The sequence below is a fragment of the Periplaneta americana genome, chromosome 15 (assembly GCF_040183065.1).
Source record: "Periplaneta americana isolate PAMFEO1 chromosome 15, P.americana_PAMFEO1_priV1, whole genome shotgun sequence".
Taxonomy (NCBI): Eukaryota; Metazoa; Arthropoda; class Insecta; order Blattodea; family Blattidae; genus Periplaneta; species Periplaneta americana.
The window spans coordinates 22,838,872-23,127,229 of NC_091131.1; the positions used below are offsets into that span (position 1 = coordinate 22,838,872).

Sequence of the window (288,358 nt, forward strand, 5' to 3'; positions counted from 1 at the left end):
TATTTGTGATTTAAATAATAAAAGGAAAATATGAATGGAAACTATAGTCGCGTCGCTGTTATTTCCGGCGTGACTCCTCCTCTTTGCTTACGCCTTACGAAGTGAAGGCTCTATAAAGTCTAGGTAGGCAGTATCGTTCGCCATTTTTGTTCTTTCGATGCCGAGCTACCAGACGAGGAATCTATTTGCCGCATCGTTAAACATTATCATGTTGTAGCTCCTATGATAATAAATCAAACGCACTGTAATTGAGAAAATAACTGAGCGGCAAATAACGTCCTTGTGTGTTTTCTGCGAACGCCAACGAAAGAACAAAAATGGTGGGCGAGTTATACAGACGTGGACAAATTATTAGCAAAATTGAAGATTTTTATTATATATTTTTACAAAATATGATTCTTCAATTTAGACTACAGTTGACATTTTTGTGTATTTCCAAATTATTAGTAAAACTGAAAATTTGTATTGTATACTTTTCAAAATTTAACTCCTCAATTTGGACTACATTTAATATTTTTGCATATTTACGAATTATTAGCAAACCTGAAGGTTTTTATTGTATATTTTTACAAAATTCGATTCTTCAATTTGGACCACAGTTGACATTTTGGATATTTCCAAATTATTAGCAAAACTGAAGATTTTTGTTTTACATTTTTACAAAATTTGACTCTTCAATGCAGTTAACTTATTTGCTAATTTACAAATTATTAGCAAAATTGAAGATTTTTATTATATATTTTTACAAAACTTGACTCTTCAATTTAAACTACAGTTGACATTTTTGCATATTTCTGTCAACTGTAATGATGGAAATATCCAAAATTGTCAACTGTAGTCTAAATTGAAAAGTCAAATTTTGTAAACAGAATTATCATAAAAATCGTCAATTTTGTTAATAATTTGTCCACGTCTGTATTAAGTATATATCGAGCCTTAGGAAGCGCATAACAACATCAGCAGCGAATGGCAAGACGTACACGTTTAAATGTAGCCGACCTGCAACGTGATTGGCTGCAGTCTTGTTGAAAATATCCTAAATCCACATGTCGTTCATAAAGCGTCTATGCGCCCAGTGAAAGTCGGGGTTTGCTGTGAATTCTCTGCACAGAGAATAGTGGGACCAATTTTTCTCGATCAGACTGTGAACACTGCAGAGTACTGTCGCATTTTCATGGGGTTTCTTGAACAACTGGACGGTATAAAGCTATGTCAAAAGTCCTGTCGAGCAGGAGAGAGGACATTTTCAGCATTTTTCTATAGAGGTTAGTAATCTCCCAAAGATACTCTACATTTGAGGTTTAACAAATTGTGGTTAGCATCATTATTATTGAAATAAATAAAGAAAGAAATGTGTTAGTTTTAAATTAATCGCTCTGTGCAAAGACATTCCGTAAACTAAAATGTCCCGGGTGTGATGTAAGTCACTGTTTCGCGCAATCAACTATGCGTACGTCATTCGAGTTCAAAGAAGAAACACAAACACCTATACGAATTACGTTAGCACCTTATCACACGTCTACATCTTTGCTAATACGTCATGTATTTATAGGTTGCTATGGCTTATTATTTATTATTGAAATCAATGTCTGGCTGTCGGCTGACTCTCCAATGTTGCAGACGGACATCAATTATTAATGACGTAAATAATAAGCATAGGTCATTGCCAGTTCCCATGGTTAGACCACTATATTTCGTATGGAATTTTGGTGATACCGTCGCCAGGTCAATTTACTTCAGGAATCTAAAAAAACATCAACATGTTTACATCTGAGAGAATGTCACAAATATTCTTATGAATAACTAGCTTAATAAGATAATACTATTTTAACTGAATCGCTCTATACAGAGAAAAGCTTCAGTCACCCCATTTACTCCATTAGATTACTGTTTGTGGGGTTGGCTTTCTCTTTGTTTCCTAATGTGAACCATATATCTTAATGTCTACCATCTGATATCTTCTTCTATCTCGAACTCTTCTCCCGTTCACCATTCCTTCCAGTGTATCCTTCAGTAGACAGTTTCTTCTTAGCCAGTGACCCAAACAATTTCTTCTCCTCTTCCTGACCAGTTTCAGCATCATTCTTTCTTCACCCATTCTTTCCAATACAGCTTCATTTCTTATTCTGTCTGTCCACTTCACACATTATTATTATTATTATTATTATTATTATTATTATTATTATTATTATTATTATTATTATTAAACTTGGCCTCTTACTTTGAGAGAGGAACATAGGTTAAGGGTGTTTGAGAATAAGATGCTTAGCAAAATATTGGGGCTAAGAGGGATGAAGTTACAGGAGAATGGAGAAAGTTACACAACACAGAACTGCACGCATTGTATTCTTCACTTGACATAATTAGGAACATTAAATCCAGACGTTTGAGACGGGCAGGACATGTAGCACGTATGGGCGAATCCAGAAATGCATATAGAGTGTTAGTTGGGAGGCCGGAGGGAAAGAGACCTTTGGGGAGGCCGAAACGTAGGTGGGAAGATAATATTAAAATGAATTTGAGGAAGGTGGGATATGATGATAGAGACTGGATTAATCTTGCTCAGGATAGGGACCGATGGCGGGCTTATGTGAGGGCGGCAATGAACCTCCGGGTTCCTTAAAAGCAAGTAAGTTTTATTATTATTATTATTATTATTATTATTATTATTATTATTATTATTTCAGCAAGAAGCTATACCAACATTTACAAGATATAAAGTAGACTACCTGCTGTTTCCCTAAAAGAGAGGAGAAATTTGCCACAAGCTGCATTTACGGAAAAATTAGGTTGTGTGTATCTGATGCCTACTCACTTCACTTGGGTGATTCGGGTTCCGCAGATTGAGGATAGATGACAGGACTGTGACCCATTTCGGCGGGCCACGCTTTACTTGATGTGTACCTGTGATAGAGTTGCCAACTTTTTTTGAAGAAAATACGGGAGAATAAGGAATAGACAAAATTGCACATAGAAAATAGACAAATTATTCGGTTCATTTATTAAAAAACAACTCTTTTCTACATTTCGGCAGCTAGGCTTAAATTAGGATATTTTGAGACAGAGTTTGTCTCGCGTAATAGTCGAAATGGACAGCAGTATTAAATTCTCATTTAATTAAATGTGTCGTACTCATGTATCGAATATCTGTACAATTATTGTTCATGAGATGAAACACTCTCTTTATATGAGCATTACTATAGTCGCGATGCTGTTATTCCCGGCGTGACTCCTCCTCTTTGCTTACGTCTTAGGAAGTGAAGGCTCTATAAAGTCTAGGTAGGTAGTATCGTTCACCATTTTTGTTCTTTCGTTGCCGAGCTACCATACGAGGAATTTATTTGCCACACCGTTAAACATTATCATGTCGTAGCTCCTATGATAATAAATCAAACGCATTGTACTTCAGCAAATAATTGAGCGGCAAATAACGTCTTCGTGTGCTTTCTGCGAACGCCAACGAAAGAGCCAAAATGGCGGGCGATTATATTAAGTATTTATGGAGCCTTAAGAAATAATGAATAACGTCTTCTTCAGCGAATCACAAGACGCACACGTTTAAACGTAGCAGACCTGCAACGCGATTGGCTGCCGGAAATAAGAGCGACGGGTACTATAATTCGCATGCTTAGAACAAAACTAACCAGTTTTTATTTATTTTTTGTTCAAATTTATAACATTAACACGGTTTGATTTTAGACGGGTGAGCACCAAAACACAATTCTGGCAAGCATTAGACTACTTTCTATAAAGACTACATTTTTATTGCATTTCTTGAACAACAAAATTCGCCATATACCTAATCAATCATCATTCACTGCAAAATCTAACGTTTAAAATAATAATTTTTATATTATGAAAAAATAGGGGAGAAAATGCTCGAAGGGAAGGATAATATGGGAGCCGGGAGACTGGTAAAAATTAGGGGAAATTACGGGAGATCCCGGAAAATACGGGAGGGTTGGAAACCCTACCTATAAATAGTTATGTCGTGTACAGACGTGGACAAATTATTAGAATGAAACGTTTTCTTGGAAACATAATATAATTCGTCATATCAACTATCAGTATAATTCACAGAGTCTCTATTGTTGTAAATATGATTGTTTACATCTTCTGGTATATTTTTCCAATGGTTGAGTATATTTTTTCTGGCTATGTTGGTACTACTGGTGTTTTAATTATATACTGCAGAAGATATTCTCCCATGGCCTGCAAGACGACCGGACATGAACGAAATTGAAAATCTGCAATGTATACTGAAGAAGAAAGTGAACAAAAAGAGGCTTACAACAAAACATGGACTCATTTAAGCACTGTCTGATATCTGGCTAAATGATGCTGATATTCAAAGAAAGTGCCAATCTTTGGTTTCCAGCATCCCTGACAAAATCAACGTGTTAATAAAGTATAAGGGAATGTTCACAAAATATTAGTAACCTCCAGACTCAATTTTCTGTTCATTATTTCTGTGCAAAATACATTTTTGTTCATTATTTCTACCGATAAATACAGCTTCGTTCCACATATAATTAATTTTATGCTCGACCATGCCGAAATGTAGTAATTATACACCTGGTAGCAGACTTTTAATGCATGTCATTAAAGTACACCTACTCATTAAAGGTCAGGTCTTTCAGCCAATGACGACTCAGCTTACAACTCTTCAGCCAATGACAGGTCAGCTTTCTACCGTTATAAAACCGCAAGAATCGATTATTCTCGGATATGCAATCGAAAGAGAATTAGCGAAAAATCACGGAGGCTGGAAATCCAATACTGTCGCAGAAGGTTATGTTCTATTACTATAATAATTAGCGTTAATTGTAAATAATATTCAAATAAATTCAATTTGTCATCTCGTTTTTCAATGTCTAATTTAATTTCAATGTTATCTCTGTAGGTTCTTATGGCCTAGCAAGGTCAATGTGAACATCTGTTCCTCGGAAAAAATCAATACTTTCGCGTCTGCTAACATCTCACAACATACGGGACATTGGTAAAGGTCAGATACAAAGAAAATTAATAATATCAAGTTAGAAATATGGTCGAGCATAAAAAGTCGTATGAAACTCGCCTATAATGGTAATTTTCATACGAGCTTCTTAATTACCTTCATTATAGGCTCTTTGCATAATGTACTATAGTCTAATAATTTGCCCACGTCTGTAGGATGAGTGTATGTATAAGTGTACGTGTAAGTGTACAATGGGTGAGAATGATAATGAAGGTGAGAAAGGTAGAAAGGGAAACCCGGTGCCGGCACGTAGCCTACTACTTCGAATAGCACCAAGGGGGATGCCAGGCTTAACGTCCCCGTCCGACGGACGAATCACTATCAAGAGTGACATAGAACTTCTCTTCATATGCACTGCGGTGGGATTTGGAATTTAACTCAGACATATTGGTGCACAATCTAGTGGTTAGAAGTTGTGCACCCCATCTCTCCTACTCCCGAGGTCTGGAGGCAGACGCGCTACCACAGAGCTAACTCGGCGGACACGGAAAAAGTATAAAATTATGGATTTTCGTGCACTTAACATTAATTCTTCTGGAGGCTCTGGAAAGTAGACATCTCCAAGAATGACAGGGGAATAACAGGGAAGGACAGGCTTTGTCAACAGTGATCTCATTAGAGGTGTTTTGATTTATCTAGAGAAAATCAAAATTCGAGTGGGATTTAATTGACTATTACACGGTTACAAGAAAGTATATAAAGATTAGAAGTAATAAATTACACTAATACAATAAAATAATAATTGACTTACTGAAATTCTATTTCACTAATGTTAGCTTCACCAAAACGTTTGAACGGAGCCGCCATTTTCAGATGACTGTCTATGCTGTAAACAAATGACGATCGCAAAGCATGTTTTACAGTACCGTAAAGAATTTGCAGTTTGAAATATTGGCAAACAAAGAAACAAATTATAGGAAGTGATAAAAACAGGAGAAACTATAGGATATAAAGATTAGAAGAAATAAGGTACCGGTACTCTAAGGCCCGATTGTATAAACCATTTAATCTTAGATCAGAGGTTAAATTGATCCTTGTTTCAGCTGAACTTGGAATTTTGTGTTGTATAAAGTCTAATCTGAGATTAATTTGTCTCAAACTAAAGTCAACTTTGACTGAAGAAATTTCTCCGATTAAGTTAGATGATCCAAGTTCAGTTATTTCTTTTCTGTTTGAAATATACGAGTGACAGATTGTGCAAATAAAATATCCATTATTATTAATATTAATAGATATGATAGGTACGTTTATATATATTTCTTTCAATTTCTTGCCTTAATACACAATCTTATATTTTATAAGGCTCTATCGTGTTCAGCCGTATCAAATAACATAACCTATAATTATATTATGTTTATAACAACCATTAATTATTCATGGATATGATAGGTACATTCATAAATTTTCAATTAACTGTATTACTAAACGAAAATTGTCGTTTTATAAAGCTTTATTATGTTTAGCAGTATCAAACACCATAACATGATAACAACTCGGAGAACAGTCAACCTTCTTCTTATTGTCCGCCATTATTTACATTGCACAAAAAACCAATGTCTCCAACAGAGTGTACGGAAAGTCGCCAAAAAGTAGTTGTAAAGTCGCTAGATTTCTCATTATCAACAAAGAAAGATTAAATTTTGTCACTATGGGGTGCTAAAAAGGTCACTAAATCCCTATTTAAGCAATATAAAAGTTAAAAGAAATTTTTGAAAAAGAGTTAAAGTCGCTAGATTGGCAACACTGAACAAACCTGTCCGCGCATCACGTATTTCACCTGTTTATGCGATGTTGCCAAATCCTTTTCATGTGAACTTAGATTGCATTTGAACCAAGGTAATTTGATCACAGAAAAGTTTTATACAATAGAAGAAGTATCTGAACTCGGTTCACTTTTCGATCTTCGATCAAAGTTGATCTTCAGTCAGGGAGTTTTATACAATTGGGCCTAATACAATAAAATATATACAGGGACATCATTTTATTTTTACTTCAATTTTCATTGTACCTGAGTTTTTGAATGTACTTCACTCCCACCCCTTCTACTAATGAAGTTCAACCGTCCTCCACACAGATCCAAGACCGCATATACAGTCATAGTAGCCTTACGGTCATAGTAAACAGTACGTTCCAAAAATATGTTCGCGTTTTCCAGTGACGAAAGAGCTTTCAATATTGAATCATTTTCGCACAGGTACTGTCGTCCATTTGCCTAAGTCGTATCCCGGTTTCCCACCACCAGCTTTTATTCGCCAGCTAGTGGCTGGGCTGCCTTAGCTCTTTTCTGAGAACATTAATTTCTGTTAGGAACTGGACGTCTACGTAATATTATACAACTGTTTAAATAACTTAAATAAAAGGGCCTCGTTAAGTAATTAACTGTCACGTGATGTCCTCCCTTTCTACGACCCTACGACATAACCACTTGGACGGACAGTAGATAGTATGTCTCAGTAATTTTATCTTTTCGGATCGGGTAGAAGTGAAGACATTACGTAAGGTACTCTTTTATAGAATAGGTACAGAATTATTTCAACATGAGTTACTAGTACGAAGAACGAAACTGGTAATTGGGATTAGGTACAATAGTCTATAGTGTGATAATATGCACATTAGAACTGAAGCCTGTATCGAAATGAACGGCCACAATTAAAAAAAATGTGTTTAAATATCCATATTATGATTATTTTTCAATTTAACTTCATTCTCCATATTGTACTCTCATGTGATGTAGACAGTATAATATACACTGCATAATGAATACGTCCACATGGACAGCTTAGTTCGTGAGTAAAAACACTCATTGTTAATACTGTACTGTATTTTGATTAAACAAAAACCTAATGAAAATGATCAAACTCAAAAGCGCTATATTTCATAGTTTATGTAAATGGATGAACTACTTTTCTTCCCTCCTATACCTAGTAAAGTGATTTGTTTGTATATTACGCCAGTATCATCGAACGCCAGTCGTGGAAGGGGGTAGCAAACGGCGTTTATCCAGAGGTATAGGCAAGTTAATATTAAAAGTGTTAGTAAAAATAAAATGATGTCCCTGTATTGATTGACTTACTAAAATTCTATTTCACTAATGTTACCTTCACTAAAAGTTTGAACGGAGCCTCCATTTTCAGTCGACTATCTATGCGGGAAACAAATTACGATCGCAAAACAGTTTGAAATGTTGGCAAACAAAGAAACAAATGTTAGGGTAGTGATAAAAACAAACAAATGCTAGGGAAGCGATAAAATTGTGCGATAAGCAGCCATGATTGGTTGAAAGACGTACTTTCGTACAGTTTTATTGGTCAAAAGTAGTATGACGTAGTAAAATAGTCATAATAAATCGATTTATCCTTCCGTGAGTTTTATAATCATAATCATTACCATCATCACTATACCACTATCACCACCACTCTAGCTACGAAACATGCTCAGTTTATTTGGGTTCTTAAGAAAGACAAGTGGAGTAACGGTCAGCGTGTCTGGCCGCGAAACCAGGTGGCCCGGGTTCGAATCCCGGTCGGGGCAAGTTACCTGTTGAGGTTTTTTTCGGGGTTTTTCCTCAACCCAATACGAGCAAATGCTGGGTAACTTTCGGTGCTGGACCCCGGACTCATTTCACCTTCATTTCATTCAGACGCTAAATAACCTAGATGTTGATACAGCGTCGTAAAATAACCCAATAAAATAAAAAAATAAAAGGAAAGGCAAAGTAGCAGAAGGCTCTGATAAACTGTTTGCAGTTCATTAAAGCAGAAAAAGAAACAAAACTCAAGGAAAAGTTTAAACACTCAGTTTATAGGAAACTGAGATAAATGTCCATTTTTTTACGGGAATTGACATCGGATCAGCTGGATTTTTAGCAGGAAGCTGGCGTAACACGAAGCTCATTCTTCACTACACTGAATAAAATAATTAATTATGAAATTGACGCGTTATTATAGCTCCAAAGTTCACACCAAAAGTCTTGTTGTGTTACGAAAACAACATGATCCCGAGGTCATTTTTTTCAGCATCACAATACTCGTCGTGTCTTTTGTGTTTGATAAAGTACTATCGGAATACGTTACAATTTGAAAACACAATAATAAGTATACTCCACAAATGCAGGGACCGACGCACGAGGCACTTCAGCTTCGATGGTGCAAGACAAAGAGTCTTCAAGTATCAGTACTGCAAGCAATCGGCTGTGGAGCCGTTAGAGTTAGACACACACGTGCCCATGGCTTGGGGAGTGTCCTCTAATATTATTTTCCACGTGTAGAAATGCATTCTGAGCCTAAAGGAAGCCCAGGGCACAACCATTATTACTTTCACATTCAACGACGGCATACCCCATTTTATTTTTAATGTATATTAATAACTTATTAAAAATTTACTTACAACAATACAAGTCTTCATTATTCTTATGCAGATGACACAGTTTTACTTTTTGGTAGAAAAATCTGGTATGATACATATAATAATTCAAATAATGGACTTACATTTATTAAAAAATGGTTTCACATAATTATCTTTATGCTCGGCCATACCGAAATGTAGTAATTAAACATGTCATTAAAGTACACCTATTCATTAAAGTTCAGGTTTTCGATTATTCTCGGATATGCAATCGAAAGACGAGGGAAACGTCACGGAGGCTGGAAATCCAATACTGTCGCAGAAGGTTATGTTCTGTTACTATAATAATTAGCGTTAATTGTAAATTATATTCAAATAAATTCAATTTGTCATCTCGTTTTGCAATTCTAAATCAATTTCCAGGTTATACATTCTCTGCATTACATCAAGGTCAATGACATTATTGTTCCTCGGAAAAAATCAATACTTTCGCGTCTGCGCACATCTCACAATTCAAGAGCTATGAACAAGGTCACTTCCGATCTTCTGTCAGATACAAATAAAATGTATACTTCTGAATAATTTCAAGTTAGAAATATGGTCGAGCATAAACAATCGTATGAAACTTGCCTATAATGGTAATTAAGACGCTCGTATGAAAATTATGAAAACAAACATACTTGCGTCTTAATTACTATCATTATAGGCTCATTGCATAATGTACTATTATGCTCGACCATGGCGAAATGTAGTAATTATACACCTGGTAGCAGCCCATTAATGAACCTCATTAAAGTAAACCTATTGATTAAAGTTCAGTTGTTTCACCAATCAGAAAACACCATTGTAACAATATGGAAGCGCAAGTATCCATTATTCTCGGATATGCTATCGAAAGACAACTAGCGAAACGTCACGGAGGTTGGAAATCCAATACTGTCGCAGAAGGTTATGTTCTGTTACTATAATAATTAGCGTTAATTGTAAATAATATTCAAATAAATTCAATTTGTCATCTCGTTTTTCAATGTCTAAATCAATTTCAAGATTATATCAAGTTTAATGTTTATTTTACTCTCTAGATTATATCAAGGTCAATGACATTTGTTTCTCGGAAAAAATCAATACTTTCGCGTCTGCGCACATCTCACAATTTATGAGATATTGCACAAGGCCAGTTCCGCTCCCCAGTCAGATAAGAATAACATGAATACTTATGAATAATTTCAAGTTAGAAATATGGTCGAGCATAAAAAGTCGTATGAAACTTGCCTATAATGGTAATTAAGATGCTCGTATGAAAATTATGAAACTCGCTTGCGCTCGTTTCATAAACATACTCGCGTCTTAATTACTACCATTATAGGCTCGTGCATAATGTACTATTCTATCAACGAAAATAAAACTATAATTATTCCATTCTCATTACCTGAAAAATGTAACAAACCTCCTACATCTATATTAAGTATTAAATTACATAACTCTAATTGTTGCCTTATACAATGTAAATGTCCGACTATAAAGGAGTCCTCTGAAGTTAAATATTTAGGCATAATTTTCTACAGTAATTTAAAATGGAACCAACACATTAATTACCTTTGTAATAAATTACGTAAAATAATATATGTATTATTTTGTTTTATTGAGGAATTACTTGTCAGTAAGTTTATTACAATATACTTAACTTCATTACATGTATATAATTATAGGATGGGGTAGCTTATTTAAAACCAAAAGAAAATAATTGAAATATGTCTTCATAAACCTATTGATTTTCCATCTCAAAAATTGTTTTTAGACTTTAATGTTCTTAAAATAAGACAAATTTATTATATTGTATTAATAAAATTCATACATAAAAATCGAAATAATTTTGAATTGTATTCTCATATTTATGAAACAAAAGGTATGAATTCTTTAAGATTGTTTGAACCAAAATGCAACACAGCTACAGTATGCTTGTTATGCTTTGTCCAATGAGGCAGTCCCGTTATTGGGAAAGCTGAAAGAGTGTCTTTCTAATATAGATCATAGTAGTAATTTAGACCTTTGGAGAGGCCGAGACGTGGATGGGAGGACAATATTAAAATGGATTTGAGGGAGATGGGATATGATGATGGAGACTGGATTAATCTAGCACAGGATAGGAACCGATGGCGGGCTTATGTGAGGGCGGCAATGAACCTCCGGGTTCCTTAAAAGCCATAAGTAAGTAAATTGTAAGTAGTAATTCAGGCCCAAGAATATATAACAAATTTATATCTAAATATCCTAATCTTGTCAATTCTAATAGTTCTAGTATTAAATTTGAAAAATTATGTATGGATTTTTATAAATAATGTAAAATTTTAAATTTAAATTTATATATTCTTATTGCGTAGTAGACATAAGACAAATTATTGTATTATATACTTCTTAATTTCAATTCAGGAATTCGCCCCTGATCACGAATTCTACTCTTTCAGAGGTGAGCTAAAGTTTTATCTGTTTATATTATAGTTTATGTTACAAATATTAACAAAATAAATACATATATTACTATTATTATTATTATTATTATTATTATTATTATTATTATTAACGAAATATTATATATGATAGAGACTGGATTAATCTTGCACAAGATAGTGACCAATGGCGGGCTTATGTGAGGGCGGCAATGAACCTCCGGGTTCCTTAAAAGCCATTTGTAAGTAAGTATAGACTATATATGATACTAAAAAGATGATTTTCAGGCACAAACATAGTTTTAGGCATTTATAAGAGTTTATAGTTCATATAGAATTTTAATAGGGGTATCCTGTATACTTGTCCGGCGCCGTGGCGTCGTGGTCTAAGGCATCCTGCCTAGGACTCGCGTTACGGAATGCGCGCTGGTTCGAGTCCTCATGGGGGAAGAAATTTTCTCATGAAATTTCGGCCAGTGTATGGGACCGGTGCCCACCCAGCATCGTGATGCACTTGGGGAGCTACGATAGGTAGCGAAATCCGGTTGCGAAAGCCAGATATAACGGCTGGGAGGATCATCGTACTAACCACACGATACCTCCATTCTGGTTGGATGACCGTCCACCTCTGCTTCGGCATGTGGGCTTAAGGCCAGCAGCCGGCTGGTCGGTCTAGGCCCTTCACGGGCTGTAGCGCCACGGATTATTATCCTGTATACATGAAACGTACAGATATCTGAATAACATACGTCTAAGACGTAGCAAACAAAATAAGTACGGAACTAGGAATCCCTTCCCTACTCATAGACACCAAAAGATTTGGTAGATCGACAAATGACGATTTGAAACGACATTTTGTTAAAGGTGAAAGAGAAACCACACTTTTCTCTCGACGAAATATATAATTTTTGTTAGATATGTCGAAAGCAATTGGGTGGAGAGTATTGCATAGTACTAAATATAATCCTAATAAAGTACAATACTTGCAAGAGTTAACGGAAAAGGTCTTTGACAGAAGATTGCAGTTCTGTGTAAAAACGTAACAAAATGTCAAACGATAATTTTATTTTTCTGTTCAAAGTCAAGCCCTGAACTTGCCATGCATGGTTGGGTGGCAGAAAATTGATTAATTTTAATTGAATGATCATCCTTTAGATTCACCATATATTTAGCCCTATCAGAGACTATCACTTCCGGAACTAAAAAAGGGTGGGGGAAGAAGAAGTTTTATCATCGAACGAAGCAGTAATTGAAGTGCTCAGAACATTGGTTTCCAACGATGAAAGAGTAATTACGTCATAGATGTCTATGAACGCAGGACCGAAGTCCACACATGTGCTGAGGTGCACTCGATATGAGTGACTAGTTGGCCGGGATCCGACGGATAAGCGCCGTCTTAAATCACGAAGTGATTTACGCATATCATATATATTATTTTAATGTACCGAAGTACATATGATATTTCCATGCAGATATTCTGCGTCATCATACGATGAAAGAGTAATGGAACGGAGAAAAATTCTCTCCGGCGCCGGGACTTGAACCCGGGTTTTCAGTTCTACGTGCTGATGCTTTATCCACTAAGCCACACCGGATACAATATATGATATGCGTAAATCACTTCGTGATTTAAGACGGCGCTTATTCCGTCGGATCCCGGCCAACTAGTCACTCATATCGAGTGCACCTCAGCACATGTGTGGACTTCGGTCCTGCGTTCATAGACATCTATGACGTAGTGCAGAGGGCGGCCACTAGAGGGAACCCAAGAGTTGGAGCTTAATCTGAGACGATTCTAACCGGCGTCGGAGTTGTATCCGATGTGGCTTAGTGGATAAAGCATCAGCACGTAGAGCTGAAAACCCGGGTTCAAGTCCCGGCGCCGGAGAGAATTTTTCTCCGTTCCATTACTCTTTCATCGTATGATGACGCAGAATATCTGCATGGAAATATGATATGTACTTCGGTACATTAAAATAATATATTGGTTTCCAAGCCGAGACGAGAACGTTTTTAGGCTTACAATTGCTTCTCCAATCTTCCTTCTTTTCCGTCTTCCTCTTAGCCTCCATATACGATCCATATACCTCTCTTAATGCTGTATACCGTTTGACATCTTCTTCTGCCCCCAACTTCTTTTCCCTTCACCATTCCTTCCACTGCATCCTTTAGTACGCAGTTTCTTCTTAGCCAGTAACCCAGCGAATTTCTTTCTCTCTTCTTGATCAGTTTCAGCATTAGTCTTCCTTCACTCTTTCTAGCACAGCTTCATTTCTTATTCTGTCTGTCCACTTCACACGCTGCATTCTTCTCCATATCCACATTTCAAATGCTTCAACTTCTTTTCTCTTCACTTCGTCGTAATGTCCATGTTTCTGCCACATACATCACCACACTCCACACTAAGTACTTCACTAGTCTCTTCTTTACTTCTTTTTCCAGAGATTCGCAGGAGATGCTCCTTTTCCTATTAAAAATTTTCTTTGCCATTGCTGGAGCAGCTCATGTTACTATTTATATTATACCCAAAGTATTTGAAGCTGACCATTTGATCTACTGCTTCCTTTCGAATTCGCAACAGATGGTAAAATAAGGACAATCTGCAGTTTCCTATTGCCACTTCCAACGGACTCCAAACGAATATTCACACGTTTATCACTGGCATTGTGGCGCTGGAAATCAATTTTGAACACTTTTATCACAGCCGCGACACATTTCAACTTTTATTGTACAATATATATTCAATTATCACTACAATGACACAATAACACAGAATCAACTTAGGAAACGTAATTAACAGAGTCGCAGTTTCACTTCACTTCCGCTAGATGACTCTGATTTCCAGCAGATGGGTGTAGCAGGAATGCCAATATCGGCAAACGAAATGAAACTGTGAGGAATGTTACAACAGGTGTGCTAAACGTGAGGAATGTTACAATAGGTGTGTAGCACGTTAGGTTAGGTTAGGTTAGTTAGGTAGGTTAGGTTTTGTTTGGTGTGTAAAATAATATGAATGGTTACCACAGTTGGCGACACTGCAATCATTCTCCCACTCACCTGAAATAACGTCACAACGACGAAATATGGCCGCCTTCTTCCTTCAAGTACGACGATTTTCCTATATAAGTAAGGAACCTATTTAGGGCGGAATGGCTGGGACTACACCTCTCCCAGTGATCACATCGAGTTTCTACTACTCCACACTACAAAACTAAGGTATGTTCAGTGTTTGTTTTTAATTCCCTATACTGGCAATACCAAATTCAAGATTCACCTAAAATAATTAAGATGATGCTGATGAAGATCACGATATGTCACATGATACTTAATATAAAACAAAATAAAATCGAATTATAGTTTAGCGATGTGAAGCTTCAGTTTCTACAGATCACTTGTTTCAAGTGTTTTCTCCTAATTCACTGGAAATCAGTTACGTTACTATTTCAAGTCCATGTTTTAACAGGAAAAGAAATGTTGTCAATGTGTTCTCGTTACTCACAAATAACAGAACAGCTCCAGGGCGTAAAGCTTATGAATATTAATGACAATTAATTTTTCTCTGTCGAAGGTACGTATGTTAGATGTAACAAGGCGTGGCTGTTTTCAACAACATTTCCGCACAGAATCAAAACAGTCGTCTAGAAAGACGCAAGTTTCAGACGTCAGTTCTGCTACAGAATTCCAGCTAATGTAATTCCTAGTATCCCGGAGGTTGTCTAATGCATACGCAACTCTTTATTATCTGAATAGATAAACCGGACCAAAGGTTGTTAGAGGGAACAGACTCGCGTGTAGGAAAATCAAACTGCGAAGCCTTTCCTTCCTGTCGAAAAACACAGCGGGAAGTTTATATAATTATGAATGAAGCCTTATACTGCTTTTTTGAGGCTTGAAAGTAATGTAATAATAAACAATACATTAAAAGCTAAATTAATACAAAAATCTACAAGAATAAAAATATATAATACACTAGCATTACCCTCACTTTTATACGGAAGTGAGATTTGGACATTAAAGAAAAAAGACATGAAGAGAATCAAAGCAACGGAAATGAAATTTTTCAGGATGACAGCAGGATATACTCTTTTAGACCGAAAAAGGAATGAAGAAATTTTAGAACAATTAGAAGTAGAGTCAGTAGAAGAAAATATCAACAGATACAAATTAAATTGGCTAGATCATGTAAGAAGAATGGAAAATTCAAGAATCCCAAAAATTATGATGCAATATAAACCTAGAGGACATCGTCGACCAGGAAGACCTTTTAGAAGACTGCTAGATGGGGCTGAAACAGGTCTACAGAAGAATAATTCGTGAAGGATGATGATGATGATGATGAATAAAGTCCGAATGTTTAGGCATTTATAACAGTTAAAATAGGCAGGCGAAAAAGGCAGTAAAAAACACAATCACCTTTGAAAAAGGAATTATAAATTTTAAAAAGGGTATAATATATTTTGGCAATAAATTTAAATTATATCAACATAACTCACATTTTTACTTCCTAGTTGACACATGTTGACATATAAAATACTTTTTTTCGTGATTAACTGTCTTTTCACAAACCTTACATAACAAAACTGATCCATCGGTTAAAAACACTTGGGCACCAAATTCACTAACGTAAGCATGAAGTTTACTTTTCAATGGTTTACTGAATTTAGGCATTCTAGCTAACCGATCTTATAACTTGTCACCTTACACTAACTGACTGTTCCTCACTCAAATTTCTTTCTCCTACAATAATAAACACGTGTAGCACAAAATTGTAACAGTAAGATTTGAAAATATGAAAGCAAACAATTGGAAATGCTACGTGACAACTTCTATGAGAACGAGCTTAATATTTAAAATTATAAAGCTGATTGTTGGCATCGTGAAGACATGACAATATTATATTTGTAACTGCGGATTGTCGATCATTATTCATATTCTTTGTAACGAAATGACAGCAAGCTATGAAAGTACTGAGAAACTATTTTCACGCATTTCTATTACTGTAGAACCTTGAGGGGATAGTATTTCTCGGGTGATCGCATTTCTCCACGAAGAATAACACTGATAAACAAGTGGTAGATATCTGACATGATGTTTACTATTTCTAATGTAGTTTTTCATGTTGATTTCAACACTGAAAACCGTTTTGCGCTATCACGTCAGATTTTGAAATTATCGACGAAATTTTATTTTTACATGGAACACGGTTCGTCGATTTATTTTATTTATTTATTTATTTATTTATTTATTTATTTATTTATTTATTTATTTATTTATTTATTTTCGTTTTTCCAGATGATGTAGAATTTCACCAGATGTGTTTTGATTCGTGTGCGGCTATGTAACAGACAAATTCCATCGGAAAAATTTTACACCGTTTCTTAAGAAAATATAATATGAACTATACTTTGGTTCGAAAGTGGACAGTGGTAAGTCGTGGGCACCACAGTTCATCAGTTTGATCTATGCATGCAACTTGTGCGGTTGGATAAGGAAGGCGAAGAATAACAACCACCTGACATTTGGAGTTCCTATGATATGGCGTGAGTCAAGCAACCACACCACAGACTGTTATTTCTTTTTGTCAAACGTCACCGGATTCTCCTACAAAACTAGTGCATCTGTAAAGTATCCAGACATTCTTCAGTTTCTAAACTAATTTGACGTGACCACGTCACTTGTCCAGTATCAACATCACCTAAAGAATACACAGTTAATGAAGAAACGCAAGAAGAAAGTCCTCTTTCATCTCCTACCAACGATTTAGACTCTGACTACTACCAACCTGGAGAAGATATTCATTTAATGAATAATGCTCAACTTTCCGATTCGTACGGGACCTTGCACTAACAAAAGGACGAGCTGAACTGCTCGGTTCACGTCTTAAATAATTTAATTTTCTTGCACAGGTTACGACTTCACAGTTTCGGCACAGACATAAAGAACTTGTGAAGTTCCTTGCAATGAGTGACACTATTTGCTAATGCATGGACATTCAAGATCTTATGTGAAGCCTCGGGGTGGAACACAGCATTGGAGCATGGCGACTGTTCATAGACTCACCTAAGACAAGTTTGAAGGTAGTAAATAAAATTAAGTTATTACACAATGGAAACAGATAAGCGTCAGTACCGGTTGCATATTCTACGCAACTGAAAGATACGTACGAAACCATGTCTCTATTTCTTGAAAAAATACACTATCGCGAGTGCAATTGGCGTATCTGTGGTGATTTAAACATTATCACTATTCTCATGGGAATTCAGACAGGGTACACCAAGTACTGCTGCTTCATCTGCGAGTGGGACATCAGAGATAGAAAGAATCATTACATAAAGAACAATTGGCCGTTCAGAGATAGAATGCAGTCTTCGTGCGCCGTGGGTTGAGCATGAAAAAGTTATCATGTCACCGCTTCACATACAGCTGGGGCTCATGAAGAATTTCGTGAAGGCACTAAACACCGACTCAGATGGTTTTTGGTACCTGTGCAACAGTTTCCAGAGTTGAGTTACGCGCAAGTGAGAGAAGGTGTGTTCTTATGTCCACAAATGAGGAAGATCATTGCAGACAGGCACTTCCAAGACTTGCAGGGTGGTACTGAAATATTACTCCTACTATAATTATGTGTAATGTGCCGCAACTGCACCATTTTCTTAGCTAAAGCCATGTTCATTAGTACCCCATGTAGCAATAAATGCTCTACTGAAACTCCTGTCTGTGAGTTGTTATACATAATGGTTGATGTCGTATATCTCAAGAACGGTGGGTAATAGAGGCAAATGGTTTGCATATTTGGAATCGGCATGTTTCAGTTGTCTTAGAACGCCTGTTGGGTACCAAGATATCCACCGAAAATGTTTTTTTGTTATTCAGTGATAATTGATTTCAACGACCTCTTACGTCTTCTTTGTGAACTATGAAGTATCGGAGATAAGTCTGAGCGTGTATAACTTAGGCAATCATCCAATTCAGAAGTACCTCTGTGAGGTACCTCATAAGTGACACCAATAAGGCATCAATCATGAGGCAACTAATCCAGAAGATAACAGGGTAGGGTGGTCAATTCCTTTCCCCCTCCATTGCATATATCGCTGCCAGATACATATTACACTAATCAGACTTCAGACTACGATAAGTCTTTTCGGTGTACGGAACCCTTAACAGATGAGTAGCAAGAATATTTCCTTGGAGATAAAGACGGCGGGTACATAGGGCTGGCATCCCTATTGCCATTTTCGATTGTCTAAAGATGGAAGCCTTATCCTTTAGGCTAATTTGGCCTGTAATGGGATTGGCTTTTCCTTTTTACTAGGAGAAATCATATGTGCGTCAGAATACGCTGCCATATGAATGATCACATATCACCGTCCTTCACAAGTCTTTCGTCGCTCCGACTCGAGGAACGTGAAATTTTACACTATTTGCCCTCGCTCTTTCGAATTCTGCACACTTCATCAACATTACCATTCTTCTAGTTTCTCTTAGCTAATTGTTGTATGTGTTAGCAACATATTCCTGGTGATGTGGTTTTTTAGTAACGTTTTCTGTCCCAAATCTGCATAAGTCTAGTATAAAAACTATACGCAGTTTATTAGTAATACCGTTAAAAGGACAATCCTCTTACCAATTCATTCTATTTATTAAACTGACGCTAATGGTCAATGACTACATGGTAATTTCGTTCTTTAGACATTTATCATGATAACGCCGAATGTTCACAATGATTTTCATCTTAACTTTTTCCTATTATTTAGCATTATTTGATATATATTATCACATTATGTAGAGCTATTATTAGTTTAATTTTGCTACACAATTTGTATTAGCTGGCTACGGACTGGAAGGTCCGGGGTTCAATCCCAGGTGATGATAGGATTTTTTCTCGTTGCCAAACTTTCAGAAAGGCCCCGAGGTTCACTCAGCCTCCTATAAAATTGAGTACCGGGTCTTTCCCGGGGGTAAAAGGCGGTCAGAGCGTGGTGCCGACCACACCACCTCATTCTAGTGCCGAGGTCATGGAAGGCATGGGGCTCTACCTCCATGCCTCCCCAAGTGCCTTCATGGCATGTTACGGGGATACCTTTACCTTTACCTTTTTACAGAATTTGTATTTCACTGTTTAATAATTCAAAGTATTTTACTGTTTACTTCGCAAGTAGGTTAACTTTTATATCACATATAACTTTTATCGAACTCAGTTTGTTGTGATCTTTGAAACTTGGAAGTTTAATGTTTATGGGCCATATTTATAAACATTTTTTAGTTCGGGCTTCCGGTGGATGATCAGCGAACTACGTTTTTCGTATTCATAAACCAGTGTTACCGATATGATATGATATGATATGATATGATATGATATATGATATATGATATGATATGATATGATATGATATATGATATGATATGATATATGATATGATATGATATATGATAGGCCTATATGATATGATATGATAAGATATGATGTGATATGATATATGATATGATAAGATATGATGTGATATGATATGATATGATATGATATGATATATGATATGATATGATATATGATATGATATGATATGATATATGATATGATATGATATGATATGATATGATATGATATGATATATGAGATATGATATGATATATGAGATATGATATGATATATGATATAATATATGATATGATATATATTTTATTTTAGTAGGTTATTTTACGACGCTTTATCAACATCTAAGGTTATTTAGCGTCTGAATGAGATGAAGGTGATAATGCCGGTGAAATGAGTCCGGGGTCCAACACCGAAAGTTACCCAGCATTTGCTCATATTGGGTTGAGGGAAAACCCCAGAAAAAAACCTCAACCAGGTAACTTGCCCCGACCGGGAATCGAACCCGGGCCACCTAGATGATATGATATATGATATGATACATGATATGATATGATATATGATATGATATGATATATGACATGAATCTTGTACAAGTAATTAGTCGATAGCCGAGGCTAGTTTAGCACGCTCATAGCGCGGGCTAGCGAAATGTCTATGAATAGCACCCTTAATCTTTTTGCTGGCTGAGTGCAAGAAAAGATCATACGCTCTTAAATCTTACTTACTTACTTTCTGGCTTTTATTGAACCCGAGATTCATTGCCGCCCTCACATAAGCCCGCCATCGGCCCCTATTCTGAGCAGGATTAATCCAGTCTCTACAATCTTATCCCACCTCCCTCAAATCCAGTTTAATATTATCCTCCCATCTACGTCTCGGGCTCCCCAAAGGTCTTTTTCCCTCCGGTCTCCCATTTAAAACCTCTATATGCATTTCTGAATTCACTCATACGTGAATTCCTTGCCCATCTCAAACGTCTGGATTTAATGTTCCTAATTATGCCAGGTGAAGAATACAATGCGTGCAGTTCTGCGTTGCGTAACTTTCTCCATTCTCCTGTAACTTCATCCCTCTTAATCCCCAAATATTTTCCTAAGCACCTTATTCTCAAACACCCTTAACCTCTGTTGCTCTCTCAAAGTGAGAGTCCAAGCTTCACAACAATACAGAACAATAGGTAATATAATTGTTTTATGATTCTAACTTTCAGATTTTTTGACAGCAGATTGGATGACAAGTCTTAACTCTTCCGACTAAACTAAATAATAATAACAATATTATTATTATTATTATTATTATTATTATTATTATTATTATTATTATTATAAATGAAATGTCAATATGCAGTTTAAACCTTAAAATCTTCTTTATAAACCAAATATTGTAGTGGTAGCAATAGTAGCAGTAGCATTAGTAGCAGGAACAGTAACTACGAATAGCTGCAGTAGTATAAGTAGCAGTGGTAGCAATAGTAGCAGGAGTACTAGCGGCAGTAGCAGCAGCGGCAACAGCAGTAGCAGTAGGCCTACTTTATTTAATGGCGATTTCAACTGTAGAGATTATTCCCGGTCTAAATTCAACGTGGGCGAGAAATAAACGAAATACATTACCTACAGCTCATCAGGAAGAGCGTTCCTTTACGTCCCGTAAATACAAGACATGTAACCTACAACTTCTCTCCCATTGGTTTTTTTCTTTAAGGTCTGACGCAGTCGCTCGGTTTCAATTCATATAGGCTACCCCAGAAAGGTTAGCATTGTATTGTATTGTATTGTATTGTATTTATTAACATTCCATGGCATTCATACATGCTTACAGCTAGAATATGGAACAAGTCAAAAAACTTAATACTATTATAAAATCTTAATTTATAGTCACAGTCTAGATGAAATATATACAGACGAGATTTACAGTATAGTCTACTAGTACAACACATAGTTTTAGTATCAATTTCATGAAGTGTTATTGAATGTCATGAATTCACCTACAGAATAGAAGGCGTGAGAAATTAGGTACTTCTTTAATTTGGCCCTAAATAATTGTATGTTTTGAGTTTCATTTTTTATATCGATAGGGAGGCTATTAAAAATTTTTACTGCCATATAACGCACTCCTTTTTGATAGCACGATAGACTTGCCGATGGAGTATGAAAGTCATTTTTTTGACGTGTATTTATGCTATGAACTGTTGAATTAGTTATAAAGTTTTCACGATTACATACGAGGAAGACTATTAATGAAAAGATATACTGACAAGCCATGGGCATTATTTGTAGTTTTTTTAAAATAGTCCTACACGATTCCCTAGATTTGTCACTTACCATTATTCTAATTACTCTTTTTTGTAATAGAAATATATTGTTACTATCTGTGGAATTTCCCCAGAATATTATTCCAAAACTCATTACCGAGTGGAAGTATGCAAAGTATATTGTTTTTAAGGTATTGATATTTACTATCTTTTGCATAGATCTAATAGCAAAACAAGCTGAATTTAGTTTAGGGGTAATTTCTTTAATATGATTTTTCCAGTTTAACACATTATCGATTTTTAAGCCAAGAAATTTGGTTGTTGTTGTTGTGGTATTCGCTAGACCAGCGTTTCTCAAACTATGGTCCACGGACCACAATTGGTCCTCGAGGTCTGCCCTTGTGGTCCTTCAAAAAAGACAGAAGACAAAATAAAATTCAAACGAATTGCTATCACACTACAGCTGAAAATCTCAGAGTTTGGAAATGACACATGGCAATCGCCTTTCACTTTTTTTCTCAGTACTGACATTTTATGAAATTTATTACCCTACTCGTCTACCGAATTCCCACTCTACCTTCAGCAACAAAAGAGGGATTTAAAGCACTATGAACGTGGTGTTTCTCGCCATCTTTTCCCTGCACATCCCGCGCCTGTAACCTAGCCAGGGACCACCCGAATTCATAACAGGACCAAAGTACCGAACCTTTTCATGTATTTATGACTTTCTTAATAGTTTTGCCGACACCCAGTCTGCACACTGAAATGGTCACGCACTGTACGTTGTACACCAATATAGAAAGTGCCTAATTGCATATTTACTTGTTGAAAATCGGGCATGTTTCTACATTAATTCTTTTTATATCTGTTTTTCCAGATGACGATATAAGAAATTTTAGACTCCGCCTATTTTAAAATCCGGGCGAATCAGATCCAGAGATTCAAATTACAATACTTTTTCTAATTATATTTTTTGTAGCCAATCACAAGTAACTTATAAGTAACAAATTCTGTGCATTGTTGATTCGTCGATTGCCTGTTAGCAGTTACTTGTTTGAAATCGTTATGTGGTACACGCTAGTAGTTGTCTATGTCTCTGTTAAATAGTGCCCATTATAAATAATGGAAAACTGGCTTCGATCCTGATCTTTGAAAAGAAAGGAACGTGATGATATTAATATCAGTGATTATTAATATGGGTACAAACATTTATTTATTTTGTTAATTAATAAGTTAAAGATTATCCAAACTCTAACAGCCTAGAATTATAAAAAAAAAAAAAACAAAATTGAATTTTATTCTATTAACATTAGCTGAATTAGTTAATACTAATATAAAATTAATTAAAATAAATTAATTTAATTAATTCTATTTTAAAATATAACTATACTGGTATTAAAATATGCTACAAACATGATACATTTTCTTTCGAAGGGAACAAGAGTAAAGTGGTCCGCGGAACTGTTTGACTTAAAAAGCTGGTCCCAACTTCAAAAAAGTTTGAGAAACGCTGCGCTAGACAAAGAAGATGACCCAAACACCGTGAAAGTTTGAAATTTCATACAAATTACTTCTTATTTCTGCTATCATCATGGTGACAGCCAATTGAGAAAGTAAGAAAGGCAGAAACTATAAAGAAGGAATTCTCGTGGGAGAACATATCATTGTCCATTTTCCTTACTGAGAGTCGAAGTCGAAACCGCTAGCTGGAAAGAACTACACGCGATGCCACTGACGTATAGCCCTACAAATAGTCGGGAAATATGCCAATTTTCTTAACTTTTGAGAACCTTACTTACTTACAAATGGCTTTTAAGGAACCCGAAGGTTCATTGCCGCCCTCATATAAGCCCGCCATCGGTCCCTATCCTGTGCAAGATTAATCCAGTCTCTATCATCATACCCCACCTCCCTCAAATCCATTTTAATATTATCCTCCCATCTACGTCTCGGCCTCCCTAAAGATCTTTTTCCCTCCGGTCTCCCAACTAACACACTACATGCATTTCTGGATTCGCCCATACGTGCTACATGCCCTGCCCATCTCAAACGTCTGGATTTTAAGTTCCTAATTATGTCAGGTGAAGAATACAATGCGTGCAGTTCTGTGTTGTGTAACTTTCTCCATTCTCCTGTAACTTCATCCCGCTTAGCCCCAAATATTTTCCTAAGAACCTTATTCTCAAACACCCTTAACCTATGTTCCTCTCTCAGAGTGAGAGTCCAAGTTTCACAATCATACAGAACAACCGGTAATATAACTGTTTTATAAATTCTTTCAGATTTTTGGACAGCAGACTGGAGCTTCTCAACCGAATAATAACAGGCATTTCCCATATTTATTCTGCGTTTAATTTCCTCCCGAGTGTCATTTATATTTGTTACTGTTGCTCCAAGGTATTTGAATTTTTCCACCTCTTCGAAGGATAAATCTCCAATTTTTATATTTCCATTTCGTACAATATTCTGGTCACGAGACATAATCATATACTTTGTCTTTTCGGGATTTACTTCCAAACCGATCGCTTTACTTGCTTCAAGTAAAATTTCCGTGTTTTCCCTAATCGTTTGTGGATTTTCTCCTAACTTTTGAGAACCTACATTCATAAAAGAGTGTGAATGTTTTAATTAATGGAGACGAGGGGTCAGTATTCGTGTTGACCTATTGGATTGCTACTTCGGCGCGGTAATGAGGATAGTATACGGATGCTCATTTTCCCACCGTGGAGGTCATTATCTTCCAACAAAAGCCACCTGTGACTTAGATACTCGCGCAGGGGCGTTCCGTGTGTGAATTTCAAAAGTGTCCAGACACGGAGTGCTAATTAGGCCCAAAATGGGTCTGGCCTTGTTTGTCTGGACTGTGTCTGAGCGACACCGCCTCTTCCATAGGTGTGAGGACGGAGGCTGTCGCCCGCCTACCGCCCAGCTCTCTCTCATCTCCGCGGAGCCTTCGGAGAGGGAGGGGGGGGGGGTCCGAACCGCCCCGTGACCCCGCTCAGTGGGGCGGGGAGCACATCAGCATCCCTGCAGCTCGAGCCGGGCTGGTAGACAAGGGTATAAATTGGTTGCACCACTCAGAAGTACCGGTATATCGCGACTTTCTACTACTGCCGAGAAGAGAGAGCTAAGGGGCTCGCAAGCCTAGACAGTAAGTGCGGGAACTCTTCTTTATACAAATATCACTCTTACTTCTGGCCTGAAACCAAAAATTTGTTAGCAGCTTTTCAAAACAGCGTTCAGTCAACAAAAAGTTAGGGTAATTGTACAGAGTTACGGAAAAAAAATATATATCTTTTGCATGTGTGTTTGTGCAGTCTGTCATATTTTGATGTTAAAATAAAATTCTGCTTGTTTGTACGACATATAGGCTGGTGTTTCATTACGTAATTATTACAGAAGTAAAAAAAATTAACAAATTTGCTTTCAGCATAGCAGGAGGAGTGAATTTCGTAGTATGCCAGACCAGAGTGGTATTTATAACTGGATAGAGAAATTTGTGTTTTTAGTAAAGGAAAGGAATAAGTATTCAGTGTTTTTTTTTTCTGTAGCCTTTACATAGTTCATTTGTAAATATTATTTATAAAAAAAATTGTCTTCATATCAACAGTATATATTACCCAATTCTTGTTTGAAAAATGTATTACAAGGGAAAAAATTACATAATTTGCTAGCAGTTCGAGTAAATATTTAATAAAATAAAAAATAAGATTCTTTAAGCTTTTCAAAATAGCGTTTAGTAAACAAAAAGTTAGGGTAATTGTACCGAGTTACGGAAAAAAAAAATCTTTTGCATGTGTGTTCGTGCAGTCTGTCATATTTTGATGTTAAAATAAAATTCTGCTGATTTTTACGACATATAGGCTGGTGTTTCATTACGTAATTATTACAGAAGTAAAAAAGATTAACAAATTTGCTTTCAGCAGAGCAGGAGGAGTGAATTTCGTAGTATGCCAGATCAGAGTGGTATTTATAACTGGACAAAGCAATTTGTGTTTTTTTTTAGTAAAGTAAAGGAATAAGTATTCAGTGTTTTTTTTTTCTGTAGCCTTTACATAGTTCATTTGTAAATATTATTTATAAAAGAAATTGTCTTCATATCAACAGTATATATTACCCAATTCTTGTTTGAAAAATGTATTACAAGGGAAAAAATTACATAGTATGCTAGCAGTTCGAGTAAATATTTAATAAAATAAAAAATAAGATTCTTTAAGCTTTTCAAAATAGCGTTTAGTAAACAAAAAGTTAGGGTAATTGTACAGAGTTACGGAAAAAAAAAAATCTTTTGCATGTGTGTTCGTGCAGTCTGTCATATTTTGATGTTAAAATAAAATTCTGCTTGTTTGTACGACATATAGGCTGGTGTTTTATTACGTAATTGTTACAGTAGTAAAAAAGTTTAACAAATTCGCTTTCAGCATAGCAGGAGGAGTGAATTTCGTAGTATGCCAAACCAGAGTGGTATTTATAACTGGACAGAGCAATTTGTGTTTTTTTAGTAAAGGAAAGGAATAAGTATTCAGTGTTTTTTTTTTTTGTGTAGCCTTTACATAGTTCACTTGTAAATTTTATAAAAGAAATTGTCTTCCTATCAACAGGATATTTGGAATTCTTGTTTGAAAACTGTATTACAAGGAAAAAATTACATAATTTGCTAGCAATACAAGTAAATATTTAATAAAATAAAAAATTAGATTGTAAAGGCAGCATTGTAATACAAGTTTAAATTTCGAGTGGCGTTAATTTTGAATATTGTATTGTATTTGATTGCGAACATTTACATCCATGTAATGTGGACCTCACAATTTTTGTATCCGGTGCCACAATTACGTTCATTACAGATATACCTTATATAGACGCTTTTAAAATTTTACTTAGACCCCATTTAAATTGATCCTTATTTCCATCTTTAAAAAAACCTAACAACTTGATTTAGATCATTCAAAAATTCTCACCTTTAAAACAACTTAACAACTCGATTTAGATCATTCTAAATTGCCACTTTTACGACTCTGTTCTTGATTTTCAGTACACTTATATCGAACCACACTGTTTCTGATAATACTTGTTACTAAAACATACTACCCCATTGTCCAATAAGTTCATTATTATGTCTGTTTGTTGTGTGATTTTGAATATGAAGTAAACAGTTCACGAGAAAATGGTGACACTTCTCGGAGACTCTATAATTGAAGGAGAACTAAATTCGGCCCTCCAGGCCATTATTTTCATTTTTAAATTTCATGTAATTTAAGTCACATATTAATTTAAATTTAGAGCAGAGTTGATTTTGACTACAAAGCTGATACTCTCGCTAGAGAAGGCGGTATTTTTAAAGGTAGTTCTGCAAGTGACAAAAGACTAATAAATGCAGCACTTAGACGTCAATACTTGTATTTAAGAATTGTCATAACAATGTAAGTCACATTTATCAGATTAAATTTCCAGCGGAGCAAATGTTAGTTAAAAATTAATATTTTCGATAGAGATGATAGCATATTTAGATGGCTCCTCAGGCGGCAGAGGTATTTTCATTTTGAGAAAAGGGCATAGACCGATAAGCAATTAAATTAGGTGAATATAGGTTAAGGAGACACTCAACTATATTTTGGAACTTTTTCCCTATTTGACCAATATTTTTCAAATTTGGAGAAAAATTTTAATATACACATGGAAAGTAACATGCAAAATCTCAGCTCATTAGATCCAATACTTTTCAAAATAAAAAATATTTCAATTTTTAATCAATCATTAATTGAAATATCACTTTTAATTATCATTTTTTACTTTTTGGCTTTGTGCATTTGACTGTGACTTCTCAATGAATAGGGGAAGAATTCTGCATATTGATTTAGTTCTGTCACGTAAATTAGTGTAGAAATTTAATTTTTCATTTCTACGACACTTTTTCTCAAATTTTTAAGTTGACTGTTCCCTTAAATAGGGTCCGTCTTCTTGCTTATCAAGTAATGTGTAGTCTTAATTTATTAACTATGTCACATTTATTGATTGGATTAACATTTTCGGCATTTTTTGCCATCATCAGATCAACATAAGTGTCATATTATACATACAGAATACTGGCGGCAGAGGACTATATACAGCCCTTCAGGCCAATATTTTCTTTTTCGCCAAGTATCGTTTTAAATTGGGACACTGACACTACAAACTAATATTTTCATTTTGAAAAAAGGGCATAGACCGATAAGCAATTAAATTAGGTGAATATAGGTTAAATAGGGTCCGTCTTCTTGCTTATCAAGTAATGTGTAATCTTAATTATTAACCATGTCACATTTATTGATTGGATTAATGTTTTCGGCAATTATTTGCCATCATCAGATCAATATAAGTGTCATATTATACATACATATTTCGTAACCAGTATTCAGTATGCATAATATGACACTTATGTTAATCTGATGATGGCAAAAATTACCGAAAACGTTAATCCAATCAATAAATGTGACATATGGAAATCTAGTCTTTCAGGTAAAGCTCCCTGTAAAGCAGATTTGAATAATTTCAAGGGAAAAATTGTTCCGGGGCCGGGTATCGATCCCGGGAACTCTGGTTGAACGTACCAGGCGCTCTGTCAACTGAGCTAACCGGGAACTCCACCCGACACCGTCTCAACTTTTCCCTTTGTATCCACACGCTGGTACGTTCAACCAGAGTTCCCGGGATCGATAACCGGCCCCGGAACAATTTTTCCCTTGAAATTATTCAAATCTGCTTTACAGGGAGCTTTACCTGAAAGACTAGATTTGCATAATATATACGTCACTGTGTACGTTAACAGAAAGCCACAAATCCAAGTCACACATAGATTGTGTGCACTCGTTGTGGGTCTCTGGCGTTTCGTCAGCCCACGCGAGTTGTGTGGATACAAAGGGAAAAGTTGAGACGGTGTCGGGTGGAGTTCCCGGTTAGCTCGGTTGACAGAGCGCTGATACGTTCAACCAGAGTTCCCGGGATCGATACCAGGCCCCGGAACAATTTTTCCCTTGAAATTATTCAAATTTGCTTTACAGGGAGCTTTACCTGAAAGACTAGATTTGCATAATATATACGTCACTGTGTACGTTAACAGAAAGCCACAATTCCAAGTCACACATAGATTGTGTGCACTCGTTGTGGGTCTCTGGCGTTTCGTCAGCCCACGCGAGTTGTGTGGATACAAAGGGAAAAGTTGAGACGGTGTCGGGTGGAGTTCCCGGTTAGCTCGGTTGACAGAGCGCTGGTACGTTCAACCAGAGTTCCCGGGATCGATACCCGGCCCCGGAACAATTTTTCCCTTGAAATTATTCAAATGTGACATAGTTAATAATTAACACTACACATTACTTGATAAGCAAGAAGACGGACCCTACGAGTATTTAACCTATATTCACCTAACTACAAACTAAGATTCCGATCGCAAGCTTTTCTTCAGAGTTAGAATTTACAACGATCATCAGTACATTGCCATCAAGGATAACAGAGACTTGGGAAATTTATGAGTCTGTAGTTTAGAAATCTCACTTGTGTTTGTTTACTCGGCGCGCTTTCAGAGCACATGTTCGCACCTAGCGCGCTCCCCGCCCCAGCAGTGGAGAGGCGCACGCATGCACGCATATATACACACACACAATCTCATTTTCGACACAGATGAAGAGGGCGGGAGGCAGTAGTGAGCATTTGGCGGCTCGGCTCGCAAACTCCGTCGCTTCTCCCACATTCGCAGCGTCACTCGCGTGTGTCTCGAGGTCGGAGCCACATCCCCGTCTCACGCATCCACTGCGCCTCGCACAAGCAAAATAACACATCTCTTATACTTCTTACAGGTTAAAACAAGAAAGAAGTAACATTACAGACTAGTCCGTCGGGTGTCTTAAATCGGAAATGTCGACGACGCTGCAACTGGCGTTTCTCGCCTTGGCGCTGCTGTCCACCTGCATCCACCCCACAATTTCCCGCCCCTCGACCTCCGTCGAGAGTCCTCACCACCATCACCACCACCACCACCACCGCGTCCATCACGAGGACGCCGACGCCGAGGACCCGATTCTTGCGGAGATGAGGCTGCTGGAGAGGCAGGACCTCGAGGACTACCCGCAGCAGGACATGCCGGCGCCGGCGGACGAAGCCCCCGACGTCGTGGTCCGCCAGAAGCACAAATCCCACGGTGCCAAGTCCGGGAGGAGGACGACCTCCGAGCAGACCGCCGCGGCCAAGGCGGTGCCCCAGGAGACCAACGACACCACCGTGGGCGCCGTCGATGACGTGGACGACGCCAACAGGACGTCCGGCACCCCCAACGCCACCACCAACGACGAGCAACTCAAGCTGTCCAGCTACAACCGCGAGAGGTAAGCCAGCAGTATTTCTTACATATTGTATATTAACAGTAATGGAGTAATGGTTGAATAACACTGTCAGAATGAACCGAAGCATTTGAAAAGACATACCCCATAATCAATTTACTACCACAAATATCACAAAGTCCGAACCCTGGCTCTTTGATGAGAAATGATCAGACGTTTTTCTTTAAAGACAAACTAATATGATATGATATATTTATTTGTCAGTCAACTTTACAATTCACAGTTTTGGTGGACCTTCACATTTCTGTTTTTCGATCCACCAATCCCTTTAATACATACAACTCTTTTCTATTAATGTATTCATTGCCGAGTATTTCTTGATTACTTTCTAAAGATCTGTTAAGACTGAATTGCTCTATGTCCTTCCCTCTCTATCCTCTTCTATTCTCCCCTCCTACCTAGACTGTCTCCCTTCCATTTCTCGCTCACCTATTAAATATTGCATATTCCTTCCTTAATAATTTGCGTTATTTATTTATTTTCTTCTCTACCCTCAAATCCTACCTACTCTTAATCATTGTTTTCCCGCTATATTCTCCTACATTACTTGCTGACTTTTTCGTTTACTCTATTTTACAACACTTACATCATTTATTTTTTCTATCCTCTGTTTATTTACATATTGATCCCTTTCACTTCGCTTCATTCCTAAATTTCCTATTTTATTACCTCTTTCCATATATTTATTTCTATAATACTCCTACAGTTACAGTACCCCTGATACTACTCCCAACCCATAACATCGAAAAACATGAAATATCTAATTCACTTAATTACACTTGCAATTTCTCTCTCATTCCACTTCACATTTGTTCAGATGTTTCTTCTTTTTCACTTTAATTCTCTTGTATTCATTGTTTGATAATCTATCTTATTACACGCTTACACTATCTTCTTACACTTAACACTTTCTTCTCTGTTCCTTTTCTTACACTTTTGCCACCCCTAACTTTCTAGACAAACTAATAAATTGCTTGTTGTTGTTTAGTCAACTGTCCAAAGACAGGTCTGAGCCTCACAATTGATACCAACAAGGCATCACTTATGAGGCAACTAGGCCAGAAGATAATGGGGTATGGTGGACAATTTCTTTCCCCCTCCATTGCATACATCGCCGATTAGTTACATATTACACTAATCAGACTTCAGATGCATACAAACAATTATTCTTCCTCTGACACATATCGTCAAATGAGATGTTTTGCCTGATAATAGATGTACCGTACATATCAGCCAGAACCTCAATCAGAGACACAATAAATTTCTTGTAAAGTTGTAATTCTAAAACATGATATAGATCTAGTAATTGAGAACATAACATGTTTTATTCATTTACGTACCGTTATTGGTTAAGTTATTAAAGGGCATAACCATTCCACTGCATTTCACTTTAAACAATTACAAATATGCATGTTACAAATGCTTTATAAGCAACTATAGTTCACATATAGTAGTGAAAAGTGTAAAAACTAAATGAAAGAAAGAAATTAATAATGTTAAATTCAGAATATAAATATTGTCTCAAAATGTTATATTAAACACATATACAGACACACAAATTTAATATGTATGTTTGCACACAATTTTACATTTAATAATAATAATAATAATAATAATAATAATAATAATAATAATAATAATAATAATAATAATAATAACGGGTTACATCAGCTGCTTGTCTATGCGGATGACGTGAATATGTTAGGAGAAAATCCACAAACGATTAAGGAAAACACGGGAATTTTACTGGAAGTAAGTAAAGAGATAGGTTTGGAAGTAAATCCCGAAAAGACTAAGTATATGATTATGTCTCGTGACGAGAATATTGTACGAAATGGAAATATAAAAATTGAAAATTTATCTTTTGAAGAGTTGGAGAAGTTCAAATATCTTGGAACAACAGTAACAAATATAAATGATACTCGGGAGGAAATTAAACACGGAATGAATATGGGAAATGCCTGTTATTATTCGGTTGAGAAGCTTTTATCATCCAGTCTGCTGTCGAAAAAACTGAAAGTTAGAATTTATAAAACAATTATATTACCGGTTGTTCTTTATGGTTGTGAACCTGGACTCTCACTTTGAGAGAGGAACATAGTTAAGGGTATTTGAGAATAAGGTTCTTAGGAAAATATTTGGGACTAAGAGGGATGAAGTTACAGGAGAATGGAGAAAGTTACACAACACAGAACTGCACGCATTGTATTCTTCACCTGACATAATTAGGAACATTAAATCCAGACGTTTGAGATGGGCAGGGCATGTAGCACGTATGGGCGAATCCAGAAATGCATATAGAGTGTTATTTGGGAGGCCAGAGGGAAAAAGACCTTTAGGGAGGCCGAGACGTAGATGGGAAGGTAATATTAAAATGGATTTGAGGGAGGTGGGATATGATGATAGAGAATGGATTAATCTTGCTCAGGACAGGGACCAATGGCGGGCCTATGTGAGGGCGGCAATGAACCTCCAGGTTCCTTAAAAGCCAGTAAGTAAGTAAGTAATAATAGTAATAAAAATAATAATAATAATAATAATAATAGTAATAATAATAATAATAATAATAATACTCTTTCTTAAACACAAATGTGTACAACAGTTAAGACATTTTTTACTTTGCTCTGGAGGTCTGTACGGGACTCAGCAGAGTGAGGGTTATTGTGGAATATGGTGTGAAGATGATAATGGTGAGAGGAAACGGGAGAACTCCAAGAAAAACCCGTCGAACCCGATTTGTCCATCACAAATTCCTTCCTGATTCAGACTGGAATCGAACCCAGGTAGCCACGTGGTAGGCAGAGAAGCTAACCGCTCCGCCAGAGTCATAAATTTAAAAGAACCCAAAATGTAATGCAATTAGTAGTACATGAGGCTATGTTATGAATCCACTTATTATAAAATTTAACTTCTTTAAATTGCCATTAGTTATTTCAACACCCCTGAGGCAATATTACTTTAGTAAAAAAAGTATCAATTACATTGCATACAGAACATAGTAGATTAAATGCTTTAAGGAGAGGTGTAGTGTAAGAATTACTTGTGATAGAATCGTTTTAAGGGTAATATAACTGTTGCTACTGCAGTAATGTTACACAGAATGAACAATAAGTATGGAATGTTAATAACTTCTTAAATTTTAATTTTACAAAAAAAAAAAAAAAAGTTCTATACAAACACTGTTGGAGATAAACCATACAATATTATGCCCGTGTTCGAAAACAATTATTCATACATATAGGGTGGTGACAGTAAACTAATTTTTTTACATGACACCCTATATTAAAATTTACATATTCCGAATCTCCATTAAATGTTACGTATGAATGAATAGAAACTTAGTAGATTAAATGCTTTAAGGAGAGGTGTAGTGTAAGAATTACTTGTGATAGAATCGATGTCAGGGTAATGTAACTGTTGCTACTGCAGTAATGTTAGACATAATGAACAATAAGTATGGAATGTTAATAACTTCTTAAATTTTAATTTTACAAAAAAAAAAAAGTTTTATACAAAAATTGTTGGAGATAAACCATACAATATTATGCTCATGTTTGAAAACAATTAGTTATTCATATATATAGGGTGTGACAGTAAACTAATTTTTTTACATGACACCCTATATTAAAATTTACATATTCCGAATCTCCATTAAATGTTACGTATGAATGAATAGAAACTTAGTAGATTAAATGCTTTAAGGAGAGGTGTAGTGTAAGAATTACTTGTGATAGAATCGATTAAGGGTAATATAACTATTGCTACTGCAGTAATGTTAGACATAATGAACAATAAGTATGGAATGTTAATAACTTCTTAAATTTTAATTTTACAAAAAAAAAAGTTTTATACAAAAACTGTTTGAGATAAACCATACAATATTATGCCCGTGTTCGAAAACAATTATTCATACATATAGAGTGTGACAGTAAATAATTTTTTTTTTAAATGACACCCTATATTAAAATTTACATATTCCGAATCTCCATTAAATGTTACGTATGAATGAATAGAAACTTAGTAGATTAAATGCTTTAAGGAGAGGTGTAGTGTAAGAATTACTTGTGATAGAATTGATTTAAGGGTAATATAACTGTTGCTATTGCAATAATGTTATAACAGAATGAACAATAAGTATGGAATGTTAATAACTTCTTAAATTTTAATTTTACAAAAAAAAAAGTTTTATACAAAAACTGTTTGAGATAAACCATACAATATTATGCCCGTGTTCGAAAACAATTATTCATACATATAGGGTGTGACAGTAAACTAATATTTTTAAATGACACCCTATATTAAAATTTACATATTCCGAATCTCCATTAAATTTTACGTATGAATGAATAGAAACTTCATCCATTCACCCGTTTCATGTCTTAATAATTTATTAAACTTGATTCGTGGGCTTAAAATTTGAGACAACTAGTAGTCTACGTAAAATCATGCTGAGCAAGCCATAAAACTAAACAAAACACTACGACTAACCAAACTTCATCACACATGCTCAAAATGAGAACCATTCACAGCCAAACAGTATACCAGTCTATCACGAAAACAGTCCATTGTAGGTATGAGATGAAACAGAACAGACATTTAACTCTGAGGAAGACAACGTGTTGAACTGGAATCACAACGCAACAAAACTGAATTATGTATTGATATTAAAACTAATATCGGTATTACTGATTATTAATTACGTTCAAATTTCACAAGCTTAGGGACTTCCACTTAATCAGTTTTCTTTACTGCAAACCAAAATAATTGCTGCCAACATAACAGAAAATAACTGCCAGTTGTCGTATTTGTCATAATTCAAAATTCGAAACAAAGTTCTTAAAAGAAAATTCAACCTGACATCTAGAAAATCACTATAATCCACTAGCATAACTTATATAGTAATGGGAGGAAAATGATTAGGTTTCATCCTTAGGGTGTTAAATAACCTGATCCGAACTGTATTTCTCGATATTATGCCCTGCGATTTTGAAGTTGAAAGGAGAATTCTGCTACTCTTCTGCAAAATCATATGATTGATTGATTGATTTGTTGTTTTATTTAATCTAAAATCTCTTTTAAATTGAGGAAATAAAGTGTCACATACAGCTACAAGGCACTCCTTAACAATATCTGCATCTTAAAAAAATTAAATTATGTTTTATTTAACGACGCTCGCAACTACCTTGGTTATATCAGCGTCTCCGGTGATGCCGGAATTTGTCCCGCAGGAGTTCTTTTTCATGCCAGTAAATCTACTGACATGAGCTTGTCGCATTTAAGTGTGCTTAAATGCTGTCGATCTGGGCAGGGATCGAACCCGTAACCGCGGGCACAGAAGGCCAGCACTATACCGACTGCGACACCCAGTTCGACCCGCATCTGTAAATGGCTTAATTTCTGCTACGTGGTACAACGCTTTTGTTGTCAATTCGTATTTATGTACAGTGGAATACATTAGGCCTACTTTCTGTTCAGATATTACGGACATTTTCAATATTTTCAGTTTTTCTATCCTTGATTGAAAATGTTTTGTGTACTTGCTATCAAAATTTTAATGCGGCTATTGTCATGTCTATTAAAATAAAAACGTTTATGATCCATTATTATACGCACATGAGATATGACACTACCTTTCTTACAGAAAAAGAAATACGTGTTGTTGTTTGAAACCTTCACCGGCAGTAGTGATGCAGATTAATCAAAGTTTTCTCCAGTTGCACATTATAACAGAAATTCAAAATTTTTCTCAGAAGAACAATAGAAATAGTAATATTAATTCAAGCGTTGCAGTAAATGTCCTTGGGAGCCGCGTAATGAGTACAGCCAGTGCCACCGTTTCTGGCGTGTGAAATAAGTAGTGGGAACGTTGAGAGCGAGTATCTTATCTTTGCCAGAAAAAGTGGGCGAGAAAGTTGACAACTGTGATTGGCAGATTGCTGACATCACATCTGTTTAGGAGATGGTACCACTATCAGTCGAAATGGCAACAGATGCCCCTGACTGTACAGTGTATTCAAGGACACGTTGGGTGGTACCTTTCTCAGCTGCACCGGCAACAAGTGCTCACTGACTGGCTTTTTACTCAAGGACACGCGCCAAAACCGCTGGTACTGGCTGTACCACTGTGATAAATCCACATCGTAGAAATTCTAACACGTCGCATTCCCAGTAAAATACTGTCGTATGTCGAAAATCACATATTATTTTTGTAAATTTTTTCCAACATTATTTTACTGGTTGGAGGTAAGAAATTCTAATAAAATAGTAAATTGTGAAAGTTTTGATACCTATTTATTATAACATTTTTACAGCAGTATTTTACTAGGAAATAGCGCATCTTTACAAATCACAATTTTCGAGTTACGACACAATTTTACTGAGAGTGGGATGTGTTCGCCCAGAGAAAAAGTCAACGCAGTCTGGGCTGTTATCCTCAGTGGCCTATCTATCGGAAAGCCCTTGGATCCGAGGCTCTCGAGTTCAAATCCGAGTTCCATTTATTTTATTTTATTGGGTTATTTTACGACGCTGTATCAACATCTAGGTTATTTAGCGTCTGAATGAAATGAAGGTGATAATGCCGGTGAAATGAGTCCGGGGTCCAGCACCGAAAGTTACCCAGCATTTGCTGGTATTGGGTTGAGGGAAAACCCAGGAAAAAACCTCAACCAGGTTACTTGCCCCGACCGGGATTCGAACCCGGGCCACCTGGTTTCGCGGCCAGACGCGCTGACCGTTACTGTGGACTCAGACTTCGATGAATTTTTAAATCTTTATCACGGCTTCCTCTGGAAGGAAAGTAAAGCTGGAAGGCCCATGTCATAGATTTACGACAGGTAATAGTAATATGCATTACAAGAGCGGTATGTTGAAGTTTTCATGTTCGAGGAAAAGTTTGAAAAAGCGAAACGTAGTTGAGCTTTTTTAATTTCCGAGAATTGAAAGAAAACATATCGCTCGTGTATCGTACATTATTTTGTGCAAAGATCGTTTATTACATACCTGAAAGAGGCATTTCTAATTAGTTGCAATGAAATCTCCATCTTGGTTTCTGTTCAATGACGGCAAATTTGCAAAACAAAAATATCTATTTTCAACATTGTTGCTTTAAAATGTTTTCAGTGTTTACTATACTCCAGCAGGCCGTGATATACGTCTGTCTTTTTTTCCCCCAGTTTATGATGAGTCTGGAATCTTGTTGATTTTTTCACAGCTTCCTTAATGTTACTTGCATCACGAATGCAGTAACTTTAGTGGAGTTGTAGAGTTTACTTAATGTTTGAAAATATTTAAAAACAATAATTAACAGTGCAATTTAGGTGAAATTGCAGTGGTAAGTTTCCAATTTATAATTATTACTATACTGAACGTCTCTAAAAATAATATGTTAAAAGCCTAAATCAGTAAAATCAATATGTCACTTAAGCGGTAAGAAGAGGGAAATTGTTATGTGTGTTAGGTTGGGAATACTGAATGTGGAATTTTAGACTTTCCGCGGATTGGTTTTGTGCTGAAACCAAGCAAATACGCACGATCTCGCACAAAAGAATCATGATAGTCGAGCGCCGTAGCAAAGTTGTAGGCCTACCCATATAGAGATTGAGTAAATTACCTACTTTTAAATTGTTTGTTTAGATTTAATGTATAAGTAATAAATATATTACTTATTAATATTTATACTATTACAACAGGGAACAGTACAGCCAGTAGATTCGCTGATTAAGAAATGGAAGGGTCCGAGTTCGATACCGGATGGAAGCAAATGACTATTCTCTTCGCCTTAATGCATAAATGTTTCAGAGTCCCACTCAAAAACTCATAAAATTAATATGAAGCTCTTTCCTATGGAGTAACGGTAATCCTTACTGCAGAAGTTAGGAAGTAATTTAAATTCTTTATCTAACTCCGCGTCTTTTGCCAACTGCAGAGCTATTCAGCGATGATAAACTATGCTACAATAATGAAGTAACAGTGGCACGCAATGCCAAGCGAAACCGAAGTAATTGCTCCACAGCCTCTTTTAGTTCATCAGTAATTTCTACAAGAACGAACTCTCGTAACTTTCTGATATAATGAAGTACTATTCTTCGATCATGTGTCATATTAGGTTACCGACAAATAATCTCCAATAATCCCACTGAAATCTTCTTCGTTATGCGAGCCGTCATCGATAAAATCAGGTCCACTTCTTGAAATTTCTTGTAGATATACAGGATGAACCGTAAGTAATGTCATTAATTTCAGAGTTATTCTTTGAGATATTTCAACCCAGAAGGTTTAATAAAATTTTGCTCGTTTTTGCTTCCTTTTCGAGGAAAATATTGTTTTATATGAAATATTGCATTGCGTGTTTTGGGAAAGCCATTGATTTAATTCCCAATATGTGAAGTTAATTTAAGACAGCAATGTATTATGATAATAAGACAAAGTATATGACTATGTCTCGTGACCAGAATATTGTACGAAATGGTAATATAAAAATTGGAAATTTTTCCTTTGAAGAGGTGGAAAAATTCAAATACCTGGGAGCAACAGTAACAAATATAAATGATACTCGGGAGGAAATTAAACACAGAATAAATACGGGAAATGCGTGTTATTATTCGGTTATGAAGCTTTTATCATCCAGTCTGCTGTCAAAAAAATCTGAAAGTTAGAATTTATAAAACAGTTATATTACCGGTTATACTGTATGGCTGTGAAACTTGGACTTTCACTTTGAGACAAGAACAGAGATTGAGGGTGTTTGAGAATAAGGTGCTTAGGAAAATATTTGGGACTAAGAGGGATGAAGTTATAGGAGAATGGACGAAGTCATACAAACAGAACTGCACGCATTGTATTCTTCACCTGACATAATTAGGAACATTAAATACAGACGTTTGAGATGGGCAGGGCATGTAGCACGTATGGGCGAATCCAGAAATGCATATAGAGTGTTAGTTGGGAGGTCGGAGAGAAGAAGACCTTTGGGGAGACCGAGATGTAGATGGGAAGATAATATTAAAATGGATTTGATGGAGGTGGGATATGATGATAGAGACTGGATTAATCTTGTTCAGGATAGGGACCAATGGCGGGCTTATGTGAGGGCGGCAATGAACCTCCGGGTTCCTTAAAAGCCAGAAAGTAGGCGTATTATGATAATGAATTATTGAAAGAATTGTAGTTTTGCCCTTAAAATATGCAGAAATTTGATCCGAACAAATGTAAATTTTCGTTCTGTAAAGGAATTTAAAAACGTTTTTTTTCCTCAGGACAAATTTCTGCACATTTAAAGGAGAAAACCAAAATTCTTTCAGTCATTTACTATCGTAATAAACTGCTCTGTTAAATTGACACAGAATATTGGGGATTAAATCAATGGCTTTCTCAAAACACGCTATGAAATGTTTCATATAAAACCATTTTTTTCTCTCGAAAAGGAAGTAGAATCGAGCAAAATTGTATTAAACTTTTTTGTCTGAAATATCTCAGAGAATAACCCGTTGAAATTAATGACATTAGTTACGGTTCAGCCTTTATATCGGAATGAGTACTAAAAGAAATTGAATACAAACCAACTTTTTCTCCTTTAAAAAAAATCTGTAACTTCCAATTTAATAATATCTGTTCGACTGCGGCTCCTGATCCCGGTGACGAGTTTAATCTCGACGTCACTAAATCTCGAATTAGATTCCACTCAGGACCAAGACTCTTTAAAGACACGAGAAAGTAAACGAATCTTTAGATTTCTCTTCTTTCATTGTCCCCTTCTTGTCTCCGGTCAATCACAAGAAAAGAGTGACACTGTAATGGAATATGGACAATTAAGTCAAATCGCATTGAATAAGATAAAGGTACACGACAATATGGTTACTTTTTAGGCGGTACATACTGTACATACATAAGTGTTCTGTCCAAGGGCAGGTCTTTCACTGCAAACCCAACACTTTCCAATCTTTCCCATTTTCTGTCTTCCCCTTTGTCTCCGCATATGATCCATATAGGCCTATCTTAATGTCGTCTATCATCTGATATCTTCTTCTGCCCCGAACTCTTCTCCCGTTCACCATTCCTTCCAGCGCATCCTTCAGTAGGCAGTTTCTTCTCAGCCACTGACCTAACCAGTTCCTTTTCCTCTTCCTGATCAGTTTCAGAATCATTCTTTCTTCACCCACTCTTTCCAACACAGCTTCGCTACTTTTTCCCCACTGTCCACTTCACACGCTCCATTCTTCTCCATATCCACATTTCAAATGCTTCTATTCGCTTCTCTTCACTTCGTCGTAATGTCCATGTTCCTTCCCCATATAATGCCAGCATTTAACTACTTTCTTCCTTGGTTATTTTCCAGAGGCCGTCAGAAGATGCTCCTTTTTCTATTAAAAGCTTCCTTGGTCATTGCTATCCTCCTTTTCACTTCCTGGCAGCAGCTCATGTTACTGCTTATAGTACACCCCAAGTATTTGAAGGTGTCCACTTGCTCTATTGCCTCATTTAGTATTCTCAAGTTTACCTTCTTTATTTTTCTTCCGACAACCATAGTCTTCGTCTTGTTTGGATTTATCTTCATCCCATATTACTCACAGCTGTCATTTAGCTACAGTAGCATATCATTTAGTACAGTTTCCTCTTCTAATAACAACGCCACATCATGAGCAAATCGTATACCTACATTTAATTCTTCTTCTTCCTACTATCACTCCTCCCATGTTCTGCAAATAGTTCTCCACTAAATCCTTCAAGTAGTTGTTGAATAGGGTAGGTAATAAAGACGTACTCCTCTCCCTATTTCACTTCCTCCTGACATTTCTTCTCCTATCCTGACTTTGACTCGTTTCATATAAGCCGATGGCCCACTTTTGTTAAACGAGCGGTACCATAACATTATCGACTTTTAGTTCTGAGCCTACGGCGAAAATGAGCGACGTTAAACTGATGTTACACTTCCAAATTGTGTATTTTGAGAGAGAGAGAGAGAGAGAGAGGACCGCGCATTTAACTCGCAGCCTAATGAACGGCAATTTGTTTATTCAGTCGTTGCTAAGAGATAATCAGATTATCTTTGTTCGTGAGAAGTATGACCACAGTCTAGTATATACAATCACGAAGCTCAATACGTAGTCAATATGCATCCATAGATAGTTGCTAACCACTAGGATCGCTACTATCGCCTCATTACAGACAATGTGAAATATTACCGGCACAATCTATTGTTCCTAGCACCCTCACAACTCAAGCTTCGTGACTGTATATACTAGACCACTGATCGCCAAAAGCTGTGTCGCGACACATGCCCCTGTCTCCACTCAAGCGTAACCATGACATATCCCCACCCTCTGTTTACAGCCTTCACTTCGATATAGGTAAAGACATTTATCAGCAGCGGACGTACGCATGTAATGTTACAAGTGTGTAGGATAATATGTTTCGACGTCTTTTCCAAAACAGATAGTAAGTAAAAACGTAATTTTAAGGAGCATTGAAGGAAAAGTATTTATTTTGTGCAGATGGAAAAAAATATGAGATACTTAATCTGTTGCAACATTTTAAATTAAGTATAATATAACAATGAACGTTGTCATTATTCTTCTTTTTATGAAGACTACCACACACTTACCTCTAACTTGAATATTTCGTTAATAAACGAACAATAAAAAGTAACGGCTTCTATGTCTTAATCGGAGTAAAATACTTCCACGTTTTTTCTCGATGTATGTAGTGTAATTTGAATATTTCATTAATAAATAAACAATAAAAAGTATCGGCTTCTATGTCTTAATCGGAGTAAAATACTTCCAAGTTTTTTTAAGTAGGTCATGTAGTGTAATTTACAACTTCGTGACCACCCTGGTACGTTTTTCTAATTTAAAATATCTGCTGATGTAAAGTGCACGTTCATTTTATGGAAAATAAGAAAATAAATTTATTTTATTTTATTAACAACTAGCCGTACCCGTGCGCTCCGCTGCACCCGTTAGAAATAAATATAAAGTAATTACATAATTAAAATAGGACGTTTGATCCAGGGAACATTCGTGTTTGATAGAAGGATAAATCGTTTATTATGTTACTTAATTTAAATTGTATTTAAATTATTAAAATGGGATCATTTTCGTCCAGAGACCACTCATTTGGTGCAATGACAATTCCTTCATGTTTCTTATTTGTTGTTACATGCAACCATAGTTTAATGAATGTACAGAATAGCCTATCAAGTTTTCTGTGCATAAGAAGTTATTTTAATCTTACCTGTCCTCGATTCACTCAGAAGTTACTGTAATAACATTATAGCATTATGTCCATCTAGAGAAACTACACTTTCCAATGGTGAAATAGCAATTAATTATACAAATCGGTTAATTTAGCATCCGTTATTACTTCATACAAAGACAGAAACATTATCTGTAGGCTATCTTTCATAGCTTTCGATTGTTGCTGTCCAAGGCCCCTTATAGACGAAGTCATTTGTTTTTTAATTCATTACACGGCCTTAGAAGGCAGTTATTTTAATTTTAAAACTCATTTATCACATTAAATATCAGTCCTATCAAAATTGTTCAAGGAATAAAACTTATCGTAAATTATTTTTAAAGAAACTTTTGTCATGTAACATTTTTCACAAAAATCAATAATAAGCGAGATATTTCGATTTATTTAATTCAGGCCCCCTCATAACCCCCCTTTTAAATAATGTATTTTGAATGCCATATAGCCTAAGATCTAAGTTACAACGAACTTAATTTATATTCCAATTTCCATATAAATCGGTTCAGCCATTATCGCGTGAAAAGGTAACAAACATACAGACAGACAGACATACAGACAAACAAAAATTTCAAAAAAGCGATTTTCGGTTTCAGGGTGGTTAATTATATATGTTAGGACCAATTATTTTTGGAAAATCGAAAATTACCAGAAAAATTTCGGCTACAGATTTATTATTAGTATAGATACAAAAGTAATAAATAGAAGGATAAACAATTAACATGGAAAAAAGTGTGTATAGTTAATAAGTAGAACATTATATTGCTTTTGTTTTTTGGTCACAGTCCGTATCTGCATTGTTATTCACAACATTGCCTGAGGAGATACCCACTCCACCCCTCTCCCTGCGATAGTGGTGTTCGGGTTGCATTTCTATTACGTCACAATTTCGTGGTGTTTGGCAATCACTGTACTAGACTGTCGTATGATACAGACTTCTGTCTTTTAATAGGCCTATCACACTGAAACTGAAACAACTTTCGTATCACTCCTGATGTAGTTTTCATAGTGATTTTATGTCTTATCAAGTGGATCAGACTGTAGAATGTATGACTAATAACGGAAATAGGGAAACGAACACAGAACCTGCAATGAGAGCAGCGTGATGACATCAGCGCCGACAAGTGCTCAGTCAGATTCCGTCTCGTCTGTTCTCGCGCGACGTAACAATTTGGTCCAATCTGCACGCAGGCTGTCAATAGGTCGTCGCCACCCGAAATCGAGATGCCCTCCTACACGCACGTTCCATCACTCAGATCGTTTCCTCTCCATCGGAATGGTTAAACTTTACAATCCCTGCAATCAAATTCTCAACCCTACCGATACATGTTCAGACATCCCGGCAGTCGTTTCCAGACTTTCAGTGGAAAGCTGTAGTGTCATTCAGGCGGTTCGCTAGAACCGTTTATTAAATTTGTCGCAGTTCGTAAATCCGGTTTTAAGTTTAAAATGATCTCTTTTACAGAAAGAAAGGACATCAATTCAACACGAAATTCCAATCGCATTAACAGCAAAAAAAAAAAAAAAAAAGAAAACCACAATAGGGATATCCTGAACTAGCACCAACAGATAGCGCGCGTGTACTTTGAGGGATGCGCATTTGTTTTCCGGTATATAGGCCTATACATTGAGGATTTACGTAGTGTATTAGTAAATTAAATACTCTTAAAACAACTCAAAATGCCAAATATTAGTACATTATGCAAAGAGCCTATAATGACAGTAATTAAGAATCGAGTATGGATATTTATGAAACGAGCGCAAGCGACTTTCATAATTTTCATACGAGCTTCTTAATTACCATTATAGGCGAGTTTCATACGGCTTTTTATGCTCGACCATATTTCTAACTTGAAATTACCGGTATTCAGATGTATAGGGGAGAGTCGGGTAGTATCGGACATCGGGTAATATCGGACAGTGCGTTTCTTTTATCTACCACCATATGGTAGCACCTGACTGACATGGTTACGTTTCTCTATGAGACATCACAGAAACGTAACCATATCAATCAGGTACTATCATCGTGTGGTAGATGAAAGAAACTCACTGTCCGATATTACCTGATGTCCGATACTACCCGACTCTCCCCTACATTTTATTTGTAGGTATCTGACAAGATCGGAAGTGACCTTGTTCTAGTTCGTGAATTGTGAGATGTGCGCAGACGCGACAGTATTGATTTTTTCCGAGGAACAATAATGTCATTGACCTTGATGTAATCCCGTTAAACTTGATAATATTATAACCTTGATTATTGAATTCGACATTGAAATACGAGATGACAAATTGAATTTATTTGAATATTATTTACAATTAACGCTAATTATTATAGTAACAGAACATAACCTACTGCGACAGTATTGGATTTCCAGCCTCCGTGACTTTTCGCTAATTCTCTTTCGATTGCATATCCGAGAATAATCGATACTTGCGGTTTTATAACGGTACAAAGCTGACTTGTCATTGGCTGAACACATGTAAGCTGAGTTATCATTGGCTGAAAACCTGTACTTTAATGAGTAGGTGTACTTTAATGACGTGCATTAAAGGACTGTTACCGGGTGTATAAGTAGTACATTTCGGCATGGTCGAGCATAAAATATGATATAATATGATCGCAGTAATATCATTATTATTCCTGTGTTTTGTAGGTTAAGGACATGCAGTTTTGAATACTACTATGCAAGATGATTTCGAAAATTTGAGGTTAAAACATGGTTTTAATAATTAGTCTACAGCACATTAACATTATTCACGAAATGAATTTCACTATGGATCGTCCTGGATAATAAACATCCCAGTTAATCGAGAGTTTACTGCAGGCGTAAAATGCTCGTAGATTCCTACAAGTACTGAATACAATCTAAGCTAACTTATATATATTTTGATGTACCGAAGTACATATGATATTTCCATGCAGATATTCTGCGTCATTACATGATGAAAGAGTGATGGAACGGAGAAAAATTCTCTCCGGCGCCGGGATTTGAACCCGGGTTTTCAGCTCTACGTGCTGATGCTTTATCCACTAAGCCACGCCGGATACAATCCCGACGCCGTTTAGAATCGTCTCAGATTAAGCTCCATCTCTCGGGTTCCCTCTGGTGGCCGCCCTCTGCACTATGTCATAGGTGTCTATGAACGCAGGACCGAAGTCCATACATGGAAATATCATATGTACTTCGGTACATCAAAATATATATATGATATGCGTAATAAATCACTTTGTGATTTAGACGGCGCCCATACCGTCGGATCCCGGCCAATTAGTCACTCATCTGAGTGCACCTCAACACATGTATGGACTTCGGTCCTGCGTTCATAGACACCTATGACGTAGTGCAGAGGGCGGCCACCAGAGGGAACCCGAGAGATGGAGCTTAATCTGAGACGATTCTAAACGGCGTCGGGATTGTATCCGGCGTGGCTTAGTGGATAAAGCATCAGCACGTAGAGCTGAAAACCCGGGTTCAAATCCCGGCGCCGGAGAGAATTTTTCTCCGTTCCATCACTCTTTCATCATGTAAGCTAACTTAGCTTGCTGTCGAGTTTGCATATGCTTTTATTAATTTTTCTTTTCCCTCTTCCAAAATAATACTGTAGTCAGCAATTCCTTACTTGAAGTAGTAATATGTAATATGCATTTCTGGATTCACCCATACGTGCTACACGCTCTGCCCATCTTAATTATCTCGATTTAATGTTCCTAATTATGTCAGGTGAAGAGTACAATGCGTGCAGTTCTGCGTTGTGAAACTTTCTCCATAGAAACTTACTACAAGAAAACAAATATCATATCTGCTTGTCTTGATGCGAGATCGTAGTGATACTTTGGGAAATGAGCGGGCATATAATTAGCGAAGTTAGCTGTAGATCAAATCTAATACTTTCATACACTTTATGCCCAATTTCCTTCTTCAAGAAGCAAATGACGAACTACATCACACAAAAAATGGAACAGTAACTGGAAAAATTGCACAAAATTGCCTTCTGTCTTTATCAGAAAAAATTGCTATTAACATCCTTCCTTACAGTACCTGGTATATTTGGGGAGTACCTCCATACATTCCATATTAAAGACAATATAAGCTGACATTGGAGAAATGGTAATCAAACCCTGCAGTATATTCTATTTACTGTCCCTTATTCTAGCGTGAAAGATAAGAAATGATCTCACAACTTAACACTACTGCCTGTGAATTTAAAAATACACAAACTAATTTGTTTTTTGAAGGAACATCACTAAAATTGTTAATGTATTGTATAAAAAATTCAAAAAACGCAAAGTATGGACACGTATTAATTTGATTTCAAAATACATCGTATCCGAGAAAAATCTAGTGAAGGAGAAAAAAATAATACCTTAGAAACCACTGCATTTATTGTCTCACATTTAGAAAGATAAACTAAAGAAGTTGTTAATATTAGAGGAGAAAAATTCGCTCCGGCGCCGGGGACCGAACCCGGGTCCTTGGTTCTACGTACCGAGCGCTCTCACCATTGAACTACGCCGAAGTTCAATCCACAGCACCGGATCGAACCCCTCTCCTCCAGTGTTTTTCCTTTTTGAGGCCTGACTCCAAGTTGGGCATGTATGTTGACATTTTATATCAAGTCAACTGCCATTATACAAAGAGCGCACTCAGTTGAGTGGCTTGGTGGCCGGGATTCTCCTCTAATATTAATTGTTACCATTACAGATGTATTCTGTAGGACCAAAAAATAATAATTTTGACGTAGATAAAGAGGTTATGTTTTATGCACCAGTGTTGTCAGGTCCAGTAAAGAAATCTTCCCTCCAAATACTAAAAAAAAAAAAAATTCCCACCTTAAATGTAAAAAAACTAGGCCTGCTGTTATATCTCTGTAATAATAATAATAATAATAATAATAATAATAATAATAATAATAATAATAATGATAATAATAATAACGCGTCGAGGTTGTTGATATTGTTGCTTTGAGTCCATACACGAGAGCATCTACAGTGGGGACAAGCAATTTCGGGAGACAAGACAGTAGTATTGTATGTTAAAGAGGGAAAGAAAGGAATCAACGTCCTATTCAGGATGATGTCGATAGGGTGCAAGCTTTCTTTACACCATACATGGGCATCGTGCCTCACTTGAGAATTTGTGCCTCACTGACCTTCACAGAGCTTATCGCTCTGAGTGACATCATCTTCACAGCCCCCGTTCCTCCCTCACGCAGCTCCTACGCGTGGGCAGGTTCTATATCAGTTTCATAAGCAATATCAGTGGTGGCATAATGGCATTATCAAAGCAGTGTGTACGCATTAGAAAACGATTATTTCATGAGAAATGGGAGGAAGAGTTTTTTTGCTGTTTAGAAGGGGAGAACATACGATGTATGTTATGATCGAAAATCCTATTAGGCTTTAATAAATTTAATATACAACGACATTACTCCTTATGTCATAAAGAACATGCTGAATTAGAAGCTAAGACAAATTAAATGGTATTTTTTCGTACTATTCCCAAGAAAATTTATGATCTTAACATTTGCATAGTATACTAAATACGACATTATACCTTAAACACGCTGCATTAAAAGGTACGAGGAATTAAATGTTGTTTGTACGTATTATTTCCAAAAGAAATTTATTTAAAAAAAAATATCAAATGTGCGTAGAAAACAAAATATGATTTTCTGAAATTATTTTAGGTCGAGAACGTGCAATTCTATTAAGTAATCTTGAGAAACGCCAGAATATTCAAGAAAATAAAAGTAGACAACGTGATGGAATATTATTGGCTAGTTACACAATTTCTAGCCTGTGATTTAAAACAATTCAATGATGGAGAAATAGTAAAGAGGTTTATGATTAAAGCTGCCGAATTAATATGCCAAGTCCACACCTGTGGAGTAACGGTCAGCGCGTCTGGCTGCGAAACCAGGTGGCCCGGGTTCGATTCCCGGTCAGGGCAAGTTACCTGGTTGAGGTTTTTTCCGGGGTTTTCCCTCAACCCAATATGAGCAAATGCTGGGTAACTTTCGGTGTTGGACCCAGGACTCATTTCACCGGCATTATCACCTTCATCTCATTCAGACGCTAAATAACCTTAGATGTTGATAAAGCGTCGTAAAATAACCTACTAAAGAAATTAATTTGCCAAATTGAATAAAAGTTTTCGAGTCTCTCACGTTAACCAAGCGCTTTCCTAATAATTCGCCACTGACCGCCGTAGCGATTACGATAAGGTGACGCAGGTCACAGCAGTTTATATTTCCCATCCTACTCTGCAGTCTCCTCTCCTAGTAAAGAAACTATTTCAAATAGAGTGCCTCACGTAACCGAAAATTGTGCCCATGTATGCTTACACGATGCTCAAGGAAATCTACTCGTGTGGTGGCAAGATAGCCGAATACGAGTATGCCGAAATCCACCGTCCACGACATCGTCCACAACGCTTCCATCTATTTATGTAGCTACAAAGTGCAACTTTGTGCTATAAAGCCAGACAATCACACCCCTGTGGCAGATTTATGTCGCCGAATCCTGGAAGCGATAACATTGATGAGCGTGTGGCAGGAAATTGAGTTTCATTTGAAAGTAGTCCGCGCCACACGCGCCTCAAATGGCGCTCATATCGAGATGTAGGCCTACTACTAAGTCCGGCAATTAACGTTTCCCATTTTCAAAATACCATGACTGATTTATTTTTTAAAGAAATTACAAATCGTGGACACTGTTAGGCACGTTATAATCTTACAGATTATTGCCACTTTTTTTTTTAATTACATCCTCAAGATGCCCACCATTAGCGTCGAATAATTTGCTGTAATCTTCTTTGTACACTAGTCATTACTCTCTGTAAATTGCCTGGCGTGACATCTGCAATTTCCTCACGAATTGCATTTTTTTGAGATTGTTGATATCAAGGAGTCTACGAGCGTAGACCTTAGCCTTCAGTTACCCCCACAAAAAGAAATCTGGTGCAGAGAGGTCTGGGGATATGGAGGGCCATTGACCGTCACCGAACCTGGAGAGAAGTCCGGGGAAAGCAGCATGCAGCGTGTACATTTAAAGATTTGCCGAGGTTTGTTTTGAACAGATCGGATTTCACGCCACTGGCTGACCCATCGACTGATTATTTGTCATGACGGTGAAATTCCACGTTGTCGATTATCGCCAAAGATCCGCCGAAACTCGCGCTGTACAGCCACAATTGACTTGCTTGATAAATAATGTTCTATGCAGAAAATGCGCTGCTGCAAAAGCCAATGTTAAATGGCTAACTAAATCCAAGGCCATGCTAGACCCAATCCTCCCCACTTAAATGATGCATGCATAACTACCAACTTAAAATGGGAAACGTTAAATGCCGGAAACGTAAACAAAAATTTTGAATTTCTCTTTTTTAAGCGTGTAAACATCAATAAAATAAATGCAGTAGTTTCTGAGATTATAATTTCTTCTTTTTTTACCACGTTTTCCCCGACACAAGAGCAACACAAACTTTTTAATTATGGGGATGAAACTATATAATAAGCTCCCAAGTCAATATTATAAATTACCAATCAATAGCTTCAAAACTATATTTTACAATTGGTTATTAAATAATCCTTTTTATTCTGTTACCGAGTTTTTCAACACAAATTTGTATGAAATTGTATTTTAATAAATAAGTTTAATTGCAATTTAGTTAGTTTTTTTTTTAATTTAAAAGTTTCATATTATTTCATGTTTTCATTGTATTATTTAAATTTTACTGTGTGTATTAGTGTTTTTTAAAAATGTATTTATATGTTTTTCAATGTATTCTGACGAAGCCTAAACCTGAATAATTTCGAGGGAAAAATTGTTCCGGGGCCAGGTATCGAACCCGGGACCTTTGGTTTAACGTACCAACGCTCTACCAACTGAGCTACCCGGGAACTCTACCCGACACCGATCCAATTTTTCCCTCTATATCCACAGACCTCAAAGTGGGCTGACAACCGTCAAGCAACCAACGTTGAGTCCACACTAACTCTGTGTGACTTAAATTGTGGTTTTCTGTTAACGAACAGTGACGTGTATTATGCAAATCAAGCTTTCAGGTATAACTCCCTGTAAAGTTGATTTGAATAATTTGGAGGGAAAAATTGTTCCGGGGCCAGGTATCGAACCCGGGACCTTTGGTTTAACGTACCAACGCTCTACCAACTGAGCTACCCGGGAACTCTACCCGACACCGATCCAATTTTTCCCTCTATATCCACAGACCTCAAAGTGGGCTGACAACCGTCAAGCAACCAACGTTGAGTCCACACTAACTCTGTGTGACTTAAATTGTGGTTTTCTGTTAACGAACAGTGACGTGTATTATGCAAATCAAGCTTTCAGGTATAACTCCCTGTAAAGTTGATTTAAATAATTTCGAGGGAAAAATTGTTCTGGGGCCAGGTATCGAACCCGGGACCTTTCGTTTAACGTACCAACGCTCTACCAACTGAGCTACCCGGGAACTCTACCCGACATCGGTCCAATTTTTCCCTCTATATCCACAGACCTCAAAGTGGGCTGACAACCGTCTAGCAACCAACGTTGAGTGCACACTAACTCCGTGCGACTTAAATTGTGGTTTTCTGTTAACGAACAGTGACTGTTAACAGAAAACCACAATTTAAGTCACACACAGTTAGTGTGCACTCAACTTTCGGTGCTGGACCCCGGACTCATTTCACCGGCATTATCACCTTCATTTCATTCAGACGCTAAATAACCTACATGTTGATACAACGTCGTAAAATAACCCAATAAAATAAAATAAAAATAAAAAACAGTAAATGAATATAAGAGAAAGATAGGGGGAAAGGTCAAAGAACAAATAGGGCAAATAATTCAATATCATAATTTATAGAGAATAAGTGAAATTGAAATTTTAGTGAATAGTAGTTAGAGGAAAAAGGGGGTTTATAATTTTAGATATATTACGATTAATGATCAAATTGAGAATAGCAAAAGAAATGTAGGAGAAATACTGAAGGGGAGATTGAGCAAGTAATAAAAAAGGTACATAGTGTAATTGGGAGTAAGTTATTTGTGTAGACGCGTACTGCAAATGTGTTACTGTAATATGTTAATGGTGGCACCGGATACAGAAATGTGAGGTACACCATTATATGTAAAGAAGTGCTGTGACCAAATATATATTATCATATCATAATATTATGTTTCAATGATTTCCTAAAATTAGGGGCAACATCGTACTTCCAGATACAACGAATTTCGCATGTGCAGCAAACAAGAGCTCCTAAATTTATGCTACTTGTGGACAGTCTCGCGAAGCTTGTTGCCTACATAGAGGAGCACTACTACCAAGACTTTTTTTTTTAGTTGGTTATTTTACGACGCTTTAACAGCAGCATTTGCTCATATTGGGTTGAGAGAAAACTCCGGAAAAAAACCTCAACCAAGTAACTTGCCCCGACCGGGAATCGAACCCGGGCCACCTGGTTTCGCGGCCAGACGCGCTAACCGTTACTCCACAGGTGTGGACACCAAGACTCTTCAAACACTTCACTTGTATGTATGCTTTATTTCCACGTCGCTATCTCCCCTTATGTGTTGAATTCTCTTGTATCTTCTGGAATTCAATACTGAAAGCAAATTTCGACTAAAAATGAAGACATAGACTGATATTTAGAGTCGTGCGTTTGGTCACCGACTCACTGGAAGCAGATTGGCTGAGTACAGAGTACAGATCAACAGCACGCCGCAGGTTTAGTAAATAAACGGAATTTAAAAATGTAAAACGATCTGTACTTGCGCTCGGGAATGGTTTCGATTCCCGAATGAGTTGGGTTTTTCCGAGGTTTTCCCCAACCCTAAGGCGAATGTCAGGTAATCTATGGCGAATCCTCGGCCTCATCTCGCCAAATACCATCTCCCATAGACGCTAAATAACCTAGTAGTTGATACACCATTATTAAATAACCAAGTAAAAAAATACAAAAAAAAATCCATTATTTTCTTCAAAATATAAGAATCGCCCCCATATCCTATGAGTGGAGCCCAAGGAAATGCCGTCCATGACTCAATCTGAAAGGCCCGCTTTATCTAATGAGATTTGTAAAATTGAACATTTACTTTTATTGATCCTTTTAAGAGAAACTAACTGGAAAAAGAACTAAGGAAGAGATCAGTGAAGTGCTTTGTATGGAATGTAGTATTGTATGTGTCAGAAACATGAACATTACGACGAAGTGAATAGGAGCGAATAGAAGCATTTGAAATGTGGATGTGGAGAAAAATGGAACGTGTGAAGTGGACAAACAGAGAGAGGATGAAGAAAGAATTATGCTGAAACTGATCAGAAAGAGAAAAAGGAATTGGCTGGGTCACTGGCTGAGAAGAAACTGCCTACTGAAGGATGCAATGGAAGGAATGGTGAACGGGATAAGAATTCGGGGCAGAAGAAGATATCGGATGTTAGACGGCATTAAGATACATGGGTCATATGCGGGGACAAAGAGGAAGGCAGAAAATAGGAAAGACTGGAGAATGCTGGGTTTGCAGTGAAAGATCTGCCCTTGAGCAGAACACTATGAACGAATGAATGAATAAAATGCAATTGACACTGGTTTTAAACTTCGCTCTCAGCACCTAAATTAACGTGTTTTTTGTTTAAATTAAATTAAATTTGAAATAAGTAGTTATTTAAACTGGAATATTTGGAAATGAAAGCCCGGTTTACTATTCTACTAATAAGGAATGTTACATCTAAGGAGTCTCAATATAAAATCGACATAAAGTCGAATAGACAACACAGAACACCACAATGAAAGCATCCATCGCGAAGAAAGGAAGGAAGGAGTCAAAGCAGCTAAGTCATTGTCGATATGTCGATGTCCATAGTCGTAATCGATACTATGAAAAAGAAATAAGAGCAAAAAGACCTATTAATAAAAACAATTTATGAGAAATTGGACATACTGCAAACTTGTCAATCTGATAAACCTTGGCAACAACTATTTCTTGTTACTTCGTGCAGATTCCCTCTTCGCCGTGAATTCAGCAAAATTACTTTTATTAGGTCTAGCACTACGACCTGTGAAATTCAATACGCTTATTGGCGATCAGCACATTTGAACAAAGAATGAAATTGGAGTTGTTTGTCGGTAACATTACACCACCTTAAAGTGGCACAATATTTGCAACTTCATTTCACGATTACATTGTTTTAATGAGCGCGAACAAATCAAGGTCAACAAACAGATCAGTCAGAATTATCTGAAATAAGATGTAACTCGCTTATTGCCCAATGTCTCAGTACAGCGTTACAGCGCTTTAAAAATAACGAAATACAGAAGGTTTGTATTCTTTTCTCCAAAATCACTGGTTATTACCATAGGTAGGAAGTTCATACCAAAACAGTAGATTCCAGTTGAGAGCCGCGAGGAGTATAGATGTCACCCGCGCCTCGCCCTGTTCCCGCTCGCTACAGACGATACGCAGTTCACATAAACAACGCATAGTATCATTCTGTGAGTCGTGAATAGTCTGAAGAATATTGTTAATTTATATTAATAGTTTAGGTTTTGAACAAAGTGGGCTATTCTATTATTATTGTATTATTTATGTAATATTAATATTATTGAATAATTTCGAGGGAAAAATTGTCCCGGAGCCGGGTATCGAACCCGGGACCTTTGGTTTAACGTACCAACGCTCTACCACTGAGCTGCCCGGGAACTCTAACCGACACCGATCCAATTTTTCCCTCTATATCCACAGACCTCAAAGTGGGCTGACAACCGTCAGGCAACCAACTTCGAGTCCACACTAACTCCGTGTGACTTAAATTGTGGTTTTCTGTTAACGAACAGTGACGTGTATTATGCAAATCAAGATTTCAGGTATAACTCCCTGTAAAGTTGATTTGAATAATTTCGAGGGAAAAATTGTTCCGGAGCCGGGTATCGAACCCGGGACCTTTGGTTTAACGTACCAACGCTCTACCACTGAGCTACCCGGGAACTCTAACCGACACCGATCCAATTTTTCCCTCTATATCCTTGATTTGCATAATACACGTCACTGTTCGTTAACAGAAAACCACAATTTAAGTCACATGGAGTTAGTGTGCACTCGAAGTTGGTTGCTTGACGGTTGTCAGCCCACTTTGAGGTCTGTGGATATAGAGGGAAAAATTGGATCGGTGTCGGTTAGAGTTCCCGGGTAGCTCAGTGGTAGAGCGTTGGTATGTTAAACCAAAGGTCCCGGGTTCGATACCCGGCTCCAGAACAATTTTTCCCTCGAAATTATTCAAATCAACTTTACAGGGAGTTATACCTGAAATCTTGATTTGCATTAATATTATTGTTAATATTATTAATATGTTATTATTCGGTTGAGAAACTTTTATCATCCAGTCTGCTGTCAAAAAATCTGAAAGTTCGAATTTATAAAACAGTTATATTACCGGTTGTTCTTTACGGCTGTCAAACTTGGACTCTCACTTTGAGAGAGGAAGATAGGTTAAGGGTATTTGAGAATAAGGTGCTTAGGAAAATATTTGGGGCTAAGAGGGATGAAGTTACAGAAGAATGAAGAAAGTTACACAACAAAGAATTGCACGCATTGTATTCTTCACCTGACATAATTAGGAACATTAAATCCAGACGTTTGAGATGGGCAGGGATGTAGCACGTATGGGCGAATCCAGAAATGCATATAGATTATTAGTTGGGAGGCCGGAGGGAAAAAGACCTTTAGGGAGGCCGAGACGTAGATGGGAGTATAATATTAAAATGGATTTGAGGGAGGTAGGATATGATGATAGAGAATGGATTAATCTTGCTCAGGATAGGGACCAGTGGCGGGCTTATGTGGGGGCGGCAATTAACCTCCGGGTTCCTTAAAAGCCAGTAAGTAAGTAATATTAATATAATGCATTATTCCATAAAAGTAAAGGTATATGTTATTAAATAATTTCGCAAACAGGAGTGTGTAACATGTTTTTCCCCCCGGATTATTCTTCGTTAAATGTTGATGTCTCGTGCTGCTATGCATTCGGTTGCGTTACACTCCAAGTTCAACATCGGAATTACGATACGAACTTCCTAGCTGTCATTACAATAGAAATGAAAAATTTTCTTTAAAACAATTATGGGTTTAATATTATGTGCCACATACGAGATAAATTAAAATTATGGTTTATTTAACGACGCTCGAAACTGCAGAGATTATATCAGCGTCGCCGGTGTGCCGGAATTTTGTCCCGCAGGAGTTCTTTTACATGCTAGTAAATATACTGACATGAGCCTGTCGCATTTAAACACACTTAAATGCCATCGACCTGGGCCGGGATCGAACCCGCAAACTCGAGCATAGAAGGTCAGCGCTATATCAACTACGCTACTGAGGCCGACCATACGAGATATATTACTAGATTCACAGAGCAGCTGTTCGCCTGATGGTAGTAAGAAATATTGCATCAGATTTCAGATTTGCTTCAGTAACGTCTTATTACGCAGAATGAATATTTTCAGAGTACAAAAATTCTTTTTCTTTTTTCTGAACATAAAAGGAGTATTTCTTTTGATAAAATGGAAATGTGCATTGTTATTTGTTATAATGAGGCTAGAATCATAATTGTATATTTCGTATGTTATTTTCATATGTAAAAAAACCGGTATCCCCGTCACACACCATGAAGGCACTTGGGGGCAAGGAGGTAGAGCCCCATGCTTTCCATGACATCAGCATTAGAATGAGGTGGTGTGGTCGGCACCACACTCCGACCGCCTTTTACCCCCGGGAAAGACCCGGTACTCAATTTTATAGGAGGCTGAGTGAAACTCGGGGCCGTTCTGGAAGTTTAGCAACGAGAAAAATCCCGTCACCACTTGGGATCGAATTCCGGACATTCCAGTCCCTAGCCAGCTGCTCTACCAACTGAGCTACGTATATATAAATTATTTTAGATTGGGAATTACGAAGTTCATAATTATGAATTATTGTTTTTTTATATTATTCGTGTATAATTTTCTTGTTATAAGACCGTAGACGATTGGAGCATATGTTTGGTTACCACCCGGCTGTATACCTTATTTTATTTCAAGGAGTGCAGTTCGGTAGTTTATTTGAACACCGCACTCCTTGAAATAAAATAAGGTATAATACATCTTTGTCGTTCTGGTTCATTGATATTGAGAGCTGCGCTACTAGACTTTTCATCAGTGGCGTAGCATGAAATTTTGAGCAGGGGAAGCTAACTCAAGTTGTCTTTCATGCAATATGAGAAAACGTATTACAAAAATACAGTCTTAAAATAAATAGTAGTCAATTTCAAGTCAGCAGTCGAAGATTGGTTGGAACATCGTAAGTAACACCAATAAGGCATGACCTCAAATGATACGTAATAAAATATGATTTCACGGTTTACACATATCTCTTAACAAATAGACACGTATACGTATAACATTAGCTCACTCCCTGTCATACTTAGAGAAATCACAATATTAGTACCTATCACTACGTAAATATGCGTCTGTCTTTTGGTTGTGTCCTTCATTGACAGCAAGGGAGTCGGTCATTTGTTTTTTAAATCACACTTTTGTTCGTAAGTCAGTTTTGACAATAATATTGTCCTTAAAAAAATTCAAGTAAATTAGTGTCAGGAACTATTATTTCGCTCATTATTTATTATATCAGCCACAGTGCACACTAACACTTCAACTGAAAACAACTGACGAAAAGGGATAACTCGGAAACTACTTATTTTAAATGTTAAAGCTAGCTTCTTTGCGAGCCTTGCGACTAGGGTAGCTTAGTTAGAAAGGGATGGAAAATCTGCGGGGTGGATTACACAGAAGAAACCGGTCTGCTTGGAAGCTGGTGTGTGCAGGCTTCTTGTTTACTGCTGCATCACAAATCATCCTGAGCTGCCGCATCACAATATTTAACGCGTAAATATAAATTCTATTAAAATTAATAAATAATTTTCTCCATAAACTGCAGGTTTATTATGAAATTATTATTAACTGGGGAAGCTAAGCTTTTTAGCTTACATTGACGCTACGCCACTGCTTTTCATTCGGTAGAGATATAGTCCAAGCTCACACAACTTAACAGTTTTGGTTCCAAATTCCTAGCTCTGGTTATTACAATGTGTGTAATTGTATTCGCAATTCGCGAGTTCAAACCAGTTTGAGGACGATGAAAATCCGAGTTATGTCTTCCTTCAGGAGTGAAGTGTACATTTACGACGCGTAAGAGAACCCTTAACCTGAATGACAGATCCCCAGACAAAATTTTCTACACTTTTATCTCATACGCTAAAATTAAATTGCTACCGGCGTAGTTCATGAGGCAGACGCGTTTGCCTGTTAATCCGAAGCTGCGCTAGGGCGTCGGTTCGGTTCCCGCTTGGGTTCATTACCTAGTTGAGTTTTTCGAGGTTTTACCCAAATGTAAGGCGAATATCAGGTAATCTAAAGCGAATCTTCGACTGCATCTCGCCACCTCTAATTCCACCGATATTAAATAACTTAGTAATTGATACAGCGTCGTTAAATAAGTAAAAAATATAATTGTTGAGGTAGCATAATTTATTGGGCTCATGTAAGTGGCCAAATTGCGAGTAGGTTTCATTCCACTCTTCACCTGCAGTAATAGTATATTGCAATACAAGGTTGGGAAGTGTTTTTTATAAAATCCGCGAAAAGTTTGAAAAACAAGCAGAACGAGTGTTTCAATTTCCGAGATTTTGTAATGAACTTCACAATAGTAATATGCGTTACAAGAGCGGTTTGTTGAAGTTTTCATGTTCGAGGAAAAGTTTGAAAAAGCAAAACGTAGTTGAGCTTTTTTAATTTCCGAGAATTGAAAGAAAACATACCGCTCGTGTATCGTACATTATTTTGTGCGAAGATCGTTTATTACATACCTGAAAGACGAATTTCTAATTAGTTGCAATGAAATCTCCATCTTGGTTTCTGTTCAACGACGGCAAATTCGCAAAACAAAAATATCTATCTTCAACAATGTTGCTTTAAAATGTTTTCTGTGTTCACTATACTCCAGCAGGCCGTGATATACGTCTGTCTTCCCCCCCCCCCTCAGTTTATGATGAGTCTGGAATCTTGTTGATTTTTTCACGGCTTCCTTAATGTTACTTGCATCACGAATGCAGTAACTTTAGTGGAGTTGTAGAGTTTGCTTAATTTTTGCAAATATTTAAAAATAATAATTAACAGTGCAATTTAGGTGAAATTGCAGTGGTAAGTTTCCAATTTATAATTATTACTATATTGAACGTCTCTAAAAGTAATATGTTAAAAGCCTAAAGCAGTAAAATCAATATGTCACTTAAGCGGTAAGAAGAGAGAAATTGTTGTGTGTGTTAGGTTGGGAATACTGAATGTGGAATTTTAGACTTTCCGCGAATTGGTTTTGTACGGAAACCAAGCAAATACGCACGATCTCGCACAAACGTGTATTGTAGGCCCTACAACATTTTTTGCACGATCATATTTTTAAAATTACAAATATAATATATTTTGCATTGAAAGTTAGAGCAATATTACTCCAAAGTATTCGCAAAACTGCACCGTAACGGTAACTAAGTAACAATAAGTGCACTTTAACGGGTCTGTTTCAATATAGTTTTATGTTATGAAGAATGGTTTCCCTAGCAACAAGTTTCTGTGTGAGATAAAATTAATCTCCATAAATACCTGTCCCTGAGAATGAGTTAGGCTACACCAGCATCTCTATGAGAACGATAACGGACAACGCCTTGACTTTTGTGATTGGTTATTAAACTATCACAACAATGATAATTTTCATTATTCAATTTTTTTACTTACTTACATACTTACTGGCTTTTAAGGAACCCGGAGGTTCATTGCCCCCCTCACATAAGCCCGCCATTGGTCCCTATCATGTGCAAGATCAATCCAGTCTCTATCATCATATCCCACCTCCCTCAAATCCATTTTAATATTATCTTCCCATCTACGTCTCGGCCTCCCCAAAGATATTTTTTCCTCCGGCCTCTCAACTAACACTCTATATGCATTTCTGGATTCGCGCATACGTGCTGCATGCCCTGCCCATCTCAAACGCCTTATTCAGAAAAATGAAACGTTTTAGAAATAATGTAATGTTCAACAGGAACTCAAGTATCAATAAATTAATATTTATAATCTGTGTAAGTTTTGTTTTAAAGTTATTCCATAACAACGAGTATTGTAGGTTACTGAATTACAAAAAATATTATCACTTCAAATCTGGATATGTTATAGGTCTTTGGATTCAGAATTTAGAGAGGAGCAAAAATATGTACTAATATACAGGGTGTTCCATGCGAAATAAGAAAGTTAGGGTAATTTCCAGTTAAATCGGAAATGGTATTTAAATAACACTTGCAAATGTTTGTGTATTTTATATCACTTAAAACTTCCCCAAGTGTCACGTAAATGGTAGCATAACTGTAATAGTAATATGCGTTACAAGAGCGGTATGTTGAAGTTTTCATGTTCGAGGTAAAGTTTGAAAAACCGAAACGTAGTTGAGCCTTTTTAATTTCCGAGAATTGAAAGAAAACATACCGCTCGTGTATCGTACATTATTTTGTGCGAAGATCGTTTATTACATACCTGAAAGAGGAATTTCTAATTAGTTGCAATGAAATCTCCATCTTGGTTTCTGTTCAATGACGGCAAATTTGCAAAACAAAAATATCTATCCTCAACATTGTTGCTTAAAAATTTTTTCTGTGTTTACCATACTCCAGCAGGCCGTGATATAAGTCTGTCTTTTTTTCCCCCAGTCTATGATGAGTCTGGACTCTTGTTGATTTTTTCACGGCTTCCTTAATGTTACTTGCATCACGAATGCAAGTAACTTTAGTGGAGTTGTAGAGTTTGCTTAATTTTTGCAAATATTTAAAAACAATAATTAACAGTGCAATTTAGGTGAAATTGCAGTGGTAAGTTTCCAATTTATAATTATTACTATATTGAACGTCTCTAAAAATAATATGTTAAAAGCCTAAAGCAGTAAAATCAATATGTCACTTAAGCGGTAAGAAGAGGGAAATTGTTATGTGTGTTAGATTGGGAATACTGAATGTGGAATTTTAGACTTTCCGCGGATTGATTTTGTGCGGAAACCAAGCAAATACACACGATCTCGCACAAAATATATTTGAGGTCTACCAGAATCCAGTTATACCCGGTATATTATCTTGATACATTGTTAGGCATCTCAATAATTGAACTAATGTAAATTGTAACTGCAGTGGTATAAAAGCTAGTCACTGCAATCTCCAGGAGTTTCTGGGATACATCCAGTCCCCTATTAAATGTGTACCCAAGCTCTCTCCCCTTATATCGAATTTTATTCCTTTGAGGCTAAGCGCTACCGCTTAGAGGGCTTTATTGAAAGCGAGTGTGTTGTGAATTTGGTAGTGGGGAATGCTGGCGCCGACAAGTGTGTACGCCACAAAGATATTTGTGTACTGTGTTGTAACGCAGACAGCAATCTGAACAAAATATGTTTACGTATAGAATAAGCAATTTCACTTTTTACGAAATCCCGGAATTCTAACACTGTGAATCTCTTAGAAAGATACAAGTGTTACCTTTCTGCGTTCGTTGAACTGCGGAAGGTATGCAAAGCCTGGGGCATGTTTTTGTATTTCGAGAAAGTGTCGTATTCTTGCTTCTGTTGTGTGTCAATTTACCTAGCTATAAATTTTTCTGAGACCATTACAGAAGATCGAGATGAAATCTTAGAATAAAACTTGTTGAAAACATTTTAAACTAACTTCTGTTACGTAATATTATCCTAAGATCAATAAGCGAGATATTTCGATTTACTTACTTCAGTCCTCAATGTGACCCCTGTTTTAAATGAAGTATTTTGAATGCTTTACAACTTAAAATCAAAGTAGAACCTAACTTATTTTACATAATAATTTCAAGGGAAAAATTGTTCCGGGGCCGGGTATCGATCCCGGGACCTCTGGTTGAACGTACCAGCGCTCTACCACTGAGCTACCCGGGAACTCCACCCGACACAGTCTCAACTTTTCCCTTTATATCCAAACAACTCGCGTGGGCTGACGAAACGCCAGAGACCAACAACGAGTGCACACAATCTCTGTGTGACTTGAAATTGTGGTTTTCTGTTAACGGGATCGATACCCGGCCCCGGAACAATTTTTCCCTTGAAATTATTCAAATCTGCTTTACAGGGAGACTTACCTGAAAGATTTGATTTGCATAATTATTTTACATAAGTTACTAATTTTCGTAGAAATCGGTTCAGCCATTATCGCGTGAAAAGGTATCAAACATACTTACTTATAGCTTTTAGAGAATCCGGAGGTTCATTGCCGCCCTCACATAAGCCCGCTATCGGTCTCTATCCTAACCAAGATTAACCCAGTCCCTAGCATCATATCCCACCCTCTCAAATCCACTTTAATATTATCCTCCCATCTACGTCTCAGCGACCCCAAAGATCTTTTTCCCCTCAGGTTAATGTTGCTCCAAAGTACTTCAATTTTTTCACCTTTTCGAAAGATAAATTTGCAGTTTTTATATTTCCATTTCGTACCATCTTCTGGTATGATACTAGGGAGGAAATTAAACACAGAATAAATATGGGAAATGCCTGTTATTATTCGGTTGAGAAACTTTTATCATCCAGTCTACTGTCGAAAAATAAGAAAGCTAGAATTTATAAAACAGTTATATTACCGGTTGTTCTTTATGGCTGTGAAACTTGGACTCTCACTTTGAGACAGGAACAGAGATTAAGGGTGATTGAGAATAAGGTGCTTAGGAAAATATTTGGGGTTAAGAGGGGTGAAGTTACAGGGGAATGGAGAAAGTTACACAACACAGAACTGCACGCATTGTATTCTTCACTTGACATAATTAGGAACATTAAATCCAGACGTTTGAGATGGGCAGGGCATGTAGCACGAATGGGCGAATCCAAAAATGCATATAGAGTGTTAGTTGGGAGGCCGGAGGGAAAAAGACCTTTGGGGAGGCCGAGACGTAGATGGGAAGATAATATTAAAATGGATTTGAGGGAGGTGGGATATGATGATAGAGAATGGATTAATCTATCTCAGGATAGGGACCGATGACGGGCTTATGTGAGGGCGGCAATGAACCTCCGGGTTCCTTAAAAGCCAGTAAGTAAGTAAGTAAGTACCATGTTCTGGTCACGAGACGTAATTGTCTTTTTGGGATTTACTACATAGAATACTTTCACAGACACGACCTACGATTAAAAATTAATAGATCTAATATTCTTTTTTGTTCAGACGTGTTTCTAATAGCTTGTGAATAATGTCATAATGAACCTTTATAATGGCAAGGTACATTAACTCGTGGATAAAAATGGTAGCTGTGTATGCCATACTTCACACATACAGAACACCACTCGATAAAGGAAATATAGGCCTACATCTTTTACCATTCAATCGAAGGGCTTGAAATCTTGAAAGATTCCGAACTTCACGTTAACGTTAACAACCTGAAATATTCAATAGCTTGTGAAAGTTTTCGAAACGAGCGGTTTAATTCCCTATTTCTTATTTCTTTATTTCTTCGGAACGAATTTCGGTGTAGCAATTTCAAATAGTTTTTTTTTTTTTTTTTTTTTTTTTTTGAAGGTAGTTTTAACCGATAGGCAGAAGTACAATGAGTATAGGATAAATGGGGCCGTCAATTTACTTATCATATAATATATAGTGTTATTAACTACATTACATTTTATTGATTAACGTTTTCGGCATACTATGCCATCATCAGATCATGAGAAGTTATCACTTATACATTCTTCATATTGGTTCAACATAGGTTAAATGCAATATATTCAAATAACTTACTTACTTACAAATGGCTTTTAAGGAACCCGAAGGTTCATTGCCGCCCTCACATAGGCCCGCCATCGATCCCTATCCTGTACAAGATTAATCCAGTCTCTATCATCACACCCCACCTCCCTCAAATCCATTTTAATATTATCCTCCCATCTACGTCTCGGCCTCCCTAAAGGTCTTTTTCCCTCCGGTCTCCCAACTAACACTCTATATGCATTTCTGGATTCGCCCATACGTGCTACATGCCCTGCCCATCTCAAACGTCTGGATTTAATGTTCCTAATTACGTCAGGTGAAGAATACAATGCATACAGTTCTGTGTTGTGTAACTTTCTCCATTCTCCTGTAACTTCATCCCGCTTAGCCCCAAATATTTTCCTAAGCACCTTATTCTCAAACACCCTTAACCTATGTTCCTCTCTCAGAGTGAGAGTCCCAGTTTCACAACCATACAGAACAACCGGTAATATAACTGTTTTATAAATTCTAACTTTCAGATTTTTGGACAGCAGACTGGATGATAAGAGCTTCTCAACCGAATAATAACACGCATTTCCCATATTTATTCTGCGTTTAATTTCCTCCCGAGTGTCATTTATATTTGTTACTGTTGCTCCAAGATATTTGAATTTTTCCACCTCTTCGAAGGATAAAACAAACAACAATAATCCTGATTACACTAGTTATATAGGCAATACTCGTGATTGGATATGTCCAAATTCAGCTGCTTAATTGGACACTATGTAAATGTCATTATGTCATAATATGTTAAAATCAAGAACAATAATTGGATAAAATTATAACAAAAATCTGTAAAACTATAAAACATTGACACTTGATTTAATTCTTAATGAGAATATATCATTTCCCGTAGTTCATTTTTTGCTCGTGTTGTAATCAAACAAGTAGGGAACATTCATGATTGCAAATAGCTAACTTCTCATGATCTGATGATGGCATAGTATTCCGGAAACGTTAATCAATAAAATGTAATCTATACTAATAATAAATCTGTAGCCGAAATTCTTCTGGTAATTTTCGATTTTCCAAAAATAATTAGTCCTAAAATATATAATTAACCACCCTGAAACCGAAAACCGCTTTTTTTTAATTTTTGTTTGCATGTCTGTCTGTCTGTCTGTCTGTCTGTCTGTCTGTCTGTCTGTATGTTTGTAACCTTTTCACGCGATAATGGCTGAACCGATTTCGATGAAAATTTGAATATACATTAAGTTCGTTGTAACTTAGATTATAGGCTATATAGCATTCAAAATACCTTATTTAAAAGGGGGGTTATAAGGGGGCCTGAATTAAATAAATCGAAATATCTCGCTTATTATTGATTTTTATGAAATGTGTTACATAACAAAAGTTTCTTTAAAAATGATTTCTGATAAGTTTTGTTCTCTGAAAAATGTTGATAGGATTGATATTTAATGAGATAAATGAGTTTTAAAATTAAAATAACTGCCATCTAAGGCGGTGTATTGAAATAAAAAACAAATGACTTCGTCTATAAGGGGCGTTGGACAAAACAATCGAAAGCTATGAAACATAGCCTACAGACAATGTTTCTGTGTTTGTATGAAGTAATATCAGAAGCTAAATTAACCGATTTGTATAATTAATTATTAATTCACCATTGGAAAGTGTAGTTTCTCTGGATGGACATAATGCTATAATGTTATTACAGTAACTTGTGAGTGAATTGAGGACAGGTAAGATTAAAATAGCTTCTTATGCACAGAAAACTTGATAGGTTATTCTGTATATTCATTTCCTGTATTTCTTGTAATAATGTTTATGAACATATTCATTTTTATCTCAGAGAATTAACGAACAACGAGAGTGCATTGATTTAGTATGCAGTAATAGTACGTTAGCTTAGCAATCCATTATTTTATAATTCAAATTTTAACTATGCTCAGTTGAATCGTGTTAAAATACATAAAATACATATGCAATAAATGCAATGCAAAAAAATTGGGTATTGAGCCAAGCAGATTATGTTGCGCTGTTGTAAAAGTTGTTCCTCCTGAGATTCAAGAGCTCCCACAACAAATTAAAAACTTTCTAATTCGAGTACATCCGCTATCAACACACTTTTCATAATATAATATAAACATAATAATAAATCTGTAGCCAAAATTTTTCTGTTAATTTTCGCTTTTCCAAAAATAATTGGTAATAACAATTAAGAAACATGTTAAAGGAATTGTCATTGCACCAAATGAGTGGTCTCTGGATCAAAATGATTGCATTTTAATATTTTAAATACAATTTAAATTAAGTAACATATTAAACGATTTATCCTTCTATCAAACACGAATGTTTCCTGGATCAAATGTCCTATTTTAATTATGTAATTACTTTATATTTATTTCTAACGATTGCTGCGGAGCGCACGGGTACGGCTAGTATAGTTAATAACACTATATATTATATGATAAGTAAATTGACGGCCCCATTTATCCTTTACTCCTATAATCAATTTCAAATGGGACACAACCACTTCACCTACAACAAAACAACAGCGTACGCTGGAGGAAGTGACACATTGGGACACGGCCGTCTAATAGATATAAAACTCTCACTTATGTTCGCCCTAGACGACCGCTGCTACTGCTAGACAGCCTGTCGGGTCAAGGCACGGCTCGTCTAGGAGGGTCGCGGACATGCGGCTCAGGTGGTAGGGGTAGAGTGAAGGTTCGAAGGTCGAATGCATTAGCTAGACAGGAATAATTATTACTGTGAAAATCAAACGATATTACAAAAAAAAGTAGATACAGATTATCTTTGTGACGAGATAAGCGAAAGCAGCAAATAAGTGCAGTTCTTCTTAACATCGTATTAAACGATTTAGAAATAATATTCTTATTTAAATGCTATCGTAAGGGTCCCTTTCGCAGCGTTATTTGGAGAGAGGTACAGTAGATAGAATTCCTTTGTCGGAGCAAGAGACGCCACAGAGCAAATAAAGACACGCAAAAGAAATACAGAAATGTAGCTTCAATACATACAAAAACACTAATATATAAGTAGACTTTCTTACTTACTTACTTACTTGCTTTTAACGAACCCGGAGGTTCATTGCCGCCCTCACACAACCCCGCCATTGGTCCTATCCTGAGCAAGATTAATCCAGTCTCTACCATCATATCCCACCTCCCTCAAATCCATTTTAATATTATCTTCCCATCTACTTCTCGGCCTCCCAACTAACACTCTATATGCATTTCTGGTTTCGCCCATACCTGTTACATGCCCTGCCCATCTCAAACGTCTGGATTTAATGTTCCTAATTATGTTAGGTGAAGAATACAATGCTTGCAATTCTGTGTTGTGTAACTTTCTTCATTCTCCTGTAACTTCATCCCTCTTAGCCCCAAATATTTTCCTAAGAACCTTATTCTCAAACACCCTTAATCTCTGTTTCTCTCTCAAAGTGAGAGTCCAAGTTTCACAGCCACACAGAACAGCGGGTAATATAAATGTTTTATAAATTCTAACTTTCTGATTTTTGACAGTAGACTGGATGATAAAAGCTTCTCAACCGAATAATAACACGCATTTCCCATATTTATTCTGCGTTCCCGAGTGTAATTTATATTTGTTACTGTTGCTCCAAGATATTTGAATTTTTCCACCTCTTCGAACGATAAATCTCCAATTTTTATATTTCCATTTCGAACAATATTCTCGTCACGAGACATAATCATATACTTAGTCTTTTCGGGACTGTCAGTTAATATAATTAGAATAGACATAATGCAAGAAAATGATACTATTCTAGGATGCCATAGTATATTTTGATCCATTTTATCGTTATTAAGGGGATACGGAATTGCCTATCTTAACAATGTTCAATTTACATAAGGAACTTTTCCTTGAAGCTAAACAGCTGATTTTTGTTACAGCCCATGTACACGTAACTTGACTTCATGCTGAAGCAGTAATCTCTATTTAATTTATTTCCTTACTGAGAAATAATTCTCTCGTATCGTATATTTTTCAAAGATTTTCATTACATTATTCCCTGTAACCAGTGCTGCCAATTCAGCGGTTTTCTCGCTAGATGTGGCGTTTTTCTGTGTTAGTTTAGCGGGTAATATTTATTAAATTTGTATTGCTGATATAGGAATTTAGCGGGTATTTTTTAGCACTTACAGCAGCAAAATAATTTTTATTTTACATTGACAGTAGTCATAGTCTAGTATATACAGTCACGAAGCTCAATATGTAATAAATATGCATCAATAGATAGTTGCTAAGCACTAGGATCGCTACTATCGCCTCATTACAGACAATGCGAAATAATACCAGCACAGTCTATTGTTTCTAGCAACCTCATCAACTCAAGCTTCGTGACTGTGTATACTAGACTGTGGTATAGCAGTTTAGCGGTTTCTGCACTGCTTCATAGCAGTTTCTTAAGTATCGAGTTCGCAATACTGCACCATCTCCAAAAATTAACAGATTTCAAAAACATAAGAGCGTTAAGATGAGAAATATATACATATACTACGCCCCCTCCTCAGAAAACCGAACAATTAACATTTATTACGCCATTTTAAAGAGCAAAAATCAAGGAATAAATTGTAAAAATAAAGGGATACAGATTTTTTGCCCAAAATTAAACCCCATTTCAGTTTAGTTGATAGGCTTTCCCCTCTACCCACTCTCTCTACCATCAGTGAAGGGGAAGCTGCTACTGTCCATCGTACTAACGTTCGACTAATTGGCTTTCAACGCAGTGACAAAATTTTATTATTGAAAATGTTTACCGGTAATTTATATTTCGAAAGCCTATACAAAGCGTTAATATTTCAATTTATTGCTGTTTATATCAACTGGCACATTAAAAAGCTACTGAGAGCAGAAGATAAATGTTTTCTTCACCGCTAGTTGTTACTGTATAGTATACACAACGGGACAATCTGCACTGTGTCGCCCCCCCCCCCCCTGACTTCATAATACAAACTAACATTTCTTAATTTAATGATTAGTTGAAAATATTGTAAGAGCGACACTAAAATAAACATGTAATTGTCAAACTTTTGTCACTGTATTTTATATTCACTTATGTACTTTATTTAATATTTTATTTTCTTATGTGTAAAACTTGGGGGGGGGGGGGGTGCAGGTATAAGAGGTAACAGCTACAGGTCTGTTATACTGACGGACTCAGGGCAAGTAGAAGGGGAAAGAAATGTCTTCGCATCCTTTCAACTTGTATGAAATGTCGTTTAGTACATTTTTGGAAAACATAAACGTTTACACAATTTCTCAGAACATTGTAAAATTAAAATCGATACAATTTTAGTACAGGCATTTTAAAGTGTAGGACCAAGTAATAAAGTGGAAAAATAACAATTATGATCCAAAATCCAGTTCCATTCCCCCTTAAATGTGAGCATTTTAAGTAATTTTAAAAGTTGACAAGTTCGAGCAAGATATGTAAATTTTATTGTGCCTAAAATAGCTAGTGATGTCAAAACCTAAAATGACCTAAACCATTACTTTTGACGAAGCTCTCTCTTCCACAGTTTGGGATTATGTTTTTGAACAGAACATATCGTACTTATTAAAAAGTAAAAACACGGACGCACACAGATAGGCTAAGGAGAAATCTGTATAAAATTCACTGTCGCCACAAAACGTTTACTACCCATATACTAGTACAGCGGAAATGATCGTTGATCTTTGCGTCACTGCATTGATTTTGAATCCTGTACATGTGTAGGCCTACACGTTTCTGCATTCTGTTGAGGTTAATATACCTACTGTAAGATCAAATCACAAATTGTAAAAATATAACGCAATTGACCCAAACTTCTCCGCGGGCGGAAAGTGATATTTTGCTACATGTCCAAAAAAAAATTAAGTTTAAAACTAAACTATTTTGTAGACAGATTTCAGCTTTCCCCATTAGCTTTAAATGTGATCGCATGCAGCTGAATCGTCCATGCGATTGAAACAAGAGAACGACAAACTGATTTCAAGTTCAGACTATTCTATAAACATCGGTTATTCTATCGCAGTAAATTTAACTGGCAGTATACATTCTTCATGTGCTTTGATTTATTGCAGTAGGTACGTAGAGCTAGAGAAAGTTTTATAAAATTATCATTAAGGAATTTTAATGTGTTGTTGATTAAAGGAAAATACTGTAAAATAAATAGTTTTCCTGAATAATTTCAAGGGAAAAATTGTTCCGGGGCCAGCATCGAACCCGGGACCTTTGGTTAAACGTACCAACGCTCTACCAACTGAGCTACCCGGGAACTCTACCAGACACCGATCCAAATTTTCCCTCTATATCCACAGAACTCAACGTGGGCTGACAACCGTCAAGCAACCAACATTGAGTGCACACTAACTCTGTGTGACTTAAATTGTGGTTTTCTGTAACGTACAGTGCGTGTATTATGCAAATCAGGTAGAACTCCCTGTAAAGTTGATTTGAATAATTTCGAGGGAAAAATTGTCCCGGGGCCGGGCAAAAAATTGGATCGGTGTCTTGTATAGTTCCCGGGTAGCTCAGTTGGTAGAGCGTTGGTACGTTTAACCAAAGGCGGAACACTATGTATGGACCTATCATATTATTATAATTAGCAATAATAACTGTATATCGAAGTTTTTCATACTATTTTATTTATAACTTCATGTTCCTGTTTTGGTACGTTCCATTGGCTGTTCCATTAAACGTTTGTCATAAACGCAAAAAATAAAGCCTTATTTTTACCGTGTGAGTAAAACATATGTGTATCTTATCTGTCGCCTTCCATACAAGATAAGAGATGTCTGTGAGATGACCTTGTACTGTGCTTCTATTTATTACGAGCGTATCTACGACCGATCGTATCTCACTCGAGGCTGCGACACTCGACCGAGTTCAAGCGAGCGATTTAACTCCAATGCAGCACTCTAATCTATAGATTCTGAGAAAAAAATGTTGAAATATAATAAAATTATGCTGGCGAAAGGTATAATTATCTACTTGTACCGATGATTTTATCAAATTTTCAAATGAATTAACTCCTTTAATTAATTGTACATACTCTTTTATGTACAAAGAATCCTGTTCCTAATTGGTGATTATTGTTTCCTTCCCCATAATACAACAAGTAATCTCCTATTAGCGAGTAGAGCAACAAGTTAATATTACTAAATTCAATATTTTGAAACTAAAGGACGAGGAAGCTAAGCAAAATTATCAGGTCGAAATTTCGAATAGGTTTGCCACTTTAGAAAGTTCCGACGAAGTTGAGAAAGAATTAGATGTTAATAGCGTGTGGGAAAATATCAGAGATAGTATCAAAATTGCAGCTGAGCAGAGCATAGGTTATTATGAAACTAAGAAAAAGAAACCGTGGTTTGATGAAGATTGTTGCATGGTAGTAGAAAGAAGGAAACAGGCAAAATTGAAATTCTTACAGGATCCAGTTGAGGAGAAGAGAGATAATTATTTCAATGAAAGACGGGAAGCAAGTCGTACACTTAGGAATAAAAAGAGAGGTTACTTGAAGGAAAAACTGAATGAGGTAGAAACAAATAGTAAGAATAAAAACATTCGAGATTTATATAAGGGTATAAAGGAATTTAAGAACGGATATCAGTCAAGGGTAAACGTGATCAAGGATGAGAATGGTGACTTGCTTGCAGACTCTCCATCAATCCTAAACAGATGGAAAAACTATTTTGCGCAACTACTAAATGTACATAGGCCAAATAGAAATGATCGGGACGATATTGAAATACAAACTGCTGAGCCATTTATACCCGAACCCACGCTTTCAGAAGTCGAAATTGCGATAGAAAATCTGAAAAAGTACAAGTCTCCAGGTATCGATCAAATTCCAGCAGAATTAATACAAGAGGGTGGAAGTGCATTATATAGCGAAATTTATAAACTTGTACTTGCTATTTGGGAAAAGGAAATTGTACCAGAACAATGGAAGGAGTCCATAATTGTACCTATTTTTAAAAAGGGGGACAAAACCAACTGTGGTAACTTTCGAGGAATATCACTTTTGTTGACGTCGTACAAAATTTTGTCCAATATTCTTTTGAGGAGATTAACTCCGTACGTAGATGAAATTATTGGGGATCATCAATGCGGTTTTCGGCGTAATAGATCGACTATTGATCAGATTTTTTGTATTCGGCAGATAATGGAGAAAAAATGGGAGTATAAGGGTACAGTACATCAGTTATTCATAGATTTCAAAAAGGCATATGACTCGGTTAAGAGGGAAGTATTATATGATATTCTTATTGAATTTGGTATTCCCAAGAAACTAGTTCGATTAATTAAAATGTGTCTCAGTGAAACATACAGCAGAGTCCGTATAGGTCAGTTTCTATCTGATCCTTTTCCAATTCACTGCGGGCTAAAGCAGGGAGATGCACTATCACCTTTACTTTTTAACTTCGCTTTAGAATATGCCATTAGGAAAGTTCAGGATAACAGGCAGGGTTTGGAATTGAACGGGCTACATCAGCTTCTTGTCTATGCAGATGACGTGAATATGTTAGGAGAAAATACACAAACGGTTAGGGAAAACACGGAAATTTTACTTGAAGCAAGTAAAGAGATCGGTTTGGAAGTAAATCCCGAAAAGACAAAGTATATGATTATGACTCGTGACGGGAATATTGTACGAAATGGAAATATAAATATTGGAGATTTAGCCTTCGAAGAGGTGGAAAAATTCAAATATCTTGGAGCAACAGTAACAAATATAAATGACACTCGGGAGGAAATTAAACGCAGAATAAATATGGGAAATGCGTGTTATTATTCGGTTGAGAAGCTCTTATCATCCAGTCTGCTGTCCAAAAATCTGAAAGTTAGAATTTATAAAACAGTTATATTACCGGTTCTTCTATATGGCTGTGAAACTAGGACTCTCACTCTGAGAGAGGAACATAGGTTAAGGGTGTTTGAGAATAAGGTGCTTAGGAAAATATTTGGGGCTAAGCGGGATGAAGTTACAGGAGAATGGAGAAAGTTACACAACACAGAACTGCACGCATTGTATTCTTCACCTGACATAATTAGGAACTTGAAATCCAGACGTTTGAGATGGGCAGGGCATGTAGCACGTATGGGCGAATCCAGAAATGCATATAGAGTGTTAGTTGGGAGACCGGAGGGAAAAAGACCTTTAGGGAGGCCGAGACGTAGATGGGAGGATAATATTAAAATGGATTTGAGGGAGGTGGGGTATGATGATAGAGACTGGCTTAATCTTGCACAGGATAGGGACCGATGGCGGGCTTATGTGAGGGCGGCAATGAACCTTCGGGTTCCTTAAAAGCCATTTGTAAGTAAGTAAGTAAGTAAATTAATTGTACATACAGTAATTCCCACAATGGGTTGTTTTCCTTTAACAATTAGCATTTTACCTTCCAATTTAACCTAGGCTTCACATCTGACCAGTCATTAAAAAAAACACAATCAGAAAAATAATCCTAGGTTATCATTTTTGGAGTACAATCCATATCACCTGCAATTGAGATTTGAGTGCTGTAATTTTCCCTCAGCTATTAGATGGCCATAAGCGATATACAAGCCTCGGGCACCGTCTTATCATATCAGAGACAGACGAGATGCTACCGCAGCAGGAAGACGAAAGGTGTGCGGAAAATTAAACGAAGGTTGTGGGAATGTCCTTGTGCCGAGGTTTGTGGTACATGGAGGCAACAAAGGAGCTGATAGGATGTCACCCGAGATGCCACACTACAGACAAGCAGTCTGCTATACTACCGGCAGCCAGACTGTTTACACAGTCTCGGGTTAAAGTACACACGACTCACTCTCCAGGCATAATTGGCACAAGTCTACGCTCCAATGGAAATACTGAAGTTCAACCACCAGTAAAGGTCGATGATACCTCGGAAAAAATCTGAATCTCGAGAGATGTTACCTCATAATGGGCAATGATATAATAAAAGTAATCCTTTCCTGTTGATCAAGAGGTAACGCTCAGGATACAGCTCAGAAAAATGGGGAAATATCTCCCTTCCATGAAGCGTGGGTATACAGTAGGCCTACACTTCGTCCGTTATAGCTTCTTCGTATTTAACTTTCGCCTTACATCACATAGGGGAGTAGTGGGTACAGTGAGACACAAAATATTAAGACATATGTATGCAAGTGAAATTGCAAGTATTTTTAAAATCAAGTGCAATAGAAATAGGCATTAAAACATGGAGTATAATAATACATAAACAAAAATGTTAATAGATAAAGGACATATTATACAATACGTGTTTGTCAAAAAAAAATGCAAATGTCTCACTGTTCCCATTCAGGAGGGTACAGTGAGACACCACAGTGTCTATTAACGGACATTGAATTGATTTACATTTATTTCAAAAGAAAACAAAACCTTGCTGTCTCTTTATCTTGACATGTTCTGTAGGCTTATTTAGAATCATTTTGATGTCTGACTTCGAAACCATTGAAACATCTGGAACATTTGGAAAAGTGAATTTTCCATGACATTTAAAACTTTTGCGAAAAAATGAAATTCATTTTTGGTGAAAACAAAGCATATGATTATAATAATTTAATATAATTCTTTATTATTTTTTAACGTTTTCTTAAATTTTGTGAATATTTTTTTTTATTTATGAAGCCATTAAAATGTAATGTATCCATTATTTTAAGCTACAGTTCCTAAATTGGTTACTAGTATGTTCATTTTTAATGTTAGTTACTGGTAAGTGTAATATAATTACAGTTTATTTTTGCAAATCATTGGTACATGGGAACAGTGAGACGTCTCAGTGTACCCTTCATGGCATGTCTACTGTTCCCTTTACGCATAGTTCATTTAAATATGACGCCATCACTTCAAAATTAAAACAAGAAAGGCGAAACTTTGCCAAACATAATCTCAAATACCATAGTATTAGGTAACAAAACATTCATATTTATACCTCATTTGTATATCCAATATAACCTTCATTAAACACAAGCCAAAATTTTACTTCTAGAGTGAAAAATTACGAATTATTTTTTCATCACTCACCTTTGTAACTAGAATCAAATCGAGTATGAAAATACTGTTACTTTACTCATGCAACATACAACTCCACTGTTACCAACATCTCAACATCAAAATTTATCATGTAATAAAAAATGTCTCACTGTTCTCCCTGTCTTACTGTACCCACTTCTCCCCTACAGTACAGTACATTATAATCCGGCGTAGCAGCAATTGGAAGAAGTTATGCAACAACAGAGTAACCAGCAAAATCACTTTCCAGACTTACTGAGATATTTATTACAATTTAATCATTAATTCATAGTACAAATTTTGTTCAAATCCAATAATTGACTCTAAGCATGGAAGAAAATAATTTCAGTACCAAACAGGACATCTTTTATCAGCAGTAATCTCACTAGAGGTTTTGATTTATCTAGAGAAAATCAAAACTTGAGTGAGATTTAATTGACTATTACACGATTAGAAGAAAATATATAAAGAGTAGAAGTAACAAAGTACTCTAATATAATAAAATATTAATTGGCTTACGAAAATACAACTGTCTTCTTTTAGTAGGTTATTTTACTACGCTTTATCAACAACTTAGGTTATTTAGCGTCTGAATAAGATGAAGGTGATTAATGCCAGTGAAATGAGTCCGGGGTCCAACACCGAAAGTTATCCATCATTTGCTCATATTGGGTTGAGGGAATACCCCGGAAAAAACCTCAACCAGGTAACTTGCCCCGACCGGGAATCGAACCCGGGCCACCTGGTTTCGCGGCCAGACGCGCTGACCGTTACTCCACAGATGTAGACCCACAACTGTCTTCAAATGTATTATTGTACCATCTCAACATTACGCTAGATGGCAGTAGTGCTTTATGATGATGTTTTCTTGTTATCAGTCGTGTCAACTATGGAACTCACATTGAACTCTGTGGACTGTTACTAGTCAAGAAGGCTTTGTTGATTCAGTTTCATTTTTATTAAAACATTTGCATTCCATTCCAATCATCCGGATCCCAGTAATCAACATCACTTGACAGATGATTTTCAATAAATCTTAGTATTAAACAATCTCTGATACGTGACTATCCATAGTATCATATAGCAGAAGCTATAATATAACCTAAATAATATAAACAAGTGTTAGAAAAGTTTTAATTAGAGACGATGAAATAAACAAGAAACGTTTTAATTAACGATGATGAAATAAAAAATAAACATGAATCATTTGAAAAGGAACAATTATTGAAAGTACAATTTTCAAATTTGAATGTTTTAGTAGTTGGTGGTTCAGTTGATGTGTGCGTAAAAGAAGTGAACTCGTTGATATACATGGTGTATTACTCAACTTATTCAGGATTTCGGAATGGTGCTCTTCATTTATTTGTAAATAGGGTTTTAGGGAAGATGCATAACTATGACTAGTGATCTTTATTAATTCTTATTCTTGAATGCCAATGCGAGTCATATTTGAAAGTGCTGTGCATCGACTGGAGTGGTTTGTAATTTTCTGTTTTCTTTTTATTTACAAATGCTAGGGTAGTGATAAAAATAAATTCTAGGGAAGCGATTAAATTAAACAAATGCTAGGGACGCGATAAAATTGTGCGATAAGCAGCCATGATTGGTTGAAAGGCGTCCTTTCGTACCGTTTTATTGGTCAAAAGTAGTGTGACGTAGTAAAAGTGTAATAGTCATCATAATAAATATGGTGCAAATTTTGCAATAACAAACTATGTGTTGGTCTGTTATCGCAGAATACAAAGTGAGGAAAAGCAAGTGAGCACGAACTGAAACTCAATATTGAGAGTGAAAAATAAGAGACCATGTGTTCAGATATTTTTTCAAAGAGTTTCAAAATCTGCCTGCATGCATATAACACCAAAATCTCATTTTTTCCAAAATTGCTGGATGATCTGTTGTTATGTAACTCCGTCCAGCTAGCGTAAGTCTAATAATAATAATAATAATAATAATAATAATAATAATAATAATAATAATAATAATAATAATAATATGCATTTTAGTGCCAGTGAAAATAGATTATTGTCGAAGAAGGCCGTATCTCGATATAGTACTTAACAATCGTGTTTTACATGTGAATGGTGATCCGATCGCTCGTGGCGTCTGATGTGGACAATATGGCGCGATAAATCCATTCATTATAGTAACAGCAGGTGAAGACCACGAGTCGTGCAGACCTAACGTTCCGGGAGACTTACCTATGTCAGTCTATTGTAGACTGAGAAAAACATTATATAAACATACAGAGCTTTCATTTCAAAACTTTCCAGTTTAAATAAATACTAATTATTTAATTAGATTCAATTTAAACAAAAAAAAAACATGACAATTTAAATATTGAGAGGGAAGTGTGAAACCAGGCTCAATTGCATTTTAGATTTCACCCCCTACCCTCAGTCACCCCACGTTGAAATTTCAAATAGCATATTTTTATACTTAAATATGAAAGAGCATTCAACTGTTTATACACCTCATTTGTTTCGCATCTTTTGCTTTCTATTGTCGCCTGGAAAACTGTATTTTTGTTATTATGAGTCGATTGCAGGATGAAAAAACAGCTTATTTTGTGTAATTTCCTAAATTTAATCAATATGGATTATTTATGTTCTCTCTTGAAGGGTATACTTACTTACTGGCTTTTAAGGAACCCGTAGGTTCATTGCCGCCCTCACATAAGCCCGCCATTGGTCCCTATCCTGAGCAAGATTAATCCAGTCTCTACCATCATATCCTACCTCCCTCAAATCCATTTTAATATTATCTTCCCATCTACGTCTCGGCCTCCCCAAAGGTCTTTTTCCCTCCGGCCTCCCAACTAACACTCTATATGCATTTCTGGATTCGCCCATACGTGCTACATGTCCTGCCCATCTCAAACGTCTGGATTTTATGTTCCTAATTATGTCAGGTGAAGTATACAATGCGTGCAGCTCTGCGTTGTGTAACTTTCTCCATTCTCCTGTAACTTCATCCCTCTTAGCCCCAAATATTTTCCTAAGAACCTTATTCTCAAACACCCTTAATCTCTGTTCCTCTCTCAAAGTGAGAGTCCAAGTTTCACAACCATACAGAACAACTGGTAATATAACTGTTTTATAAATTCTAACTTTGACTTTTTGACAGAAGACTAGATGACAAAAGCTTCTGAACCGAATAATAACAGGCATTTCCCATATTTATTCTGCGTTTAATTTCCTCCCGAGTGTCATTTAGATTTGTTACTGTTGCTCCAAGATATTTGAATTTTTCCACCTCTTCGAAGGATAAATCTCCAATTTTTATACATTTATACATATTTATTAAAATAATTTAATACACAAATACAATTATTACATGAAATGCTCAATAAGTTTTTGTGGCTTTATTCTCTTCAGCTCTAATCAACAATAACAACAATCCAGGTTGCCAGGCGACGACAGAAAATAAAAGATGTGAAAACAAATGAATGAGATGTATAAACAATTGAATGCTCTTTCATATTTAAGAATAAAAAAAATAGGGGTGTCATTTGAAATTTCAAAGTGGGGGAGGCTGGGGGTTAGGGATGAAAACTAAAATGTAATTAAGGCTGTTTTCAGACTTCCTCTTCAATATCTAAATTGCCTTGTTTTTTGTTTAAACTTAATTCAATTTAAATAATTAGTTATTTAGACTGGGAAGTTTTGAAAAGAAAGCCCTGTATAATATAGGTTAAGAGTGAAACTCGATTGCGATATTAAAAATCAGAGTGCTGCATTGGAGTTAAATCGCTCGCTTGAACTCGGTCGAATGTCGCACGCTCGAGTGAGATAAGATCGGTCGTGATACGCTCGTAATAAATAGATGCACAGTACAAGGTCATCTCACCGACATGTCTTAGCTTGTATGGAAGGCGACAGATAAGATACACATATGTTTTGTTCACACGGTAAAAATAAGGCTTTATTTTCTGCGTTTATGACAAACGTCTAATGGAACGTACCAAAATAGTAACATGAAGTTATAAATAAGATAGTATGAAAAACTTCGATATACAGTTATTATTCCTAGTTAATAATTATTCAATATTTGATTTACCACATATATAATATGGTTTTTATTTATTTTAGTAGGTTATTTTACGACGCTTTATCAACAGCTTAGGTTATTTAGCGTCTGAATGAGATGAAGGTGATAATACCGGTGAAATGAATCCGGGGTCCAACACCGAAAGTTACCCAGCATTTGCTCATATTGGGTTGAGGGAAAACCCCGGAAAAAACCTCAACCAGGTAACTTGCCCCGACCAGGAATCGAACCCGGGCCACCTGGTTTCGCGGCCAGACGCGCTGACCGCTACTCCACAGGTGTGGACTATATAATATGGTAGATCCATACACAGTGTTCCGCCTATATACTGCGACAATGTAGAAACTTTTTACAAAATATTATTGATATGGCAGTAGATTAATAACAATATTAGTACAGAGATAACGTCACAGAAAATATAATAAAACGAATAATCATGATGCACAACTGTTATAGACGCAAAGATTGATACACTGATTATTAGAGATTATTATTATTATTATTATTATTATTATTATTATTATTAATACTAGAAAACTTGATACATTTCTTGCATTATCGTGATTGTGTTCTCCGTTTATAATAATTACATTTACATCCAATAACATCTATCAGATATGGCAAAAACAAAATCACTCCTGTGTGGGGGTGGGGGGGGACACATTTACCTACAACATTTATATTACATTTTAAAGCAAGTTTTGTAGTTGTACTATGGACAGGTTAGTTAAACACTGCAAAGTTTTGAAATGATGAACATCTATGATGTTACTACACAGTTCATCACTGTAAAAAGAACGAATGTCTAACGCTCGGCTTATACCGTTCGAGGAATTATCGCTCGCGACAATTTGTGCGCTACCTATCGGATTATGCTATGAAGTACTTGGCGCTCGTGCGAAAACGTCCGATGCAGACCTCTGTTAAAAATCCTTGATAGGTAGAGACGGATTGAGTAGAACTTCGCTATACTATTATAGGAAATTTCTCTATTAGCGACCTTACCAACATGTGGAACGTAAAACGCGCGTGTTTACGCAGAGCATACCTGTCAACAAAGAATACGTGCAGCTTTCTTGGTGGACAGAAAAAAAGAACTTCCGCGTGGTAGTATAGCGGAGTTTTCTTCATCCTGTAGAATAATACGAGAATGAGAGTCAGAGATCAGTAAATAAGTCTACATCCCCCTAGCAACAGATAGAATCTGGACACGGAATAGCGCAATATTATTCTTTCTTTTAAATTGTCGCCCGCTGATCTGACAGTGAAATAATTGCAGAAGACCTAACAGTCTGAGTCTGCCATACAAATCCTGTGATCTTCATGGCATGCAATATTGCCAGATCATTCGTGAATATGCAGTCTCGAACTTCGAGCTTAGTCTATTTCCGCCTGAGTTAGCATCAAAGAGAAAAATATCAATGTAGAAGGCAGCTGTTCTCTGTACAACAGGATTTCATAAGCTGAACGTTGTATAATGGAAAACGTACATATCTGATGCAACACCTGTTTGTTCATGTTATAAACGAGTGGTCTAATACTGAAGACTTCAAATAAAACGATGGCACACGCCTCACAAGGGACGCTAGGCATCACGATATTGTCACAGCACAACTACAGCGTATATAATTATCAGTGGCGTAGCGTCGATGTAAGCTAAAAAGCTCAGCTTCCCCAGTTAATAATAATTTCATAACAAACCCGCAGTTCATGAACAAAATTATTTATTAATTTTAATACAATTTATATTTACGCGTTAAATATTGTGATGCGGCAGCTCAGGATGATTTATGATGCAGCAGTAAACATGAAGCCTGCACACACCAGCTGCCAATCCCCTCATTCTTCTGTTTAATCCACCCCGCAGATTTTTCATCTCTTTCTTTCAAAACTACCCTGGTCGCGAGGCTCGCAAGAAGCTAGCTTTAACATTGAAAATAATTTAGTTTCAGAGTTATCCCTTTCGTGAGTTGTGTTCAGTTGAAGTGTTAGTGTGCACTGTGGCTGATATAATAAATAAGAAGTGAAATAACTGTTGCTGACACTAATTTACTTGCATTTTAGGACTATTCCATTATCAAGACTGACTTATGAACAAAAGTGTGATTTAAAAAAGAAACGACCGACTCCCTTGCTATCAATGAAGGACACAACCAAGACAGACGCATACTTATGTAATTACTAATACTGTATTTATTGACCGTTAATATTGTGCTTTCTCTAAATATGACAGAGAGTGAGCTAATGTTATACGTATACGTGTCTATTTGTTAGAGATATGTGTAAACCGTGAAATCATATTTTACTACGTACCATTCGAGGTGATGCCTTATTAGTGTTACTTACGAGGTTCCAGCCAGTCTTCGGACTGCTGACTTGACATTGACTACTATTTATTTTAAGACTATATTTTTCCATTACGTTATCTCATATGTACATGGAAGACAATTTGAGTTAGCTTCCCCTGCTGAAAATTTCTTGCTACGCCACTGATAATTATAGACTGGTATTAGTTGTTTTTTCGATAAATTTGCATAAAAATGAAATCTATGTTTATGCGCAATACTTGACAATAGTCTCAAAATATGTTGCGTAAGGTACACAATCGCTTTATAGAAGGAATAGAAGATTTCAAGGAAATCATGGTGACCACAAGAATCGAACATCAGCACCTGCAGGAATTCGAACCCAAAGCCGCAACGACTTTTTGTATACATATCACGGAATCTGTATGTTCGCCAGACAACAGTTTTGGGTTTCAATAGATTCTGAGACTCGAAGGCAAGGAAGGTTAACATGACATTGAATTCAGAGACTTATTAAAGTGAAAAACGAGTTCTTTCTTCTAAATTAAACCTTACAATTTATTTTTTTTTACCAACAGTAATCCCACTAGAGGTTTTGATTTATCTAGAGAAAATCAAAACTCAAGTGGGATTTAATTAACTATTACACGATTGGAAGAAAGTATATAAAGATTAGAAGAAATAAAGTACTCTAATACAATAAAATATTAAGTGACTTAGTGAAATTCTATTTCACTAACGTTAGCTTCACGAAAACATTTGAACGGAGTCGCCATTTTCAGTTGACTTTCTATGCTATAAACAAATGACGATAGCAAAGCATGTTTTACAGTACCCTCTTTCTTATCTTCTCATATAGTACCGTAAAGAATTTGCAGTTTGAAATGTTGGCAAACAAAGAAACAAATGGTAAGGAGGTAATAAAAACAGAAGAAAGTATATAAAGATTAGAAGAAGTAAAGTAATCTAATACAATAAAATAGATATTAATTGACTTACTAAAATTCTATTTCATTAATATTACCTTCACCAAAATGTTTGAACGGAGCCGCCATTTTCAGTCAACTATCTATTTTTATTTTTTATTTATTGGGATATTTTACGATGCTGTATCAACATCTAGGTTATTTAGCGTCTGAATGAAATGAAGGTGAAATGAGTCCAGGGTCCAGCACCGAAAGTTACCCAGCATTTGCTTGTATTGGGTTGAGGGAAAACCCCGGAAAAAACCTCAACCAGGTAACTTGTCCCGACCGGGATTCGAACCCGGGCCATCTGGTTTCGCGGCCAGACGCGCTGACAGTAACTCCACAAGCGTGGACTCAACTATCTATGCGGGAAACAAATTACGATCGCAAAACATATTTTATAGTACCGTAAAGAATTTGCAGTTCGAAATGTGGTGCAAACAAAGAAACAAATGCTAGGGTAGTGATAAAAACAAACAAATGCTAGGGAAGCGATAAAATTAAACAAATGCTAGGGAAGCGATAAAATTGTGCTATAAGCAGCCATAATTGGTTGGAAGACGTCCTTTCGTACTGTTTTACTGGAAAAAAGTAGTATGGCGTAGTAAAAGTGTAATAGTCATTATAAATTTCATTATGTTATACATTTTGCATAACAGAAAGTTTGTTACATTATGAAAACCTGTTCAAACGACATTAAGGGCTTTCAATTTCTAACTTTGCGTATTCCAATCATGTGGTCTAATGGAAGTTTAAACTTTTCGAAAATTGTCATCAGTTTATGAGAAATAGGTAATAGATCGAATCACTCAAATAAACATTAACCCAACTTCAAACATTTCACTGGGAGTCATTCCCAAGATAAAGTTCACAAACTGCACAATCAACAACATATATTTAAAAGTCGGCCTGGGTATCGTAGTCAGTATAGCGCTGGCCTTTTATGCTCGAGGTCAATGATATTTGAGTGTGCTTAAATGCGACAGGCTCATGTCAGTGGATTTACTGGCAAGTAAAAGAACTTCTGCGGGACAAAATTTCGACACACCGGCTACGCTGATATAACCTCGGCAGTTGCGAGCGTCGTTAAATAAACAATAATTTAAATTTACATTTATATTTAAAATAAACTAAATTCTGTTCATGTTAATTTTAATATTCTAATCAATTGAGTTCATTTCCTGTGTTTTAACGTGTGCTGCGTTGAGGTTAATATCTACAAATCAAAGCCCTGCAAAAAATAAATAAATACAGCGTACTCGCCTGCCATCTGCTGCTCTACTCGGGAACACGGTGAAAAGACACTCACACTCATGCCATCTGTTGCAATAGTCGAGAACACGCTGAAAATACACGCATGTTCACCATTTCGTTACCGCTAAAATAACAAGGTAAGATATTTGTAAAAACTCAAAACTTAGACATTTAATTATACTTACTTACTTACTGGCTTTTAAGGAACCCGGAGGTTCATTGCCGCCCTCACATAAGCCCGCCATTGGTCCCTATCCTGAGCGAGATCAATCCATTCTCTATCATCACATCCCACCTCCCTCAAATCCATTTTAATAGGTCCTCCCATCTACTTCTCGGCCTCTCTAAAAGTCTTTTTCCCTCCGGCCTTCCAACTAACACTCTATATGCATTTCTGGATTCGCCCATACGTGCTACATGCCAGACATTTAATTATGGTCGAATAAAAACAGTCGTAAGCATCTTACCTAAATTAATGGTAATTAAGACGCCCGTATGAAAATTATGTCACTCGCTTACGCTCATTTCATAAACATAATCGCATCTGAATTGACTACCATTATAGGCTCGTTGCATAAGATATTATTAGTAAGTTGTCCCAAATCTCTTAATAACATTAAATTTAATTACATTAACCTAAGCAGCAAATTCAATCGACTTGAAAAACAGAATCTACAAGTTTTATATGAAGAAATGGTTGATTTCTTTAGTAGGTTATTTTACGACGCTTTATCAACATCTCAGGTTATTTAGCGTCTGAATGAGATGAAGGTGATAATGCCGGTGAAATGAGTCCGGGGTCCAGCACCGAAAGTTACTCAGCATTTGCTCATATTGGGTTGAGAGAAAAACCCCGGAAAAAACCTCAATCAGGTAACTTGTCCCGACCGGGAATCGAACCCGGGCCACCTGGTTTCGCGGCCAGGAAATGGTTGATATAAGGCCTTAATTAATTAATTAATTAATTAATTCATAGTTTTCTTACAGAGGACAGGTCCTTCGCTGCAAACTCAGTATTATCCAATCTTTTACATTTTCTGCCTTCCTCTTAGTCTCCGCATATAATTAATGTATCTTAATGTTGTCTATAATCTGATGTCTTCTTCTACCCCGAATATTTCTCCCGTTCACCATTTCCTGCAGTGCACCCTTCAGAGGCAGTTTCTTCTCAGCCAGTGACTCAACCAATTCTTTTCTCTTCCTGATCAGTTTCAGCTTTATTCTTTCTTCACCCACTCTTTCCAACACAGCTTCATTTCTTATTCTGTCTGTCCATTTCACACGCTCCATTCTTCTCCATATCCATAATACACCGTGACCCGCTTAGAGGGATCGAGAAATAAGTGATAATTTCAAGTTTAAATAATGGTTTATTAACATAATTTCTTACATAACTTGATGCAAAAACTCTCCGAGTTTCGGAGAATGATGAATGAAACTCAATGTGTGTGCCTTGAGTTACCCTGTGGTATTCAACCTCCCGCCAAGTGTTCTGTGGAATTTGTGGAATCACTAGCGCAGCGTACAGTTTTTTAGGCAAGTCAAATGCCAGTAATGTCTGTTAAATCTGAAACTATCCTACTTACCTATATGAAAATGGGTCTATTTCAGCCGTGGCGAAAATGTAATCGTGCGCCGTGCCACTGTGTAACCTGCAAAGTGCATAGCACCTACGGAGGGGGCGAACACCCGAAGGGGAAGTGAAGCAACTGTCTGACTTATTAACGGATTTTCATTTTCCTTACGTCAAGCACTTAAATATAATTTTATACAGTGCAAGGCTACAAACTAATGTTTAGTACGTGTAACGAAGAAAGAAATGAACAATAAATGAACAATATCACAACCTAAAATTAACTGTCTTCAGAATGTCTCCGCGACAAAGTTTCAAAATAAGGAATTGTGTCACTTACTGCCAATCGTAGTTGATGACGAAGATATTTGTCTGTTAATCGTGATCTAAATTTGGTTTTTAATATTTTAATTGTTGAAAATAATTTGTCACAAACGTAAGTTGTAGCGAACATGGCTTCAACAGAGCAAGCGAAAGAACGAAGCTTCGGATATTTATTTTTTAACAAAGATTTGAAAGTTCAACATTTGTCAAGTCCTTATATCTAGCTTTCCTTTAACATCACATTGTAAATCAGTGAGTGTAAATTGAAAAACTAACCGCATTATTCGTACATCTCCTGAAAAAGAGTTGACGTACAGAGATGATGATGATGATGATGATGATGATGATGATGATAACAATACTTAACCTTTTAATGTTTGATCAATAACATGTAGGCCTAGTATAATGCAGTTTTATGTTATACAGCAGTTTTCCTCGTAATACTTGTGAACAAATCATACATTTAATATTCTCATCATATTGGTAGCAAAAAAAAAAATGCGTCCTCCCAGCCTACTTGAAACTTTCGTTTTTGTAGAGGTACATGGTTTCGAGAGAGACATATGCCACTCGCAGGTCAGAGACAAATAGAATTGGAACGGAGTTTGACTCCAGTGAGTGAGAGGGTGGGGATTGGGGAAGGTTAGAAGCAAGAGAAATGCACAGCTATCATTGCGAGCCACAATTTGCTCGTGAGTCGCATTTTCGCCACGGCTGGTCTACTTCATTACGATCGGGCTACTAAACATTTAGCTTCATAATAAAATATCCTACCATTTTTTTTCAGTAATACGTAAGAAACAGAATCTGAATCGTATTGTTCTTTTTTGGTCGTGAAATGTTGGACGCTATCAATGTTCTAGTTCCCCATTTACATACTTGTAATGCACGAGCATTACAATTTCGTAATTTTATACTTTGTATCGCCACAAACCCCGAGAAAACGAGGACAAAAGTGATGACCTAAAAAGAGCATCGGAATGGGTTCTATCTGACCTAACACACGCCATAAATCAATTTTAAAATTTTCCTCTGTCTAATCTATACAAGTTATGTATTTTTTGTGTGAATGAGTGTAGTTAACAAGATCAGCGTTTCTTTTTTATTCCTCGTCCACAATTTCCTTAGATCGAGGGTAACTTCTGAAATATTGGCCTTACTCGCCGAGAAACAGATTTTCTTTTAAATAAATGAAGTATTTTTTAGCCATTAACAGGTAACACCCGCATTTCAATCTATTGCAAGCAAGATAAGGTTTTTTTTCCATTTAACATACACAGAATTACCAGTATTATGCAATGAAGATTACGTTATTCTACAAAGCAGACCTTTAATTTCAACGTTATTGAATTCTCTTTTGTGGAAAACTATAAAACAGAGTTCTCTATATAGTCTACACTTATAAAGTCCCAAAATTCGCGCACATAGTGAGAATCCTGAACGAAAAAGTAAACAAAAATGTCAGTGACAAAATTTCGTCCGAAGAAATTTTAGTTGAACAATTGGGCAACACTGCACAACACACTGTTTATCATTGTAACCAACAAGCCATAAAATGCGAGCAATCGATAAACGATAATCTTTTACGACATTTTGAAGTAATACAATATAACGCAGAAATAATTCCCACATTACAGAAAGATAATTGAAACAAAATTTTACAATAAATATACGAGTAATCGATAAACGATAATTTGTTACGACATTTTGAAGTAATACAATATAACGCAGAAATAATTCCCACATTACAGAAAGATAATTGAAACAAAATTTTACAATAAAAATACGAGTAATCGATAAACGATAATTTGTTACGACATTTTGAAGTAATACAATATAACGCAGAAATAATTCCCACATTACAGAAAGATAATTGAAACAAAATTTTGCAATAAATATACGAGTAATCGATAAACGATAATCTTTTACGACATTTTGAAGTAATACAATGTAACGCAGAAATAATTCCCACATTACCGAAAGATAATTGAAACAAAATTTTACAATAAAAATACGAGTAATCGATAAACGATAATTTGTTACGACATTTTGAAGTAATACAATATAACGCAGAAATAATTCCCACATTACCGAAAGATAATTGAAACAACATTTTACAATAAAAATACGAGTAATCGATAAACGATAATCTGTTACGACATTTTGAAGTAATACAATATAACGCAGAAATAATTCCTGCATTACAGAAAGATAATTAAAACAAAATTTTACAATAAAAAATAAAACTACGAGGGAGGTGGTCTGAATTAAAAATTCTTAATTTTAAAGAAGCGTGCGGATAGCTCGAGCTATGATCACAGGAGTAACATTTATTTGCAAAATACAGTATTGTAATATTGTACAATTAAAAATTCTTCCGCCAAAATTTTGCATGAACATTTTCATCGCCATTTTCATCCAGGATTTATTCCTATTGTTCTAGAGTATCCAGTTTCTGGATAGACACATATTAAAACACATCCACAACACATCCTCTACATTCAATTGAATTTCAGAACACACATCATTTTCGATACAATCATGAACACATCCCACCACAACAAGAAAACAAAAGATAGCGCTGGAATTCACTAGGATTTATAGGATGATGCAAACAACATCGAAAATAGTCAATCAGGTAACAAAACCAAAAATTTATGTTAACACAGTTAAGTCGATATTTATTTATTCAAATAACTCAACAGTTCATCAGTGATTATATAAGTGATAAAAGAGTGTATTCAAGAATGAACAATCTGTTTAAAACTTCCTCATTCTCCATTGTTGTTTCAGCGCTAAATGATCTGAAGCTGACAGTAGAAACTGATATTCATTGCTTAGGTGCCCAACCACGCAGCATTTAAGCATTATCTCCGAAATGAATTTTAAGATTAAGTAACATACAGTCCCTACTTGGCTATACTATGTTCACCATTGGTAAAATGTGTTTTGGTGTTATGACCAACAGTTCTGCTAATGTAGCGTGTTAATTTATATGATCTTTACTTTTTGCAGCCAAGAATTCGACCACACCGACAGGTAAGACGGCGAACTTTTGAAGTATTGGAGTGCTAGGAATGTTGAATTGATTGTGTTATTTTTGTTGACCTGCACCTCGCCTGCATTTCTGTTATAACGTTCAAGGTCATGCTTCCTACTTTACTATATGTGACGTGCAAAAAAAAAAAAAAACGCGTATGTTAAACGATTTCTTCTTACTAATGACTATCAAGGGAACTTAGCTTTATTTGCATATTCCTCAGTATTGAAAGAAGGTCCATGAAACTGTTTAAAACGGTCGTTAAGACCATAGTAACAAAATGAAACTATAGCAGCAAATCATGACTCTATACCATGATTCTATTTCGGAGGGAAGTAAAATTTAAGCTGCAAATCAGTAGACCTCATAACATTTGAAAATCTCAATATTTTAATACTTATGTCCTGATAATTAATTTTATTGGTAAAAAGATTCTCGTCGTTACAAAAATACATATGTTCAGTTTATAATAAATAGTAATCTTAATTTATACAAAGCAAAGAGAATGCTAAATGGTAACTCACATTAGAATAAAATCATTTCGCAAATTTAACGTTTCATTTATGTTTCCAATCGAACAATAACTGACGTGACAAATTTCTTCAAGTGTGAATTTGCGAAGTCTTCATTCTACAGCTGACAAGCAAACATTCTGATGGGGGCAGATAAAAAAGTTATTTTTTTTTCTTTCACCATGTTAATAATGTCAAAAGATGTGCTTGTACAAATTTTAACCACTCGACCGCAATTACGAGCCGTCCAGAAAGTGGTTTTCCCTGGGGCCGTTTACAGAAAAGAAAATCACAATTGCATGCAATGATTTATTGAAACAGATACGGCAATTGTTGTGCTATTTGCCAACATATCCCCCACTAGAACTGAGACATTTGTCATATTATGGGATAAATTTTTGTACCTTGTGTCGTATAAGTCAGCCGCCTGGGATCGGAACCAGCGTTTGACAGCAGTCTGCACCTCTCTGTCGATCCCATGATATGACAAATGTCTCAATTCCGATGGGGAATATGTTGAAAAATAGCTAAGCAATTATCGTGTCTGTTCCAATAAATTTTTCCAGTGAAATTGTGTTTCATTTCTGTTAACGGCCCCTGACGAAATTATTTTTACGGCCCTAGTAATTGCGATCGAGTGGCCAACATTTGTATAAGCACTCCTTTTGACATTATTAACATGGTGAAAGAAAAAAATAACTTTTTTTATCTGCCTCCATTAGAATGTTTGCTTGTGAGATCATAGTTTTATCAATATGTAAGTTTCTCATAAGAGGGACAGATAAATTATTAAATTTGAACCTACCAATCACTTGTAATTCCAAATAAAATATATTCTGAATATATTGTATTTTAAAATATAAACAGATGACAAAACTTTATTCTTTATTTAGACGAATACATTAATGAATTAATTAATTAATTATGAGTGGAGAATTGTATGAATTCTGCACAAGAGGAATTCAGAAAACCAGACGATAATGCAAGTTAATCACTTCAAGTGTATTGCATATTTGAATGTGAATTTAACTGCGCTTTATATCGAAATTGAAAATAATGATTTGTTACTTCATATTGAGAAAATTAAATTGTATCTTTCTCGAATACATTACTGTGAGGATTGATTTCCGTTTGCAGAGTAACATTCAGTAATATTACACATAACAAAAATTAATAAAAGTGAAAGCCCTGTGTGCTTTAACGACTTTCATTTTCAACTTTGCAATTAAAACAGCTAGCTACAATTTTAATATTTTACATACTTCATTATTAGACCTGAAATTGGATATTATTAATTAAAATTGAGATTTTAATTATTCACTGATAAATAACGGCACAGCTTGGCTAATTACAGAAACGAATGTGGGGCTAAGTAAATAAAAATTCGGACATTTCCTTAAACAGAAAAAACCATTTGCTGAAAATTCCCCGAGGTAAGCATGGCCTTCAAATCGAGATCTGCACGGTAGACGCCATTTTGCCGACGAATGTTATGTCATGTCTGCATTGCACAGATGTGTTGCTTCTCAAGTGTTATTGTTGTGATTCATTTTATATTTTGTGTTTTGAAATGTAGATTGTCCTTGCTTTACTAATGTATCTTTCTTACAGTAATTACTAACGCGAAAATATTCTGTGTTAACCAGCACTCATTTCAGTATCAGCACATTAATTGTATTTGCTTTCGCATTTTGACAGCAACTTTTTCATTGTCAAGTTTTGTTGCATACTATTTGAAGTTCACACTGTGGATGAATTAATCATGTAATTCCCCTCCAGTAATCAACTAACAAATTAATTAATCCTTACAATCGGCCTGGGTAGCGTAGTCGGTATGGCGCTGGCCTTCTGTGCTCGAGGTTGCGGGTTCGATCCTGGCCCAGGTCGATGGCATTTAAGTGTGTTTAAATGCGACAGGCTCATGTCAGTAGATTTACTAGCATGTAAAAGAACTCCTGCGGGACAAAATTCCGGCACACCGGCGACGCTGATATAAGCTCTGCAGTTGCGAGCGTCGTTAAATAAACCCTAATTTAATTTTTTTTAATCCTTACACACCAATCCCTTAGCGTTTTTTAGTAACCTGGACAATGCACTCTACTTCATGACTTCTACAATTCACAAATGGAAGGCATTCGTATTCCCAGAGACGATATATATATATATATATATATATATTCATTATTATTATTATTATTATTATTATTATTATTATTATTATTATTATTTTACTAGGTTATTTGACGACGCTTTATCAACATCTTAGGTTATTTAGCGTCTGAATGATATGAAGGTGATAATGCCAGTGAAATGAGTACGGAGTCCAGCACTTATAGTTATCCAGCATTTGCTCGTAAAGGGTTGAGGGAAAACCTCGGAACAAACCTCAACCAGGTAACTTGCCCCGACCGGGAATCGAAACCAGGCCACCTGGTTTCGCGGCTAGACGCGCTAACCGTTACTCCACACACACACGCATATATATATATATATATATATATATATATATAGTCTGTGTATATGTGTGTATATAATTAAATATATATTTACGCTTGACATTTCAGGCTTTCATGATGATGTAGAAAAAGAATTTTCGGAGTCCAACTGTTGTTGAAACTTTGTATTTTCGATGTTTTTGTACTCAGAAGTACAATCACAAATACAATTCTAGAATTCGGAAAGAAGGATTCAAAGAACGATTCATAAATTTTAACAGTCTACATTACAACTTACTTGTAGTACTTACTCTTCAAACTACAAACTTCGTAAGAGTTCCAATAAACTATTATGCTTCCTTTTCGCCACTTCCCTCTGTGAACTATCTCTATTTGCGGATTACAACAAGAATTTTAATAATGGTGATAGGATATGAAAGAGCAGGAAGTATAAAAAATACGAGATATTACAGAAGTAATACCGATACTTACTTACTTACTTACTGGCTTTTAAGGAACCCGAAGGTTCATTGCCGCCCTCACATAAGCTCGCCATTGGTCCCTATCCTGGGCAAGATTAATCCATTCTCTATCATCATATCCCACCTCCCTCAAATCCATTTTAATATTATCTTCCCATCTACGTCTCGGCCTCCCTAAAGGTCTTCTTCCCTCCGGCCTCCCAACTAACATTCCATATGCATTTCTGGATTCACCCATACGTGCTACATGCAATGCCATCTCAAACGTCTGGATTTAATGTTCCTAATCATGTCAGGTGAAGAATACAATGCATGCAGTTCTGTGTTGTGTAGCTTTCTCCATTCTTCTGTAACTTCATCCCTCTTAGCCCCAAATATTTTCCTAAGCACCTTATTCTCAAACACCCTCGACCTATGTTCCTCTCTCAAAGTGAGAGTCCAAGTTTCACAACCATACAGAACAACCGGTAATAGGCTATAACTTGTTTTATAAATTCTAACTTTCAGATTTTTCGACAGCAGACTGGATGATAAAAGTTTCTCAACCGAATAATAACAGGCATTTCTCATATTTATTCTGTGTTTAATATTCTCCCGAGTATCATTTATATTTGTTACTGTTGCTCCCAGATATTTGAACTTCATCTCTTCAAAGGATAAATTTCCAATTTTTATATTTCCATTTCGTACAATATTCTCGTCACGAGACATAATCATATACTTTGTCTTTCCGGGATTTATTTCCAAACCTATCTCTTTACTTGCTTCCAGTAAAATTCCTGTGTTTTCTCTAATCGTTTGTGGATTTTTTCTTAACATATTCACGTCATCCGCATAGACAAGTAGCTGACGTAACCCGTTCAATTCCAAACCCTCTTTGTTATCCTGGAATTTCCTAATGGCATATTCTAGAGCATAGTTAAAAAGTGATACAGATAGTAACAAAAATAATAAAGACATAAAAATTTAAAAAAAATCACAATATAAGTGGTGACAAGAACGAAGGAACAAAGGAAAACGTGTCATTATTACATATGTAGCCGAAACAGGCTTAAGAACTAAACCACGGCAACATATTCGTATTTTGTGTGTTTCATCTGTTCAGAGAAACTATTATAAAAGTGTAGAGTTGTGATTGAAAGGGTTATAAAAACTCGCTAAAAATGAATGAGACTGTCGCTTAGATCCACAATAAAACCGATGCACCTTAAAGCGAATCAAGAAGAATGCGGAAGATAAGGGAAGTTCAGGTCTATATGGAAACGCGTTGTTTTAATCGAAGTGTGAGCCAATTTACAAGAGCCTCGACTTTTACACCCATGAGAGCAAGTCTGACGGGACGAATTGTTCCATAAATAACTTAATGGCAGTATCTCCGTCTCTATCCCACCCGCCCACTTTACAATGTAACAGGCCCGTTTCACAAGTTCAGAAACCATCAAGACATGACTTACCCTTCTCCACGCCAGTACATGATGTTGTCCTATGCTTCATTTGAAACGCACAGATTTATTCTTTGTTACACTTTCATGAACATATGTAGAGAAAATGTCACGACATATAAGAATGTATAGTCAATGAACAGCTCAGATATAAGCTTTATTTAGAATCACATGGGGAAAACGTATAGTGTGTGGCAAGAACGCATTTATTCCTTCGTTAGCAGCTTACTTACTTACTTACTGGCTTTTAAGGAACCCAGAGGTTCATTGCCACCCTCACATAAGCCCGCCATTGGTCCCTATCCTGAGCAAGATTAATCCATTCTCTATCATCATATCCCACCTCCCTCAAATCCATTTTAATATTATCTTCCCATCTACGTCTCGGCCTCCCTAAAGGTCTTTTTCCCTCCGGCCTCCCAACTAACACTCCATATGCATTTCTGGATTCTCCCATACGTTCTACATGCCCAGCCCATCTCAAACGTCTGGATTTAATGTTCCTAATTATGTCAGGTGAAGAATAGAATGCGTGCAGTTCTGTGTTGTGTAACTTTCTCCATTCTCCTGTAACTTCATCCCTCGTAGCCCCAAATATTTTCCTAAGCACCTTATTCTCAAACACTCTTAACCTATGTTCCTCTCTCAGAGTGAGAGTCCAAGTTTCACAACAATAAAGAACAACCGGTAATATAACAGTTTTATAAATTCTAACTTTCAGATTTTTTGACAGCATACTGGATGATAGAAGCTTCTCAACCGAATAATAACAGGCATTTCCCATATTTATTCTGTGTTTAATATCCTCCCAAATATCATTTATATTTTTTACTGTTGCTCCAAGATATTTGAACTTCTCCACCTCTTCAAAAAACAAATTTCCAATTTTTATATTTCCATTTCGTACAACATTCTCGTCACGAGACATAATCATATACTTTGTCTTTTCGGGATTTACTTCCAAACCTATCTCTTTACTTGCTTCAGTAAAATTCCCGTGTTTCCCCTAATCGTTTGTGGATTTTCTCGTTAGCAGCTAACAGATCAATAAGTTCAAAAGACGCGTTGCAAGAAACTTCTTTATGCCCGGTTTCTGGAAAGACAGTTACCTGTACATACAGAGTTAGATTTAACGCGCTGATATGTTTGAAACGAGTTTCCGAAACAACAGTTATCGTCATCTTTACAGTTATCTGTGCTTCAACTGGTAACTGTGCATCAGCCTATAGTTACCTAGCTGTTAACACTGATTCGAACAAATACCGACATGCGACGCTACTGCATGACCGTTTCGCCAACTATAATAGCTGATATTAAATAATAATATAAACCGGAATTAATTAATTTACTGTATTATCGGTATAATTAAAAAAAATGGCGTTTTATTTACGTAACTTACGGTAAATCTTCTACTTTCTATGACATATTAGGATAATAATGTGTGTTTGTAAAAACAATTTCGAATATCTTAAGCTTAATTTTCGTCATAAACTTCAGATTCTATGTCGTCAGTCAAGGAATATTTTATTCTTGGGTGTTCTACCAATGCCAATGGTATTTCGGTCTCCGAAAAGTGCATTTGAACATGAAAGCATTCATATGGACGAATGTAACATATTTTACAATACCAATATGGCTGCCATAACCACCACAGCTGCCTCTGGTTGCAGGTTTGTAGCAGAAATTACATCTATCCCTCTCTCCACTAGTATTATTTACCTCGATGATCATGCCAAATAACAACAATTATTGTCTTTTTAATCATATTACGATTGAGATGGAAGTGTACATGTATATTATCGTTTATCACACGGTTTCTTAATTAAAAAGCCTTGCTCCTACTAGTACAGAGCTCACTCTTAGGCCTATATTAATACTGAAAACTTCTGCAAATAAAAATAACTATAAATAACTAAAAAAAAAATATCACTAACAAAATACTAGTGGAGCCATCTATGGACAACAAGAGGTACTGAACTTGAAGTTACCTGAACTGTTAGTTACAAGATCTGATAAATCTACATTTAACTTTCGGAAACTCATGAAAGTTATCAGTGCAGTTAAATTGCGTAAGTGCAGTTAAGTAACTGACAGTTAACTGAGGTTTACCAGAAACCGGGCATTAGTGTTATTGGTCCGTTAAAAGATTCACTAACTTAGAGATCTGATTTCCCTCCTATAACAACATTTATTTCTCCGTTAGACAATCTTACGTATATTTTGTATATTGGCGAGTAGTTTATATATTTTGTTTCATCGTAATATTACCTTATGAAGTTCAGGCATGCGATATTTTGTATAATAGGCCTATAACATACACCATACCTATTAAAATAATATTTCATATCGATGGCTAAAAAGTGATGCATCGTATTTGTACATTTGCACGTAAATAAAAAAATACACGTATATTGCATAAACACATGTCCGCCTTCGTGAATCAGTTTCAGGGTGCGAGCTTCCTGACCAGGCGGCCTGGGTTCAATTCTTGGCGTGGTTAATGAAGAAATGTATGTTTATTCCACGATTGTGTCTAGTGCTTGTCATGTGGTTCTCTCAGTAGTGGTCCTTCGTCATGCTAACGACATGTCTAGGGAAGTCCGCGCTCTATACTTATCTAATATAGGTTTAGAAATGTAAATAAAAACCCTGTAGCTAAAAGGGCACAGACGTTCAGATATATAAGTATACACACTTCTCAATAATATTTAGCGATATTATCTAATCATCAAGAATTCAGAATAAGGTAAAATTACAGCATTATAATTATCTTTCAAGGACCGAATACTTTCACTCTTTTTATTCTCATTCATATTTATACGAAGAACATGAACCAATACTAAAAGTTCAACGTTCACTGCATGTTTTTTACTTATGTTGTCTGCACGATACAAGGCATTTTAAGAATTATAGGCTATGGCTAGGTATACTGGTAAATTTATTTATTTTTTTTTTAATTTTAGTAGGTTGTTTTACAACGCTTTATCAACATCTTAGGTTATTTAGCGTCTGAATGAGATGAAGGTGATAATTCCGGTGAAATGAGTCCGAGGTCCAGCATCGATAGTTACCCAGCATTTGCTCATATTGGGTTGAGGGAAAACCCCGGAAAAAACCTCAACCAGATGACTTGCCCCGACCGGGAATCGAAACCGGGCCACTTGGTTTCGCGGTCAGACGCGCTAACAGTTATTCCACATGTGTGGACGTAAATTTAAACTTCACAAAGTTAATATTGGATTAAAACTATTATCCCTTGTGTATCTTCAGGAAAATAACATTTCGTTTTCCTTGAACTGAAGGAACACAGACATTCAGAAAAAGATATATCCAGTCATCAATAATTCAGTTTAAGAGAACACTTAGGTGAGTTTTAAAACTTGTACAATTTTCATCCAAGATTTATGAATTTTAAACTACATAAACATGATTATAATCTGTACAAAATTTGGTGCCATTAGCGCTTCTGAAATTATATTTGTTAAATATATTTTATACTGACGTTACTAAAAAGGCTCCTTGAAAGAAATTTTTTTCAATTATTTTAGTTCTTATTGGTTCAGAAGCTTGAAAATATTCATGGGAATAAAAATTAATTAGCTTTTTAAGCTCGGTCTAAATAGAGAGTCACAATAAATTTTTAAGTGTTTTTTCCTTAATTTTTCATGATTATTTAACCATAGTGTCCCTTTAAGGGAAAATATAACTTCATCATAATCATCTTTCAAGGACTGAGTACTTTCGCTTTCTTCGTTCTCGTTATTCAATTTACATGAAGAACACAAGACATGTTCAAGTACTAGAAAAACGGAACATTTTGCTCTATATTTCAAATATTGTTATACTACCTGTGTCTTGCAGTCCACGTTTTTATAAATTGTTCCTCCTTTAAATTATTTACTCTAAACAACTTCCCGGTCGGTTTCGGTGGTTTTGTGGTTATCACGATACGAGGTTCATGGGTTTAAACCTGGCCGATTGTCAAGGACAATAAAATCCTTATCATGACTCCTGGGAGGGAAGTCAAGTTGGGAAGCTAGTGTCGTAGATTTGGGGCACGTAAAAGAACTCCGTCCATTATAAATCAAATACCATCACACCACCACCACCACCACCACCACCACTACTTATTTTAAAACAGAATTTTTGCCTGACCTTATGTAAGGCTACCTTGCTAGGCTAAAATTCTACTAAATGGATGAAAAACTATTCGTTATATACCTAAGAATGTTTATTCTTCTTCTTCTTCTGCCTGACAAGTGTTAGGCCACAAGGCCTGTTACGGTCTCACATCAAATTTTCACGCCATCTCTTAGCAGGACGACCCACAGATCTTTGGCCATGTGGTACATAATTACAAATTGCCTTTTGGAGTCTACTATTACTCATTCTTTCCAAATGATGTTTCCAATTAGACTGGTATTGAACAATGTAATCTAAAACTGGTTGAGTTTTTAGTTCCTTTAAAATTTCACAATTTCTTTTCAGATCCCATTTAGTATAGCCCGCTGTTCTTCGCATGAATCGCATTTCACAAGCCGTTATTCTGCTTTTGTCTGCTTTCCTCAGTGTCCATTATTCGCTGCCATAGCTGAGCATCGGTCGTGCCAATGTGTTGTAGAGACGTATGCGGGTGTGTTTCTGAACCAAGGATGGTTTCATCACACTATTTGTAATGCCCATAACTCTTGTGTATCTATTAATGTTCTGTGATATGTCCAATTCTTCAAAAATGGAAAGATTGTAACCTAAATATGGGAAACTATTACATCGTTCTAATATTTTATTATCGAGACAAATTTTACTTTGTAATGGGTATTTCCCACAGAATGCCATAATTTTTGTTTTATCTGTTGAAATTTTCACATTGTATGTGCCTGCTACTTGCTGCAAATTATACATTGACCTTTGGAGGTCTTCTGAAAGTGCTAATAATATCAAATCATCTGCAAAGAGAACTGAATCCAATTTAAGGTGTCTGTTAATTTATATATATCCATGACGAGTTTGCTTCCACTCTTTAATTTTACGGTTCATATAAATAATAAAGAGAATGGGTAATAATCCACATCCTTGTCTTACACCAGTATTGATGGGTGTTCAAGATGATAGCTTACCATCTTGTTTAATTGCTATTTTATTTTGGTTATACAGGGACATCATTTTATTTTTTCTTCGACTTTTATTGTACCTGAGTTTTTTAATGTACTTCACTCCCACCCCTTCTACTAACGAAGTTCCAACTGTCCTTCACACAGATCCAAGGTCGCAGTACTGAGTTAGTGAGTATAATACGTTTCAGAAATATGTTCGCGTTTTCCAGTGACGAAAACTTCCAATATTGAATCATATTTTCGCACAGGCACTGTCGTCCGTTTCCCTACGTCGCATCCCGATTTCCCCCACCTGCTTCTGCTCGCTCCACTGTAAAGACTAGCGGCTGGGCTTTCTTAGCTCTTTTCTGAAAACATTAATTTCTGTTAGGAATCAATCGGACGTCTACGTAATATTATGCAACTGTTTAAAATAACTTAAATAAAAGGGCCTCCTTAAGTAATTAACTATCACGTGATCCCCCCCCCTTTCCACGATCCTGCGACATAACCAATTGCACGGACAGTAGATGGCATGTCTGAGTAATTTTATCTGTGCGGGTCGGGCAGAAGTGATGACTAAATTTAAAGTACGTAAAGTACTCATTATAGAGTAGGTACAGAATTATTTCAACATGAGTTACTAGTACGAAGGACGAAACTGGTAATTGGAATTAGATGCAATAGTCTATAGTGCGATAATAGGCACAAAAGATCTGAAGCCTGTATCGAGATGAACGGCCGCCATTTTCAAAAATGTGTTTAAATTTCCATATTATGATTATTTTTTCAATTTAACTTCTTTCTATATATTGTACGCTAATGTGCTGTAGACAGTGTAATATACACTGCATAATGAATACGTTTGCATGGATAACTCAGTTCGTGAGTAAAAACACTTATTGTTATCACTGTACTGTATTCTGATTGAACAAAACCTAATGAAAATTATCAAACTCAAAATCGCGATATTTACTACTTTACGTAAATGGATTAACTACTTTTCTCCCCTCTTATACCTAGAGAAGTGATTTGTTTGTATTTTACGCCAGTACCATCGAACTCCAGTCGTGGAAGGAGGTAGCAAACTGTGTTTCCGGGTCTCAATCATTAATCCAAAGGTATAGCCAGGTTAATATTAAAAATGTTAGTAAACATAAAATGATACCCCTGTATATGTTATGAATATTGTGGATAAACTGTTGTGGAACATTGTCGTCTACTAAAATGTGTAATAACCTTGATCTGTCTACTTTATCAAAGGCTTTCTTGAAATCCACAAAAGCCATATGTGTCTCGATATTAAATTCTTTGTGTTTTTATAATAATAGTTTCATTGTAAAATATCCATCTGCGCATGACATTCCTTTACGAAATCCCATTTGTTCCTCTCATCACCGGGTTTTTATTTACATTTCTAAACCTGTATTAGATAAGTATAGAGCGCGGACTTCCTAGACATGTCGTTAGCATGACGAAGGACCACTACTGAGAGAACCACATGGCAAGCACTAGACACAATCGTGGAATAAACATACATTTCTTCATTAACCACGCCAAGAATTGAACCCAGGCCGCCTGGTCGGGAAGCTCGCACCCTAAAACTGATTCACGAAGGCGGACAAGTGTTTGTGCAATATGTGTGTATTTTTTTTATTTACCTGCAAATGTACAAATACGAGGTATCACTTTTTAGCCATCGATATGAAATATTATTTTAATATCGTGTATGTTATAGGCCTATCATACAAAATATCGCATGCCTCAATTTCATACAGGTAATATTACGATGAAACAAAAGTACATTATGCAACGAGCCTATAATGATAGTAATTAAGACGCAAGTATGATTGTTTATGAAACGAGCGCAAGCGAGTTTCATAATTTTCATACGAGCGTCTTAATTACCATTATAGGCAAGTTTCATACGACTTTTTATGCTCGACCATATTTCTAACTCGAAAGTATTGAAAATTAGGTCTTTTTATGGTTATGTGCGACCTGACCTGAATTGTGAGATGTGCGCAGACGCGAAAGTATTGATTTTTTCCGAGGCCGAATGTCATTGACCTTGGCACAGAATAAGAATGAACATTAGTCTGATATAACCTGGAAATTGATTTAGAATTGAAAAACGAGATGACAAATTGAATTTATTTGAATATTATTTACAATTAACGCTAATTATTATAGTAGCAGAACATAACCTTCTGCGACAGTATTGGATTTCCAGCCTCCGTGACTTTTCGCTAATTGTCTGTCGATTGCATATCCGAGAATAATCGATATAACGGTACAATGCTGACTTGTGACTGGCTGAAGACCTGTACCTTAATGAGTAGGTGTACTTTAATGACATGCATTAAAGGACTGCTACCAGGTGTATAATTACTACACTTCGGCATGGTCGAGCATAAAATATATAAACTACTTGTCAATACACAAAATGTACGTAAGATTGTCTAACGGAGGAATAAATGTTGTTATAGGAGGGAAATCAGATCTCTAAGTTAGTGAATCCTTTAACGGACCAATAACACTAATGCCCGGTTTCTGGTAAACCTCAGTTAACTGTCAGTTACTTAACTGCACTTACACAATTTAACTACACTGATAACTTTCATGAGTTTCCGAAAGTTAAATGTAGATTTATCAGATCTTGTAACTAACAGTTCAGGTAACTTCAAGTTCAGTACCTCTTGTTGTCCATAGATGGCTCCACTAGTATTTTGTTAGTGATATTTTTTTTTAGTTATTTATAGTTATTTTTATTTGCAGAAGTTTTCAGTATTAATATAGGCCTAAGAGTGAGCTCTGTACTAGTAGGAGCAAGTCTTTTTAATTAAGAAACCGTGTGATAAACGATAATATACATGTACACTTCCATCTCAATCGTAATATGATTAAAAAGACAATAATTGTTGTTATTTGGCATGATCATCGAGGTAAATAATACTAGTTGAGAGAGGGCTAGATGTAATTTCTGCTACAAAACCTATACCTTTACGAAATCCCATTTGTTTTTTATTATTTATTTATTTATTTATTTATTCTGGTGTAGTTAAGGCCATCAGGCCTTCTCTTCCACAACACCAGGAATACAAATACAATAATAGAAATAAACAGAAAAAAATACACTATAATATACAAAGTAAAGCTACACAAGAAATAAAGAGAGAGAGAAAAAAACACTATAAACAAAGTAAAGCCACACAAAAATATACAGGTTGCAGTCACACAAACTTTAAATGAGTGAGTAAGTATCATAATTAACTACATCCTAACTAATTAACTAACAAGAAACTTGCAATTTTAATCTAGGTTAAAAAAGAAAAAGAAAAAAAACACACATCAATACTTCTAGCAATACCTAAAAAACATTAACTAAGACAAAATTTTCCATTTTAATTTTGAATTGTGATAAAGTCCGGCAGTCCCTGACATCATTAGGTAACGAATTCCAGAGGCGAGGTATTTCTACAGTATAGGAAGATGAGTATAAAGACGTTCTATGATGAGGGATAGAAAGAAGTGCTTGATGTCGGTTTCGAAGAGTTGTAAGAAATTGAAAGCGCGATAACAGATATTTCGGAGTAGAAGTATGCATGATTCTAAACAGAAGAGACAGTTAATGTATTGTTCTTCGTTCCTTCAGACGCACCCATTAAAGTAACTGGAGGGAAGGTGTTATATGGTCAAATTTACGAGTATTGCAGATGAATCGTATGCACACATTATGAACACGTTGTAGTCTCTCAGCTAAGAGTGAACTTACATTAGTTAGCAAGGAATCGCAATAATCAAAATGGGGCATTACAAGCGTCTGAATAAGATTCTTTTTTAGATTAAGTGGTAGAAATTCTTTCATATGAAACAAGGAGTGAAGTTGAGAAAATATTTTTTTGCAAATGTGTGTTACTTGAGTATTCCAATTTAGATCGCTATCCATAAAAATGCCAAGATTTTTAACTGTTTCACTGCATTTAACAATAATCCCATTCAATATTATATGTGGTATAGTACTACTATCAAGAGTGCTTCGTAGACGATTATGTCCCATTACGATTGCTTGCGATTTCTCTGGATTTAACCTTAATCCAAATTTGTGTGCCCACAGTGAAATCGAATTCAAGTCTTCGTTTGTTTTGTTTACTGCGTCACTAGTCTCGTCAGGGTGGAAATGCAAATAAATTTGCAAGTCGTCAGCATACATATGGTATTTACAGTGTTTTATCAACAGTAATCTCACTAGACGTTTTGATTTATCTAGAGAAAATCATAACTCGAGTGGGATTTAATTGACTATTACACGATTAGAAGAAAGTATATAAAGATTAGAAGTAACGAAGTACTCCAATACAATAAAATATTAATTGACTTACGAAAATACAACTGTCTTCAAATGTATTATTGTACCATCTCAACATTACAAATATTACGCTAGATGCATGCTAGATGGCAGTAGTGTCTTTATACAGACACTGTAATGATTACTATTCAATAAATCTTAATATTAAACCATCTCTGATACGTGACTACCCATAATATCATATAGCAGAAGTTCTTTTTATCCTCTCAGAGCAGAAGCTGTAACATAACCTAACTAATATACACAAATGTTAGAAAAGTTTTAATTAACGACGATGACATAAAAAATAAACATGAATAATTTTAAAAGGAGTAATTATTGAATGTACAATTTTCAAATCTGAATGTGGTTGGTGGTTCAATTGATGTTATATTGGACGTGTGCGTCATAGAAGTGGAACTCGTTGATTTAGGCCTACATGGTGTATTCAACTTATTCAGGATTTCCGAATGAATAATTTTAAAAGGAATAATTATTGAATGTACAATTTTCAAATTTGAATGTGGTTGGTGGTTCAATTGATGTTATATTGGACGTGTGCATAATAGAAGTGGAACTCGTTGATTTAGGCCTACATGGTGTATTCAACTTATTCAGGATTTCCGAATGGTGCTCTTCATTTATTTGTAAATCGAATTTCAGAAGATGCATAGGTATGATCAGTGATTTTTATTAATTCTTGTTCTTGAATGCCAATGCGAGTCATATTTGAAACTGCTGTGCGTCGACTGGAGTGGTTTGTAATTTTATATAATTTTTTACGTCCAGACCAGCGCAGTTTCAAATGTTGGCAAACAAAGAAACAAATGCTAGGGACGCGATAAAATTAAACAAATGCTAGGGACGCGATAAAATTAAACAAATGCTAGGGACGCGATAAAATTGTGCGATAAGCAGCCATAATTCGTTGAAATACGTCCTTTCGTACCGTTTTATTGGTCAAAAGTAGTATGACGTAGTAAGAGTGTAATAGTCATATTAGTTATATATTATATTGGCATTGAGAAAGGAAGTTACTCATTGAAAACATTTAAAAGCAAAGATAGAAGACAGGCCGAGAGAAAAACCACGGCTCATTCGTAACAGAAGCTTGCACCGGCAGGAGTCGAATTCGTTGTTTGAATGTATTCGGGAAACGAGATTTGTGTGCGTCTTAAATGGCCTGAGAGGCCGTCTCGCTCGCCCGCCCGTGTACGAGGGTAATGAGTATATCCGTGTGTCTGCCCGTCTGTATAATAATGATGTGTCTGGCTAGCAAGGTCGGACGACTATTATTACGTTATAGCAGTGCTAGACAGTATTATTGTGTAATGGTGCATGTCTAGCTTTCTCTCTCTTTCTCTTTCCTACCGTCCGTCTACCAATTAAATGACGTCCCTACACGACCAGACACTCTTCCGCAACGAGAAGAAATCCTGCAACAACTCCATTAGACCTATATACATTATCCGCTGGCAATTTAAAGCGGAACTTTTGTAAACTGTTATCGGTTAAACGGGGTACTTATTTATGTAAACAAATACTACAAATATTACTGTACTTGATACAATACCAAACCATCGTAGCATACGCAAAGGCCAAGAACAACTTTAACAGTGTATGGAAACCGTCATTTTGAGTTCGAAACCCGCCTCAAGTATTGACTTTAAGGCTCATTTTTACGATTGCTGGTTATAGTTTATACAGGGGACATCATTTTATTTTTACTAACATTTTTAATATTAACTTGCCTATACCTCTGGATCAACGCCGTTTGCTACCCCCTTCCACGACTGGAGTTCGATGATACTGGCGTAATATACAAAGAAATCACTTTACTAGGTATAGGAGGGAAGAATAGTACCGTCCTTCGCTAGTCTTTCTTGGCTCCGACTTAAAGAACGCAGAACTTTACACTCTTTGTCTTTACTCTTTCGAATTCTGCACACTTCAACACCAAATTACCTTTCGTCTCGCTTCTCTTATTTATACTCTAACCACGACGTAAATACCAGATCACTTATCTGTGGCACGCTAAGTATACCTCTTCATAGAACATCTTGTTATTCATCATCTTTTACAGTATCCACCTCGCGTCAATGGAATTCCTTGTCACAAAGTATTAGGGGCTGCAAGACAATAAACACCTTTAAGAATAGCTTAAAAGATAACCTTATTAGCATTTCACTCCATACTGATTTAAACTATCACTGACTACATTGTTACTCCTTTCTTTTAGACATCATCCTGAGTGTGCTGTATTTTCAAAATTGTGTCATAATAATCTCTTTCTATTATCTAATATTATTTGAAATATATTAACATTCTATGTATTTTAGCTTAATTCTGCTACACAGTTTATTTCAGTGTTTAATTAATAGTTCATAGTATTTTGTTGTTTAATTCGTAAATAACCCTAGTATACATGCAACTCTCATCTAAATCAAATTGTTGAATTCTTTGTAAGTTCATGCATATGTATATACTCTTTTTGCTGGTTGAGTGGAAGAGAAGGCCTTACGGCCTTAACTCTGCCAGCTAAAATAAATCATTATTATTATGCAACGAGCCTATAATGATAGTAATTATGTTTGTTTATGAAACGAGCGCAAGCGAGTTTCATAATTTTCATACGAGCGTCTTAATTACCATTATAGGCAAGTTTCATACGACTTTTTATGCTCGACCATATTTCTAACTTTAAATTATTCAGAAGTATCATTATATGTTTATCTGACTCAAGATCGGAAGTGACTTTGTGTATAGTTCGTGTGAGATGTGCACAGACGCGAAAGTATTGATTTTTTTCGAGGAACAATAATGTCATTGACCTTGATGTAGAGAATAACATGAACTAATTTTGGTATAACCTGGAAATTGATTTAGAATTGAAAAACGAGATGAGAAATTGAATTTATTTGAATATTATTTACAATTAACGCTAATTATTATAGTAACAGAACATAACCTTCTGCGACAGTATTGCATTTCCAGCCTCCGTGACGTTTCCCTCGTTATCTTTCGATTGCATATCCGAGAATAATCGAAAACCTGAACTTTAATGAATAGGTATACTTTAATGACATGCATTAAAGTACTGCTACCAGGTGTATAATTACTACATTTCGGCATGGTCGAGCATAAAAGTAGTTCATCCATTTACGTGAACTAGGAAATATCGCGATTTTTAGTTTGATCATTTTCATTAGGTTTTTGTTTAATCAAAATACAGTACACTATTAACAATGTGTGTTTTTACTCACGAACTGAGCTGTCCATGTGGACGTATTCATTATGCAGTGTATATTATACTGTCTACAGCACATTAGCGTACAATATAGAGAATGAAGTTAAATTGAAAAATAACCGTAATATGGATATTTAAAAACATTTTTTAAAATGGTGGCCGTTCATTTCGATATAGGCTTCAGTTCTAATGTGCATATTATCGCACTATAGACTATTGTACCTAATCCCAATTACCAGTTTCGTTCTTCGTACTAGTAACTCATGTTGAAATAATTCTGTACCTACTCTATAAAAGAGTACCTTACGTACTGTAAATTCAATCTTCACTTCTACCCGATCCGAAAAGATAAAATTACTCAGACATACTATCTACTGTTCGTCCAGTGGATATGTCGTAGAGTCGTAGAAAGGGAGGAAATTACCTGACAGTTAATTACTTAACGAGGCCCTTTTATTTAAGTTATTTTAAACAGTTGTATAATATTACGTAGACGTCCAATTCCTACCAGAAATTAATGTTCTCAGGAAAGAGCTAAGACAGCCCAGCCACTAGGTGGCGAATAAAAGCTGGTGGGGGAATTCGGGATACGACGTAGGCAAATGGACGACAGTACCTGTGCGAAAATGATTCAATATTGAAAGCTCTTTCGTCACTGGAAAACACGAACATATTTTTGGAACGTACTGTTTACTATGACCCTAACGCTACTATGACTGTATATTCGGCCTTGTTTCTGTGTGGAGGACGGTTGAACTTCATTAGTAGAAGGGGTGGGAGTGAAGTACATTAAAAAACTCAGGTACAATAAAAATTGAAGTAAAAATAAAATGATGTCCCTGTACAAATATTACTGCACTTGATATAATACCAAACCATCGTAGCATACGCAAAGGCCAAGAACAACTTTAACAATGTATGGAAACCAACATTTTTAGTTCGAAACCCGCCTCAAGTATTGACTTTAAGGCGCATTTTTACGATCGCCAGTTATAGTTTACAGTTTTTTTTACTGGGACTTAACCAAAACTGTGATTTTACAATACCCGGTTCGGGCGCGGGTTCGATTCCCGCTTGGGCTTTTTCAGAGGTTTTCTTCAACCATAAGGGAAATATCTGGTAAATCTATGGCAAATCTTCGGCCTCATGTCGCCAAATATCATCTCGCTATCACCAATCCCATCGATGCTAAATAACCTCGTAGTTGATACAGCACCATTAAATAACCAAGTAAAAAAGAAACAATATTCGGTTAGAAGTCATGTCTCGGTAAAATATGCTTTAACTGAAACTAATATTTACCGTAGCATATCTTCCAAAGTCCTAATCGGATAATATTTTGAGGTTATGTTCTAATGAACTGAACAAAACGGCAAAAAAAAAAATCGTGTAGTTTCCTTTGAAACTTTAAACGATTCAGCCTGACAAAATCTTCAGTATTTTTATTTCGTGGTCTCATTCGTCAAGAAATTCGTCATAAGACAGAGAGGAAAGTTATGCTAATAGTTTACTAAATTTAAAAAGTAACTAACTGGTCTTTCAGTGTCACAGCTTCAGATATTTCGCATAATTCATCCCACACTTTATTATTTTGCTCTCACATTACAGCATGGTTTCTTATTTACAATAATGTCCTGTTTCTTATCATTAACAATTTTCATTAATATTTCTTTTTTATTAAAGAGAAATTCCTCTGTAGCCTATTTGTATTTTTGATTCCAGCCATAATAAAAAACACTACACAACAGTGAAAATCTTTCCTTCTTGAAAATATGTAATTATTTATTTCATCAAGGAAAACCACAATATGATTATCGGACTTTGTTAGCTCTTGGTCTTCACGAAAAAATCGAAAAATCGAAGGAGAATTGGGAGGAAAATTTAAAAGGTACGCAACGCGTCCTTGCAAGGGGTTGGGGGCTGTACAAAACTAAATATGTGAGCTCCAAGCCTGTTGGCCACTAGTCTCACTCCGGGTTACGCTGCTCCCCTGAAGGAGCTCTAGAAAATTTTGAAGGGGAAGCCGAAATTGGACGTAACCTCTTAGGTACCACATACGCGAGGGGGGCTGAGATTGATCAATTGATCACGGAACGGGGCGAGGAGGAGTTGGCTGGTGTTTGCCGTTAGGATGGCAAGACGCCGTCATCTGTTGTTCGATGACAAAGCAGGTGAAGGCCGTTGGAAGAAGCGCCGTGAAATCTAAGCTGCAATTTGAGAGGTCCCTGTCCTTTCAATTTGCGACTTATTGAGTGACCTCGTATGTTTAATAGACTATTAATATTATCTGAACTAGGGCATACATAATTTATAATAAAGGTGGAGTATATATGGGGAAGGGCATATAGGTCAGTGGCCCATTTCTTATAGGGCTCATCCCGACATTTGTCTTACGCCTGAAGAAAACCACGGAATACCTTAGGCAGGATGAGTTGTCTCATATAAGAGACTAGCCAATTTTTGGTCTTCACATATAGCCCATTTAAGTTATAGATAAATCTGTATTGTTTGGGTAACGGGAGATAAGATATAAAAATGAGTTCGGAAATAAATGAAAATTAAACATTGAATCCTTATTGCAAATAATTTTCTACACAAATAAAACACACCAACTGTTAGTATTCTTTTGATTTTTGCACATTCACTTGTATAATGTTACTTGTGTGTTTATCTGGGGAACAAAATTTCATCTGTACAACAAAATGACATTTATTAAATCTGACGTCTGGTGCTTTTATTGGCACATTTGAGTACAGCAGTGATGAGTCATGGGTAATTTTTATGAATACTAGGAAAATTTTGAGTCTAGAAATTATGTTAGCGCAACTGAATCCAGGAAAAATGAGTCATTGTTGCTAATGTTTTGTAAAATTGTCTCTGCATAGCAAGGGAGGCATTTAAATATAGTGTGCACGGACTCCTGAGAAATCGAAGAGTTGATAACTACGTTGAAATTGTGAATAATCTTCTAGAAAAATATCATCGATTAGGCTGCAACATATCACTCGAAAACTATTTCCTACAATCTCACTTGGACTCCTTCCATGACAAATGCGGCGCAATGAGTGACGAACATGGAGAGCTATTCCATCAGAAATTTCGATAATGGAATGAAGGTATCAAGGAAAATAGAACGCTTCTATGCTAACGAACTACTACTACTACTACTACTACTACTACTACTACTACTACTATATAGATGCGTTTTATTTATTGTACAACTCAGGGGTAGACAAGTTCCGGGCGCTAGGTAGCTATGGTAACTAAAAATTTTGTGTGGCGCCTGAATTGTTTATCGAGTTCAAAATTTTTAAGACTTTGATTTTTTTATGTCACTACGACTAATACATAATGTTAACGGAAAAGCGGTTGTAAGAAGAAATTCGAACGTGCTTTTTAAATTAATATCGTTACATTTATTGCGCACCTCAAGATATTGTTCTACATAGCTTCAGAGCGTCTCTGAGAGCATGTATTTGCATTGCATAGATATTTAATACTGTTTAATATAATTCAGTAAATGTCTCTTTATCTTAGCTCGAATGGTTTTCTCATTGCTTGTGTGGAAAAAAATGTGACGGCTTCTGAAAATACAGAGGCTGGCTCCTGGTTTATTTATTTTATGCTCGACCATACCGAAATGTAGTAATTATACACCTGGTAGTAGCCCTTTAATGCACCTCATTAAAGTACACCTATTCATTATAATTCAGTTGTTCAGCCAATGAGAAATCACCATTGTACCATTATAAAACCGCAAGTATCGATTATTCTCGGATATGAAATAGAAAGACAATTAGGGAAAAGTCACGGAGGCTGGAAATCCAATACTGTCGCAGAAGGTTATGTTATGTTCTGTTACTATAATAATTAGCGTTAATTGTAAATAATATTCAAATAAATTAAATTTGTCATCTCGTTTTTCAATTCTAAATCAATTTCCAGGTTATATCAATATTAATGTTCATGTTATTCTTTAGATTATATCAAGGTCAATGACATTCGTGCCTCGGAAAAAATCAATACTTTCGCATCTGCGCACATCTCACAATTTAGGTTAGTTCCGCTCCTCACTTACATAACCATAACATGAATACTTATGAATAATTTCAAGTTAGAAACATGGTCGAGCATAAAAAGTCGTATGAAACTTGCCTATAATGGTAATTAAGACGCCCGTATGAAAATTATGAAACTCGCTTGCGTTCGTTTCATAAACAAACATACTCGCGTCTTAATTACTACCATTATAGGCACGTTGCACAATGTACTATTTCGTTCCCTAGTAAAAATATTGTCTTTTATTTCATATAAACTGCCTTTAAAAGAATATTTTGTTACTGTTATTAAATTGAAGTGGTACTTTGTACATGAGTACTTTTCCTGTTGTTCACCGACTTATACAGGGACATCATTTTATTTTTACTTCAATTTTCATTGTATCTGAGTTTTTGAATGTACTTCACTCCCACCCCCTCTACTAGTAAACTTCCAATCGTTCTCCACACAGTACAGAGGCCGCGTGTGCAGTACTGAGTTACTGAGTATAGTACGTTCCAGAAATATGTTCGAGTTTTCCAGTGACGAAAGAGTTTTCAGTATTGAATCATATTTTCGCACAGGTACTGTCGTCCGTTTGCCTACGTCGCATCCCGGTTTCCCCCCACCTGCTTCTGTTCGCCCCTCTGTAAAGTCTAGTAGCTGGGCTGTCTTAGCTCTTTTCTGAAAACATTAATTTCTGTTAAGAATTGGACGTCTACGTAATATTATACAACTGTTTAAAATAACTTAAATAAAAGGGCCTCGTTAAGTAATTAACTGTGACGTAATTCCCCCTCCTTTCTACGACCCTGCGACAAAACCACTTGGACGGACAGTAGATAGCATGTCTATCTTTTCGGATCGGGCAGAAGTGAAGATTGAATTTACAGTACATAAGGTAGTCTATTATAGAGTAGGTATAGAATTATTTCAACATGAGTTACTAGAACGAAGGAAGAAACTGGCAATTGGAATTAGGTACAATAGTCTATAGTGTGATAATATGCACAAAAGAACTGAAGCCTGTATCGAAATGAACGGCCACCATTTTCAAAAATGTGTTTAACTATCCATATTATGATTATTTTTCAATTTAACTTCATTCTCTATACTGTACGCTAATGTGCTGTAGACAGTATAATATACACTGCATAATGAATACGTCCGAATTGATAGCTCAATTCGTGAGTAAAAACACTTACTGTTAATACAGTACTGTATTTTGATTAAACATAAACCTAATGAAAATTATCAAACTCAAAATCGCGATATTTCCTAGTTTACGTAAATGGATGAACTACTTTTCTTCCCTCCTATACCTAGTAGAGTGATTTGTATTTTACGCCAGTATCATCGAACTCCAGTCTTGGAAGGGGGAGCAAGCGGTGTTTCCGGTTGTAGACCTTAATCCAAGGATATAGCTAGGTTAATATTAAAAATGTTTGTAAAAATAAAATGATGTCCCTGTACATATAGGTGTACCAATAAACAGATGTAAACACAGTAACGGAGCGTGTGAGGGATTGCTGAACTGCAGTGTGGACGGTTGACTAGCAACTTGTTCTCCGAACCCAAGCCAAGCTAGTATGATCGATGTACAGTGAATCAATTTAATATTGGGCCAATGTTATTCTTACTATATGTGCAGAATCACATTTTGCATTAAAATAAATATATTGTAAAATACATGGATATAAATATAGTGTACAGTTAAAAGTAAGAAAACTGCGTTATTTTACTATAGTCGCTATGACATGGTAAAAATATTTCAGTCATAAAGAGGCATTATTTGTATTATTTTCCTCGAAATACCGTAAGAGTGCGTCAATTTAACATTGGGTCATTCAGTGTTATTATCCACTCAAGGTATTCAGTTCAGTCTCAGGTGGAGTCAGGTGCGATCTCTGTGCTGTGTGGACGTACCGAAGCTAACAAGAGGTAAAAGCCAAAGACAAATAGGCAATATGTTAAATTTGCCCAAGATTAGTCATCATCATCATCTTCATCACGGCATAAGCCTTGTGGCTCGTTCCGTCTTCAAGAAAACTGATCCGACCATCTCATCCGTGGCCTGCCGACATTTCTTCTACCTACAGGTTTATACTTATTTATTATTTGTGGTATACGATCTTCATCCATTCTTTGTATATGATCTTGCCATCTTTGTCTGTATTCAATGATTGTTTCATTTAGACTCTGAATTTCCAATTCTTTTCTAATATCTTCATTCCTCTTTTTATCTATGAGTCTATAACCTGCCACCTGTCTCAAAAATTTCATCTCAGCAGCCTCTATTTTCTTCTGTTGTGAGATAGTCAAGACCCAACTTTCACACCCATAAAGCAAGGTTGGGATCGCCATTACTTTGTAAAGTTTTAACAGTGTTGCCCTATTACAATTTTTAAAAGTTCTTTTTATTGTACCACATAGTGTTTGGAATTTGTTTAATTTATTTTGCACATCTCTATTGCCGGTATATGACACAATGTAACCAAGATAATTAAAATCACTTTGTTGTTGGATGGGTTTATTATTTATGCAAATTTTTGCTCTTAACAGATCTCTTCCTTTAAGAGCCATTATTTTCGTTTTTTCATATGAGATTTGAAGATTATACTCACTTGTAATATTATTTAATTCATGTATGGCTCTTTGTAAATTATCTTCCGAATCTGCAATTAAGATCTGGTCGTCAGCAAACAACAGTGTATCAATGTTTCTCCCTTTTATTTTAAAATGTGTTTTAAGCATAGTCTGCCATCGTACAACTGCGTCATTAATATATATATATATTAAATAGGGTAGGCGATAATGGACACCCCTGTCGTACTCCTAAATTAATCTCTATTAAATTATCCTCTTCTATGGATTTCTCCAATTTAAACTTTGTATTTGTATACATACTTTGTATTACTCTTATAAGATGTTGAGGAAAACCGTTTTTAATCATTATTTCCCATAGCAAATTTCTTTTAACTTTATCAAAAGCTTTTACATAATCTATAAAAGCTATTAGAGTTGGTAGGTTATATTCTCGTCGTTTCTCCATAAGTTGTGTTATCGTGAAGATACAGTCATTGCAGGAACGTCCTTTTCTAAATCCACCCAAGATTAGTGTTGGAAATATTATAAGACGATACGAAAAAGAGGATAGGATAGAGAGTATACCACAAACAGGTCAACCAAAGAAATTATCTGAGCGAGAAGAACGGTTCGTAATAAGAATGGTTAAAACTAATCCAAGAATAAATGCACCATAACTTGCTTCCGAATTGTTGGACAGGTTTAATAAGAAAGTAAATCCAGAGACAGTGCGTTGTGTAATTAGGAAAGCACGGTACAATGGCAGAGCTGCCAGAAAAGAAAAAACATATATAAGTGAAGTGAATAGAAAGAAAGAGACTTCAATTCGCAAAAGAATATGTTAATAAGGATAAAAACTGGTGGAAAGATGTGCTTTTTGCGGATGAAAGTAAGGTAAATGTTTTTAGTTCTGAGGGTAGGGTAACTGTATGGCGCAGAGTAAATGACGAACTAAAAACTAAAAACTTGCAGCCTACAGTTAAACATGGTGGAGGGAGTGTGATGGTCTGGGGGTGCATATCTTCAGCAGGGATGGGGAGATGGCCTTCATCGAGGGTAAAATGAATCAAAATGATTATCTGAATCTCCTGAAGAGCAATCTTCATAAGAGTGCTGAAAAGTTGGGTATTAGAGACACTTTTAAGTTCTACCAGGACAACGACCCAAAGCATAAAGCTTGGAAAAACAGAATGTGGTTGTTATATAACTGCCCGAAAGTAATAGAAACACCTTCCTAAAGTCCAGACTTAAACCCAATTGAAAATTGTTGGCAAGAGCTGAAAAGGGGACTATGAAAAACAGCAATAAAGTCAAAACGTGAGCTCAAAAAGAGACTGCAGGAAGAGTGGGCACTTATTGACTCAAATTATACCCGAAAAATAATTGAGAATATGCCGCAACGGTTGAGGGCGGTCATTAGACAGAAAGGGAACCAAACTAAATACTAGGGATTAGGTTTTTGTACAATAGAGGAAAACCACCTGCCGAGGAACAAGAGGAGACAAAGGGCATGGCATATATCCCGTTCTACGGCCCCATCTCGGGCAAAATTAGCAGAATGCTAAGAAAACACGGGATTAAAACCATCCATAAGCCGCCCACAAAGATCCAGAACTTGCTGAGACCAGTTAAGGACGACCTTGGTCTCAGGACACCTGGTGTCTACAGAATACCTTGTGAGTGTGGGAAATGCTACATCGGGCAGACGGGGCGAACTATTATGGAACGCTGCAAGGAACACCAACGCAGCATAAGACTATATTATCCTGATAAGTCTGCAGTAGCCCAACACAGCCTAGAAACTGGCCACAAGATAGATTTCAGCGCCACCACCATCTTGGACAAGACATCAGGTTACTGGGACTTAGTTATCAAGGAAGCCATCGAAATCCAGCTAGATGGCAATAATCTCAACAGAGACGGGGGTCTACAGCTGAGTACGGCATGGAAACCTGCCATCAATACGCTTAGACCACCAGCACACGGCAGACAGTCGGGACCAGCAAGTGGCTCCTGAGTGGCTGACGTGTCCACCAACCAGAATGCGCCTGGCGGTCGGGACTAGGAACTAGCTCCTGATTGGCCCGCAGCGGGAAGCCCTACTTTTGCATATATACCGGCTAGACGTGGTCCCACATCACTTCGTCCCTGAAGAAGATGGCAGAGCTAGCCGTCGAAAGCTTGGAAGCTAATCTCCAACTCACCTGGCTGAGAACCCGAGAAGAGTTATTCTACATCAAACGCCGGGAAAGCCTCAAGTCATACAATAGAGGAAACGTTTAATTTCTCTGGCCCAATATTAAATTGTGTACATATATATTAGGTTATTTTTTTTTTTCAGAGAATCCTTTTATTTCTTCAAGTAATAATTTGTATTTTTTACGAAGTACGTTTGTGTTTAAATTGAAATAATGTTCTGAGCTTCAATTTCTTGTATATATTTGTTTCAAATGTCAAATAAAGACCTACAAAGTGGTAGTGTGACATTGGCCCAATATTAAATTGATTCACTGTACACCTAATTTGAATTCAAAGTAATAAAACGCAGGACTCTACTAATAATAAAAAGGAACACGTTTCTGAACACGACATCACACCAGATTTAGTTCAAATTGTTAGAAGTTTACTTTAAGTCTACATAAGAAACTCATATAACTGATCTCAAATAGAGCTGGGGACGGAGCGAGTAGAACTGTTGAGTTACTCGGTTCTGTCGTTTTATGTGCTTGGCAGCGGAGCACCGAAGTTACCCGGTTAACCGTAGCCGTTACCGGTCAGTTCAAACAGAGTTCGCGTGTTTTACTTAATTCTAGCAGACAACAACGTAGGTACTGCTGTATTTAAATATTTTCTGCTGCAGGACAAATGATTTCCTTATCCCCAAGGCGGGCTGAAAGGCCTCCAGTATTGAAGAGGAGTTTATCCTATTATATGACCTGTCAAGTGGGCCTAGTGAACACTGACAGTCTGAACATATTACTGTACATAATAATAATAATAATAATAATAATAATAATAATAATAATAATAATAATAATAGGCCTAATATTATTATTATTATTATTATTATCATCATCATCATCATATTAGAGTGTTTTATTAATATTAAAATATGTTAAAAAAGGAAATGCATTATATTTTTCTCCTATTTGTGTTTATTGGATTTGTGTTACTTCATCAGTCATCATTTTATTTGTATTTATTTATAGAAATTATGTTATCTAATTACTTTAATTTATCAATAATATTACTCTTCACCAAAGAAAACATGATGTATTGAAGGCCAGTAATGTTATAAAGTAAATAAACATTATGTTTTTCAGTTTAAGATTCCACGTTTTAATGATTATTTTATCCACTTTCCGTAATAGTAAATAATTCTGTGTGTTACTTTAAGTGTTTTAGGCAGCGCTTCATGCAGTCCGTTTCTTTCTATCTTCTTTTTTACTTAGTTGCAGCGTTTAAGGTTTAGGCCTACCTCACATGTTAATTTATTAGCTGTTAGTATTATAAACCATTTTATCAATTTTATTTCGTCTGTCATATATAACGGCGGCCGGGTAGCTCAGTTGGTAGAGCAGCTGGCTACGGACTGGAAGGTCCGGGGTTGGATCCCAGGTGGTGACAGGATTTTTTCTCGTTGCCAAAATTTCAGAACGGCCCCGAGGTTCACTCAGCCTCCTATAAAATTGAGTACCGGGTTTTTCCCGGGGGTAAAAGGCGGTCAGAGCGTGGTGCCGACCACACCACCTCATTCTAGTGCCGAGGTCATGGAAAGCATGGGGCTCTACCTCCATGCCCCCCCCCCCAAGTGCCTTCATGGCATGTTACGGGGATACCTTTACCTTTTTACCTGTCATATATAACAACACTGAAAGTTAAATAGGACTTTCGTACAAAATAACTCCGCAAATAGCTGTAATCACGCAAATGAAATTTGCAACCGCCATTTTGCAATGAAGAGAAGCACTTTTTTCTCGTCAATTGGCAAAGCGAAAGCACTTTACTACAACGCTTTTAAAACACGCTTGGTTTCACTTTCAAAGTACGTTCTAAAATCGAGTCAATCTGGCTAAATTTTAAATCTGCCGCCACAAATTTGTACTCTGTACTGTACTCGGTTCAACCGAGTAATGACGTCACAGTAACTGCTCCGAACCGAACCGCTCCGTCCCCAGCCCTAATCTCAAAGCTGTTTAACAGTAAAATTCGCTTGATTTGTGTACATATTGTTCACAGATAAGGCGACCAGCTGGTATATTCCCATGACATGTGTTTATAAATCCATTTTTCAAGTCGTCGAATGTATTTCACAATTCCTACAGAGTTCTTCGGTCAAATTAGCAGCGGTGCACAAAAAAGAACACACTTATCTCTGGGCCTGACGTAAACCACGCCTCGCCTTGCCACACATTTTTTCGTTGCTACATCCATTCATGGAAATGAGGAATAGAAAAGTTTGTATTGTGAAACGATTCGGAAACATTGAGAAACTTCCTAGCGTAACTTAACCTCACTGACCTCTAGATTCCGCCTAAAAAATCAGGGTGACGTAAAATTTCTGATACGTTACTTTATCATAATCAGTACGCGATTATAAACATACTGGAAACAGCTGGAGTTTTGCGTTTGATTATAGAAATTAAATTAATAATTCTAGGCGTATTACTAATTTATACAAGCAATTACTCGAATAATATTTCCTCATAACTTCTTACAAACCGATGATGATAATAATAATACTTACTTACTTACTGGCTTTTAAGGACCCGGAGGTTCATTGCCGCCCTCACATAAGCCCGCCATTGGCCCCTATCCTGAGATAGATTAATCCATTCTCTATCATCATATCCCACCTCCCTCAAATCCATTTTAATATTATCTTCCCATCTACGTCTCGGCCTCCCTAAAGGTCTTTTTCCCTCCGGCCTCCCAACTAACACTCTATATGCATTTCTGGATTCGCCCATACGTGCTACATGCCCTGCCCATCTCAAACGTCTGGATTTAATGTTCCTAATTATGTCAGGTGAAGAATACAATGCTTGCAGTTCTGTGTTGTGCAACTTTCTCCATTCTCCTGTAACTTCATCCCTCTTAGCCCCAAATATTTTCCTAAGCATCTTATTCTCAAACATCCTTAACCTATGTTCCTCTCTCAGAGTGAGAGTCCAAGTTTCACAACCATAAACAACAACCGGTAATATAACTGTTTTATAAATTCTTAACTTTCAGATTTTTTGACAGTAGACTGGATGATAAAGCTTCTCAACCGAATAATAACAGGCATTTCCCATATTTATTCTGTGTTTAATTTCCTCCCAAGTATTTCAATTTTTCCACCTCTTCAAAAGATAAATTTCCAATTTTTATATTTCCATTTCGTACAATATTCTCGTCACGAGACATAATCAAATACTTTGTCTTTTCGGGATTTACTTCTAAACCTATCTCTTTACTTGCTTGAAGTAAAATTCCCGTTTTTTCCCTAATCGTTTGTGGATTTTCTCCTGACATATTCACGTCATCCGCATAGACAAGCAGCTGATGTAACCCATTCAATTCCAAGCCCTCTCTATTATCTTGGACTTTCCTAATGGCATACTCTAGAGCGAAGTTAAAGAGTGCTATTCATAGACATTTCGCAGCACGCGCTACGAGCGTACTAAGCTAGCCCCGGCTATCCACCGGTTACTTGTACAGAATTCAAATCATATCCTATCGCTAACACTGGTTTATGAATACGAAAAACGCTAATCATCCACCGGAAACCCCCGCTAAAAATGTCTATGAACACGGCCCAAAAAGTAAAGGTGATAGTGCATCTCCTTGCTTTAGCCTACAGTGAATTGGAAACGCATCTGACAGAAACTGACCTATACGAACTCTGCTGTAAGTTTCACTGAGACACATTTTAATTAATCGAACTAGTTTCTTGGGAATACCAAATTCAATAAGAATATCATATAAAACTTCTCTCTTAACCGAGTCATATGCCTTTTTTAAATCCATGAATAATAATAATAATAATAATAATAATAATAATAATAACAACAACGATGGGCTGCGGCATCGATTACAACGATGACGATGACCATAATAAATAATTATCATCCACTGGTACTTTTTTGAGGATAGAGCTCCCTTAGCTTTGCTTTTCGAGAGCCGTACCGGATATATAGATCACGCACTTATGCACTCACCGACCCATTATGCGGTCTATTTGTGATGATTGTTCAAAGTCTGATGAGTGGCCTGGGAAGCATTCGTGAATCCGATGCTGACAAGCGATTCATCCTGCTTCAGACCTGACAGACACAGCTCCCATCCCTAGAAGAGTATCTGATAAACCTCAGGGTCCCGTACCGACTTCATGCAACCTGCTTTAACGAATGCAAATAAGAGATGAAACGAGGTGGAGAAGGAGAGTGTTGGTGGAATGAAAGATAAAAACGGGAGTACCTAAAGAAAAGCCATCTACAAAATTTTCTTTGTTCAACACAAATTCCGTCACAACCAGGCTAGCGCTGAGCCACAGAGACGCCTCATATTCCAGGGTCCTCAAGACTATTCCGTAATATGAACCAATACCAGTTATTCACAAGAATGAGGAACTCCTTGGTAATGCGGTCAGCATGGTGCGATGTTAACGCTTAAGATACAAGACAAAGGATACACACACATACGAGTACATTGAAGTCTATTGAATTTTAGCCTCCAGTAAAGCTACAAATTCAACCATAACGGAGACTGAGAACACGATGATTATGATTATGATGATGATGATGATGATGATGATGATGGCTAAACTAGCGCTGAGTTACTTCCTCCTACTCCGCTTATACACCTTAAAGTGTTTACTGCTCTCTCCTCAGTTATACCAACATTAAGAAAGTTTCACGCTAGTGTACACTCACGCTATGCCTTGCAAATACGAATCTATGACAGGTTAGGTTAGTTTAGGCTTTTGTTATGCCTTTCATATACGCTGGGCAAAGGCTGGTGATTTTTTGTTTTGTAATGCTGTCAGTAATGAGAGTAATGGCGGATTTTCACTTCCGAAATCACCAGAACTAATTCAGCGCTAGTTTCACCATGATGATGATGATGATGATGATGATGGTGGTGGTGGTGGGACACGAGGCAATATAATGATAAAGAAGCTACATTACAAAGCCGAAGCTCGCATATTCGATTTTCCGATGGGGCCAGAATTTTTTCAATTGACTTACTCCTTCCGATGTATTACAGCCTCTGGTCGATTCAGCCTCTAACAGAAACAAGCAAAGGGAATTTCCTTTTGGGAACAAATGCGGCAATCACGTAGGACTGACACCCCTACTGCTACTAATATTGATTGCCGAAGATTTTATGATGAAATAATACTAATTATTATTATTATTATTATTATTATTATTATTATTATTATTATTTTAATCTGTTGGAGTATACCTAAATCTTAATTTATCGAAACGTACATATGTGACAAAACTGTAGTTCTGTTTTGGAGAAACAGATAGACAGACAGATGTTAAAAAAAATAGTAAAACCAGAGAGAGGAAACGACAAACAAGAATACAACGATAAAAGTGCATAGTTACAGATAATAAAAAAAACTAAAAGAAAATATAGACTAAGTGGAAAGAAAAATAATAGACTTCCTTTTGGAATTAATATGAAACGGCCTCAGAAAGCAACAAAATAGCGAAACACAAACTTCAATATTGTCTTATTGCAAAAGATCGTAAAGTACATCCATGAAGCTTTAAGATCGATTCGCTTCCATAAAAGAGAAGATTCAATCCTCTTCTACACGACAGAGTAGATGTCTCTTAGGTGCCCGTTAACTACAGACGCCTAGTAACGCAGTTAATACATTTTTCTGTCGTAGGTGGGGACAGAACGAACAATTTAGTGTCCATCCTCTAAAATACGACGATAATGTAATGTCAATGAATATTGAACTACTAAAAGGAAGCAAAATGAGTAAAGAAAATCTCATACCTCGAGAAATACCAGCAATACGTTCCAAAACCGGTGCCTACTGATCGAATCGTTTCTGCATCTCCACTATTTCACCTTGCTCCGTCAGAGGACTCCATTGAACTAAGTCCAGATGGTATCAATATACGACATAAGCCTTCGTGTTTGTAAATCTTACTGCATGCAGCCAGGATGCCCATCATCACATTTTAATGTTAAATAGTTAGAGTATCTCCCGAAAGATATCTCTCTTCGCAAACCGATGTACACGACGTTCAAACATATCTGACCCTATTAACCAATAGTGATGGATAATTTGTTGCTGTAAGTGTGGCTTCTTTAGTTATTACTTCCATGAATATATGGCGAATATAATAGCCAGTGTTGCCAATAGTACATAAATAACCCGCATTATAGAATTCAGTTTTTCACACCACTTTAGTTATTGTAAAACAACACTGGGTTTACCTGGAAACCGCTGATGTTGTCAATATTATGAGAATAATTTATGCTTAAGGGGTTAGGTACAGCTTACAGCAGTAAAAGTTTGGAAATATTCAACTTTTTCCCCTCCATTACTGTATCTTGTACAATAATGAAAATTAGTATGTGTAAAACATTGTCCTTCTGCTATATGAAAAAAATATATAAATATTTTTACGATTAAAAAAATTATTTACATTTTTTTTCAAAATTCAGTTCACTGTGCAGTGATGAAGCGTTTCCCACATAACTAAAAGAACTATCCAACATTCTGCGATGAACTCTTTTGTGTGTATTTATGCATGTCATATCTACAATATGATGCAAGATCACTTCTCTACCTTTGATAGATTGTCTGATAAAAGTAAATTCATTTAAAAATGGTCAAATATTAGTATTTTTTCTAACATAAAATAAAAAATATATTATTTATTAAGGAATGTAGTTTAAAGAGTATGATACTGTAAACATGAGTTTCAGCAATAAAATAAAAGAGAGAGAACATGAAAAAGTTAACAATTTTATGAGTTATGAGAGAAACGCTTCATCACTGCACAGTGAACTACCACCATTATGAATTTTGAAAAAAATATATATATAATTTTTCTTAAATTGTAAAAATATTTTTGTTTTTCATATTGCAGAAGGACAGTGTTTTACATTTACCAATTATCATCTTTGTACAAGATACAGTAATGGAGGGAAAAAATGTTGAATATTTCCAAAAAATTTTACTGCTGTAATCTACATAATCATTTTCCCTCACAATTTTTAACTGTCCCAATAATGGTGCCACCTCTTGAGAACTAGCGGAACTTTTTCAAAGTTTGTCCATTTTTTTTATACATTTAGTTCTGACTTATCCCGTCGTGGGAAAATTCGCTTGCACGATGATAAAATCGTAGGTCAGATATCTTTGAACGCCAGTGTACTATCAGTAAAAATACAGGGACATCATTTTATTTTCACTTCAATTTTTATTTTACCTGAGTTTTTTAATGTACTTTACTCCCACCCCTTCTACTAATGAAGTTCAACCGTCCTCCAAACAGATCCAAGACCGCATATATAGTCATAGTAGCCTTACGATCATAGTAAACAGTACGTTCCAAAAATATGTTCGCGTTGTCCAGTGACGAAAGAGCTTTCAATATTGAATCATTTTCGCACAAGTACCGTCGTCCGTTTGCCTACGTCGCATCCCGGTTTCCACCACCTGCTTCTATTCGCCTCTCTGTAAAGGCTAGTGGCTGGGCTGTCTTAGCTCTTTTCTGAGAACATTAATTTCTGTTAGGAACTGGACGTCTAAGTAATATTATACCTATACAACTGTTTAAAATAACTTAAATAAAAGGGGCTCAATAAGTAATTAACTGTCACGTGATTTCCCCCCTTTCTACGACCCTGGACATAACCACTTGCATAGTAAACAGCATGTCTGAGTAATTTGATCTTTTCGGATCGGGTAGAAGTGAAGATTGAATTTACAGTACCTAAGGTATTCTTTTATAGAGTAGGTACAGAATTATTTCAACATGAGTTACTGGTACGAAGGACGAAACTGGTAATTGGAATTAGGTACAATAGTCTATAGTACGATAATATGCACATTAGAACTGAAGCCTGTATCGAAATGAACGGTCACCATTTTCAAAAATGTGTTTAAATATTCATATTATGATTATTTTTCAATTTAACTTCATTCTCAATATTGTACTCTAATGTGTTGTAGACAGTATAATATACATTGCATAATGAATACGTTCGCATGGGCAGCTCAGTTCGTGAGTAAAAACACTCATTGTTAATACTGTACTGTATTTTGATTAAACAAAAACCTAATGAAAATTATCAAACTCAAAAGCGTGATATTTTCTAGTTTACGTAAATGGATGAACTACTTTTCTTCCCTCCTATACCTAGTAAAGTGATTTGTTTGTAAATTACGCCAGTATCATCGAAGTCCAGTCGTGGAAGGGGGTAGGAAACGTGTTTCTGGTTGATCCAAAGGTATAGCCAGGTTAATATTAAAAATGTTAGTAAAAATAAAATGATGTCCCTGTATAAGTTCCCCCGTTTCTCTTACCTTCCTAATTTCATTTCAAATGCTAGCAAATAACAGCTTACTTCAAGCATATAAGTTCAACATGAAACTGTCATTAATCAATTATAACAAATGTAGCCTACTATTAATTACTATTAAAGTGATTCCATTTCAAATATAAATAAATAATATCTAGTCCAAAATAAAGCGTTAAATATAACTATAGTCTAATGATTTCAATATAAAGACAATTATCTACACATTTAACAATAAAGTGTTATGATACATCAATCTCAAATGTTCATTTGTTTTATAGCAAGGAGGCTAAGGTCTCTACTTTTTAAAACATTTATTAACTAATTTCATATTCCAGAAGGCTTAGTTATGTATCCATAACCTCTGCTTTCATAGAAAAATAATGGAATGTACTCAGAAATGAGATTAATTTTTCGCATTGAGCTAGTCGAATGCCACTCGTGGTGATAATTTTCTTACTTACTTACTTACAAACGGCTTTTAAGGAACCCGAAGGTTCATTGCCGCCCTCACATAAGCCCGCCATCGGTCCCTATCCTGTGCAAGATTAATCCAGTCTCTATCATCATACCCTACCTCCCTCAAATCCATTTTAATATTATCCTCCCATCTACGTCTCGGCCTCCCTAAAGGTCTTTTTCCCTCCGGTCTCCCAACTAACACTCTATATGCATTTCTGGATTCGCCCATACGTGCTACATGCCCTGTCCATCTCAAACGTCTGGATTTAATGTTCCTAATTATGTCAGGTGAAGAATACAATGCGTACAGTTCTGTGTTGTGTAACTTTCTCCATTCTCCTGTAACTTCATCCCGCTTAGCCCCAAATATTTTCCTAAGCACCTTATTCTCAAACACCCTTAACCTATGTTCTTCTCTCAGAGTGAGAGTCCAAGTTTCACAACCATACAGAACAACCGGTAATATAACTGTTTTATAAATTCTAACTTTCGGATTTTTTGACAGCAGACTAGATGATAAGAGCTTCTCAACCGAATAATAACACGCATTTCCCATATTCATTCTGCGTTTAATTTCCTCCCGAGTGTCATTTATATTTGTTACTGTTGCTCCAAGATATTTGAATTTTTCCACCTCTTCGAAGGATAATTTTCTAGGATAATTTAATTTGGCTTTAAACTCATGAACATATGTCTAGGATGGAACCAACCCGTATTACATGCCGACTACACCATTATAAACCGCAAGGGAGAAGACGAATCGGACGCCCTAGGAAACGCTGGAAAGACCAATTTTAATACTGCTATGGAGACGAAACAGGCCAATGGGTCTAAATCGTATTGATGATGATGATGATGATGATGATGATGATGATGATGAACTCATGTTCCTTACCATGATAATTATTTCGAGATTGAAGGTTTCGAGAAATAATTCGGTACGCTCAACGAAATTATCAGAAAACTATCAGAACTTGTATTACCACAGTCTAATATACACAGTCACGAAGCTCAATACGTAGGGAATATGCATCCATAGATAGTTCCTTACCACTAGGATCGCTACTATCGCCTCATCACAGATAATGCGAAATAGTACCGGCACAGTCTATTGTTCCTAGTACCCTCAACAACTCAAGCTTCGTGACTGTATAACCAAACCAGTGATGTCAAAGCACGCGCATTTTTCTGACCTTGACGTCGTGTGCGGGCATCAAGCGCTAAGTATGGAAAGAGGAAGGTTTGTGTATATGAATAAGCAACCTGTTGGATTAAGAAAACAGTGGTATACAAACTTCAAACGGAATGTGAAATTTTATGTCGTTATTTTTGTATGGCTTCTTTCTGTTTGATATTATCTATGTTGTCTGTAAAACAAATAAAATAGACGTACTAGTACCAATTTCTTAATGTTGCAGTTGTGTTTTAAATGTTAATAACATAATAAAGAGTTAAGAAAGAATATTCACATAAATTCCGTAGTAGTACAACTATACTGTACTAAATGGATGAAACACATCATTCATAAAGAAAGCGATATTCCAAAGAAAGAGACTGAGTATGACATGATAAGTTGGAATTTATATTGATGGTACTTTTAGCCTTATAAAAGTAATCAATAAACTAATAAAAACAATATTACAGTACAAAGCAAAGTTACCTAGGTGCTGTATATGTTTTAAGTGTAACTAATATTCCATAACAAAACTCTTATCGCATTATGCTTTTAAGGTGATACTGGTGCTCAACTTCCTATCATCAGAATATTAAATTATTTTCTCGAAATCTGCTGACATTTTTACAACACATGGGCACGTATCTTTTGCTTATGATGTAACAGTAGTTGCTTTGTTAATTCATTTCCTTACAAACAATTTCCATGCGAATATTTTCAAAATTTTCAATACACTATCTTCAGTAATACGTATATACGGTATATTAGATTTACGAAAACATTCTGTAAGGCTACTAAATTAATAGGCCTATATCTGAAAATTTCACTTTTCTATACCTAAAGGAAAGTTGAAAAAATATTTCATTTGAATAAAAAAAGCAAACTTGTGAAAAATGAGCATTAAAATTAAAGCTTACATTCTTATAATGCACTTATACTTCTCAGAAAAATATAAAAATTAACATGGATACAGTTTTAATAAGTTCTCTTCCCTTTATATATTGAATCAGTGCTGGCCATCCCTGAATATAGCTCGACTAAGCGGCATATACAGTGGAAACAAAAAGTATTTGCACACTCTTGTTTTTCTTAATATTTAAATAAATATCAAGGAAAATGTTATAAATACAATTGTAACAGGTAACAGTAGTAATATTAAGAGCTATGTACTTGATAAGAATTGCGTACAGTTACAAATTGAAATAAGGATCAGAAAACTTTAATTTCTTATAGTAAAAAAAGTATTTGCATATTAAAACTCTCAATGTATAAGTCCTATTTTATTGGCTAAATCACATCAAATGAAATATTTGATGTTATACTGGGGATTAGTATGTGTATTGAAGGATAGAATGCCAATAAGTGACATGAGTCCGAAAGCATAAGAGTTACCAGAGTCCATTCGGGTTAGAACTGATTTTCAACTTTGGCAAGTCCAGAATTGCCGTAGATTTGGAAAAGATCTGTCCCTGCCTTTTTCTACTGTGTTATTTGTGCAAGAAGTACGAGGAGACTGGAACAATAGCCAATAAACCGCGAACAGGAAGACCAAAAATTCTTACACTTAGGGAGAGACGTCAAATAATTCACATTGTCATCAAAGATCCATTCCGAAGCGCTGTAACCTTAACTGCTGACATTTCTACAACGTCGGTCAAACATGTTAGTCTTCAATCAGGAATGTTTTGCATAGCACTAAATTCCAAGGCCGAACTCCGAGAAAAAACCCTGCTTTAGTGAAACCAATAGGGAGAAACGATTGGATTTCGCTAAAGAATACAAAAATAAGCCCCCGGAATTTTGGGACAAGTTTATTTTTTCCGACGAGGGCAAGTACAATCTATTTGGTTCTGATGAAAGAAAGTCAGTGTGGCGGAGACCTAATCAGGAACTGAAAAGGGAAAATCTTACAGTCACAGTAAAACACGGTAGCGGTCATATCTTGGTTTGGGGTTGCATGGAATCCTCTGGGGTGGGAAATTTAGCAATAATTCACGGAATAATGAATTCGAGAATGTATATCGAGCTGTTGCGCCATAATTTACTTAGCGCCAAAAAATTGAAAATTATTATTTCCAACAAGACAACGACCCCAACCACACTGTTCAAATAACAAGGATGTGGTTGTTGTATAACACACTCAGAAGGCTTGTGACCCCACCTCAATCACCTGATCTGAATCCAATTGAGAATGTGTGGTACTTATTGGGCAAAGAAATCAGAAAACACAGCATATAAGACAAGACAGATCTTCATAATGCTCCTATGGAAGAATGGACTAAAATTCCTCCCGATACAACAAAAAAGTTAGTGCACTCCATGCCACGTAGACTAGAAGCCGTGGTTGAAGCCAATGGATTGCACACAAAGTACTGGAAGAGACTTCTCTAGTTTGCTTGAGTTTATTATTTAATTTACTGGCTGTGCAAATACTTTTTTTGACATCTAAAAATGCAGTTTTTAGTCTGTAATTTTATTTTGTAACTACAAGCAATTTTTATTGATTATATAAGTTCTTCTTTCCATGCTTTTACTTACTAAACTTTTATTCAGAAAATCATCGTTATTATTTCTTTGAACATTAAAAAAACAAATACTTTTTGTATCCACTGTAACTACCTCTTTCTTCAGTCTCTTTCCTTTCCGCTGTAAAGCGCTCAGGCTCTCCTGAGCTCTAAAGCGCGCGGTTGCTCCTATGGGCACCAATTGACATGACTGTACTAGATTGTGGTATTACTGTTAATAGTTCAAGAATATTATGATCTATAATTAATATAATTCACAACATAGGCCTAATAAGGAAGAGCGTAAAACATACTGTATATTAAGAAAGTATCTGTTATCTTCATTATATTCAGCTTATAGTTTACCAAATCGACATAGATCTTAAGTGAATACGAAAAAGAAGAGCGTAATGGACGTGGTCGAAGACAAATCAAAGTTTGAGAAATGCTAGTCAGACTAGTTATTATTTACAATAACGCATGCAATTACTGTGCTGCAGACGAAGACGTGTGTATGAACTTACTATAACATTCTGATCGTGAGTAGATTTCAGTGAGATGTTGGCCGTGAGAACGAGTTCCATTCAACTTTTTTTTCCTGGATGTCTGATGGCGCAGCTATGCCAGCGTGTCTGTAGTCACCAGCGACTTGTTTACACTCTGGATCGTGGAGAATCAAATGAAGCGCAGAATGACTGTACGTTTTGTTTACACGTCCGTTTGGTACTCTGGATCCTGGAGAACCAAATCAAGCGCAGAATGGCTGTACGTTTTGTTTACACGTCCGTTTGGTACTCTGGATCCTGGAGAACCAAATGAAGCGCAGAATGGCCGTACGTTTTGTTTACACGTCCGTTTGGTACTCTGGATCCTGGCGAACCAAATGAAGCGCAGAATGGCCGTACGTTTTGTCTACACGTCCGTTTGGTACTCTGGATCCTGGAGAACCAAATGAAGCGCAGAATGACTGTACGTTTTGTTTACACGTCCGTTTGGTACTCTGGATCCTGGCGAACCAAATGAAGCGCAGAATGGCCGTACGTTTTGTCTACACGTCCGTTTGGTACTCTGGATCCTGGAGAACCAAATGAAGCGCAGAATGACTGTACGTTTTGTTTACACGTCCGTTTGGTACTCTGGATCCTGGCGAACCAAATGAAGCGCAGAATGGCCGTACGTTTTGTCTACACGTCCGTTTGGTACTCTGGATCCTGGAGAACCAAATGAAGCGCAGAATGGCCGTACGTTTTGTCTACACGTCCGTTTGGTACTCTGGATCCTGGAGAACCAAATGAAGCGCAGAATGACTGTACGTTTTGTTTACACGTCCGTTTGGTACTCTGGATCCTGGCGAACCAAATGAAGCGCAGAATGGCCGTACGTTTTGTCTACACGTCCGTTTGGTACTCTGGATCCTGGAGAACCAAATGAAGCGCAGAATGACTGTACGTTTTGTTTACACGTCCGTTTGGTACTCTGGATCCTGGCGAACCAAATGAAGCGCAGAATGGCCGTACGTTTTGTCTACACGTCCGTTTGGTACTCTGGATCCTGGAGAACCAAATGAAGCGCAGAATGGCCGTACGTTTTGTCTACACGTCCGTTTGGTACTCTGGATCCTGGAGAACCAAATGAAGCGCAGAATGACTGTACGTTTTGTTTACACGTCCGTTTGGTACTCTGGATCCTGGCGAACCAAATGAAGCGCAGAATGGCCGTACGTTTTGTCTACACGTCCGTTTGGTACTCTGGATCCTGGAGAACCAAATGAAGCGCAGAATGGCCGTACGTTTTGTCTACACGTCCGTTTGGTACTCTGGATCCTGGAGAACCAAATGAAGCGCAGAATGACTGTACGTTTTGTTTACACGTCCGTTTGGTACTCTGGATCCTGGCGAACCAAATGAAGCGCAGAATGACTGTACGTTTTGTCTACACGTCCGTTTGGTACTCTGGATCCTGGAGAACCAAATGAAGCGCAGAATGACTGTACGTTTTGTTTACACGTCCGTTTGGTACTCTGGATCCTGGCGAACCAAATGAAGCGCAGAATGGCCGTACGTTTTGTCTACACGTCCGTTTGGTACTCTGGATCCTGGCGAACCAAATGAAGCGCAGAATGACTGTACGTTTTGTTTACACGTCCGTTTGGTACTCTGGATCCTGGCGAACCAAATGAAGCGCAGAATGACTGTACGTTTTGTTTACACGTCCGTTTGGTACTCTGGATCCTGGCGAACCAAATGAAGCGCAGAATGGCCGTACGTTTTGTCTACACGTCCGTTTGGTACTCTGGATCCTGGCGAACCAAATCAAGCGCAGAATGACTGTACGTTTTGTTTACACGTCGGTTTGGTACTCTGGATCCTGGCGAACCAAATGAAGCGCAGAATGGCCGTACGTTTTGTCTACACGTCCGTTTGGTACTCTGGATCCTGGCGAACCAAATGAAGCGCAGAATGACTGTACGTTTTGTTTACACGTCCGTTTGGTACTCTGGATCCTGGCGAACCAAATGAAGCGCAGAATGGCCGTACGTTTTGTCTACACGTCCGTTTGGTACTCTGGATCCTGGCGAACCAAATGAAGCGCAGAATGACTGTACGTTTTGTTTACACGTTCGTTTGGTACTCTGGATCCTGGCGAACCAAATGAAGCGCAGAATGGCCGTACGTTTTGTCTACACGTCCGTTTGGTACTCTGGATCCTGGCGAACCAAATCAAGCGCAGAATGACTGTACGTTTTGTTTACACGTCCGTTTGGTACTCTGGATCCTGGCGAACCAAATGAAGCGCAGAATGGCCGTACGTTTTGTCTACACGTCCGTTTGGTACTCTGGATCCTGGCGAACCAAATGAAGCGCAGAATGACTGTACGTTTTGTTTACACGTCCGTTTGGTACTCTGGATCCTGGCGAACCAAATGAAGCGCAGAATGGCCGTACGTTTTGTCTACACGTCCGTTTGGTACTCTGGATCCTGGCGAACCAAATGAAGCGCAGAATGACTGTACGTTTTGTTTACACGTTCGTTTGGTACTCTGGATCCTGGCGAACCAAATGAAGCGCAGAATGGCCGTACGTTTTGTCTACACGTCCGTTTGGTACTCTGGATCCTGGCGAACCAAATCAAGCGCAGAATGACTGTACGTTTTGTTTACACGTCCGTTTGGTACTCTGGATCCTGGCGAACCAAATGAAGCGCAGAATGGCCGTACGTTTTGTCTACACGTCCGTTTGGTACTCTGGATCCTGGAGAACCAAATGAAGCGCAGAATGACTGTACGTTTTGTTTACACGTCCGTTTGGTACTCTGGATCCTGGCGAACCAAATGAAGCGCAGAATGGCCGTACGTTTTGTCTACACGTCCGTTTGGTACTCTGGATCCTGGCGAACCAAATCAAGCGCAGAATGACTGTACGTTTTGTTTACACGTCCGTTTGGTACTCTGGATCCTGGCGAACCAAATGAAGCGCAGAATGGCCGTACGTTTTGTCTACACGTCCGTTTGGTACTCTGGATCCTGGCGAACCAAATGAAGCGCAGAATGACTGTACGTTTTGTTTACACGTCCGTTTGGTACTCTGGATCCTGGCGAACCAAATGAAGCGCAGAATGGCCGTACGTTTTGTCTACACGTCCGTTTGGAACTCTGGATCCTGGAGAACCAAATGAAGCGCAGAATGACTGTACGTTTTGTTTACACGTTCGTTTGGTACTCTGGATCCTGGCGAACCAAATGAAGCGCAGAATGGCCGTACGTTTTGTTTACACGTCCGTTTGGTACTCTGGATCCTGGAGAACCAAATGAAGCGCAGAATGGCTGTACGTTTTGTTTACACGTCCGTTTGGTACTCTGGATCCTGGCGAACCAAATGCAGCGCAGAATGGCCGTACGTTTTGTTTACACGTCCGTTTGGTACTCTGGATCCTGGCGAACCAAATGAAGCGCAGAATGGCTGTACGTTTTGTTTACACGTCCGTTTGGTACTCTGGATCCTGGAGAACCAACGAAGAATGACTGTACGTTTTGTTTACACGTCCGTTTGGTACTCTGGATCCTGGAGAACCAACGCAGAATGACTGTACGTTTTGTTTACACGTCCGTTTGGTACTCTGGATCCTGGAGAACCAACGCAGAATGACTGTACGTTTTGTTTACACGTCCATTTGGTACTCTGGATCCTGGAGAACCAAATGAAGCGCAGAATGACTGTACGTTTTGTTTACACGTCCGTTTGGTACTCTGGATCCTGGAGAACCAAATGAAGCGCAGAATGACTGTACGTTTTGTTTACACGTCCATTTGGTACTCTGGATCCTGGAGAACCAAATGAAGCGCAGAATGACTGTACGTTTTGTTTACACGTCCGTTTGGTACTCTGGATCCTGGAGAACCAACGCAGAATGACTGTACGTTTTGTTTACACGTCCGTTTGGTACTCTGGATCCTGGAGAACCAACGAAGAATGACTGTACGTTTTGTTTACACGTCCGTTTGGTACTCTGGATCCTGGAGAACCAACGCAGAATGACTGTACGTTTTGTTTACACGTCTGTTTGGTACTCTGGATCCTGGAGAACCAACGCAGAATGACTGTACGTTTTGTTTACACGTCCGTTTGGTACTCTGGATCCTGGAGAACCAACGCAGAATGACTGTACGTTTTGTTTACACTTCCGTTTGGTACTCTGGATCCTGGAGAACCAAATGAAGCGCAGAATGGCTGTACGTTTTGTTTACACGTCCGTTTGGTACTCTGGATCCTGGAGAACCAAATGAAGCGCAGAATGACTGTACGTTTTGTTTACACGTCCGTTTGGTACTCTGGGTCCTGGAGAACCAAATGAAGCGCAGAATGACTGTACGTTTTGTTTACACGTCCGTTTGGTACTCTGGATCCTGGAGAACCAACGCAGAATGACTGTACGTTTTGTTTACACGTCTGTTTGGTACTCTGGATCCTGGAGAACCAAATGAAGCGCAGAATGACTGTACGTTTTGTTTACACTTCCGTTTGGTACTCTGGATCCTGGAGAACCAAATGAAGCGCAGAATGACTGTACGTTTTGTTTACACGTCCGTTTGGTACTCTGGATCCTGGAGAACCAACGCAGAATGACTGTACGTTTTGTTTACACGTCTGTTTGGTACTCTGGATCCTGGAGAACCAAATGAAGCGCAGAATGACTGTACGTTTTGTTTACACGTCCGTTTGGTACTCTGGATCCTGGAGAACCAAATCAAGCGCAGAATGGCTGTACGTTTTGTTTACACGTCCGTTTGGTACTCTGGATCCTGGAGAACCAAATGAAGCGCAGAATGGCCGTACGTTTTGTTTACACGTCCGTTTGGTACTCTGGATCCTGGCGAACCAAATGAAGCGCAGAATGGCCGTACGTTTTGTTTACACGTCCGTTTGGTACTCTGGATCCTGGAGAACCAACGCAGAATGACTGTACGTTTTGTTTACACGTCCGTTTGTTACTCTGGATCCTGGAGAACCAAATGAAGCGCAGAATGACTGTACGTTTTGTTTACACGTCCGTTTGGTACTCTGGATCCTGGAGAACCAACGCAGAATGACTGTACGTTTTGTTTACACGTCCGTTTGGTACTCTGGATCCTGGAGAACCAAATGAAGCGCAGAATGGCCGTACGTTTTGTTTACACGTCCGTTTGGTACTCTGGATCCTGGAGAACCAAATGAAGCGCAGAATGGCCGTACGTTTTGTTTACACGTCCGTTTGGTACTCTGGATCCTGGAGAACCAAATGAAGCGCAGAATGGCCGTACGTTTTGTCTACACGTCCGTTTGGTACTCTGGATCCTGGAGAACCAAATGAAGCGCAGAATGGCTGTACGTTGTCATCTGACGTCGTCATTCTGAAAACTAAACTAACTAAACTCGCTTATTTTTCTTTACAAAATCAGACCTTTCTTAGTTCATTCAGTAAACGGCTTCTTAAAAAAAACACTGAAGTTCGATCCAATAATCTCCTCTGAGATTTATAGTGGAAAAGCAGCTGTGTTGTCTATAGGTTTTCTCCGAGCATTTCGATCTCTCTTGCCATTTTCTGGAATTCTCTGCCGCCTGAAGTCAAGGGCTGCCGAACTTTGATTTCCTTTAAATGTAAATTAGAAAAATAGAAATGTGTTCCACTGTATTTATTTATTTATTTTTTTGTTTCTTATTTTTATTATCTAAATCGTGTTTATTTATCACTTAACACCAATATGTATCCCACTGTGTTGTTTTTTTATTATTAATCTATTTTTTGTGTACATTTTATTCAATTGTCGGTTTCTGGTTTAATTATGTTTTTTTTATATTTTTATTGGGTTATTTTACGACGCTGTATCAACATCTAGGTTATTTAGCGTCTGAATGAAATGAATGTGATAATGCCGGTGAAATGAGTCCGGGGTCCAGCACCGAAAGTTACCCAGCATTTGGTCGTATTGGGTTGAGGGAAAACCCCGGAAAAATCCTCAGCCAGGTAACTTGTCCCGACCGGGATTCGAACCCGGGCCACCTGGTTTCGCGGCCAGACGCGCTGACCGTTACTCCACAGGTGTGGAATTTCCCATATTAGGCATGTACATCTCTCCGTCAACATTTCTCCATTCCGGCATCATTCCATTGCATTCCCCAAATGCCGGCTGGCGACGCAAGGAAAAGGCTGGCCTAGGGACGAGAGGGATTGCCTGCTCGAAACCCGAGTACGCAGCGAACCTTATTGTAGTCACCCGGTGTGGGTTTGGGGATGCGCCTAGCTTGAGGGCTAGCGCAATAGATCTTGTAAGGTGCTGGGTCGTAGTGTCCCCCTCCCGAAATTCTATTCCATCCTCACCATTATCATATCCTACGTAGCTTAAATTTCTCATATCGTATAGGCCTACGTACTTCGTTTCGAGACTCGTAAGTTCATAGCCAGTTTATCTTTGTTCCGATCTATAGCTTGTACAGGGACATCATTTTATTTTTACTAACATTTTTAATATTAACTTGCCTATACCTCTGGATCAACGCCGTTCGTTTCCCCCTTCCACGACTGGAATTCGATGATAGTGGCGTAAAATACAAACAAATCACTTTACTAGGTATAGGAGGGAAGAAAAATAGTTCACCCATTTACGTAAACTAGGAAATACTGCGCTTTTGAGATTGATCATTTTCATCAGGTTTTTGTTTAATCAAAATAGAGTAAAGCATTAACATTGAGTGTTTTTACTCACGAACTGAGCTGTCCATGTGGACGTATTCATTATGCAGTGTATATTATACTGTCTACAGCACATTAGCGTACACTATAGAGAATGAAGTTAAATTGAAAATAATCATAATATGGATTTTTAAACACATTTTTTAAAATTATGACCGTTCATTTCGATATAGGCTTCAGTTCTTTTGTGCATATTACCGCACTATAGACTATTGTATCTAATTCCAATTACCAGTTTCTTTCTTCGTACTAGTAACTCATGTTGAAATAATTCTGTACCTTCTCTATAAAAGAGTATGTTACGTACCGTAAATTCAATCTTCACTTCTGCCCGATCCGAAAAGATAAAATTACTCAGACATACTATCTACTGCCGTCCAAATGGTTATGTCGTAGGGTCGTAGAAAGGGAGGAAATCACGTGACATTTAATTACTTAACGAGGCCCATTTATTTCACTTATTTTAAACAGTTGTATAATATTACGTAGACATCCAATTCCTAATATAAATTAACGTTCTCAGAAAAGAGCTAAGACAGCCCAGCCACTAGCTGGCGGATAAAAGCTGGTGGGGGAAACCGGGATACGACGTAGGCAAATGCATGACAGTACCTGTGCGAAAATGATTCAATATTGAAAACTCTTTCGTCACTGGAAAACGCGAACATATTTTTGGAACGTACTGTTTACTATGACTGTACGGCTACTATGACTGTATATGCGGTCTTGGATCTGTGTGGAGGACGGTTAAACTTCATTAGTAGAAGGGGTGGGAGTGAGTACATTCAAAAGCTCAGGTACAATAAAAATTGAAATAAAAATAAAATGATGTCCCTGTACAAATGCGGGGAAAATCAGTATGGATAGTGAAGTAATTCCGTGGGACAACAAAATAGTGAATAATTTTTTTTTTAACTAAGGCAAAGCGAAAGAACATGTTTATCCCAACTTAAGTGTTGGTCGATTATTATTCCGAGGTACTTTACTTGAGATTCATTTAGAATAGAACAGTTACAATAAATACGCTGAACAACAAATTTTTACTTTTTGTCTTGCTCCGAAATAAAAATAGGCGAATATTACTAATATGTGTGCCCTAAATCTGAATTTAAAATCCAAATTGCTCCATCACGTACCATTTTCATTTTTTAAGAAAAACTTCTTTCTTTTTTTAATTTTTCACTGCTACTGATAAAATTATAAAACACTAGGGATTCAAAATACCTCATAATACTTTAAAAATGTGTACTGGATACAAAAATGATGAATAAAAACATTTCATGCGTATGAGAAAAATCTCGGAATTTGAACTTACATTTAAAATAATTTTCTGGATGACTTCTGTTTATAACTAGACCCGGGACTGTCTTTTACAAGGAACCAACAATAGTCTGCAAGCATGCTGGATCATGATTTTCCTTTATGTCGCCTTTCCATTTCAGATATTTCTTTATGAAATCTTTCCCCATGCTCGTCGCTTACCGCTCCAAGGTTAGGAGGAAAGAAATCCAAATGAGAGTGTAAAAAGTGTATTTTGAGAGACATATTGCACCCCATTTTATCATATGCACTTGACATGGTTTCCATAACAAGTTCTATGTAGTTGTCTGCCCTAGAATTTCCAAGGAAATATATCAGCAAACATCTTTGAAAGCGCCCCATGCCATTTTTTCTGTAACGGAAAAGTTTTTCCTCAAAAAAAAAAAAGAGTCAGCAATAATGTGAATTTGTGGACCGATGAAAATGCCCCCTTTTAATTTGCCTTCACTTAAACTGTAAACTTTTCTTTCAAATACTGAAAACCACACCCTTGTTTGTTCATTGCGTAGACCTTACTTTGAACTGTTATGAAATTTACTGTATAGAAGGGAGCAATTTCTGTTTATTTATTAGAAGTACAAAAGAATATGCCGAAAGCCATAAGGAACCGAAATAAGTCATAAACTCATAAAGTGCATTAACTTTTGTTTTGGTTTACAACCCGCGCCAGATGTTTCCTGGGAGATAGCTTACCGAAAAGTAAAATCATAGTATAATCTTTAAAATCTTACGTGATACGAAGAAAAGAGATGCATTTTCGGATTCAACGCACACCAAACCATAGGGGACACATTGTTTTAAGTCGGAGCAAAACTCTTGTTGTTCAGTGTTATTAGAAGAACGATTGGATGTATGAATTTTGAATACAATAGCGAATCAGGAGATTTCATACCAACATGTTAAGGAAAATAGTACAATGACATAGCATCTTTCTCCGATACTCTAGCATAATACGGACATATTTAAGTCTGTACAACAATCATACTACATGCGAGTATCATGTGTTAATTTGTAATTGTCGGCATGTTGCTGGTTAGCACGCTAATACTTACTTACTTACTCACTAACTTACTTACTGGCTTTTAAGGAACCCGAAGGTTCATTGCCGCCCTCACATAAGCCCGCCATTGGTCCCTGTCCTGAGCAAGATTAATCCAGTCTCTATCATCATATCCCACCTCCCTCAAATCCATTTTAATATTATTCTCCCGTCTACGTCTCGGCCTCCCCGAAGGTCTTTTTCCCTCCGGCCTCCCAACTAACACTCTATATGCATTTCTGGATTCGCCCATACGTGCTACAAGCCCTGCCCATCTCAAACGTCTGGATTTAATGTTCCTAATTATGTCAGGTGAAGAATACAATGCGTGCAGTTCTGTGCTGTGTAACTTTCTTCATTCTCCTGTAAGTTCATCCCTCTTAGCCCCAAATATTTTCCTAAGAACCTTATTCTCAAACACCCTTAACCTATATTCCTCTCTCAAAATGAGAGTCCAAGTTTCACAACCATAAACAACAACAGGTAATATAACTGTTTTATAAATTCTAACTTTCAAATATTTTGACAGCAGACTGGATGACAAAAGCTTCTCAACCGAATAATAACAGGCATTTCCCAAATTTATTCTGTGTTTAATTTCCTCCCCAGCATCATTTATTTTTGTTACTGTTGCTCCCAGGTATTTGAATTTTTCCACCTCTTCAAAAGATAAATTTCCAATTTTTATATTTCCATTTCGTACAATATTTTGGTCACGAGACATAATCATATACTTAGTCTTTTTTGGGGCGATTTACTTCCAAACCTCTGTCTTTACTTGCTTCAAGTAAAATTCCCGTCTTTTCCCTAATCGTTTGTGGATTTCCTCTTAATATATTTACGTCATCCGCATAGACAAGCAGCTGATGTAACCCGTTCAATTCCAAACCCTCTCTTATCCTGGACTTTCCTAATGACATACTCTAGAGCAAAGTTAAAAAATAAAGATGACAGTGCATCTCCTTGCTTTAGCCCGCAGTGAATTGGAAACGCATCTAACAGAAACTGACCTATACGGACTCTGCTGTACGTTTCACTGAGACACATTTTAATTAATCGAACTAGTTTCTTGGAAATACCAAATTCAATAAGAATATCATATAAAACTTCTCTCTTAACCGAGTCATATGCCTTTTTAAAATCTAAGAATAACTGATGCACTGTACCCTTATATTTCCATTTTTTCTCCATTATCTGTCGAATACAAAATATCTGATCAATAGTCGATCTATTACGCCTAAAACCGCAGTGATGATCCTCAGTAATTTCATCTACATATGGAGTCAATCTTCTCAATAATATATTGGACAAAATGGTTAGCACGTTAAGAAATACAGGGACATCACTTTATTTTTACTTCAATTTTTATTGTACCTGAGTTTCTGAATGTACTTCACTCCCACCCCCTCTACTAGTAAACTTCCAACCGTCTCCACATAGAACCAAGCGTATACAGTCAAAGTCGCCTTACAGTCTTAGTAAACACAAACACTACTGTGTTAGTGAGTATAGTACGTTCCATAAATATGTTCGCTTTCAATATTGAATCATACTCTCGCACAGGTACTGTCGTCCGTTTGCCTATATCGCATCCCGGTTTCCCCCACCCACTTATGCCAGTTCCTTTGTGGCTGGGCTGTCTTAGATCTTTTCTGAAAACATTAATTAATTAATTACGACCCTCGACAAAACCACTTGAAAGGACAATAAAATAGCATGTCTGAATAATTTTATCTTTTCGGATCGGGTAGGATTGAAGATTTAATTTACAGTACGTAAGATACTCTTTTATAGAGTAGGTACAGAATTATTTCAACATGAGTTACTAGTACGAAGGACGAAACAGATAATTGGAATTGGGTACAATAGTATATAGTGCGATAATAGGCACAAAAGATCTGAAGCCTGTATCGAGGTGAAAGGCCACCATTTTCAAATATGTGTTTAAATATCCATATTATGATTATTTTTCAATTTAACTTCTTTCTCTATAGTGTACGCTAATGTGCTGTAAACAGTATAATACGCACTGCATAATGAATACGTCCGAACGGACAGCTCTGTTCGTGAGTAAAAACACTTATTGTTAATATTTTACTGTATTTTGATTAAAGAAAAACCTAATGAAAATTATCAAACTCAAAATCGCGATATTTCCTAGTTTACGTAAATGGATGAACTACTTTTCATCCCTCCTACACCTAGTAAAGTGATTTGTTTGTATCTTACGCCAGTATCATCGAACTCCATTGGAAGGGGGTATCAAACGGTGTTTCCGGTTCACAATCTTTAAGCCAAAGGTTAATATTAGAAATGTTAGTAAAAATAAAATGATGTCCCTGTACATTAAATTAATTAAAGCTCGCAAACGTCTAGCAAACAGTATACTGAGACTGAATGGGTTGGGGAAAACAATCGGCGATTAAAGAGACGCGGTGGGCGGCCTTGGACTAGTCGGGCCGGACACGCACGCAGACAGACGCGTGTATGACGTGGCCCGTCCCGGCGAATCATGAATGAGCCGCCCGGCCAGAGATGAATGAATTGAGACAGGATACAACAAGCCGGGCCCGATTGAATGACATCTGGGCAGGGTGACCAGACGTCACTTGATTTCCCGACATCTCAGCCAATAGCAGCGGGCGCGGCTTACCACTTCTATACTGTACATAATTCCTATTACATATTCTCCTTCCATCATCATCAGCATTAATAATAATAATAATAATAATAATAATAATAATAATAATAATAATAATCAGAGGACGAAATGATATCGTCGTTGTTTTTATGAAACCTCCTATATGACAGTAAATAAGATATTTTTTTTCAGGAGGAAGAAAATAGTAGGGGAGACTGTTGTACCTTTAGCATAGTGTACCTTTGAATATTTTTTGTTTTTTAATTTTTGCTGCTACGTAGAGGACTCAAACTGAAGTAGATTATAGAGAAAGTCGCTAAGTAGTTCTGGTCGTAGTTTCAGCACAGTCTACTATATACAGTCGCGACGCTCAATATGTACTAAAAATGCAAACATGGGTAGTTGCCCACCACTAGGATCGCTACTATCGCCTCATCATCGCAGATCTCTCTCCTAGTAGACGACAAAATATGTTACACTTTCGTTGTGTTCTTTACGAAAAATTAACACCTTTCTTCCATTATTGAAATATTAAATGCATAAAGTTAATTTATTATTTTAATGAAGTATATTAAATTCCACCATAAACTCGAAGATACCTGCAAGAAATAGGTTAATATTATTTTTGATTGTGCAAAACGAACTGAAATTTACTATAATCGTTTCACTCATTCAAGATTATAGCGATAATTAACTATGAAATCAATAAATATTAATTTGCATTTCCCTTTACAACAATAATAATGGAAATATGAATTAATGGAGTAACTTACGTGTACCGTTACTTGTAGTGTAGGCTTACGTAGTTAACAAAGTGGGATGAGGTTAAGCAATAATAATCACACCAGAAATGGAAATAAAACGTGATCAATAAATTTCATTGTAACAGACTTTTTCTACGTTTCTAGTAAAGTAACAAATAAAAATTACAACAACATTAACAGCTATAATTAAAAACATATCCTTTGAAAAAAAAAAGTAGGCCTAAGCAATAATAATCCCACCAGAATTGAAAATAAAACGTGATCAATAAATTTCATTAAAACAAACTTAATTTTTCTACGTCTCTAGTAAAATATTATTATTCAAATTATTGTATTTTAGCCATTAACATTTTCATTACAACCAATAATGAACATTTCACAAGCATCAATGTGAAATACGCAACGAGCTAGCACTCGATGGAAATACGACACAGTCCAAAGTCGACCGTGGACAGTCTATTGTTTCTAGTTGCTAACCGCTTGGAGCGCTTTATCACGAGATTTGCAAAAAATCACCTCAAGCTTCGCGACTGTGGTTTCAGTTTGATTTACTGCAAAGTGTGAGTTCCGTGGTCAAAAGAAGTTTTTTTAGTACCAAAAGTAAACATTTCGTTGATCATATATGTTTTCTAACACGAAACCAAATTGTATTTGTTAATACCTTTCAAGTACGGTGTGTTCCCTATCGTCCGATGAGTAATAACATATTTTAATTTCCATGATTTATTCGAATTTCTAGTTTTGGGAGCCATATTTGTTTAAAAGTGCACCCTCTTGTACCTTTGAACACAAAAATCTTATCTCATGGAACATGTTCCAAAGTACACAATACTATCGGTTTTTGTTTTTCTTTTATTGTAAGATCATGTTACGTAGTAAGTCTGGAGTTAAGAGGCCCCCATTTGATCCGAATGCCTTGAAGAAAGCTGTTGAAGCAGTAATTGCTCCTCCAGGAAATAAAATCTCAATCAGAGAAGCCTGCTCTGGTTTATGATGGCAGATACATTTTAAATATGATTGTCAGTTTTTACAGCTCTATTCCCACCTATATTCCATGTGTTCCAGTTTACAAGAGGGAATGTTCCAAGGTACACGAAGCCATTGTACCTTTGAACACATTACATATCCCTTCATTTTATTTTTCCATCCTTAATAGATCTGTAAAACAGAAAAATACACACAGGAAGTTGTAAAGGAACCTTCAATAATTATTTCAAGCATTTTTTCTTTTAAAAATTTTCATTTCCCAAAATTAAAAAAATATATATATAATGTGAAAAGTGTTTAAAGGTACAACAGTCTCCCCTACATTATGCAACGAGCCTATAGGCTAATGATAGTAATTAAGAAGCGAGTATGGATGTTTATGAAACGAGCGCAAGCTCGTTTCATAATTTTCATACGAGCTTCTTAATTACCATTATAGGCGAGTTTCATACGACTTTTTATGCTCGACCATATTTATAACTTGAAATTGCCGGTATTCAGATGTATACATTTTATTTGTATCTGACAAGATCGGAAGTGACCTTGTTCTAGGTCGTGAATTGTGAGATGTGCGCAGACGCGAAAGTATTGATTTTTTCCGAGAAACAATAATGTCATTGACCATGTGTAATCCCGTTAAACTTGGTATAACCTTGATTATTGAATTCGACATTGAAAAACGAGATGACAAATTGAATTTATTTGAATATTATTTACAATTAACGCTAATTATTATAGTAACAGAACATAACCTTCTGCGACAGTATTGGATTTCCAGCCTCCGTGACTTTTCGCTAATTCTCTTTCGATTGCATATCCGAGAATAATCGATGCTTGCGGTTTTATAACGGTACAAAGCTGACTTGTTATTGGCTGAACACCTGTAAGCTGAGTTGTCATTGTCTGAAAACACCTGTACTTTAATGAGTAGGTGTACTTTAATGACATGCATTAAAGGATTGCTACCAGGTGTATAATTACTACATTTCGGCATGATCGAGCATAAAATTAATTATAAATCAATGGGCGTATACATAATACATAAACATGTACTCCAATTGTCCACTGCCTTAGAATAACAGAATAATAAATGAATAATATACTTACTTACTTACAAATGGCTTTTAAGGAACTCGCAGGTTCATTGCCGCCCTTACATAAGCCCGCCATCGGTCCCTATCCTGTGCAAGATTAATCCAGAACCTAGCATCATATCCCACCTCCATCAAATCCATTTGAATATTATCCCCTCATTTACGTCTCGGCCTCCCCAAAGGTCTTTTTCCCCTCAGATCTTCCAACTAACACATTATATTCTAATGTTGGGGTTTCGTAACAAGTTGTTTTTTTACGGTGATATCCACACCTGTGGAGTAACGGTCAGCGCGTCTGGCCGTGAAACCAACGCATAAATCCCCCAGATCTGGTTTAAAGGAATACATTTCGGTTACAGTGAACTGCGAATATAATTAACCAAATATTCGAGTCCCTACAGGTTCACTATAAGCGAAGTTGACTGGATTTAACGAAGCTTACAAATGCGTCGAAATTCAATGTGGGCGAAAAATGGCACTCCCTCTGTTCCAAAATATAGTATAGAAAGATGTCATTAATTCTGTTTCAAAATATGGTACACATTTGTTAAAGTTCTCAGTAATATAATGTAACTTTAATACATTTTTTATTTTAGTAGGTTATTTTACGACGCTTTATCAACAGTTTAGGTTATTTAGCGTCTGAATGAGATAAGATGCCGGTGAAATGAGTCCAGGTTCCAGCACCGATAGTTACCCAGCATTTGCTCATATTGGGTTGAGGGAAAACCCCGGAAAAAACCTCAACCAGGTAACTTGCCCCAACCGGGAATCGAACCCAGGCCATCTGGTTTCGCGGTCAACCTCGCTAACTGTTACTACACAGGTGTAGACACTTTAATAAACTTCTGGATAATTATTTATAAATTAACATAAGAAAAACATAAAAATTGGGTAGGCCTGCATTTCATTCTGTGTGATGTCAAATTAATAAAAGAAAGAACAAACATTGTTTTGAGAGAGGCAAATTAAAATAAAAACTGCAATAAATTATAACCCGTTTTTGTAAGGCTGTTGTGCCTTAGATGTTCGGTTCAAAATTGACTGGGTTGGTGTTACGTTTTCTGCAACAGGAACACCAGAGCAGGTGCCCATTTGATTTCTGTTCATAATGAACTATTTAAATAGTGTAGTTTGATGCACTACAGAAGATTAGAAACATTCACAACTGCACTGTCTGATAGTCCTTTCACTACTGAACAGAATACCACATCGAGAAACATTTCGTGCGCGCTTGCGCAATAATCAAACTTGTTTTGTTTGTTGCTACACCATATTTTGGAACGGAGGGAGTACATGAATTTATCTCAGAGCCTTCTATCTGAGACAGAGTTTCGTTACATGTCATAAATCTACGACATAGGATCCACAGCTTTACTTTTGTCCCGGTGAAATCTATGGTAAAAGGTTTTTTCCGCTCTTTAAAATAGATCGTTCTCGGCCGGGTTTGAACCCGCATTCCTAGACACAACGACCACCAACATGATCGCGAGACCGCAGAAGACGACTCGATGAAATCATTACTACTATGATTATGACAACGATGGTTATTATGTTTGATGAAGAGGACAAGAAATCATCCTATTACTGCTCAATTACAAAAGTTCAAGTACTCGCACCAGCTGCCAACGGGGTACCTCGGGCAGCAGGGGAGTTTGCTTCTGATCCGGAGCTGCGCTGGGGCGTGGATTCGATTCCCACTTGGGCTGATTACCTGGTTGATTTTTTCCCGAGGTTTTCGCCAACAGTAACGCGAATGTCAGAAGATAATCTCTGGCAAATCCTCTGCCACATCTCGCCAAATACAATCTCGCTAGATCACCCGGAGTTTCTTATTTCAAGCTTTTATTTTTTCATTTAAAAATCTTTATTTCCAAAAATAAAAAAAAATAATAAATAAATAAATAAAATGTGAAAAGTGTTCAAGGGAGAATGTATGTGAACGACCACAAATATTATCAGAAAATGCAGGCTTTAAGGGTGCTATTCATAGACATTTCGCAGCACGCGCTACGAGCGTACTAAGCTAGCCCCGGCTATCCACTGGTTACTAGTACAGAATTCAAATCATATCCTATCGCTAACACTGGTTTATGAATACGAAAAACGCTGATCATCCACCGGAAACTCGCGCTAAAAATGTCTATGAATACGGCACTAAATGTCTAAAATTTTATAAGAAAATGAACTCACAATTGGACAAAAATTACAAGGTACCACAACAAGACTTGTTAGAACTTAAATATCTGATAAAAGTATAAAAAAAGGTTACTAATAGTATTATTCAAACCAGTTTTATCGGAGTATTAAAAAAAATCTGCAGTTACATCATTTGGTAACCATAACTTCGTTATCGTCTCTCTGACATCTTTAATATTTTTCCTGCATGTAATAAACTCTTATTTCTGAAATGTAGACTACACTCAGATATATAGAGATGTTTACTTTAATACAATTAATTTTTTATTTGTACTATATAAAAATATATTAAAATTTACATAATGTTTTGTGGCCTAATTTTTCTATTTTCAAAGAAATGGGCATTATTGTAGTCTACCGTTTGCATAAACGCATGTTAAATCAGTGTACAAAATTTCAGAATTCTATCTCTAATGGTTGTGGAGTTACGAAATAATATGCGTGAACATTTTCAAATTTTGGAAAATTTAATTTAAAGTAAAAAGTGAATTCTAAAAAATATTATTAGTAACTTTTTTCATACTTTTATCAGATATTTAAGTTCTAATAAGTCTTGTTGTGGTACCTTGTAATTTTTGTCCAATTTTGAGTTCATTTCCTTATAAAATTTTAGAAATTTACAGCCTACATTTTATGATAATACTCTTAAAGGTACAACAGTTTTCCCTACCCATTACCTAACCAAGATCACTTAGATCCAATGCCCATAAAACTTGTAAAATATTTTCCTTTTGAAAATAAAACATTAGAATATTTAAATTTAGAATCTTATCTATGTCTTAGGCCCGATTGTATAAACTATTTAATCTTAGATCAGAGGTTAAATTGATCCTTGTTTCAGCTGAACTTGGAATTTTGTGTTGTATAAAGTCTAATCTGAGATTAATTTGTCTCAAACTAAAGTCAACTTTGACTGAAGAAATTTCTCCGATTAAGTTAGATGATCCAAGTTCAGTTATTTCTTTTCTGTTTGAAATATACGAGTGACAGATTGTGCAAATAAAATATCCATTAGTATTAATATCAATAGATATGATAGGTACATTTATATATATTTCTTTCAATTTCTTGCCTTAATACACAAACATTCTTATATTTTATAAGGCTCTATCGTGTTCAGCAGTATCAAATAACATAACCTATAATTATATTATGTTTATAACAACCATTAATTATTAATGGATATGATAGGTACATTCATAAATTTTCAATTAACTGTATTAGTAAAGGAAAATTGTCGTTTTATAAAACTTTAATATGTTTAGCAGTATCAAACACCATAACATGTTAACAACTCGGAGAACAGTCAACCTTCTTCTTATTGTTCGCCATTATTTACATTGCACAAAACAACCAGTGTCTCTAACAGAATATACGGAAAGTCGCCAAAAAGTAGCTGTAAAGTCGCTAGATTTCTCATTATCAACAAAGAAATATTAAATTTTGTCACTATTGGGGTGCTAAAAGGTCACTAAATCCCTATTTAAGCAATATAAAAGTTAAAAGAAATTGTTGTTGAAAAAGAGTTAAAGTCGCTAGATTGGCAACACTGAACAAACCTGTATAACATGGTCCGCGCATCACGTATTTCACCTGTTTATGCGATGTTGCCAGATCCTTTTCACTTGAACTTAGATTGCATTTGAACCAAGGTAATTTGATCGCAGAAAAGTTTTATACAATAGAAGAAGTGTCTGAACTCGGTTCACTTTTCGATCTACGATCAAAGTTGATCTTTAGTCAGGGAGTTTTATACAATTGGGCCTAACACTAGTAATAAACAAATATTTCTGAAAAATACTTTTTCATCGGAATTCCCAGTTTGCCTGGAATGGCTGATTAGCTTTACTTGGCCCTATCTTTCAGAACTGAGAAAGTCAGCGATAAAAATCGAACGCAGTGCTGTTGAAGACAAAGCCAACTGTCACATGTCACATGTCATCAGGCTTGTTCCCACAGCAAAGTAACCGTCGCAATACATTGTTGTTAAGTAGGTCTTTAATTAATGAGACTGTAACAGAGTAAGTGGAGCAAGTTGGTACGTGACCGAGTGCCCGTAGCTCCGCGCCCCCCTGCTCCCTACGCACGTGTCGCTGGCTGCTTGCACAACCCCCGTCCACAGTGTGCATGCTCACTGATTCGAATCCCGACGCCGGTTACGTTCAAGCAGGTTTTTCCTCAGTTTACTTAACCTCTACAGGCCGAAATAATATCCCACAAGACATCCAGTCCTTACCCCATAACTTTATTTTCGAAATTCTACAGGGTGGCGCATAAGTTGCCATACAGATGATGTTGCCTTTTCATTTACATTCATTTATATTCTAGGTTTTAATTCTGTTTTTTATCTTTGCAGTTGTCCAGTTTGGCAGTTATTACACATGCGGTAAGATGTCAATGACGTTGCAATAAATGTCAGTAAATAAATGTAAATTACCTGTATGACGACTTATGCGCCACCCTGTATATGAATCGGATCTTTTTAAAAGGCGTAAGTCACGAAAAGTAACTCGTGAAAACTTTGTAACTAATTCAACAGTTCATAGCATAGATACGCATCAAAAAATGACTTTCATACTCCATCGGCAAGACTATCGTGGTATAAAAAAGGAGTGCGTTATATGGCAGTAAAAATGTTTAATAGCCTCCCTATCGATATAAAAAATGAAACTCAAAACATAAGATTATTTAGGGCCAAATTAAAGAAGTACCTAATTTCTCACGCCTTCTATTCTGTAGGTGAATTCATGACATTCAATAACGCTTCATGAAATTGATACTAAAACTTTGTGTTGTACTATTAGACCATATTGTAAACCTCGTCTTTATACAGAGTGTTTCAAAAATACGTGGCATAATTTCAGGTATGTATTTCCCACATGTAGACAATCAAAATAGTTCATTACAACATGTGTCCGGAAATGCTTTATTTCCGAGTTATGGCCTTCACAACATTGAAATTCACCGGAACGTTTTTCTTTCCGCAGGTCGTTGCCGTCAAAGGAGACATTAAGAGGGCACTCTGACAGTTCATTCCGAGGCGAAGGTTACATTCAGTGTTGTGTAGGCGTTAGACTGTGCGACATGTATTCAAATAAAGAGCTGGCAAAGATACACTTCATGTACAGTAAGGCGGACGGCAATGCTGCGCTGGCTCGTCGTTTGTACCAGGAGAGGTACCCACAACGACAATGTCCAGATCAGAAGACATTTGTACGTCTCCATTACCGTCTGTGCGAGTATGGAAAATTTAACTTTCCTGGTTTGGGAAGGGGACGACCAAGAACTACAACTCCAGAAGTACAGGAGGAGATTCTGGAGGCTGTGAACATGATTCCTTCTATCAGCACACGAAGGGTAGCGTTGCAAGTCAATGTTCCTCATACGACTGTCTGGAGACTGTTGAAAGAGTATCAATTGTATCCTTTTCATTTGCAACGTGTACAGGCCCTGTCACCAGCAGAATGATTACCCTGCACGAGTTAGGTTCTGTCAGTGGTTCTTGCAGCAATGTGGTGTAAATCCGAACTTTCCTACCTTAGTATTATTTACAGATGAAGCACATTTCACACGAGATGGCATAACAAATTTCCACAATCAGCATGTATGGGCGTATGAAAACCCACGTGCAACTGTTCCATCTCATCACCAGGTGCGGTTCTCCCTCAACATGTGGGCCGGTATCATTGGTGATCGATTAGTTGGACCCCATGTACTTGTAAACAGACTTACGGGGCAGGCGTACACAAACTTCCTGGAAAACACCACACCTCATGTTTTAGAAGACACTCCACTGATCAATCGTCAACACATTCACTTCTTGCATGATGGCGCTCCTGCACACTTCAGTCGTACGGCTCGCCGGTACTTGGATCGATGGTTTCCTGATCGATGGATAGGTAGAGGTGGCCCAATTGCTTGGCCTCCACGCTCACCTGACCTGAACCCTCTCGATTTCTACTTGTGGGGCCATTTAAAATCATTGGTTTATTCGTCTCCGGTACCTGATTTGGAATCCCTTCGGAATCGAATTGTGGCATGTTCTGAGGACATACGCAATACTCCTGGAGTTTGGGATCGTGTTCGCAGGTCAATGAGACATCGATGTGAGGTCTGTATTCAAGCAGGAGGTGGACATTTTGAACATCTTCTGTAATGACAACGACCTGCGGAAAGAAAAACGTTCCGGTGAATTTCAATGTTGTGAAGGCCATAACTCGGAAATGAAGCATTTCCGGACACATGTTGTAATGAACTATTTTGATTGTCTACATGTGGGAAATACATACCTGAAATTATGCCCCGTATTTTTGAAACACCCTGTATATTTCATCTAGACTGTGACTATAAATTAAGACTTTATAATAGTATTAAGTTTTTTTACTTGTTCCATATTCTAGCTGTGAAGCAGTGTATCAACAGCATGGAATGTTAATAAATACAATACAATACAATACAATACAAAATTTGAGTGAAATTAGAAAAAAGACTATTTTTGAAAGAACACTATCTGGAAATAAATAATTCCGGACATGTGAGCTAATACTCTAGTACGTTTGTTGGTTTTTAAAGTAATTATACGCATTATGTGGATACTAAAAATTGTATTGAGATTTAAAATATGAAAAAAGCCGCCCTTTTAAAAAATCATTTTTATAACAAATAAAAACGAATAAGATATAGATATTAGAGATATTCTTGAATTTGTATTTTAATAAAAATCATACAAATAAACGAACAAAATGTCGTGCTGACAATAAGTCACAAAAGCTCAATCATGTGTATCTAGGTATTGGGTTAAAATAGTAGGTACAGTAAAAGGGCAGTCAGTAACAAGTGGAGTCGCCTAAATACAAATAATTTGTTCTGTCTTACAATTTAATCAGTTAAATTTCTCGTGTGCAAACTCTGAAGAGGGATTTCAGCCTGATGTTGCTCAAGAATGTCTTGATAGACCAAAATCATTTTGTGGTAGTTAAGCCCTTGAAGAAGCGTGATATAAGTCTACATCTGGACGTTTTATAGACTTGATGTATTTAAGTGAACACGCAACTTACACTACGTCAAGTTAGTACGATTCTTGGCCATCGACTAAGACAAAACAGAATTTCTCGTGTGCAAACTCTGAAGAGGGATTTCAGCCTGATGTTGCTCAAGAATATCTTGATAGACCAAAGTTATTTTGTGGTAGTTAAGCCCTTGAAGAAGCGTGATATAAGTCTACATCTGGACGTTTTATAGACTTGATGTATTTAAGTGAACACGCAACTTACACTACGTCAAGCTAGTACGATTCTTGGCCATCGACTAAGACAAAACAGAATTGACGACAGACACACACCTAAATCCTACATGAGATCATGATCATCTGACTTGTTGTACTTTAGTCTCTGTGAATACCGCGAACAGTAGTTGTAAGATAATTATCAAATAAGTTACAGAACACCTCAGCCATCAAATTACTTACTATTGTGAAAAGTGTACGCCAGAAGACCTGCACCATTTTCATGTTTGAACTGTGAACCGAAGACTGTGTCATTTGGTAAGTAAAAGAGATTATTTCGTCAAAGTGTATTTTCTTTCGTTCCAGGAACAGAGAACTCCGTCTCAACGCAATCAAGGAGATAATTCAGAACTACCGTCAGGGTACCGTGATCCCCACCGAGCCCAGGCCTACCAACGTTCCCACGGAGATACTGAGGATCATGAACCTCAGCATCTCGCACTCCCCTCCACTCGACGCCTACCCCATGAAGAGACAGAGCTTCCACCCCTCATGTGAGTACTTGCAGACAGTTCAAGTTCAGATATCTTAGAATGTAACAGTTTATAAATAGACTTTTCCTACAGAATGAAAATACAGGGCTACCACAAAAGACCTTTCCGGTTTCGAACACATGTAAGTTATGTTTGATGAACCCCAGATAATTGATATCGATAGAAAGAGAAACTCAGAAAGTTTTATTTCAGTACATCAAATGTGGTAAGACTGCTACGCAATAACATTTGTTCATTGTCGACACGAAATGGCTGCTGTGGTGGACAGAAAAGCCTTTTGTACCCTTGATTTTCATGTTAACCAGTCAGTTACCAGTGTCCAACGACATATCCCAATAAGGTTTGGTGCAGAACCACCCAGTGAGAGCCTGCAATTCTCAACTGATACTCCGATTTTAAGGCAAAGAGATGCATTTTTAAGAGAAATCAACCGGACGTCTACCAGTAAGCGTGAAAGTTTCTCACGAGGTCCGCGAAAATCTTCCGTCAGAGTCAGCAGGGAGCTGCAAATACTGAAGTCGACTATGTCAGAGAAGAGCTGAACAATCGAATATCAAGTGGATTGTGCTCGTTTCGTGAACTTCGTTGGCCTCCACGTTCTCCAGACCTGGCACCCCTGAACTTTTTATGTCTACGTGCCATCCTTACCACAGCCGATGCTTAATCTGCGAGCGTGTATCGCAGGAACCATTCCAAAATAATCGTGATACGTTTGAAGAAAGCTAGGAGGAACTAGACTACAGACTTTATGTGTGTCATGTTACCAGAGAGGCTCGTATTCAATACCTTTGTGGTAAGGTACTAAAAGTTTTTGAATCCCTTTTTCTTTGATACCAGTTTCATGTATCTGTGTCTCATTAAACATAAGTTACATGTGTTCGAAACCTGAAAGATCTTTTTTGGGAGACCTGTACTTTATCTACACAGCGAATTACAAGGAATTCCAAACCGCTTACTCTCCTGGAGCCAAATTTGGAAGTAATACAGTGAGTTTTATCAAAATATCACATGTTCTGTTCGATTCTCGTAGGCAACTTGCCCAATAACACGGACGTGGAGCTATGGGCCGACGGCAACTCCATGAACCTGCTCTTCAACCTGACTTACCCAGTGCAGCGCAACACCTCAGTCACCATCATTGCAGCCACTCTGCGTCTCTTTAAATTCTCTCAGGTAGGCCTACACCCCCAACAGCATGGATATTTTACTTCTCTGGCAATATCTTCACTTCCGTCGCTGAAGTCCAATCATTTTTTACATGTAACGTTTGTTTTCGAACTGCATTAATAGAACAAATGAAAATATTTGGTGCAACGGAAATTACACTGACGTCATTCGTCTCGAGTCACCATAGAAATGACTGATCCAACAGGTAGGTTGACTGAGGGACTAACGGACTATTTGCCTGGCATGACTGCCCTAACTTCATTTATTTGGCAAGGTTGACTTTAATCTAATCTACCCGATATAATTTGAGTTATGGTACGTGACAACCCGGACATAACTTGATCTATCTGGCAAGAATGACACAATTTTATCTCACGTGAAAAGACTGACATAACTTGTAATAATCTGATCTACCTAACAAGACAGACATATTGATCTAGTACCTGACAAGACTCATAATTCGATCTACCTTACAACACTGACTCGCAGAAAGCAGGCGCGGAAACAAGAAACATCCTGTCCTGAAGATAACCTACAACAGGTTGAAACTACTCGATAACAAGGTACCTAATTTTAACACGTGAAGGAAATACAGTATTGTATATTCCGAACCGATATTAATACAGGGATATCATTTTGTTTTTACTAACATTTCCAATATTAACCTGACTACACCTTTGGATTAGCGATTGAGAACTGGAAACATTGTTTGCTACCCCCTTCCACGACCGAAGTTTGACGACACTAATATAAAATACAGTACAAATAACTTTACTAAGTAGGCTATAGGAGGGAAGAAAAGTAATGCATCCATTTACGTAAACTAGGAAATGTTACGATTTTGAGTCAGGTTTTTATTTAATCAAAATACACTACAGTATTAACAGTAGGCCCTAAGCGCTTTTACTGACTAACAGAACTATCCAATCGGACGTATTTATTATGCAATGTATACTGTCTATAGCACATTAGCATACAGTATGTACAGTGCATTTAAATTTGAAAAATAATCAAAATATGGATATTTAATCAAATTAATGAAAATGGTGGTAATTCATTTCGATACAGGCTTCAGTTCTTTTGTGCATATTATCAAAAACGTTTTCAAGTATATCTTCTGAAACTGAATGTATGGTTTCCTGAATGTAATTATTTAATTCTTCTATTGCTGTAGGAAGTTTAGCAAACACAACTGTTTCACAGTAACCCCAAAGAAATAATGCAAAGCACTCAAATCAAGAGACATGGGGAGCCATAATCCTACGCCTGTTGAAATAATTCTGTACCTACTCTGTAATAGTGTACCTTACTTACTGTCAATTCAATCTTCACTTCTGCTCGGTCCGCATAGATAAATTTACTCAGATATGCTAACTACTGTCGGTCCATATGGTTATGCAGGAGGGTCTTAGAAAGGGAGTAAATCACGTGATAATTACTTAACTAGGCCCTTTTATTTAAATTATTTAAAATAGTTGTATAGTATTACGTAGAAGTCCAATTCCCAACAGAAAAATGTTTTCAGAAAAGAGCTAAGACAGCCCAGCCACTAGCCTTTACAGAGGAGCCAGCAGAAACGGTTGGGGGAAACCAGGATGCGACGTAACTAAACGGACGCACAGTACCTGTGCGAAAATATGATTCAATAGTGAATGAATGTTCTTTTTTCACTGAAAAATGTGATCATATTTCTGGAACAAATACTACATTCACTCACTCTGTACTGTTTACTAATACTATGACCGTAAGACGTCTTGGTTATGTGTGGAAGTTTGCAACTAGAAGGAGTGGGAGTGAAATACATTAAAAAACCCAGGTACAATAAAAATTGTAGTAAAAATAAAATGATATCCCTGTATAAATTAACAATATTCTTCAAACTATTCACGACTGTACACAGCTCCAAAGAATGATACTATGCGTTGTTTATGTGAACTGCGTGTCGTCTGTAGCAAGCGGGAGCAGTTCGAGGTGCGGCTGTTATCGATATTCCTCGCTGTGCTTTGGTACGAACTTCTCATTGTATGCGTGTTGCAGGGCAACCACACGGTGGTGGAGCAGTCGTGCGGACCCAGCGTCACGCCGCTGCCTACTACCGAGAACGACGATGACGACGAGATCCTAGAGCTGCAGCAGGACAACCCCATCACGCCTGACGCTCCAATACTGCCCCCAGCCACTGCGACGGTGGGCCTGGCTGACGACGATAAGCAGATACGCGTGTCCATCTACTGGTACACCCGCTCCCTCAAGAAGAACAAAGGTATGTCCGAGTTCCCACTTCTTCCTCGGAAATAGTCTCACGTCCGGCATAACGTTTCTCAGTAACATTTACATAGTATGGGCATGGATAAATATATAATAGGATGCGAAACTGCGGTCAGCACCATCTGGCGGCGGGGGCTGAAATAAGATGATCAGCGCCCAACGTCGTAGGAGGTGAACATTAGAACTACGTGTTGGGTACATTACCCAGAGTTCTCTATTTATCCGTTCGAGATATTGCTCGAGAGTCGAGGAGACGAGATGGCAGGCAGAAAAGGAGTGGTTCAGGACAGCACGTTTGCACATCTCCTTTTTATGTTAGGTTAGGTTAGATTAGGTTCTTTTCAAACTGAAATGACGAGTGAAGCGTACAGTTAGGTTAGGTTCTTTTCAAACTGAAAAGACGAGTCAAGCGTACAGTTAAAATTACTCTAACCTAACCTAACCTAACCTAATCTAACCACGAGTGAAGCGTACAGTTAAAATTACTCTAACCTAACCTAACATAAAAAGGAGATGTGCAAACGTGCTGTCCTGATCCACTCCTGGCAGAAACTTTCTAATAAGTGAACATAAAGTGTGTGTATAAGCAACGTATGTTAAACAGTAATGTTTACGGACGTTGTAAAAATAGTGTTGCTGAATGTATTGTAAAGTAATAGCAATGTAATAAATTGAACTATCTAAGTACTTCTTGCAGACTTTTCCATTGCGCTGTACAATAAATACCCAAAGAATACAATCCCAATTATCTAACCTTTTGCTTTATTTATTGTCTCTGTCTGGTTATATTTTAATCGGATAGTGTAAAATAGATCGTCTCTTTTATCTTCCTGTTGGCTCCGGTAAGAATTTTCAGTAGAAGATGCTGTGAGGAATAAAACTGTTAATGTTTTATTTTAAATTGGGTTAGTTTTGAATATCGATGAGGGTGGGAGGGAATACTTTCTGCACAGTTTAACATTTTCGTCACCAGATGCGCTGCTAAATACATGGAGTAATTACTCTTTTCGCTACTTGGTGCGCTGCTAGATGTAATAACGCCCCTCCCCCCAACAGGTGGCAGCAAGGTCAATTTCTACAACAGCGCCTCTAGTATGTGTTACGGGAAACTCAGTAAGTTTCGCATCCTATTATATATTCATCCATGGTATGGGCTTCCTCAAGAACAACTTGGAATGAGAAAATGTTTGATCTTGAATAAATGAGAAACAAATAAATTAAATAAGTAAGAATGTCTAAGGCTAACATTTTGATGGTTTTGCATGTCTCCTTTGACAAATTTTCAAACTCTGACGGAAAAGAATGATTCTGTTTGATAGTTCTCATTTTTTAATATTTTAAATGTAGGTAATAACGAGCATTTTTGACCAATTTCATAGCGTAACATTAATAGCCTACTATTTAAAATTCGTGGCGCAACAGTCCCTGCAGGGCCAAGGCTGACCAGAAGACTGCTGGCCTTATGTCTATACAAGATGAACCGTAAGTAATGCCATTAATTTGGGGGGATTATTCTTTGAAATATTTCAAACAAAAAAAATTAATACAATTTTGCTCGTTTTTGCTTCCTTTTTTGAGATAAAAACTGTTTAGCTATATTAAATATTTCATAGCGTGTTTTGGGAAAGCCATTGATTTAATTCCCAATAATAATAATAATAATAATAATAATAATAATAATAATAATAATAATAATAATAATAATCCGTGGCGCTACAACCCTTGAAGGGCCTAGACCGACCAGCCGGCTGCTGGCCTCACGCCCACATGCCGAACCAGAGGTGGACGATCATCCAACCAGAATGGAGGTATCGTGTGGTTAGCACGATGATCCCCCCAGCCGTTATAGCTGGTATTCGCAACCGGATTTCGCTACCTATCGTAACTCCCCAAGTGCATCACGATGCTGGGTGGGCACCGGTCCCATACATTGGCTGAAATTTCATGAGATTAATTCCCAATATGTCAGTCAATTTAAGAGAATAGTGTCTTATAATAATAAATGATTGAAAGAATTTTAGTTTTGTCTTTAAAATGTGCAGAAATTTGATCCGAACAAATGTAATTTTTCGTTCTGGAAAGGAATTTTAAAATATTACATTTGTTCGGATCAAATTTCTACACATTTAAAGGACAAAATTAAAATTTTTTAAATAATTGATTATCATAATACACTGCTCTCTTAAACTGACCGCTCATATTTGGAATTAAATCAATGGCTTTTCCAAAGCACGCTATGAAATGTTTCAGGTAAAACAATTTTTATCTCGAAAAGGATGCAAAACGAGCAAAATTGTATTAAACTTTTTCCTTTGAAATTAAGGACATTATTTACAGTTCACTCTCTATATGTGAGCAGAGGAGAACGATCATTCAAATAGTATAGGGATAATGTGTGATCAGCACAATGATCCCTTTCCCCATCCTTTACAGTTGGCTTACAAAACTGGATTTCGGTACTGACTACAGGTCTCCAAATTTCTCACGATGCAAGTTTGCACCGATCACATACACTGGAAGAGATTTCAGGAGAAAATTTCTTCTCCCATGAATAAGACTGATATTGTCAGCGCATTTCGAACTGGCAGATCAAGGTCAAGCAATGGACTGTATTTGCCATGTGTGCTTACCCCATTCCTGGACCATTCTCGTCAACTAAAGTCATCTGGGACAGCCGGGATTACCAGTGTTTCAGTTCACTGTTTTCAGTTCAGTGACTCGTGCGTGGTTTGTACGTTTGTACATGACATTGGCTGCGTTCAGCAGGGACAGCACTAATTCAGCTATTCATTTTTGCTGAGGTACAGCAACTGTGAGCTGCTGAACGACCAGATTGCATAGTGTCCGCTATGTTTACAAAGAAATTCTCCATTTTCCATCCTCTCCGGAATATAAGACACCATTGGTTGTTGCCTACCCCCTCCACTTTCGCTGGCTTGCAGCAGGGTTGCAGTGAAAAATTATTTTGCTACAAAAAATGACGGCCACTATTTTAGAGCTGTCGACCAGGAAGGCGTTCAATCCTGTTGCTATTTCAGCGCTGTCCCGGCTGAACGCAGCCTTTGATCCGCAAGTTCGAAATGCGCGGAGTGTAGTCCGAGGCATGACGCCTTGCAGTTAGACCACCAGTTACAGCGCGGGACAGTCTGGTACAGTGATGTCAAAGCAAGCGCATTTTCTGACCTTGACGTCGTGCGCGAGCATTAAGCGCTAGGTATGCTAGGGGGAATAAGCAGCCTGTTGGATTAAGAAAACAGTGGTGCACAAACTTCAAACGGAACGAGAAATTTTATGTCGTTATTTTTATATAGCTTCTTTCTGTTTGTTATTTTCTATGTTGTCTGTAAAACAAAAGTACTAACACTATTTCTTAGCCTAATATTGCAGTTGTGTTTTAAACGTAATTAACATAATAAAGAGTAAAGAAGGAATATTCACACAAATTCCATAATAACTACAACTATACTGTACTAAGTGAATTAAACACATCATTCATAAAGAAAGTGTTGTCCCAAGAAAGACACTGAATATGACATGATAAGTTGAAATTGACATTGATGGTATTTTTAGCCTTATAAAAGTAATCAAAACGATATTATAGTACAAAGCAAAGTTGTCTAGGTATATATTTTAACTGTAACTAATATTACATAATAAAACTCTTATCGCATTATGCTTTTAGGTGATACTGACGCGCAACTTTCTGCTATCAGAATATTAAATTATCTCGAAATCTGCTAATGCTATAGAGTTGACGTTTTACCAACACATAGGCACATACCTTTTGTTTGTGATGTAACAGTATTTGCTTTGTTAATTCATTTCCTTACAAACATTTTCCATGCGAATATTTTCAAACATTTAATACACTATCTTCAGTAATACGTATTTACGATATATTAGATTTACGAAAACATTGTTTCAGTAGCTGTAAGGCTACTAAACAAACATCTGAAAATTTTACTTTTCTGTAAAAAAGTTGAGAAAATATTCTTTTTGAATAAAAAAACAAACTTTTAAAAAATTAACACTAAAATTAAAACTTATATTCTTATAATGCACTTGTAATTCTCAGACAAATATAAAAATTACCGTGGATACAGTTTTAATAAGTTATCTTCCCTTTATCCATTGAATCAGTGCTGGCCATCCCTGTATATATCTCGACCAAGCGGCATATACTACCTCTTTCGTCTGTCTCTTTCCTTTCCGCTATAAAGCGCTCAGGCTCTCCTGGGCTCTAAAGCGCGCGCTTGCTTCTATGGGCATCAGTTGACATCACTGGTCTAGTATATACAGTCACGAAGCTTGAGTTGTTGAGGGTACTAGGAACAATAGACTGTGCCGGTACTATTTCGCATTGTCTGTGATGAAGCGATCCTATCTAACAGGAAGTGTGGCCAGATTTCTTAACGTCTACAGATCGCCTCGCTTCGTTCAAGCAATGTCTCCCCCAAAGCGGTCATTGGCCCTAGCCCTCCCACATACCACATGCGCAGAGGTCTTGTTTCGTCTTTCTACTCCACAGATTCCTGGGACGGACCATATGTGCGTAATTTGAGGGGTTGTTTGACATAAACTCATTAGCAGTTTCTTTTTGAGTTAACATGCTCAGGAAGATTAGAAAAAAATTGGAAGATTTTTGACACAATATTTTGCCTCTGGCAGACAGACAGCGGTAAACCCCATGTGTGTGTGTTTGTTCACAGTGAAGCGGAAGCTGTTGGACTCGAGGATGCTGCCTATCTTCGGTAAGGGTGAGTGGATCGAGTTCAACGTGAGGCACGCCGTGCGGCAGTGGCGGACGTCGGGCAAGAACTTCGGTCTCGTGGTAGAGGTGGAGAATGAGGATGGCGAGCTGCTCAAAGCGGCAGACTATTTCACCGCCATGAACTGCTCTAACGAGGCATGTGAGTGCGAGTTCTGCAACCCCCGGTCTTAACCACTAACATGGCGAACGCATGGGCACGCCAACTCCATTAACGAGCTGCAGACTGCAGGCAATTATCCTTAAGCACTGCAGCCCAAGTAGGTTCTTTGTGCATTCGGTATGGAAAGGATTGTACTCCTTTGCGGCTCTGCCGTATCTGAAAAGATCTGCCTGAGTCGTCTAATTCTCAGCTCTGGTTTCGAGGCCATTCCGTTTCTCTGTAGATCTCTGATAGCCGGTTTCACCAAGCTTCACTATTCATTAATTAATTTACTAGTTTATTAACCCTTAAATGGGCAAAGTATCCTATAGGATACAACAGGTTAATCGGTTATATGCTATAATTTTAATAGAACAACAGAAAAAAATTTGGTAGGAAATAGTAATATACGTTACAAGAGCGGTATGTTGACGTTTTCATGGTCGAGGAAATGACTGAAAAAGAGAAACGTAGTTGAGTTTTTTTAATTTCCGAGAACATGAAAACAAACATACCGCTCGTGTATCGTACATTATTTTGTGCGAAGATCGTTTATTACATACCTGAAAGACGAATTTCTAATTAGTAGCAATGAAATCTCCATATTGGTTTCTGTTTAATGACGCCAACTTCGGAACACCAAAATATCTTTCTTCAACATTGTTGCTATAAAATGTTTTCTGTGTTTACTATACTCCAGCAGGCCGTGATATACGTCTGTCTTTTTTTTCCCCCCAGTCTATAAATGCGAACTTAAAACAAACGGTAAGGTTAGGTAATGATTTATTTTTCATTTTAATATTTTGACAATATTATTTATATAACATATTGCAGTAATAACATCCGCATCTGGAATCTTGTTGATTTTTTCACGGCTTCCTTAATGTTACTTGTATCAGGAATGCAATAAGTTTCGTGGAGTAGTAGACTGTACTTAATTTTTGCAAATATTTAAAAACAATAATTAACATTGTAATTTAGGTGAAATTGCAGTGGTAAGTTTCCAATTTATAATTATTACTATGTTAAACGTCTCTAAAAATAATATATTAAAAGCCTAAAGCAGTAAAATGAATATGGCGCTTAAGCGGTAAGAAGAGGGAAATTGTTATGTGTGTTACGTTGGGAATACTGAATGTGGTATTTCACACTTACCGCGTATTGGTTCTGTGCGGAAAACAAGCAAATACGCACGATCTCGCACAAATTAAAATTTCACAATACTATAATATTGTAAAACATATAAAATGTGGACATTGCGATAGTTGTTTTCTTTACAGTCCGACAAGATTTAATAAACTAGTGTGAGAAATGAAGTTTTGCCAATTTAAGGGTTAAATTGTTTTTATATCTCACGAAGCATCTTCAGCCCTAAAGAACCAGTAAAGCTACAATATGTTTAGTGATAGAAATTTCCGTCTTTAAATTTTTAATGGTTCACTAGATGCAATACAAAATGGCAGAACGTTTCGACGCAAAATTGTTACATCTGGAACTGCTCGAAAATAAAAAACCAGATAATGTTAACCATTTAAGAAACGATAATTTTGTAAATTTGAATGACACAAAATTTCACAAAAGATACCGCATCAAGGAGATCGTGGTACTCAAAATTTTAGAAGAAACTGATCATAGGTTAGAATATCATCAGAATGGACGAGACAAAACTGAAACTAGTCAAAGACTGAGAAAAACCCTCACAACCTTGGGTTTGTCTACTACAAAAACCTACAACTCCACCCCGTTTTACCGGATTTGAACTCTAGTCAAGGTAGCTATTACGAGCATGGCTTGTAATCCGGAGTTTCTCTGGACCGTGGGTTCGAATCCCGCTTGGGCCGATAACATGATTGGGTTTTTCCGAGGTTTTCTCCAAGCGAATATCAAGTAATTCCATAATGATATCTCGGATTCACCTTGCCAAATACCATCTCGCTATCAGCAATTCCATCGACGCTAAATAACTTAGTAGTTAAAAGTGTCGTTAAATAATTCAAAAAGAGCTGCAATAATTATTGTCCTGTCTTGTTTTCTGTTCAATGATACTAGGATTGTTCAATTATTACAGAAACTGGAGGTCGATCTCCGGTACATTCTGTAAGATCTGATGAATATAATCGGCTGATTAGCTTCTCCAATTAAGAGGATCCTTCAAATAATGTTCCCAATGTTACACTGGAAATATTTGGTAGCAATAATAATTGAAGGGTTCAGCGCCATAGTGGGCCAAGCGCCATATATTAAAAACGTAGAAAACAAGGGTTAAAAGTAAGCGAATACCGTAATTTAATTAAACATGTAGCAAGTAATACAAAGTATGCACATTAAAACTAAATGATAGGTCAATCTTCTTTAAACTATGGTATTCACTTAACTTTAACTCTTGCTTTCTCTGTTATTAATAAATGGCGCTTGGCCCACTATGGCTCTGAACCCTTTAACTGTTGATGCAAAATTGTCTTGGAGTTCTTGTCCAAAATATTACATTTACAACAAACGCTCGCATGTTTTTAATAATTGTAATATAGCCTATACATTATAAAAGCGTATCTAAACTTACTTGACTCTAGAATTTAATTCCTATGTTAGGCCTACACTGCCAATGTATTTAGCCTACTTGTTAATGGAGTTTCACGTGACTGCATGTGTTTGTTTTTATATTACTAAAAGCACATAACCAATTGCTCTGGTTAGTGAAGTGGCGTATTCATTATGCGAGTTCAATTACAGCAGTTGGTTTTGCCATTAATCTAGTGATATTACTGATGGATATTAAAAAAAAAGACGCACGAAAGCGTTAAATCTGTGGTAAGTCACGCAAATCTCTTTTCAAGGACACACGGTGTCATTCTAGGCATGACATAATTACGTAGAGATTATTTAAAAATAAAACAAAACTAATTTTAAACTATTACACTTTTACTACGTCATACTACTTCTACCAATAAAACGGTACGAAAGGACGTCTTTTTAATCAATCATGGCTGCTTACCCTAGCATTTGTTTCTTTGCCAACATTTCAAACTGCAAATTCTTTACTGTACTATAAAACATGCTTTGCGATCGTAATTTGTTTCCCGCATAGATAGTCGACTGAAAATGGCGACTCCGTTCAAACATTTAGTGAAGGTAACATTAGTGGAACAGAATTTTAGTAAGACAATTAATATCTATTTTATTGTATTAGAGTAGGCCTACTTTATTTCTTCTAAACTTTATATACTCTCTTCTGTTTTTATCATCGCCTCCCTACCATTTGTTTCTTTGTTTGCCAACATTTCAAACTGAAAATTCTTTACGGTACTATAAAACATGCTTTGCGATCGTAATTTGTTTCCCTCATAGATAGTCGACTGAAAATGGCGGCTCCGTTCAAACATTTAGTGAAGGTAACATTAGTGGAACAGAATTTTAGTAAGACAATTAATATCTATTTTATTGTATTAGAGTAGGCCTACTTTATTTCTTCTAAACGTTATATACTTTCTTCTGTTTTTATCATCGCCTCTCAACCATTTGTTTCTTTGTTTGCCAACATTTCAAACTGAAAATTCTTTACGGTACTATAAAACATGCTTTGCGATCGTAATTTGTTTCCCTCATAGTCGACTGAAAATGGCGGCTCTGTTCAAACATTTAGTGAAGGTAACATTAGTGGAACAGAATTTTAGTAAGCCAATTAATATCTATTTTATCGTATTAGAGTACTTTATTTCTTCTAAACTTTGTATACTTTCTTCTGTTTTTATCATTGCCTCTCTACCATTTGTTTCTTTGTTTGCCAACATTTCAAACTGCAAATTCTTTACGGTACTATAAAACATGCTTTGCGATCGTCATTTGTTTACAGCATAGACAGTCAACTGAAAATGGCGACTCCGTTCAAACGTTTTGGTGAAGCTAACATTAGTGAAATAGAATTTCAGTAAGTCAATTAATATTTTATTGAATTAGAGTACTTTATTTCTTCTAATCGTTATTATACTTTCTTCTAATCGTGTAATAGTCAATTAAATCCCACTCGAGTTTTGATTTTTTCTAGATAAATCAAAATCTGTAGTGAGATTACTGTTGAAAAACTACAATATAATCAAAACTTATTGGTACCACTTTTTAAATTAATAAATTTAAAGTCATCAATAATAATAATACAGTTTCATGAGAATTTAGACTTAAAATTGAATCTTACTCTTTGTCAGTATGGTATGTTCCACAAAATTGAGGAAATGAACTTAAAAAAAAAGTCTAATATCTGATTTAATCAGATCCACAAAGACTTCGAATGTGACCATCAATTCTTGAAGTACAAGGATTTCCCCTCCAAATAATTTTGAAACATCCATAATTCAGAGTATTCTGTGATAAATTTAAAAATCCAAACACACTGTGACTCGATTCAAGACGTTCCGATAAACGGAAACAAAACGGAACTTCGTGACGTCGGATGAACACAATGCCGATTTTCAAACTAAACCAAAACACGCTATGCAGTGGTTCCTAACCTGTGGTCCGCGGACTCCCAGAGTCATATGAAGAGACAAAGAGGAAGACATAAAATAGGAAAGACAGGAGAATGCTGGGTTTGCAGTGAAAGACCCGCCCTTGAGCAGAACACTATGAATGAATGAATGAATGAATAGAAAAAATGTATGTGCGTAAGAAAACATAAAGTCATAAAACGTGAATAAATGGAGAACCATTGTGTTCGGACATTTAATATATTTTCCCCATATAAATGTCCAAAAACAGTTACGTAATTTACCATTCTGTTGATGAGAAAGTAAATATTTCACGTCTCGAATATCTACTTCTTAAGAAAATATAAGAAGCAAATTTCAAATTAGCTTTTACATTAGATTTATACATAATTTCTCATTCTACCACACTCTTGCAGATCAGTTAAATCTTCACAGTTTTACAGGGATCTGTCAATTCTTTAAATTAACTCTAACCTAGTAACGAACGTGATAGTGAAATTAATTATAAATATTAGTTCTGACGTCACAAAACATTCTTAATCGTATCCGGCGTGGCTTAGTGGATAAAGCATCAGCACGTAGAGCTGAAAACCCGGGTTCAAATCCCGGTGCCGGAGAGAATTTTTCTCCGTTCCATCACTCTTTCATCATATGATGACGCAGAATATCTGCATGGAAATATCATATGTACTTCGGTACATCAAAATATATATGATATGCGTAATAAATCACTTTTGATTTAAGACGGCGCCTATACCGTCGGATCCCGGCCAACCAGTCACTCATCCGAGTGCACCTCAACACATGTATGGACTTCGGTCCTGCGTTCATAGACATCTATGACGTAATGGAGAGGGCGGCCACTAGAGGGAACCCAAGAGATGGAGCTTAATCTGAGACGATTCTAACCGGCGTCGGGGTTGTATCCGGCGTGGCTTAGTGGATAAAGCATCAGCACGTAGAGCTGAAAACCCGGGTTCAAATCCCGGTGCCGGAGAGAATTTTTCTCCGTTCCATCACTCTTTCATCATATGATGACGCAGAATATCTGCATGGAAATATCATATGTACTTCGGTACATCAAAATATATAAAATATATATTCTTAATCGTGGTAAATTACAAAACAATTACGTCTGGAAAAATGTAATCAATTTATTTGTCCAATGATTCTGTTATTTGAACAAACACCAGATTACGTGTGCGTTATTATCCGGTTTATGTTTTTGAATGTATAATTAAAATCTTTGAGAGGATGGAGCATGTTTTAATGCATAGAAGTACTGTTTGGAAGCTAAATACAGTCTAACAGTTTTCACTCTGTTTTAGAAATGTTAATATTTATATTACTAGAACAAAATTTTAGCATCTTGGTCCAATATTACTAAACAATATGCCACTGTATTGTTTTTGTTTTCTTAAGTTTCTATTTACTACATAAAACATTTCACATGCATGCGCCTAATTTCCCGAGTTGTTGCATAAGATATTTGTGTGAAAAGTTAACGAGTCTAATACACAATATAACTAGCAGCTCACTGTATGGAAAGAACGGTCCATTTCACTACGAATCATATTCGATTAGTGTACTTCCGGAACTTCCATTTCCTCTGAGTCTTTTGTATCAATTCTAGTGTACACCAAGTTCAACAATTTTCATTCTTATGAGAATTATTCAAAATTAGTGTCATATTTTTATGTCCTGCTTGTTGTGGAAAAATCCTGCTTTCTCAGGAAAAAGTCCTGCTTTTCATTTTTTACATCTGGTAACCCTACTTAGTTGGTCTAAAAATATCCTTTTCCAATTCACTGCGGGCTAAAGCAGGGAGATGCACTATCACATTTACTTTTTAACTTCGCTCTAGAATATGCCATTAGGAAAGTTCAGGATAACAGGCAGGGTTTGGAATTCAACGGGTTACATCAGCTTCTTGTCTATGCGGATGACGTGAATATATTAGGAGAACATACACAAATGATTAGGGAAAACACGGAAATTTTACTTGAAGCAAGTAAAGCGATCGGTTTGGAAGTAAATCCCGAAAAGACAAAGTATATGATTATGTCTCGTGACGGGAATATTGTACGAAATGGAAATATAAAAATTGGAAATTTATCCTTCGAAGAGGTGGAAAAATTCAAATATCTTGGAGCAACAGTACCAAATATAAATGATACTCGGAAAGAAATTAAACGCAGAGTAAATATGGGAAATGCGTGTTATTATTCGGTTGAGAAGCTCTTATCATCCAGTCTGCTGTCCAAAAATCTGAAAGTTAGAATTTATAAAACAGTTATATTACCGGTTCTTCTGTATGGTTGTGAAACTTGGACTCTCACTCTGAGAGAGGAACATAGGTTAAGGGTGTTTGAGAATAAGGTGCTTAGGAAAATATTTGGGGCTAAGCGGGATGAAGTTACAGGAGAATGGAGAAAGTTACACAACACAGAACTGCACGCATTGTATTCTTCACCTGACATAATTAGGAACATTAAATCCAGACGTTTGAGATGGGCAGGGCATGTAGCACGTATGGGTGAATCCAGAAATACATATACAGTGTTAGTTGGGAGACAGGAGGGAAAAAAGACCTTTAGGGAGGCCGAGACGTAGGTGGGAGGATAATATTAAAATGGATTTGAGGGAGGTGGGGTATGATGATAGAGACTGGATTAATCTTGCACAGGATAGGGACCGCTGGCGGGCTTATGTGAGGGCGGCAATGAACCTTCGGGTTCCTTAATAGCCATTTGTAAGTAAGTAACCCTACTTAGGACAGCATGCTGAAATGTGTCAGAACCAACTGCAGAACCTTGCATTTACACAAACACTTCGTTACTGAATAAACCTATTTCAAATTTACAAATAAGAATGAGGTAATTTCTTTGCATTCTTCTAGTAACTGGCCACGCCTAGGGAGCTGAAGTATTCTAGCAGAATTCTCTCTTGCATTTAGATAATAAAACTGAGTCTTATGTCCGAAATGTCGTTAAAATTCAAAACTCCATATAAAGTTTCGTGGTGTGTAAAAGTGTACTTAATGCGTTCGTTAAGTGCATTTCCTTGCTGGTGTCATACGTAGTCGGATGAATCACTTTCAGTGTGTGAAATCTGATGCAAATGTACCCTCGAATAACGTATTCAAGACATGCGGTGATCATTACACGTGTCAACCTTCTTTCAGTGCCTTGCTCAATCCTCAGGCATTAAGATAAATAAAATTCTAGAAAATTCCATTAAATAGGCTTGTTCCCTAGTGATGTATTTCATACAAGTTGCATGGTATTAGTATCCTGAGGCACTAACTGATTTTCTCATTGGGATTGTACAATAAGAAATAAGCAAACATCGAAGTAGGTAGATATATTGAAAGTTAAAAATGACACCGAATATGAATGTGATGATCGTTGAGAGAGTTTCTAGGTCTTGTAGTTCGGAAAATTCCGAAATCTAACAATAGAGAATTTAAGTCTGATATTACACTATCGAAGATACATGTCAAAGTTCTTTTATAAAATATATATTATAAAATATATGGCAGTGTAATGAGTTAACTTTTATAAAAGTTTCTTTGACAAACGATCTTTTGTAAAATGTAAGTACTAAATATTGGTGGACTGTTACGACCAAATTGCTGATAACATTTTCTCCATTTGGTCCTCGAGCCAGGGCCGGTTTTAGGTATAGTGCCGCCCCTAGACAGTGCTAAAATTTGCCGCTCCCCAACTCCCATAAACAGTTTATGAGCAGCTATTATAAGGTCATGTTTAGTTTAAATTAGTTTTAAACAAAATGTTACAATAATTAAATATTAATAAAATCAAAATACATGCTTCTTCCTTGTGAATTATGAAGATTTCCTTCGCACTTTCTTCACAGAGAAAGAAACATACGGTTGATGATGTCATCAAGCCGATCAGACGAAACACATCAGACTCAATGGAAAGAAACATATTCAAACTTATTCATTGTTGAAACAAAATTTATTTGTGAAAGAGAGGCTGTAGTTTATTTTTAAGCACTGATTTTGTTGGTGTGTAATTATTAAGAGTATTTCTTACTTCGATAGAAAGTATAAAGTAAATTGAAAAATAAACTTCCAACTCTTTGCGGGATAAATCTTTCATATCGAATTATACAGTGCACGTGCTGGAAAGTGATTAAATAGTATTGTTGACGATATATTATATTGGAAATGTATAACTGAGAGTTGTAGATACTATTCATAGCGATAAAATAATAATAAATACCCATTCAATTTGATTTTCAACAATGCCTTCTTGTTTGTACTCGTACAAGCAGTTATATTTAAGCAGTTTCGTATTATAATGAGATACAGTGATACCGGTATTAGAATATAACTAGTGGCTTGTGCAGCAAATGCTGCAAACTAAGTTCATTAGACGTTCAAATAAAATTTTTTAAGATTTATTTTCAATAAAGAATACCAGACATTTTGAAAGTCATTTCCTTCCGTAATAATGAAACATACTCCCTCTGAATGGTTTTTTATGGCAAATACTTTCTCTTGAACCTATCCACCTTCAGGTTTTGAGTTTCAACGCGAAAAATCCAAGTAACAATGTCAGGACGATCAGTGGGTTTTTCATGTGGGAATAAAGCAATAACTATTTCAGGTCATTGTGGATTCTAGGTCAAACTTAAAAAAAATGTCAGGTTAGCTATGCTTTCGAACAATAACATAGCATCTTGGTATAGCTGCTGCATGTAGAGCTTGAAATGTAGAGGGTAAAATCATTTTATCCTGCTAAGAGATCTTGCTGAAATGATCGGGAGACTACATAATTTTGTAGGCTTCTTATTTTATCATTAAGTAATACCTTTTGGTCTTTCCTCAGGAACTGTAATTTTTGCGCTCTCTCGAGCCAATACTGAAGAGAATGACGCATATAAATATCTACACCACACCGCCATTAAGTATATGAAAAAGACCCAACCTCACTTCATTAATAACTATAAAAGTATTTGATTTTTAATAACAATATTATTATCTTACGTAAGTTTTGTAGTTATATACTATATAGCCGTCACTCAGTAAATTATAGAAATGAAGAACTAATGTAAGATATTCTCTATTCTATAACCCCAAAACGTTTCACTTTCATATCATCAATATAGCATTAATATGTATAATATTAATGAAAAGTAGTCACATCATGGCATTAACTATAATAATATTTCATTTCTAATGGTAATAATGTCATCAAACCACCTCAAATTTTGTAAATTTTAATATTCAATACACACAACTCTATTCAGAAAATTACACACCGCAGAATCAGACTTGTAAATTATTTTTAGTAATTCTTGAAGTTTTTAATAACCAATTGAATTTGAGCTCTAAATATGTCAGCAATCCTGCAGGTCATGGCCTTCGTGTAATATCCTCTATATCCTATTGTTTATTGTAGTGTGTGTTTTGTTTTACATTGAAATCCAATTAGTTCTCAAAACTGACGAAAGATGGATTTTGGAAAATAGGAAAATTATGTAGGAAAACTAATGCTTCACTGAAAGTTACTATTTTTCTGAAAAACTTCGGGTTTAAGCTTCAAAATGAGGAGTCAGTTATTAAAATCCGTTCAGCTATTTTCCCGTAATTTCCATTACCAGTTCAAATTATACAGAGTGATTTCTATATAGAACTGACACATTTCTTTGATTAATTGTTTCAAAACGAATTGTGCTAGCGACAACTTATTATACCTAAAATGTAGAGGAATTTTGGGAGATTATTTACCTCTATAGCAAATGTTGTCCGGCTTTGTCAAATCCGGAGATCTCGGTGGCCACATGTTCCTGGAAATTATTCGGTCGTCACATAACCGGTTAAATGGAACCATGCTTCATCTGTGAACCATGTGATGGACAATATGGCAAGATTTTGCACAATGAACGTCTGAAACCAACGACAATAATTCAATCTTTTATCCTTATCTGGTTCCTGTAGCTGATGAACAACCGTAACCTTATATGGCTTTAGGCTCTCTGACACATTGAGTAGGTGTACCCTGTCTCCTGCGACAAACGTCTTAATGATTTTTTTGGGTGACTGCTCCAGTCGTGCTCTTACGTCAACAACAACCCTGGGAAGCCTAGATGAACGATGCTTGCTCTTTTCACTTACCAGAGATCCAGTTGTTTCCAATTTGTTTACCAGTTCATCCAGGCTTCCCACGGTTGTTGTTGACGTAAGAGCACGACTGGAGCAGTCACCCAAAAAAATCATTAAGACATTTGTCGCAGGAGACAGGGTACTCCTACTCATTGTGTTAGAGAGTCTAAAGCCATATAGGGTTACGGTTGTTCATCAGCTACAGGAACCAGATAAGGATAAAAGATTGAATTATTGTCGTTGGTTTCAGACGTTCATTGTGCAAAATCCTGCTACATTGTCCATCACATGGTTCACAGATGAAGCATGGTTCCATTTATCCGGTTATGTGACGACCGAATAATTTCCAGGAACATGTGGCCACCGAGATCTCCGGATTTGACAACGCCGGACAACATTTGCTATAGAGGTAAATAATCTCCCAAAATTCCTCTACATTTTAGGTATAATAAGTTGTCGCTAGCACAATTCGTTTTGAAACAATTAATGAAAGAAATGTGTCAGTTCTATATAAATCACTCTGTATAATATAGATTACACAGCTGCACACTTTTCTTTTACTCTCGCCGCGACCGCGACAATGCAATAACAAAGCAATGTCCGACTTCCACAAGATGTTCAAGAACAAACTTAAGAAAATATTTACCAACAAGTGTCTTAAAAACAAATTTCAATGTAAAAAAAAAAGAAAGATAGAAAATGCCGCCACCCCCACCCGGAAATTGCCGCCCTAAGCAACTGCCTAGGTTGCCTAGGTCTAAATCGAGCATAAACTTTTCACGTTAAATGTAGAATGTGGAAGGGGCGTTTGAATAACAGTGCGTTTGAGTACAGATCTAACCACGAACTGCCAACTCGCCGCATGCTCAACAATGTACTTTTCTTGCACACAGCAACGGCCAAGCCCCTTCCCGGACTCTTCCTGCCTGCAGCCCAGAGCCTCATCGAATCAGACTACGGCGCAGCCGGAGCAGGCTACAACATCCCCATCTACAGCAGTGGAACAGGCTTCAGCTACAACGCCGGCCACGGAGGAGGAAGGAAGAGGGACACGAACATCAGAAGAGACGAGGATAACACAAGACGCTTTAGCAATTCCCCATATCTTTATTCGTTTCTGTTCCCCGTGATCGACATGTGCACTGTGGAGGTGCCGGCCCAGGAGGCGGCGAACGCGGCCTTCCTGCACCACGCTCAGTTCGTGCTCTCCCAGCACCTGGCGGCCTGCAAGAACCGCAACAGACAACAGCAGCAGCAGCACAACAGCACGGACGGCATCGCAGTGCCCCAGCCAACCCCGACCGCGAACGACACCGTAACTCCCGACAACGCCGCCAACCAGACGGAGGACGCCAACAACATCGCCCATGAGGAACACCACCACAAGCGGATCCGGCACGAGAGACACCGCCACCGGGAACGCCTGGAGGAGACGCTCAACAGGAGTGTCAACGGCGACGAGGTGAGGGAGGAGGTCTCGTGGACGGACAACGACGGAAACGAGTTCAGGAAGATCGTCATCCAGGAGGTGGTCCGCTCCGCGTCGCCGCAGCGCGACAGCGACAGATAAATCGCGTGACGACACCTCTGTTACATTTCAGATACGAGGTCACATGTCTCTCCCGGGCAGCGAAGCAGGATCACACACAACAGTTTATCTCTAACTCTATCACAGCGGTTGACGACGACGCCGCCGAGTCGTCGGCAAGTCCCGAGGGCAGAGAAATCGAAATAAAAAAAGTCGCCTCTGGGTCAAGGTGGAGGGGTGTGTACAGACGCAATGTTCAGAAAGTACCTAAAAGTGACATGTTTATATAGTACTTCTAGAATATCATGTTAAGAATGAACAAGAAGAAAAGAAGTTTGCATGGGTGTATTCATAGGGGCTAAACGATTAGTAAAGACTTTAGGTTACTCGTCTGTGACGTCCAAATACAGGTAACTATATTCTGTACCGTAATATAAAATCACTGAACCTGTGTTCAGGGACACAAGACTGATTAAAACTCTTAGAACGGACTTCCTTTAACTTACTGTACAAGAAGAGAATGTACGTTTCTGGGTTCACTGTTTTTAATTATATTATTTCGGATGAAAATTAATTATGTAAAACTAAGTACAGCACAGCCAAATTACGCAACGTTAAAAATTTACCCTGTACCTTCTTTTATTTCAAGCATTTAGGCTTAACTTCCTCCATTTTCAGTCAGCAAGTCGGCACTTATATTTTATTTTAAATATACGCGAAAAGTGTCCATAAATAGTAAAAAAACTTCTTGTGTTAAATATTAACGTACCTTGTTAACATGTTTCGACCTATTTTCGGTCATCTTCGGAACTGGTCGTTGTTGGTCTTGGCGCCTCTTATTTCCTGTGTGGGTGCGTTCATACAAACAAACAAATACAACCACACAGGCGTATAAAACTTAAATGTAACACCAGCAACAACTTCTACATAGGACAGACAGGCAGATCATTTCAAACACGTTACAAAGAACACATCAAGCCATAACAAAATTACAAAACACCTCCATATATGCAGAACACATCACAAATGCCAACCACACCTACAAAGACATCAACACAGACATGCACATCCAACCAAAAAGCCAGAAACTCAACACACTAGAACAATATGAAATATACAGACACACAAAAACACACCCCAACGATATTCTCAACACACAACTCAATTTCAAAACACATACACTCTTTGACTCTACACTACGAACACACCCTCACAGGAAACAAGAGGCGCCAAGACCAATAACGGCCAGTTCCGAAGATGACCGAAAATAGGTCGAAATATGTTAACAAGGTACGTTAATATTTAACACAAGAAAGTTCTTATCATACATATTCCGAAGTGATACAGTGTTAAAAGTTGTGAAATCAAGATGTATAATAAAAAAATTACTGATAGAATCTATGCATAGAGTAAAATGGCAATAGAGAAAATATATAAATATGGAAAACGGAATATCCATTTATTAATCTCAAGACTACTGTTACCTCAGCTACGGCGCTACCTAACAGAAAATGAGAAATGGGACTTTATTAACTAAAAAGGCGAGAGACGTCAAATTTTGTTCCCAAAATTTCAGTAACTCTTTGAACGTTGCATAATTTGTCTCTGCTACCTTCCGTTTTAAATAATCAAGTTCCACCCGAAACTACATGACGTCGGTGTTCCCAAAAGTGCATCTATCCTCTCCTTGTTAAAATATTGCAACATTCTCTAAAGCAGAATCCCCAGACTTTTTCTTAAAATTTTTCGTGCACTGTTTCTCATCGTGTAAACTTTACTGAAACAAACCGTGGAGAACAGAGAAAATAACAGACAGCTGCAATAATATGACGGAACAATGGTACACTGACATTCAAAGATATCTGATCCGACTAATCGATAGTGATCGATAATTTGTTGATGTAAATGTGGATTCTTTAGTTATTGCTTCAATGAATAGATGGCGAAGTTAATAGTCGCTGTTGCCAATTGCAGATAAATATTCCCGCATTTCAACTGATTGTAGATCAACATGGGTTTAGCTCGAAGCTACTGATATTGTCAATTGTGATAATAATTCTTAACCTACACAATCATTTTCTCCGACACTTTTTTAACTGTCCCAATAATGGTGCCACCTATTGAGAACTAGCGGAACTATTTCAAAGTTTGTCAATTTTTTATATCTTTGGTTATCCTGTAGTTGGAAAGTTCGCTTACACGATCATAAAATCGTAGGTCGGGTATCTTTGAACGTCAGTGTGCCAATTGCACTAAATTACCTTCGAAATAGAGGAAAGGAGAGAAAAAATTTACTTTAAACCGTGTCAAATATTGTAATGCAAGTCAGGCTTTGCATACTTTCGTCTCATACAAGCAACTGAAGTACTAAATTAAATGTGTGTTGCTCTTTTCATTATTAAAAATAATGCAGCATTTATTTTACTGCATAAAATACGCATTTCATTAACAATGACTTTATAGTGGCAGTATAATCATAGACTAGCGAAGAGATTCAAAGGTTGCTGTTCTGTTGCATAATAGCGAAGAGGGAATACAGAATCTGTAGGCCTATAGAGGGCAACTTTACATGACAGACTACCCAACGTTTTGGTTCGCAAATAATAATAATTCTGCGTTAAAATTTAATCAGAGATAATTTAATTCGGAAAATGAATTTAGTAGCTTAGCTTTCTCATTAGCTTTCTCATAAGTAAAAGATTACGTCCGAATTACTACATAATCTATTATTTTAAAAATAACGGAGAAAAGAAAAAACTAAATATAACTTGAGGTGAAGTACAAAACCAGTAGAAACAGCCAGTATTAAAGTGTAGAAGTGCGCAGAGGCATATGCGTATCTACAATTTCTTCTTGCCATTGTTAACAATATTGTTGTTAGGCTGCGAAATACAATAATAATAATAATAATAATAATAATAATAATAATAATAATAATAATAATAATAATAATAATAATAAAAGTCCACCGCTATGGAGTAACGGTTAGCACGTCTGATCGTGAAATGAGTGAGTCCGAGTTCAATCCCGGTTGGGACAAGTTACCTGGTTGAGTTTTTCCGGGGGTTTCCCTCAACCCATTAAGAGCAAATGCTGTCTAACTTAGACGTTGTACCCCGACTCATTTCGCTGTCATTATGACCCTCATTTCACTCAGACGGTAGATTGCCATGCCAATTAATAAAGAGTCGTAAAATAAACCAATTAAAACTAATAAAAAAGCACAATAAATTCTACGGAGGGCACGCACTGTCCATCGCTACATCTCTTAATGGCAACCCGCTCCTTAAAACCGTATTTATGAACAATAATTATTCTATACAATACTGTCACAGAATTATTTAAGCAAATACATTTCAACAATAGCCAGCCTCATGGTCTAGTCGTGAGAGCTTCTAGCTTCATGAGGTCCGGAGTTCGATTCCCCGTTACAGCACAGGAATTTTTCCTTAAATGGAATTATTCCTGTGTTCACTTATGGTCTGAAATTTAGGTTAAGTTTAGATTTAAGATCTTTCCTGGAGCCACATAATCATGATCATCCTATTATATCGGGGTAATATAACTCCACCTTCCAGACGCACCATCCTCAAAAATGGGTTACACCTAAGCTCTTCCAGAAAAGAAGAGCAGAAATGTCGAAAGACAACCTAGTGGCATTAAAAACACTCCAACAAACTAACTGCTTATAGAATTTTAAATCAATTCAGTTATAAATGTGGTCAATACAATCTTAATAGTACATTATGCAACGAGCCTATAATGGTAGTAATTAAGACGCAAGTATGTTTGTTTATGAAACGAGCGCAAGCAAGTTTCATAATTTTCATACGAGCGTCTTAATTACCATTATAGGCAAGTTTCATACGACTTTTTATGCTCGACCATATTTCTAACTTGAAATTATTCAAAATTAGGTCATGTTATGGTTATGTGCGAACTGACCTGAATTGTGAGATGTGCGTAGACGCGAAAGTATTGATTTTTTCCGAGGCACGAATGTCATTGACCTTGATAGAGAATAAGATGAACATTAGTCTGATATAACCTGGAAATTGATTTAGAATTGAAAAACGAGATGACAAATTAAATTTATTTTAATATTATTTACAATTAACGCTAATTATTATAGTAACAGAACATAACCTTCTGCGACAGTATTGGATTTCCAGCCTCCGTGACTTTTCGCTAATTGCCTTTCGATTGCGTATCCGAGAATAATCGATACTTGCGATTTTATAACGGTACAAAGGTGACTTGTCATTGGCTGAACACCTAAACTTTAATGAATAGGAGTACTTTAATGAGGTGCATTAAAGGGCTACTACCAGGTGTATAATTACTACATTTCGGCATGGTCGAACATAAAACGTTTTTATAAAAATAGAGAAAAGTAAGATCTTCGGAGCTTTCTGCACTACATTTATCTAAGGACTGTAAATTCTGTCTAAAAGTTGAATAATTAAAAGTCTGGGAACAGCTGCTTTCAGCGAATAACCTACTTCAGGTGGAATTACTATCATACGCTATCGGCCCAGGCCGACTACACCTCTTCCGTCTGTTAAACGTATTACAACTTCCAATTTTTATACCTACTTCAACGGACAGCCTCGCTGCCAGAATAAACAATTTATGATTGTACAGTTCAAGGACGAATTTTTATCTACCCAAGTACAGTTTTCTTTTTCGAAGCTCGAAAAACGGGGTTACCGGTGAATTCTTTCTGCCAAGAAAGAAACAGCATCTACAAAATCGTTATAACAACCATTACTTTTTGTATATATCGTACTTTACAAGTCATTATTAACTTATATTTACTACTTTCAATTGTTTTTATCACAAAGCATGTCTTGAGGCTATGAGAAGTCGATGGTGTACGTTCTAGTTTTCTTAAAATAACTTAATTACTGAACGATTATAATGTAAATGCATTTTAATTTCAAACTGCTCTTTAAAAATGACAAATAATTTGATACGTGTGCTGAACTAAAATGATCCAAAATTATTTATAGAACCTACAGTAAAACAAGATTCATTTTGCGGTTTGGTCAAATAATAGGGAAAACGTGAAATTCGATGACCGCTCTCACATGTTCTGAGGATGGAATCCCGTAAAGATAATTAATATATTTTTCTTTATTGTCTCCTACCTTCAAAAACTGAACTCTTTGATCTATTCCGACCTCTTTCTAGGATGGTGTTAATTTCAGGTGGAGAGTGGAATAAATCCACTAACACTTAAGTCGGTAAAATGAATCGACTGTGCTATTCCAAATTTTAACATGGTCAAGAAACTGCTGATAATTGTTCCTTGAGCACTATTTTTTTTTTTTTTTCGTTCCGTGAATCTACAACACGGGCCTCCTATCTTAACTTCTCTTATGAAAGAAGAGCACTAAGGATTCTTATCGCCCTTTAATACCTAAAACTGTCGATCGAGTTTAAACCTTGGACCTAATGACAAGAATAACTACTAGGTCAGGGGTCGTCAGCACAGAGCACGCTGGGGCTAGTCTCTCTCACCCGCGGAAAACGCAGTGCACTAGGGTGCACTCCGTAGCTGCTAGCGGGTATGCTCTCTATCTCTCCCTGTTGCACGACAGTGCACACGGGACAGCACCGCGTACCCTTTGCATATTTCAGGGAGTGTTGACGACCACTGTACTAGGTGTACCGGTACCTACTTTAGATGAGCGACCACTTTTATGGGAATTATGAGTAAAATGTGACACAGCATTCTGACGTCTCTGACCATATAGATAACACATTACAACCAATCACCGTTTAATACAGCACAGGACAAAAACATTACCCAGTGAGAGAAAGAGAGAGATAAATTCATATTTGCCGTGCTAGAAATTGAAATCACTGTACAGTAGAACTTGGTTATAGCGACCTCGTTTTGTGCGACACCTCGCCTATAACGTCAAATATTCTGTGGTCCCAACTAATTCCCCATAATTCATATGCTTTCCTACCTTGCTTAATACGACAAACGTATATGCGTCTATCTCGTATATAACGTCATTTTCAACCTCAGTTTGGAATAAGATTTTCTGAGAACCAAAGTATTTTAAGAAATATTTTGTTGAAATCTGACCCTGACAAATTCTTTACAGTCTCCTGTCATAGACCCCTGGAATGCACGTGGATTCCCCATCCCATTGTAACCTGCTCGAATTCATGCGGTATTAGATCAGTTTCGACAGGAAGTTTTCACTAAGTACATGCATTTTAACGCAGTATGGTCACTAAAAGAAGTGAGTGACGCTTTAGAAGTCATTAGAATTATGAACATGTTCTATGAAGCTAGGGAAGGGAGCAGTGAAATTGCAACTGAAATTATGAACATAGAACGTAATTTAGCCCTAGAAAGTGTGTATTGGGCAAGTAGAAGACAACAGAGTAAAATGACTGATTACTTCACTTCTATGTAAAGTAGTTTGGTGAGTACTGAACAAACTGTTTTAATACAGAATACTGTATTTATAATCGTAGGCCTACGTGTATTTTATTATGTTCATTGTAGGCTTAAAAGTCAATACATAAATCCAAAATAAGTCTAATTAAGTTTGTTATTTTTCATTTTCCACCTCACTAGATTGATAATGTGAATCTCGGTTACTACAACACTCATTTATAACAACATAATTTTTAAGGTCCCTTGGATGTCGTTATAACCAAGTTCTACTGTATTTGAGGACGAAAAGATATACTTCATTTGTCAATAAAGTGGAAAGAAACCATAATTGGAAACATGAGTGAGTTTTAATTGATTTTGAAAGTTAACCCTCTTATCGGGGAACATGTTGTGATCTTATAAAATATGCAATGTTCGCTAACTGGGACTGAGTTTTGAAACTTACAAAGTTTTGATTAATTGCTTTCAAATTCGGTGGGTTTGTGTCTGTGTATTTAAATTACAGTACGAAATTTGATCAAGTTTCGTGCATTAGTTCCATAGATATTATTTTTCATTTATTTTAGTAATCTTGTTAAATTATGCGTAAATTTAAAACATCCCTGACGACTTCAAAAAATATAGTGTAACTATGGTAAACATTTATGTTAAATTCCTTTAAATATATTTGTTTGGAATGAATGTGTCCAGATGCGACCTACAAAACAAAAATGTTACAGCACACGTACTTCAAAATATCTGTCATTCCTGGAATAGGTTAAAATAAGTGTAAGATAAATAATGTTCTGAGTTAGTTACAAGTAACCATCTCTCGGTAAAATCCAAAATGTCCCTCTGTTATACTATTATTTAGAGAACGTCACGAAATCATAGTATTAGGGCCTACGTAGTACCTTATATAACAAACTCACTTGATCATTTATTTTAATATTGGGATCGGATGTGTAGGGACTTAAAATAAGTAGGCAGAAAGTAGGCAGAATAAGATCTTAGAAACAATATTCTGAAAAAGCGCATTGTTCATAAGGAACATATAAACGGGTCACAAAAAATAATCAGTGACAAACTTCGTATCACTGAGAAAAACCAAAATAGTAGTCAGACATTGATACGCATACGAGTATTAGGTAAGTGTCTGCATTACATAGGACACTGATCAAATGCAAGTTGTTATAGCAACGATTTATTTTAGACTGAAGTTAAACAGGGATGAATGTTACAAACGACTGAACTTCTGATTGTGAACAATACATAACTATGGTTCTGTAACAATTTCTTAGTTAAAGACTAGAAACGTTCTGTACTAGAATAGGAAATGGTTGCTCGGTATGAGAAGTACAAACATTGTAAATATCACAACACAGCTGACTACTGGAGTGCTATTCTGAGAGGAACACGGCAAGAGTGTCGCTACTGATCACACTATTTGGATTGTACAAGGCACTAGCTTTACCATTTCTTGTCCAATAATTGTAAATAATGTGTACATTTTAATTTTTGTACTTTGCTCGTTTTTTCTATAATAAACGAGGTAGAATTCAAGGATGGTGTCATGTATTGTTTATTACTCTAACCCAGTCAAACACTTTGACCAAATAACCAGACAGATATGCACATCACATTACCCAAATCAAGATCAACATAGTGTGGAAATGTGATAAGTAGGGCTCGGAAATTGATGACTTAAAAATCACCTACAAAATGACCTTAAATTTCTGAAAATATGACATTGAAATTAAAAAAAAGTCCATGATGTTAATAGTACAGAGTGATTTATATAGAACTAACACATTTCTTTCATTAATTGTTTCAAAATGAATTGTGCTAGCGACAACTTATTATACCTAAAATGTAGAGGAATTTTGGGAGATTATTTACCTCTATAGCAAATGTTGAAAATGTCCTCCATCCTGCATAAGGCACAACTCAACACGTCGTTCCATGTTACTGGCCACTCGTTGGAGGACTCTGTTGTTAGCTTGAATCTCCTGTGTAATGTTGCGCTTCAGATCGTCCAATGTCTGGGGACGTGTGGCGTAAACCCTGTTTTTTAAGTAACCCCATAGAAAGAAGTCCGGCGTTGTCAAATCCGGAGATCTCGGTGGCCACAGGTTCCTGGAAATTATTCGGTCGTCACATAACCGGATAAATGGAACCATGCTTCATCTGTGAACCATGTGATGGACAATATGGCAGGATTTTGCACAATGAACGTCTGAAACCAACGACAAAAATTCAATCTTTTATCCTTATCTGGTTCCTGTAGCTGATGAACAACCGTAACCCTATATGGCTTTAGGCTCTCTGACACATTGAGTAGGTGTACCCTGTCTCCTGCGACAAACGTCTTAATGATTTTTTGGGTGACTGCTCCAGTCGTGCTCTTACGTCAACAACAACCGTGGGAAGCCTAGATGAACGATGCTTGCCCTTTTCACTCACCAGAGATCCAGTTGTTTCCAATTTGTTTACCAGTCCCAGTATTGTGTTTCTTTTGGGAGGATTGCGAACACCAAATTCTCTCTGGTATGCCCTTTCAGTAGCTGTAATTGAATTCGTAATCCAGTATTGCTTCACAAGGGAGAGTCGTTGATTTAATGTGTACTGCATTTTCACGTTGACACAAAATGTCGAAAACAGCTGCCAACAATAGGAATAAAACATAAACATCTGCGCATCTAGTGACAAGGAATCGAAACTCCAGAAGATTCTGCTTAATTTGGTGCTAAAATTGGGTCATTGAGTGAATTTCCAACGGAATAATTAAAGAAAGAAATGTGTCAGTTCTATATAAATCACTCTGTAAAATACAAACTAGTATACTTTCATTTGTGGAAAATACATTGTCGCTAACTGTCACAAAAACTTTCTCTGCTTTGTTTTCCTTTCGGCATTTTTACGTCTTTACTTGTGTGATACAATATGCTGACTGCGGGCACTGCGGCTGCAGTATTTGTTTTGTTGCGTTGAATATGGGGAAGCACGTAACACACTTGGTCAGGAGTCAAGGCAAACACTTTGACCAAATAACCAGGCAGACATTGCACATCACATTACCCAAATCAAGATCAACATGGCGTGGAAATGTGATAAGTAGGGCTCGGAAATTGATGACCTAAAAATCACCTACAAAATTACCTTAAATTTTTGAAAATATGACATTGAAAAAAAAAAAAAAAATGTCCATGATGTTAATAGTAAAATACCTACAAATAAACTAGTATACTTTCATTTGTGGAAAATACATTGTCACTGTCGCAAAAAAACTTTCTCTGCTTTGTTTTACTTTCGGCATTTTTACGTCTTCACTTGTGAGATACAATATGCCGACTGCGAGCACTGCGGCTGCAGTATTTGTTTTGTTGCGTTGAATATGGGGAAGCACGTATCACACGTGATCAGGAGTCAAGGCTGATGCAAACATAAGGAAAACTCTTGTAAGACGCATTCGAATTGCGTAAGCAATCAGCAGTGGATTCTAGAATATACACTACTACACCGTAAAAAAATGTCCGTTCATAAGTAGAAAAGGGCAAAATGCAACAAAAATTAGAGCACTTGGTAAAAAAAACAGTACACAATAAAAGACCGAAAAATGCAACAAAAATACAAAATAAATGTAGGCTATATTAGTTCGTGTTGAAGTGAAACGAGTTTTATTGCATCCTGCATTGTTTGTGATGTCTAAGAAAAAAAGATTATATTTCATCAACTTCCGAGCCCCAGTGAGAAGTATACACAAAGAGAGAAAGAAACTGTTACAGGTGACAATACTTTCTCGTTTATTTTGTGAATTTCGAATCAATTTAGCTTCCCATGTTATCAGTTACATTCCGATACTTATCACTAGGGACGGATGTGGATGACCTAAAAATAGCTACAAGTGACCAATAAAATTCCCATAAAACGACATAAAAATGTTCAAAGTTTAAAAAAAAAAATCTTCAAAGCCAGTAAATTAAAGGGAAGAGACTGTTTATGGACATAATAAACACAGAGCAGGTAGGTTTTAAGGAGACACAATGGTGAAACAATGGTCAAAAATTAAGAAAGTCCACTAAGAAATTTATTGTGAGTTTCTATTTAGACTGACTAGTAAACATTCTAATGGAGGCAGATATAAAAAAGCTATTTTTTTTTCTTTCACCATGTTAATAATGTCAAAAGAAGTACTTATACAAATTTTGGCCACCCGACCGCAATTACGAGTGCCATAAAAAATAAATTCGCCGTTAACAGAAAGAAAACACAATTTCATCGAAAAAATTACTGAAACAGACACAGAAATTGTTGATCTATTTTTAAACATATTCCCCATCGGAAATGCGACATTTGTCATATCATGGGATCGACAGAGAGGTGCAGACGGCTGTCAAACGCTGGTTCCGATACAAGGATACAAAAATTGATCCCATGATATGATAAATGTCTCATTTCCAATTGGGGATATGTTGACAAACAGCACAACAATTGCCGTATCTGTTTCAATAAATCTTTCCGTGCAATTGCGCTTTTTTTTTTTTTTTTTTTTTTTTTTGTAAATGGCCCCAGCAGAATTCATTTTCTGGACGGCCTCGTAATTGCGGTCGAGTGGCCAAAATTTGTATAAGAACTTCTTTTGACATTATTAACATGGTGGAAGAAAAAAATAACTTTTTTATCTGCCTCTTCAGAACGTTTGCTTGTGAGCTCAAAAATCCAATGAATTTTTATTCCCAAGACTATTTTCAAGCTTTTGAGTCAATATGAACTAAAAATTTTGAAAACTTTGTCGCAAGGAGCCTTTTAGTGATGTCAATATAAGATATATTTTTAAAATATAATTTCAAAACTGTTAACCCTAATGGCATCAAATTTTGTACAGATGACACTATGTACTATACTCGGAGTTTAAAATTCATAAATTTTCGATGAAAGTTTTAGAAATTTTAAAACTCACGTAAGTGTCCCCTTAAGAGAAATCAAAAAAGTTTTTTTTTCTGTTTTTCTTGTATTAAAAAAATAATTTTAAGGGGAAACTCGGTGCCGGCACGTAAACTACTGCAGACAAATATCATCAAGGGAGCCTCCAGGCTTAACGTCCCCATCCGACGTTCGAATCACTATCAACAGTGACATATGCCTTCTCTTCATATGCACTGCGGAGAAATTTGGAATTTAACCCAGACACATTGGTGCACAATCTAGTGGTTAGAAGTTGTGCACCGCCACCTCTCCTAGTCCCGAGGTATAATGAAGCTAACATCTGTCCATTACTATTATTATTATTATTATTATTATTATTATTATTATTATTACCACCATTATTAATTTATTTAAATGGAACGCAAAACCTATAATGGCTAAATCTCATTACATGAATATTATTTTCATTATATCGATATACTTTACATTTGAATTTTGATCCCTACAGCACAGTTGCAATAAACTACTACTAAATTAATTTTCTACATTTAATTAACTAGCTAACTCAACTTAATTATAATTCTTTATATTTTACATAGGATAGATAGAATTAAATCATATTAGCTCAAAAATTAAGTTATTGGTTTTTCGCATATGCTTTAAATTTTAAATAGATGTAATTAAGTAACTTTTGTGCGAGATCGTGCGTATTTGCTTGTTTTCCGCACAGAACCAATACGCGGTAAGTGTGAAATACCACATTCAGTATTCCCAACGTAACACACATAATTTCCCTCTTCTTACCGCTTAAGCGCCACATTCATTTTACTGCTTTAGGCTTTTAACATATTATTTTTAGAGACGTTTAACATAGTAATAATTATAAATTGGAAACTTACCACTGCAATTTCACCTAAATTGCAATGTTAATTATTGTTTTTAAATATTTGCAAAAATTAAGTAAAGTCTACTACTCCACGAAACTTATTGCATTCCTGATACAAGTAACATTAAGGAAGCCGTGAAAAAATCAACAAGATTCCAGATGCGGATGTTATTACTGCAATATGTTATATAAATAATATTGTTAAAATATTAAAATGACGTATATCACGGCCTGCTGGAGTATAGTAAACACAGAAAACATTTTATAGCAACAATGTTGAAGAAAGATATTTTGGTTTTCCGAAGTTGCCGTCATTAAACAGAAACCAACATGGAGATTTCATTGCAACTAATTAGAAATTCGTCTTTCAGGTATGTAATAAACGATCTTCGCACAAAATAATGTACGATACACGAGCGGTATGTTTGTTTTCATGTTCTCGGAAATTAAAAAAGCTGAACTACGTTTCGCTTTTTCAATCTTTTTATCGACCATGAAAACGTCAACATACCGCTCTTGTAACGTATATTACTATTACTAGTCGTTAAAATTTAACTCAAGGCCATTGTTGTAGAATGTGTGCATTGTAAATATTTTATAATTTAAATACGTATTATATCACGAGTGGAGACAGATACTGAACAAACTCATATAGAACTAAAATTTGACAAACTTTAGTGTATCTCACATAGAGAATGTGAAATGTGAATATTGTTCACGTGAAATAGCTCATCATGTGAACCACACCAACCGAGCTTCCCCTCCTGTAGGAGGCCCTAGCCCTTCATGGGACACAGTGGCTTCATTCATTCATTATATCAAGTTACTGTATTGATTAAGACTGGAAGAGAAGGCCTTATGACCTTAACTGTGCCAGCGAAAATAAAACATTCTACATTCTATGAGTTGTTAGTTATGCCACCACTTAAATAGAGCCTAGAACAAAGAGTTTTTACCAACGATACGTATGAGCCATTCCATGTCAAATCAACCTGAGATAAAGACCTCGTGGTTTCATAGATAAATCTACGACACGGGACCCTCAGTTTCACTTCCTTCCCAAAGAAAGACATGCTAAGGATTCTATGATTCTAAAGTCTTTAAAATTCATGGCCCTCGACCAGATTTGAACCTCGAACCTCGTATCCGACGACCAGCATGGTAACTGCAGACCACCAAGGGCAAGAGATGGAACTCTCAACTATGTACTACTAAAGGTACGGTCACACGTCGCTACTTTTGCAGCGCTGCAGTACAAAAAACTGCGCAACTCTCGTACTGCGACGTGTGAACAATGGTGCAACCCGAAAAGTAGCGGCTGCCGAACCTGCTGCCCGCTACTTTTTCATGCTGCGCGCAGCTTAAAAGTAGCGACGTGTGAACAGGGTTCTCAGGGTTGCAGCCGCAGCATTTTTGATATCGGTTTTGTTGAAACTTTTGCGACCAGTGTTGCCACCCATATGTGCCAATTATACTTTTATTGTTGGGATGAATTTTAATGTTAGATGTGATGAAAATAAATTATTTCTAACAGTTATTAAATGTACAACACAGTCTGAACATATTTGCTGACGATATAATTCACTTTTTTTTAGTTTTCTGTAGCGTAGTTTCCAACAGGAAGGTTGCCAACATTGATTACCTGAATATGCTGTTGGTTATCATTTAAGTATATAGGCGTTTTTAAAAGCTTTATAGTAAAAATAATGCCAATTTCTGAATACTAGTTAGGACAGAGAAGCAAATAATAGATAAGTAAGCTTTCGCATGAGTTTCTTAATAATGTGAACATAACCACAAAATGTATATTGAGAAGTCAACACGGAGATGGAAACCTGCAGCATGACTGCGGCTGCAAAAGTAGCGCCTTGTGTGTGAACAGACTCGCAACCTCCAGTTGCAACTTTTGCAGCACTCGGGTTGCGCAGCACGAAAAGTAGCGTGCAGCGCGATACTTTTGGCTTACGTGTGAACACGACACGCAACTTTTGCAGCTGCAGTACAAAAGTTGCGCAGCAAAAGTAGCGACGTGTGACCGTACCTTAAAGTTAACACAGACATTTCCAAGACTATAAAACAAGAAGAAATTGGGATCTATATGCCTATATTTTACTAAATGAAGCGGGAAGATTCATTACCTGTCTCCGTTAGAGTGGCCGTAAGTGAGCCATAAAGTTTTGAGTCGAAACTGGAACAGATGTTACAGTTCGGCTCGCTCGCTCCCCATCTGGAAATAAAGCCAAAAATGTCGATTGTTGTAAATATTATAACGGTATATGAAATGACACATTGCTACAATATTAGTATAATGATTCTCTTGTCTCCTCACAATAGTTATTCATGAGACAAGTTTGTAAAGGTTCTCTTTTTGGCATGAGTGTAAAGTTTGTCAAACTCGTGCCAAAAAGATTACTTTACGAATGTGTGTTATACAGGGACATCATTTTACTTTTACTAACATTTCTAATATTAACCTGGCTATACCTTTGGATTAACGATTGAGAACCGGAAACACCGTTTGCTACCCCCTTCCACGATTGGAGTTCGATAATACTGGCGTAAAATACAAACAGATCACTTTACTATTTATAGGAGGGAAGAAAATTAGTCCATCCATTTACGTAAACTAGAAAATATCGCGATTTTTAATTTGATAAATTTCATTAGGTTTTTGTTTAATCAAAATATAGTACTGTATTAACAATGAGTGTTTTTACTCACGAACTGAGCTATGCATTCGGACGTATTCATTATGCAGTGCATATCATACTGCCTGCAGCACATTAGCGTACAATATAGAGAGTGAAGTTAAATTGAAAAATAATCATAATATGGATATTTAAACATATTTTTTAAAATGGTGGCCGTTCATTTCGATACAGGCTTCAGTTCTAATGTGATATTATCGTACTATAGACTATTGCATCTAATTCCAATTACCAGTTTCGTCCTTCGTACTAGTAACTCATGTTGAAATAATTCTGTACCTACTCTATAAAAGAGTACCTTACGTACTGTAAATTCAATTTTCACTTCTGCCCGATCCGAAAAGATAAAATTACTCAGACATACTATCTACTGTCCGTCCAAGTGGCTTTGTCGCAGGGTCGTAGAAAGGAGGGAAATCACGTGACAGTTAATTACTTAACGAGGGCCTTTTATTTAAGTTATTTTAAACAGTTGTATAATACAGTATTACGTAGACGTCCAATTCCTAACAGAAAAGAACTAAGACACCCAGCCACTAGTCTTTACAGAGGGGCGAGCAGAAGTGGGTACGGGAATCCGGGATGCCACATAGGCAAACGGACGACAGTACGTGTGCGAAAATAGGTTATGATTCAATATTGAAAGCTCTTTAGTCACTGGAAAACGCGAACATATTTCTGGAACGTACTACTGTATACTCACTAACTTTGACTGCATACATGGCTTGGTTCTGTGTGGAGGACGGTTGGAGTTTACTAGTAGAGGAGGTGGGAGTGAAGTACAGTAGCGTGCAAATTAATCCGAACACGACATATTTTTACATTTTCTGTCATTGTTGGCCTCACAGCTGCTCATACCGCTTTAATTGACATCTGTAGTACGTGTAATTCCATTGTTGAAGGTTTGTCGTTATTATTTTTTTTATAATATGTGACATTTTTCCTGTCGTTTTGTACTTATAAGCATTTCAGTTGTGTTGAAGACTTAATACTGCAATCCTCTGTACATTCTGTCGTCTTCACAAATGGATACAACTCCACGAAAACGGTCTAAAATTATAACATTAGCAGAGCATTCTTCTATGACACAGAGGCAAATTGCTGCAGAATGTCACATCGGTTTGGCTACTGTTAATTCGATCATAAAACGATACAGGGAGACTGGATCCATCACACCCCAGAAAAAAGGAAACTGTGGCCGGAAAAGAAAGACTTCACCTGCAGATGATCGTTTAATTGTCAGGAAAAGTAAATTAAATCCTAGACTAACTGCTGTCGACTTAACCCTCGAGTTAATGGCTACCACTGGGGCGAATATTCACGTCACAACATGCGGCGTAGGCTTTTGGAAGCTGGACGAAGGGCTCGTAAGCCTATTAAGAAGCAACTGCTAATCCCTGTTATGTGCAAAAAACGCTTAATGTGGGCAAAATTACATCAACACTGGACAGTGAATGACTGGAAGAATGTACGTTTTTCCGATGAGTCTCATTTCGAGGTCCACGGCCACAGTGTTTCTTGCGTACGGAAAGGATCCGAAAAAGTAACATCAGCTCATCTCCAACAAGCACCCAAATACCCCCCTAAAGTAATGTTTTGGAGTTGTTTTACACAGGAAGGGCCTGGAGCATTAATACCTATCAAGGGAATGATGAATTCTGACAAATATATTCACTTATTGGAAACCAGAATCGTACCCCAGCTGCAAAAATCATTTCCCGATGGCAGAGGTGTGTTCCAACAAGACCTGGCACCATGCCATACGTCTCGAAAAACTACAGAATTCTTCAACAAGAAGAATATTCAGGTACTCCCCTGGCCAGGCAACTCACCCGACATCAACCCCATTGAGGACTTGTGGTCAATTTGCAAAAGAAGAATGCAAAAAATGGATTGTTCTACAAAGGAGAAGATGATTTCTGCCCTCATTTGTGTATGGTTTCGCGATGAAGAAATGAAGAATATTTGTGGGAAATTAGTGTAATCCATGCCAAATCGTCTCAGAGCTGTTATTAGGAACAAAGGAGGCCACATAGATTACTGAGGTATGTCTTAGATCCTTTTTTTTATCCCGTTTGAGTGTTTTTGCATAAGTAATTACGTTGTTCGGATTAATTTGCACGCTACTGTACATTAAAAAACTAAGGTACAATAAAAATTGAAGTAAAAATAAAATTATGTCCCTGTACAATGTTTTTTTTTCTACGATAGCACAAATTTACATTAAATAAATATTTCAAGCTGGAAAGGTTATAAGATCATAATGTCATGGCCATCTAAACTCAGAACCATTAAGAAGTAAATATCCATGGAATGGCAGTCTGTTTTATTCGTCAAGGCTTTTGTAACAGACCGCCCACTCCCAGTTAATGCAATGCTAAATGAAAGTGTACCTAACACATCAGAAGCTACTCTGTCATTTCAGTTCATTCTACTCTCTGTCGTCTCACTTTTTTGTCAGTGCATTCACAGTACACTAAAGGTAAGCGTTCACTACATCGTATCGCACTCATCGGACGAATCGCACGGATCGGAAAAAGACAATCTTTGCTGTAATTCTTATGTAGCCGCGTTCACTACATCGTATCGCACGCATCGGCTCTCGGCAAATCCGTCCACGTTTCTCGGATGAGCAACTTTTCCGATGCGTGCGATCATGGCCTCCTTTAATAAATCAATTTTAATTGCTCAACTGTTAGAGTAAACGCAAGAAGAGCTTGCCACGGAAAGCTGCGCGAACTTTCGGAAACGTTCGGGTGCACTCGACCTCGCTTCGATTGGGAAACAGTCATCAGTTCTCAATCGTCTGCTGGCTTGATGTTTCGAGTGAGATTTATCACAGTGCATGTAATGTAACCTAAACCTAGTTGCAGAGTAACTAATAACCAGGGAAAGGATTTATATGTAAATACATATTTACTTATAAAGCTAATATAATTTATATTTTGCATTATCTTTATGTTTCACAATGTGTAGGGTTGAAAAATCCTACTTTTATTTTCCATATTTTTCCATATTTTAGAGTTTAGTACATATTTTCGTTAATTTCCATATATTTTCCATATTTCATATAAAACAGTCCATATTATATTAGGTTTAACAATAAAACAAAACAAAATTCCATTAACTTTTAAAAATACATTTCAACAATAGAGATTTAAACACATGTTCAGTAATCCCTTTAACATCAGAGTTATTTGAAAATTAGCAGTCCTATCAACAATGGGAAAGTAAGTTACAAAACTGTATTAATTTAATTTAAAATTTTTAACAGACTTCAGTTGTGCAGCTCAACAGTTAAATGCCAGTCAGAGTACACATAGGTTCAGTTTTGTAAATCATACTATAAAGACGGTAAATATGCCAAAAGTACGTCATTCAGTCAATTTAAAATCAAAACTAACAAGTTACATTTCAGAATTTAAAGAAGATGGTTTATCAACTGACAATAAAATATTATTTTGTAATTTGTGTCAGTGTGCAGTATCATCTACACAAAAGTTCCTGGTGCAACAACACATTACAACTAGTAAACATCAGGCCAACAAACAACTAAATTCCAAGCAGAGACAATTGTTTTTAACACAACCAACAACATCGAATGTAAGATCTGAGTTTAACATCGACCTGTGCCGTTCTCTCATCTCTGCTGATATTCCTCTCTACAAACTAAAGAATAAGGTCTTCAGGGAATTCCTTGAAAAATATACTCAACATACAATCCCGGATGAGTCAACACTTAGGAAGACGTATGCTCCATCCATCTACGATGAGACAATACAGAAGATAAGAGATGAAATTAAAGATAGTTCAATTTGGGTTTCCATTGATGAGACTCCCGACAAAGAAGGTAGACTTGTTGGTAATGTAGTTATCGGTTTGTTAAGTGAACAATATTCTGAACGAATTCTTTTACATTGTGATGTTCTAGAAAAGTGCAATAACAAAACTATAGTTAAACTGTTCAACGAAGCTATGGGTATCCTGTGGCCAAAGGGTATTATGTACGATAATGTGTTATTCTTTATTAGCGATGCTGCCCCTTATATGGTCAAAGCTGGACAAGCATTATCTGTTGTATATCCTAAATTGACTCATTTTGCTTGTGTGGCGCATGCATTTCATCGTGTGGCAGAAGTGGTCAGAGACAATTTCCCTAAAGTAGATTTGTTGATTTCATCAGTGAAAAAAGTATTTCTCAAAGCTCCCAGTAGAGTTAACGTGTTGAAAGAAATGTACCCTGAAATTCCATTGCCACCAAAGCCAATTTTAACTAGATGGGGTACATGGCTAGAAGCAGTTGAATATTATGCCGAACATATAGACTCTATTAACAATGTTCTCCTTGCATTGGACTCTGAAGATGCAGTCTCAATTGATACTGCGAAAACAGTTACCTGTGACATAAGTGTGAAGAATGACTTAGCTCACATTCAGCATACATTTTCATGCATCATAAAAACGCTCAAAAGTCTCCAAAATAGGCACCTTTCACTATCTGAAAGTTTTGAAATTATAAATAGTACTGTGGAACAACTGAATCGTGGTAGAGGTAAAGTTGCAGATGCAGTAAGAGCTAAGGTGGACACTGTACTTTCAAAAAACCCTGGATATGAAGAACTACAAAAGGTTGTTGCTGTGATGAGTGGTGAATCAACAGTGAAGATTAACTTGGACTTATCCCCAGCAGACATTGTGAAATTGAATTATGAACCAGTTACTTCTTGTGACGTCGAACGCTCTTTTAGTCAGTGTAAATCTATCCTCAGAGACAATAGAAGAAGATTCACTTTTCAGCACTTGAAAGAAATGTTTGTAACCTATTGTTATGGTAACAGACAATAAAAATTGTGTTTTGTTGAAACTACATTGGAAGATAAGGTACGTCCATTATATTTTTTGTTTAGTTTGATTAAAATGTACCAATATTTAACGTACATAGTCATTTTTTTATAATTTTAAGTCCATATTTAATTCCATATTTTGGTAAAAATAACTACATATATATTTACATATTTCATATATTTTTAGTCCATATAAATCCGTTCCCTGCTAATAACATAACATTGTTGAAAATACAGAAGCACGAATTCTTTTACATATAAAATCACAGAATGAAATTACAAAGATGTTATAAGAAATACAGGGTGTCCGGGACAAAATTTACCAATAAGAAATTTAATAACTCACCAAATAATTGGTGGATGAAAATGCTGTTTGCGGGAATTGACAAAGGGACTTCCAAAGTTTCGAATGACCACTAATAAACTTCTATGTGTGCACGTCTTGTAGCACGACAGATGTCCAGGCGATATTCAAGTTTTTGCCATGTGTTTCGTAACATCTCTGTAGTGACAGTTGCACAAGCAGCGACAATTCTCCGTCGCAGATTCTCCAAATCTGCCACTATAGTCTTGTACACAATGTATTTTATGTATCCCCAAAAAAAGAAGTCCAGTGGGGTTAGGTCTGGGGATCTGGGAGGCCATGCTGTAGGTCCACCTCTACCGATCCATCGCTGAGGAAAGCATTCATTCAAGTGATCTGTAACATGTAATGCATAATGAGGCGGAGCTCCGTCTTGTTGGAAAACATATCCCTGTGGAATTTGAGGAATGGCGTAATTTTGCAGCATATCAAGATACACATTTCCATTGATAGTGTTTTCCACAAAAAAGAACGGTCCAATCACAGTTTCATGTGTAAGTCCGGACCAAACATTAATCTTAGGGCTGTCTCTTTCCAATTCCCTCACTACATGCGGATTTTCTGATCCCCAGATGCGACGATTATGCCTGTTGACGATCCCACAGACGTGGAAGGTGGACTCATCACTAAACACGACCTTCTGCAGATATCCATTTTCAATATCAATTTTCAACAGCATGTCACTAGCGAAATCATATCGTGCAGGCAAGTCGTTTGGTTTCAACTTTTGAACCAATTGAATCTTGTATGCATGCAGACGTAACCTCTTGTGCAGAACATCGTGGATAGTTGACTTTGGAATTGCAAGTTTCCTGCAGGCACGGCGAACAGACTTACACGGGTTCCGTTGGAAAGCTTGCTGAATTCTGTCGACTTGCGCTTCTGTCACTTTCTTCCCGCGTGGTGTTTTCTCTCAAGAAGCTTTCTATGCCAAGTTGTTATTGTTTGCCTATCTGGTGGTTGCTTCTCAGGCCACTGTTGTCTAAATCTTCTCTCCACTATCTTCGGATACTTGAATTCGGCAAGCCAATAGCAGCATTGAACATTTTGTTGCACTGTGAACGCCATTTTAATTACAGCTATGTCAACAACGATGACCAAATGTTGCCAACATCATACATAAAACTTAAAATGTCCCTCTTTCATTTGCCGCAAATTTCATTTTCCTATCTCCATTATTACGCGAGTTATTAAACTTTCTTATTGGTAAATTTTGTCCCGGACACAGTGTATGTGATCGTGTAGTAATTGATATTTGGCATTGTAATAAAATACTAATAACTAATACTATGTGATTTTATTAAAATGTTCCGATAACTAGCGTGGTACTATGGTCGATTTATTTTAATCTGTATATACTCCTTATGTTACGAGCGGAGCCTGTTTCGTTTTTCATACATTTATAAACGTTATAAATAATTCCCTAGTTTGACTGTGTGACGTTTCATTAGCACTTCCTAATTTAGAGCCAACGGGGGGCATTGTTAAGTACATAGAATGTTATTCAGAACTCTGTTATTTTAAAAACACACTTTGAACTACATAAAACTCCTGATATCAGGGATAAAACGCAGAATATGTAACCCATACGCTGGCTTCAACCCGCTCCGCACAATACATTTCACGATACGAACAGCTCAAGACCGCGCTTTCGAATGCGCCCTGTAATCAGCATTAGGTGATTCATAGCAGCCCTGTAACGAGCATGACGGCACGAGGACCGAATATCGTTCTCTGCGCATCAGTCAAATGGGCAAGCTTTCTTTGCGCTTCCTCTACTATTATGTTGTGCCATGTTCAGTGTCGCGCCAAAATGGCAGACGGAAAACTTATTTCGCTTGTAGAAAATCGCGAAGGATTATATAATTTGAGGCGTTCCCATTACAGTAATCAAGTCGTGTCTTACATATATATTATGTAACCAATATCTCTTTCGTTTCTTCCTCTTCAATTAAGACGCATGAAGCAATTACAAATTCTTATTCGCAAACAGTCATAATTAATAGACCTAACCTCAAACTCCTCTGTTTTCAGCAATGTCAATATCGTACGACGTCATGTTTTAAACAGCTGATAGGGAATCCGATGAGGCGATGAGGTGAAGCTGTTACAGTGAACGCACTGCACTTAAAATATCCGTTGCGTGCGATTCGTACGAGGAGTGCGATACGATGTAGTGAACGCTTACCTTAAGGGGGCTCATACAGTAGCGGTGCTGCAGACTGTAAACCTTCCACAAAATTTTAAATATCTTAGAGATAATTCAGTGGATTTTTCTCATTTTGTACACAAGTAATTTGTATTTGGGCCTCTCATTTGGCATCAACAAATTTATAATTATCATAATAGGCCTAGTGTATTATTTTATTTTCAAAATTTAAAGGAAATAATTTGTTGCAGTTTTCAAACTAAAAACAGATATCTCTTGAACTAATTGTCCAAATTGTTTCAAATTTTCAAAATATCTGCAGCCATTCAAACTGTAGAGTATGAAGCACTTTCATAGAGATATAAGCATAATTTCATAAATTTTAAGTAAATAATGAATAATAAAAATGACTTTTTTCCTTATGACAAAATAAAAAAAAATGTAGTTCAAAGATTTTTTAACGTAGGAAGTTCACTGTGGTCCATCCTCTAACACTGCATTTCTGGAGTCAGAAATAAAAGAGAAACTTAAAATCTGACAAGTGGTTGAGAAAATACTATGTTTTTCCTCTTATGTAGCAGCAAATTACTTCCTTTACATTGCGTAAATGAAAATAATAAAATTAATTTGATAATTACAAATTTATTGATGCCAAACGAGAGGCCCAAATACCACTTATTTGTGTACAAGAAATGAGAAAGATTCACTGAATTATCACCTGAGATATTTAATATTTTGTAAAAGGTTTACAATCTGCAGCACCGCTACTGTATGAGAACCCTTAAGTCTTCTCTGTCCTCTCAGTCCACTTTCTGTCAACTCAGTCCATTCTGTCCTGTCAGGCCCAATTGTATAAAACTCCCTGACTAAAGATCAACTTTGATCGAAGATCGAAAAGTGAACCGAGTTCAGACACTTCTTCTATTGTATAAAACTTTTCTGCGATCAAATTACCTTGGTTCAAATGCAATCTAAGTTCACGTGAAAAGGATTTGGCAACATCGCATAAACAGGTGAAATATGTGATGCGCGGACCATGTTATACAGGTTTGTTCAGTGTTGCCAATCTAGCGACTTTAACTCTTTTTCAACAACAATTTCTTTTAACTTTTATATTGCTTAAATAGGGATTTAGTGACCTTTTTAGCACCCCATAGTGACAAAATTTAATCTTTCTTTGTTGATAATGAGAAATCTAGCGACTTTACAACTACTTTCTGGCGACTTTCCGTACACTGTGTTGGAGACTGTTTTTTTTTTGCAATGTAAATAATGGCGGACAATAAGAAGAAGGGTGACTGTTCTCCAAGTTGTTATCATGTTATGGTGTTTGATACTGCTAAACATAATAAAGCTTTATAAAACGACAATTTTCGTTTACTAATACAGTTAATTGAAAATTTATGAATGTACCTATCATATCCATTAATAATTAATGGTTGTTATAAACATAATATAATTATAGGTTATGTTATTTGATGCTGCTGAACACGATAAAGCCTTATAAAATATAAGATTGTTTGTGTATTAAGGCAAGAAATTGAAAGAAATATATGCAAACGTACCTACCATATCTATTAATATTAATAATAATGGATATTTTATTTGCACAATCTGTCACTCGTATATTTCAAATAGAAAATAAATAAGTGAACTTGGATCATGTAACTTAATCGGAGAAATTTCTTCAGTCAAAGTTGACTTTAGTTTGAGACAAATTAATCTCAGATTAGACTTTATACAACACAAAATTCCAAGTTCAGCTAAAACAAAGATCAATTTAACCTCTGATCTAAGATTAAGGCCCAATTGTATAAAACTCCCTGACTAAAGATCAACTTTGATCGAAGATCGAAAAGTAAACCGAGTTCAGACACTTCTTCTATTGTATAAAACTTTTCTGCGATCAAATTACCTTGGTTCAAATGCAATCTAAGTTCACGTGAAAAGGATTTGGCAACATCGCATAAACAGGTGAAATACGTGATGCGCGGACCATGTTATACAGGTTTGTTCAGTGTTGCCAATCTAGCGATTTTAACTCTTTTTCAACAACAATTTCTTTTAACTTTTAGATTGCTTAAATAGGGATTTAGTGATCTTTTTAGCACCCCATAGTGACAAAATTTAATCTTTCTTTGTTGATAATGAGAAATCTAGCGACTTTACAACTACTTTTTCACGACTTTCCGTATTACACTTTGTTGGAGACACTGTTTTTTTTTTTTGCAATGTAAATAATGGCGGACAATAAGAAGAAGGTTGACTGTTCTCCAAGTTGTTATCATGTTATGGTGCTTGATACTGCTAAACATAATAAAGCTTTATAAAACGACAATTTTCGTTTAGTAATACAGTTAATAGACATTTATGAATGTACCTATCATATCCATTAATAATTAATGGTTGTTATAAACATAATATAATTATAGGTTATGTTATTTGATATTGCTGAACACGATAGAGCCTTATAAAATATAAGAATGTTTGTGAATTAAGGCAAGAAATTGAAAGAAATGTATATATAAATGTACCTAACATATCTATTAATATTAATAATAATGGATATTTTATTTGCACAATCTATCACTCGTATAGTTCAAACAGAAAAGAAATAACTGAACTTGGATCATCTAACTTAATCGGAGAAATTTCTTCAGTCAAAGTTGACTTTAGTTTGAGACAAATTAATCTCAGATTAGACTTTATACAACACAAAATTCCAATTTCAGCTGAAACAAGGATCAATTTAACCTCTGATCTAAGATTAAATGGTTTATACAATCGGGCCTAAATGGTTTATATAATCGGGCCTTACTCTCCTCTCTGGCCTGTCTCTACCTTCTCTGCGACCTTCTGTTCTCTCTCTGTCTTCATTGTCCAATCTGTTGTCTCAGTTCAGTCTGTCTCTATAATCTCTGTCCTCTCAGTCCACTCTCTTTCCTGTCCACAGGAAATAATTCCGTGACTGGGTTCACTGGTGGCCTATGTGTTTCTGCGCAGGGGACTTATGTTTACATGTTCTGCAATTTTTTTTAGCAATTTCTACAAGGGTCAAACTTGGGAAATAAATCCTAACCGGTTTCAAAATATAGCCTACAGTGGCTTGTGCAGCAAATGCTGCGAACTAAGTTCATTAGACGTTCAAATAAACATTTTTCAGATTTATTTTCAATGAAGAATATCAGACATTCTGAAAGTTATTTGCTTCCATAATAATGAAAGATACTCCCTCTCGAGCCAATACTGAAGAGAACCACGCATATAAAATATCTACACCACACCGCCATTAAATATATGAAAAATACCCAACCCCACTTGATTAATAATTATAAAAATATTTTATTTTTAATAATATTATTATCTTACGTAAGTTTTACAGCTTTCAGTAACATATACTATATATACTATATAGCCGCCACTCAGTAAAATATAAAAATCAAAATCTAATTTAAGTTATTCTCTGCATCTACTTATATAACCCCAAAACGTTTCACTTTCATATCATTAATATAGCATTAATATGTATAATTAATGAAAAATAGTCACACCATGGCATTAACTATAATAATATTTCATTTCTAATGGTAATAATGTCATCAAACCACCTCAAGTTTTGTAGTTTTTAATATCCAATACACAGCTGTACCCAGAAAATTACACACCACAGAATCGAACCTGTAAATTACTTTCAGTAAGTTAAGTTTTTAATAACCAATTTAATTTGAGCTCTAAATATGTCAGCATCCTTGCAGATCATGGCATTCGTGTAATATTGTTTACTGTAGTGTGTGTTTTGTTTTATTCTAGCTAGTTTAGCTAGTTCTCAAAACTGACGACAGATGGATTTTGGAAAATAGGAAAATTATGTTGAAAAATTGACATTTCATTGAAAACTACTATTTTTTCGAAAAACTTTGAGTTCCAAGCTTCAAAATGAGGAATCATTTATTAAAATCCGTTCAGCCGTTTTCCCGTAATTTCCATTACCAGTTCAAATTATATATATATATATGTATATATATATATATATATATAAAAATTCCGGGGTCCACACCTGTGAAGTAACGGTAAGCGCGTCTGGCCGCGAAACCAGGTGGCCAGGGTTCGATTCCTGGTTGGGGCAAGTTACCTGGTTGAGGTTTTTCCGAGATTTTCCCTCAACCCAAGGTGAGCAAATGCTGAGTAACATTCGGTGCTGGACCCCGGACTCATTTCACCGGCATTATCACCTTCATATCATTCAGACGCTAAATAGCCTAAGATGTTGATAAAGCGTAGTAAAATAACCTATTAAAATAAAATATAAAAGTATTCCGGTAGGAGAGATTGTAATATTAACACATTCTGCAATTTCTTAGACGATTCATACCCGTACTAACCTCTTATCAATATACAAGGATTGAATTCGGGATATAATGTCTGATAAGCAAACATTCTTATGGGAGCAGATAAAAAAGTTAATATTTTTTCTTTCAGCGTATTAATAATGTCAAAAGATGTGCTTATACAAATTTTAGCCACTCGACCGCAATTACGAGGGCCGTAAAAAAATTAATTCACCAGGAATCGTTAACTGAAAGAAAACACGATTTCACTAGAAAAATTTATTGGAACAGACAAAGCAATTTTTGAGCTATTTTTCAACATATTCCCCACCGGAATTGAGATATCTGTCATATCATGGGATCGACAGAGAGATGCAGACAGCTGTCACAAGCTGGTTTCGATCCCAGGCGGCTGACTTCTACGACACAAGGATACAGAAATTGATCCCATGGTATGACAAAATAATGTCTCAATTCCAGTGGGGGATATGTTGACAAATAGCGCAACAATTGCTGTATCTGTTTTAAGAAAAAGTTCCATGCAATTGTGCTTTTTTCTGTAAATGGCCACAGAGAAAATCACTTTCTGGACGGCCTCGTAATTGCGGTCGAATGACCAAAATTTGTACGAGCTCTTATTTTTGACATTATTAACAACATGGTGGAAGAGGAAAATTTACTTTTTTATCTGCCCCCTTAGAATGTTTGCTTGTGATTTCAAACTAGGGCTTGTTACTATTTGGTCTGGGGACATTATGTTTGCAAATTAGAAAAATAAATATTTGTACTCATCTGCACTTCCTTCGTACACATACTATTCGCTTATAATTGTACAATGTTCGAACTCAGGAAATAATGCCCTCTTTGGGTTCAAACTATGGAATTTTACTTTGATATTCTCATTATGTATGCATGCTAATTTTGACATTATCCCTGCGTTTTCTCTGTAGGCCTACTGTTATTTACATAGGCCTATTTTAGACGTACGGGCTCGAACTCAGCATGTAATGCATTCATTGGGTTCAATGTATGGAATTATACTTCGTGTCATTGGCTTATTACATACTAGCCGTACCCATGCGCTCCGCTGCACCTGTTAGAAATAAATATAAAGTAATTACTTAATTAAAATAGGACGTTTGATCCAGGCAACAACTTTTACAACAGCGCAAGATAATCTGCTTCGCTCATTACCCAATTTTTTTTTGCATTGCATTTATTGCATATATATTTTATTTTAACACGATTCAATTGAGCATAGTTAAAAATTTGAATTATAAAATAATGGATTGCTAAGCTAACGTATTATTACTGCATACTAAATCAATACACTCTCGTTGTTCGTTAATTCTCCGAGATTAAAATAAGTGTACATAAATATTATTTTAAGCAATACAGAAAATGAATGTACAAAATAGCCTATCAAATTTTCTGTGCATAAAAGCTATTTTAATCTTACCTGTCCTCGATTTACTCAGACGTTACTGTAATAACATTATAGCATTATGTCCATCTAGAGAAACTACACTTTCCAATGGTGAAATAATAATTAATTATACAAATCGGTTAATTTAGCTTCTGATATTACTTCATACAGACACAGAAACATTCTCTGTAGGCTATGTTTAATAGCTTTTTGATGTCCAAGGCCCCTGTTTCGATTGTTGTTGTCCAAGGCCCCTTATAGACTAAGTCATTTGTTCTTAATTCATTGCACCGTCTTAGATCGCGTTATTTTAATTTTAAAACTCATTTATCTCATTAAATATCAGTCCTATCAAAATTTTGTATAGAATAAAACTTATCGGAAATCATTTTTAAAGAAACTTTTGTTATGTCACATTTTTCACAAAAATCAATAATAAGCGAGATATTTCGATTTATTTAATTCAGGCCCCCTTATAACCCCCCTTTTAAATAATGTATTTTGAATGCCATATAGCCTAAAATCTAAGTTACAACGAACTTAATTTATATTCCAATTTTCATCGAAATCGGTTCAGCCATTATCGCGTGAAAAGGTAACAAACATACAGACAGACATACAAACAAAAATTTCAAAAAAGCAATTTTCGGTTTCAGGGTGGTTAATTATAAATGTTAGGACCAATTATTTTTGGAAAATCGAAAATTACCAGAAAAATTTTAGCTACAGATTTATTATTAGTATATATTCTAATTTGACGTTCTTCTTGCAATTCTTTCATACTGATACTTTTTCTACAGAATTACAATTTACGAGGCTCAAACTCAGGTAAATAATGTCTGCAGTACGTGTATCCTGAGCATTGCGGAGCATTGTATCAATGCGACTCTGGTGTTCAATCTATAAACTACGTCAACGCTTTCATATTACAACTTATTAGCTTTTTCAAATCTCACTTAATTGAAGTTCAAATGTATTATTGAAACGTTATATATGTAAGGCACTTCATATTATTTTCAAATTAAGAGTTGCATATTATTTTTAAATTAACAGTTTGATGTCCATGCCAAAGGAATGCACCTCGCATTCACAGATGACACAAGGAGATTGAACTTGTTTAATGTTACTCGCCGAACCTAAAATAAGTATAGGAACCAACGAGTTAGAATCGATATTATAGAGTGGTCAAGTTGCCTTGTACAGCGCTCTTAGCGGTGTCGCCGCGAAACACGGCAGACATGAAATTAGCGCCTTCCATTTTATAAATTCGTCTGCTTACGTTATGTACACGGAGATAGGCGCTACGAAAAAATAAATAAGTAAAATATGCCTTTTGTGTGTGCTGCATGTAACCACAGTCTAGTATATACAGTCACGAAGCTTGAGTTGTGAGTGTGCTAGGAACAATAGACTGTGCCGGTACTATTTCGCATTGTCTGTAATGAGGCGATCGTAACGATCCTAGTGATTAGCAACTATCTATGGTTGCATATTTACTACGTATTGAGCTTCGTGACTGTATATACTAGACTGTGATATAACTGCAATAGCAGAAGAAAGACAAATGATATATCACATTTCAGGTAAATTTTATGAAGTCCATAGTTTTGTTAATTAGCAGCATTTTTATTTCAAGCATAAATGTGTAACAAAACCCGGCATACCATAACTGGTGCACAAATTTCCTTTGGGGTGGGGGGAAGGGGGAACTGGTGAAACAGGGGGTAATAAATATGAAACGACACAAACTGTATCCCTCCGACACGACACCACAGTCTAATACTTACAGTCACGCAACTCATACGTATAAAATATGCCAACATTTGACAGCTGGCGCGACAGTAGCCCTCTAGCGGCAGGCAAGTTAAAAGTGTGCACACGACATATGATAACACATCAGAAAACGGGTTTTGCGTAATTTGTTTTATATTTTTATGCTATACAGTAAGTGTATATGATTCTTATTAATTTTAATTTAGAATCCTAGAAGAATTTCACACGCAGTTAATCTTCAAGTTTCAGAAGCTGAGAATAAACGTAATTCTTTCTGCTCCTTACAACTGAATCATGGAATTGTTCACGTACCATGGTTTGAAATAATATAATTGTTCGTACGTGGATGGTTAATTAAATTCATTCCTGAATATATTTATGAATCATTAGAACTCTATATTTCCTGTGAGAAGAGTCAAAATTAGTAGCTTCAAAATTGTAGGGTACATTGCGTGCTGAACTCCTCTCCCTATTTCCTGAGAAATTAACTATTTTCCATACCGCAAATTGGGGTAAACTCGGCCGCTGAAGTAAACTTGAAAATAAAAAAGGGGAAGATTTAAACCTTAATATGACAGACATTGGTTTATGAAGTTCATTATTTTTCATTTCTTAAGAACCGGTATTTCCTTTATTATTTTGAGTGACAAATAGTGCTGATATTATGGTTTAAATGTTTATGGCAAGTTCACCGCATTTTACATTACATTTCCAGTTTTCACACATAAACTTAATTTTAACTTATCCATAATACGTAATTTACATGCCCTTACTGTTAATATGACGTAGGTGAGAACAAATAAATGAACACACAATTTTGTTGAAAAAATTGTGACTTCAATTAACTCAGAAAATGTAGGCCTAATTTTATTTTCAGAGCAGAAGTGGTGTAAGTCAAAATGGGTAATGAGGGTTAAAGTAAACATTCTTTAAAATACAGCGCAAAGTAGCAATTAATATTGCATTTATTTAAACTATTAGTAGTCAGTGAATAGCACGAAGGATATATTAATTCCTACTTTGCGCTGTATTTTACAGAATATTTACTTTATATCTCATTACCTAATTTTGACTTACACCACTTCTGCTCTGAACAGCTCAAATAATCACTGGGAATGTAAAATCAACACCAATAACAGTCATACAAATTATTACAGAAAAGATTGCTTTTTATATTAAATTTAAAAAGGCTCTTTTATTTCTTGAGAACTTAATACGTCTGCCACATGAATCTACACCAACACATCAGAAATCTATCGACACAGTCTGGATTTATTCAAGAAGTGAATATTTTGCAAAAGGATTAAAATATTCCATGAATTCTTGAAAAATTAACACCATTATCCCTACTTGAATGCAATATAACGTTCAACTTTTGAAAAATATATAGAAAAAAACACGAATACAAAAAGTATGGAATTACTTGCATTAAAAACTGTAGATACATTATCCAAACTCGGAATGGTTACACATTTACACATATGATTTCTACCAAAAAATAATATACTGTAAAATGTATTTACTTTGTTTTTATTTAAACTCTCCTTCCTGACATACAAATAGGTAACTGATAACTAATAGATGTTTTATAGAATACAATACGTAGGCTACCTACAACGTGGATTATTGGTTATTCCTGAGTTATGATTTTCTTTTGGTCTTTAGGGAATCTGAAGAACGACAAATTCGGAGATTTAAACTTGTTACTGCAATTTCCGTTATTGCACACATTGCGTTTATTCCGACGCATGATTAAAACGTTATTATAACATCTCGCATCCCTTTAAAGCACGTGCTGGCTGAACGAGACTATGGCCAGTGCCTTGCCTGCCGCTTGGGCGCTAGTGTCGCGAATGTTGGCAGAAAAAGTGTTGAAGTCTCGTGACTGTATGTCTTAGACTGTGACGACACTTCGAATATAAATATATAGTGAACAACTCCTTGAAGACAATGAGCTATAGCTTATAAAAAGTAGACCTATTTCGAAGACAAACGATAAACCAAATAAATGGTTCACTAGTAATGAACTTAAACTAAATATAGATAAAAACCATTACAATTCCGTTTCAAACCCAGTTAAAAATTAATAGCAATAAAATATGAAAATTGTATTTCGACACTGGCATCCTTTATTTCTGCTCCTTGTGTCCTTCCTGCTTATAGAAGAAGACGATGAGCTGTAGCTTATAAAAAGTAGGCTTATTTCAAAGACAAACGATAAACCAAATAAATGGTTCACTAGTAGGCCTAATGGACTTAAACTAAATGCAGATAAAGCCACAATTCCGTTTCAAACCCAGTTAAAATCTAATAGCAATAAAATATTAAAATTGTATTTCCACACAGGCATTCAAAATTTTGCAAAACTCTCGGATAGGTTGTATTGATGTTAGTACTGTATTTTGAATGGAAGGACATTAAAGAAAATACACTAATAACAATAATAATAATAATAATAATAATAATAATAATAATAATAATAATACGTGCCGCTACAGCCCTTGAAGGGTCCAGACAGACCATCCGCTGCTGGCCTCACGTTCACATTCCGATAATTATACACTATACTGTGACAAAAAAAATATGTTTCACTCAAGTTACAAGCTTAGAGGTAAAGATTGTTTACTACAATTAGGGCCTACTTTCATTCTATATCTTATGATATAATAAATAGTTTTGCAACGTGTAGAGACTGAAAAAACAATTTAATGAAATCATTCGATTCATACTCATTCATTTTATAGGCAGCCTTGTAGGTCGGATTTTAAAAAAAAGCTTAAGAATATTTCAGTATATTTGCTGGAACTCCTGTCTTACGTACATGACAATTTTGCTCTCTTATACTAGTGACAGACTACAGGCACTGTAGTTTCAAGCTCGGCCGCTTAACTGTCATGTCCCATCTTAAAAAAAAAAAAAAAAAAAACAAGTATAGAAAATGACATTTGACTACTATTAGACGTATTGGAGAAATGTAATGCACATGCGAGAAAAATAAATATATTAACAAATGGCAGACGAATTATTCATATATGGAGGGCAATAGAAGTCTGCTGAAATATGTTTCATTTCAGTAAATAATAGATTACAAACTGGAAATGATTTCTTTTTTCAGATTTTAAATTTCAATCTCCATTACGACGATGTTGTTGAGGTTAGGGATTATTTTAAAAATATGTTTTATTAGCCTGCAAAATAATATAATTCTTAGGCTTAATGATATAAATTTTGTAAGTTATAAAATCTCTTTCCAAAATAATATAAATAGTAATGGCATAAATTGTATCAGTTTAGATTGTAAACCATGTAAAAATCTTGACAAATAAATTCCCATATCAAGCTGCAAGAAACAAAGACCCCCACCCCCAAGAAAAGGAAAAACAATGAAACATCAAAACAAGGTATGAACTTCAAATGTTGTCCAGGGTAAACAAACACATGTACCGAAATTTTGACTGCTTCTTCACTCCAACCTTACTTATCGTCACGCCCACTTTGTTTTGGGCGCTTATGTCAATGGCGGACGCTCTTTCAATTTTCTTCAAATATGGCGGAGCAATGGCCACTCTATAATCTCTTTCTAACTCGTTGATAGGAACACATCTGGTAATAAACAGTGAGTGCATCTGAGCGCCTGCTGTTTCGTATTGTCAAAAGCGAGCGATTGGAGGTAAATAATGCATGCAACTGGGCAATAAGTTCAATTGAAGGTGCGAGCACAGGCAGTGCTATTTTATCGATGCATGGAGGGTCTAAAATAAATACTGTATACAATACCGCTCGTCTGAAGCCATCTTATTTCTTTAGCCTGACAAGGTCAACAAGTCATTTGAGGTCACATGTCCTTTAATAAATTATAACAATAGTTTATATTTTAAGTTTATGCATTTATTTCCCGAAGACATAAATATCATTTAAGAGTCATTTCAAAATATTAACGTCTTCAGTAATTGTGTATCACTGTAAATTTGTTACTTTGTAATCCTTTTTTTTTTTTCTTTTAATTTTTTGTTTGTGTTTATATCTGAAATGTATTTACAAACATATATCCTACAAAACATGAAATTTCATAGTGAAAGAAGAAGAAAGGTCTTTGTTTTCCCTCAGACATCAAATATACTTTCATATCGACCAACATGCTTTTGTAACAGCTTGTCATTTTACTGAAGGTTAACGAAGGTTATAGCAGGTTAAGGTGCTAAAAGCAAGTTGTATGAGTAATATTGTTACACTGTGTGAGACATTAGAGGAGAAAAGTTAAATATATTTAATACTGAGAGACCTAAAATAAGAACCAATTACAGCAAAAAAACATATTTCCTGTCGGCTGTTCTTATGAAATTAATGAACGTTTTAGTTTATCTAAAAATTAAGTTTAAAAACTTAAGGGGCCGGGAAAGAAAACTTCAAATTACTGTCCCTTCCCTAAAAGTTATGTACATTGACTTTAGTTATTTTAATATCCTTAGCAAATAGAACAAATAAAACCAGATGTCTGATTAGACCTTTTTTTTTTTTTTTTTTTTTTTTTTTTTTCAAGCTGGCATTCTGATTTTCGAATTTCAATTAGCCTACAAGTTGACGTTAAATTTTAAGTATGTTATACAATGCCAGTGAGTCACTTTCAGTACTCAGAATAACTAATATTTTGTTTACCTTAATGCATTCTTACACAATAACACCCTTTCAACAGTCGTAAGAAGTAATTAAGCCTTATCCAAAGTCGAAATATGTTCTCTTGTAAGCCTAAGCTAGTTCAAAGGACATGCGTAACTTACATTTATTTTGATTGGTTAAATCGCAATATAGCGAACGCCATTAGGGGAAGTTATCCCCACCCACATGAATTGTGCATTCGACACAACACCCGCCTATCATTTTTGGGCTGGTGTAATACGTATTTGAATCCTACTCAGTCAACGATTTCTAACTTACTATATAGCTACTGAAGCAACGAATACGACAAACAATAATTTTATTGGGAACTTTATATTAGGAATAACATAGTTTTTATTTGTGTGTTAGTATACTCTACAATAATTTCACGTAGAACGAGCTTATTTTGAACAAATACTACTACAAAAACATGTTCATGGAAAGTGTACTATATTTTCTTTTCGGTTAATATGTGAAAATTTATATAGGCCTATTAATTAAAATAGAAAATTGCAAACTGAGCCAAATATTTCCGATTTTTTGTTTCGTAACTCTCGATGTGATACCTACATCAATTATATCTGCATAATTTTCATCACCTTTCTGTCATTCGTTTTAATGTATTGAAAGGATTATTAAAATGTTTTCAATATATTTTATTTGAAATCATTTATTTTATTTTCTTTCCTCCACTTATATGTAATAATGAACAGAACAGAACCTCTATAAAATAATTCCTTTCCTTGCATTGTTAATTCAAAACTATGCGAGTTAAAACATTTTACTTCATTCTTTTTTTTTTTTTCTGTCTAATCAGAAAATATCAACAGTCTACAATCAAGCTAATAATTCGTAGTAACTTTACCATACCTGATGCTTAAATATGAATACCTATATAGTTAAACACAATATAATATTTGTTACTCAGTCAAATGACAAATCAATGTAAAATAATGACTTATATTATATGGTCATTAAGTTTTATATACATGAATTAGAAATTGCAAACGTTTTCGCCCATTCAGGCATCTTCAGGCACAATTATACAATATCTCAATATCAAACTGTGTAGCCATTACATTGGTGGTAGATAAACTGTTTAAGATTAATGATGTACGAAACATCTCCATAATTAAAATGTAATATTACATTTTAAACAGTTTATCTACCACCAATGTAATGGCTACACAGTTTGATATTGAGATATTGTATAATTGTGCCTGAAGATGCCTGAATGGGCGAAAACGTTTGCAATTTCTAATTCATGTATATAAAACTTAATGACCATATAATATAAGTCATTATTTTACATTGATTTGTCATTTGACTGAGTAACAAATATTATATTGTGTTTATCTATATTAATTGACAATCTGAATATTTCCATAATGCTTTCTAAGTTAATGAATACCTATAGCCTATATACACTATTTATAGCCTACAATGCTTAAAGTTAAAAAAAAAAAATATTTCATTTTAATATCTTAGAATAAATAGACTTCGTTTCACAGAAGCTAATGCATAAGTTATTAGGCCTATAGTATTTATTTTTATATAATATAACAGGGTTGCTAGATTTCAATTATAATACCAGGCATTTCTCATGCGTCCCCTCCCCCCCCCCCACAAAAAAAGAAAGAAATCGCCATAAGCCCAAGAGCTATATTAGGAAAATGTTCAACTGATCACTTATTAATTGATTATCTAATTTTAATGTTTTTTTTTTCTTACGGTTTACAGTACCCTGTACCACCTTTGTAATTTTTCATCTAGTTAGAATGAAACAATGTACTGGTACTCACTAGGTAGGATGGTAAATGCAACTCCCATAATCATTTTCATCTGTGTATCTGATGACTTCGAGTCTGTGAACAACTATTTTTCTTGCAAAACATATTCTGCAAAGATCACTGCATGCCATACTTAAATTCACTATATCACCGTAATATTAATTCCACTGCTACCACATCAAGCCCGTTTTATTCTTTACTCCATTGCACACTCAGTATTGCAATGAAAATATAGTTCTGTATGCGATTTGAGAGCTGATATGTCAAACATGAACTAACACAAAATTGTTGACTATGTTGGTCTTTAAAATTAATTTTCTGAAGATCTTTGTCCACTTTTCACGACAAACAGAATTACTGTGAACTTCTTGTTCCAGATCTCTTCAGGAGAAATTATTAACTGAAGAGTTCATTATCATATCATTTACATCTATGATCCTTTCCTTCAGGTACCGTACATTTTTCAACTTGTTCCCAATACAGAATTTGAGGCAGCAACATCCACAAAAATGTATCACTTTTTCCACCAATTCTAAGGAAATTCTATGGAGTGTTATAAAAAGTTCTGCTTCTAAAAGAACTTCTTGTCATACCCTGAGATATTACATCCCTGCAGAGAATTGACTTTACTTTTATGCCATAGACAAAAATCTGTTTCTATCTTTGATATAATTTTTAGCAACTACTAAAGAAAGATACCACGTCTGATTGGGAAAGGACAGCATGATACATTGTGCCAGCAAATTCATAAAACTCCGCAAGACGTTAATTTCTTTGCTTCATCGGGCCTAAGCTTCGAGACTTCAGACCCAATAGAGCAGTTCAGTGGGAAATCAGCATAACGGCGTACTGAGTATAGTGGTAAAGCGTACAGTGGGTGGGGGTACTGTAGAATGAATGCCAACAAATACGCAAAGAAAAATGCCCTGGATTTGAAGGTTCTGACGAATAATTTGGTTTTCATACAAACCTGTTTTCAAACTGTGTCTGAAACTATTACATAGAAAAGTCAGAGCAAGAGATGCCGGAAGCCCTCAAATTAGTTGTGGACATAGAGTCACCCGAGAATAAAGAACTGTCTCTTAGAGATCGCAATGATGTTAGGTTTTTTTCATTTTGCTCCTTTCACGTCACACGACGTAGAGCGCAGCTTTTTACAGTACAAACTTTGTTTGGCAGATAACCGAAAAAGGTTTACGTTTGAGACACTAAGAATGTATCTTGTAGTACATTGAAATTCGGTACTGTAACTGCACTTCCTAAACACGACCAATAGGATAAATGACGAAATTAAAATTGCTACATGTTTATTTCCACCATTAACACTGTGTATAATTAAACACAAATGCTTATAAAAGACAGGATAATAAATGCTTTTCACATTCTTTTGACAATGTCATTGTATAATGTATAGGCCTCTTTACTTTCAGAATGTACATATGTGTTTCCCCATACTACCATACTCTACTTTAAATAGCAATGTTGTTACCTCAACACATCTCTACGTTTCACTACCTGCAGCGAGTCAACAAGCTATAGTACATGCACAGTGAACTTATTGTATCGGGTCCAAAGTCTCGAAGCCATCACTTACGTGTTCTGCTATGATATACGAGTATTATTTCTATTCCTTAGTATAACCTTACTAAAAGTACACTCACGTTTCGGCGTAATGTAACTACAAGTCTATTAATGCAGTTTATCAGTGCAACAATCAGAAAGTGAATAGCAGTTTTTAACACAGCTGAATAACTGAAGAAGGGCAGTCACTAATAGGTTACGAATGCAAAACTGAAACTTACTACAACAGCAAAGAATACACAAACGACATAAAATAAACAGCATAAAACCTCAGTCTAGTATATACAGTCACGAAGCTTGAATTGTGAGGGTTCTAGGAACAATAATCTGTGCCGGTAGTATTTCACATTGTCTGTAATGAGGCGATATTAGCGATCCTGGTGGTTAGCAACTATCAATGGATGCATATTTATTACGTATTGAGCTTCGTGACTATATATACTAGACTATGATAAAACTCTCACTTCAATAAACTTTTCGTATACTGTTTAAAATAACAATGGCAACTGAGCAGTTTCGTAATTTTGAGCGATTGGGCGCTCCGTTACGTAGCCTTCGTATTTTACGAACATGTGGCCACTAATGAATTACGTACGAATGCAAAACTGAAACTTACTAAAAATGGCAAAGACCTTTGAATACATGTAAGATATCTACATTTTACCATTTATGTAGAATACGGGATAGGGGCATCTCTCTGGCCTTTATTCCCAGAATTATTGTTCATTTAAATATACAGTGGCTCCCATTAATATTCGATTTGACTGGCATGTGAAGTTAAAATTAATACACTAATTATATTCAAAAAAATTAATGAAAATAAAAATGTGCACTATAATAAAAGCGAAAGTATACTCTCTGTTAAATTACACACAGATTTACAACAAAATGAAAAAAAAAATCCTCTTATATAAATAAAAGTTATAAACATTATTACATTATTTCTAATAGAACATAGTGGCTCATTAATATTCGGTTTGTTCAATATTTTGTTGAATACCCCTTTTGTCTCAAAACAGCCCTCAAACGCCTTGGCATGCTCCTGGAAAACTTCGTAGTAAATTGGGGACTAATTTTCCTCCATTCTTCCGTTAATCTCCGTTTCAGTTCTGTCTTGGAAGTGATAGGAGTTTGATCTGAAGTTCCTCCCACAAATTCTCAACCGGTGATTGTGCTGGGGTTCGGATTACCTTTGCGTTTATCGCAATTTTTCAGCTGTGTGTTTAGGATCATTGTCCTGATAGTACTTGAAACTATCTTTAATCCCTAGACTCTCTGCACTTCGTTTTAAATTATTTCTCGTAATGTGCAAATACACATGCTGATCCATCCTTTTTTTCTATAAAAACAAGTTCATCAACCCCACCTACAGCCATACAACCCCATACCATGACGTTGCCTCAACCGTGTTTCACTGTTGGCAACATTCTTTTTTTCGAGTTCATTTTTTTACGCCACACGTACTGTTGTCCATCCGACCCAAAGACGTTAAATTTGCTTTCATCAGCAACCCACCAGTTTTCCTCTTTATGGACATGTTCCCTTGCGAACTGAAGCCGCCTCCTTTTATTTATTTCACTATGTAAGGTTTACTCCTACATACTCTCTCATTAAACCCCCCTTCCTCAAAACTCTTCGAATTGTTTCAGCACCTACCTGCTTGCCAAACTCCTCACGAACACATGCTGCAAGTTTCGTTGCACTTAGTCGAGGGTTTTCTTTTATTTTCTTCAGGATGGAGTGTTCTTCACGTCCAGTTAATTTTTTCGGCTGCCCTTTTTGTGGTTATGGACTCGATTCTGTCTTCGTTTTTGTATCTTCTTACTATATCCCCAACTATACTCTTACTCACACGTAATATTTTGGCTATTTCTGTGTATTTTAGCCCTTTTTCGTGATGGTAGATCACAAGTTGTTGCCGGTCAAAAGTTGTGTTGTTTCCTTTGCGACCCATTTTACGACCTGTACTCTAACCTCACCTGAGCTGTGCACAACGTGTAGACAGAATGATTGCACGTTCGCTACTGAACCCTACAATACTGTTAGCAGAAAACGTGCATTAGATTGGAAGCAAATAAATCAAAACCGAATATTAAAGAGGGTGAACTTTGATGTTACTTACCGATTAATCGTAAACATTAAACTTTCGATGTAAATTTTTTTTACGTTATGTAGGAAAGTGTTTAAATGTTCTATCTGCAACGAAATGCAGGTTCGCTTGAACACAGAACAAAACATCAATAGCAAAATATTGTAAAATCAATCACGAACCGAATATTAAAGGGAGCCACTGTAGCTGTAAAACGTTTTAGAGCCGAAAAGCATAACTTAATAAAGTTATAAAAAATTGGCAAATAATACACAAACAACATAATAAAAATAAACCAAACATAAAGCTCTCTCTTCAATAAACTTGTCGTATGCTGTTAGAAATAACAATACATTTGTGGTAACTAGACAGTTTCGTAATTTGAGATGATTGAGCGCTCGGTTACACGACCTTCCTATTTTACGAATAAACGGCCAGGGTTACTGATTCTGACGATTCAGAATAACCAACATGTGATATTCTAAATATCCTAATTCCCTCAACTAAATAATTAGTAAAATAACTGTTTTGCACGATCGTGTTTTTGTTGTATTTACAGCTTTTGTTGTCAGGCCTTGAAAGAATTCCCACACAGAAACTTGTTGCTAGGGAAGCTATTCTTCATAACATAACACTATACTGAAATATACCCATTATAGCGCATTTATTGTTACTTAGTTACCATTACAGTATAGTTTTGCGAAGGCTTTGGATATTGCTCTAAATTTTCAATGCAAAATATATTGTATTTGCAATTTTTAAATTATGATCGTGCAAGAAATGTTGTACGTGCAACTCGCTCTGCTCGTTTTTCAGAATTTTTCTCGATTTTGTAAAAAGCGCTTCTCAACCTTGTATTGTAATATACTATTACAGGGACGGTAACTTGGCAACCCTATATAACATGCAAATTTACAGGTACAGTTCATCATCATCATCATCATCATCGTCATCGTCATCATCAGCCTTCAAGTCTCAGACCTCATTGGATCTGTTACGGTCTCTTGCCAGCATTTCCTAGGTCTTCCTAAATTTCTTCGACCTATTGGGACAGTTCATAAAACAATGAAAGAGTAATGGAACGGAGAAAAATTCCCTCCGGTGCCGGGATTTGAACCCGGGTTTTCAGCTCTATGTGCTGATGCTTCATCCACTAAGCCACACCAGATACCCACCCCGGCACCGGACAGAATCGTCTCAGTTTAAGTTCCAACTCTTGGGTTCCCTCTTATTCCGTCGGATCCCGGCCAACTAGTCACTCATAACGAGTGCACCTCAGCACATGTGTGGACTTCAGTCCTATATTCATAGAAATCTATGACGTAGTGCAGAGGGCGGCCACAAGAGGGAACCCAAGAGTTGGAACTTAAACTGAGACGATTCTGTCCGGCGCCGGGGTGGGTATCTGATATGGCTTAGTGGATGAAGCATCAGCACGTAGAGCTGAAAACCCAGGTTCAAATCCCAGCACCTGAGGGAATTTTTCTCCGTTCTATTACTCTTTCATTGTGTGATGACGCAGAATATCTGCATGTATATATCATCTGTACTTCGGTACATTAAAATAATATATACAGTTCATTAAACTAAAAAATGCCTTAATTTAATGTTCTCTGAATGGAGAGGCCTAACAATGGAGAAATAAAAAAAGTCAAATCAATTTTAATGTGAAATGTTTATGTTCTAGGGTCAACTGAATAAAATGTTACTTAAGTATCAACATCTGATATCACTTGCTTAGCAAATGGCAATGAGTTAGTCTCACTATTCCAACAACACTTCCCATGAACATTCATATTCAGTGAATATTCGAATCTAAAATTAGAGTATTATTTGTGTTGTATGTTTTAAATTATGTTATTTAAGTAGTTATGATTAAGTGATTGAGAAATAAGCTTCACATGACTGCAATTTCAACAGTTGGCATCATATAACACGAGCAAGTAAAATCTCGTATCCGGAACTAGCCTGGTTCCTTTGGTGTCGGTTAATAGGGATTCTATTGTACTATGCTATATTAAATAGCATTCATACATACTAGGTTCAAAAAGTTCCCGGAATTTGCTAGTATCATAGAAACAACATATCTTAAACACCATTCTACAGAATTCCCTTCAAAATAGTTCCCTTCCGCAACAACACACTTTTGCCAACGCGTGTAGAGTTCCTGGAAGCAGGCCTGGAAGCCATTTTGTGAAACCCGTCTTAGTGCTCTCGTCGCGTTTGCGATAACCTCTTCAGCATTGAATCTCCGTCCTTTCAGATGACTTTTCAGACGGGGAAACAGAAAGTAATCAGGTGGTGAGAGATCAGGAGAGTATGGTGGGTGATCCAAAGCAGTTATGTTGTGCCTAGCAAGAACATTCTTTACAATAATTGCGCGATGAGCAGGTGCATTGTCATGCACAAGGAACCAGTTGTGTTCTACCCACTTTTCTGGACGTTTCCTTCTCACTGCGTCCCGGAGGCGACGGAGGATTTTTACTTACAATTCTTTCGTTACAGTACGACCTTCTGGAATGAACTCATGGTGGATGAGACCCTGAGAGTCGAAGAAAACTTCCAACATAACTTTGCCTTTGGAAGTGTCCCTAGGAAATTTTTGCTTCCGAGGAGATGTTTTCGATTTCCACTCAGATGACTGTCGTTTAGGGACTGGGTCGTACAAGTAGCACCAAGTTTCATCACCAGCAATAATTTTGTTTAAGAAATCACCATCTTCATCAGCCATACTGATCATGTCCCCAGCAAGAGTCATTCTTGTTTCTTTCTGTTCTGCCGACAACATTTTCGGAACTAACTTCTGAGACACGTAATGCATGTTGAGATGCTTGTGAAGAACATTGTGTACACTTCCGACTGATATTCCGACCTCTGCTGCTATCTCTTTTATGGTTTTACGTCGGTCATCCCTCACAACATTACGCACACGCTGAGCGATTGCTTCATTTGTTGCAGTTGTTGGTCGGCCGCTGCGTACATCATCTTTGATGCTATCGCGGCCACCAGAAAAGCGTTTATGCCAGGCATACACTTCAGTTTTTTCATTGCTGCTTCGCCGTATGCTTCTTCCAACAATCTTAATGTCTCTGCTGGAGTTTTGTGTAACAAAACACAGAACTTGATGTTTGTACGTTGCTCTGTGGACATAATTACAAAATGCGACGAACAAACAAAACACTATGATAAACAATTGCCTACAACTCAAAACCAACAATCGCCATTATCAACAAACTTTAAGAAAATGACATCATGAATGTTACCAACAAAACAAATGTATAATATCCCTTGTTATATATTAATACGAAAAATGGTAGTAAAATTCCGGGAACTTTTTGAACCCAGTAGTATATAGTGAAACCTCTCCTTACGGACACCTCCAAGATACGGACACTCCTCATCTACGGGCAGATTTTTATGTCCCAACCTGAAATAATACAGAAATAATAATAAATTGAACTCTCGTTTACGGACACTCTCAGCGCGGACACGGACTGCTGTTTGACAGTCCTAAAGCTTGCTTTACCTCCTGACAGAACTTGGATTTTAAGACCTAATGTGTTACAGAAATGGAAAATTTAGTTTTGAGGATTGTACAGAAATTCCTTAACATGAAAGAAGACAATACTGTTACCTGGAAGTGGGTGAAATTCCTTCACATGAAAGAAGACAATAAGGGTCTCGTAGGCTATCGCTAGTCCAGTCGGCTACCCCTTGTTAACTGGAGACGAATGGGTAAATAAAGTTATAAAATTTCATTTACAATGTGAAGGAATATATTATAATGCATGTTATAAATGTACTGTTAGATTGAGGAGCCTCCCTCCCAATAAAGGACACCTCCCAGATGCGGACAGATTGTTATGGTCTTTCAGTGTCCGTAAATGAGAGGTTTCACTATATTTGGCCACAGAATTGTCAGTTGGAGGTTATGGTCTGCTCATTTTCCAGATCTAACACCATGTGATTCATTTCTGGGGAATACTGAAAAATTAAGTGTATGAAATAATGCTTGGATGTTGGAGGAACCTAAAGAAAACATTCGAACAGAAATTCGTTCTATTAGTGCAGAGAAACTGATGCGTGTAAATGATAGTTTCTTATGATGAGGTGAATTGGATACTTTAAAGTAGAAAGGTGCAAAGTGCCAAAATCATAGAAAACGAAATTATTACGCAGCAAAGTGCAATGTGCCTAGGAGGATGATGTATGAAAGAGGCTACATCCAGTTGTGTTTCATAAGCGAGATATTTAGATGTCACGTTGCTAGCACCATGCAGTTTCAGACGGTATGCGCCATCTTGAGCTGCATCATAGAAGAGCAGAGTGTGCACAAAATATTATGAAGACTGACACCAGTCTTTCACAGTTGCTTGATAGTAATGCTTGTTCCCTTGCAATGGATCTTCAACAGGTCATGTTTGTGCCCAAACTTACACACAGCGAAATGTTTTACATATGTCAGCTTTCACGTTATAACTTTGGAGTTTATGGATGTGATTAGATGCATCTTACATGTGTATGTGGGATGAAAGCATCGCGAGTAGAGGTGCCAATGAGATTGCCTCGTGTCTGGTAAAACTGATCAATACGGACATAAACACGAAGAATCTGATAACTGTGCAGCTCAAAACAAAAAACGGTGTAATGGTTTTCATGTGTCTCTTTTTAGTTGTCATTGGTTTATTTGAACACACAGAACAATGTTTCTTTCTCAGTGGCCACAGTTTCTTGCAATGCGATTCTGATTTTGCTTTGATTGAAAAACGAGAGAAAGTAACAAAAGCCTTCATTCATAGTGACCTGCTTAAAATCGTACAAGACTCTAAAGTTGTAAAACCATTTCAGACAGTTCCAATGCTAGAGTCATATTTCCTTAATATACAAGATGTTGCTGATCAACTAATTTCCACCAATAACTTGAATATTTCTAAGGCATGTTCCATTCAGTATGATGTTAGTAAAGCAGGTAGTGTTTCTGTGAAATAGTCCCATGATAATGAAGCAGTGCATACCATTAAAGTGCTTAAAGAGGGGAAAAAAAAAACATGAAAGATGTGCAGTCAGCATTGTTTCAAGTTAAAGTACAAAATGGGGAATTTACTGAAGAAAAGAAGCGGGATCTACCAGCAATGACTCCATATCTTCCAAATGAGGAGCATAGGCAGTTCTATAGGCAGATCTCTGAGTAAAAATTGCTCCATAATAGGAAAAAATAGGTATTGGACTTTGCACCATTCTACTGCAACTGTACCCATTACTTAACCCTTTTCACAATCTGTGTTATACAATTAAATATGGAGAAATAATGTCTTTACATACATCTATTATTATACTAGGGGCAGAAGAAATCGGCGGGTGTGGCGAACCCCTACTTCTCTACCCCGACTCCTATACCCTTCAGAACCTGCTTGGTGTATGATCCTGTCCCAAATAACTCCATTGATACTTTTTCACTGCAGGAAAACTCAGAAAATAAATAAAATAATAACATGATTTGTAGTAATTACAAATAGGGCCTACGTTCTTTACTCAATGTTATCATAATACTATTTTGCAAGTTAAGTCATTTCACAAATGTAATAAAGTGTAATGTAAACCTAATATAAATCAAATATTTAGCATTACACAAATGCTTTGTATTTATGTATTTTCAGAATGTTGTGTTGAAATAGTAAATACTAAATAATGTTTGTGCAGTATACTTACCAACTTTATAAATCACGATAAAATTAAACATTAAAGTACAAAATATTAATGTATGTTTACTGATTGTGGAATATGTATATTATTATAACATGAACGAGATTCGTAATGAAAGCACACTTACGAATGGCTAAGCTTAATAAAATAAATCACACAATAAGTATGACACAAAAATCGTTTTATAAATTGGGCACTCAGCACTATTCTGATTCTATGCGGTGAGTTTCATTCAGTCTTGTTTATGCGTCTGTATTATTGAAGTCCATCAACAATTCAATACAAGAAGTGTTTAAACAACCTATTCAATGAAAAAAAAATGTCGATAAAATAGTCGCCAGCCACAGTTATATCTACCCAAGTTAATGTATTGTTGACAAGTTATTGAATAATATTTCATTTTATGATCCTATGATTCCCAAACGTAATGTATTTTACCTAATTATAACTAACACTGGAGCTCCTAAAAATTTAGCAGTCAAGAACATGTAGTAGACTACAATATAATACTCCATTTGACAGAGGTGTAATTATCATATCAATTAAGAAATTTACCTTATTCCGTGAAAAATTTCTAAAAAAAATTAAATTAATTTAATAATGATTTTCAACAATCTAAATAATAAAACAATTTTCCATTGTTAATGTCTTAAATAAGCAACTTAATATAGCATAAAATAAAATGTTACAATATCTAAAAAAATATTATTAATTTAAATGTAAAATTCCATATTATTATCTACATCTGTCCGTGTATTCTTTAAATAAATATATGTAAAATTAGGCTCCATAGGATGATTGCATAAATTCTCTGGACCGATCGTAAAGAAGCGCCACTGGCCTTTGACAGTGACTGTCTGCATTGATGACAATGTCCTCACAGTTCTTTCAAGAAACAGTGAAGTTGATAAACAACACCTTTAGTAAGGCTTCTGATATCAGGGCCCGATTGAGACATGATAGCGATTACAGTACTCGGATGATTAGTAGCTGTTTAAAAATACTGTTTATTATGAGATATATTGTATTTACGAACAAACTGTAGCACAGTAGTATCACAAACAAGCACTTGTCAATAACTGACATTCGAACAGAGCGACAGAAAGATTTCTTTGTTCAGGTCATAAACCGCTAGAGTAAGTGTGGAGTGAGTTGCTTCCGTACCAAACCAAAAACCCGCCTATTGATTCTGGCTGTACTATAATGAGTAAACACTGTACTATTGCTGTTTTCTATCAGTAAAAAAAACATGACACAACTATGTGTACAATTATTCTTATAGCTACATTTGTTTATCTTATCTGCAATGTTTCATTTTGGCACTTTGCACCCTTCTACTTTAAAGTATCCAATTATGTATCACACAAAATGGACTACACTTCCAGCAACTACTGTGGGGAGGATGAGTACCAGATGTTATTAATATAGTCTATATGTGTGAGTTCGCAGATGCAAACAGCAACGGAAGTAGGGGGGACCAGCCACTGTTTGGCGAACAGAAACATAGGAAATGATCGATAGGACTCATAGTACGCGTCGACTTTGTGAGACTCATGGAATGTAATATTTCAGATAACTAAGAACTTGCATCCTCTGACTTGAAAGTAACAATGGAAGAAGAGTCCTCGTCCAGTAAACTGCAGCTATGCCTCACATGGAACAGTTTCACAGACAACATAATCAACTCTCTCGAGTCCTCATATGGTGATGGTGACTTCGTCGATGTCACATTAGCATGCGAAGGAGAGAGCATCAAAGCCCATAAGTTGGTTTTGTCTGCTTGCAGCCAGTACTTGAAGAGGCTTCTCAAGGTTTGGAATTAATTTTACTGCTGCATGCAGAATTACTTCTCCCAAGTTTGGAGGAGACATTCCTTATAGTCTTATCTTTAATAATGCTGAACGGCAGCATTATTAAAGATAAGACTATTCTGCATATTGACACAGTTTAAGTAACACTGTTATGTCCTTTTTCTACTTTTTCATTCATTAAGATTTTCTTTAAATCACTGCATGCCATTCTCATAAGGGGAAATTATAAAATTTTATGTTTACAAAACTTCGGTATTATTTGACCACAAACACATGTTACATATTTAAGGCAAGGATAGTCTTGACTATATTATGGTTATTACAGTCCATTTAAGATAAGATAATATTATTACATTTTTTTTTACACTTGAGTAAAATGCAAATAGATGTGATGACAGCAACTATTTCTAGCTATAACAAATTAACTAAAAAGAAAACTAAATACGGTATGTACTTATTTTCAGATTAAAAGTAATTGTTGTTTTACACTTAGGTACACAATGTTGAATAATTATTAGGCTCAGATTTCTAGGTAAATAAATATTTTGTTTGCTAATCTGTAAAGGGGGGCCGGATAGCTCAGTTGGTAGAGCAGCTGGCTATGGACTGGAAGGTCCGGGGTTCGATCCCAGGGATTGACAGGATTTTTTTCTCGTTGCCAAACTTTCAGAACGGCCCCGAGGCTCGCTCAGCCTCCTATAAAGTTGAGTACCGGGTCTTTCCCAGGGTTAAAAGGTGGTCAGAGCGTGGTGCCGACCACACCACCTCATTCTAGTGCCGAGGTCATGGAAAGCATGGGGCTCTACCTCCATGTGCCCCAAGTGCCTTCATGGCATGTTACGGGGATACCTTTACCTAATCTGTAAAGTATTCAAACTTCAATATAAGTTAAATTGTGAACTTAGGTTTTTAAAATACCGAGTTGCATGTCACCTAAAAATACATACTTTTAATATGTTTTATTTGCTTGTAGTATATTGCCGCACATATTTCACTCTCTAAAATTAATACTCCTAAACTTAGAAGTGAGTGTATAAGTGAGTGTTTCATGTTAATCGTTGCAACTTTACCATGTCTAATGTAAGCTCCATCTTTGTGATTCACTGCAAAAATTCTTCACTCACCGACTAGGCTACCGGAATTTCTTTAACGCTATCATACATTCACTCGAGATTTTTAAAGAAAATATTTTCTGGATTATGAAACATATTTCTTATGTTTAGCATATAAAAATAAATATTTTCCATTTTTATAGCACCTAAAAATCCTAGCCCTGATAATATAATCAGTTGTATACAAATGTTAAGTTAACCTAATTACGTAGCACAACAGATTTTTTCTCTTTTATTAAAATAAAAACTGGTCAAACCGAGCAAGGTGGCTTAGTGAAAATACTGGACCTGCATTCAGGAAGTCCCAGTTTTAAAATCTTGGGGCTAGCCAATCTGATCATGGTTTTTAGTTATTCATCATAAACCCCTATTTTTTGAAAAGGAAAATGCCGAATTGGTTCCCATTTCCACGACAAACCTACAAATAATGTTTCTCAAGACGTTAATCCTTACTGATTGCAAGTTAAATGACAGTGATTTGCAGGCTTGTTGATAGATGACAGCAATCCAACATATCAACAACAATATCAACAATCACGCAACTATAAATGGAACATTAAAAAACCCAATTGAGAACAATGGATTTTTAAGGAGAGAGGATGGTATTTTTTTTATGAAAAATGAGTAAATTAAAAAAAAATTCTTTAAAATACTCTGTGATATGTGTGGAATGCATAGCATAACATTTTGTGGGTATTTGTGCCCTTATCGGATGTTGAGTTGCCATTTTTAAACTTCCTGCATTATGGATTTTTAAATCACTCACCCACTTTTATTGTTGTTTCCGGTAAATTAAATTAAAAAAAAAAAATTTTCTTTAAAATACCCTTTGATGTGTGTGGAATGCATTGCATAACATTTTGTGGGTATTTGTGCCCTTATCGGATGTTGAGAAGTAATTTTTAAACTTCCTGCGCTATGGATTTTTAAATCACATGCCCATTTTTATCGGTTTCCAGTAACTTCATTTTTTTTGCTACATTGCCAGACAAAAAAGGATATAATTTCTGAACTATTAAAGATACATGCAAGAAATTTAGAACACACATTCTTTAGACTATTAGGAAACTTTTCTCTGTAACAGAATTTTGTTAATTGATTTCATTTTAAAAATACGTCCGTTTGTTTGCAAGAAAGGAAAACAGAAAATTGTTATTAAATGTTATTGTTTATTTTACAAACGTAGGGACTAATATCAAAATTCTGTTACAGACAGTTTGTAGAACATGCTTTTGCAAATACATTGCAAAAAACTGTTTGAATCTATCTTTAAAAACGGTTTAGATATATTGGTTTTAGTACAATCCTGCATTGGGTATATTTTTTTTTTTCAAAATTGGGAAAAAAGTTAAAAAAAAATGCCATCCTCTCTTAAAAATTCTTAGTCTGGCTTTTTTTTTTTTTTTGCAAGGATATTAAGTTGGGAGTCCCTTATCATAGATTTATGATGCATATGAAATCTTGATCCTGAATTAGATGGCTACCAGTATGGGCAAAATTTATTTGCTATTTTTCACGTGTATCAAAATTTAACTCTGCTGGTCATCATCTCATCCACGCCTATAATCATATGATACAATAGAGAATTCTGCTTTAAGGGCACTAGGCTCAGAAATGTCAAGTTAAAATAAACAAAGAATGCCTTAATTGATCATATAGTAATGGAAGCAATGGAAAGCAGTGAACCAAACAAGATAAATTAATCTTTGCATGTGTTCGTAAGAGATTATGACCATAACTGCTCCAAATTATTTATTATCTTCATAACCTTAAAGGAAGTTCACCTGTACAATTTGAACATTTTCTAATGTAATGGTGTGAATACTTCCTCACACTTTAAAACGTTACATACCATAATAAGCCCAGAATAGTTGAAAACAAAACTCAATCTATGCTTCAAGCTCTTGGGACGTTTCTTGGAACAATGAAGGTGAAATAAATATACTGCATTTACTGTTTGACGTAAAACATAACGTAAACAAAAGCAATAATGGTTTTATATATTAACAGGAAAATCCATGTCCACATCCCATTATTATTTTAAAAGATGTTGGATTGGCAGAACTGAAAGATCTGTTGGTTTATATGTACCATGGAGAAGTAAGAGTTGAACAAGATAGAATTGCGAAACTACTTCACACAGCACAGATCTTAGAAGTTCGGGGTTTACGGGACATCAACCAGAGGCTTGATCAAGAACTGGATAGTGGTGGGGTAAGTATCTAGTTTACACTGTCAAGCAAAACAATTGAATTTTAATCAACGATTGTAAAACCACGCAAGTCACAGAGTCTAGTAGGCCCACTGAGGAATAGAGAAAAAAATTGTTTGTAATAATATTGTTGTTGTGTTGGTGCTTTGCACCTTTCACAAAAGAAACATGATTAAGTGTGTCTCATTCCAGGAGTTCTTACTTATGTGTATTATTGAGTATTATATGAATTCATTCCTTCATTTAGTTGCCTTTCATTTTAGGAACAACATGAAAAAACAAAATGAATTCATCACCATTTAATATCTTCTTCTTCTTCTTCTTCTTGTTCTTCCCTTCAAGTATTAGGCCAAATGGCCTGTTACGATCTCACAGTTGAATTTTCAATCCAGTGCTTCTTTGGACGACCGAGAGATCTCTTCCCATTTGGACAATAGTGGAGCATGACTTTTGGGATTCTATCTCTATGCATGCGATGCAGATGATTTATCCAGTTGTTCTGATAATGTTTTGCGTGATTAATTACAGGTTCTAGTTGTAATTCTTCCATTACATCTTCATTGCATTTGTGATCCCATTTCGTATATCCCGCTGTATATCTCATAAATTTAATTTCATTAGCCGTTATTCTGCTTTCATCTTTCTTCCTCACTGTCCATGCCTCACTGCCGTAACAAAGAACAGGTCTCGCCAAGGTCTTGTAAAGGCGAATTCGAGTATGCCTTTGTACTAGGGAAGGTTTCATAATGGTGTTAATTATTCCCATTGTTTTGGTGTATTTAGAAATGTTCTGTGAAATGTCTACTTCATCGAAAAAAGATAATGTGTAATTGGGAACCCCACCAATTCTACCCCTTCGGGCCAGCAACCCGTTGGACAGTAATTCCATGACTGCTTTCAAACCTCACCATTTAATATAATGGAACGAAAAAAGAATTTTGAGGCAATTAGATTCTAAGATATAACAAGATATATGTATTTTGTTTAACTTAGTGACTAAAGAAATCATCTTATTCATCATCATTCACTACAATGCTATTGTGCTTGTGGAATACCCTGCCAAGTGACATCAGAGACTGTCGGATTTGAACAGTATTCATAAACAAAGTTATTACGCATCTTTTTACTGTGTAGAGTGCAATACAATAAACTCTAACTTATTGCAAATGTTTCGAAATCATTACTGTTTCGTTGCTTTTGATATTGGTACAATCAGTTTCTTATTTTTAGATATTTGGCCGTTTTCTCTAATTACTAATATATTAGGCAGTCAATATTTTGCATTTGTACTTTTTGTGCCCTTGTGATCTTACATTTTTGCGTATTTATATTTGTAATTTTATTTCCATTTCTTATTTGCTTCTTCTCTCTGCATTTGTTTTTTTTTTTTTTTTTTGTTTATGCCTAGTTGTATTCTGGTGGTGTGGTAGAGAAGGCCTGATGGCCTTAACTCCACCAGATTAAATAAATAAATAAATAAATAAAATAAAGTGTACTGGTAATACACAAGTAATTGATTGGTTGATTGGCAAACTTACTCGTGTTAAATTACATAAGCAACTGTGGCTTACAGCTGTTTCGGTGCTTCTTCACACCATCCTCAGAGCCTACTAGATCTCGGCGTCATCTCGAACTTCGCTGCCTGTTGTGGGGGTGCGTTTGCGTGTTGAAAAGTGGAGTCAAATAGTGTGTGTGTTCTGAAATTGATCTGTGTGTTGAGAATTTGATTGGGGTGTGTTTTAGTGTATGTGTATATTTCATATTGTTCTAGTGTGTTGAGTTTTTGGGTTGTATGTGTAGGATTTCCATGTCTGTATGTATGTTATTGTACGTATGGTTAGCATTAGTTATGTGTTCGGCGTATGTGGATGTAGTGTGTCCTCTGGTTATTGCTTTAATGTGTTCAACACGCAAACGCACCCCCACAACAAGCAGCGAAGTTCGAGATGACGCCGAGATCTAGTAGGCTCTGAGGATGTTGTGAAGAAGCACCGAAACTGCTGTAAGCCACAGTTGCTTATGTAATTTAACACGAGTAAGTTTGCCAATTAACTAATCATTTATATATAAGTGTTAAAAGTAGTGTACGCAAGATTCAAGATGGACACAAGCAATATTTATTTTGTAATATGCCTATTTGTATTGTTTAGGTGAACGAAGCTAGCAATTTAGTGACAAATCAGAATCGTGATGCTGCTGTGGCCGAGGAATACAACAGTAACCAACAGAACAAGGCCACTAAGACTGGAACCACAGTACAAACATCTTCCGCACTGAAGTCACCAGCAGGAAGGAAGGCGAGACCTGTGCCAATGTTGCAGTGTATCCAACAGTCTGCCAAAGCAGATGGAAGCTCTGCAGTACCCATGACAGTGGACAGAGACGAAGACGAGGGTGGAGGAGAGGAATCCAACAACTCTCTCGCTCTAGATCATGTGAGTAGGGATGAGATTATACTGCAGTCAGTTCCTGAGAAAAGTTTTTGTAGGCAACATGTGCACATCATGAATGCGCATGATGGACAAGGAGTAGAGCTTCTTTAACCCTTTTAAGTTAGAAGTTAATGTATAATCCACATTAGAGATGTGTTCTCAATTTGAATGTTAAACAGCATCATATAACAGAAGACATTACGAGAATAACGGTATATAGCAGGTTAATTCCATTGTCACTGACATAACATTTGAAGAAATCCAGAGTTCAAATTAATTTATTTGAGAAAAGAATGAAGTACATACAGAATGATTCACGAGGAAAGGTAAAAAATTTAGGATGTGAATTCTGAAGTCATTCTGAGTCAAAAAGTTCATTTGAATATAGGTCCGTTTTCGAATGGTTACAGAGATATGGCTCTTTGATTTCACAAAAACTTCTGGAATTCCATTGTACTAACTCACATTTAGAGATGGATAAAGGACAAATTTAAAGTTTATATTCACATATGCATTCATATCTAATATTCTAGATGTCGGGGTCGATGTTTTCGTACATTTTCAATCGTACCTCCTGCTTCAATGCGCTCAGGCACTCATCGCTTGGGAGAGTTGCACGTGGCTGTTCTTTATGCGGCGTGCAGCATCCAAGATACGGCCGATTAGTGCCTCTCTCGTTTCCAACTTCCTTTGGTATACCAAGTCTTTCATTAAACCCCATAGACAGTAAATATTCTTCGATATGGTACCCTTCTGTTCAGAAAGCATCGTTCATATTCAGCGATGGCACACAAGGAACTTCCATCGCACAAACCATAAACATACACAATATAGCCATATTTTGCAGTCGAAAATGTATAAGGCAGCTTGAAAAATACAACTTAACACTTCCGATAACTGTACCTGTATAACTACTGTACTGTAGATAACTGACTGAACTACTGTGAATTGATAAGCGATAGTGTATTTGTGTTATGCGCAGGTTCTGTGTCATTACATCAGGCAAGGGCAGGCGATTGGACATTTGTAATGCCCCATCACCCGGTTTGTGACGTGAATGAACTTATCTTATCCACATCGCTCACAATGGAGACTCCAATGTTACGTCATTCATTGCGATCCATGACCTTGTCTCACATCTCATGTCAGCAACATATGGTAACGTCTGATTCACGTTGGGGCGAGACGTTTTACCAAAAAAATGCATCTAGCTCCGCCATCATTCGAAAATGGACCTATGTTCATATGAACTTTTTCACTCAAAATGGCCTAAGATATCGTATACTAAATTTTTTATCTTTCTTCGTGAATCACCCTGTATAATACCTGAAATATTATATTATTCTAACAGGTAAATTGTCTAACAAACAAAATTCCATTAGGAAATTATAAAAAATTAGTAATAACACATTCCAAATATATATAATACATAAGCATCATCACTGACATAACCAAAATAAGACATGTGTTTGGTGCACTTTATTGTTTGAAGCTATATCATTCAATTATTTAAAAAATAAAAAATAAAAATGTCATGTTCATTGGGAACTAGTTCAGTCAGTTTACTATACCAAATTTCTAGGACTTTTTATAGACTCCAGTTTAACATGGGAAAAACATATCGAATATATATGCACAAAATTATCAAGAGTTATATATTTATTAAAGAAATTAGTGACTTGTGTTTCTCATAATTATTTAAGATGTGCCTACTTTTCGTTCTTTCAATCGTTAATTAGGTATGCCTTAATTTTCTGGGAAAATGGTAGCAAAATTGGGAGCGTCTTGATTTTGCAAAAGAAAGCCATTAGAATTCTATGTCAATCAAACTATCTTGAACATTGTCGACCTCTTTTCAAACAATCACAGATATTAACTGTCATAAATATATATATATATATATATATATATATATACACGACGTAGTCCTTTACACTCGACAAAATATAGACAATTACTCATTAATAGCCAATATACATGATCATGAAATTAGAAATAGTGAACAAATTAATATTCCATACTGTAGATTACATAAAACTAGTACAAATTTTTCTGTCATGGGGATGAAATTATATAATAAGCTTCCCAGTCAATATTATAAGTTACCAACCAATAGTTTCAAAGCTAGATTTTATAATTGGCTTTTAATTAATCCTTTCTACGCTGTAGATGAGTTTTTTAACATAGATTCACACGAAATTGTTTTTTAATAAATAAAGTTATTTAGATTAGTTACAATTATTATTCTGTTGCTGAGTTATTCAACACAAATTTGTATGAAATTGTATTTTAATAAATAAGTTTTAATTGCAATTTAGTTAGTTTTCTTCAATTTAAAAGTTTCAAATTATTTCATGTTTTCATTGTATTACTTAAATTTTACTGTTTCTATTATTAGTGTTTTTTTAAATGTATTTATATGTTTTTTCAATGTTTTCTGACGAAGCCTAAAACTGTATGTCTAATGGCCAAATAAATTGAATTGAATTGAATTGAATTGAAGTCACTGACGTAACATCATTCATAAGACTATTTCCTTGAACTGAAACACTCTCCTATCATTAACTGGGAAAGGATAGTTGATCTTCCTTCTGATGGAATTAGGAGAATGCTACAAAGAGTAAAGAGTGATGGTAAGTCCCTCAATACAGAAATGTGAAAGGCCACCAACCACTTGGGATGTCTTTGCTTAATGACAATAAATCATATCATATCATAATAATGAATATTTTTAAAAATAATAATTTATGAAGTCTGAAAGGCAGATGAAAGAAAACCTTTTACGTTCGTAAAGTGTGGCTTAATAGTACATTATGCAATTAGCCTATAATGAAGGTAATTAAGAAGCGAGTATGGATATTTATGAAACGAGCGCAAGCGAGTTTCATAATTTTCATACGAGCTTCTTAATTACCATTATAGACGAGTTTCATACGACTTTTTATGCTCGACCATATTTCTAACTTGATATTATTAATTTTCTTTGTATCTGACCTTGACCAATGTCCCGTATGTTGTGAGATGTGCGCAGACGCGAAAGTATTGATTTTTACCGAGGAACAGATGTGCACATTGACCTTGCTAGGCCATAAGAACCTACAGGGATAACATTGAAATAAAATTAGACATTGAAAAACGAGATGACAAATTGAATTTATTTGAATATCATTTACAATTAACGCTAATTATTATAGTAACAGAACATAACCTTCTGTGACAGTATTGGATTTCCAGCCTCCGTGACTTTTTGCTAATTCTCTTTCGATTGCATATCCGAGAATAATCGATACTTGCGGTTTTATAACTGTAGAAAGCTGACCTGTCATTGGCTGAACAGTTGTAACCTAAGTCGTCATTGGCTGAAAGACCTGACCTTTAATGAGTAGGTGTACTTTAATGACATGCATTAAAGGACTGCTACCAGGTGTATAATTACTACATTTCGGCATGGTCGAGCATAATCTTATTTATTCTTTCTATGGAAAGATACAATACAGTATAATTTTGTTTCATACATACAGACAGTCTTCCTAGACGAAGTCCGAGTGAAAGAGGAAGCACCAGACGTACCAGAGCAATTTGATGACTACGCAACAAACCAGTCATCAACTCTGGATGAAAACTCGTCAGAGGCTGATCAGCGTGAATTCAACAATGGCTATGGAAACCCTTCTCCAGTTTTGGCAACAGCTGGAGGAGGCTCTTTAGGCACGGGCAGTGGTCTTATGGCAGCACAAATGTTGAAGAGGGTGGCAACAAGGGCTTCTAGTAGTAAGTTCAAATGTTCGGACATTTGCGTATGGAAAGCTATAAGGATCCAGAAGACATTATGGTAGACGCAATGAAAGGAAAATAATCTTCTCCTTCACACTGCATGCCTATTGCCTCTCGTAATGGTGTCAACATGTAATGGTAAGGTTTTCGTAAATTTTCAAAATATTATATAGAGTTTTTTTTGTTCCTGTCAGAAACTGTAAATATATGGAAATAGTATAAAACTTAGCAAGTTTAACTTAAGGTACGGTCACACGTCGCTACTTTTGCAGCGCAACTTTTGTACTGCAGCTGCAAAAGTTGCATGTCGTGTTCACACATAAGCCAAAAGTAGCGTGCTGCATGCTACTTTTCGTGCTGCGCAACCCGAGTGCTGCAAAAGTTGCAACTGGAGGTTGCGAGTCTGTTCACACACAAGGCGCTACTTTTGCAGCCGCAGTCATGCTGCAGGTTTCCATCTCCGTGTTGACTTCTCCATATACATTTTGTGGTTATGTTCGCATTATTAATAAACTTATGCGAAAGCTTACTTATCTATTATTTGCTTTTCTGTCCTAATTAGTATTTAGAAATTGGCATTTTTTTACTATAAAGCTTTTAAAAATGCCTATATACTTAAATGATAACCAACAGCATGTTCACGTAATCAATGTTGGCAACCCTTCTGTTTGAAACTACGCTACAGAAAATTAAAAAAGTGAATTATATCGTCAGCAAATATGCTCAGACTGTGTTGTGCATTTAATAACTGTTACAAATAATTTATTTTCAACACATCTAACATTAAAATACATCCAAACAATAAAAGTATCATTGGCACATTTGGTGGCAACACTGGTCGCAACCACAGCAAAATTTTCAACGAAACCAATATCAAAAATGCTGCGGCTGCAACCCTGAGAACCCTGTTCACATGTCGCTACTTTTAAGTTGCGCGCAGCATGGAAAAGTAGCGGGCAGCAGGTTCGGCAGCCGCTACTTTTCGGGTTGCACCGTTGTTCACACGTCGCAGTACGAGAGTTGCGCAGTTTTTTGTACTGCATCGCTGTAAAAGTAGCGACGTGTGACCGTACCTTTAAGGTGACTAGGAGAGAGGAAATCTTAAATTTTCATTTACGAAATAATGTACAACCTTAGACACAAGAAATGACCGATCTCCTGTAGTGTGAATTTGTCTAAGTCCACTTCGGACAGTGCCTGATTCATACAACTAGGGAAAGGATGTTTATTTTGCATCTAATTTACCCCTGGAATACAGCAGAACCACTTTTTAATAAATTTCTGATGGATTTTTTTCCCCTTAGGGAGGAAAGGCAAAAATAACGAGTTTTAACTCACAAGTAGTGCCATGTTAGCATCACTTGTGAGGTTCAGACCTGTCCACCAGCGTAGCTCAGCTGGCAGAGGCACTTGACTCCCGTTCCGGAGTTGCATTCGGGCGCGGATTCGATTTCCGCTTGGGTTGATGAGTCAGATGTTTAATATGCTGTATGTTTGATACCAATTCCTAAATTATTATAATCTGAGTATGCATATAGAATAGTACATTATGCAACGAGCCTATAATGATAGTAATTAAGAATCGAGTATGGATATTTATGAAACTTGCTTGCGCTCATTTCATAATTTTCATACGAGCTTCTTAATTACCATTATAGGCGAGTTTCATACGACTTTTTATGCTCGACCATATTTCTAACTTGAAATTACCAATATTCAGATGTATACATTTTATTTGTAACTGACAAGATAAGTGACCTTGTTCTAGGTCGTGAATTGTGAGATGTGCGCAGACGCGAAAGTATTGATTTTTTCCGAGGAACAATAATGTCATTGACCTTGATGTAGTCCCGTTAAACTTGATAATATTATAATATTATAACCATGATTATTGAATTCGACATTGAAAAACGAGATGACAAATTGAATTTATTTGAATGTTATTTACAATTAACGCTAATTATTATAGTAACAGAACATAACCTTCTGCGACAGTATTGGATTTCCAGCCTCCGTGACTTTTCACTAATTCTCTTTCGATTGCATATCCGAGAATAATCGATACTTGCGGTTTTATAACGGTACAAAGCTGACTTGTCATTGGCTGAACACATGTAAGCTGAGTTATCATTGGCTGAAGACCTGTACTTTAATGAGTAGGTGTACTTTAATGACATGCATTAAAGGACTGCTACCAGATGTATAATTAGTACATTTCGGCATGATCGAGCATAAATAAATAAAAAGTACACAAATGGACTTCACTGTTCAAAGAATTTATTTATTTATAATTCTAGGCCTAATTAAATGATTATAATGTTTTGTATACAACACACGTGTTAGATACTAGTTATTTTAGCCTCTTCTTCCCATTTTATGTAAACCTCCTTTTAAGGAAAATCTCTATTTAAGGAAAAAAAAAAAAGTAATCTTTCAGAGATTCATTAAAAAGGGATTCTACAATATCCTCCCATCTATATCTCGGTCTCCCCAAAGGTCTTTGCTGTAGTCGCGCCAAAGAATCGGTCCCATTCTGAGGCTTATATTGGGGTTTCGTAACAAGCTCTTCTTTACAGTGATGGGTTGTTAGCTCTTCGCACAACCCTCAAGCTGGAGGACCATCACTTATTGGCTAACTATGACGTCTTATTCAATATATGCGCAGCTACCCTCCATATCTGGAGGCAACCTGAGGATGTGCCATGCCGTGGTTATAGGGACCCCTGAACAGTAATTTGTGGGTGCTCGTGTAAAGGGGGTTAAGTATGATGTCGCTAAACTGGGATAAGTACAGATTTCAACCTCCACAATTACTTTTTTCTTGTGTTGTATATGATTATGTCTCGTGATCAGAATATTGTACGAAATGGAAATATAAAAATTGGAGATTTATCCTTCGAAGAGGTGGAAAAATTCAAATACCTTGGAGCAACAGTAACAAATATAAATGACACTCGGGAGGAAATTAAACGCAGAATAAATATGGGAAATGCGTGTTATTATTCGGTTGAGAAGCTCTTATCATCCAGTCTGCTGTCCAAAAATCTGAAAGTTAGAATTTATAAAACAGTTATATTACCGGTTCTTCTGTATGGTTGTGAAACTTGGACTCTTACTCTGAGAGAGGAACATAAGTTAAGGGCGTTTGATAATAAGGTGCTTAGGAAAATATTTGGGGCTAAGCAGGATGAATCTACAGGAGAATGGAGAAAGTTACACAACACAGAACTGCACGCATTGTATTCTTCACCTAACATAATTAGGAACTTAAAATCCAGACGTTTGAGATGGGCAGGGCATGTAGCACGTATGGGCGAATCCAGAAATGCATATAGAGTGTTAGTTGGGAGACCGGAGGGAAAAAGACCTTTAGGGAGGCCGAGACGTAGATAGGAGGATAATATTAAAATGGATTTGAGGGAGGTGGGGTGTGATGATAGAGAATGGATTAATCTTGCTCAGGATAGGGACCGATGGCGGGCTTATGTGAGGGCGGCAATGAACCTTCGGGTTCCTTAAAAGCCATTTGTAAGTAAGTAAGTAAGTAAGTTAAAGGGGTTAAATCATCCTTCCATCCATGATGCAGTTACTGTACTCCGTATTTTGTGACAAAGGGGTTTTGTTCAGTACCGAAGGAGAGAAGTTTACATACCTTACAATTTGACTTAACCCCCTTTACACGAGCACCTGCGAATTTAACTTTTGAAAATGAGAACATGTCCGGAAAAATGGTGACATATGGTAACCCTACTCACAAGTGGTACCATTTCAGAAATGTAACATTTTTCACTGCTTGACTAGCAACTGCTGGTAAAATCTTTAAATTAGAAACTAATTAATCGACATTTTTATTCTTAGTATTAATTCTAACAACTTGAGCTTTATAACTCACTATAGCCCGATGTTTTTCAGATGAAGCAGTACCACCTTCAATGAGAGACACTCCTTCACTGGGCAGCATTCTTCTTAATTCATCAATGACTGATCAAGGTAAATAAATCAGATATAACAGTGCCTTACTGTCAGTAAAAATCTATATTGCTTAGCTGTTGTAATTTATATATTATTATATATATTATTTTAATGTACCGAAGTACATTTGATATTTCCATGCAGATATTCTGCGTCATCATACGATGAAAGAGTAATGGAACGGAGAAAAATTCTCTCCGGCGCCGGGATTTGAACCCGGGTTTTCAGCTCTACGTGCTGATGCTTTATCCACTAAGCCACACCGGATACCACCCCGGCGTCGGACAGAATCGTCTCAGATTAAGCTCCAACTCTTGGGTTCCCTCTAGTGGCCGCCCTCTGCACTACGTCATAGATGTCTATGAACGTAGGACCGAAGTCCACACATGTGCTGAGGTGCACTCGTTATGAGTGACTAGTTGGCCGGGATCCGACGGAATAAGCGCCGTGCACCTCAGCACATGTGTGGACTTCGGTCCTACGTTCATAGACATCTATGACGTAGTGCAGAGGGCAGCCACTAGAGGGAACCCAAGAGTTGGAGCTTAATCTGAGACGATTCTGTCCGACGCTGGGGTGGTATCCGGTGTGGCTTAGTGGATAAAGCATCAGCACGTAGAGCTGAAAACCCGGGTTCAAATCCCGGCGCTGGAGAGAATTTTTCTCCGTTCCATTACTCTTACATCGTATGTGTTAATTTATCTTAAACAAACCTACTTCTGACTGATTTTGACTAACACAGTACAACAATGCATACAATTAAGACTCAAGATTGTTGTTAATATGATGGCTTTGCATAAGCAATTGCTTTCCAGAGATGCAGGAGAGTTATCATGTAAAGAAGAAAGTAGAATTAGGGATTTCGAATTAAACTTACACACAATGATATTCAGAGTTTTATTATGCTCTATTCTAATGTTACTGTCCTTTAAATTCAGTGAGATGAATAGGAACACAATATTTACATCCATTTCCTAACTAAGAATTCCATTTTATTAATAATCTGACACAGCATATTCCAGCACATTTGTTATTAGTAGGGCCAGGAAGTTCATGCCCTAAAAAACCTTCTAAATATACATGCACGTATGTCTTTAAAAACTGTAAAATATGCAAATAAATATGCACTAGTAAAATTTTATATTTTTTGATATATTAATAAATAATAATAATAATAATAATAAGCAATAAAATTAATGTAATAATATTACAGGTCAAACTAGATGAGATTAAACTTACATTTGTTGTTGAAAAGTTAAAGTATATGGGCTATTCCATATGAAATCGACCAGTAAAAAACCTCGCATTTTTTTATACTCTAATTTTTCCCTACTTATACAAGGTGCTGAGGGGAGTGCATTTTCAAAAATATACTATCGAAAGTCAAACGGTTTTCGTATTATTGAGCGACAAATTTAGCATACTTTATAAAAACAAGCCTTTTTTCAGTGCTCAGAACTCTGGAACCATTTACTGCAGAACATTGAACCAGAGCTTATTTTGAAGCTGACATTTGGTAGGTTATGTTAAGAAGTAATCCTTATTTTTATTGCACGCAGAGAGACAGATAATATGATTTTACTTGCTTTTAGGCTTTTTGGCCATTTGTAAAAATGTAAAAAAATACTGAGAAAAAACCTTGCATTATTAAGAGGGATTCGGCATTGTTTGCTTAGTGGCTCGGCAATAAGTTTCAAGGGTATTAAATAGATTATTTTCACACGCCTAGACTTGAACGGTGCAGTACCGCAAGCACTGGCCGAGAGCTGAAGATAAGCGAGCGTTGGGCGTCATTTTACTCCTGTGTTTATGAAAACCTGTGATAAAGCTAGCACAGCCATGACTGCTAGACGACACATCACGTGTTTATGTCTCCTGGCCTTGCTTGCCTAGGCTAGCTCCCGCCTCACAGTCAACTGGTTAGTTGATGCGCGTACTATTTATTTTCTTTATTTGATATTTTCAATACTTTCTTATCAACGTCCCACCAGTAAAAAATATGTGTTTATTTGTATTTTCAATGCGGAATCTAACCATATATTTAAAAAAATTTTTTTTTCATGGCCAAAGGCGTCTTAATGAAGAAAAATCTAAATTTCTCCAGTTCCATAAAAAGTAAGAAAAACTGTTTACATTTCAATATAAACTTTAACTTCTCAGCATCAAAATAAACCATGATTTTGATCATTGGGTGAAAGGGTTTCGGAGCCACAACAGTTTAAAGTTGCTAATTTTATGAAAATACGATAAATTTAAATATTATTAATTTAAACACTAATAAGTTCTAATGCCTCAAACTTTGCACAAAGCATTGTATCACAGTTGTCTACGGACAGAAAAAGTTTCATTGTATTTAAAAATTGCAAGGTCAATTTTCTCTATATTTCGGTTGATTTGAGATGGAATAGCCCATGTGAATTGTTGTCCAAAAGAAGCGATGGATTACAGTTCACGATAATTATATGACATAGGTTTTCAATAGAGATAGTGTCTATTTCTCTGAAGATTGATTTGTAGGCCTCTATTGAAAAGCTTCCCTCAATGTCGCAAGACATTACTGGGCATACTTAAATGCTGTTAACTGTTCCATGGTAAAAGATAATTCACTGGAATGAATGGAGGATTTTTCGTTTAAAATATCTCTAATTCTGCAAACTTGTTCGTATCCAGGATTTTTGATACCATGTAACTTATTTTCTCCTTAAGCGTTTTCCCTACACTGCCAGGGACGGAATTTAGGTTGGATTTGTTTCTTCAAACATTTGCAACGTCACTCTTAAAGATATCCCTACCCTTTCCAATAATGTTATAATGCTTTAGGCACACTACTATGCCATGAGATTCGCTAGGTGTGCCGCAAAACTTTCAATACTTTTCTGGTAAAAATAATTATAATAATTTCATTCAATACCAGTTTTTCAAAAATAGAATACGAGCTTTTATTTAAAAAATCCAAACTATGCATTTTTATGCAACATAAAATCAGTTTTAATGAGCTTAAAATGCGAAAATGTTCCACAATAATACAAACATCATGAAATTTTATGCATTTATTAAAAAATGCCAAAATATACAGATATGATTAATTACAGCCAATGGAAAAATATATGCAAATGCATGTACTCCTTGGCCCTAGTTATTACTTAGCAATGGCTTAATATTGGTTATTTATGGAGAAAAATTCGCTCCGGTGGCGAGGATCGAACTCAGGACCCCCAGTCCTACGCACTGGACGCTCTAACCACTGAGCTACGCCGTGGCCTTACTCCATGCTCGACATATATATTTACACATATATTATATTAACAGTCATACACAAGAAGTGCACTCAATTGAGTGACTTGGTGGCCAGGACTCCACAGTGTATATGCACTGTTGGGCGAATGATCTACGTAAACTGGGGGTCCCAGGTTCGATCCTCGACACCGAAGCGAATTTTTTCCGTAAATAACCGATGGTAACCATAACAGATAATTTTGTAGGCCCAAAAATTAACCTTTACGTAAATGGCTTGATAGTCATGTTAAAATATTGTCCAACTATTTGTACTTTAATACAGAACAATTTCATTCTCAATGGGCAACTTTTGAAAATCATATGTTCTTGGCAATGATTATAAACAAAATCCAGGTTTTACTAATATGTCGATTTATGGGACTTATGATGAAATTATCTTTGATATTCAACTAATAATTATTTAATTGAGATTTGTGACTGACATAAATCGGTATAATTGCATGCAACTTTCTTATTCACAACCATTTTAATTTTACGCACTGTATAAAGCTGTGAGGCAGTTTGTATTACAGAGTTATTGAAGCTAGGATTATACAGCTCTGTAGAAATATAAATATTTTCCAAAACTAATTAACTGTTTCTGACAACAATAGATTTATTTGGAATTATGTTTCAGTTTGAACAATATTTTATACAATAACTGAATACAGTGATTCCATAATGTGATTGGTCGATGAAAAGCTGAAAATCGAGTTAATAAAAGCAACTGTTCATAGTTAACCTGAAAATTTGTACTGTCATAGAAAATTGCGTACGGTAATTCATATTAATGTATTAACAGTAGTCATGACAGAATTTTTCAACTTCTAGAGTTTTTAAGTTAGGTATCATTATGAAATTTTTACCACATGTTTATGCACTTATTACTACATACTGTACCAAATTTGGACTATGTGGTCTATTAGTTCTCAATTTATTAGCATTTATTACCTTTTAATTATCAGTCGGTATAAAAAATTCTTTGCATAATAGTTTTGATGTGACTGAGCTTAAATTTTGCACAAATATATCTCGCATGTGTATAAACAAATATTGCTCTCGGTTTTAAAATCGTTTGTACATTTTACTGTCCAAAAATTTTTAAGTTTCATATATATTTTTTTCTACTTACATATTTGTTTATTTATTTTTTCATAAATGTCTTATGGATTGACATACGATATTATTCTTCTCTATGCTTAATATTACGTGATTTCATTGTAGCTGTTACTTTATTTCAGTTTATATTTTATTTTATTTCTATATTCCTCTTATATTAAAAATATATCTGAACTGTGACTGAACATGAGCACTGCTTATTCCATCCCCAAATTTATTAACATTATTGTATCCTCTTTTTTATACTTATGTATTATTATTTTTTTTCTATTTCTATTGTTTTATATTCTGTATTTTGTATTAATATGTATTTAGACACACACACATATATACATACACACACAGATATATATATATATATATATATATATATATTATTTCATTATTATCGTAATTCAGCCTATCAAAATTTATACTAAAATTCAATGGGCATGAAACCTAGAGCAAATTTTAATTCTTACACTTTTTATAACATGCTGAGAAATGTTCAACTGATTAAGACAAGCTCTGAGTCGAAGGAACATTTTACGTATATAGAACAAAATGGTGAAAAATAAAAAGCTGAGAAAACAAGGGTACTTGATTTTCCAATAAAAAATGCAAGCCTTTTAAAAATATCCGATGAGGACCTTAAAAAGGTAGAACAAGTAAATTGATATAATTTTCTGACAGAGAAAGAATTAGACTGCTTTTAATAGAAAAACTAAAAATCAGTATTTTTTTCAAACTCATTAAATTTCAATAATGAATGCCATTAAGCTGTACATTAAATTGAAAATAAACAAGATAAGAATCAATTCGTATTTACATGACAAGAGGTGCCCTTGCATAGTATTATGATTTATACCTTTAGTGGTGTACTGTGACACTAAACTGTCATTGTTTTACATATACAAAATGATTTCTACTTGATAATAAATAATCTGTAAATTGGTTATGAAACTCCTCTTTTTCTTCGAATTTGTTCAATTTTGTTACAATCTGGTGCATGCTAACAACACATGGCTATGGATTTTAATATTATATATTTATTAATTTGTCCTACAAAATAATATCTGTAATATTGACAATTAATATTTGAGGAGAAAAATTCGCTCCGGCGCCGGGAATCGAACCCGGGTCCTTGGTTCTACGTACCAAGTGCTCTGACCACTGAGCTATGCCGGCTTCAATCCACAGCACCGGACCGAATCCTCCTCCTTCAATGTTTCTCTTTTGTGGCCTGATTTCAAGTTAGGCATATATGTTGACGTATACGAGTATGTCCAATGTCAACTGCCATTATACTAGGAGCGCACTCAGCTGAGTGACTTGTTTGGCAGGGATTCCACGTTACGTGCACAGTAATCTGTACAAATATATGCACTGCAGCTATGAGAATATTATAGATTTATTAATTTGTCCTACAGAATAATATCTCAGCTGAATGCGCTCCTAGTATAATGGCAGTTGACATTGAACATGTACGTGAACATATATGCCTAACTTGGAGTCAGGCCACAAAAGGGATACATTGAAGGAGGAGGATTCGATCCGGTGCTGTGGATTGAATACGGCGTAGGTCAGTGGTCAGAGCGCTTGGTACGTAGAACCAAGGACCCGGGTTCGAATCCCAGCACCGGAGCGAATTTTTCTCCTCAAATATTAATTATGAATTTTAAGTTTTCTAAATTTATTGTTTTTAATTTAAGATATGAAAATGGCATTTATGACGCCCAACACATTTTAAAATCAAATAAAATTATAAGTACAACTATCGCTTTTGCCCACCATCGTTTTCAATGTAAATTACATGGATTAAACCAAATACTGTTGCAGTTACAAATAAGTTAATTCATTAGACATCAGTATAATATACTGCAGCCTAGATAGTAGAAATACAATAAAACTATGTAAAAACAAAATTAAGTTAATTTCAAAATTTGTACCCTGTTTTGTCTAGCATCTTTTCTTGCACCACTTGTATGTCTACAGTAGTAACTTTGTATATTGAAGCGAAATTCCCAATAATGTCGAATTTTTTAATATCAAACTTGTAGCCATGTTGCAGCTTTTCATTTTTTGTACTGCCTCTTGTCTTGTGTAAATGTATGATTATTTGTAAATAAATATAATATATTATGCTGATTTGCATTGCATACATTTAAATGCCATATTTGATTGAGAAGTTTTTTTTAACACTTGAAATATTCTTAAAGCACCATTATGTTCAAAGCATTTATTTTTTATCCGTTATTTTTCGTGAAATGTTACATGTTTCATTACTTAGAAGAAAGCTTGATTGAAATATAAATTGAAACAGAAAACATCCTGAAGCTACTAGTTGCATTCAGGTAAGTTATTTGTGTGTTATTATTTTTATTTATATGACTTCACTTTCTGCTAATATAGTTTATTTAATAATAAGAATCATAAAACTCCATACTCTCTTAAGACCGAACAAATTTCGGGATTTTGCTGTGTGACAGTTACTATGATAGAAAATATATCGTGAGAGTGTGAAGTTCAATGGTTCAACTTTTATCATTACTCTTCACTATACGTGTTAATTTTTATTTAATTCAGTAGTTTTTATGCACTTATATAAGTTATTAGTTGCATGTTTATATCTAATACTTTTAAAATATAAAGCAATCAAGTATGGCAGTATTAAGGTTATGCAAGATACTTATATCACATATATGTTCATGTAATTGCTCACTGTGTTCGAATTAGAATTCAACATATTATTACAAGTGCAGTGTTTCAAATTTTGCCTAACTAAAACTGAAAATATTGCGTCATTGTGTTGCAATAAACAAAAATTTTATGATATTTAATAATACAGATACAACAGATTGTCCAGTATGTTCGTTATTATGTCTGTTTCTTGTGTACATTCCATTTTCAGATCTCACTAATTTTCTACATATTATACTTCACTATCCTAGCTAGCCTCCTCCACCATACTCCTCGTCTATTTTCATCATCTCTAACATCTCACTTAACTTCCTATTATACTCCTCTAATTTATTACTTATTTTACATATTATATCCATAATCGTCTCTGGACCAGACACATCCACTTCACCCATTTCTGTTATAAACTCGTCTTCTTTTTTCTTCTCTTCACTTCTCCCAATTTCAGCTCTTGCACTCACAGAAACACTTTCACTTCCCCTCTTGGCATTGACCTTCCTTCCCCCTAAGCTAATTAATTCACTTCCTGAATTACTTAAATTTTTATGCTCGACCATGCCAGAATGTAGTAATTATACACCTGGTAGCAGCCCTTTAATGGACCTCATTAAAGTACACCTATTCATTAAAGTTCAGGTTTTCCACTAATCAGAAAGCACCATTGTAGCAATATGAAAGTGCAAGTATCGATTATTCTCGAATATGCAATCGAAAGACAACCAGCGAAACGTCACGGAGGCTGGAAATCCAATACTGTCGCAGAAGGTTATGTTCTGTTACTATAATAATTAGCGTTAATTGTAAATAATATTCAAATAAATTCAATTTGTCATCTCGTTTTTCAATGTCTAAATCAATTTCCAGGTTATATCAAGATTAATGTTCATTTTACTCTCTAGATTATTTCAAGGTCATTGACATTTGTTCCCCGGAAAAAGTCAATACTTTCGCGTCTGCGCACATCTCACAATTTAAGAGACATTGCACAAGGTCAGTTCCGCTCCCCAGTCAGGTAAGAATAATATGAATACTTATGAATAATTTCAAGTTAGAAATATGGTCGAGCATAAAAAGTCGTATGAAACTTGCCTGTAATGGTAATTAAGACGCTCGTATGAAAATTATAAAACTCGCGCTGATTTCATAAACATACTCGCGTCTTAATTACTACCATTATAGGCTCGTTGTATAATTAACTATTACTCGTGACACTTGACTTCATTACACTTGTACTTAAGCCACTCTTATCTGTTTTCTTCCCATACGTTCACTTTTTATGTTATATGACATATGTACTTTTTAATTAAAGGGACAGTTGTTAAAATATTCTCCAAATTTTTTTAATCGAAAAAATATATATTTCCTCTTGCCATTCAAATACAGGGCTCAACAGAGGAACAGGCGATTAGAATGTGAGATCATCAATTAGTCTGCCATTTATTTCTTGAAAAGGACGTCTGTTTAAGTGACTACCACTGAAATGGACATGTGCTTTGTTAGACTTCCACAAAATGTCAATAAAGTCTTCATCTTCATCTTCTGTTCTTCCCTGGCAGAGACTTTGTATTTATTACTGTTTAGCACAGAAGTAGTGTTTATATTATGATGACAAATTAACTAAGGATCTATGTGGCAACACTGTCTTAGCTTATGGTGCCGAAAAGGCAAGAGACTAATTCAGTTGCTATTGGCTGGACTATTTGTCAGGAGTCACTTCTTTTGCTTAAAGCTTCTTGTACACAATCAAATTTTCCTCAGATCCAACACTTCACAAGACTTTTCAAGACTTGTCAATTTCCGAAGTCATATCACTTACAATACCATACTTTAAAGGAAGCTTTGACTGTCTTGAAAGAAAATAACATGTTCCAATCTATCAAATACTTGACAATTCTTTGAAGGAATTGACCCATGGAATTCGAAAATATTATAGCGCCAATAACTATAAAAACATGGTGTCCTAGCCAACAAAAGTTGTTTGCAAGTCAGTTTAATTCAAAGGATTTAGATATTTATATTGTAATATTGGTAGGTAGGCCTACATAGGTTACAATGAACTTGAAGCACATGTTTTAAAATTATGTCAAATCTTTAGCAATATGAAACAGTCTTTGACAAATATTTTTCAATAATGATCAGTCTTTGTCAAGTTTTCTTGTGAAGTACAATAGAATCTCTCTTAACCAGCACCAATGGGACCAGACTAGTTCTGGATACGAGATTTTGCCAGATAATTGAATAAATACCGGTATATACAAAAAAAGTTCGTATTTCATGGTGCCAAATGTTGAAACTGCAGCCATGTGAAGCTTATTTCTCTATCACTTGCTCATAACTGAATACATAACTGAATAAACATAAAAACTGTATGGATTTTCCTTATTAAAACACATCACTCGCACAACACAAATAATACACTAATAATTCTAGGTTAGAATATTAACTGAAAATTAAAGCTCATGCGTACTTCCTAATGTGGCAAAACTGACTGCCTGAACATAACTAAATAAACATAAAAACTGTGTGGATTTTCCTTATTAAAACACATCACACAACACAAATAATACACTAAAGTTAGGTTCGAATATTCACTGAAAATGGAAGCTTGTGCGAACTTCTAATGTGGCAACAATGGTAGTCTGAACACTAATTTTAGGTTCGAATATTCACTGAAAACGAAAGTTCGTGCAAACTTCCTAATGTGGCAAAACTTATGGCCCAGACAATGGCAATGTGGCAGTTTTTTTTTTTGCTGTTGTTTTGGTATTGCCGGTTATGAGGGATTTTACTGTATTGAACTGGAAGAAAAATTTGGTCGTATACAAACAGCTTTACTCATAGTTGAAACAGAATTAACATGATTACAAGCAAAATGGAGTACAGTGGCTATATTTATCATGGAATTTGAATATCTATTATCTATAAACACTGTATTCAAATGGGCAATAATGTTAAGATAAGTAGCATTTTTTTTTTTTCGAGCAAAGAAATCTAGTATTAGCTAGCAAAAACATTTTGAAAACAGTAACATATAAAGAATGTTTGTGTCTGTGTATGTATAGTAATAGTGTGAATACCTTATTTGATTTTGAAAACTTCTCCTCTGACATTAACACAGTGTTAATCTTGCACAACCTTAGTATATGTAAATGCAAATCACTACACTGCTGTCATTTCTGACAAGAATTGCTTGAATGATATCAGTTCAATTTGCTGTATTAGCAGGATCAGGTGTCAGGACACATGACGAATCAAGATCTGAAGAAGTGACGGTGTCCTTATTTAACAATGGCAGTAAACAGTGGAAGGCCGCAAGTTCTAGCAGAACTGTACGCAGTCCGTCCACTTCAGAGACTGACAAACACAATCACATGATCAGTTTCAAACCATGGAGGACGCTGATGGAGAAGAGAAATGAGGATAGACAGGATAATTCTATACTCAGTGACAAATCTCATGAAAATCTGCCCGAAATTATGGAACTGGACTCTCCTGAGTTTTCAAGAAAAGATCCATTACATCAGAACAGCGAACAACAAATGTATAGTTCAGGACAACCATTAGATGTAAAATCTGTGAGACCAACTCTATATGCACCAAAAGAAAAAATAACCTCGAGATATGAAGCTATTGAACATATGCTGAATATATCCCCACAACTTCGACTCCAAATGCTAATGTGTAGGGAGTACAAGAAATACACCAACATCCTGCTGGTAGCCATGTTTGGGAGAGACATGCTGGCCACTCACAGTCTGAATGGCACTGGAACCTCCAAACCAAGACTGGATTGTGAGAAAGTGAACTGTGTCATAGGTAATGTATCTCTTTCCCACCAATCAACAATCATGCCAGTCATTTAAGTTTCAGTCTTATTTGTACTTATTTGAAGATTAGTCAATGCTGAAAAAAGAGGGGAGATGGTGAATAGCGGTAATTTTTGTGGTGGTGGTGGGGTAGTGATGATGATGGTCTTAGAGATAGTAGTAATGTTAATGTGGTGGTTGTTAAAAGTGACGTTGCTGTTGATTGCTGTGGTCTTAGAGGTGGTAGTGATTAGTGTTGATATTGTGACAGAGTTGGGATGCGATCTCTCTACCGGTGGGGGGGTTGCGGGGTCGGTCGTGGTTCGGCGCGGGTTGCGCGCGCGTCTGCTTCCTGTGTCATGTGCTGTGGCGTAGAGAGGAGAGAGGAGAGGAGAGGAGAGGAGAGGAGAGAGAGCGACCACAGCAGAGAGGGGAGAAATCCAGAGAAGTCTGGATAGGCGTTATCTTCTAGGCATCTGTCGACTGATCGCGAACTCTCCAGAAACTATGGTTTAGTTATAAATACGACAACGACTAAACTGCTGCTCGAGTTCACTCGTGTGTCGTATTTATAACTAAACCATAGTTTCTGGAGAGTACGATCTCACGAACAATCGACCGGTGCCTAGAAGATAACGCCTATCCAGAGTTCTCTGTATTTCTCCCCTCAGTCACGAGCTGCTTTACTCCCTCCTCACCCTTCGTCGTGTCCGCGCTTCCACCTCGTGACAATCTCTTACGTCTGTCCCCTCCAGACCCGAGCGGCCGCAGCGAAGAAGGTGGCTGCGTCGCTCGTTTTCCTCGTGCACCCCCGACCTCTGTGGGATGCTCTCGACTCCCGACTGTCACATTAGTTCTAGTTTTGGTTGTAGTGGCAATGACTGTTGTTTATATGGTGATAGTTGTGATTCTTGTGGTGATCTTAAAGGTGGTGGTGGTAGCAGCAGTGACGGCTGATGTGGTAATAGTTGTGGCAAGTGGTGGTGGTTGTAGTGGTCCTAAAGATAGTAGTCTTTCTTCAAGGTGGTAGTTGTTGTGGTCTTCAAGGTGGTGAGGGTGATGACTGCGGTGCTAGTTATTGTTTTAGAAGTTGTCATGGTTGTTGTGGTGGTTTTAAAGGTGTTGTGGTGACAATAGTGATGTTCCATGCTGAATCTTTCGTGCACTACTTTTAACACTTGAATATAAATAATTGATTAAATGGCGATCTTACTCGTGTTAATTATGTAAGCACGTGTGGCTTACAGCTGTTTCAGTGCTACTTGACACCATCCTCACAGCCTACTAGATCTCGGCGCTATCACAACTTCGCTACCTGTTGTGTGGGTGCATTCGTGTGATGAAGAGTTGTGTCAAATAGTGTGTGTGTTCTGAAATTGATCTGTGTGTCGAGAATTTGATTAGGGTGTGTTTTAGTGTGTCTATATATATTTCATATTGTTCTAGTGCGTTGAGTTTTTGGTTTTTGGGTTGTATGTGTAGAATTTCCATGTCTGTATTTATGTTATTGTATGTGTGGTTAGCATTAGTTATGTGTTCGGTATATGTAGATGTATTGTGTCCTCTGGTGTTCCAAACTCGATACAAAGAACACATTAAAGCAATAACCAGAGGACACAATACATCTACATATGCTGAACACATAACTAATGCTAACCACACATACAGTAACATAAATACAGACATGAAAATTCTACACATACAACCCAAAAACTCAACACACTAGAAAAATATGAAATATACAGACACACCAAAACACACCCTAATCAAATTCTCAACACACAGATCAATTTTAGAACACACACACTATTTCACACAACTCATCACACGAACGCACCCACACAACAGGCAAGGAAGTTGAGATAGCGCCGAGATCTAGTAGGCTCTGAGGATGGTGTCAAGTAGCACCAAAACAGCTGTAAGCCGCACATGCTTACATAATTAACACGAGTAAGATCGCCATTTAATCAATTATTAATAGTGATGTCTTAGAGTAACTAGTAGTGGTTGTTACTGTGGTGGTCTTGGAGGTGTTGGCATTGATCATGGTTGATGTGGTGGTCTTAGATATGGAGATGATGGTTATGATGTGGTGGTGGTGGTGGTGGTGGTCATAGAGTTGGTGGTGATTGTTGTTTATGTGGTGATAGTTATGATGGTATTACATATAATGATGGTGGTGTTGGTCATAGAGGTGGTGGTAGTTATGGAGGTCTTAGATGTGGGGATGGTGCAGTAGTGGTCATAGAGGTTGTAGTTTGCTGGTCTTAGAAGTGGTAGTTGTGGTTGGTATTGTAGTCACAGAAATGGTGGTTGTTGTTGTGATGTTTGTGCTAGTAGTGACAGTGATGGTTGTTAGGATATAATTGTTGTGGCAGTGATATTGATAGCTGATAACATCAATTGTGGCAAAAATGATAAGGTAATTTTTATGTATTGTCTCTTTTCAACTACAAAGGGTATTCGGAAATGAGTGGAAGGGGAGACTAGTAATAAAAAAACTAAGTCATTTTATTCAGTACAAAAAACACAGGATCTATCAGATTCTGTTCCTTTGCTAGGAAGCTGTCATTGGACTGAGCTACGTCTAGATCCCATATGTGGTAGTAGTGATTGTTATTGTCATTGTGATGGTAGTGGTGATAGTAGTGATCTTTATGGAGGAGATTTAGAATAGTTTAGCATTGGCTTTTGGACTATGGCTCATTTTTACATTTCCAAAGTAAATTAAACACAAACAATATTGAATTAAATTACCTATCTCATTTACAACTATGTCAGAATTTGCTGTGAGAATTTATATTAAATTAATGATTAACTGTAAATTATTACAACTTCAACAAACTGTGGGCCTTCTGCAGGCTGAGTTATGTTGAAGTATATTAATCTTATCTGAAGGTTATCTTTAATTAATTGTTATGTACACATTTTGTTTACTATCAGAAAATCGTTGCCATCATTCTATATATAAATATTAGTAATTACAGTAAAACCCCGATAAGACGCTGTTCAAGGGACCGGGTGTAAACTGCGTATTAACCAGGACTGTGTATTAGGCGGGTATACTAATTTTGACTTATATACAGTATCTATTAGCATTTTTCTTTATTGAAATACATGATTCATGAAAGGTAATATAGTATTACTCCATTATGTAATTACTGTACTGTACGTCAAAGACATTTACAATATGTACTGTACTTAATTCTTTCGGAAAAAAAGTAATTTATAGTTGTTTGCCATGTGCGTGTTCTCCAAGTCCTCATGTTTACCACACTTCAGTTTCCTGCGATTATATCTTCCCGACGATGTCGCAGCTGTAGTGATTGTGTCGCGATTATTTATTATCATTCTTAATATCGATGATGGGATTCCTAATGAATTAGAGTGTTGTTTCTGAGTAAGAGTACTGTTTTCGTCGTACTTTCGTAAGATTTACAATTTTTCCGACACAGAAAGCGCTTTTCGTTTAACACTCATTGTAATGACATTCACACACACTTGAATACGCTAAAGGACAACAAAATGCCCAGCAAAAATTTACAGAATTTTATTACGGCCGAGTGAGGAATGCTGTTTGAGAAAGAGGGTTAGCAAGAGGGTGAGGTATTGTAACTGTATGTAGGCTTTAAGCGCGCAGGTAAGGAGTCGAATAAACAAGAGAGTGGTGTATACTAAGGCATGAAGTATGAAGGTTTAAATGTGCAGGTAAAGGGTCGAATACCAATACTTTTCAGGTTAATGGCACCAGTGAGTTCAGTGACTAAGATGTTTCATTGCTGTTACAGTACATTGCTCAAAATTACATCGAAAATATTTCACAAAAACAGCCTATTATGCGGGACTTGAGTGCAGCAAACGGGGTATTTTGTAAAGGTGTTATGTATGAAATGTGCAGGCACTGGACAAAAAAAGCGTATTACACGGGATAGCATAATAAGCAGACGTGTCTTATCGAGGTTTTACTGTAATTAGTTTTAATGCTTTGTAATATCATAAATAAGTAATTTTGACAGAAATATAAAATGGGAAGGGTATTTGTTCAAAACATTTATACTGTTCTGAGGAAATAAAAACTTACTGAATGCCTATGTTTAGAAATGTTCATATATGCTGTCTTTCAGTTTAGAATTTCAAAGAACTTGACTCTGTAACAATTTTACACGGACAGGTTACCACATATAATAATAATAATAATAATAATAATAAAAAAGAAGTGTGTAACTCTTGACTTGTTCCACATCTTAAAGATTTAACGCTAATGTAAGATCTATGGAATACAATAAATCAAATGAAAAATGAAAATGAACCTCAATTTAATATTTGATGAAATAAATACAGTTTATATCGGTTTTGCATAAAAATTTAACACTTTTTTTTGAGGACAGTAAAGGAAATCTTGATGATTTTTTTTTTTCATCTGAGTTTTCACAATTTAAGTAGTACACTTGTAATATTAAGACATAAATGAATATGTTTAGGGTTACCATGAGAAGAAATTCTATAGGAGGACATGGAATCTAAAATACGAGGACATTTCTGAAAAAAGGAGGACTTTTTAAAAATTGATATGAACAAAATTAAAGATAAAAACAATGGCTCACCTCAGTTTTCTCGCTAGTTGCTGGATCAGTATTAAATCTGTACCCTACTTATCGCTGGAGCCCACTTTGTGCACAAGAGTCTGAAGGGACCAACTTATATCTTGTAACAAATAACTATGGAACTGTTCACAGGAATTATATTTCACCATGATGATACCTCTGACTGTCTTCATTAGCATGCAATTTCGTTCTTTTGTCCCTTGAGCAGACATTAGGGAAAATACTCTCTCAGCACTTCCATTGTGACTTGGGATAAATAAATAGAACTGACATATTTTTAAGAGTTCTGATAAAGTTTCAGTGCTCGCAGAACTATTGGGATTGAAGAATTTGCACCATTGTTTATCTAAACTTAAATATTTACTTACTTACAAATGGCTTTTAAGGAACCCGAAGGTTCACTGCCGCCCTCACATAAGCCCGCCAGCGGTCCCTATCCTGTGCAAGATTAATCCAGTCTCTATCATCATACCCCACCTCCCTCAAATCCATTTTAATATTATCCTCCCATCTACGTCTCGGCCTCCCTAAAGGTCTTTTTCCCTCCGGTCTCCCAACTAGCTCTATATGCATTTCTGGATTCGCCCATACGTGCTACATGCCCTGCCCATCTCAAACGTCTGGATTTAATGTTCCTAATTATGTCAGGTGAAGAATACAATGCGTGCAGTTCTGCGTTGTGTAACTTTCTCCATTCTCCTGTAACTTCATCCCGCTTAGCCCCAAATATTTTCCTAAGCACCTTATTCTCAAACACCCTTAACCTATGTTCCTCTCTCAGAGTGAGAGTCCAAGTTTCACAACCATACAGAAGAACCGGTAATATAACTGTTTTATAAATTCTAACTTAAATCTTTGTCAAAATTAACTTGATTGGCATATCTTTGTACATTGCAGAATAAAATTGATAAAATTGCTTAGAATCATGAATAGTGACATTTTTAAAGTGTAAGAATTCAATGCCTGTCAATAGGTCATCGTATTTTAGGTTTTTTATGTGCTCCAGCTTCAACCATTGAAAGCAGGTTTTCACGATTTGTTTAGATATTCTATGCATAATATCGCACATTATTCAATATTCATATTAATTCTAGTTGAAGTACGAAATGCCGGACATTTCAAATTTTTTAAAAATGGCTGCCGGACAGGATAGAATGATTAAAAAAGAGGACATGTCCTCCTTTTGGTAACCCTAAATATGTTGTTATATGCATTAGTCTTATCTGCAGCTATCATCTATGTGCAAAGTTAATATAGAAAGGAAAATAAATAATAAAATTCATAGTACTTCATGAAAGATTAACATATACAGTAGAACTTGGTTATAACGACATCCAAGGGACCTTAAAAATTGTGTTGTTATAAACGAGTATCGTAGTAACCGAGATTCACATTATCAATCTAGTGAGGTGGAAAATGAAAAACAACAAACTTAATTAGACTTATTTTAGATTTATGTATTGACTTTTAAGCCTACAATGAACATAATAAAATACACGTAGGCCTACAATTATAAATACAGTATTCTGTATTAAAACAATTTGTTCAGTACTCACCAAACTACTTTACATAGAAGTGAAGTAATCAGTCATTTTACTCTGTTGTCTTCTACTTGCCCAATACTCACTTTCTAGGCCTAAATTACGTTCTATGTTCATAATTTCAGTTGCAATTTCACTGCTCCCTTCCCTAGCTTCATAGAACACATTCATAATTCTAATTACTTCTAAAGCGTCACTCACTTCTTTTAGTGGCCATACTGTGTTAAAATGCGTGCACTTAGTGAAAACTTCCTGTCGAAACTGATCTAATACCACATGAATTCGGGCAGATTACAATGGGGTGGGGAATCTGCCTGCATTCCAGAAGTCTGTGACAGGAGACTGTAAAGAATTTGTCAGGGTCAGATTTCAACAAAATATTTCTTAAAATACTTTGGTTCTTAGAAAATCTTATTCCAAACTGAGGTTGAAAATGACGTTATATGCGAGGTAGACGCATATACGTTTGTCGTATTAAGCAAGGTAGGAAAGCATATGTCTTATGGGGAATTAGTTGGGACCACGGAATATTTGACATTATAGGCGAGGTGTCGCACAAAACGAGGTCGCTATAACCAAGTTCTACTGTACTTTTATATTTCTTATTCACTAGTTGGAAATATTTTCTGCAAATCTTACCTTTTTACTTAGTAGATGCATCTATGCATCTACCAATTTTTAAAAAGAACTGATTACAACTACAATTTATTATATGATATTGAATTAAGAAAAATTTAATGCACAACAACATTATAAAATTAGCTGATACAAGGTACCAATATATCTTTTCTTGTTTTTACAGAAGCTGTCATGACCAAGTTTGGAGTGGACCAGCATCATGTTAAAGAAGCTATAAGAATAAAACTTAACAATGAAGACAAGCTGAAGAAACGTCTGACTCAGAAAGTTTCTACTAGTTTTATTGGTCTACAGTGAAAGCAGAACCACACACTATGAAGAAATGTAGAAATTAAGGTTGAGGATGTTTCAATACATAAGAGCAATGCCTCTATATACAGTATTAATCAAAGCAATGTTAGTTATAAATGCATGTGACTTCTCTATAGGATATTCAAGTACAAATGTGAGCATGATATTTTTTGTTACAATAAACTTTAATGCCTTCATCACTTTTCAACAAAGATATCACGATAATGTCTTTCATAGTTATGAATGAACATTTTATGATGCAAGTAGTTTTACTATAGCTTTTCAGTGAGAATGTACTGGGTGTTCAGTTCTAAGTGTGTCATGGCTCGCTGTATGCCGTCACATGGCTAGTCGTTGAGCCTAGAGAATTCAATCTTCCTACACTTCCGCAAAGGCATATTACTTATGTGTCAGAGAAGTTGCCTATCAAGTACGGCATTCATTCTGAAGAGTACTTACTGATACGTACGGTAACACCTGTAGTGGCAGGAATGTGAACTGTTTGGAAACACGTACTGAGGTGAGTTTTTTTCTGACTGTCGGGATATGTGGACGATTACTTACGTTTTGTTGACATTAAGTTCGATGGTCAACATGGACACGGAGCATTTGATTTGTGTTGTGGAATGTTGCCGTATGCAACTGATGATAAATATCCTGCGTACGACTTGCCCGCTCAAAACACAGTTCGAAAGAGGTTATGGTAGCACACAGACTTTACAGACCGCCATCTGTTGCTACGACGTTCAAGCTATACTGTTCTCAAGTTCAGATTGAACGCCTTGATTAATAGGCAAAGTCTCTGACATAAAAGCTGAAACTCGCTTCAAATCGCTGACTCACAATAGTGACGTCATGACACACTTTGAAATGAACACTCAGTATAAGACTCTTAATTCAGTATTATAACGCAAAGTCAGTGTATGTATATTGTAGTGGGCCAGTCAATTATCTCCCATCAGATTGTGGCAACATTGCTATTGGTAAACAATTGCACAGCATGATCACAAACTCACTCATAGTCTCGACAAAGATCACAGCTACATGAGTAGGTGAAATCCAAGACGACATTAGTTGTACCCTCATGTGTTCGTAATTATAATTTTAGTACATCTTGATTACAAAACTTTCAACACTTAGGAATTTAATATATGACGATTACTTTCATGTGTTAATACTGAACTAAGTTTATAAATACCTAGTTGATCTAGTTTCAGCTTGGGAGCCATCTTCAGAACTGGTGATACTAGTGACAGACTACAGTCACTAATCATGATTATCGACCTAATAGTCCACACCTGTGGAGTAACGGTCAGCGCATCTGGCCATGAAACCAGGTGGCCCGGGTTCGATTCCCGGTCGGGGCAAGTTACCTGGTTGAGGTTTTTTCCAGGGTTTTCCCTCAACCTAATATGAGCAAATGCTGGGTAACTCTCTGTGCTGGACTCCAGACTCATTTCACCGGCATTATCACCTTCATCTCATTCAGACACTAAATAACCTAAGATGTTGATAAAGCATCGTAAAATAACCTACTAAAACAAAACTCAACCTAATCGTGATTGGGGTTGTAGTGTGTCACCATCCTGATCGCGATCAGGAGCTTAATTCTGTTTCCAGAACTAGATAATCGTGCTGAGGCACGGCCCAGTGGACGAAAGTAACATTTTAGTGATCTTTGGTTTTGAATCACCTTGATTTATATTATTTAGGCAGTATAGATAGCTTCTGGTGTGGAATTTTGTTACCCCTTCCATTGTATCATGTGAAAGAGAAACGAAAATGAATGGCTAGAAAATGATATTTGGCTACTATTAGATGTATTGTAGAAATTTAATGCAGATCTGAGAAAAATAAAAATAAATATATTAACAAATGGCAGACGAATTATTCATAATTATATGGAGGGCAGTAGAAGTCTGCTGAAAGATGTTTCATTTCAATAAATAATGGATTACAAATTGGAACTGATTTCTTTTTCAGATTTTTAATTACAATCTCTATTACCATGATATCTTTGAGGTTAGGGATCATTTTAAAAATATGTTTTATTAGCATACAAAATAATATAAATGTTAGGCTCACTGATATAATTTTATACATTATAAAATCTCTTTCCAAAATAATATAAATAGTAATGGCATAAATTGCATCAGTTTAGATTGTAAAACATGTAAAAACTTTTAACAAATAAAGTCCCATATCAAGCTGCAAAAAACGACCAAAAAAAAAAAAAAAAAAAAAAAAAAGGAAAAACAATGAACAAACATCAAAACAATATGAACCACAGTCTACTATATACAGTCGCGAAGCTCAATATGTAGTAAAAATGCAAACATGGGTAGTTGCCCACCACTAGGATCGCTACTATCGCCTCATCATCGCAGATCTCTCTCCTAGCAGCCGACAAAATATGTTACACTTTCGTTGTCGTGTTCTTTCGGAAAAATTAACACCTTCCTTCCATTATTGAAATATTAAATGTATAAAGTTAATTTATTATTTTAATGAAGTATATTAAATTCCACCATAAACTCGAAGATACCTGCAAGAAATAAGTTACTAAAATTTTTGTTTGTGCAAAACGAACTGAAATTTACTATAATAGCTTCACTCACTCAAGATTATAGCGGTAATTAACTATGAAACCAATAAATATTAATTTGCATTTCCCTTTACAACAATAATAATGGAAATATGAATTAATGGAGTAACTTACGTGTACCGGTACTTGTAGTGTAGGCTTACGTAGTTAACAAAGTGGGATGAGGTTAAGCAATAATAATCACACCAGAATTGGAAATAAAACGTGATAAATAAATTTTATTGTAACAGACTTTTTCTACGTCTCTAGTAAAGCAACAAATAAAAATAACAACAAAATTAACAGTTATAATTAAAAACTTATCCTTTGAAGAAAAAAGTAGGCCTAAGCAATAATAATCCCACCAGAATTGAAAATAAAACGTGATCAATAAATTTCATTAAAACAAACTTAATTTTTCTACGTCTTTAGTAAAATAACACATAAAAATAATAACAAAATTAATAGTTACAATTAAAGATATATCCTCTGAAGAATAAAAGTAGACCTAACCTTTATTTCTCTGGAAATTTAGCAGCCTAAGTGACAGAACTTTAACCGGTATCTAATGTCCTTTCGGTTAGACTGAAACATTTCATTGTGAAATTTAAGGATATAATGTATTCTAACAGTCACAAAGAACTTCAAATTAACAGTTTTGTTTCTGCACAGCATTCTTGTGGAAACCCAGGAACCTTTCGGAATCTTTCGAAAACCGGAAAAAGGATAACTCTGGCCTCTTTCTCTTACTGTTGCTACAATTTATAGCACTACAAACGTCTCCTCCTTGTCCCATATTATTATTCCAATTATTATATTTTAGCCATTAACATTTTCATTATAACCAATAACGAACATTTCACAAGCATCAATGTGAAATACGCAACGAGCTAGCACTTGATAGAAATACGACACAGTCCAAAGTCGACCATGGACAGTCTATTGTTTCTAGTTGCTAACCGCTTGGAGCGCTTTATCACGAGATTTGCAAAAAAACACCTCAAGCTTCGCGACTGTATATAGTAGACTGTGGTATGAACTTCAGATGCTGTCCAGGACGTAAACAAACATATAACTATGTACATAGAGAAAATTATTTCCTCTATGGTAATCCAGCTGTTGACCAGACGGGACCAAGCATGACCTAGTGTGTCAACACATTTTTGGTAATCGCAATTGGAGATAATCGCGATAATGCTAATCGTGATTAGTGACTGTAGTCTGTCACTAGTATAAGGTCCTTGTGTCTTCTGGTGTTTTCGTTTGGTTTGCTGGGGTGTATTTGTGTTGTGTAGTGTGGACTCAAATAGTGTGTGTGTTCTGAAATTCAGTTGTGTGTTGAGGATTTGTTGGGGGTGTATTTTTGTGTATCTGTATACTTCGTATTGTTCTAGTGTGTTCAGTTTCTGGTTTTTCGGTTGGATATGTAGAATTTCCATGTCTTTGTCTATGTTGCTGTATGTGTGGTTGGCGTTTGTAACATATTTTGCATATGTGGAAGTATTGTGTGATTTGGTTATGGATGTGATGTGTTCCTTGTAACATGTTTGAAAGGACAGCCATAACTAAATCACATAACACTTCCACATATGCAAAATACATCACAAACGCCAACCACAACTACAGCAACATAGACAAAGACATGGAAATTCTGCATATCCAACCGAAAAACCAGAAACTGAACACACTAGAACAATACGAAGTATACAGATACACAAAAATACACCCCCAACAAATCCTCAACACACAACTGAATTTCAGAACACACACACTATTTGACTCCATACTACACAACACAAATGCATCCCAGCAAACTAAATGAAAACACTGGAAAACGCAAGGACCTCACCAATTTAGAAGATGGCTCCCAAGTTGAAACTAGTCAACTAGATATTTAGAAACTTAATTCAATATTAACACATGAAAGTAATCACCGTAAATTCATTCATTTATCCATTATTAGCACTACAGCCCATGAAGGGCCTAGGCTTCCTTAACCAGTAGAAACCATTCATCTCTATCTTGAGCCTGTTGTCTCCATCTCTTGCATCCAACTCTCCGCAGATCATCCTCCACATCCTGAAGCCACCTCAGCCTTGGTCTTCCTCTCTTCCTTAATCCTCTGGGTGTCCATATAATGCCCATTTAGGTAATCGGCCTTCTGGCATACGTTCAAGATGTCCCAACCATCTAAGTCTGCCTTTCTTAATGAAGGAAACTATACTCGGCTCTCCATACAGTTCCATTAGTTCTTTATTTGTTCTACTTCTAAACTGACCATTTTCAAAATGGGGACCATATATCTTTCTCAGAACTTTTCTTTCCCAAACTGCTAGCATATTTTCATTATTTATTGTTAAAACCCAAGCTTCACTAGCATATGTAACCACTGGTCTTAGAATAGTTTTATAAATTGTTTTCTTTGCAGATCTGGATAATGAACTGAGTTTAAATAGTTTTCCAAGTCCAAACAGGCACCTATTACCGGCCATTATTCTTGTCTTTATTTCTGAGGATATATTATATCACCGTAAATTATATTTCATAAATATAATGTTAGCTTGTAATGGCACACAGGTATAATATTGTACCACAAGTGTTTGTATACTTTTATTATGTATTAACATAACAAATAGCAGTGCTGGAGCAGGAATCTATTCTAAACTATTCTGTCAATATATAACTCTAGGAAGTAACAACGCGGCTTTTGATGGAGAAATTAAAGTCATACACAATCTCATTCTCAGAGTACAAATGTTCATTAAAGCTGTATTACTCATAGATTCAAAAGCAGCAATTCAAGCAGTTGCTTCCAATCACATAACTGATGACTACAGTTCGCATTTCCATGCATTATCAAATCTTAAAACATGAGTACATTCTTGCACTGTCATATGACAAAACATGGACAATGAAGCGAGAAAACAGTAAAAATATGCACTATTAAAATTGAGTTCTACATTATGTTACATTTTTATTTTATTTTGAAACAACGTACTACAACTAATTTCTCAATTTTCTTCACTTATGCTCATATGTTTATCTGAAGCATGTTCTTGAATAAAGAAAATGATCTTTCTAAGTCATAAGAAGTGATAGGTGCATATTTAAGCTAAGAAATTTGGAACAGAGTGAGGTCGAATTGTAACTCTCTTGTATTTCCGCATTACCGTGACCCCATTGGGAATCGAACCCCTGATCTTCTGACTTTGCAGCGTTATGCCTTAACCGCAATGCTATTGTGTGGCCCAAAATACACAAGTACTTACATCTCTATTACAACAATCACAATGAACTACATCACGGTCCATCTTTAGAAATTTCTCAATGCATTCTGACACAATGGGACACACTCACGGACAGGAGAACGCGAATTCGATTATGCGCACTGTTCAAAACATACAGAGGTGAGCCTGCCTGGAAAGAAATAAAAAATAGGTTGCAGTCGCCAAATTACTCTTCAAGGAACGACCACTCATATAAATTGAGGGAAAGAAGGCAGAGGACGGACACTGGAAAGTTTTCTTTTCTCAATCGTACTATCAGGGACTGGAATGCTTTACCTGCAGACTTACTAAAGGCTTTACCAACAACCAAAAATGTATTTAAAAATAGGCTTAAGGACCTTACTAATAGACGGTAATTATACACAGTACTTAAATGGTGTAAATGATATGTTGTTATTGAAGTGTTGTATCAGTGAAGAATTATGTTGTGTCAGTGAAGTGTGTTGTATCAGTGAAGAAGTATGTCGTGTCAGTGAAGTGTGCTGTGTAAGTGAAACGTGTTCCTGTCAGTGAAGCTGTATAGGTTATAGTGGCAAGTGCAAAGTATTTGAACAGTGAAATGTTTTTGAAGTGTTAGTGAAATCAGGATAGAATCAGTGAAATGTGTCATAGTTCCAGTGCAGTGAGTGAGTTGACAGCGAAATGAGTGTAATGTGGAAAGGTACTTGTGCAGATATGAACATATACTCGTGGGTTTTAGTTCGATCTTAGTTTTAAGATACAAATTAGAATATTTCAAATGTTATTTTAAGTGATCGTTTCATTTAATTTAGTATATTCCCTGTTGTTGTTATTATTATTATTATTATTATTATTATTATTAGTATTAATTATTAGTATTATCATTAATTGTATTTTTAATTAATGAGTTTATTATTGTCATTATTGAGTGTAATTAGTTACCACTGCCACCGGGTATATACCCATTGCAGTGTGAATAAATACATACATACACATACAAGATCTCTTCTTGCAGTTCTAACAGGAGCTACAGAAACACTTCACAATTCGACACAAAAATTATACTAAATTGCAGTTTGCATGCCTGCTGCTTCTGCGTTCCTTTCAATATTTTGACCTCCAGCTTGTAGCAAGTGAGAGTTGGGGTTGGAAATTCTAATGTAACAAAGGGGAGTTTAGCGGAAAGTCCAAAGACTACTTGTCAGGTAGGATGCCACGAAACTATATTATCGATAGCTTTTTTTTTCCTCAATAGACAAAAAATGTGGAAATACCAGCATTTCTACAAAGCAGCATTCATAAAAGGCACCATTATGCAAGTTAACATAATATATGCACTGAAGTAAAAAAAGAAGGACATTTATATGCAATATAAAAGTTTAAATATGTGCTATTAAATGTAAAATCGTCAAAATATGCATTATGCATGAATTTACTCCCAGAAAAGGCCAAAACATGCAAACATGCATGTATGTATGTGTATGTATTTATTCACACTGCAATGGGTATATACCCGGTGGCAGTGGTAACTAATTACACTCAATAATGACAATAATAAACTTGTTAATTAAAAATACACTTAATAATAATACCAATAATTAATACTAATAATAATAATAATAATAATAATAATAATAATAATAATAATAATAATAGGGAATATCCTAAATTAAATGAAGCACTATCACTTAAAATAACATTTAAAATAAATCTAATATGTATCTTAAATCTAAGTTCGAACTAAAACCCACGAGTATGATATGTTCATATCTGCACAAGTACCTTTTCACATTACACTCATTTCGCTGTCAACTCACTCACTGCACTGGAACTACGACACATTTCACTGATTCTATCCTGATTTCACTAACACTAACATTTCACTGTTCAAATACTTTGCACTGCCACTATAAACTATAAAGCTTCCCTGACAGGAACACGTTTCACTGACACAACACACTTCACTGACACAACATAATTCTTCACTGATACAACACTTCAATAACAAAATATCATTTACATCCTTTACATACTGTGTATAATTATCGTCTATTAGTAAAGTCCTTAAGCCTATTTTTAAATATATTTTTGGATGTTGGTAAAGCCTTTTATAAGTCTGCAGGTAAAGCATTCCAGTCCCTGATAGTATGACTGAGAAAAGAAAACTTTCCAGTGTCCGTCCTCTGTCTTCTTTCCCTCAATTTATATGAGTGGTCGTTCCTTGAAGAGTAATTTGGCGGCTGCAACCTATTTTTTATTTCTCTCCAGGCAGGCTCACCTCTGTATGTTTTGAACAGTGCGCATAATCGAATTCGCGTTCTCCTGTCCGTGAGTGTGTCGCATTTTAATGGTAAATTGATATGACCGATGACTCAACTGTGAATGAATGCAGCAAACTATCAGCACTCCTACGAAAGCAAAATAAGATGATATACCTCCAATGGATACCATCACATAATGGGCAATGAAATGGCAGATCAGCTGGCCAAAAAAGGATCACAGAAACAATAGTTTGTAAATACCACAACCATTCGCAGAAGAAAGACTGAAGAAATAAAAGAAGCCTTCAAAAACGAGCAGCTGGAAAAAAATGGGAAAACATCCAGGCTCTATGGAAAAGGGAAAGATCATCAGAAGTCAGTTGGACTGTTGCCTTATGTCTGGACATCACTGCCTTGTTCAGCATGTCTTCTGTGTGGAGAATCAGTGTCATGATCAAGGAACACCTGCTAATTTGCGACAAATTGAAGCCCACAAAATGACAAAAGGAGATATGGTGCATCTGTTTTGGGAAGTTAGAAGAAAAATTATGAAATGTCAAATCCTGTCACTGGATAATAATAATAATAATAATAATAATAATAATAATAATAATAATAATAATTACTTACAAATGGCTTTTAAGGAAGCCGAAGGTTCATTGCCGCCCTCACATAAGCCCGCCATCGGTCCCTATCCTGTGCAAGATTAATCCAGTCTCTATCATCATATCTCACCTCCCTCAAATCCATTTTAATATTATCCTCCCATCTACGTCTCGGCCTCCCTAAAGGTCTTTTTCCCTCTGGTCTCCCAACTAACACTCTATATGCATTTCTGGATTCGCCCATACGTGCTACATGCCCTGCCCATCTCAAATGTCTGGATTTAATGTTCCTAATTATGTCAGGTGAAGAATACAATGCGTGCAGTTATAATAATAGTAATAATAATAATAATAATAACAATAACAATAATAATAATAATAATAATAATAATAATAACAACAACAACAATAATAATAATAATGTATTGACAAATTTGGTTCCTTAAATTCCAAAGTTTCCCCAGGTGTTAATGTTCCAAATCATGACTTAGTGACTAAATTCTGAGAGGCAGGAAGTAGGCATTGCTTGTAAAATTTTCCTAAAAATCGCAGGAAATAGGTATGTCTTACAGTCCTGTGCGAGTTACTGTAAAACTAATCAGGTTAAAACCATACAAATTTACATCATCATCATCATCATCATCCTGTCAAGTACTAGTCCCACAAGAACTGTTACGGCCTGAAAAAGCGATTTTCTTGCCATCTTTTCATAGGTCGACCAAGTGACTGTTTCCCGTTTGGATGATACTTTATTATTGCCTTAGGGGTCCCGGATGAAACCATTCTTGAGACGTGCTCCTTCCAGTTTAACTGATATCTGGAGATGTAGTCCAGTATTGATGACACATTAAGTTCTTGAAGGATATCTTCATTTTTCTTTCGATCCCATTTAGTGTAGCCAGCTGTTCGGCGCATGAATCTCATCTCGCAAGCTGTTAGTCTGCTTTCATCTTTTGTCCTTATAGTCCATGCTTCACTCTCATAACATAAGACTGGTCGAGCTATTATTTGATAAATACGAGTGCGAGTTGATTTTTATACTAATGAAGGTTTCAAAACTCTATTAATAATGCCCATTTATTTGTTGAATTTTACAATTTTCTGCGATAAATCCAAATTTTCAACAAAAGAAAGTTTATATCCCAAATAATTGAACTCATTAACTCTTTCCAAAATTGTGTTATTTAAACAAATTTTGCTTGGTATTGGGTATTTACCACAAAAGGCCATTATTTTTGTTTTGTTAATGGATATTTCCATTGAATATTTTTGATCTATTAAATTTAAATTGTGTGCTGACCATTGCAAATCATCTTCTGATGTTGCTAGTAAAACAAGATCATGTGCAAACGTTATTACATCTAATTTTAAATTTCTGTTAATAGTGATATATCCATGTTTTGTTTCTCTAACCCTTTGATTCAGTAATAATTAGGCGTGGATTTTGTGAATGGACTTTAAAATGGAATGCATTACTGCGAAATTGACCCCAATCGCCTCCTGTTTTCTTACAAGGCCTGCTTTCATTTCCATAAGTAAGTAAATATCCAAAAAGTCAATGAAGAACCCTCAATACAGTACTTTTCACATACGAGTTAGCCAGTCATGCGACAGATCAGGCTGCGGTAGTCAGACTTCTTACTCCCGAGCGGTCAGATAAAATATCTACGCAGCTGAAACTGTCTACTTGCCCTGCAAGATAATGTAATCACATACGAATCATATATAAAAATCTGTTGCTGTAATGTGTACTTGTCTCGTGACATTATAACACAAAATCTGAAATACTTGTAACACGTAAACACTCAATCACTTCCGAACTCGACACAAACTTCGGTAAGACTGAGAAATGAAGAAAAGTAAGCCAAGGTCGCAGAGCTGCAAGGCAGATCACCACTCTGCCATGGTGCGTCGGTCGGCTGATTGGCCAACTCGTACTTGAAATGTATTGCAGCAGAATGGTGGACTGTAAAGGTACGGTCACACGTCGCTACTTTCGCTGCGCAACTTTTGTACTGCAGCTGCAAAAGTTGCGTGTCGTGTTCACACGTAAGCCAAAAGTAGCGCGCTGCATGCTACTTTTTGTGCTGCGCAACCCGAGTGCTGCAAAAGTTGCAACTGGAGGTTGCGAGTCTGTTCACACACAAGGCGCTACTTTTGCAGCCGCAGTCATGCTGCAGGTTTCCATCTCCGTGTTGACTTCTCAATATACATTTTGTGGTTATGTTCGCATTATTAAGAAACTCATGCGAAAGCTTACTTATCTATTATTTGCTTTTCTGTCCCAACTAATATTCATAAATTGGCATTATTTTTACTATAAAGCTTTTAAAAACGCCTATATACTTACAGTCTTACTAATAAACCGTGTATAGTTTTTATACGAGACTTATGCAGAGTTGAGACAGAAAACGTTACTAATAAACCGTGAATAAGCTATGGACGTATAAACAGGCTGTAACTATACAACGGGAATTGCTTTGCAGTAGTTATATACACGAAATTCCTTGTTTAAGCGTTGTATATAGCGAAAAAATGGCCGCCCCTCTAACAGCTGTTCTTATCGACTGTCATTTTATGATGATGGTTACCTTGTAACCACAGAAGAACAAACCAAACATCATAGAATTATTAGAGTAATATTTCTGTAGCTTATACTCTTTGACCAAAATGTAGTGTGGTAATCGAATAGAGCCAGTTGTACTATCGATATTTAACACGCCACACTAGAGCACTCTACCGGATGCAATAAAGAACCTCAGATATTCTATTACCTTTCGTAACGAAGTAATGACGAAACTATGACGTAGCTGTGTAACAGTTATACTGTTATACACGACGTATGTAGTGATTATTAGTAAGGAATTTACATACAACTTATAAACGAGCTACTCATTGTATAAGTATAAGACAGTTAAACGTCTGTATATAGAGTTTTTATTAGTAAGACCGTTAAATGATAACCAACAGCATATTCACGTAATCAATGTTGGCAACCCTCCTGTTTGAAAGTACACTACGGAAAATAAAAAAAAATGAATTATATCGTCAGCAAATATGCTCAGACTGTGTTGTGCATTTAATAACTGTTACAAATAATTTATTTTCATCACATCTAACATTAAAATATATCCAAACAATAGAAGTATCATTGGCACATTTGGGTGGTAACACTGGTCGCAACCGCAGCAAAAGTTTCAACAAAACCGATATCAAAAATGCTGCGGCTGCAACCCTGAGAACCCTGTTCACATGTCGCTACTTTTAAGCTGCACGCAGCATGGAAAAGTAGTGGGCAGCAGGTTCGGCAGCCGCTACTTTTCGGGTTGCACCGTTGTTCACATGTCACAGTACAAGAGTTGCGCAGTTTTTTGTACTGCAGCGCTGCAAAAGTAACGACGTGTGACCGTATCTTAAGTGGTATGAAGACAATAGAACCCACTACTTATTAAAATGTTAATTCCTAAAGATGTGGAAATGATTTTACATCTCTCACATCGAATCACTCATAACTAGAGCGTGGCTTTATATGCAATGCTAATTTGTATACAGGGTGTTAATAAAAAAGTATTCCGTATTGTAGTATACACCAAAACAAGAAAAAAAAGTCTAACAGACATGCACCCTAAAACTCATACCTCAATGTGATGTACATTCATAGTAATGCATCCTTCTGCCCTACATCTTAGAGAATCAGGCATTCTTTGAAATACTCCTGCTTGTTCTCAGATGTACTAGCAGGCATTGATGCGCTCCTGTAGTGCTTGTACATCACTAATTGGGGTTGCATACACTAAAGTCTTCAAGTATCCTCACAACCTAAAATCCAAGAGATTAAGGTGAGGGGAACGAGCAGGCCAATGTACTGGACCTTCCAAACCAATCCATCGCCCATTTTAAATGTCTGTGTTAGGTGTTCTCGGACATTTTGGTAAAAATGGGCCAGTGCTCCATCATGCATGAACCACATCTCTAGACTTTGAAGGGATGGCACTTCCTCCAGCAAGACAGGAAATTCGTTTGCTATGAAATTATGCACATTGCACCATTCAAACTGTCTGTAAGATCCTATGAACACTTGAAGGCTTTGATATATGATGCATAAGCACTACATGAGTGCGTCATCAATGCCTGCCAGCACATTTGAGATCAATGAGGAGTTTCAAAGACTGCGTGATTCCCTAAGACATAGGGCAGATAGATGCATTACTTTGAATGGACGCACCTCCTACAGACATGTGGAACAAAGGATGAGATTTAGGACCCATGTTTGTTAGACTTTTTTTTGCCTTGTTTTGGTGCATACTACCACCTCTTAAAATATGGAATACTTTTTTTTTAATACCCTATATATTTAACCACACCCCTATATGCGTCTGATATCAAATATCTATGGATACTTAGGTGTGGTGTGGGAAGCAATGCATATTATGTTCAATAACAGCAGTCTTTGTTAGATAAAAATTGAAAGATTTAAACTTCGTAATGTTGTAAACCATGCTTTTTCAAACATAATGTACACAATGTCTACTAAAATACAGTTGATGTCATTTCTTAGCTTATAGTGTATACAGGATGTTTCAGAAATACTTTGACAAACCCTGAGGGCATGTTCCTCACACCAAAACAAGAAAAAAAGTTTATATAAACATATGTCCGAAAAACCTTAGTTTTTTAGTTATTAATTAAAGAACATAATGAAACATCTGTTAGATATTTTCAGCTTGGTAGCAAGTGTTTCAACTTTAATCAATTCAGAAACTCATAACAATGAAAGTTTACGGTCAACGTGTTTCGAGGTACAATCTAACAACTTAAGTTTGTAATCGATAATAATTCATTTTGTTACATAATCAAATGATGTTATCGATACAAGTCTGCTGATGCACCCATTGTATCCTAGATGGTTATGTGTTGCCAAGGAGACTTGTTTACTGCAGTCATTTGTCATTTGAACATTTGTTATGAGTTTCTGAATTGGTTAAAGTTGCAACACTTGCTACCAAGCTGACAATATCTAACAGATGTTTCATCATGTTCTTTCATTAATAACTAAAAAACTAAGGATTTTCGGACATATGTTTATATAAACTTTTTTTTTTTCTTGTTTTGGTGTGAGGAACATGCCCCCAAGGTTTGTCAAAGTATTTCTGAAACACCCTGTATAAATCCACATCCTACTTATAACATGCTATCTCCAAAACCAGTGCATGGAAGCACATCAGCCTCACAGTCAAGTTGCCACTTTCATGGTCAGAAGGTAATGCATTGTGATCGACTTAGCTCAATCAACAGAGAGATGAAAGAAGGCAAAATATTTTTTACTTCTCTTTAACTTTTAGAACAAATCTGCCGTCGATTTAAATCTCCTATCAAATTAGTAGTGAGTGCTCCTCCACAGATAAGCTGGCCAGAGAATAACAAAACTACTCTGCTCTTCTTAGTACAAGGCTTAAGAAAGCAAGAGAGCTTTTGAGTCCTTCTTCTCTATGTGACTTCACTATATTTATGCAAGGAAATTTCTTTTAGCTTCATAAGCTGAAAGGTTAAATTGCACGAACAATACATTTATTTTTCCCAAAATCAGTTTTGTTCATATTCTCACATGGGAAGTGAGGGTAAAGAAATTTTGGTGTTGATATTTCTAAAAAGACTTTTTCCAAATACATTACTATTTTTATTTTTTAGGTTGCTTAATTTCGTATGGAGCAAACTTTCTGGTTTTATAACGCACAATGTAAAATTATTTTTCTTTATACATTTTTTAATTTTGTTGAATACCATATTTTCTCGAATATCTCGCACCCTCAAATAAGCCACACACCCCACTTTTGAAATGCAAAAAAATAATAAAAAAAAATTAAAATAAATAAAACGAATACAAATTACAAAAATAAATGTTTCGACAAATGTATTCATGACAAATTAAAAACAATTGAATTCAAATACAATTCAGTTAATAATAAATAAATAAATAAATAAATTTTATTCTGGAACAGGACGCATTTCGAACCCATCTTACATACACGCATATCAGTTGTCATGCTTAATTGACCGTTTACACAATACCCTGCAGAATTAAAAGCACACATCACGAATTCCATGTTCCTCTGCACTTTTATTAATTTTAAGCTTTTTGCTGCAAGTAAAGGATTGCAATCTCATACCTTTAGTAGTACAGATTTTCAAAATTGAAAATATAAGACGCACACACTATACTCTTATCACACTTGATCTTGATTCAGGCACATGTACTGCTAATCTAAACACCATTTAACAATGTTAACAATTGAAATGCTGTCATTTCCCATAACTATGGTCCACGATACAGCCATTCAAAGAACATTGTACAAATAACATAGACCGTTTGTAGATAGCTGCAATGACTTGACTTCAAACTACAGTACAGCAAAAATATAGATAAATGAGGTACTACATTATGGAATACAAAATTTGAATGGACCATGGTTGTGTTCCAGGACCATAGTTATGGGAAATGACAGTATGATAATGAAGATAATGTCATGCGCTAGCATGGAGTTATCCAGAAGGAAAACTGAACAACGTTGCGAACTTGATTTCGAATAAACCGCGCACCCATATTTTTTACTTGTATACTTCAGAAAAAAAGGTGCATGGGGTATTCGAGAAAATATGGTATATATTACTGTAAATTTTTTAACTGTGTTGAATAATATTACATCAATTTTGAGCAGTCCAGATCTGGGTTCTAGGCTTGTTTCTGTACTGAGTTAGATTGGCATAAATATGTAAGTTTACCTATTTCTCTTAATCTGTGTTCAACTCAAGTACTGCCCATCTGAGTGGTTATGTCGCAGTGTCATCAAAATGGGGGGAATCATGGGACAGTTACTTAATGGGACGTTTTCTTTAAATTATTTTAAACAGTTGTATAATATTATGTAGACGTCCAATTCCGAACAGCAACTGTTTTTAGGAAATAGCTAAGATTGGCCAGGCACTAGTCTTTACAGAGGGACAAGCAGAAGTGAGTGGTGGAAACTGAGATGCGACATAACTAAACAAACATACAGTAGTTGGTCATATGATATGTTAAGAGGACCTAATTTGATTAATAACATTAATGTCTTCCGTTTCCGATACTATTTAACAATTAACTAAATAATACAACGTAAAGATTAATTTTTTGGCCCTACAGAATATATCTGTTACGGTAACAATTGTTATTAGAGGAGAAAAAATTCGCTCTGGCGCTGGGGATCGAACCCAGGTCTTTGGTTCTATGTACCAAGCACTCTAACCACTGAGCTACACTGAAGTTCAATCCACAGCACCAGATCGAATCCCCCCCCCCCTCTAGTGTTTGTCCCTTTGTGGCCTGACTTCAAATATATTGACATATTATATTAAGTCAACTTTTTCCCTCAACCCAATATGAGCAAATGCTGGGTAACTTTCGGTGCTGGACCCCGGACTCATTTCACTGGCATTATCACCTTCATCTCATTCAGACGCTAAATAACCTAAGCTGTTGATAAAGCGTCGTAAAATAACTTACTAAAATAAAAAAAAAAAAATAAAAATTAAGTCAACTGCCATTATACAAGGAGCGCACTCAATTGAGTGACTTGGTGGCCAGGATTCCACAGTAATATGCACTGTTCGGCGAAGAATGTACGTGAAGATTAATTTTTTGATCCTACAGAATATATCTGTTATGATAACAATTGTTATTAGAGGAGAAAAATTCGCTCTGGTGCCGGGGATCGAACCTGGTCCTTGGTTCTACGTATCTGAAGACTAAGGTGGGTAAGGGCACACATGAGACATCTTAGCTGCCTGCCTCTTGCATACTTTTGCCGGATCTGCCTTATTTATTAAAAATTATGGCAGATGGCAGCTATAAGTAGAGGCATTGCCTTGTTGCTGTCAGGTTAGACGCAACATTTCATACTTCAACATCGTCTATCATTACAGTATTTTGTAATTTTGAAAGTTTATGCATGAATGCTTATCAAAAAATTAAAATATAATAAGTAAAATGTGAAATGTGTATATTTACCTATCTATGCTGCCATCTAATGCTTCTTGAGTTACTTGTACACTTCTCAATCACAAACTAACACAGAACAAGTGTGCAGCATACATTTGGTGGTTTGTAGTACCAACATTTCTATCATCAACATTAGTACTCTTGCGCCCATTTACTTCACTTAATTGTTCGTCCAAATAAAAACTTCAAACAAAAAATTTAGAGCTTAAACGTATCTGTACTGATTGCTTTGAAAAAATAATACAGTATACTTTTCTATACAAGTTGTAAAATGTGGTTAGAATTTGTTACCTCTGAACAGTTTGAAATCCTAGGAAATATCTTCGACCAAAAGTCTATGTAAGAGCTGGGCACCAAAAGTGAATTCTACTCTCTCACGGGGAGCCATATGACTTCTCTTCAACCCCTTTCTTCCCCGCCAAACATCGCGTAGCATTGATGCTGTGACGGATGAATATTAAGCATTCTCATTTAGAGTTTGGATTTGCTCCCGGTGCCCAGCCCTGGTCTGTGTAATAAAAAATTACTTACTTTTCACAGTCAATTATAAATAACACCTTAGTATTCATCAGGAACTTTCCATAACATTGTTCTTCTTTAATGGTTTGCTTACAGGTTGCTCAGAAAGAAATGTCCCAGGTTTATTTCTCAGTTGAAAATAAAAAGAGAATAGTGCAGTTTCAGATACTTCAGTTTTAAAATTTCCTACATTTATCTACAGAATTGCAAATGATTCCACCAGACAGCGAAACTATAGTAAATTGTTAAAATGTTATCTTTGAATAATTATCATGACAAACAATGAGCTATAATTGAATTCTTAACTGTCAGTAACCAATTTGTAAACATTTGCTGATATTAAAATTGTGCAATTGATAGGAACAACACTGGTTACTAAGCTAAGAGACTGTTTGTTGTTGATGGAGAAAAATTCGCTCCAGCACCAAGGATCGAACTCGGGACCCCAGTTCTACGCACTATTTCCTCTAATCACTGCGCTATGCCGAAGCTCAATCCAAGGGGCAAGGTCGAATCTTTCTCCTTTTGGTTCTTTCTCTTAGTGGCCTTGTATGTATAGTGTCATATATTAAGTCATCATGACTCATCACACAGGGAGCGCACTCATTTGAGTGACTTAGCGGCCATGATTATACAGTTTATATGCACTGTAAAGCAAATAATCTATGCAAAGATTAAATAGTAACTGTAACAGATAATTATGTAGGACCACAAATTAATCTTTTCATAAGCTAAGAGAGTTCAAACTTCAAGAATGGGACAAACCGAGCTTTATTTATTTATAGTGAGGATCACGTAAGAGCAGTTCCTAAAAGGCTAATTAGATCTATGCAAGAGATAGTAAGTGTCAATACCTTAGAAACAATATACTTTGCATACTTCCACTTGGTAATGAGTTTTGGAATAATATTCTAGGGAAATTCTAAAGTAACAGTATATTCCTACTACAAAAAAGAGTAATTAGAATAATAGTAGGTGCCAAATCTAAGGAGTTATCTAGAACCATTTAAAAAAAACTACAAATAATGCCCATGGCTTGTCAGTATAATTTTTTATTAATAACCTTCCTTGTATGTAAATGTGAAAACTTTGTAACTAATGCAACAGTTCATAGTATAAATACTCGTCATACTTCATCGGCAAGTCTATCATGCTATAAAAAAAAGAGTGTGTTATATGACAGTAAATTTTTAATAGTCTCCCTATGGGCATAAAAAATCAAACTCAAAACATAAGATTATTTTGGGCCAAATTAAAGAAGTACCTAATTTCTCATACATTCTATTCTGTAGGTGAATTTAAGACATTCAACAACAATGCTGCATGATTATTTCTGTCTTGTATTAAGTATTGATACTAACCCCTTGTGTTGTACTAGTATATTGTAAAACTCTTCCATATATATTTCAACTAGACTGTGACTATGAATTAAAACTTTATAGTACTATAATAGTACATTATGCAACGAGCCTATAATGATAGTAATTAAGAATCAAGTATGGATATTTATGAAACGAGTGCAAGCGAGTTTCATAATTTTCATACGAGCTTCTTAATTACCATTATACGCGAGTTTCATACAACTTTTTATGCTCGACCATATTTCTAACTTGAAATTAACGGTATTCAGATGTATACATTTTATTTGTAACTGACAAGATCGGAAGTGACCTTGTTCTAGATCGTGAATTGTGAGATGTGCGCAGACGCGAAAGTATTGATTTTTTCCGAGGAACAATAATGTCATTGACCTTGATGTAGTCCCGTTAAGCTTGATAATATTATAACCTTGATTATTGAATTCGACATTGAAAAACGAGATGACAAATTGAATTTATTTGAATATTATTTACAATTAACGCTAATTATTATAGTAACAGAACATAACCTTCTGCGACAGTATTGGATTTCCAGCCTCCGTGACTTTTCGCTAATTCTCTTTCGATTGCATATCCGAGAATAATCGATACTTGCGGTTTTATAACGGTAGAAAGCTGACCTGTCATTGGCTGAACAGTTGTAACCTGAGTCGTCATTGGCTGAAAGACCTGACCTTTAATGAGTAGGTGTACTTTAATGACATGCATTAAAGGTCTGCTACCAGGTGTATAATTACTACATTTCGGCATGGTCGAGCATAAAGAATTTTTTGACATGTTCCATATTCTAGCTGTGAAGCTATGTACAAATACCATGGAATGTAAATAAATACAATACAATACAATACACATTTCATATGGAGAGTCTGTGCATTGATGGACGAATATGGTAGTATAACCGTAAACTGTTATTTACATATAAATTAACTGCACATACGTACATGTGTGTGCGCAGACAAAGACATTCACTGATAATCATCCCTTAAGGCTTGCTTTCCTTTCGAAAATGTGCCTAAAACTGTATTCATAACCCAGTGTAAAAATGTTAAGAAATCCTTGCATTACCTACATACAACGTATTCAGTTAAAGTATTATTTTCCATGATGTTGCTTGAGAGAGTTTGTATAAAGTATGATAAATTATGATAAACTTAGTATACCATATTAACTATTACATCATCGTCTATATCCCATGATTAGGAGACAATGTACCAGTATCTTATTTATTGTGACATCCTCATTTCAGGACTTAAAATTGTAGAGTAAGTCCTACTGTTTATATCTCTCTGTAAGTTAAAATTCGTCAAGCCGTAGTGCAATACATTTATATTATATATAGGCATTTATATAGGATCGATGTAAGTACATTGTAACAATGGTCAGACATGATGATTTAATGAAATACTAATCGAAAACAAATGTAGTAATGAAGGCCTTTATTGATTATCAGTAGTATTTAGCCTTTTAATGGACGGGTTATCTGTTTTTTATCTGATATTTCAGGTAAAAGTATATATATTTAAAACTAATTAAATTTATAAATTTAGTATCTTAATGATTTAAAGTTAATATAGAAAAATCTATACACTTTTGTAACTTTTATTTGTAATAAATATTTCATTAGCTAGTTTGTAGAAGTTATGAATGCAGTATTTGTATTTATATGTAATGAACTGTAGGACCTTAAGAAATGAAAATAAATTCCATTTTCGTATATAATAAAAATGTGTCTTATTTATGCATGCAAAATACCTCTTCCCCTCAGATTCGTTATAAAATCTTATCTTATTGATCCCATTTTTCCAAAGCTTCACTGCCAACTAGCTGAGCATTGGAAAACAAAGCATTTAATTTCAGAGTTCAAACACGTTTAAAGAAATGAACTTTTAAGGGCAATAGAAATCATTAGCGTAACATCCTGAAGAAGAGAACCAACTGATGGCATATAAAAGTGTGCTATCCCTGAACGAAAAGGGTCTAAGAAGAATTCGCTGTCTATTTCTTCCTTCACGTCTAAATTCAATTCCTAGTAGCCAATCTCAACCTTCCTTCCCATCTTACAACTCCACCTCGAGGAGCCCTCATTTAAAAAAAAAGTCTGTGCTGTATTAGGTATACACCAGCACATAGAATACATCACTCAGATTTGGGAATGAAACGGTTGTGTTGGTTTCAATATTTTATAGAGAGTATGGGTCTATGATAACAGAAATAATAATTAATGAAGAGTATGCAATATATCGACAGCTAAGAATTGATACCTCATATTTACAAAAATAATTCAGTTTAACTACATTATTATTTAGAATAACTACGTTATTATGTTCACAAAATTAGACATTTAACTAATATTTTGTTCTTTATATTACAAAAATTACCTGACTAGTTTCAACATGATGTCCTCCATTGTCCAAAGCCTAGTGAAGTCCAGCTCTATCTTTTGGTTTCCTCTTGTGGTGGGGTGTGTTCATAATTGTGTCGAAAAGGGTGTGTGTTTTGAAATTCAGTTGAGTGTTCGTTCAGGATATGCTGTAGGTGTGTTTTTGTGTGTTTGTAAATTTCATATTGTTCTAGAGTGTAAAATTTCTGTTTTTTTTTGCTGGATGTGTAGTATTTTCATGTCAGTGTCTATGTTGCTGTAGTTGTGATTGGAGTTTGTGTTAAAGAGTGTACCAAACAATGAATAATATTTTGTCCTAGAGTAGAAGATGTTGCGAAGCAGAAACATATAATTATATTGTCTGTCCAAGTGGTTGTGTCGCAGGGTCATCGAAACAGGGGAAATCACGTACATACTTAACAGTGTCCTTTTCTTTATGTTATTTTAAACATTACATAGAAGTCCAATTTCGAATACCAAATGTTTTCAGGAAATAGCTAAGAGAATTAATATTAGAGGAGAAAAATTCGCTCCGGTGCCAGGGATCAAATCCGGGTCCTTGGTTCTATGTACCAAGTGCTCTAACCATTGAGCTACACCGAAGTTCAATCCACAGGATCAGATCGAATCCCTCTCCTCCAATGTTTTTCCCTTTGTGCCTGACTCCAAGTTCGACATGTATATTGCCATTATACAAGGAGTGCACTCAGTTGAGTGATTTGGTGGCCGGGATTCCACAGTAATATGCACTGTTGCTCGAAGAATCTATGTAAAGGTTATTTTTTGGTCCTACAGAATGTCTGTTACGGTAACAATTAATATTAGAGGAGAAAAATTTGCTCTGGCGCCGGGGATCGAACCTGGATCCTTGGTTCTACGTACCAAGCGCTCTAACCATTGAGCTACACCGAAGTTCAATCCATAGCACGTTTCGAATTTTTCTCCTCTAAATTATTACCGTAACAGACATATTCTGTAGGACCAAAAAATAACCTTTACATAAATAGCTAAGACAGTTGAGCCACAAGCCGTTAAAGAGGGGCCAGCAGAAACAGATGGAGGAAACAGAGATGCGACATAGCCACTGGGATGAACAATAAAATTTTTTGTCTATTTTGAGAGAAATTAATTTTTAAAACAGTTTTCTGATTCACCTGCAAATTCACAGATACGAGGTATCACTTCTTAGCAATCGATATTTTCTCTGCATATGACACGACATCATTCCGAAATTATTCCCAGCTCACAACAAATTTTTCACTACGGTTCACTCAAAGTATATCATACGTAACCACTTTAATATTTCATAATTCGCAATTACAAATCAAATGAGTGGTTACACACAGCGTATTCCGAATCTCACCGGTCCGGTGGCATCAATGACGCCACATTGCAGCGAAATAAGGAACAAAACTGCTGGAAGGATCGATGGCTGTCATGGTGACTGTACAAGTTGTTGTCTGTGCTACGCTAGCAAAATTTTGCGAAATTTTCGTACTGCCATCTCGTTCAAAGAAAAGATAGCATAAACAATTTATTTCTTGAACCGATAGTAATAACGGGTCCGTTGACATGTTCGCTCATAAGCCATTAACATATTGTTTTTACGTTGTGCTCATTACAAACAATACAGCAGAACACACCGCCATGACACAACAGTGCACGATGTCATTTGTCTGCTAATTCCCGCCCTATACAAGAACCAATCAGATTCACTGATGGCGGCTGATGGAAACTGCCACCACCTCTGCAAGTTGATGGCACCGGTGCGACACCGGTGGAGCATCAATGACGTCATTGGTGGAATTCGGAACACCGTGATGCCATCGGATTGCTCACCGGTGAGATTCGGAATATGCTCACAGTGTAGCTGCTCTCGATGCCGAGATATTACTGAAACAGGCCGCATGGCATAGCTAATTTTACACGCAAATTTGGTGCTTTTATGCCCGTAGGAAGGTAAGATCCCGCAGATGGGCATGGTCAGTGCCCACTGTTATTAGAAGACAAGTTGAACCTTTGAAAGCCAATATTTAACACAATAGGAATGTACTTAGACTACTGAAAAAACACTGTAAACTTCTAAAGCATCCTGATAGAAACTGAATACTATGCTGGTGCAATAGTGAAGTTAAGATTTTGAAACTTAAATCTCACACTACCCAGGGCTGGAATAAATCAGGCCACGGGCTGCCAGGTGGCCATCGCTGATGGTGAGATGAGGTGAAGGATTCGCCAAAGATTACCTTACATTCGCCTTACAGTAAAAGAAAACCTAGAAAAAACCCAATAAGGTAATCAGCCCAAGCAGGAATCGAACTCACGTCCAAATGCAGCCCAGGATCAGCAGACAAATGTGCTACCGACTGAGCTATGCATGTGATGGGCCTCTTTTGTTCTCAAGTGGTACAAATTTTTAACATATTGTCAAATTCTTAAAGGGAGCATTTTAGTTATTAATCTTTAGTGGAATTCTTGCAGGGAACATTTTAAGTGATCTGTATTTCATAATAGCATGAGTATGGAAGATACAAAAAAATTATATATTATCCTAAAATTTTTAAAGTCACGTTTTAATGGATTCCATCTCATATTGGGATAGTGATAAATGAGAAAGCCCACTTCCCAGCAAAAAAAAATAAAAAATAATAAAGAATAAGCCGTACATAGGCGGAGTTATGGGGGGCATGGGGGGCATGGGGGGCACTGCCCCCCCCCAAACTTGTCTGAACTCAATTTTTTTCTATTAATGTCAGAAAATATTGAATTCAAAAGATCTTTTTTGCTTTTGTTTATGATTAAGTTTCTGTGCTTAAATTGACGAATTAATGTTTTCAGATACTGTGTCTGGACTATGATATTTATTTTAAATTTCTGAATGTTTAAGAATTTCTGTATTTTATCTCATTTGAGGAATGGAACAGTCTGTAGGCCCTACTCATGTGTTAAACGTCTGCAGGTGTTCAGGCTGCCACTTGGAGATATCTGAATAAAATACTGCACAACAATGCAGAAAAAATAAAAGTGATTCCGGTATAATGTGTAAACTTAAAGACGAGATTAAATAAAATAATTAGAGTTTACATTTCATAATATATCTTCAGGAAGGTAAGCTCATATAAAAAAGTTTCTGTTAGAACTATTACGTAGTTTTATTGATGTATGCATGTGTTTCTGTTATGGGAGAGAAAAAGAGGGAGATTGTTTTAAGTTATGCCATATTATAATTTGTAGTAGACCTACAGTTCAAGTCCTATACAACTCGGTCTGAAACATCGTGGATATGGATGTAACACTATAAGAAATATGCCCCCCGAAAATATCTTTATTAAATGATCATATTCCGATATACTGTACCACGGTCAAGCTATAGGGGAGGAGGAAGCAAATGATGTCCTCCATAACCCCGTTATATGGGGAGTCTATGGTTTAGCTTTGCCTCCCCCCCACCCCCAAGGAAACAGTTCTCTGTCCGCTTATGTAGCCGAAAGCAACAAATTCGACTTTTCTTACAGTGAAGAACTTGAATTAAAATTTAAATAAGAAACAGTCACTGACTCGTAAAATAAGCTGATTCACATCAATCTTTACACTCAGTCACTACACACTGCTATTAATAGTAATACACTTGGTTGGTTTAAATTGAGATAATGAAGTTTTGATTCAAAGTAAAACAATAGCATTTACGCTGAAATTATAAATATTATATATTATACAGAGCAAATCGTAAGTAATGTCATTGATTTCAGGGGGTTATTCTCCAAGATATTTCAAACAAAAATGTTTAACACAATTTTGCTCGTTTTTACTTCCTTTTCGAGATAAAATATTTTTTACTCACCCTGTATAGTAATAGTTGTTATTGTTGTTGTCAAGCATTTCTATAATGTCTATTATTATTATTTCAGCATTAGAATGTATATTGAAAATAAAATAAAATAAAAATTTAATTATTCTACAATACACAATTAAGTGTAATTTAAAAAAATAAATATACAAATTTTCAGGCACAATACAGACTTAATATGAAATGTATCTCTCAGGTACACCGCACCTGACTGTGTAACAATAGGGATTGTGCCTGACGGAAGATTAAAAGCTTCCTTTGCCATTGCTATCCTCCTTTTGATTTCCTGTCAACAATTCACGTTACTACTTATAATATGCCCCAAGTATTTTAAGTTGTACACTTGCTCTACTGCCTCATTTCGAATTCGCACGTTTACTTTCTTTATTTTTCTTCCGATAACCATGGTCTTCGTCTTGTCTGCATTTATCTTCGTCCCATACTGTTCACAGCTGTCGTTTATAATGTACACCATGATTCAAAATGAAAGCGCAGATTTCAATTTTGTATTACAGACAAACTATCAAAGATAGAAACACATTGCACATATCACTGGATAGAGGAAGGTTCAAAGTTTGGACACAGCTGTGCTGTTGTTTGTTTATAGCAACATGGTTACTACACCACAGGAAAAATCATTTTGTGTGTTGGAATTCGCGAGATGTTCCAGGTAAAGTTAATCGACATAATGTTCGAATTTGGGGGACAGAAAATCCTGACGTAGTCATCGAACATGAAAGAAACTCACCGAAAACGAATGTGTCTTGTGCCATTTCTGTTACAAAGTTTATGGACCTTTCTTCTTTGCGGAGCAAACTGTGACAGGAATGTCATGCCTGGACAAGCTGCAAAACTGGTTGTTTTCTCAACTTCATGACGATTCCAATGACTTCATTTTCATGCAAAATTGCGCCCTGCCTCACTTTCACCTAGATGTGTGGCGTTATCTGAACAACACCATTCCACAACTTGGATTGGAAGAGGTGGACAACAAGATCTTGTTCATTGTTTTTGGCCTCCCAGATCACCAGACCTTACTCCCTGTGATTTTTATCTGAGGGGTACATAAAAGACACAGTGTTTTTCCCAACTTTTGCAGCTACTCTTGAAAATCTGAGAAATCGAATTGTTGAAGCTGTCAATTCAATAAACAGGGACCAGTTGATGCGTGTGTGTGGAATGAACTGGACTACTGTCTCGATGTTTCTCAAGCAACACATGGTGCTCATGTTGAGTGTACAGTGCCTGTAGGATAAAACTTTGAACCTTCCTCTATCCAGTGACATGCGCAATGTGTTTCTATCTGTGATAGTTTGTCTGTAATACAAAATTGAAATCTGCTCTTTCATTTTGAATCATGGTGTATTTTGGTGAGTATAAAAATTGTTATGTATTTAAGTTAGAGGATTGACCGAAGTCTACCATTTGGAGTAGTTGGCAATTATACAGAATGTTGCAGAAATTTGTAATATTGGTAGCACAAAGTTATGTTTATTTTTTTTTAATGGGATACCCTGTATTTAGTTCCATAAATTTGTTGTACTCTTCACTGTGATTCAAATGATATTATAAGCGTGGAATACCATAGCTTTGTATTCAGTCATTAACAAAACAAAAACACTTTAAAGATCATATCTACTCGTACATTTTTAGCTACTCCAAGGAAAAAATATATCTTTAAGAGAAAACTTAAATATTTTTGTTCAGCAAGTACGAGGCGCGTCCATAAAGTAACTTTCCCACTCGTCCCACAGCTAGCAAACTATATGTTGCGCGAAGCAACTGCGTGTACGTGATAGAGTAATGTCCTGGCATGGTGCATGCGCTAGCAGAACTTCCCGAATGCTCTCAGTAGCTTCGCTGCATTGGTTGAAGATGGAGGTTCCTATTCCAGCTCCCGCCGAGTGTGAAGTGCGGTCAGTGATAAAGTTTTTGAATGCACAGTGCATAGCGCCGATTGAAATTGATAGTCAGCTGTGCCAGGTCTATGGGCAAGCAGATGGTGCGTTGCTGCTGTAGACAATTTTCAGCAGGACGCCAAAATGTGCATGACGAGGAGCGCAGTGGGAGGTCAACCATCATCACAGACGACTTTGTGGAGCAACGCACCATCTGCTTGCTCATGACGTTAGGCCCATAGACCTGGCACAGCTGACGATCAATTTCAATCGGCGCTATGCCCTGTGCATTCAAAAACTTCATCACTGACCGCACTTCATGCGGCGGGAGCTGGAATAGGAACGTCCATCTTCAACGAATGCAACGAAGCTACTGAGAGCACTCGGGAAGTTCTGCTAGCGCATGTGCCATGCCAGGACATTATCACGTACACGCAGTCGCTTTGCGCAACATATGGTTTGCTAGCTGTGGGACGAGTGGGATAGTTACTTTATGGACGTGCCTCGTATACAGAAAATTTCTTACTAAAGTGAGAGACTGTGAAATTACGTATTGCATTCTGCATGGTATTGGATACTGTCACATTTGCCTACTGTGATTACAGATCAGAGAAGTGGAGGCATTCACAAACGAAAGCTAGCATTCCACGAGCCACGGCCTTGCCCTCAGTGCCAGAGGATCTACAGAGATGCTGCCACTCTGAGAACGCACGTTACCATCATGCACAAAGCAGGTGCAGAACCTTTCGTCTGCACTTGTGGAGCTCTTTTTGACACAAAATATCACATGTATACTCATCGCAAGAATGGTCATAAGTAGTGGCAACTTAAACATTCTTCAGAATCTATAATCACTAGAGCCCAGCGTTTGGTCACCGACCCTTTGGAAACAGATTGTCTGTGTACAGAGTACTGGGTGTTCATTTCAAAGTGTGTCATGACGTCACTGTTGTGAGTCAGCGATTTGAAGCGAGTTTCAGCTTTTATGTCAGAGAAGTTGCCTATTAATCAAGGTGTTCAATCTGAACTTGAGAATGTGTATGGTATAACTTGAACGTCATAACAACAGATGGCGGTCTGTATGGTCTGTGTGCTACCATAACCTCTTTCGAACTGTGTTTTGCGTGGGCAAGTCGTACGCAGGGTATTTGTTATCATCGATTGCGTACGGCAACATTCCACAACACAAATCAAAATGCTCCGTGTCCATGTTGACCGTCCAAGTTAATGTCAACAAACACGTAAGTAATCGTCTTAACCCTCTCCCCATATCCCGACAGTAAGAAAAAAAACTCACTTCAGTACGTGTTTCCAAACAGTTCACATTCTTTCCACTACTGGCGTTACCGTACGTATCGATAAGTAGTGTACTCTTCAGAATGAACACCATACTTGCTAGGCAACTTCTCTCTGCGGAAGTGTAGGAAGATTGAATTCTCTAGACTCATCGGCTAGCCACATGACATACAGCGAGCCATGACACATTTTGAACTGAACACCCAGTATACCGCACAGCACATTGCAGGGTTAGCACGTTCAGTGACTGATTAATATTGTGGAGTATGGGAGTATCTTGACAGCCGAGTTGTGCTTTCAGTGCCTTTCGTTTATGCTAACGCTGATTTTTAAGCTGATTGAAGTTGTCGACTTCTATTACAAATTTAATCGCACTATTACTTCATAAACAACGCTCCACCCACCCCATCTCACATAATAGTACATTATGTAACGAGCCTATAATGGTAGTAATTAAGACGCGAGTATGTTTATGAAACGAGCGCGAGTTTCATAATTTTCATACGAGCGTCTTAATTACCATTATAGTCAAGTTTCATACGACTTTTTATGCTCGACCATATTTCTAACTTGAAATTATTCATAAGTATTCATGTTATTCTTATCTGACTGAGGAGCGGAACTGACCTTGTGCAATACCTCGTGAATTGTGAGATGTGCGCAGACGCGAAAGTATTGATTTTTTCCGAGAAACAAATGTCATTGACCTTGATATAATCTAGAGAGTAAAATAAACATTAATCTTGATATAACCTTGAAATTGAATTAGACATTGAAAAACGAGATGATAAATTGAATTTATTTGAATATTATTTACAATTAACGCTAATTATTATAGTAACAGAACATAACCTTCTGTGACAGTATTGGATTTCCAGCCTCTGTGACGTTTCGCTAGTTGTCTTTCGATTGCATATCCGAGAATAATCGATACTTGCACTTTCATATTGCTACAATGGTGTTTTCTGATTGGTGGAACATCTGAACTTTAATGAATAGGTGTACTTTAATGAGGTTCATTAAAGGGCTGCTACCAGGTGTATAATTACTACATTTCAGCATGGTCGAGTATAAAATCAATTTAAGATTGTATATCGGGGAATAAGGTAGTGACTATTCTGAAAGAAAGAAATTCTAAGCTTTTGAAGGTTCAGTTGTTGATAGAAGAGTTTGAAATGAATACTTCAGTCCAAATGGGTTAAATATCAGTTATGCCATTCTAAAATCAAAGCAGACAAACGATGTTTCATACAGGAAACACTGAAACACCAAAACACAAATTAAAATATAGAAGCATTTCTGAAGAAAACTCAAAACAGACCTTCTTCCTCTTCTAATTTGGTTGCTGCTACTTGGTCACTTTCTATAATGACTTGTATAACATGATGTTAACTAATATTTCGTTTGAAAAAGTCAAAAAACCTTCATTTTGAGACACTGAATTAAAAAAAAAAAAGAATACACAAAAGAAAATTTCTTTGTGCAATAACATTGCGTAAACATCATTTTGTGCCTTCCTATGAAAATGTTTTAAACTCACATGAGGGATGTTATGACTAGGGCTAGGATTTTGATGAAATTGCATCTTTTTCCCAGTAAGCCAGAAACATAGCTGCTTTAGTATTTATATGTTATGTGATAAACTAAGTGTTTAAGACATAATTTGTTAGGACATTTTTTTTGCATTTTTTGCCTGTTTCAACTCATAAGAGCATTTTTTGTTTTATTCGGTCATTTTTTTAGGCTTTTTCATTTAATTTTGACCATAAATCCCCATTATTAATGTTGTTGTTTTCTAATGCCAGGTGTTTGACAATAAAGTCATTTGACCTCTTGCACTCCAATATTTTTCAAAGATATTATCAAAGCACAGATTTTCAGGTGTTTCGAATCCATTTCTTGGTTTGAGTTGCACAGTGGGCAGTTAGGGGACTGATATATTCCAATTCTATGCAGGTGTTTGGCCAAACAGTCATGGCCTGTTGCCAATCTAAATCGGGAATCAACTGTGATTATGATGCCATTATTAATGTAAAATAATGTTTAATTCCTTTGATATTTTCTCTATATATTTTGTCCATGAATACCCATTATTTTGTATAATATTTTAATCGTTTTTCTACACATGTATTTCCATTTTAACGTAGTATACCCCATGTAATGGATCAGTCCAACCACCCCTTCAATATAGACTCCACTATGCCTGCTAGTCCCGGATAAGAGTGGCTTTGTGGTGGACTGCATGGAAACTACGTCAGGTAAAATAATTAATTAAAGTGTACTATTTAGAAAAAAAATGTAAAATAAAATAAACTTAAATGTTGGTACCAGAATTTAATTTAATTACTAGTCTAAATATTAAGTAGGCCTAGTACAAAACCTCTCTTCCTACTAAGCCAATTATGTAAGATCATTTTTAGGCCATTTTTGAAAGATTTTTAGGTCATAAATGCATTGTTTTTCAGACATTTTTTCATGATTTATAGGTCATCAAAATCCTAGCCCTAGTTATGACATATAAGAAAATATGGATTTCGCCAGATGAAAAAAAAAAAAAAAAAAAAAAAAAACAGATATAATTACGACATTCATAGGTCACGTTTACGTGGGAACATTGGCATCTAATAGCATGACGATGTAACTGATATTTCACATTTTCAATTTGTATCATTTTCTTGTTGGAGGTTAAATGAAGTTTTCTGGATGCAAGCATCGTCTAATAAGGAGAAGAAGGCATGTTTCATTCGAAACACGAAGACTCTACAAAGTTATTTGTTGCATTGCCTTTCAACATGATATATCGGTACAACTTTTTTTTTTTTAATTTGCAATTCTACAGTGCTTCCTGTTTGATTTAATAATAATAATAATAATAATAATAATAATAATAATAATAATAATAATAATAATAATAATAATAATGATTTATTTAACCTGGCAGAATTAAGGCCATATGGCCTTCTCTAACACTCAACCAGGAGTAAAGACTGCATTACAAAAACACTACAAATTAACAAATTACACTACAATTTTACACACAAAACTGAATAAGATAATAATAATAATAAAAAATAAACAACAAATAAGAAGAAATCAGACATAATATATAACATACAGAAAGAAAGAAAAAAGCATAATAAAATGTGAACAGCAGGTCAAAATAAATGAGGCATACAAAAAAAAGACAATTATTCATAATAATAATAATAATAATAATAATAATAATAATAATAATAATAATAATAATAATAATAATGATTTAACCTGGCAGAGTTAAGGCCATACGGCCTTCTCTAACACTCAACCAGGAGTAAAGACTGCGTTACAAAAACACTACAAATTAACAAATTACACTACAATTTTACACACAAAACTGAATAAGATAATAATAATAATAAAAAATAAACAACAAATAAGAAGAAATCAGACATAATATATAACATACAGAAAGAAAGAAAAAAGCATAATAATATGTGAACAGCAGGTCAAAATAAATGAGACATACAAAAAAAAAGACAATTATTCATAATAATAATAATAATAATAATAATAATAATAATAATAATAATAAAGAAGAATAGTAATAATAATAATAATAATAATAATAATAATAGTAGTAATAAAATAGTGCAGTACAAAGTATACAGTGAATACAATATTTCTAAGTACACACAATAAGGAAAATTAAGATTATATATAGCTCAACTTATCACATTAGAGATATAACATTATCGGAAAATATGAAAACAAAAATATAAAATAAGTTGAATATCATTAGAACATAAAAAAAATGTGAATACGTGGAAACATGCAATACAACACTTGTCATAATAGTAAGTTAGTTTGGCAACTCGTCATAAGATAATTTTCTAACTTGGATTTGAAAGATTTCAATGTTCGGCAGCCCTTGACTTCAGGCGGCAGAGAGTTCCAGTGACAAGAGGTAGCAACAGTGAAGGATGAGGAATACAGAGACGATGCGTGAAGTGGAATTTCTAGCGTGTTATCGCGTTGTGATCGAGTATTAATATTATGATAGCGAGAAAGAGTATGAAATCGAGCGAATAAATAATAGGGGGATGAAGAGTGCATAATTCGATATAAGAGAGAAAGTGAGTGCAGATTTCTCCTCTCATGTAACCTAAGCCATGATAACTTCTTGAAAGAAGGTGAGATATGATCATAGTATCGAACATTACAAATGAAGCGGACGCACGCGTTATGAACACGCTGTAGTTTCTGAGCGGAATCAATCCTGAGATCACTGAACAAAACGTCGCAATAATCGATTTAAATGTAATGTTAAGTTTTGGATTTGTTATATAATTTTTTAAGCTTTTTCCTTACAATAATACCCTGTTGTATAAGATATATGTTAAATTATTTGGTATGTCAAACATTTACTAAAAGCATGTTTACTGCTGTGAACAATTTATTGTGTCAACCGACTGTACCTGCAAATATGATACACAACAGAAGCGGAAGTACCTAGATGTACCCTCACAACTTTAAGCATATAGTCACTGCTTACCTAACTTGTGTTAATGTGACCAAACACTGGGCTTTAACAATCACTGACTCTACACATATCAGATAAAACATGTGGGCCCATAAAGAGTAAGAAATCCACAATTAAGACTGGTGTAATAACTGTATATTCGTGTTCTCCATTACAACAATTTGTTCCCTTATTTATTAATACAACTATACTTTATATTAAAAATCTAACAGTTCAAATTCTAGTTGTTTATGTTTATCTTGATTGTTGATGTGGATATATTTTCTCATACATTTACATGGCACAAGATACTCCATTAAAACAAAGCAGTTTATTCATATGTTACCTATAAATGTAGTACAATTTAAAGAAATCCTCAAATGTGTGATAAGGAAAATAAGTGTTTCCCAGGCAATAATTAAGAAGTGACGTTATCATACGAAAATTAGGATGTTATTAGGAATTTCAATTTGATACGCACTTTACTTCTGAACATTACATAAGACTATTAAAGATTTTTTTTTATTAATTTATCCTACAGAATGATATCTGTAATATTGACAATTAATATTTGATATAATATAATGGCAGTTGACACTGGACATATACGTCAACATATATGCCTAACTTGGAGTCAGGCCAAAAGGGAAACATTTAAGGAGGAAGGTTCGGTCTGGTGCTGTGGATTGAATTCGGCGTAGCTCAGTGGTCAGAGCGCTTGGTACGTAAAACCAAGGACCCGGGTTCGATCCCCGGTGCCGGAGCGAATTTTTCTCCTCAAATATTAATTGTCAATATTACAGATATCATTCTGTAGGATAAATTAATAAAAAAAAATATCTTTAACATTCTCATAGCTATCAGTGCATATTTCTGTACAGATTACCATGCACTTAACTGAGGAATCTCGGCCAAACAAGTCATTCAGCTGAGTGCGCTCCTAGTATAATGGCAGTTGACATTGGACATATACGTCAACATATATGCCTAACTTGGAGTCAGGCCAAAAGGAAAACATTTAAGGAGGTAGGTTCGGTCCGGTCAGAGCACTTGGTACATAAAACCAAGGACCCAGGTTCGATCCCCGGCGCCGGAGCGAATTTTTCTCCTCAAATATTAATTATGTAAGACATAAAAAAAATCAAATCTTGATTATTTTTCAGAACAGTCCTTCAGCTAATGTCAAACATACATGTATGGTGTAGAAATTAAAAACATAGTGAAAAACATTTATTCAAGTGAGAAAATAGAGAAAACAACAACATTGACAGTGTCCTCTAAGATTTCCTTTTTGGTTGATTATTTAACGACACTGTATCAACTACTAGGTTATTTAGCGTCGATGGGATTGGTGATAGCGAGATGGTACTTGACGAGACGAGGTCGAGGTTTTGCCATAGATTACCTGGCATTTGCCTTACGGTTGGGGAAAACCTCGGAAAAAACCCAACAAGGTAATCAGCCCAAGTGGGAATCGAACCTGTGCTCAAGCACAACTCCAGAACAGAAGGAAAGTGTCTCAGCCGACTGAGCTATGCCTGTGGCTCTCTAAGATTTACATTAGCACCAAACCCAGGAATGTCAGTCTGAGATGCTCTTCCATCTCTAGGTCAGTCCATTATTTGGAAAAAAAATGTGCTGAACTCTCTTCTAGATGTTACGAAGTGTTCATAAGGTTGTCCTGAATTACCAAGAGTAATTATGTTTTATAGCAAAGCAGGGAGGAAATTTATAAGACAATTTGTATAAGCCAGTCGATCTATTGAGGCTCCACAGATACGGTACTGATAGATACTAATTTAGTACTAAACATATCAGCCCACATAACGATACTTCATCACCGTTACTGTAAGCTCTCATGCATCGTATATGGAGTCAGTGGCGTAGCCAGATTAATTATTTTGGGTGGGCCAGATATGCAGGGTTTAGATAGAAAGTACCTGACCCATCTCCTGACAATGCCGCTGCCATCAACTCTCTTGAAACTCATTCTCGGAAGTCTTATTTAATAACACGCAAAATTATGATAAACAATCATGCATGGCATATCTATACAAACGCTTCATAAGGTGAACTGGAGCTGACGAGATTTCTAGCAACGAATCTGTTGATCGCTGATGATGGGTCCTTCAACAAATCCCAACTGTTCTCCCTCTCAATGGATAGAATTGCTAGATTACAAAGCCTTGTGCTTGACATGATTGTCGAATTTTTCTTCGTTTCAGAGCTTTGAAAAGTTTTATATCATTGCCTTAATGAAGGACGAACATTTACTAATATCCATTTTTGGAGACTGAGGTGCTTCCGATAATGAATTTGCAAGAGCAAGAATATCGTCTAAACATACCAAATAAAATAAGGTGTCAAATTTTTCTTTCCGATGTAACAATCCAGTAGCCTCCACAGCTTCCTTCTTTTTATCACTGCCAGACAATTTTTAGGTCAAATCCAATACAGTTAAATTGGCTCTTGAAGAAATGAACGCATTTTTTACTTCTTACCTTAATGCTATCGACTGTAACTATTGCTCTGAATCCAAGGTTTAGTTTTAATGTTGAGCATTTTCAATAAAAAACACAAATTTCGCATATTTTTTGAGTGGGCCTGGGACCACCTGGCCCATCCGCTGGCTACGCCACTGTATGGAGTCTTCTTGTGCCATACGTGACTATTGTGGGAAATGAAGATGTCTTGATGAATGAATATCTCTCCTTAATTATGCTTATTTCGACACAGATTTCAACGTTCTAGTGTCCAGACAGATATGTCAGTTTCTGACCATCAGTACCTAGCCATATTATAATGCACACATGTGTACATCCCATACTTTCATAGAAAAAAAGATATAAAGATGACTGGATTTTGGCGAATTTTTGCTTCGGTTACATGTTTACAAATTTGCTGACACGACTGGTAACTTTGTCATTCAAAGTATTTTTTTTTGTATCATTATTTTACTGTTATTTTAAGAATCCATGTTATCAGTAGAGATCATAGTCTCGAGTCCTTCATACTGTTCACCGTAACTGACAACTTCTTGTATCTGGACATATATACTGAATTGACTTTAACGTCATCAAATTTCAGTTGCCTGGATATAATACTCAAGTGACAGTCAGCAAAACTGTTACATTTGAACAGTCTGCCAACTTGTCATTTTTCATTCTTGATAAAGTTACACAAAAGTGTTTATAATACTAATCTATAATGTACAAAAAATTAAGACTGAAGAGTGCACAGTTTAACATTTGTTCAAATATAACTTCCACACTCTCTCACTGATCTACAATTTTCAAACAAACAATGTATACATGATGATATCGAATTTAATTTGGCTGTGTATAGTAGTAGTAGTAGTAGTAATAATAATAATAATAATAATAATAATAATGATAATAATAATGATAATAATAATAATAACAAAAATAATAATAATAATAATAATAATAATAATCATAATAATCATAATTGATATTAATATTAATATTCACATCACCATCATATTATCATTCTTCATTTCTTTAATTAGTCATTTTTGCATAAATTTTTCATTAATAATAACACAAAGAAATTCGACTTTTGCATTAAGTATTTCAGATGTCTGGATATGAAAGATGACATCGATATGTCCATTAGTGACATGATGTCTGTACAAAATTTCATGACAATGGAACTATTGGTCCAAAAGTTCTTAAAGAAGCATATCCACTCATACACAACTGACGTATGTAGTGATTTTATTACCCTGTCTCCCCTCCCTCTCCCTCCCCCAGGAATGCTAACAAGAAAATACCTAGCTGTTCATTGTAATGAGGCCAGGTACTGCACATAATGAACAAAATTAGTGGTCTTTAATTCAATGCAAGACTAGTTCAGTGCTATAATAATTAGAGGAATATGAATCTTAGATTTGTTGAGAGCATAAAAATGATTGTTACAATATTCACAGCAAGATGTAAGGTCGAACAAGTGAATATCTACAAATGAATTTATTATGAAGCAACTTTTACTGATGTATATTTTTTTAAATGTATGTGTTCTTATTAGCAGACTAGAAAACTACATAGTTTAGCAATTCACAACCTGTAAAACAAAATAAAATGTGATAATTATAAATGGTAACTAAGCATATTTACAAATTGGGAATATGAGGCCAGGTTTGTCGTGTGTACAGAATTGAAATATGGCTAATGTATATATTTGTATTCAACATCAAGTGGGAATTTAAATATTTTTATGTCTTTGTCATTACTTATACTATATTTACATGAATATAAGACTAGAAATTTTCAGACTGGAAGATCATTTCAAATATGTTACAAGGTACATATCACAGCCATAACCAAACCACACAACAATTCAATCTATGCAAAACACATCACAAACTCCAATCACAACTACAGCAACATAGACATAAACATGAAAATACTACATATCCAGCCCAAAGACCGGAAACTTTACATTCTAGAAAAATATGAACTTTACAAACATACAAAAACACACCCACAGTACATCCTAAACGAACACTCAACTGAATTTCAAAAAACACACTCTTTTCGACACAATCATGAACACACTCCACCACAACAGGGCAAAAGAGATAGTGCTAGACCTCACTAGGTTTCAGACAATGACGGACAACACGTCGAAAATAGTCAGCCAGGTATTTTTTTATAATATTAACACAATAAAAAAGTTATAACGTTAATCCATGATTAATGAACTGTTAAAAGAATGTATCCAACAATGAAAAAATTTTCTATTTATTTATTTTTTATTAATTGTTCAGAACATTACTTACAAGTTTTCACTACTGAATTAGACATATCTTCCTATTGAAACTTTGATAGTGATATTTTAAATTTAAAAAAAATATGTTCTTAATATATGAATTTTTGGCACAGTTGTTTGCAATATTCTGAGACTTTCAAAATAAGGTCCTTTGATGTGTGTGGATTAAAGAAATAAAGGATGATATAGTCTTACAGGCAAAAGAAAAAAGTAAGCTATTAAGTATAAGGAAAAAACATAAAGTTTACAGAAAAAACGTATGACCTGGCAACCCTACATCCCATATATCTTATTAAATTTGTACAATATCTGAAGAACTGAAAATGAATATTTCATAAGAAAAGATATGTAAATGAGGTATTGTAAATATTAAAGAATACAACCTATATAATTTCCCTATATAAGAACATTTTCAACTAATGTTATATAAGTTTGTATTTCCAATTTGCTCATTTTTTTTCACGTTGTCTTATATTCAAGTAAATATTATACTAATTGAAGGGGTGAGAATAATATAGTCCTAAACCACACAGACATAATTTTACAGGAGAGCATGTTAAAGGTTCAGAGTCCAATGCTATTAGGTGCTGCATCATAATTTCTTTGGCGTATACATACGTCATTTCTTGAGTAATTTTTGTAATATTTTACTGGCAGCTTCCTCATATGTATAAGAAATGAATTTGCACAAAAAACATTTTTGTTAAAAGTGTGGCTTTGGACTATCTCATTCTCAAAACTTCAATTGATACTGAGCGTTTTAATTGGCAGTTCATGGGGCTGGACCCTCTGGTTCCAAATGATAAGCCATAGCTGGGAAAGTAAATTACAAATAATAATGACTGATAGTATACATGCTATGTATGTTCTATTTTTAAGAATTGTGCTATAATGTTTTACACATTAAGAATTTTTGTAAAAAATGTGATATTTTTATACTTTTAACGTTTTTATACCAGAAACAATTTTTTGTATTATGAAAAAATCTCTCTACAGCAATTCCTGTTCAACGTTTTGTGCAAGCAGTGAATTTTAATTTGTGAATCTCAAAAAACATTCATACTGCAGAAAAGAGAGAAGAGATGTGTATCATAATATAAAAAGTCATTACTCGAACAAAAGTTTTATTTTACTCATAATATTGTGTTATTTGCAAACTAGCGTAGTAAGGACATTATTTTATTATGGTCAGTTAACCTATATGGTATCTTCCACTGTGTTACTTCCGTCCAAAATGAATTACGTTAAAAAAGTCGCCACTT

The 288,358-nt window shown here is 36.1% G+C and overlaps 3 protein-coding genes across 9 annotated transcripts in view; all 3 read left to right on the forward strand.

The window, feature by feature from the left end:
• The first annotated feature begins 25,521 nt into the window (after positions 1–25,521).
• LOC138714729 (uncharacterized) lies at positions 25,522–178,827 on the forward strand. Of its 4 annotated transcripts, none has more exons than XM_069846822.1 (8): positions 25,522–25,584; positions 30,263–30,787; positions 88,436–88,459; positions 150,190–150,377; positions 151,408–151,550; positions 153,582–153,807; positions 158,522–158,722; positions 170,230–178,827. In XM_069846822.1, exons 2-8 carry the CDS (start codon positions 30,321–30,323, stop codon positions 170,904–170,906), a joined length of 1,926 nt encoding a protein of 641 aa, XP_069702923.1. In that variant the 5' UTR covers positions 25,522–25,584; positions 30,263–30,320; the 3' UTR covers positions 170,907–178,827. The 4 variants fall into 4 exon arrangements, with proteins under 4 accessions (XP_069702923.1, XP_069702922.1, XP_069702925.1 ...); XM_069846823.1 differs by lacking the exon at positions 25,522–25,584 and adding an exon at positions 30,083–30,184; XM_069846821.1 differs by lacking the exon at positions 25,522–25,584 and having other exon boundaries at positions 30,080–30,787.
• A 25,397-nt stretch (positions 178,828–204,224) lies between these two features.
• On the forward strand, positions 204,225–280,354 carry LOC138714731 (protein abrupt-like). 4 transcript variants are annotated; one of them, XM_069846825.1, is made up of 8 exons: positions 204,225–204,338; positions 218,060–218,298; positions 221,421–221,624; positions 223,773–224,057; positions 227,576–227,825; positions 231,741–231,818; positions 242,079–242,690; positions 249,628–251,973. In XM_069846825.1, the coding sequence occupies exons 2-8, from the start codon at positions 218,098–218,100 to the stop codon at positions 249,759–249,761; spliced, it is 1,764 nt and encodes a 587-aa protein (XP_069702926.1). In that variant the 5' UTR covers positions 204,225–204,338; positions 218,060–218,097; the 3' UTR covers positions 249,762–251,973. The 4 variants fall into 4 exon arrangements, with proteins under 4 accessions (XP_069702926.1, XP_069702927.1, XP_069702928.1 ...); XM_069846826.1 differs by having other exon boundaries at positions 242,097–242,690; XM_069846827.1 differs by having other exon boundaries at positions 242,100–242,690.
• Positions 280,355–281,438: 1,084 nt separating this feature from the next.
• LOC138714734 (tetratricopeptide repeat protein 12-like) overlaps positions 281,439–288,358 on the forward strand; it is a 19,704-nt gene continuing 12,784 nt past the window's right edge. The window contains exon 1 of the mRNA XM_069846834.1: positions 281,439–288,358. This exon is cut by the window's right edge and continues 1,326 nt beyond it. The gene's annotated coding sequence lies outside the window, so the exon portion shown is untranslated.

Bases quoted from the DNA above. Each gene is read 5' to 3' on its own strand.
- LOC138714731 (XM_069846825.1), top strand. From the start codon at position 218,098: ATGGAAGAAGAGTCCTCGTCCAGTAAACTGCAGCTATGCCTCACATGG. The intron at 224,058-227,575 runs GTGAGTAGGGAT...TCATACATACAG, and splicing joins ACTCTCTCGCTCTAGATCAT to ACAGTCTTCCTAGACGAAGT. The intron at 227,826-231,740 runs GTAAGTTCAAAT...GATGTTTTTCAG, and splicing joins GGCAACAAGGGCTTCTAGTA to ATGAAGCAGTACCACCTTCA.
- LOC138714729 (XM_069846822.1), top strand. From the start codon at position 30,321: ATGTCGACGACGCTGCAACTGGCGTTTCTCGCCTTGGCGCTGCTGTCC. The intron at 30,788-88,435 runs GTAAGCCAGCAG...TACTTTTTGCAG, and splicing joins TCCAGCTACAACCGCGAGAG to CCAAGAATTCGACCACACCG. The intron at 153,808-158,521 runs GTATGTCCGAGT...GTTTGTTCACAG, and splicing joins CTCCCTCAAGAAGAACAAAG to TGAAGCGGAAGCTGTTGGAC.